General features: G+C 40.0%; 3 protein-coding genes and 1 long non-coding RNA gene across 5 annotated transcripts; 3 read left to right on the forward strand and 1 right to left on the reverse strand.

Annotated features, from left to right (window-relative positions):
* Positions 1-328: 328 nt before the first annotated feature.
* On the forward strand, positions 329-121,516 carry TGFBR3 (transforming growth factor beta receptor 3). 2 transcript variants are annotated; one of them, XM_074596862.1, is made up of 17 exons: positions 329-574; positions 15,330-15,505; positions 51,675-51,859; positions 72,975-73,112; positions 86,540-86,723; positions 92,415-92,583; positions 94,921-95,068; positions 99,722-99,911; positions 101,176-101,501; positions 102,396-102,545; positions 104,328-104,459; positions 104,714-104,881; positions 107,602-107,901; positions 108,745-108,865; positions 112,943-112,984; positions 115,069-115,176; positions 121,249-121,516. In XM_074596862.1, exons 2-17 carry the CDS (start codon positions 15,445-15,447, stop codon positions 121,365-121,367), a joined length of 2,541 nt encoding a protein of 846 aa, XP_074452963.1. In that variant the 5' UTR covers positions 329-574; positions 15,330-15,444; the 3' UTR covers positions 121,368-121,516. The 2 variants fall into 2 exon arrangements, with proteins under 2 accessions (XP_074452963.1, XP_074452964.1); XM_074596863.1 differs by having other exon boundaries at positions 101,179-101,501.
* Positions 121,517-136,618: 15,102 nt separating this feature from the next.
* Positions 136,619-192,641, forward strand: LOC141747795 (uncharacterized). Its single transcript, XR_012588809.1, has 5 exons — positions 136,619-136,675; positions 183,564-183,710; positions 184,741-184,892; positions 186,859-186,939; positions 192,504-192,641. It is a non-coding gene; the product is annotated as an uncharacterized LOC141747795 (long non-coding RNA).
* CDC7 (cell division cycle 7) lies at positions 175,938-195,841 on the reverse strand. Its single transcript, XM_074598549.1, has 12 exons — positions 195,771-195,841; positions 192,604-192,709; positions 188,896-188,982; positions 187,110-187,245; positions 186,369-186,462; positions 186,144-186,286; positions 184,185-184,434; positions 183,503-183,598; positions 182,509-182,687; positions 180,858-180,940; positions 178,149-178,298; positions 175,938-177,127 (listed from the first exon to the last, which is right to left on the reverse strand). The coding sequence occupies exons 2-12, from the start codon at positions 192,698-192,700 to the stop codon at positions 176,754-176,756; spliced, it is 1,689 nt and encodes a 562-aa protein (XP_074454650.1). The 5' UTR covers positions 192,701-192,709; positions 195,771-195,841; the 3' UTR covers positions 175,938-176,753.
* A 28,345-nt stretch (positions 195,842-224,186) lies between these two features.
* Positions 224,187-262,365, forward strand: HFM1 (helicase for meiosis 1). Its single transcript, XM_074597472.1, has 38 exons — positions 224,187-224,257; positions 224,649-224,770; positions 226,230-226,551; positions 227,316-227,581; positions 228,944-228,991; positions 230,750-230,820; positions 232,962-233,094; positions 235,456-235,607; positions 235,952-236,029; positions 236,169-236,330; positions 236,770-236,970; positions 237,054-237,142; positions 238,045-238,088; positions 238,180-238,281; positions 240,386-240,531; positions 242,046-242,140; positions 242,942-243,075; positions 243,976-244,023; positions 246,742-246,822; positions 247,412-247,503; positions 248,315-248,421; positions 248,512-248,559; positions 248,777-248,874; positions 248,961-249,092; positions 251,973-252,058; positions 252,997-253,080; positions 254,136-254,293; positions 254,999-255,102; positions 256,601-256,756; positions 257,185-257,280; positions 257,657-257,775; positions 258,627-258,709; positions 258,889-258,998; positions 260,495-260,593; positions 261,059-261,119; positions 261,368-261,473; positions 261,869-262,026; positions 262,299-262,365. Exons 1-38 carry the CDS (start codon positions 224,187-224,189, stop codon positions 262,363-262,365), a joined length of 4,329 nt encoding a protein of 1,442 aa, XP_074453573.1.
* Positions 262,366-277,561: the final 15,196 nt, after the last annotated feature.

The raw sequence follows: 277,561 nt of genomic DNA on the forward strand, positions 1-277,561 counted from the left end.
GTGGCTGACGAAGGCCGTGGGGCAAGTGCCGCTGGCCGGGGCTGCCCTGCGCGGGGTCCATCGCCGTTGTGCCCCGGGTCACAGATGGGGTTTGACCCCCGCCATGCCCCCCGGCTGCCGCGGGGAGCCGCCGCTCCGTGTTTGTTACCGGGACGACATTCCCGCTTCCCCCCGCCTCGCCGGCCGGGCCGGAGCTCAGGTGCGGGCCGGGGGCGCGCTCGGCGGCGGCGGGCACGGGGGGCGGAGGCGTCCGTCCGTCCGTCCGTCACGGCGGCGTCCCCGCCCCGCGCCCAATGGCGGCGCGGCCCCGCCCGCCCCGCTCCGCCCCGCCGTGTGCGCCGCGCCATGGGGTTACTGGCGGGCTGGGGGCCGGGCGGCGGCGCGCCTCCTCCTCCGCCTCCTCCTCCCGCGCACAGCCGGCCGGGCAGCAGTGGCCGGCACTGGGCGGCCTCGGTGAGGGCTGTCCTCCCGTCCCGTCCCCTCCCGGCCGGCCGGCGCCGCGGTGCCCATGGCGTAGCCGCCCCGCTGCGCGCCTGCCCCTCCCGGGACGCGGCGTGAAGGGACCCGTTGCCAGGTAGGTGCGGCGGCCGCGACCCCCCGCCCCGTCGGGCTGGGCTGAGGCGGTGGGTGCCCCGCGGGGATGCGCCAGCCGTCGGGGCGGTCGTCCCGCGACATGTCACCCTGCGCGGGGCAGAGCAGGGACGGCAGCGGGCGGCGGGAGGGTCCCGGGGGGGTCGCCGGCCTCCGCGGAGCTGCCGGGCTGAGAGGTGCGGGACGTGCGAGGGGCTGGGACGGGCAGCGTCCACGCGTGGGCGGTGAGGGGCTTGAAGCTGCCGCCGGTGCGGACCATGCGGGCTCCGTGGGAGAGTTAAGCGGAGAGCCGTGGGGTGGGCTCCTGGCGAGGGAAAGCTACAGGTGTCCCAGCGAAAATCATTTGGGTCAGGCTGGCTGGGACGTGCTGGGCAAGTTACTGGCACCGAGCGAATCCTTCACAGATACGAACCCCACCGTGCGTATCGGGGTCATGGTACCCTTAATGAGGCCAGCTGGGAACCTAGTAATGTACCAGCAGAGTGTAAATTTCAGTGTATGTCGGAATAATATAAAGGCCAGTATCGTGTCACTTTGGTACAGTTTCATTGAGGAGTTGTTGACCGGTGGGATTTACCGTTGCATATTTTGCAGGGGATGTATTGTAGTCAATTCACTGCAGCCTTCTGAGCACATCACTCCTAGCAATAACAATAAGAGGCCGTTAAACTTAGATGTAAATGAAGTAACTTTTTCAACTTTCCCTGGTTTCAGATGCACTTGTAATTTAAAAGTTATCGTCAATGGTATGGGAAATGATACTTCTTGTCTTTTTCAAAAGAAAAGACTTCAGGTATTGCTGCATGTGTGGTTATGCCTGTTACGCTTGCTGTGGATGTAACCAGATGTAAATCTACTTATCGCAGTTCTACTAAGCTGTAGCTGTTATAACTGAATTGCTATTATTTATTATTTTCTTCTCAAATGCATGATCATCATCACAGTTCAGTTTTGACAGAACCCTCTTCATAGGGTTTGTAACCTATTAGAGAGAGACTTGGATGAATGAGTGCCATGATTTTGTTCTAAGAAAGAAATTTACCTGGTTGTGTCTGTGTTTATACCAACCTAAGTATTTATTTACTTTTTTTTTTTTGGATGAGGCCCCCTTCTAGGAAGATGGCACAAAGTGAGAGAGCCACCTGCTTTTTGGTGGTTTGTTGGACCAATTAGGTTTGGGTTACAGTGAGCCCTGTTGCTATTGTAGTTGCATACACAGAAGACTTTAAAACTACACGTGTAAATACTACTTCTTCCAAAGACAAAATCTATTCATGTATCACTTCTTGCCGGGAATACTTTATTTCCCTTACAGTCTGCGTTTTTTCCATGAATGCCAGGGACAATGTGAGTTGGTAGCTGGGTTTTAATTAGGACTGCACAGGTGTCCTGTCAAAGTATGTCCAATGAGAGTGTTAGCAAAATGTGAATGGAAGATACTTATTCATTTGAAGAGCTCCAGTTTAACCCCTGAAGGCCCACAGGGCTTGAATTCTAGCTGGGATGGAGCAGCTCTCGCTAGGACGCAGACCTCGGCTGACACCAGCTGCTGCAGCTGCTGCTCAGCGTTCCTGGCTGGCTGGGGGAGGAAGGGAGGGACGGGCGTTGGAGGGGGGGCAGGTTGTTGGCTTCCTTCAGTGAAGAGTCCTTTACTCTGAAACTTGCTTCCCCCAATTGTTTGCTATAGTCCAACCTTGTGAAGTTTAAAGTGACACTTCAAATTTTTCTCCTCTAGCATGCTTTCCCTCCCTGGGGAGGTCTTGTTTGGTCATTGATTTTGATGCATGTTTTGTGCGTCCAGAGCCTTATCTAGTCAGAGTATGTAACTGATACCTTCCACGGGTGTGATTCCTTTTAAAAATCAATCTTCAATTTTTATTCTCTGGTATGCAAACCATCTTTTATATACCCCAGCATCTTGATGCCTACCTCTAGGAACAGCGTTTTGAAGTTAATTGCTAAACCAGCAGGGGGAACACAAAACTTTCTGTCTATGAATTCTCTCTTCCTACTGCAGTTGCAATTTGCTAAAACCTCGGGCCTATACATTTGATAGTATTTCTTTAGAAGATGAATGTCAATTTACTTGCTCTAGGAGGCACGTCTCTCACTCTTCTGAATGGGATTTCTGTCGTAGCCAGAAGTGAACTTGAAAAAACATTAGAGGTTTATTTAAGTGAAGTATCTCTTTGAAGATGTTTGAGATGAATTAATTAAACCCAAGAAATGATATTTTGAGTAATCCCCTAAAGTTCTAGATAATGAGGTAGACAAAATATTTTCACAGTAAAAATATTACTGTATCACGTTTATGATTGTCTATAGAAATCTTGAGAACTAAAGTTGAGTTGCAAAAAAGTTGTATTCTCACAAGAAACTATTCCTAGTATTTAGGGTTTCCATAAGAGAGAATATTTTTAGATATTCTCTTAGGTTTTAAGAAGTCATTACGAGCTTATTTTTGTAAAGGTCAACTGACGCTCCCAGCATGGATCAATTATAATTTTTCTTTTTGATTTGTATTGGCGTAACAATTGATTACGTCTTTTGTGCTGGGAATGCTGAATGCAAAGGCTGCTGCCCAAGAAGGTTATCTGGATTACTTACGTTGATCCATATTGCTTTCTAGCCTGTGAAGTCTGATGCAGCCAAATGGCAAATACTTAAGGTATGGGTATACAAACAGATTGCTGAACGCTAAGTGAAGATGGGAATTTGCAGCATGTCAGCTATTCCCTGGTAAGAGCCAGGGAACGGGCTCTTACCCTGCAGTAAATATGAGAGATCTTTCACTGATGGTGGGTAAAAACATGCCTGGGAACGTTTGCCGTGGACTAGCCAGTCTGCGACTTACGAGTGATAACAATCGTGTATTCTCTCAGCCTTAGGTCTTGGAACGAGTGGAGACAAAATATAGTTCAATTGAAATTAACAGTCCCAGATCAGGTTTAAAGGAAGCGATGTAAGCTCTTCTGGTTCTGCAATGGCACTGACCACATACCGAGGTGTTAAATGAATATGAATTTTCTTCCCCCATTGTTTCAGTGACCTGGTATACACATATTCCAGTGGCCACGCATTCTTCTGTAAGAGCGTTACCTGGTGTTGCCTGATGCTGAAGGTACAAAAAGATGCATGGGAAATTCCATTGACGATCACCCTCTTCCATTATTTTTGTGGAATCACAAAACTTTCTCCCTTGTATGGTTCTCTGAGATGCTGAAGTACGTAGTTTGTAAAGTCAAAGTGAGATTTCTGTTATAATGTTATTTGTAAATACTGCTAAAATTTTGCCTAATTTGTCTTAAAATTCTTTTATTTGATATCTCAAATAATATCCTGTTAACATTTAAGATATGAATTACCATGTCTTGGGCAATTTATTTAGATCTCGGAAAATACTGTGTGGGATACAGATTGCAATATCTCTGCAATCAAATTACTTTTGATCTAGTTCTACAAAATATTTGTGTATTATAAATAGGCACTGCTTCTATAGCAGTAACATTTGTGGTGATTAACAGCGGTGTGCTAGTTTCTAGCTGCTTCATGAATAGAAGCATGTTTTGCCATAAAAAACGTACTAGTGAAGAAGTAGTGCAATTGGAATTGCTTTATCCATAACTGTGGATTCGCATTTTTATGTGCTGGCAGTCATCCAATAGAGCAGCATTTCTTGCTCTCTTGCAGCAACAATTAACTCTATGGTAGCCAAAATGAAACAGATTTACACATCTCTGGAAATCACTGAAAGAGGGACTTTTATTTCCAGTCTGGCAAAATAGATTTTTTTTAAAAAGAACATCCTTTATGACCTTGAGTATCTAAATAGTCAGATTTGTCAAGTTCAGCAGAGAACATTTTATATATTGCATTGAAAGTGTTATATTGTTGAATTGTACTCCTTACAAATAATTATGACTGGCAAAATATGCTAGTTTATGATGTATTTATAATGAAGTAAAAGAATTTATTGAGGAAAATGTGAAAATCATTACTTCATATTCATTCTGTGAATAGTACTTTAAAATGAGCTATATCTGTTTATCATTATCAAATTTAATTCCATTGTATTTAGCACTTCTCTTCAATAGTTTGTCTAATTTCAATACATTAGTTGGCCAAGTTCAGCTTTTTTTTATAATTTTTTCTTCCTGTTGCAACATGTTCTAAGACTTTAGGAGTCAGCTGGAAAAGGCCCCTCATTTAAATAAGTTTAGTTGTGACCTTGCAGGAGACCTATTTAGATTGCAGGAGAAGAGCTTATCTAGAGGTCGTGGGTCTGAAACAGGTTAATTATAGAGCTAATGTGTATAGGTTGTTTTTCTGCAGAGAAGGCAATAGGGGTTGTGATACATAAGGGAATGTTAACGATTCTGAAAAAGAATGGCAATTCACTTATACCCTGACTTCCTCTGTAAGCATAGGCATTTTCTGTTGGAAATCAGTGTAGGTTCATTGTGCGAGTCAGGGACAATAAAAAAATCCCCAAGCATCCAGTGAGCTTACTGTGTAGTATAGATCTGCTGAATACGTGTATTTCTTTGCCAAGAAGCTGGAGGTGGATTGAAGACTGATATGTCCTCTTTTGTCTTATATTTATAGAAGCAATTTATTAGACTATTGCAGGATTTGACACAGTGTGACTGAGAGCTATGGTAGTATTTTATCACCAAACCAACACTTTGACAATTATTTGGGTGAAGCAAAATTGTGGTTTGATTTACAAAACAGCTGTTGTGGTATTTGAAAAGATGGGCTTTTTCTTCATTAAGGCTATTACGTTAATGGACCAGGTCACTCCTCCAATATGTACAGCTCGTGTTATGTGAAGGATTAGTTCCTCCCTCCAGTGTTTAAAATGACCAGTGTTTCCGAATACTTGTAGATCGGTTATTTGGTTCACTCCAGTGATGAGGTGCGGTGATTTCATTCTGGCATACAAATTATTTATATGAATATAGGGATTTATTGTGGCCTTCCATCTTCCTAAACTTACCCTCAAACTTACCTTTTTACAGTCTTCATGTATACGTTTAATACAAAATAATGAAAGAGAGGAAATTATATACGGTAAAAATTATACGTGAGAATATCCACATTCTGAGTGGAACATGCCAGTGATGTGTATCTTGATTGAAACAAATCCTCATCGCAGTGCTTATAAATGATAACTTTTTCATGAAAGAAGTTTTGCCTCGACCTGAACTGTTTCTCTGCCCAACAAATTAAATTACACTCGTTATTTGGCAGACGATTAGGGAGAGGGTAGATTACTCCTACACAAAGGGAAGCTCCTTTTGACTCATTCTTTTAACTGTGTAGCACTTTTAAGGTCTTCCCTATTTGTGTGGGAGAAGTTTCCTGTCTTACAGATGTGCATCTGAAAATTTAGTGGCTAGCAGCTAACTTTTGATAAACGTGTTTATCTTGTGTTCTTGTTTAGCAACCTGAAGAAATGATCTATTAGTCTACGTGCTTTCTAGAGTATGCCTTAATTTAGAGAGTAAAATTCAATACAACTCTATTTTTTCCAAAACGTGGTTTTTATAATGCATGCGCTTATCTTTATAGTACCTTGTAGTTAATATTTTAACCTGTTAATTTACATCTTGTAGTATCTTACGGCCAGTGGCAGTGGGGAGGGCTGACTTGTATCCCCTCATCCAAATCCCCTGTAGTGGGAAACGCTGGTTTTCAATCCAGTTCAATTTGCGGACCACCTCCCCCGACTCCTGCCCTCGCCAAAGAGGACTGCATCCTTATATAGCGAATTTATGCTTAGTGCCGTAGTCTTGCTTTTCATTATTACTCCTTGTGGGTTTCTCACCATTAACCCAGAGAATTTTGTGTATTTGTAGGCCATGGTTTCAAAAACACTTTTCTAAATGTATAGAGGTCATTTCAAGATTTTTAAATCCAACAGAGATTGATTTAGTTTCTTTCCTGGTAGGAAGGTTTCGGGTAGAATATTTCTAGATACAATTCTAAGGTTTTGCAGTTTAGTCTTGAAAAAATAACAGTGTCAAGCATTCATTGACAGAATAATTTGCTGAAATCTTTTACCCTGAGTGGAAGAGGCCTTGCCGAGTTGTTGGTAACTTTCCACCCTGCTGTGTCTCCCTCTCCACAAGGAGATGCCTTCCCTAGGGTTATATCTGTCTTGATAGGTACATTAGAGCTGTTATCTGTTTAGTTTAGGTGTGCAATTAGAAACTGAGCCAAATAAAACTTAAGATAAATGACATTTGTGTGAGGTTGTTGGCTGCTACTGTGTTTGTGAAGAGTAAGATAGTCCAGTGCCAGGAAACCTATTCTGTTTCCAATTAGAAACCATAAAAAAAATAATTAGGCCAAAGAAGTTTAACTATGAGGAGGAAAGGCTGTAGAGATTTGTTTCATGAATTTATGATCTTCTTCAGCCTGAAGATTCCTATGCACTAGAAATCTTTTTGTTTCAGGGCGAAGTTTTCAGAAGCAGCAAGTCCTATTTAAGAAACATGAGCCTGGTTCCTGTTAGTTGTGGTGAGATATTACTGGTTGAGTTTGTTTGGAATCTGAGTTTTATTTAAGTGTAGATTTGACACTCACAGATTTCTTGGGCTGCTGTGAAAAAGTTAACCCAATCTTTATGTCTGTACATTTGTAGAACTCTCCACCTTTTTCCTTCTCCTGCTACCTGAATGTTCATCTGGAAGATGGCATATAATTGTGCCACTGGTATTCCCTGGTAAGAACAGTGAGATTTTTTTCATCCATCTTCCAACTAGAAGACGGAAGCAGAACTGCTGAAAGTAGTGTTGTCCTTCTAGGTAGATCTTATGGGGGGGCTGCTGTGGCCGTGTTGAGGTGCTGTTATGACTCTCTTGCTTGTGAAAGAATAGAGTAACTGCGAGTTGCACAGAAAATATGTGGCTGAAGCTGGTACTGGACTGCAGATTGCTTGAGCCATTATAGCATAAGAACTGTACAGCATCCCAACACCGTGTTTCCTCCACTCCCTTTAGAGATGTTCTCATGTAGGGTGTCCCCGAGGGTTCTATGTTAAAGTAGAAAAGTTCTGATTCGGTACTGAAGTTACAGGCAGGGTGTTGGTCCTGTTAAACTCTGTCTTCAGTGCCACGTGCACTCCTTTTTGTAGAGATTTGGTAACCTCTAGGAATTTCTACTGTTGTCAAAAAGGAATCTGTTCCAGTCCCCTTCTTGTGGAAGAGTCTTGTGTACTCTTTCCACTAAAAGACTCCTGAATGCACTTCCTTCCCGTCCACCTATTGAAACCCTCCTACATCCTGATCCTGTACAAGGCTATTCTCTTGTTTACGCTTGGTAAGCAAAACCTTGCCCCGTAGCCCGTAAAGATTCAGCTGCATACCTCCTTGTGTTTGGGGGAAGGGAAGTCCTGGGAACATACAACAGAATGAATTTTATCGTGTTTTTGTAAACTGTCTCTTGCTTTTGTGCTATATTGCGCAATGATTATTCAGCTGAAACTTCCACAGTGTCTGGTGTCTTGAATTTATTTTTCTGATCTAAACTCACAGCAGTTCAAGTCAGGTGATTTAAAAAAGTGTTGGGAAGCTTAAGGGAATGTTGGTTATGAAATGATACTGGGAATAGATACCCTCATCCAAACCGGAGCTTCACGCCAGCTGTTGGCAAAATAGGTACCAGGTAACAAAACCAACTGCAGTAAACCGTTATTAAAAAGGTGGAATGGTTTCACATCTCTTATGGACTCACTTGTGTATATTTTGTGGCTTCCTGTAATTTGGCAGGCTACATTGTAATACGTTAATAAGAAAATAAATAAACAAAATGTTAAAACAAAAGTCGCATGGAATAGAGGGGCACAATTGCTAAATGGCATGAAACATCTTCCCTTGGCACTTGTCCAGTTCCCATAGCCTTTAACTGTGACTTGTTGAAATGTCCCATTACAAGCACAGCAGCATGTGAACTGCAGGACATCAGAGTTACTTTTTCCCTGGGCTTTTGATATGTCAAGATTTTTAGTTTTATTACTATTCATATATTCCCTGAAAACGAAACCACTTTGTTGTTTCTAAAACAGAGTCTGTCCCCTTAATAGTTTATGAATAAGTTACTGTTTCGAGTTCTGAATGGTGGAACTTCATGTATATGCCTTAGACACAGGCATTAAAAAAAATCCATACAAATTTTCAACCCCACATTAATATTTGCTAACCCTATTAGTCAGCTTTCTGACCTGTATGTGTGCAAATCACGCAGAATTGACAGAGGATAAATGTCATCTAATAAAAAAGAAATCTGCAAAATACATATTTAATAGAGCTAGGGTTATAAATAAACTCTCTCGAAAACTGTTCTATTCCTAAGTTTATAGAACTGCTCATGTAGTTAACCATTTGTGATTTTTTTTCTTACTGAGCTTGGATATACTGGATGACAAATGAGTGCCTTTTTTTTCTTATGCATGGGATGCATGTATTCATTGCATTCGCATAGGGAACCAACGAATAGGAGGAAAACTGGTTAAATAAGTTAAATGGTTGCCATGCGTAAAACAAACAAACAAAAAGTGAAAAAGCTTTGGCTGTGAAGGCCTTCTTGGATGGCCTAGAAACTTGAGTTCACGTTGCTATGGCAAAACAACACAAAGGGACAGATCCTGCTGGCTTCGCTCAAGTGTCCCCATTCACTTCGGTGGGACTTGTAATGTGACTTAGAGGAAGATGATTTCTGGCTCGCTTTGGTAGAGAAGTGTTTGTTAGTGTTGTAGAGAGCTGTGCAACCTCTGGCACCATGCATGGAAAGAGGAGGGAATTACCAGCGTCCATGTCGATAAGGAGGAGAGGAAGTGGAAGTTATTCTTCAGGCAGTAAAGGAAAAGGTTAGACAACGAGGAGGATAGAGTTAAGGCAAGGGAAGAACTTGTATGGGAAAGGTAGGTGGTGATTAAAGAAACAGATGGTGAGTATTGGGGAAAAGGCTTAAGGAAACAGAAATAAAAGAGGAAAATAAAGCAATAAGAACTCAATTCAGCAGTAAATGTGGCAAAGTCCTGTGCTGTAGAAGCCTTTAATGGGAAACAGAGACACCCCCGTGGCTGTGGCCACCTGCAGGCATGTATATTGCTAGGTTGGACTGTGTAGAGCAGCTTTGAAAAAGTAGGCAAAAATAAATTTGCCAGGAGAAGAAAAGTGGGTAAAAATTCAAGCTTAGGAGACCACTGATCTCAAGAAGAGTAATATATAATAGGTATTTTGCTAGAGGTACAGTGAGTAGAAAGGTACTCAAAGGTGTTCTGAAGACAGAGCTCAATGCTAGGGCTTATATTCAGTCATTTTCATTTTACTTCAAGGACTTTAAAGCAGAGTCCTGTCCCCTTTTGGGAGAGCAGTAAGCAGGCGTGGGGATGGATGCCTTTCTGCTGGTGACAGAACAGCGCAGAATGCTGATGTCTCAGGAACAAGTCATCCATAGACCACAGAGACTTCTGTCATGGGAGCTCCTGTCAGCGAGGGCTGGGAAATCCTTAGGGTAAAGGTGGTTTTTTTTAAAAGTAAGCAGCATGCTTCTAACTTCTGAATTCTGTGGTCATGTTGTAGTATTAAAGGTGATACTTAATTCAAAGGATAGCTTTAAAAAAATCCACAAAAGACTGGGATTCTGAGGAAGACAAGTAGCAGATTTTTACAAAGAAGAAACATTTCAGTTAATGAAAGCTTCAGTAGTGTACTGAAGTGATCTGTGTTTTGTGCTTACTGCTGCTGCCTCTAACAAAGTCAGATTTTTTTAAATACCATCGAGTTGAGCGTTTGTTGTCCTCTAGCTTGGAGTAGCAATGAGATCTGTCCTTCTGTGGCTGGCCATGCTCACAGGCTGGTCGGCGCGTCCCAGTGTCCTCCAAAAGCCTCCTATTTTTCACTGGTCTCTAGCTAAGCTTTATGCATTAAAATTCTCATGGACATTAGAGGCTCCTACTTTAAACCAAATTAAAACCTTGTACCTTCCTCCTCTTCTTATCCTTGTGTACTTCAAAATGTGTTTCCCCCCTTCCGCTCCCCAAGTCTTCTTTCAAACCTAATAAAATCCAGTAGTAGTAAGATCCTTCCTGATGTTCCCAGTAGTGCTCCTTCCTGATTGCATCTGCAGAATTATACTTCTCAACAAAACAGGCTCTTTTGTGCTTTTTAGACCTTCACTTTTATCAGGACTAGTGGCCTTTATGACAACAAACGTCAGTGAAAATGACCCCAGCAGGCCGTGCCTCTTAGAGTGTGCAATGGCTCTGGCTGCAGACACTCTCTTTTGCCAGCCTTTCTTGCAGCCTGTAGTAGTATAAAGCACTGGCCTGAAAACAGTATGTTTAGTAAACCCAAAGCTCTCATGTCATCTTCTCTTCCTCTTCCTCCTTAGGATTTGTTGGTTATACTTTTAATATGCCCTTTTGTGACCTCAGTTACAAAAATAGCTACCCAGATATACCCCAAAGGAGAAGATGATTCTCTTGGAAATTTCTTTTGAATCTCAAATTGACTAGCAGTTTTGTTTACTTCTTGGATAAATAGTTTAGGTTCCAATCCCTTTGCACAGCTTTTTTCTTATTTCAAAGGAAGTGTCCCTGTATTCTGTGGGCTGCCTCAACTTTTCCTAGTTTTCAGGTTTCACATGTTCTTCTAGTGACAGCAGGTTTCACACTGAAGCAAAATCTGGCATGTTTTGCACCATACCTGAACTTTTCTCACCTACTTTCTTATTCGTTTCTCTTTGGTACTGTCAGATAATAGCAGCTTCATAGCTGACTTCCATCACAGTTGAGGATGAACAGGTTTTCCAGAATACTGACAAACTGCCTGCTTAATGGGTTTATTCTTAAATGAATTGTTAGTAGCATTTTTGCCTGTGATTTCTGACTTGAATTGCTGCTGTATAGCCGGCAGTCTGGATATCATCCATCCCAACTTCCCAAAAGTCTCTGTCAGTTTGTCACCTTTTCACATTATCTTTCATTTGCCCTCCTTTTTAAATTTGTGAATGCTTATCTTCAATCAAGTGAGCCCTTTCTTTAGAATGATCTTCCTAATTTTCATTTAAGTCTCTGTTACTCACCCTTCACAAGCTGGCAGAGTTGGAGTAGAAGCCTAGGGCTTTTGGATCGCATACTGCGTGCTCCGGGTTATATGAGTTATACCTTGTAAATGTTATCGGTCAGTGGGTTGTGCTAGGAATCAAATCATTTTAGTTTTTACATACAGATGCAAATGTGTATGTATTCTCTCTCCCTTTTAAACCATCTCTCCCAAATCGAAGTCGAATTAAAACTTGGCCTTTTAACGTACCTAGGGGGGTGGCATGGAATGGGATTCTCAGCCGCTCTCAGCAGCATCACTGTACCTCCAGTTCTTTCCATGTGCTCCCTATTTTGCATGACTGTGTGCCTTATAAAAATGTCACGGAAGAATGAGAGGTTTGTGCTGATGGACGAGTGATTTAAGTAATGTATTTTCCTACTTAGTGTATTACTGAGTGTTTGTGCTGTAGCTGCTCTTTTTCTGGTTTCTTTTTTGTTCATTGCCCATTTCCACATATGGTATCTTGCAGGACATTACGATGGTCTATTACAGCTAACACTGGCTAGAAACCTCATGATTTTGCTGTATTTGATCACTTTTCTTTATGGCAGCATTTAAAAATTGAGTTAGCAACCAAATGCTCTCGCTGAGTAGATTTAGATTTCTTTTCATCTAGAGAAATAGCAACAAATGATTCCAGCTAATGTTTGACTTCCCAAATGATGTTCAATATCTGTCATAAATTCCTTATGGCTTGCTGTTTTGGCATTAAACCTGTTTGATTTGGATTTCCATGTTCAAAAACTTCTGTGTTAAAGGATTGTCCAACGCTCTTGTCAGCAATTTATTATTTCTGCTTAATAAAGGTTGGCCATAATTTACCACAAAGCTCAGTATCCCTCATGGATTTGAGGGTTTAGCTATATAACCTTACACTCTTGGGGGACATGAGAGATATCTAGGAACTCATTGAATGCTTCCAGTAGGTTCAGGATGAATAATTTTTACAAGCCTTGTAAATTGCCCAAGGAACCCATCATTTTCTGAGGTTTTTCTGTTTTGAGCTGTCTGTAGCATTGGTTTTGTGTGTGTCTTAATGCTTTTCCAGAACTTTTATTTCTTGAAGATGAACTCATCTTCTACAAAATGTCACGGAATAAAACTTGAGGTAAATCATGCTTGTTTGGGATTTTAGGGTGGACCGTTGCAGCTTTATGAGTCTGTGTTGCTTGTCTTGCTATTAACGATAGAACTTCACTGCAGTGTCTTGTTTCCTCAGTGGTGTTGTGTGGCAGTGTTGCAGTCTCACCTCATGTTTTTTTAAATGTATTGATCCCAGCAAGCAGTGGAAAGAATAGTTTGTGCCAGAGGACCTGTAAGTAATAAAACATTCAACTTCAGTAACAGTGATACATTTTTAAGATGGAATAAGCAAAATAATACAGAACGGATGATGTTGAATGATGCATAAGTAGGTATTTATTTCTTGAAACATTTTTTTCTCTTAGATTAATTAATATTTATTCCTAAGTTCAGGACCAGTTTTAAAAAGGACAATGTGTGGAAGAGAACAAAAATGCCGTTTGGGTTTGGTGTGTGGTTTTTTTTTTTTTTGCGGCTAAGGCTATTTTGAACGTCCCAGGATATTAATTTTTGAGGTCAAGGTTTTAGGTTAGTAGGACTAAGTATTTTCACAGATACTGCCAGTCTCATATAATTTAATTCTGATGCAAAAGAATTTCCAGTTTGGGATATCTAATCATACATTAATCATACATAACTCTGTGAATAGCAGATGCCCAGTCTTGTTTGCACTGTACAAAGTGATAAGCGTACCTCTTCCAAGGCAAGAGTTACCTCCTTTTCCCCAGATTGAGTGCTAGTAGGTAGAAGATAAAGATTACTAGGTAGCATTACTGGAGTCACTACTCCCTAGGGGTTTCCTTCATTGACTGCTGGTGTCTGACAATGTTTCTAAGGCACTGGAAGGGAGGCCATGAGGAGTTACAGGGGGAAGAACCAGTTACAGAGTTTTACAGAGTTTCAACCTAAAATATCCTGTGTCAAAAGGAAACAGGAAACAAAAGCAAACGTGCTTCTTACATGGGAAGCTGAGCTTGAAAGTCAACTGCATGAAACCCCAGGTTGTGATTGATCTCCAGCTCATTCCTCGCCCCTGCCGTGTTTCTGTCCCGCAGGAGTGGGGTGTCTGGGTGCTCCTGGCCACCACAGGGGTGGGACCTGGTGGCACCTGGGGCACCGCCGGGACCGCCCAGAGGAGCTGGGCGCTGAGGGAAGGATCTGCTGGGGGCCGTAGTTCTGGCCTTGGCCACCAACAGCCCTTTCTTGGTGGGTGGCTGCAGCTCCCCCCGCACAGGGCGGTGCTGTCACTGCCTGACAACCCGCGGAGAAATTCTGCAAAGGAGTTTCTGGTGTGTTCCTCGTAGCCGTAGGAGTGCTGTCAGCAGGTATTTTGGAGTGCTGGTGTACGTGCAGGTTTCCCTTGTGCAGACTTTTGGCCGTGCACAGCATGGCACAGGCTGCACAACAGAAACAGAACCTTTTGTGTAACCACCTTTTGTCTGACTTTGTACTTCATTCCGTTTTAGTGTCAGCAAGAACCTTTTAAATGGTATTCATGTTGTCGTGGTGTAGATTTTGGTCCTGACTCAGCATTTGCTATCACTTAGCCCTGTGATGGTTGTTTGCAATTGCTGGCATTGCTTTGCGATGAACGTTAGTGGTTCACCTTCTGCTCCTGAAGGCTGGTAGTGAAGTAAAGTAGATAAGATTTTTATTTGATTGAATACGATACCGGCTTTCTGGTTCCTTACCTGCTTGGTCTATAGTCTCATTCTAGACATCTGGATGATTGAGAGTAGATTTAAAAAACAAAACAAAACAAAAAAAACCCCAACAAAACACCAGTCCCCACCCCAAAAAAAAAAAAGTGGAAGAGGATATTGTGCATCTAGTGTTTCCCCTCAGAAATCTGCAGCATGCATTCTGGGGGCAGAATTTTTAATGTTTTTAATGCCTGCAGGCGTCAGTTGTATCGTCATTTATTTGTATAGTACGTTTAAGTTGTTTTACTGACCTGGTATATCGTGTCTTGAAATCTCTTAAAATAAAGATTCTGAACAGCTTTATATTTATATTTAGTGTCAAGTGGCCTTAAAATGTTTTCAAAATTTGTGATACTGAGAAATGATGACTTAAATTTATTGTTCTACCCGTAAACCAGCTAAAGCACATGTGAAACACTTTCTCCATGGGATAATAAAGGTAGCAGCAGATAAATAAACAAACAAATGTTTATATATCCCAGAGAAAGTCTGAATACTTAAAGTAAACATGTCTGAGGCTACGAGTACCATTGGCAGGCTTCAGCAGGACTTCAGTATGAGTTGATAGAAAGGACTCTGGGATTTCACTTCCAAGCAGATCACAACTTGCACAATGTGTAATAGGAAAGAGCAACAGCTGCAAAGAAGTGCTGAAATACAGGGGGGAAGGGGACTAAGCGGTCAGTACCTTGTGTATCTGGCAATATAAAATCCACTCCTCTAGTAGTCCTTTAAGAAAGAATTCTGTTTCTCTTGCTACAAGAGAGATAATTTTAAATGTCCAGTAACATTTCTGTAAGTTGTATTAAAACTGTACTTTTACTTCTTTCTGTAGGCAATTAAAAGTCTGGAAGATTTGATTTCAAAACATACCACAAATTTCAAAGGAAGCAAATCTACATGAAGAGCTACAAAGGGAGTTGATTTGAGAAGATACAGCGCTTGCAAAAATGTCTTCAAGTTGTGTGACTTCAGTGTTTGCTTTGATGATTTCGTGCTTTGCAGCTGCAGGTAGGTGGCATTATGTAAATCATACACTCAGTGTAACTTATTGTATATATTCAGAATTATTGATCAAAAATACTTTTTCATGCTGGAAAAATGTAGGTCAGCTAAACTTTATATTTACGACTAGGTTTTATATAAAGCTATTGTGATCATAACTGCTCATATGGTGATCTGAGAAACAATGCTGTTCCTATAGGAGTGTTTTCTTGCACCTATATTCCCCCTTAAAAGTCATTAAAGAACTGCAGTGGTAATGTAAATTATTTTGGTAATTTCTTTATTTTAAAGAAAGGCAATTGCATGGTGCATATATATTATAAAAGGGAAGGCTGCTATGGAAGCCTTTGGGAATGGAAGCAGGGTAGCTCTGCCGGCGTGATGCTGAGGCCAAACTATTAGCTCTGTCAAGAGGCTGGATTTATTACCCTGGGTGCAGGGTTGTGCTGGGGAAGATGAGGTAGGGTCTCTCTACAGGTGGGCTGAAAGGGTGTACCACCTCGGCTCAGTGCTGCCTTCGAGGTCTATAATCTGAAATTAAGGCCTGATTATTTTTAGTTCATAAAAAGAAATTTCTGACAGAATCCTATAAAGCTTCCTAACAGGTCACCGATTCCATCCATCCTTCCTGCCCTGTTGGGATAAATCTCACCTCGGTCATTCCTGACAGCTGTCTAATCTGTTTTAAAGTTGTCAGTGTTACTGGAGATCTCACAGGTTAGGAAGATGCATTGCCATTTATGGGGATTGTTCCTACCCCATGTGTTGTCCTAGATAGGGATTTTTAAAACAGCGTGTTGCAATAACTTGTGACTGGGAAAGGAAAGATCTGTGGAGTTCAAGTACCTAGCTTATATTGTAGTTTCTTCAAGTGCTGAAGTGATTCTTCTCGGTATGTTTGTTTGTCAAAGTTCTTCCTGTGGTTGCAAGGGGAAGCCTCTTATGTGTCCAGCCTGCATACAGCGCGGGTCGTTGGAGGAGAGGCCAAGTGGATATACAGTCAGTCAAAATGAGGTAGTGGGAAAAGTGGACAGATGGCCTGCTTAAATCTGAGATGTCCTCACCGTGGAAAAGATGACCAGCTTTGGAAGAGACAGGGCTGAGCAATTAAATGTGTTACAATTTGGCTTCTTTTCATCGTCAGCACGGAAAATTGTGTTGTTTCAAGCCCTCAAGCCTTGTGGGACTATCTCTTGGGTTGACCTTCTGAAGGCATCTATCCAGCATTAGTAACTTTGATTATTTAATAGTACATGATGCTAACATTTTGCAATAGCTTCATTACAGATGAACTTTCAGCAATACAGGGTGTGTCTGAGTGTGTCTGTGGCTTGAGCTGAGGATATGAAATGCTGGTCTTGGCTGAGAAGAGCGATTACTTGGAGCGAATCCAAATCACTATACATGTGTAAAAATCTACTTTAAAAGCAAGTGCCAGTGCAGAAAATAAAAACTGTTTTAATTGATCACAACCACAATTCCATTTTGCTGCTGAGGAGACTGCTTGCCTAAGAAGTCAGTTTACCTCTTAACGCTGGCTTTTATTAAAACCCACTCATTTAAAAGTGTTATCAAACATAGTGCTACTATTAGAAAGTTATTCAGCGTTCAGAAACCTTAGCATGTCTGTCCTGAAGTTTATTGTGGTTTTTTGGTTTTACTCCCCAATTCTGTGTTTTCCTCTGGCAGCTATTCTTGTAACAAACTCTTAGAGAGCGCTCTGGCCTTGGATTTGATCAGATGCTTTATTCATAAGTAGAGTCATAGAATTATTTTGGCTGGAAGGGACCTCTGGAAGTCTAGCCCAGCCCCCTGCTCAGAGCAGGGCTAACTTCAAAGTTATTTCTTTCTTGGAGACTGATTCTTCCCACTATGTGCATGGGAAGAAGATAGCTGAAGGGAGTAGAAAGGGTCACAGTTCATTAGGGGAGGTGAGGAAGCACTATCGTTGTGGTTTCTACCTGTGCCTATCCTGTGGGGTTTGATTTTCTTCCACGCTTTTTATTTTTGCAATAAGTTCTTAATGAGAACAACTAGTTAATGTCCTTTACAGAGTATCATGAGTACAGTAAGATAAGAGCAATAAAGAACTGATGGACTCTGATGAAGGAGAGAGAGATTGAGAGATCTCCAGCAGATATAATTACAACTGAGAAAGGACGGCTCTCTGAAGGTTATTTAGATAGAGCTTTTGCAACGTTTTTCTGTTAGTAGTCACCGAGTCCTGTTAACCCAAACAATTATGCTTTAAATGCAGGGAGTTTGTGGCTCTAGGTGGAATACAGGTGGGAGCAAGCAATGTGTTCTAGTCGTGTGCAGAAGAAGCTGTGGCAGATGCCCATGAGCTATTGTCAACGTGATGGCCAGGGTACCGCAGGCTTGGCTCTTAATTGCCAGTGTACAGAACCCGCGCTTTTTCAGGCATGAACCATTAACATACTAATATAAATAAAACTGAGGAGTATAAATAAAACTAAGATGTATAAATAAAATCCCGGCGTGCCTGTGGTGAGGCCTGGGGGAGGCAGGGGGCAGCATGCCACCTCCCTAGGGTGTTGATTTTAATATAGAGAGCCTTTTTCCAGCTTACTCTTTGTTTCTGAAGTAGTGAGGCTGCTGCAGGAGAGCACACCTTTCTTTTGTTTGCAAGTCCCACACTGACACTCCTATTATTGTCTAAGTTTTGTTGCTAACTTTCCAATATCTTCATCATTGTTATCCCTTCAGATACAGGTGATGTTCTAGACAGAATCTGTGGGTTTTGTTTGTTGGTTTTTTTTTTCTTTCCATTTTTGCTTTTTAGGGAACTAATGTGTTAAATATATCTCAAAAAAAAAAATCTGAGTTAGATGACATGATGCAGAGATGCATATTCAAACCTGAGCCACAAAACTGCATGTTTTTCATCCTAATAGCTTAAAGAATATATCTCACTAACTTTGCATTGAAAATAGTCTGTATAAATATTCAAAGAATACTTGTCTTTTTCTCTGCCTCCTCTTACAGCTTGGATGTTTGTAGCTAGATGCTTATGTGAATCTGTTTTACTTTTAGTCTTGTACGCAGATTTCTTGTAAGCTCATATTTACACAGCTTCAATTGTGCAGAAAAATACTGCAAGGAAAACCTTGATTACTGTGAGATTTTTCTTTCCCATGGAAAGTCCAAGGCGGGATGGAGAGGAGAACTGCTGGCAAGCTACCTGCCTGTCTGAAGGAAATATGTTTTTGAAGTGGGCTTAAACTAAGGTCTGGCAACCTGCAGTAGGAACTCCGCACAAACACTCAGAACTGCACATGCTACAGCCTTGGATAACCTCATAAGCAAGTCTGGCTTTGTAGTCTTGGGAGCAAAAATATTTTGTCCTAATGTGGCTTAAATCAAAGGCTGAAACATATTTAGTTTACTTGCTTGCAAATGTGTGCAGTTGGGTGCATGATGTATCTATTGATAAAATGTCTTAGAGGGCAGCTGAAACACATACCTGGCCTAGACCCTGGAGCCAAACCTTCAACAAGATAGGTTCTTCCATGAAGGAATGGGAAATTTTTTTAAACTTCTTTTTTTTCCCTTTTTCTTTCCTGCCTTATTGTTCAGCTGGATAGGAGGGTGATATAGCTGGAAGGGATCTGCACTGGTCAGGGCTCTCATTCCAGCCTTCTGGGGTAGATCCTCCAGTGGTGCAAATCGTTCCTGCTGCTGACAAAGCAGTGCAGCCGTGGCATCTGACACCAACCAGAATTTGCCCATGCAACTATATTCTGTCTTGCTCAACCCCCCTGGTATTTGGTGTTGCCTCTGCTTGCTTTGTAGACACCTTTCATCTTGTGACAGTGTTTCATAGGTGTCCTCAGGCTGATGGAGAGACTCTAAGAATTGGATACCTTGAAGATTTTACCCATTTTCTGTAATACTGAGCTTAATGGTTTATCTGCTCACATTAGGTCTGTCTTTATGGTTTTCTTTCAACAGCTCTTTATTCCCTGATTCTCTACTGTATTGTTATCCTAGTTTGTTTGTTTTTTATTTTCTTGCTACATACTTGTTCTTATAAGTAATCTTAGGTTGTTCAGAGCACGTGTGCTTCATTTTCAATAAGGCTGTTTGCTTGTAAGCTAATGTATCTTTTGGATCTGTGCCCCCAGATATGCTGGTGATGGGTGCCATGTTAATAAGCGTAACAACAGGAAGAAACAGGCCTTGTCATGACAGCTTTTTTTTTTTTTAAAAGAGGAACTTCCCCTGACCTTGAACACTGTGTTTCCAAAAGCAATATAGGATCCTTCAAAGTATAATAGAAAGTCCTTCCACTGGAAAGTGAAGGATGTGATCTAAAAAAAAAAAAAATAATGCTGGGAGTCACTCACACAAATTTCCTTCCGTTTTAAACAGTGTTCTCTGGGTATTTCCCAGGTGTAATTAAATTGTAAGTTTTATTTTTCCTCAAAATATTTGTTGCCAGAGGTGTGGGGGTTTTTGTTTGTTTGCATTGTGGTTAGAAGATGAGAACAAAGGGACAGAGGTTCGTTGGCTCTTGAATTATTAGGACTGAAGTAAAGCACAGACTGCTTGCAACTTTTGAATGGATAGAGGTTTCGCTCTCCACCTCCCTTTTCCTTCAGTTGTTTCTCATCATCGGCCAACTTCTGCCTCCCTTGAAAAACCACCTGGTCCTATCCCTTCATGGTCTGGATAGTCAGTCTTCTGGAGGATGATTAACTAGTACTGGGAGCATCTAAAGACTCGAGAGCTCAGAGAAGAGTTAGAGGAGCAGAGGGCTGGTCTGTGTACTGTGCTTTGCTTGTCTTGTATCTGTGCCGCTGCCATGCTTTGGGTCGGAAAGGCTGGGAGCCCTGCAGTAGTGGCTGTGAGGGAATGGCCGTGCTCTTTTTGTGAGAGCCTGTCATGCACTCAGTTCTGAGAACTACTAATTAGGAACCAATGACTAGCTTTTAAAGGTGTAAATTGTTCTAAATATTTTTTTCCATCCCTTCAGAACCCTGGTGGTGAAGCATCTTAATGTCAGATGTTCATCTGATAGGGAACCAAATGATGAATTCCTAACTTCATGTCAGTAAGTTTGGTGAGATTAACTTTGGGAAGCCAAAATACACATAAAAAATTGGTAGCTAATCTTAATTTCGCACAAAAAGAAGTAATACCTTTCAAGCAGTAAATGATGCTTTTAAGCGAGCAATTTAAATACAAAGATGGAAGCTAGACTAAATCTAACCTAATGTTTCTTCAGCACTGCTGTTTGGTGATCTGTTCCCATGTAAATTAGGTTTTTAACCTGGTCTTCTGTCTGTTTTTCAACCAGCTCAATTGAGTCAGATTCTGTGCCATTTCTGTGTGGTTTATGCATGAACATTATTCTTGTATTCCAAAACCACACAAAAAATCTGAAGAATTTTGAGTGCCAGGATACAGAGAAAGGTTATGTATTTTAGAAGAGGTAATTGTATTAGAGACTTGGAATGGCTTGAACTCAGCAGACTGCGTTCCTCCTGTATCAGCAAGGCTGTGAAGCTAAAACCAGTTGAATTTGGGCAGAGTTTTGCACCCATGTGGAGTAGTAGGATTGTGGGTTGTGGGTCCTGATTCAGCAAAACAACTGATCCTATATCTAAGTGCTTTGCTCAACCAGAGCTTTTATCCGTAAACATGAAAGTCTGGTTCTTTGATTAAAACTGACTCTGGATGACGCCAAAGGAATTCCCAGAAATCTCAAGCCCATAATGCAGTGCTTGAATTGTATGGATGCAGGCAAATGGCAGCATTACCGAGTGTCTCTGGAGGGGAGTACTCACCTGATGAAAAGTAGTTTTGTGGAAAATTTTATGGCATGGAATGGTGAATGGCATTAATCCTTGTCTTTCTAAGGAAATTTATTGAAGTTTTTTTTAAAGAGAACTTTGTCTTTAACAAGTTCTAAGCACCGCGTAATTATTTTATAAATACTGTGCTAAAAATAATTCCTTTGTTTTCTGAAGGGAATTGGGATTTGGGATTTTGCTTGTAGATCTTTTAATATCCTTTCTGTACTGTAGGCCCTTATTAACTCTTTCTTACCGTCTCCATTTGTCATTTATTGTAAAAATAACAAATCCTTGATCTCTTTAATTAATAAACAAGTCAAAAGGGCTTATTTAGTTAACTGAAGATGGTATTTTCGTCTTGCCTAATGTCAAGAAGACAAGAAGTTTTCTGAACTCAAGGGTCTATGAAAGTAAAGTGGTAGGTACTGTGGGACATACCTAAAAATTTGTCTTCTAGCTAATATGTACCTGCCCTTTAATTTTTTTCTGTTTTAAAATTATTCTTCCATCAAAACGGCCTCAGCTGTTGATATGCTGAACCTGCTTACCTTGCCTCTACAGAGTGATAACTTTGTTTTGTGCTTGCTTGTTTCCTTTGCTGCAAGATAATATAAATTCTGTCATTTGGACTAAGCAGGGCCCGTGCGAGCATCAAACAGCACAGTTTGATCTGTCACCACAGGAAGAATTAGGCTCCAAGGCTCTAGCACCCTGAACTCGGCATTCCCGAATGAGATTCTGGGATGTCTCAACAAGAAACGGAGCATCTGCTGTTACAAAAACAGTTGTTACTTTCACATGAAAAACGTATTGAGTTTCTGCAAGTCGTCTTCTTTTATAAGCTTTTTCTGCTGAAATACATCTGCACGAATCAACCCTATTGTTTTACTACTGGTTTTGTTATAGTGTACAGAGAATATAGGGACCAGATATATTTCTTTTCAAAGAAGTGAAATAATTTCATCCTCTGTAGCTAATGACAATAAAAGGAGCTGAATTCCCTCAGGCTGTAAGTCACAGGAGAGATGAATTTGGAGTGAAAAAAATACATATTTAGCACAAAGATTCTGTGCCATCTTTCATTACCTGAAGGCATTGAGTTGGATTCCTCTTTGGTGTAAACTTGTTTTAAGTCAATGGAATTTCACAAAGGATAAATTTTGACCCCAGGTGACAAAAGGAAAGGTCTTTAATAATTCCATAAAGTGCAGCTGCTTCAAGCATGGTATGCTTTTCTTCATATTTGTAAGTGTACTTTATGAAAAGATGGAGCTATTGTTCCCTTATTTGGCAGCTATGACACTGTGAGACTTACTAATAGGCAGTTAATAAAAAAGGGATTTTACCTGTCAGAGATGGAAAGAACTAAATTGAAAATGTCATTACTGTCATTATTGGAAGCAGTGCATAGAAGATGTAACAAATAAAGGAATTCAGGATTAGGTGATGGAAACATTTGTAAGGTTTATTGCTGTTTTACCTCTTCTGGAACAGGTTGGGTGTTTTGGTCTTGCTTTTTTTTTTGTTCTTGTTTTGTTTTTAATTTTTTAATGAATTTAGTTTACTTAACGCTTGCAGCCAAGAGTGGGTGAAGAATTGATTTCTGTGGTTATCTTCACTTCTTGTCCTCTTTTCTTTTTCTTCACTTCCTAAATCACCAAACTTGCTTTGTGTCTGGAAAGGACAGTTGATGCAATTTATTTGGGAATAAATAAAATTTTCCTTTACATTAGTAATTTCCATTTAAATGGAGCAGTAAAACATATGTCCTACTAGAGATTCTCCTCAAGCTATTTTGATTCAAGCTACTAAGTCAAGCTGACGTCTTTTGCTTCACAAGACTGTGGGCCTTTCATTAATGTGTAGAAATTGGGGGGGGGGGTAAATGGCCACTTAGCAGCACAATGTCACGGTGGTTCCTTAGGCTCTGGTAATGGTAGGAAGGTAAGTAAAGGCAAAAAGGTTATTTAAAAATGTAGGTATAGCTGAAGTAGCTTAACATAGTTCAGTTTGTATACTGGGGGTTGCTTTAAGGAAATCTGTAGAAGACGAGAAACTTCCAGTGATGGCCACTCATGGTGTGTGTGTATTTAGTCCAAATGGGCGATTCCTGGTTACTCTTGGAAAACATCTGCTCTGAAGCCTAAAACCTCTGTGTGGCTCTGCTGGGCGGGTGCGCTGCTTGCTCTGCTGTGTCTGAGGACCGCGGTGGAATCTTCTCCTGCCCCCTGACTGACATGCACTTCTCATACAGCCAACACACAGCTGCCCTGTGTGACTCGATGTGTGTATGTTCATCCTGGGTGGTGACTAAATGTAAGTAACTGTCTCTGAAGGGCCCTTGGGAGAGGGTGAAGTGAGTTACGGGCCATCAGAATGATTCTTCCCAGCTGTGGCCTGTCCTCAACCATGAGCAGGGTCTCCTGGAGAAAAGCGCAGTGATGGCTCGGCTGCCGGCTGGATCAATTATTTTTGTGGAGTCCCTGTGGCCTGATGACCACAGGTGTATTAAATGCATAGGACTAACCTATGAGTCTCAGTTTTTGCCTGAAAGATGAAAGACGCATCTCTGGATTAGTGACTTTCTCTGTGATCTCGAAACAAGTTATTTCATCTCTCAGTCTTGGTCTCTTGATGTGTAAAACAGTTGCATTCTGCCCCATCATCTTCCATGCAGGATTGTTTGAAGGGCTAACATAATAGCTTTAAAGTACTTGGATCACATCGGTGCTAACTGCTGTTATCTCATTAATTCTTCAAAAGCCCCTCCCTGCCTTTTTTTGGAGGCATGAAAACGGCAAAGGTTTTATTTAAAGGTCTGACAGACTTTTTGCCTGTCTTGCTTGTGTTTAGACTAATGGATGCTGAACTGCAGAAGTTCTTTGTGATCTCAGATAAGGAACAAGCTGGTCGAAGTTTTAGTAAGTCATAAATTAGTTATGATGTCCTTAGGAGTGTCTTAACTGATGGAGCTGCTTCTCTTTTCTCTTTTTTTCTCCTGTCATGCCAACCCTTAATTTTAAAAAAATAAAAATAAAATGGCTATTTTTACAGGAAGTAGAACCAGTCATACTTGGAGCAAGGGGGTGGGAAATATGAGACTTACTCTTACTTTGCTGTAGGCAAAAGGATTTTCAGGTGAAATGTGACTCTTGCATCATTAGAAGAAAACCTTCAACAGCAGGTAGGACTGTGTTACATCCACATCCCATGCATAGTTTGGTCAACATGTTGGAAGTTTAATATGTGGCTTCAATTTCTCCCACTAGGGCAGACTTCATCTTCGGAGATGATTTGTTCAACTATGTAATTCGTAGAAGTTGCCAGTTTTCTGTATTTTCTGCTTTGAAATGTTAGATCAGTCTGGCCAAACTTCCTTTTATAGCACTAATGAATTCAAAGCAGTAATTAATTGTTCTATGGGATATTTTCACCTCCAAGCTGAAAAAGTAATGGGTATTTGAGAAAACTGGCAAGAAAACTGTTCAGAGATTACCCTGGATATTACTTGCCTCAGTTGCTTTTTGGAGCCGGGCCAGTTGTAGTTGTTTTTCTTGCTGCAATAGTGCTCGTGGCCATATTGTTCACTGTATTCACTTTCACTCTCCCAGCGCTAATGTTTGATCTCGGTGATAACATATATCGTCACAGATGGAAGGAAGAGAGCTAAAATATGTATCTTAGGAAGGACTCCTTGAGGTTTTTTAAAAGATTACAATTGTCCAAACTGTAACATCTAGGCAAATGCTTCTCTGACTTTAGTCATAGTTTCTGTAACAGGAAAAAAAAAATCATGTACCTAAAAAGCTCAGACTAATGATTGCTTCGTGCCAGTAACAGAAAAATAAAAGCAATCATGAAAAAGACCCTGTTCTGTTGCTTATGAATTCCCTTGAAATCTCTGTTCTCTTTTAATTTTTGAAATTAGCAAAGCTATTTTTTTTAAGCAATTTGCACAAAGCTAAACAATATTTAAGACTCTCTGTGATGGCTGATTTTGAATAAAAGAATTTTAAAAACTAAAGTTACTTAATTCTAGGTCTCTGTTATGTTTACTGGATCTCAAAAGTACATTTGCAGCAAGAAGCCTGTAAGTCAGCTCTTATGAATACCAGACTGAACTTCAACTTCATTGATATGATTCAGGAGAAAAGAATTCTAATGAAAGAGTTCTGAGTATTGAGCTGCTTAATGGCGGTGTTAAAATCTTCCTGTATGTGGACAAAACCTACCCAGCTAACTCTTCTGTTTGTTTGAACATCACACAAGCACTACACAAAAGTATTCAGCAAGAAAATAATTGTCTAAGACATTTCAAGTAAAGGTTGCTAACAAAGAACTCTTTTTTTTTTTTTTTTTCCTCCCTTTTTTTTCCCCCTACCTCGAGGAGTCCTAGAATGTAGCTTCCCTCTTTCTCCAAAGAAATAATAATGCGCTTAAGATGGTTTTATAGGTCAAGTATTCATGTAATCGTCTGTGATTTGACAAGATTGCTCAAGGAAAAAGTAGAGTGAAATTGGGATTTATTAGGGAGAATTTCTGAGCAACGAATCAATGCTTTTTTGGCCTACTGGACTGGATTAATTTAATTGGAGCAATAAACATTCTTGGTTGTTAGTTGACTGAACTAATTAAGTTGATTCAGTTCTGATACCTGTGTTGTCTCCTTGTTCCAACTGCGTTCATTAAGTTTTTGAGAGGAGCAATACTCTGTTCCAGTAGAAGAAATACGATTTTTCTCTAGTGCTCCTTGGAGTCAGTCTGTGCATGCTCCTGTCCCAGTGCTCCCTGGAGGGGTCCCTTGCTGGAATCCTTCTCTAGGGATTCAGTTTGCTGTGTCGCAGGCTACAAGCCCCTGCAACTGGAAAGGTTTCAGGTTTGGCCCGCAACTTTCTGCACAGAGTTCACTACATCTTCTGTCCTTTAATCCCATTCTAAGCCAGTCAGTAGGTGTCTGATCCTGATATGGCCTTATAACATTTCGTCTCTAGGACAATTTTATGGCAGAAGTTTTAGGGCACTGCAGCACAGCTTCTTCTTCCTTAGTGAAATTAGTCCTAGGGTTCATGTTCTGAAGTGGTAACAATACAGTTCATAGAATCACAGAATGGTTAGAGTTGGAAGGGACCTTAAAGACCATCTAGTTCCAACCCCCCTGCCATGGGCAGGGACACCTCCCACTAGACCAGGTTACTCAAAGCCCCATCCAGCCTGGCCTTGAACACTTCCAGGGATGGGGCATCCATAGCTTTTCTGGGCAACCTGTTCCAGTGCCTCACCACCCCCACTGTAAAGAATTTCTTCCTAAAATCTAATTGAAACTTTCCCTCTTTCATTTTAAAACTGTTACCCCTCATCGTATTGCTCTACTCCCTGATAAAGAGTCCCTCCACATCTTTCTTGTAGGTACCGGAAGGCTGCTATAAGGTCTCCCTGGAGCCTTCTCTTCTCCAGGCTGAACAATCCCCAACTCCCGCAGCCTGTCTTCGTAGGAGAGGTGCTCCAGCCCTCTCATCTTCATGGCCCTCCTCTGGACTCTTTCCAACAGGTCCATGTCCTCCTTATGTTGGGTGCCCCAGAGCTGGACACAGTACTTCAGGTGGGGTCTAACGAGAGTGGAGCAGCGGGGCAGAATCACTTCTCTCAACAAGTTGTCCTGGTCTGAAGTCTTTTAATATTCCTTCTCCGTTTGTGGTACATGGGTTTGTTTCGTTTTTCTTCCTGTCTGCTTCTTGTAAGGTCCTCCACGCTATTTTGTTAAATAGGCCATCACTGGTATGGTTAGAGAGAGATTTGGTGGGAACCTGCTGTGCAAGGGCTGCAGTGCCAATGAAGGGACTTGCGCTATTACTCACTTCCAGTGGGACCCTGCACTGAGTGTGCTGCTCTCTGTTCCCCTCTTTCCTTGGGAGTACGTTCTTCTTCCTGTGTCTAATGCCTCACTGTAACTGTCTGTATCCAAGATGTGTATTGGTATGTTTTCTTAGTTAGGGTGATCTCATCGCTAATGAGTATTTGATGCCTTTGCAATGCTCCTAATATACACAAAGAACAGCTGGCACAGAGTTTTTATACAACCATCCTTGTAATCTCCTGGATAGTCTGAAAGAACATTTAAATACAACAGTGCAGTTACACTGAAAGCTTTTAGTATAAGTGTATTTTTTTCATGCAATGGCTTAACAATGTATTGTGGGTTATATGTGGGGTCTCTCTGTGCATTTACGGTGAATGAAAACTGCAGTCAACTGTCCTAGGTGGTTAACTAAACTGTTAATGTTTGTGTTAAAAGCCGTTAAAGAACTGGTGAATGAGAGTACACCTCTGTGCTTTATTTCTGAATATATTTGATCTGTTACTGTAGCCTTGTTATCCAGAGGAAAGGGGGTTTGTGCTCAACAAGAACTTTGTTCTTCTTTTCCAGCCAAGCTTGTGGCACTGGAAGTAGGGCTGAGAGTAGTGGGACTGTTGAACTGCTCTGCCTTGTTCTCTTTTACTATGAGTCAGGTCTGTGTTGACCTTGAGGAGGGGTGCCTATTTATTCAGTTGTTTATATCCCATCAGAAAATGTTGGTACCACTCTTCAGTTGATGAGTAGGGGGGGCTTTTTTAAAGAAGGGATACAGTCAGGTTTAGGCTTAACCAAATAACTTCCCTTGCAGTGTAATGTTAAGACTGCCTCTGCGTTGTACGGCCAGTAAATTATCACAAATCTCATGAGATGTTAGTAAAATAATGGGTGTTAACTTCATTGAGGGGAACGGAAGTTTAACTGCTGGTCCACTGATAGGAAGAACAAGTTTCACCCTGGCTCCTGTGTGCCTACGTGAGAGCTTCTGAAGTCCTAGAAGAGCGGTTAGTTTTCCCTGTACCTTCGTGATTGCTAGAGCAAACACAGGGACTCTTGAAGGTAGGTGGCAGCAGTAGTGGAGCCTCCCTTTTTTGCAGCAGCTCACGTTTGTACTAGATCAAAAATGAATTTCCTCTTACAGAAGTAGTGTATCGAAGTATTGTTCAAGTATTTTGAGTAACTTGATCTGTCGTTCACCTGGTGTCAGTTAGACATCAACCACGAAGTAAAACATGTCCTGTCAGAATTGGAGCATATGGTAAAAGAACAATTTGATTTACTGGCATAGCTACACCTCCTTACCCAGAAATACGCAAAAAGCTGACAAAAACACTTTTTTGTTCATGTAACTGATGTAACTGTACCCATGAGATGGGTTCGCCAACTCAGCAGAGTTTCCAACAGTGATATGCAATACATCATGGAAAGGAAATGCACCATTGTACAATGCAATGTTGAAACTTGCGTGCTTTTCCTATTAAAATTGTTAAATAAATGAGAGGCAGCAGCCCTTGTCAGGACACTGAGCTGGAACCCTTCACACTCAGTGCGTTATGCTACAGTGCTAGCAAGTGAAAGCCTGAACCATCTGGGCTTATCTAAACCCTACCAAACAATATGAAAAAAACCTTAGTGACTTAACCAGGCCCTGTATTGGGTTCTTTGTCTGCTTGGCTTTTTTGTTTGTATTAAAATACCATTTATTCAATACTCAACACTTGGCAGCCGGGAAAGACAGTCCCTAGCTCTTGTTTTTTCCTCAAAATCAAAACCTGATGTTACCCCTTAATTATGGATACATTGAAATTGGTCATTTGAATGTTATTTTCTCCTACAACAGTAACAGTAATAATAAAAAAAATCAATCTAGGTATGTGAGATGCATAGCAGTGGCCACCTTCAGACTGTTATAAATTCCAGCAAAACACTTTACTGTATGAACTGCCACCACCAAGTGCTGACTCAATGATAGCTTTTACGTGTACCTCTAATGTTTAGCAGGAAGAGATATTACTCATTTTATTTTAATGCCCTTTCTGGGGGACTGTTTCAAAGCTTGCAGAGCGTGTACAAGGCCCCACAGACTGTTGACTCCACTGCAAAGTTATTTTACATCTAGTAAGTTCCAGGATATTGTGACTGTTTTCTAAATAACACTATCCTTTACTGATTGTACTTGAAAACAAAATTATGCTGTTCTAAGTGTTGCCAAGTCACTTTGAAAGTCTCTCACTGTAAGGTTTCTCACTGTTCACCCTGAATGTAGGGCTGGGCCATTGGTTTGTCTTTTTGTTGGAAGGGAAAAGCTCGCTGAGTTATCTGTTTCCAGTTAAGTCATGTGGCAAGAAAGCTTCTCTGATCTTGCAGCATGAACATCCTCACATCCTCAGGGTTTTACATTTAGTTAATATTTTGTGGTTAGTTTTTACAGAATCTACCTGCTTGCTTCTCTCTCTCTTTTTTTTCTTTTTTTTTTTTTCTTCCTCCCTTAAGTGCTGTTTGTTTGACTGTTCAAGAAGGAGCATCTAGAGTTTTTGTGTACTGGAAAAGACACTGAGTTTTACTCCATCGCTGTAATTTGGGTTCCCTGTGTGAGTCCCTGCCATCCGTAGTGTCAAGGGGGCTCTTGCCTTGTTCAGGCAAGCCCTTAAACAGGAGTTGAACCCTTGCCATACAGGGAGATGGATTTCAGCAGCCGTGGGGTCTCTGCAAGGGAAGTACTTCAGATGTGCGTGTGAACATTTTATATTTTTGTGAAACCTGAATCGGCTCTGAGGTTCCCTGAGACTTTTTTCCGGGCAGCAGTGATACTAAGACACATGCCTTATAAAGGCTATGTTAGCATTGGGCACAAATGACTTATTTCCTGAGTTAAAACTCCTTTCCCCAACTTCCCTTTAAAAAAAAAAAAAAAGGCAAAAGTCAATAAAAGATTATTTGAGGAGAAGAGCCATTGTGATTTCATATGGAGGCCATCTCAGTTCTGCTTTTATATCTGATGCTCGCCTGGGAGTATACGCTGTACTCGTGTCCTGGGCTTGAATTGTTTTCAGCTTATTAATAGTTTTGAAAATGCGTTTAACAGTTAACTGCCAATGTGCATGCTCTTTTTGGTTACAGCTAACGAGCAGCTGGTCAGTACATTAACAAAACGTGGACTTGGTTAACTCTTGTAGAACCACAAACTCTGCATTTCTTCACATGCCCTTGTCAGAACTATATAGGGAGAAATCCAGTAGGATAAAAAAAAAGGCACATGCTTAATAAGGGAAGACATGAGCAGAAGGAAGTCAAGGAGGAGAAAATATTTTTGTATTTTGGAAGGGAAGAAGGGGTGCAATGAGTAGGGAGTGAGTTTTCTCCTCTATAGAAAGAAGATGGATGAGCATTTGGTAACAAACTCCTTAAGCAAAACTTTACCTCAAGGGAAATGGAAGGAGAGATGTTAGTTACTAATTCATTTAAGAGCTCTGTCTGATAATGCAGATAACCTTTTGAGAGATATTTCGTAAGTGAGCAATTTTACTTGTTCTTTGAGAATGATTTTGTTTTGATGTGGGGTTTGTTTTAATTTCTGGTGGAGGTCTGGAGGGCAGAGAAAGAACCTCAAGGGCTGCTAGTTAGTGTTTTATTTTACAGTTGAATTTATATTCTTTTATGGTTACTTTAACAGTTTTGAAAATCTCATTACTGGGCTCGTTCTGTCAAAATTTACATTGTAGGTAATGGAAATCACGCCTGTCCAGTGATGAGCCTTTCTCTTTTCAATGAAGAAGAGGCGCAAGTATAGGGTATATACGGCCAAATCTTTTTACATGTGGCTGCCATCTGCGTGAGCTAAATTACTCCCTATGAATCAGGCATACAATATGCATGCTCTCTGTTCTGTATAAAGATCTGCTCCCAAGTTGTTTAGAGTCATCCTTTCTCACTCTCCATTTAGTCCTTTCTCTGGCAGATCTCCCATGGACCTCATCTGGATTCTTGCCTGATTAAGGACTAAGAGCTTGACCCTGTGAGATAATAAAAAACCAGCACCCCCACAAGAATCTACAGATTTCAATGGGAGTTGAAGGCGGTATGTGCTGCTAAAGTGTTCAGCATGTATGCTGGGTTTAAGGTAATGATTTCAGGACTTGGCTGTGTTACAGTATACATACTTGCTGGCCCTAACTTGATTAAGCTGCAAGTATATTACCGTGATTTGAATCCTCTATGGAAAGGAAAACACATGGTCTCTCTGCGGATTTTGTGGCTTATTTAGAATGAATTTTCATTTTCTAAATGTGTATTTTGAGATGTTCCTCAGCAGAAAATTCCAGTTTATTGGTACTCATATTCTTTTGGAGCTGTTTTCCTTTGGGAAGTGGAGGCCGTGAAATTGTAAGATCTAGGAAGGGTTGTAACTTTGACTCTCATTGCACACAGCCTTCCAAAATGATTCACCGTTTCCTTAAAAGAGTCCAGTATCTCCAAGTTTTTGTTAAAAACAAAGAAACACAAAGCTAATTATCACATCCCGGAAGAAAACACATTACTGAATTAGGCCATATAATGAGATAATGAGCACAGCTGGGTAGTGACCTTCACTCAATCCCCAGATTAGCTTTTAATTAAAAAAAAAAAAGGTAAGTGTATAACGCAGTTTAACTTGCAAGTAATTTCTGACAAGAAAAAATTTGTTCGTTAAAGTTGTAATACAGTTTATAGGTTTCTCTCTGAATGCTACTGTGCCTAGGCATAAGGAGGAGCCTGAAACTCAATGTGAAGGCATAAACCTTCAAAGACAAAAGTTTCTTGAGTTGAAGGCTACAGTACGGCTACAGGATGTCTAGCAAGAAAATCCCTTTGTATTGAAAAGCAAACCACAAACATAGGTAGTATTTGTTGAAAATGTAGATATATTTTTCACCTAAAGAACTAGGCAGCTTTTTGGAGGTAAAGGTCTTTTGCTCTTTTCAAGACTGGCATTTCTTTTTTTATAGAAACATTTTTTTGGTGCATATCGTGCCCCCCCCTCTCTCCCCCTCGTAATTGGCTTCATACAAGATTCATGGGGCTGGGTTGCAGTGTGATTGTGCACGTGGTAGTATCTGGTCAAACAAGATAACACTTGTGTATTAAAACACGTCAGGCTTGTTATCTTCCTGCAACATGGACTTCTGTTGTGATGACCTAGTGACGTGTGGTGTTTATGCAGAGAGGAACAGCTGAGCTTGGATGCTTTTAAGTCGAGCAGAATGGATATCCTTTTGCAAAGGCCCAAGAGATGCCTGCCCCAAAGAGATGATCATGGGGAAAAAAGTCTGAAACAATGACTGACAAAGTGTTCTTGAACATGCAGCAGGGTGTACAAGATGATGATATCAAACAATAAATTTGTGGTCATTTAACTTTTATTGTAGAGGCTTAAGGAAGTAAATATGGGGTCTGTCTGCAAAGAGAAGTGAGATGCTGTGAAAAGAAAGAGTAGAAGGCAAAGACTGAAGGAAAGAATTGGAGGAAAGAAAGCATAATTTCTGTTACCAAATCCGTATCGTACAGTTCATGGATATTGCTGATACATGGGGGAGAGCAGGAAGGAGGAGGCATCAGGGCTTCCCCCTCACTTGTAAATGCCTTTGTCTGGCTTCAGCTGAGACATCCTCTGGGTTCCCCAGACCCTGTGGAAAGGAGCTGGCAGGGTGCAGTGCCTTGAAGGGGAGGGAGCCGGAGCCTCTGTGCCCTGCTTCTCTTGGAAACTGACACAAAATGATTTTCCTGGTCCCAGTTTTCCTTAAATAATTCCAAGACTTTAATTTCAGTAGATTTTGGAGTCTTTGTCCTTTCCCATTTATGGCTGACGTAGTGCTTCGTGGCTGGGCTAGTATGTTCAGGGGAAGGGAAGATGAGGCAGGGCATGGGACGTACACTGTACAGTGGCATTCTGGCCAGGTGTTGTATGGTTACATACTTACGCTGTCAGTGTCTCTTCCATTAAGTGTGTTTAACAATATGCCTTTTTTTTTTTTTTTACAGAAGATGTGAATGACAGTTAAGTGGTGTTTTTTCATGTAAAGTATTCAAGGAGAACATGCTGTCTTAGGTAAATAGGGTTAATTTGAAGTCTCTTTTAAAAGCCACCAAGTTATTTGCCTAAGGACAAGCTCCCTTTTTCAACTGCTGAATTTCTTTTGCCCTATAAATTAGTGGTAGTAATGTTAACAGGTTATAAAAGGGGAAAATATAGCCATGGAGTCACGTTAGTGCAATCTTAAGTGCTAAACTGCCCTTTAAATGATAGTTACATATTTAGGAAACCTGCATCAGTTTTGCTGAATGCAAGCATTTCAAAGTCTCAGATCCTCGACTCCTTGCAAATATTCTGAAAAATATTTGTCTAGGCTTATAGGTGGACCTGGCATTTCTGGTTTAGGTCATCCTGCTTGGAGATAACTTCACTGTGATGGTGGCAACACTGGGCTGAGGTGGAATGGCCTGTGGACTGGGGGGGGTTGGTGGGTTGTTTTTCACACTTCAGTATCAGCTTAACAGCTGAGTTTAATATGTAACATCCCACTTTAAACAGAGCCTGTTTTCAGAGTGTGGTGTAAGTGCTGAGCTTGTTAATGTTCACGTATTGTTTCTGTTGCTTCTGGTCAGCCTTTTTGCATGGAGGTTCAAAACAGGGATTTCTTGGGCCACTTGATCTCTGCACTTGTATTCCACTCATCCTGTTGAGTCAGCCTTATTAAGAGGACAAAGTTCACTGTCTTCCAGTTTTGGGAGGAAAAAAACAGAGACGGTTTCTGCTTTTCATAGCTATAATCCAAAAGCAGCTGTCTTGAAGAGCAGATCTATTTATTTAATTGTCTGAATATTGACAGTTTCATAGAAGCAGCAGATGAGGAAAAAACATGCACTTGGTCTGGACAGATATTGTGCCCAAACAAATCTCTGCATTGATGAGAAGATGTTTTGGTTTTTAGTTTGGTGTTTTGTTTTGGTTTTTTAAAAAAGCTTTTTTTATGATTAGAGACCATGGATACATCTGTTTAGATGGTTTCAGAGCTGGTCTGAATCAGAGGTGCTTTGCCTCCGCTAGAAAGCTTTCTTCTCCTTTGAGGCAACAAACTGTGTATTAAGTCATCCTGCATAATAAAAACCGACAGTGGAAAGGGTTTTGAATTTTGTCAGATTCTGTGTTGATCTGACAAATGGTCGCTCCTCTTTATTCTGGAAAAAGTTCAGTGAAAAAGTTATTCAGAACTTTTATACAGATATAAACAGGATCTTTAGATTTTTTTGGGGGGTACACTTCCATCTTCCTTCTCTTTCTGTCTTCAGAATGCTTATATTTGGATTTTAACAAAACGTCTTCACAAAGCTATTAGATACCAAAGTGGATAATGTTTGAGCATATTCACATTATCATCTTTCAAATACCCGTATCTCATGCTGGTCCTACTGAAGTTGGTGGCAAAATCTAGGTTCTAAGAAGGTTCTGTCCAAGCTGTTCAGTCCAGGGCAAGACAGCATTTCATACTGATCCAAAAAGAGTTTATTCCAAGCTTATCCCGAGCCCTTTTATTGAAGGGCATTTGTACACAAGCAACCTCTTCTGCCAGGGACCGAACATTTTATCTTTTAATACTGACCCTTCCTATATCCTTGTAAATTTCTCCCTGGACATACTGTGATATTTTAGCAAATCACCCCCATTCATTAGTTATGTAGGGGAAGCTGTGTGTGGTGTGATAGTTATTTTAGGCCTTCAGATAGTACGGTGGTCTTCCGAGGTGAATGTGTAGAGAAACTGACTGCGAAATAAGAGATGTACAATAGTTTTCGAGTCTGTAGCATCTCGTAAGCTTATATTTTGTACCATAAAAAGATGCTGTAACAGTAACCTGGGATAATATAAGAATCTGTAAACCAGAGTTTACTCAGGATCTGTTTACTCAGTAAGTAAAACTTTCTGGTCCTCATTTGCAGCTTTGTTTTTTTAATAGCATTTCTCCCCCTTTCCACCTCCCCTGAAAGCTAGAGGTAGGTCTAACTTGGACTGAGAGCTGATCTGGTGAAAGCATTTCACAGCTCCTTCAGTCTCCTTGTAAAATGATTCTGTCTGGGTAAAAAGCATTAGGTTAATTCAACAAGAGTCAGTAACTCTGCAGTATCTGAAGGACTGTGCCATGGGATCCTAAATATGTAAATGAATCGAGACTACAGTGTATCCATTTAATAAATTATTAAAACGATTCAAACTTCAGACTTCTCCCATATGAGCTCTCATACTGCTACTTCTAAGATGATCTTTGCAGTGTAGCTGTAAATGTGGTTCCCAGGAGCTTAACACAGAAGGTGAAGATGAGGAGGAGGAGTGTGCTGAAATGTGACTTGGTTCCCACTTAGAAAGGAGGCAGCCCCAGCCTTGCCTTCCATCTGAAGTATTAATAGTGGGCTTACAGGAATGCTGGTTAGGGAAGCAATTTTAAGAGACCTTGTGTCTCTTAATGTCTGTCATTGTAAACGGTGACTTTAGTAATGCTGAGGAAAGTAAATGAAATTGCTTCAGGAAATATGCTTTTATGTTCAAAAACAAGTCTCCTGCGTGCTCTTGCAAAGTGGAACAAATACCTTTATATGACTAGTGTGATTGATTGTTCTCATTTCCACCGATGATTTTTTTTTTTTTTTTTTTTTTTTTTTTTTTGGTCAACATATAGGTCAAATAGCTTTGGAGAATATGTGTGCTTGTGTGTGTATATATATTTATTTACACGCACACACATCTATACATGGAACTTAGAGAAGTATTGCATGAAGCCTTTTTGGTAATCAGAGCGGTTGCTAAGCTGTGATTATTTGTGTTCTCCACCACGGAAAGATTTAGTCAAAGTGAAAAATGCATGAGGGGCTTTTGAAAGTGCTAGTTCGTGTCACTGTTGTGCCGGTCATGGACTAGAAGGAAAATGTATTTGCACAGTCCGCTCGTTTTCTAGAATCATCAGTATCTCTTTCTAGGAAGGTCTTTTTGCATTCAGTCTGTGGTTTCTTGAGCGCAGTCAAGTCTGATGGCTGCCTGCTGCCCACGGTGGGGACAGGGGGGCAGGTTACCCTGCTGCCCTTGGTGGGAGCCAGCCTAGGTGCTCCTCAAGCCTTCCTCCCTGCCATTCCGTGCACCAAAGACCAACGGAAACCTGCTTAGTCTCTTTATTGGTAGGTGAGTTTCCTGTCATGTTAGTGAGTTGAATCAGCTCCTGAGGAAAGCAGGTTTGATGAGCATCAAAATAGGCATAAGGTAGCTGGGAAGTGTTGGTGGGAAGGAGAATAGAGGTGGAGGGAATGAGACACCCTGGTTTTGGCTGCGGTAAGATGTTGGATGACTCACCCTGTCTCGTAAACCTGCAGCATTGGGTTTCAGTGGTTTTTCATTCCTCTACCTGTAGAATTCGCTGTGTATGTGTAGGTCTGTCAAAGCTGCCCACCCATGAGAGACTTTCTTGTTTGAGTCCATCCCCGTGGCACCATGCGGATGGCACAGCGCCCCATGGGCATGAAGCAGAGCCATGCCCTAGATGCCAAGCATTTGGCACCCCTCCGGTGCCTGGGGCCTGTCCTGCACCTGGGCTGGTGCTGCCTGCCAAGCTTCAAAGAATCTCCTGGCACCAAGTCACGGGGCCCAGCTGCTACTGTGGCTTGGGGCTTCACCCTAGCGTATGGCCAAACTGCTGCATGTCCCTACTCCTGTGCTCGTGCCGTCCCCTGGTGTAAGGACTCCCATCTCCGGGGTGTGAAGCGGTGTCGCAATTTCTGCAGACAGGGTTTAACTTATTCTAGTGGCTGTCCTCTGATTTTTTCACCTCAGAGGATGGTCTACTCTAATAGACTAAGTTTTTTTGAATCTCAAGTACAAATTGAGAGTAGATATAAAGGAGGTAGATTGTAATTGTACAGTATGTGCAAAATTTTCACTATTAAAATTGTGTGTGGGGCATCCTTTGAGAAGTTTTCTTATGTTTGGGGGTTTTTGTGTGCTTTTGAATACACGGAGCCAAGTCCTTTCTGGTTGCTGGCTTTAGGAATGGTCGGTTTTGCTGAACTACATGAGCCATCATGGCTACAGTCAGTCAGCCAACACTGACGGTGCTTAGATGGCTTAGAAACAATGACTGTGGGGATTCGCTTGCAATGGTAAACTGCATGGGTAATGCCTCTTCCCGTGATAACTTAAAGACAGTTTGTATCTCTGCTGTAACGATCCGTCTGTTTTAAACAGAAAATGCATCTGAAAGCTTCAGTAGCCCTTGCTTTTTTATTTTGGCAATTATTTGCCTGCCTTGAGGGGTAAAGTCATTTTGTAGTTGAATTTGTCACATGGCAGGGATTTGAATATTTGGTAATAAGTATTTTAAATAATGTTTTAAAGGTCCTAGCACGTGGACTTTAGAAGACTCTCTTTTTTTTTTGTCTTGTTATACAATATGTCATTTGACACTGTTTATAAAACATAGGCAGATGCCTGTGGATCTGTATTAACATATTATATAAGCTTATTATTTAGCTTGAGGTACTCAGGTCTATATGGGATTTATAATATAATGTATATGTTTACCAAGAAGCTTGAAAACTAACATCATAAATGATTTCTTATTATTTTAAACAAAAATGTTATAATGGGAGAGATTTTTGAGAAATAATTGGCATATATGGAAATAGTGAATATAAACACTTCTAAAAGCCTAAATTAGGTCAGCTGCTCACGTTACTCTAGAGTGTGTCTGCATGTATTTTCTTTGTTCCCCAAGTTTTTCCTGTGTGTTTGGATTTTTGGTATACTATTACTTTAAATGAAATAGAGGGGAAATTTTGAGACAGAATAAAGATTGACTTTGGGTGATCGTTTTGTGTTTAAATAAAAAGCAGGGGGAAAGGTACTCAAGTAAAATTTTTTCAAGCTACGTTATTGAAAAACCTGATGGCAGGTGGGATGCGCTGTATTTGGGCTGTCCGTGGCCTGCTAGACATTGCGCTAATTTCTGTCCCTTTGCTTAACACCAAGTGCTCTCCAAATATTTTTATCTGCTTAATCGGTGAAACTTTTTTTTATTTTTGGTGCTGACTGAAGGCTGTTGTGATTGATTTCTGTTCATAGTGACTCAGAAGTGTGGGGATTTTTTTGTCTTCTGCAGTAATACTTAGGTGCGTAGTCAACCCTCAGATTTTTGCAAGGACTGCCATGCATCTTATCCATCAACTTTTTAATTTAATCTGGTTTACAGAAAACGTGGTTACACAGAGCACTTAGCCATCAGTGACCCGTGGACCACAGTTCTAGGACCAGCGATCTGCTGTTTATGGCCCTTGTTGGAGATTCAGCTGTGGCTTGAGCTATCTCCAGCATCAGCCCAGTCCAGCCAACTTGTCTGATGTACCTTGATGAACTTGGACAAACATTTGCCAGTATTTAGCTTTATGGCTTTCAACTGGGGGAGTGTGGACACTATTCCCCTGTGCAAGGGGATGCCGTCCCTGAGTTCAGGAGAGATCACGGACTTCATAAGCATTCCTCAGCACTGGGGCCAACCTGGTGTTTCCTCCTCTCCTTTAGGCACAGAACTTTGAACGATTTTGGGCACAGGGTCTTTCCTAGTTAAAAGCGAATGGGATAATAAATTTCACAAGTCTGAAGAGAAAACCCATAGCAAGGCGTATTCCAGAATTGACTTCCTTGCAGATCCTACAACAGAGGCTGAACAGAGTTGGTTAACTGAGTGGGGGCTGCACAGTACAGTACAGTATTTTTTGGCTTTTTTTACTTTCTTATTTTGTATAATTTTTTTTTACATTTTTCAAGACAAAACCGAAACTTTAAATGTTTTGGGGAGGGAAGATTTATTTTGCTTAAGCACTTGACACGGATCAGTTCTCAAGGTTTGTACAGTGAGACGTTTAGTGGTAGTGAACTCATCCTTAAAGGGTCAGCTACAGGAATTCAGCCTTCAATTGAACTTGTAATCTTGTTATTTTTAATTAGGAAAGGGCTGGTACTCTTTTGCTTATGGAGCTATCTTCCCCCAAGACTGTTTCCTTCCCTTTGGCTTTTGCTGCTTCTGTGGTCCGCTGCGTTTGATGGGACTGAGACGAGCAGTTGCCAACTGCTGCAACTGGAAGCCCGAGTAACAGAGCCTCATTTCTTCATTTTATGAAGAAGCCGGTCCACTGATGAGCACTTTCAGTCTCTTTGCAGCTGAGGAGGTGGGAAAGGCAGCCCCAGCGTGTCCCGGGCTGGCTGGCAGCATGTGAATCATGCGTTTCAAAGCCGCCACCCTTGTTCCAACTCCGCGGCCAGCGGTGTGTTTATCAGATCGTCCTGACATTCAGCACTGAGCAAATGTTCCCTTTTTTAGTATAAAGTGATGTTCCTGACCTGCTAGCTGAGATTAGGGAGGGGAAGGCTTATTAAATTTCATGCTTGAGTGAAGCACCTATACATCAGCACAGAAGGGCTTCTGACAGGCAAAACCAAAGCAGGGGGTAAAGAACCCAAACCAAAAAGCCCTCTCCATCTGCTTTTCACTGACTGCCTGGTGTTGCAAGCAGGGTCCATGTGGTTCAGGACTGGCCAGAGATTAGAGGTGGTGGCTGCTAGCCTGCTCTTCAGACATGCGTGGTGAGTCTCCCATGTGCCCCCGGCATAGTAGTGAAGTTAAAGCAGAAGAAGATTGCGTGCAAGTTGCTGTTGAGCTGAAAGCTGCACCGTCTGGTACTCTGCATCTCTGTGTCTGTCAAAACCAAGATATTTTTGAAAGGAAATCACCTCTCTTTCCAGATGTGCATGCATCCATATGCACCAACATCCAAAATTAATTATTTCCTCTCTGAAGACTGAAGAGTGACCTGCCAATAATCCAATTGACAGATAAAGGCAAGACATCTTACTGAAAAGAAGAGCGCTTTGTTTGTAGATGCAGTGAATGACAAGTGCTGGTGAAGCTGAGCGGACTACATAGGAACAGTTTAATGGAATAATAAGGGTTGGACAGAAAACAAATTACAAGGAAACTTAGGAGAGCTGTGGAAAGGAAGCGCATAGAGGAAAAAAAAGGCAGAGACAGAGCCCCTGTAAGTTCAACGTCTCTATCTATATGAAGAAAAGGAACCAATTTGGGACTGAATAAAATAAATAAAAAAGAAAACTTTGACTGCACTTCTGTTTTGGAGCTTGGATGACCTATCAAAAATGATGCTAATGTTATGAATTAAAGGAAAATCTGTTAATGGTTTGTAGGAGCCTGTAATACTGTAATTGTTTAGAAATGTTTGTGGAGTATCTAATGGTTTCACTGACAGCGATTATAAAATTTTCTAAATTGCAAGAGTAGCTATCAAATCTGTGGTTGGTATGCACCCTGAATCAGTTAACATGAGGCACCTTTAATATCTCCTGATCTCCTTGAGGTTGCTCTCATTGGCTGTGAGATGAGACTGTGGATATCAACTCTTTCCACTGCATGGTAGTGCCCCTGGGACAACCAATATGGCACCATGTGGTTTTGGGCAAAAGATGGCTGTGTATGTAGGTCCAGTTGGAAGTCAGTGGGGATCAGGCATGTGACAGCTACTTGTGTTTCTGAAAAACTGCCATAGGATTTTCTTATTTTTAAATGAGGAGGATACGAGGAGCGATTGAAGGAGCTGGGACTGTTTAGTTTGAGGAAGAGGAGGCTGAGGGGAGACCTCATCGCGCTCTACAACTACTTGAAAGGCCATTGTAGAGAGGTTGGTGCTGGTCTCTTCTCACAGGTAGTTAGCGATAGAACAAGAGGGAATGGCTTCAAGCTGCAGCAGGGTAGGTTTAGGCTGGACATTAGGAAAAAATTCTTCACAGAAAGAGTGGTCAGGCACTGGAATAGGCTGCCCAGGGAGGTGGTGGAGTCACCATCCCTGGATGTGTTTAAGAGTCGTTTAGATGTGGCGTTAAGGGATATGGTGTAAGGGAGAACTTTGTAGAGTGGAGTTGATGGTTGGACTCGATGATCCCAAGGGTCTTTTCCAACCTAAATGATTCTATGATTCTAAATAATTCTGAACTGAATTTTAAGAAAGAAAGAAAAAAAAAAAAAACCAACAACAAAATCCACCTAAACCAAAATTCCTATCCCTGCTCCCAATCTAGTGACTATGTTCTATAATCTTACTATTACTCTGCATTGTGGTACCTTTATCTCTACCTATTGAGGCTGCCTGAGATGGGATACCAATGCTTTCTGTGTTGGTTCGAAAATCATTAGAACTTGTAGCAGCACTTTCAAGAGCACCCATGAGTATGCAAAGAACTGAAGTGTACGTTTGCAATTTAAATAGGTAACATTTTGTTGAGAGAGAGAGAGACTCAGAAGACTTGTTTTCTTAGATATGCACAGGCTGCTGAGGTCTGATCTGTGTTTACACGTGTGTTTTGTGCACGCTCTTTGATGATGCATGAATTCCTGTGCGGCTGATCGTGAAAGTAAGTATGGTTCTCTCTCTTCGCCTCCTGAAACTGATTTTATGAAGTCTGGAATTTCCTTCTGTGTCATCTCTAATTTACTCATTTTCAGGAGTACAGTAACAGCAGTAGTGTGGGTAGGATGGTCTGAGGAGTTTCAATACTGATTTATTAAAAATACAATGGTTTTGAAACCTGTTTTAGTTATTTTTGCTCTAAGCAGGCATTTAATTTTTTAGGCTTTTTTTTTTCCCTTTTGGCCCCAATACGGAGCTCTCATGAAACCAAGCAGAATGCTTCCTGTGTTGTCTGATAAAAAGTGCACTTCCATTCATTGTTTCCATGCAACTTCCTATCCTTTCTACCGTAAAGAGGGATAAATCAGAGACAATTTATGGGCTATCTCTGGGGAAAAGAGACTTTCACAACAAAAAGCTTGAATATTGTTTGGAATAATGAACAAGGAATGTTAGGAACAGTTTGTGTTTGTTCATTTCTTCCTCTTTGTGCAAGGCTACTTTATCCATTAACGGTGGTGAAAACTGAATGCTACCTTTGGTTCTTCCATTATGGCTGTTAAGGCACGACAATTACTTGCGTTTTAGGTACTGCTAATTATCTGAAATAATTCTTTTACAGTCTTCATACAAGTTTGTGGTGGAAGTCAGGCATTTCTGAAATACAGCCATGTCCTGGGGGGAAGCCCTCAGTCTGAGTAATGTTGGCCACTGTTTAAAAAAGGATAGGTGCTCCATGGGACCTGAGATTTAGGCAAGAGGATCACCTACATTTGAATTTTAGACCAATGGTTGGAAACTTCTGTTTTCTACTATTTGGTATAACAACAGGAAAAACTCAGCAACCCTTTCTGAAACGTTGGTGGACGACTTTGTTTTCTTTGGCATGGAAAACAAAAGTTGTGCTTTCTGGGTTTATTTAAATGAAAGTCAACACGTTAATGCTGTTCTGTTTATACAGATTAAAAAGATGCTCTTATGCTTGTAGAGTGTTTTCCAAATACCCACTTGGGAGAAGGGATGGGGAGGGTGGGGGAGAGGGCGAGCGCACATGTATGGATGAGTGTGCACGTTTAGCCATGGAAAAATACTGGAGAAGAGTTCCTGTAAGCAGCATTTTGCTGCAGACCTCAAGGGCAGGTAGGGCTCTGACAGTACTTTTGGTCAGAAAGAAGTGCAGCAGAGGTTACGTAAAATGTAGCTCTGTGGAACAGTACATCTGCTTTGAAAGACTTCTTTGTTTTCCAGGTACAGATGTTTGTTTTCTAAGATTATGCCTCATGCATAACGATGTCTTAAAATTGTGCTGAGCGGATGTTAAACCAAACAGGTTTTTCATTCATTGCCTTTTCTGTTTTATTAGCTTAATAGGTGTATAAACAAGACAGCTGGAGCTTCTTTTGTTAAACAAGATACTAACTGACTGACACTGCCTAGCTTTGCCTTGCTTGCTTAGGTATCGAAATGAGTTTTGCTGTATAATGAAAGAATGTGACTTTCTTATTTACATTTTTTCATAAAATGGATGGTGCAGGTATAATTAATAATTTCCAAGTAACAGTACATTGCTACAGAAGTTGAGTTTTATTTGATGGTTAATTTTTTCCAATTGAATTTGCATCAATTTTGCATCCTGATAAGGACAAAACATCAGTAGAAACTTATTCTTTAAGAAAGCAGAAGAAAGCATTTGTGCTTTCAAAATGTAATTTGAATTTTATCCCACATGGAAAAAAAAAATGAGATGTGTGCAGGCAACACTTGAGGTTAGATCATCTCTGCTAAACAGATGAGATAAACCTCGTGCTTGTACCAATAGCTAGGAGCAGTGGGAATGGGTATTTTGCAACACATCCTCTACAGAGGCATAAACGGTTATTTTGTTTAGAAGGAGAAACCGGCAGCGGGAGTTTGTACCAAACATAACAGCAATCCAAAAAAGGTCTGGGGCATGTCATCCATAGGTCTGAATGATTCCCAGTGGGCAGGCAGGAGATGCTAGATAGACTTTAGTATGCATAACAAATGTCTAAAAAGACTGCAGAAAATAAATGATCAAAAAACATTGCAGATTAAATGTAATCTAATATATTGAAACATCTGAATAGTTTGGCGCAGGCGTGGAATAGGTTCTGGGCAGAGTTGATGATAATGGAATGGGAATTCATGGGGGGTTGATAGCTGGGGATCGAGAGCACATAGAGCAAGGGTCTGATTCCACGTAGCATTAATAGTAGAAACCAGCATAAAGGAGAAGTATGTAGGTTAATGCGTAGTTCCAGAGGACAGGGGTGGGATTTTTTTCCTTGGAGAAAGGGGGAAGGAGCAGGGATGGTGTCATGGGGTTGCTGAAGATTAGTGGGCTTTGAGCACTGGAATGGGGAACCTCTGCTGTGTTTTTGCCTAAGCACATGTTTTTCGTTAGGACAGCTTGTGTGTTTTAACTCCTTCTACAACCAAGTCTTGCCATCTGTACTGAATATTGCTTGAGGATGTATATTTTCCTTCTTCTTAGTTTAAGTTTTATAGCTCGCTCATTTCTAATAGATATATGTGGAGTCTGAGATTTTGGGTGTTTTGTTTGTTTGGCTTGATCTGTTTTTTTAAAATAGCCAAAATCAGTCCACATCCAAGAATCCTTTCCCCTGTAATTTTAAACCTCTCTTCCTTGCCCCTGTGGTAATTCAGCCAAAAGTAGTTCCACCATGAAGAATACTCTTTTCTTGCTGACAAGAAGCCTGTGCTAGATGTGGTGGTAAAGGAACTCCCTGAAAACTAAGGGTATGAAGGGAAACGTACCCAGCTCCGTGTACAACAGCTATGCTGTGTTTATGTTTTCAGTACAATGCTTCTGTCTCCTTTTTGTCATGTGCTCCCACTTGCTTTTCTTTACATATTGTTTTCTCATGGACTGTTTTGCTTCTTCTGTCCATTTCTGCCAAAGCCCTAAAATGCGTTCAAGGGCTTCCATGAACATTTACTCAATTTCAGTCCTGCTCTGATTGGAGTTGACAAGGGCTCTGCTGTCTGCTCTTCCTTCTGCTAAAGTAGAATCTGCTCTAAATTCATTGATGCCGGCCAGTGATTGTGGCGCAGTGATTGAACAATCTCTTAATCAGAGTTATTCAACAAATGTGGAAAATGTCTGCTTTTAAAAAGTTTTAAAACATTTTTCCTGGGGGAACTCCTAGTTTATGTAAATAGTCTTATTGAAGGGAGATATCTGCTGCATTTCAACGCAGTCCATAGTTGCATGAGGAAAAGCTTGTAAGACCTAATATGTAGTAGCAATAGTAAAATAAGGTCATAATTTAGTGTTGGGACATATTATAAAATTGCCTAACTTTGGGGCTTTTTCCTGGTATCAGGAAAGCACATAAAAATTATAGAAAGGAGAGAATATCCAAATTAGAACAAAATTTATTTAATACTGTAAGGTTATTTCTTTTTTCTTATTCCCCAGCCCTTTTCTTCTTCCCCTTAAACCTTTTATTACAATATTGAGCATATCCTATGTAAATGCTAGTTTTTGAAACTTAGGGTGAAATTACTAGGTGCACCAGTGTAAATAAAAACTAACTAAAAAAAACCCAACCCCCATGCTTTAAAATTTATTTCTTTAACATTAAAGTATCCAGGAATTTTTTGTCAGAGCAAATCTACCACTGTTGTTACTCCCATGCATTTCTGAATAAGTACTAAAGCAGAAAAGTGATACTGAAACACACCAAGGTTTTGTTTGTCACTTAATTTCTCCCTCCTCCTTACCAAAATCACAGCAGCTGAGCAGTAGTATCATCCAGCATTGTGTCCTGTGTTTCATCAGAGTTGGAACTGCTGCCACGAGCTGTATAGAACAAGAGAACCGTAACGCTCCCCTCCCCAGCCCAACAGTGTGGAAGACACAAAAATGAACCAGCAGTAGATATATACAAATATAAAATGCTTTGGACAATAATCTTCTACTTTAGTCTTCCTACTGGCCAGTATTAAGATCCAACGTACAAATCTTCCTTGCAGTATCTTGCTTCTCTCCCCTGCATCTTCCTTATGGTGGTCACACTTACTCGGAGAGGAAAATTGCGTAATCTGGGAAGAGTCTTGGACAGTCCGGCTCCTTGTTGTTGGTGTTCGTGGTGGAAATGCTTCTCCTTTTCTATGAGGTGAAATGCTGCAGTTTCCTCTATGCCACAGCCTCTCATCACAAGGCAGCTGTGATATTTCCTACCATCTCATCTTGTCTTTTCCATCTCTCAGAACTTAAGGCTGCTTGCCAGAATTGACTGATCCTGAGCACTCAAGTGCTTGCTTAGGAGTGTGAAGCTGTTTTTTTTCATGATCATCTGTAGCAAAAGCTGCTCTTTGAATTAATGGTGAAGGTTGTCCATTATCTTCTACGCCATTTGAATCACCAGGAATTTGTCTTCCCAGGTGGCCATCTGTGAAGGGGTGTGCAGGAGGGAATTTAGTAATCGTTGTTACAGAGCCACCCATAGTAATTAGTAACGACTTACAGTTTCTCTTTGAGTGGCAGGCATCACTTCTCTCTGTAGATTCTTCTTTGCTTCAATTCTTGAGTATAGGGGTTTTTTTGGTATAAATTCTTTGGTGAGAAACCCTTTATAAGAAGTTTGTGTAGATGGTAACAATTTCTCCACGTGGAGCAGTGGCCCTTCACCCATGTGCTTGTATCTTTAGAAGTGAGTGGTGAATGTTGTAGGAAGAGGTTATTACTAAGTCTGCTCAAGTGCTCCACAGTGGATCTTAAGCTTTTCAGTTGAAGAGAAAATGGCTTCCCCTCCTGTTGTTTTACAGAACCCTACTGTCATTCAAAAGTAGGTTTCAGGATCCTGTCTCTTTTCTTCCTTCTTGTTCCAGTCATCATTGTCACTAGCTGATGAAACAAATGCCCTTAAATTAACCTTCTCCAAAAGAACTTCCGTGAAAGTCTGCCATTTGGGCATAATGAAGTTTCTGCTTGGATAGTCAGCCTCCTCTAAGACTTGCTTTTGAGTGTATAAAGTGATGAATTCTAGCAGGATCTGCAGTAATTTATATTACTTTGTACCTGACAGCACAGAGATCCCTGGTGTTCCTCAAGTCTGGGTTTTGAATTTTTGTCTTTATGTATAATGACTAGATTTGTGTCATTTCCTCATTCAAAAATCAATTAGAATAAATCTGCCCTCCTTCCTAGGAGTGTTATATCCCATTGGTGTGGCTTGTATCCTCTGGCGTGGCGTACGGGAACCATGCTAACTTGCTGTGGAGCCCCCAGCACAGATTCACGCAATTTGCAGGAGCTGGTCACAATTTTCAGCTGACAACACTGTAGAAATCTCCATGGAAATACAACAGAAAGTATATTAGCCTTTACTATTTGAATAAAATCCATCACAGTTATGAGTTGGTCTTGGGTTGTTGTATTAACCCCCTTAGTGTCGTACTTCCATTTACAGCAGAACACATGTTACTCATTAGTAGCATGGATGATATGGGAAACAAGAATGTTGAAATTGTGTTGAATATGTTCCAGATGTTAGTATTAAACAAGGCTGGGTCTGCATTAAGATTTCCTTTAAAATATTCTTATTAATTGGAAGTGGAAAATAATGCAATACTAAACGATTCTCTAGAATTCTAAATTCACTAAACATTTGCCGTCGTAAAACACATATGTAATAACCTGCGTTCCATCTTCAAAAGGCTTTGCAGGCATTAAGCAACTAAAATTTGATTGTGGTAAGAGCCAGGATTTACTAACAAGGTTAAATGGATTCATGGTCCACAGTTAGACAAAAGCCCAAGGATGGCTGTGCGTGCGCAGCGACCTGCTCAGCAGAGAAGGGACTAAAGGCTCGTAGCTGCACTAGGATGTATAAACTGGAAGATACTTTTGACTCTTTAAGTGCCAGTTTAATGGGGATGAGATCCAAGAGAGTATCTGTATGTGCTGGAAGCTGATGAGGCAATCTTGATGCGTTAATTGGATGAACTGGCCCTTAAGCAGTGATGACAGTGAATTTTGGCAGGGTGTCGGTGTTGCTGATGCAGGGGAGGTTGGCAGGAACGGGGTGTGGGGCTTGGGGGGGAAGCTGGTGAGCCTGGTCCTGGCATTTGTGCAGGGCAGAGCCCCGGAACAGTAAAGCCCGGGCAGGATGAGGCTGTGGTGTCATGTTGGCTTTCAAACTCAAACAGGTGGCACAGAGGTGATAAACTATCAGATTAGTAGTGTCACAGAAAGGGCTTTCTGTTTGGTTTTTTTTGAGTGGTAAATATGCACTTTGTGGGATTTAGGGAAGTAACTAGCTTTCCAGTCAGAGGAAGGTGGCAGGAGGGATGGAAGATAAGCGGGAGGGGTCTGTGAGGGAGCCAAGAAAGGCGAGCACAGAGGATCTGGAAAGAGGAGAGACCTCTCACTGCTCCCATCGGAGTGACAGTGCCTCGGAGTGGCACCTTCCTCTCTCCGACTGGGACAGATCTGCAGGTGTGGTAGGAAGTGCTGGAAAGAACTGTTAATGAATGTTTAGCGAATAGCTCAGGCGGTGCTGGGGTGCATGCAGGGTAAGAGTAGACTAAAATACAGCATAAATGGAGAGAAGGTGGCAGAAAGAACTGTCTTGTGCCACGTACAGGCTGAGCATCAGTGGACTTTGTGACCTAGAAGTAAGTTTTCCTTTCACTTGGCAGTAGCTCCAGACATGCAGGCGTATGCTGGGCATGGCACTACGCCCACTTCAGTGGTCAGGCAAATATGCGGATTTCAGTGCATGAAAACGCACGGGTATTGGTACTGCCAGCGCAATTAAGAGAAGTAATGTTCAGGAGAGTCTTGAGTTCCTAGGAAGGGTAGTATGGGCCTGGGACACAGCTATACAGCACCTATGTGAAACTCTGGCAAAAATGCCACATCTGGAATAATCCTTCTGTTATTTACCCCACCACCGTGTGTGGGCAGTCTTACAGCATATGTGGTCTGACTTGCAGCAGAGCCACCCTCCAGTAGATACCCTGATCTTCCGTTCAAATTTCAAGGGCTATATCTCAGTCAGTCATGGATGTTGGTCTGAAAGCATCTCTACCGGATGCAGTAACTCCCCCAAAACCTTGGTTTCTTACACTGAGCAGCTCAGAACAACTCTGTGCACCCCTTCCTTCAAAACAGAGCTGATAGTGGTGTGCCCCAGGCTCGTGGGGCACAAACCAGCGCGTGTCTGGATGCCACGCAGCTGTACTGGTGTAAGAGCAGACCTACACCAGTAAGCCCTGCTTAAGAAGCCCTGCTTGAGACTGGTGCAGGCAAGCAGGCTTGCTGCCAGCAGTGTGATGGAGTTTTGGCAGGAGGTGCGGCCCATGTTAGCTGGGATGGCGGGCAGGCAGGGCAGGCATGCCTCCGTCTGCCCTTCACTGTACAGATAACCTCAGCTGCCCGTGGTTATCCAGGATGGGAACTTCGGCTCCCTCTGGGCGTATTTCCATCTTGTACGTTGGGCAGAACAGAGGGCCCTGAGAGAAGGGCTTTCTTCATGTGCGCTTGAGGTGCCAGTGAGGGAGGCAGTTACAGACAGCCTGAACATACCAGTCACTGTTGTCTTTGTGTGGATGAGTCCGTGTAGGAAGTGAAGGGAAAATCCAGGTGTCTTCTCCTCTAATGTGGCAAATATGTACAGTATAAAGACCAGAAGAAGGCTGGAAAGGGGGACTGGTAGATGTACTGCATGGAAACGGGTGTTCACAAGGGAATCCATCCATCTGCTGGGAGGAAGGTATTAGCTCTTTCTCCTGAACCTTTACTAAGGAAAGCACACATTTTTGTCAGCAACTCTATTTCTGTCTTGTTTGGAGTCTTGCACCTTGAGGCACTGGAACAGGTTGCCCAGGGAAGTTGTGGATGGCCCATCCCTGGAAGTTTTCAAGGCCAGGCTGGATGGGGCTTTGAGCAACCTGGTCTAGTGGGAGGTGTCCCTGCCCATGGCAGGGGGGTGGGAACTAGGTGATCTTTAAGGTCCCTTCCAACACAAACCATTCTATGAGTCTGAGTCAGCTCCATTCAGGTCTGCAAGAAACAATTCAACGAAGGTGCTTCTTGGCTCTCAGTTTGTTCCCCGGCCCAAGAAGTGCTTGTGGAGTTTAGAAATGCTTTTTGTGCAGGTTGTATAAGGCGGTCTGCTGCAGGACTTGCACATCAGTGGCTGGGCTAATTGATTAGTTAAGTTCTCTGATCTGCACTTGCACATCAGGAAAATGAGCCCTCTGTGCTTGTTGTGTTATTGTTACAAATTCTAAATATTTCTTCAACTGTTACAGAGGGCAACTTTTTCATAGATAATTTTTTTTTTAAACTGTCATTGCTTGGAGTGGTCCCATTTTCCATGTGTATTCTTAAAAAGGAATTGATAAAAAAAGACAGCCAAATAAACCTCAAATCCTCCAAGCTGGTGGTCAGTGCTTCTACCAAGCTCCTCAATTAGAGAGCAGAAAGTTTGTTTATCCTCTGTACCCCAGGCACAGGCATGCGTAATTTACGCCTTGAGCATTGCCTTTAACAAATACTGCTGTTCTGTGGGAGCTGGCAGGGTATGTGCTATGCACCGGTGGGTTTCAGGAGCGGCCCCTTTGGCAGGACAAGGCACGCACGGCCCCAGGCACTGCGGAAATCTCCCTGTGCTTGGGGGCTTTGCTTTTTCCAGATAAAGCCTGTTTTAAGATGGGCTCTCTGACTTCTACATGGCCAGCTGCTAACTGTATCTTGGGTGAACTGTCTTTTTAACCAGCAAAGTGTAGGTCATTGCTTATATAATTAAACATATGTGTACACCGAAGTCAAATGAACTCTAGTGCTACAAGAGCTGGATGTAGACTTGACAAGACCAGACAGAGCTCTGCCATTTGATCAGTTGAGGATTTTCTTTCATTTTGAACTCTTTTCGAAAAAAGCATTTTACTTCAATTGCAGATGGACGCTATCTGGGAAAAAAAAAAAATCATACTCCTAGCTTATATTTTTCTTATGCCTTGCAGCCTCTGAACCAACTGGTTCGTGTGAGTCTGATTCTTATCTGAGTGACTTTGGTGCAAATTAGGGGTTAAGTCAATTGACATTCTCCTGTGACCTTCTGAATCAAAACCATACTGTATCTGTTATGGTCGGGGATGGGTTTGAGCCATTTTGGAAAAGCAGGGCTGCTTTTCATAAATATTTGTCTTGCTTTAGTTTCCTGAGATATAGTTTAAATGTAAACTGCTCTGTATGTTTCGGCTTTTGTGCTATCTTGCTACATCACATCACGCTGTCTCACGTACTATATAAGAGTATGGCACTACATCATGCTGTGGTGATTATTTGAAAGGGCGTACACTCTGTTTTGGACTAGATAGCTGTTATCAGTGTAGATAATTGCTGTCAGACACAAAATAGACTCAGTAAACAAACATTTCATTTTATCATGTGACAGATGCCTGCTGTTTTGTACAATGTATTTGAACGACGTTCACTATAAATCAGCGCTGCTTCAAAAGCAACAAATCCAACTCACCCAAATCCTTCCTGATGTAATTACTTTATACTAGAGATTAACTTTCCATTGTTGTATATACATGGTTGCATTTTTCAATGCTAGGAGATAACAATGTTTGACATAAACAAATAATTCATATCTAAGATGAACCAGTTCCTCCTACCACTAATTTGTTTTTTTTGCTTTGGGTTTTTTTGGGGGGGCTTTTTTTCTCTTTTATCCTTCATTTCCTCCCTGGTAAAGACAAGACTACCTTCAGTTTTGGAATTCATACTTTAAATTTAGACTTTCAGAGAGAAATGAACGAACGAGTTAGCATATTTAGGAGAACTTAAAAGAGCAACAGAAATAAATGTCTTTGTGGATAATGAACATGAAGCCTGTGTTTGTGTTCCTGTGGGTTTTGTGACCAAAAGGATGATCATTATTTGACAGGTGTAATCTATGTATTGCTTTTTTTTCTCCAAATGATGTGCATCTCTTGTCTTCCTCTGCAGGTCCTGTGCCTAGGAGTGAATGTGTCTTATTGCCTGTTAACAGTTCGCACCCAGTCCATGCCTTACTGGAGAGTTTTACAGTCTTATCTGGCTGTGCAAGCCGAGGCACCACAGGCCTGCCGCAGGAGGTGCATGTCCTCAATCTCAGAAATCCCGAGGAGGGTCTTGGCCATCATGAAAGAGAGGTAAAGGTGAAATTGCTTTTCGTCCAGATGCCTGGCTACAAGTGTGTCTGAAAATGGGATTGTTCTACATTAATGTCCTGAATAAAGTTATTTCTGAATTGTGACCAGAAAGACTACAAAGAAGCAAGTGCAATTGGTGTGGATACCGTCCACCAATGCTTTGCGTGTCACATGAGTAAACCGCTTCCATAGCCAGCCACTCTCCATCGCCTTTCACAACCATGAAGTATACTTTAAAAAGGTGGCGGGGTGGGCAAAGGAAATAAGAAACAGATTTAGATCTACAAGAGGCCTTTACAGAATTGGCTGTCTTCAAAAGCAGATCGTTTACCTAAATGTGTTGTAAATTAACATGAATACCTTTGGATCCCTGCCATGACCGCTATAAACAAATATTTAAGTTCAGATTCTTTTACCCCTGTAATACATCCTGAACGCTTCACTGAGGGGGGACTGCTGTACGGAAAGCAAGTGTTGCTGACTATGGTAGTACTTAAGTACAGTCCAATTACTTATTTATGTGCGTTGCACTCGGAGGGCCTGGCAAGAACTTGAGCTGCTCTGAAAGCAACAGCACAAGAAGAAAATTTTTGATGTTAAGTTGTGCAGTACTGTTGTTTACTCTCAAACACATCAAAACACAGTGCCGAAGTGAAAAGAAAACATTGAATGCCATGACAGCTGAGCTTCTTAGTTCATGTTCTTACAGTATTAAACACACAAATCCTTAGTACTGTGTCCTGTGAGAGCAACATGCATGTACACAATTAGCAGCATTTGTAATGAGAGAACAAAGATGATGATCTAGTAGGCGGAAGCTTAGAAAAAGAGGGTCTAAATCTGTGCTGAAAGAACTTTTAAGTGGAGTCTTTTATAGTGATTTAAATAAAGGCATATAGTCTTGGCCATGATCAAAGCCTTTCCACTGACTTCAATAGCAGCCTTGTTGGGTTTGTGGTGCGTTCATCTCAATGTGGATTGTATGCATCCATGAAACTTCGGCTGTTGTGTTCATTTTCACTATATACACTGTCTGAAATGACTACTGTATGATGAAAAGGTTATTCACTGTTTTTTCAGTAGGCATCTTATTGGCTGCCCTTAATCAAAAAAGTGAAGTCTTCTTCAGTTCAGCTGTCACAAAATGAGCAGAAAAATTACACTTTTTTTTTTCTGTGGGGCTGGGAATGAGGAATAGAGTTTTTTTTGTTTGTTTGTTTTGTTGGTGTGGTTTTTTTTTTTTTAAAGCCTTCTATAGTTTGTCAGGCACAAGGTTATCAGGCTGATGAGTACACTGTGTATGCCTGAAAAAAGTGTAGGTACAATCAGTTCTCTGGGCATGAAAACCAAATTGTAGTTGAAATCTCTTTTTCTTCTTTTTTTTTTCTTTTCTTTTCTTTTGGTGTAATATAGTTTTCTTATGAAAACTAAGCCTTATGTGATTCTGCTGTGATTCTCATCACCCAGCAACCTTTAAATCCATTGACAAGACACAGACGAATTTGTTATGACGGGTAGATCTCAAGAGGTAATCACAACTTTTGATGGAAGTGGGCAGAAGAGTGCCCTCGTTGTGGGGATGTGGTATAGCGGGAACTTGTAACTTCTTAGTTACTAAAGTGTTCCCGGGGGTGGGATGAAGCAGGCTACAGCTGGATCTTGTACCTCCTGAGAGACCCGAATGAATCAACTGCAAAGCGCACATTTGCATAAAACCAAATTTCCCTCTGGTTCGATGCTTCTACCACTAATTGTGTAACAGTGCAGCTTCTGCACTGTTGTGTGTGCACACGCAACATGAGCTACAGTCACACATGCACAAGGTTGCAGGCTGTGCCACTACTGTCTAATCGTCTTGACAGAACAATTGAAGATTTAAATATTGGGCTTTGAATAAAAATAGTTGCTGTCTAGCAGAAAGAGTCTGGTTGTGCCTCCTCTAACGTGCTTACGGTAAGAAAGCAGTTTGCCCCAAGCTGTCTTTTCTGTGTACTTCTGCGGTATACAAAAGGGTAGGGCACAGAATGTATTTCACAATTTGTAGCCCTTCTCCCATCTCCCAGCCAGTTTCCAGTCTCAGCCATGGAGGTGGCTGCGCTAAAAATGCACAGGAAGCTGGAGCAAGGCTTGCTGGCGACTGTGTCGAGCAAAAGAGTGTAAACAACTTGGAAAGATAGGATTTCACTTATAGGATCAGACTCGGAAAACAAAGCAGAGCAAATGTTATCTTTTCCATTATTGTGAAAACCAAGTGGCCTTTTGTCTTAAAAGTAGAATGTACCCATCACCTCAAGTTACTTCAGTTTGATTTACCAGCTGAGGTATTTCCTGTTGCCTGCAAATGCTGATAGCAAAGGTAGAGATTTGTTTGTCATACAGTATTTCCAGTATACTCCAGAATAAAACCAGTATTTTTGTTTGACAGTACGTTAGCTAGATTCAGCAGCCTTGAAAGCATGTTTAAAATAAATCACGCATTCATTCAGAGGTTGGCTGAAGCTCTCATGACATGGAATGCAAGATCTGAAAATCTTTGAGTGAAGGCTTGCTTTGGGGGAGGAGGTCGGGTTTTGTTTTGTTTTTAACCTGCCCTGTGCTGGATGCCGCTAAATTACACATTCCTTACTTGCTGGGAGGAGTGTAAACTTCCCCTAGCAAATTCCTTGGAGAGCTCATGCATTAAACATACTTGTGCAGTTATCCTGGTTCTCATAAATATGCAACATACATGTATGCATTAATTTAACTTATTTTGACACTTGTGTAGAATATACAGACAGCAAGCATTTGCAAATTTAAACATAGGAGGGGTGGCTGATGTGGGGGGAGGGCATGGCAGGCGCATGTGTTCCTCCTGTAACACACACAGGCTTTTCTGTAAAGATTAGTATGGTTTGGGTGCTTTTTGTTCCTTGTAAACAGGGAAAAAAATAGGTGGACTGGAAATGTATGGGATTATGTATTCTGAACAAACTTTGCAAAACTAAATCAGTAATTTAGCACTTTCAGGTTAAGTCTGAAATCTGGTAAATGTAAGGTCATATCGTAAAATGCTGTAATCGCATCTGTGATCTTCAAGGAATTTGTTTGTATTTTACTTCGTTAATCCCTGTTGGGGTGACATCTTCTTTGTTGAGACTGTGAAGACACTTTCTTCAAGTAAGAACCCCAAAAGTTTCAATCTTTTTCAGGTATTTCTTAGAAATTTCTTCTATTACAATTCATATTGGCCATGCTTTATCATAGGAAATAGAATACGGGTGCATGTAATAGCCACAAGTGTTTATATTGAACTTGGCATGAAAAATGCAAGCCTTTTTTGTTTGTTTTATTTGATCAAATATTCCTGGGGAAGTGAGTGGATGTGTGCATTTCCGTACTGATCTGGGTTTCAGCTGAAAGCCAGGAACTACCGAACTCTTACAATAAGTTTCTCTTCAGTTTTGGGTATCTTCACTGCTTCACTTTACCAGATTTTAGAAAGGAGGTACTTGCTTTCTCATGAAGCTGCTTCTTCTGTTATGAGAAAGAATTGTTGTGTGTGGTTGCACTTGGGAACTCTAGAGATTTGCACCAGAAAAATGTGTATAAAAAAAAATGTAAAAATTATTTTTAGATGAAAGTCACTCCTTAGGTATATTAGCAAGTCCTAAATTACTGGAAGATTCTTTTATTATACCTGTCAGTTGAATTTCCCTGATCTGCTTCAGGCACTCAGCCACCATTGAAATAGCTAAAGGGGGAGCAAGGGCATATAAAATTAATCTCATGTGAGTACTTAAGATTGAATACATGTGAATACATGGAATCAGAGTTCCTGGCAATGGATTCACTATTGTTTTTGTTGACATCCTCATCCTCAATAGCTTTAAGATGTTATGCCTGATACAGATGTTTGACAAGTGTTATGTGAAATGAAAGCAGGAAAATCAAGGACTCATCTTTATTTTTACAATTTTGAGTAATGCCACTGAGGCCGTAATAGTTCGTCAGACTTTTTCCCCGCTGTTTAATCAGTGTTACTTGGCAACAATTTCACAATAAAAAATATTTTCCTTTGAGAGCAAACCTGTTACTAACATGCCTGCTAGTTCCCGTGGAGCAGCCTAATTATAATTGCTAGTGATGTATCTTGGGTTCCTGAGCCAACCTACCTAAAAGTCATAAAATAATGGGAAAAATTACTTAAATCCAATATTTAAGTACTTTGTGAAGAGATCCTCTACGTTGTAAAAATGGGACCAGGAAAGAATCTGAAACAGTCACTTGATAATGTACTTCTACATCCTGATCTTTGCAGTACATCCTGAATTTGGGATGATTCTTCCGTGTCACAATGGTTTTGTACTTTAGGACTATGAAGATCTGGACAATGAAGGTGATGAAAACCTGATTCACTGTATTTCCCAGTGTGTTCATTTTAACTGTTTTCAAACGTTTACCACCACAACAGCCTTCCCCAAGGCTATGTCAGGGAAAAATGTTTTGTTTCATGCTCAGGCATCCAGGGGTCTGGGGACAGCCTTGAGATACAGCTGTGATAAAGGGGCCACTTTCTGAGCGTGGTTTAAACATGCTGACCTGCTGCACCAGAGCCATGGTCAGAGGGGACCTGCAGGTCCTGTGCCGACAGCAGGCAGGAAGGGGATTCAAGGTTTGTTATTTGGCGGCTGGAGTTAGTGAGGGTTTTGTTACCCAGTTGTTTGTTTGATTACATTTTGTTTATTTCTTCCTCTAAAAGTGCATTTATTAAAACAAGTTTCCATTTAGTACCAATCAAATGTCCACTAAGGCTGTTTTCTCAGACTTTAGGATCTCACGTACAGTGGAAATAAGGTCAGCTTCTTTTTCTGTTGTGGCCTTTTAGTGCTGAGCTCAGTGTCAGCTTGACCAAGTGCTCTAAAACTGGTAAGACAGACTAGTTTGATTTCAATTTTTGAAGCACCCTGCATCTTGGGCTTAATAATCCAAATTAAAATAATTGGATCATTATCCTATGCAGTCCTAAACTCATACTAAAATAAGAGGCTCAAGAATAAAGAGTTCGTTACTTCTGTGAGATTAAACTTCTGAGTAAGACCACAGACTTCACTAACGTTAATATTGGATCTGTGCACTGCCAAATCACTTGGCTGTACAAATTTGATGTCTCTGGTGAGCTGACCAGAATACGTGGCACAGGGTCAGGCTGGGAAATAAAAGACATGTTGCTTGGTTTGCCAGGCTGCATTGCATCTGCCCTCTGCTTGTTTGCTGCGGTACGGTGGGAAGCCTAGGCTGCTGCACTCGGGCATGTTTGGTACTGCTGGTAGGCCAAAGGCCTTTGTTTTGCAGAAAAATGGTTGCTGCTTTAGAAGAAGCCTTCAAAGATAAAACAAAGCACCATGCCTGTGCCTCTGCCAAGGTAGAGACCAGATCTGAACGTTGCGAAGATATCTTGCTGTTCTGCCTCTTCACTTTCTGACCACCTCTGCTTGGCAGCAGTAATGGATGTCTAACTACAACAGCAGACTCACAAGTGGCACTTTTTTGAACCAGGAGTGGCACGAACTACGTATAGTGAGACGGCTTGAGAGCGGAATGATGCGGGCTGCTGTGTTGCTGTCCAGTCTGTCTGGGGATGGAGAGGAGATGGAAGCAGTGGAGATGCTTAGTCTTTCTGGGGATGGAGAAGTCTGAGGTGAGACTTCAGATGAGAGGACCAGTAACTTGGTGGCCAAGGATCTGGTTTCAAATGTGAGAAGGTAAACCTTAAAAAGAAGACTACAATGTGGGAAAGGTCTGGTGAAAGTCTGGGCTGATCTCATCCAGTTTCATGGGTCAACCAACAAGAGAGTGTCTTTCGGGAGATTGTCACTTGGAGCTTGACACTCTGAATTGTGTAGCCAGCCAGTTCAGTATTGGGAGTTGACAGACACCAGAGTAGTTTGGGGAGTGCCTTCTGCCACTTGGGAGGTTCTTGCCCCACGTTCCTCTGCTTGACTTTGGAGTTTTGCTGCGGCCATGTATGCCATGCTTTCCTCACACCAGCTTCCCCAGCTTCAGTGGGGCTGTAGATCTTTCCTGGTCTGACATTACCAAGAAGAGGTATTTACTTTTGTAGTGCATATTTTTGTGGGCCACTGTGGACATTTTAAAATACTGTCACTGGGTCTGGATGGGTATGTAATATTCAGATTTTCCACAACGCTTGGTTGGCTTCAACCTCATACATGCAGGCCAGCTCTCCTGTTACGCTGAGCCCATCAAGATGAACCTGATGCCATCTCTTTAAAAAACCAAACAAACTAACAGCCACACCAGCCTCCATTTCTTGAAGAGCTTGATCGCTTTCACCCTGTTACTGCTTGTTCCTTGATGGTCTGTGTCTCTAAGTCATTCAGAGACAGCGTTATAAGTCCAACCAGAACAGGACCTACAGAGTAGCAGCAGAAAATGAGTCTGGCCACCTGCAAACGTCTCTGTCAGGCTTAAGGTTGACTGCTACTTTTTATCATAATCTTTTTTCACAGTGTTTTGCACACCACTTGTAAGAGCAAGGGAAAGGGCCCACATCAGAAAACCAAGAATGGGAAGCCCAGATGAATTACTACTTCCAGCGGTGCTCCGTGCCAGTGAGGTCTCAGAGTCAAGTTGTGAGCGACGCCGTGGCAGATGTACTCCAGGAACACCCTGTATTTGTTGCTTGGAAAGCAGTAGTTCCTCATCACATGGATCTTTTGACCCTGGGTATTTTCCAAAGCCTGCCCGCAGCCTGTGGTAGCTCCACTGGCTCACCAGGGTGGTTTCACAGACTGCTGTCATTCCTGTCCCCACAGCCCCGTCCAAGAGCCCTGTCCAGGCTGCTGGACCATTGAACTGAGCGCGAAGTGAAGCATACAACAGACCTTATAAAACCTTAAAGATACTGACAGCGTGCTCTGCAGAAATTGTAATCGTTCAATGTCTTTCTGGGATCATGCCATGTCTACTGAAAGCTGCAACTCCCATGCAGCTAGTCCACTAAAATGACACTGATGTCCTAATTGCCTTGATTGATGGACACTGCATTGCCATGTCTTTAAAACACAAAGAAACCAACAGCCACCCCAACCTCCATTGCTTTAAGGGCCCTCACAACTCTTTTCCCCCTCTTTTCTTTGTTAGCACTTTGAAGCATCAGCACTTGCATAAAATCCAGTCTTTTTTAATGTGGCTTTTTCATCTTGTTTGCTCTGGAGTGCAGTCTTTGTGGGTTGTTTTCAGCCAGCTCAGGATTTGCTGGTCATTGGATTTGGCAATCGTTCCAAGTTCTGCCCACCAGAACTGCCAGAGGAAGTCATGTGTCTGCCAGAAGAGCCTGTTTGTGCAGAGCCTGCTGTCCTGCAGGAGCAGGGCTTGATATGCATCTACCCTTAAAGAGGCAGCAGTGACTTCTCATGACTTGGAAAGTGATGTGCAAACCCTCGGTATTTTCCGTTTTTAGAAATGGGACTGTTGGCTGTGTGCAGAAAGCGAGACCTGCTCTCGGTATCTGAAGCCATGCCAAGGCCCACCACAGAAGGCTAAAGGGTTCAAAAGGAAAAAAAATGTCAGAATGACTTTCCTGATTGCTTAAATTTTTCAGTTTTGCTGACTGCTATTTAAAATTACCTGTTGGAAGCTGAAAATTGGACTCTCTTGTTTTCCTCTGCCGCGAGTGCCCGCAAGTGCTGATGTGCTGTTGCAGGATAATAGAGAGAATGGGGCAGCTGTTGCCATGGTCTTTACTAGATGGACTCTTCTTCCTCCCTCTCTGTCGCTCTTGTGTGTGTAAGCACACTGCGTACATGCTGTCACACGTTCTTTCAGGCAGATGCATGTGTTTTGAGTTTGATCATAAACTGTGATTCACATTCTTAGTCTCCAGTTCCCTCCTCAAAGCTTCTATCTGACATGTCTTGGAGTATTTATAAATTACTGCTTTGTCTATAGTTACTTTCCCCAAGAAAAGATAATTAAGGAAGTGATTACATTTCCAGGAGTCCGTTTATATCGCAAACTCGATGGGCAGGTTCCAGTCTAGCTTTGGGCTCGTGTGTGTGTGTGTGAAATGCTGGAGCAACACTTGTCATGAGTAGTTGTGTTTATGTTGTTCTCTGGAGTGTCTGTTTGAACCCAAAACTGGAATTAATGAAGTCGTTCTCCTGCAACCTCCTAGCATCAGGAAAAATTTCCAATATAAATTGTGTGGAGCTTGCTGTGCTTGACAGCTGTGCTCCTGTATCAGCTGAAAACATAAAACCTTGCAGTGGCAAGATATGAGAAGATAAAGAAATGCTTTAATTGTGTTCTTTTTTATGTAGATCATGCTTTTGATAACACTTGTATACTCAAGTTTGTGTTTCCCTAGAAGAGTCTCTTACTTTCCCTGTGAAACATAAACAGAGTACTTCTACAGTAGCAAAACTTGTTATTTAGAGGAGAAGATGCAAAAATAGCACCACCATGAGGTGCAAGCATCTGAAACTTAAATTGCTTGAAAAAGTTTGAAGGAATTATAGTTAATTTGTAGCTGATAGTGTCTCTCTAACAATTGCTATGGCAATTTATAATGGAGAAATATTTTTATTATGATTTGAGCTCATGCCAGATGTGATAAACATGATGGTGGCAGTAAGTAGTGTCTCCAGGTGAGAGGTAACAGTTTGTGATGACCCAATTCTCATCAGAAGGAAAAGTATTAATATCTGTCACCTTTCCGGAGATAACCAGCATTCTCTAACCCTGAAGAATGGTTGAAGTCTGGCTCGCATTTCTGTCATCACCCAGGGAGGCAGAGTTTTCATTTCTTCTGCACAGACACAATCTGCTAGTGCATGCCAATACGTAAGTGAAGTTTTAAGGCCTGTTGAGAAATGTGACTCCGTATGACCTTAGTTTTGCAGAAAAGCACAGTGTCACTTGCTTTGTAGATATCTTTTTCAGAATGGACCATTTGAACATGCCTTCTTTCCTCCATTAATTTAGTTTCAAGTGATACTTGCAATGAGGTAAACTAGACACTGAAAATGCACCTGAAGCTACATGGAAAAATATTGCACGCCAGGGGCAGCAGTCCATTCTTACACTGTTAGCTGGAAGGGAAGACAGTATTTTCTTCAGTAAATCTGTTTTCAAACAAAAATCAGCAGGACAGTACTGATAAGTGCATGGAATGGCATCATTGTGCAAGAAAATACTTGCATGACAGCCTCAGTCGTGCCTACGGTCAAGCCTACAGCCTTCTGTAGGATTTTGTCAGTTTTCATGGCGTTGATTCTGCAAGCGTATGCGGACATAAGTAGTCTCATTCACGTGGGTAGGCCTAATTAAATAGAAAATTTGATTCCTTAGGGGTTTGGTGGTTTTTTTTTTTCCCATGTAGTCAGTATCATAAATTCATTCTTTGAAATATTCCCAAAATACTGTTCTGATTGTACAGTGAGTAAAAGTTCTGATTTTTATTTTTTTTTTTGAAGTTTGAAAATAGAAAAAAATTGGGAAGAATAAAGACCTGCCCGAGGGGAGCAGAGAGACAATGTATTGGTTACAATTACTTTTAATCTTCTGAAAGCAGCTTCCTTTGTATTTAATTTCTAATACCATTTGTGAGCATATGTATAACAGACACACACTTGCACCAGCTCTTACCCAGGCTGGCGGGTTGCTGACAATAAAGTAAACAAAACTGTTTCCTAAATCTGGTGTTGCTGCTTAGGTTTTCATTTTTTTTATGACTCATGCACACACGCTGTTCTTTATCCTGGCTCAGAAAGCAAGAATTTAGTTTTACATGTCCAATAAAAATGTGAACTCCACATTTTACACTTCCCAATGTGACACTGCCTCTCTAAAAGACACCTGTAGAATGATGTTTCTTTTTTCCAGTCATCTGGATCTATGTGTGGTCTGGCTGCAAAACCTTTGAGGAGCAAATTCCAAATGGCGTTACCCTTTGTCCTGCAGCCTTTCCGTCATCTATTTCATGTTTGTTTGTATTGTTTCTTGCTATGTGAAGGCCCATTGTCTCAGCCTCTTCCCCTTCCACACCTGCAGCTTTTGAAACAGTGGAAAGTAGGGTGTTCATCTGATCAGGATTTGCCCTGAGATTTGGAAGTTCTGTATTGAGACTCCAGTTTTGCCATGATGTTCGTATGACCCCGTGGGCTGCGTTACATCTGTGTGGTGTTCTGCAGTTGAGATGAACTATGAACTTCCTGTGTCTGCTGTCAGAGCCTGGTCGAGACAAGATAGTGCTAACGCTGATCTCTGAGCCCACAGATAGCATTGTACTGAGCTCTGACTAACGAGACCTGTTGAGAGGCAAGATGTATCAATCCTGTAGCGGTACATTACTGCAGCTATGTAATTTCTGGTTGGGTGGCAAGCACCTAACTTGTTGAAAATACAGGCAGGGGAAACTTGTATACCTGGAAAAGCCTGAGTAGATTTGCTCAGAACGTCCCAAATGGACTTCAGGAAAATGGTCCTGGGAGAACTTTGTCGTATGTCTTTTATCTGTCAGTTTAAGAAGCATTTTCTTTGGGATTGGAGCTGCTTCTTAGGATGTACTCGTATATCCTCCAACATAGTAGTGACCCCCCCGCCACCCTGCCTTTGTTTTTTCAGGGCTTTGGGCACTATGTTAGTGCAAAACCACAACTAGTTAAGGGATGGGAGAAGGGGAGAGGATTATAAAATTAAACTTAATTTGCAGCCCAGATGATTCCCCAAAGGAAAGCTTAGTTCTGCAGTATATGTACAAGTGCAGAATAGAACATTGTCTGGGAAAATGTTTCCTTTTCACATGAGTATTCTACCTTAATTGTTAAAGTAAAACTTAAAGTCTGATGTGGTACCGTTTTGTGAATAGGCCACTTGATGACAGTAGGGGAGATGCCGTACTTGCGGCTTACAGGAATGGATCCTGTGCCCTTAAACAGATCTAAAGCCAACAAGAAATTTTCCCACAAAATGTATAAAAGGAGGACTTTCCCCTTAGGATTCATTCTACGGCATGTGAACAGTATTGATATCTACTGATTTATGTAAAGCTGAGCGAAACATCGTGGTTTTAGGTCTCAAGTGCTGGGAAGCCCGACTGCTCTGTGGAAGGGCAGATGGCACAAATGGTTTCACTTAATCTCTGGGAGCCTGGGTGTCTAGCTCGGGTCACAGGAGGAATGGGTGACGTGGTCCCAGCCCTGCACTGGTGGGCAGGGGGTTTCCATTGAAGGAAGCCTGGGGCTGGTCGCTGTGGGCAGCCCTCGCTCTGCAGGTGCCCAGGGACGGGGTAACATGTGAAGATTAGATTTGGTTGGCAGAGCTGAGCAGAGATGCTTGTGCAGAGACTGTCTGCTTTCTTTGATGCAGCTGGAAGTTTTTGAAAAATCTCATTTTTCAGGCAAACTCTGGTTCTCTAAACTATATAAAGCATGAGATAACACTGAAGACATAGAAACCAAATTGAAATATATAGGGAAAGGGAAAGCTGTATCTTATATTATTCAATTCAGGTAAACAAAGACGAAGTAGGCAGTTTACACGGGTGTATGTTCTCTACATAAAATTTCTCAGTAAGCTCTTTGGGTTATACTTTTAAGATCATTGTCGCAGAAGTAGCTCTATCAGTGTAATTACACTTATGCTAATACAGTTATTACCGTTTGTGCTCTAAAATAGCTCTCCTAAGTTTTTTTCACTTTTCTCATTCTTGCACTGTGAAAGTAATACTGCTTTCTAGTGCAAATAGGACTTCAATAACTGTCCTGTCCCTTTGCCAAATTATTTGTATCAGGAATAGCTTTGGTCCTAATTTTTTTATTACCTAGGTATTTGCATAAATGATTAGCTTCTAACATAACGTGATCACATTTGGCAGCTCCAGCTTAAAATAGCAACTTTGGAACATTAGAAATTAACTGGCTACATTTTTGTCTGAAGATAAATTATGTGACTGAGCTGTGGGCAGAAATAGTCCAACATTTTCATGACGTTCGAAGCACTATTTTGTAACGTCGTCTTGTGTCAGAACTTTCTGACGCTGTGCAAGCTGTGGTGGTTTCTCAACAGGCACTTCAGTCGCTGCATTCCCCATAAAAACTTACCAGCACGGTCGCCTGCTCTTGCAGTTTTGAGGAGAAAGTATGTGCAGTAAAACACCAGTTATGAACCAGATACAAACGACAGTGCTGCCAGGTACTGAGCAGTAAGTTTAGTGCCGTACAGCATGCCGCTGTACTATACTGTACTCGTCTTACAAGTGATGTATTTGATAATGTTACAGTGCTAAATTTTACTCGTAATTTGCCTTTTTTAATTTGTTGTCTGGTGCAGCTGAACTAAGAATCCACATGAGGAGATCTAAACGTGCTGTCATTCCATCCTGTTACATATGGATCCTCAGCTTGGTCATTTAATATTTAGGGATAGAAAGGTACCAGAACTTAGACTGGAGGCAGAACTACAGATAATATTTGAATATGCTGCAAGCTCTTAGGCTTTTGTTCTAATGGGCTCTCTTTGATCAGTCTGTCAGATACAGCTACCTTGTCAGTGGATGGACAGGTCACTCTTCAAGCTGGTTCTGAAGGTTAAACTTAGATCTTTGTTAAAGTCAGTATGTCCATTTGAGTGCATGGCTTTGCTCTGAGCGTAACATGTGCCAAGTGCAGGGGCCACGTCCATCCCCACTGAGGGCAAAGGGAGCTTTACTTAGTTCTCCCCTTGAACACACACCTTGGGGCTGCCATTTCTCCTCTGAATTATTAATAATGCATCTTCATGTTAAAGCGTCCTTCTGGGAACGTCATGCATACTTCAGAATAGTTTGTTAGTGGATGTTGGAACACGCATGTGGTACAGGAATTGAATGTCTTGATTTGTAAACTCTTTGGGGCAGGAACTGTCTGTGTCTAACACAGCACACCCTGACCTTTAGCCCCTGTTGCAGGACAAACAGAAAAAAGAAAAAAAAAAAAAAAAAGGCCGGGAGATTCCAAACACCTTTTGGTCAGAGGTTTCTGACAGTACTTCTTAATGAAGAGAGGGCAATGGGCTGTAGATCGTAGTTGGGTAGTCCTTATCAACCTTTCTGTTCTCTTGCCTTCTTTTTGATGGAGCCTAGTTTTCCAGTCTGGGTGGTAGATCATAAGGGTCAGCAGATTGTGCAATAGTATTCTTTTTTTATAAGGTAATGTATGGGACCACAACAGTCTCTGGCTTAATGCCAGTAGCTTCAGTGGAATTATGCCAGTGGTGAATCTTTCCCATGATTTTCGCAGTTGAGCTATAACTGCTGTTTAGTCAATCTGATTCTCTCTGTGGAGCGTGGGTGAGAAGGTCCAGGCAACGCCAATCCAGTTGCGACCATACATTTAGGATAAAAGACGCAAAAGGTTGATTTTTAGAATTAGAGTGTTACCTGAGCCTTGGAAATAAACTCCTCCAAGCACCTAGTAAATGCTACCACACAGCCACCAGGCGCTCAGACCTGTTCCCTGAGGACTGAGGGAAAGAAGGGAAAGGGTTTTCCCTCCCCCCGTGTGGCTCGTGCATCGCAGCCCCCCTGCCGCCTCCTGCCAGAGCAGGGCCCTGCTCCAGCAGCATCCTTTAGCGCTGCCTGGCAGAGAGAAGAAAGCATGGTCCGTCTCTGGCAAGGGCTGCGAGGATGGCATAGCTTCGAGTTCTGCAGGAGAAAAAGTAACTGTGTGTGGGTATGAGTGCTTGTTTTTAATGGCTTTGCAGCTTTCCTGGAGATATTTATTTCTCTGATGCTGTTCTGAAGATCTTCTGTCTCATTGCTGGGGTGAGTTTTCAAAAAAAAAAAAAAAAAAAGGTGTTTGCCCTGAATGAGTAAGAGAGTCTGCCTTGGAGAACCTTCCCAGAAGGGAAGTGGTGGGGTCTCACGTGCTGATAGGAGCTTGCTTATAAAATCGTTTGATTTAAGAGTGCGAATATTACCTTCAAGCAGTAACACCATGTGAACATATTTTGAATTTCTTGGAAAAATCAGCAAACTCTCTCTCAAAAACTCTTGGCTCCTGAAAGCTGGACATTGCGATCTACTCTAGCTGGCTTGGTATCAAATCTGTAACACAATATTCAATGAGCATAGCAAAAATACAAGGGGGGACGGGGAGGAGAAGTGTTCCATTTTGAATTCACAGTCCTTGCCTAAAGAATATACTTTTTCTTTACTGTCATCTTTAAAAAAAAAAAAAAGGACAAAACCCCAAAAAAACCTGGAGATCCTTCCCAAACCAATTGATAAACGCATTTGAAAAGCAGTGCAGTACTAGGTCCCACAACTTGAGGTGGATTCATGGATTAATCCTTGACTGAATTCTTTTGTAGCTAATGTATTGACATTATATTTTTCAAGTGAATTTCAGTTGAAATTCTAAACCTCTTATATTGGATAATATACACTAATGAACTGTAAAGATAAGTTTGTTCATATTAGTTTCTTTGACTGTTGCAATATCAGAATAATTCATGTCCTATAAATATTATATTAACAAAGAGAGTGAAAATACTTATAGAGGGCAGCGATAGGTATACATTTTCAAATTTCTGTTCTAAATTTTGCCTGCTTTGTACTAATTAAATTAATCTTTGCAGCTGAGTAATGAGTTAAGGTGTCATAAGTCCATCTTTAGTGCATCACTTGGAAGTCAGAAAATCTGTTTATATGATCTGAGAGTTAAAGTTCATTTTTTCTGTTCTCTTTTGGAGAACAGCTGTCCTAGCCTGGGCAGTGTAATTCAATACAACACAGCGTATTCTGTCCTGGTTTATTAGCACAAATTCGTAATGGCTGTTTTGGAAAATGTGCTATGAATTTATCTAAAGGCCTTCACACTGGAATAGCTAATTCAACCTTACAAATCCTTGGCACTTGACTTTCATCTTTTTAGAACAAAACACAGAGTCTGTGATTTGGTGCCTTGAAGTCAGCAAAACAAAATGGTACTTTAACAGCAGTGTTTACTTTGATCAGTTTTCAGCATTTGTGCCCTTGCCTTTCACGTTGTACAAATTGCTTTACCAGAGTAACGGGGCAGGAGCCCGTAGACTGTTTTTGTAGTTGGTTTCTGTGGTGATACTCAGCCTTCCATGAAACTCTGATCTCTGGGGACAGAGAAGCCTCTGCAGCCGCCTTAACCTTGCTGCTGCTAGAGACCTTAAAGGAACTCTTTGCAGACTCTGCAGACGGCAGTGGCCAGCAGGAATACATGCAAATATAGTTGGCTAAGTAATGCCAGCCGAAGTTTGATAGGCATGGCACCTATGAAATGTAGTATATTTTATTTTTTTACTGTCGTTGTAACATGTATTGAAAAATCCATTCGAGCGAATGATGCCGAGAAATGCCAAAGTTAAGACTCGGAACTTCTCTGTGCTTGCAGTTACATGCCTTGTTGCTGGTGTGCTTTTAAACAATTAATTTGTAGGGTTTGTTGTAAGATTTTTAGAATAGCTTTAATCTTAGATTTTCACCTATGACCAAGTTGTCGTATTCCTCACAAGTTAGTCATGTATTATTTGGAGGAAGCGTGTGCCAAAGGAGGCCGTGAAGGGCAGACGTGAGTCAGGAAGAGGAGCTCGCTCTGACAAACAGCTGCTGAAGCTGAGAGGGCCATTGCTGAGACACGTGTCCAGAAGGTCTGGCCTAACCATTGATTGCACAATGTGGCTGCGCAGCGGCTCAGTGATCAAACGAGCCCTTCACTGGGAGCGAGGGATGTGTTGGACCACATCGACTTATTTTCCTCTATTGCCGTTACGCTGCTGTCTGCTTGGTTAATGTGCTGTCTGTTAATATGGTTTTAAAATAACATGGGCAGAGCAATAGCAGCCGCTTTTTAAATGGACTAGGTGACCTAAAAGTGCTTTAGTCCATTTAATGATTTCTGGTTTAATTTTCTTTTGGTCTTGTTTGACCAAACTGCTCATAGAGCTGTCTGAGACGCAGAAGACTTTGACTGAGATAGTACGGTGCTGAGAAGTACAAAATGTGCATATTTTTATAAGCTGCTTTGAGCCTGTAAGAAGGGATGGGGACTTTCTCTTTTTAGATACCTTATGTGAGTTGTTTTGGTTTTTTTAAAAAAAAGTTTATATGGGAGTTTCAGAAAAATAATGAATTTTACCACAGAGTTCAGTGAGTTCAGAATTTCACACCATGTCATCATATCTAGCTGTACTGTGCTGAACATGTGTAGCACTGGTTTCTGTTGGGGTTTCTGGGAAATGCTTCACCTAAATATTTAAGAATATGGATTCTGCCAGTGAAAATACAAAAATGAAGGGAGATTTTCTACTTAGCGCTTCTGCTATTAATTAGAAACATTCTGTTTGGTGAAGTGGTCCAGTACCTTTCTGTTAATTTGTGGAGTGTTTAGAAGGTGCTGTGAGCTGTCTAGACCTTTGAGAAAGGATATGCCTTGAAGAGCTCACGGGCTAAGATGAGACAGAAAGGTGACTGGGGGAAGGGGAACACCATTTAAGAATCAGCCAATATATGATTTAACTGGAGCCACAGTTGGAGGCACTCTAGCAGAAATTACTTTTTGGTGAGAGATATTACTGTAGAGAGCAGGGATGAGGATCTTCCACTGCAGTGCTGCGGTTGGAGGTAGGCATGCCAGAAGTTAGCAGAGGGGCAAGAAGGTGGGAGTGTGGGTATGACAGCAGAAAGCGTAACAGCGCAGAGCTAAAGAGTGTGGCGGTTCCATGCTGGAGGTGCTGGTACAGCTGAAGCTTGGGACTTGTGCTTGTGTCAACGTCGTAAGCTTGCAACACCTTAGAGTCCTGTTAAGCCTTTCAGTCTCTAGAGCGGGAGTGGAAGAGGCATTTGGGTACCTCTGTTGCATGGTTAAGTCCAGGATGCCACAGTTCAAACCGCTGCTTTCCACACAGAAACACCTCTGACCTCGCTGGTGGGGTGTTTCGACCATGCCTACCTTACTTGGGCCAAAAATACTGTGTGATAGCCCACCAGCTGCTGTCGCGCAAGGTGAAATCCATATGCTTGGCAGATAGGTTGTTGGCAAAAAGCTCTTGAATGCTACTAACTCCCCAGCAGTTTGCTTGAAATTTTTTCTAAGGACCAGGAAAAAATCTCTCATAATAGATACCACTGTTGTGTATCACCAAGCACAGACGGTGCTGGGGGCAATCATAAATACTAGGGGAGGATGTAGTTACACCAGGAGGAGACTGTTAATTTTGTACGACTTCTCAGCGGGAACAGTCACGCTCAGGCTAGGCTACCCAGCTGCTCCTCAGCAGGGCTAGCTCTGAAGCAAAAATGAATTATGAAAAACACGGTGACCAGGCTGGTCCTGAGCAGGTGCTGAGCAGCTCAGGGGTTGTTTTGTTTTTTTTTTTTAATCTGGAAAACCAAGCTGGTGCTGAGGACTCCATTATGCCAAGGAATATATATGCCAAGAGGCTGCTGCAGAAGCATGCTCATGTTAACTATATTCTTTCTCAAGTTTAGGACTAGGAATATGAATCCCACATTATGTGGTTTTTTGCTGTCTTACTTATGAGCAAACGGAGGAGTGCAATAATGCAAAATTACATTTATTATGAAAATTTTCACGGGAACACTTAACTTATGAAAAATTAATTGATTTTGTGTTGAAGTCCTGGAGTTTTGCTTAAGGATCAGTCTGCACTTTTCAGGCACAAATGTAGGAAAATTCCATTATGTGATATAATTTATCCTCCAATTCCAGCCAAAGGCAAGGATAGATATATCACCACTTCTGAATACAGCTCAAACTTTGTTGATTATTTCCATACGTGTATGGAAATAATCGTATGTGTGTATATTATATACATACTTAATTTCCAAAGCCTAAAGGAATAGCAACTATGAAATCTGATAGTAGGTCCAGTTGCAAAGAGTCTCTGATTTTCTCACTAAGGTAGTGTGATTGCTCTGTGTGCTCTTTCATGTGACCAAACCAAGAGGCAGAAATCTTCATGAAGTCTAAAACATCTGTCTGGTCTGATAGATGTTGGCTTTGAATAAACTTGCCTGAGATCAGTTGAAACAGAGATACTTCTCCATTTCCTTATTACCCAAAGGACTTGGCCTAGCTATTTCTGAGATGAAGTTTTCAGTGTGTTGTATTTCTTGTATCATTTCTGGTTTTAATAAATACCAGAGGTTTTAAATAGCAAAAATTTAAAAAATTTCTAATAGGAGCCTCTCCTTTGCATTGATTTGATATTCTAATAAAAACACCACCAGGGTGCAAGTCCAAGCTGAGTGCCCCGCTTGGCCAGTGTGAGAGGGTTGTTTTTCTATTCTTGGTTATTTAAGTACATAAACCTATATTATAGCTTGTTTTATCAATATTTACATTAGTCTTTACTTTCTTTGGGATCAGAAGAAATCAGTTATCATTGGGTGTGAAAATGTGGCTATGGATGCATATAAGGGTGGATGTGTTTAGTATTTCCTCAGTTTAGTGGAGTAAATTTTCTCTTTGACACTTCGATGGTTAGAGAGTTTAAAATTGAATGTACTTTATGCCATCTGGAGCTGAAAAAATATCAGAATAAAATTTGCACTCATATTTGCCAGATCAGGACTGTGAAAGATATACCTGGGCTACTTTGGTAAACTTAGATTACAGCATTTTTATTGCTTTGTAAGAAAACGTAACCCCAGAACAAGGTGATTATATTTAATAGTTTAAACAGCTTATTACTAATTAGCTGTGATTACAGCTGAAAACCCACAAGAATTAATGAAAGCTTTTTAATAGCCGTGAATTTAATAGCAGTTCTAAACACCTTTTTCTTTCCACTTTTGCCTCTCAATTTCTAGACAGAACAACAAAGAGGGAGCCTTGTAAAACAAGTAACTCTATCTTCTCTCTTATTTTCACCTAACAATTATTTTGGCTTTATAGCCTGATACCCTAAAGCAGTTTTTATAGCTAAGATCGTGACTGTTTGGCATTGGAAGTCTCTGTCATCCTGTTAGCATTCAAAGTGCTAACACCCTGCAGTTTCTTAAAAGGAGGTATTTTATTCTACTGAGGCAGAAAATGGAGAGAAATTCAGTCCCTGGGAGACGTGGTAATCTATGGTACTTAATGTTTTCTTTTGGAAATGCATAAATATAAGCAGACCTCCTGGCGGGAGAGGCCAAGCAGTGGTAAAGGTGAAGGTGGCGGCCTTTGGGTGGGAGATGTCGGTGCCCAGCCTTCCTGCGGGCAGAGCGAGCGCTGCCCCTGCTGCTGAAGAGAAGACCTGCTCCTTCTTTTAAAGCAGTTCCATCTTTAGTACAAATACGGAATTATTCTTTTAATACCAGTTTTCCAACAAGTTTTAATCAAGCATAAGAAAGATGAAGATATGGATGTTCTCGGTGCCCCCAGAGGTGTGCCTGTGGGGTTTGACATCTCTTTCTCTGTGGGGGCTGGAGGTGTGTTCAGTCAGTGGATTTTAAGAATCTAGTAAATTCTGCTTACTGATTGGCCTGGTAAGTAACACAGCTAGTTGTTTGCCAGCTTTTCCTAAATTCTTAAGTAGACAAAAAAGGCGTCTCTGCTGTCCTCCAGGTGTCTCTCAGCCCTGAGACCTAGGTTTGACTTTCACTTTGCAGTGATGGTGAACTTTTCACTTTGGGTGGGGAGGAAAAAATAAAGAAAATAACTAAAAAAAAAAAAAGCTAACTTTTTCTTTTGGAAAGATTTTCAACAGTAATGGGTACCTAATATTCAGTTTGATCTCTAGCTTTCATATAGTTAGTTTGCCAGATGAGTCTGCATTTACTTTAATGGTAAACTAACTGATGCTTACTCCTATATAAGAATAATGCAATAAACTATACTTAGAAGATTTCATGTCTCAGATTTCCTTTCAAATTCTCTAGGAGGAGACAAAATTCATTCTGAATTACCTGTATGCGCATTTCTGTGTGCCACCACTCAAATGAGTGGTTGTGTTCATGTTTGCTCTCTCTATACGTTTTCTAGAAAGAGCTGTGATTCTGTGTCAGGGAACCCACCTGCCGCCCACTGTTGAGAGACATAGGCTTGCCTTGCTTAGTCACAGAAGCACAGAATATCTCGAGTTGGAAGGGACCCATCAGGATCATCAAGTCCCGACTCCCTGCTCCTCACAGGACCACCGAAAACTAAACCACGTCACTAAGAGCACTGTCCAGATGCTCCTTGAACTTCCATGCTAAAACTTTTTCCTTATAGAGCAGGATGAACTATCAAGACAAATGCTGACTGCTTAAAAAGCTTATAAGATACTGTAAAAACACTGTGATTTCAGTTACAAGTTGTCTATGTGCTAAAAACTGACAGGCTATTCTCTGTTGTGCATTTGGTTAGAGTTTTGCCCCTCATCAGGCCCTTTCTAGAAGGGCAGCACCGGGATGTGAGGAGCTGGGCAGGAGGGTCTTCCAGCGACCAGACTTCTTAAAAATCACCTCTAACGGGTTGCGTCAATTCTGTGATGTCCACTTTCTTGGGATCATTTTCCCCATGTATCCTTTTAGTGCCTGAAGACAGACATTTTCTTTCCCTAGTGTATGTTAAAATTTCTGAAGGAATTCCTTCCATAAACTAGTGTAGTGCTTGCTTGTGTTTCTGGATTCGTTCCTCCTGTTTTTTGTTTGTTCAGTTTTATTTGTTTTGTAGGTTAGATTTATGCCCTAATAGCATCAGCAGATGAGGTTTGTACTCTAAGCCAGCTTTGTAGGTTACATCTAGAAACCAGAAATCAGGGTTTGCTTTGCAATTCTTTTTATCTCCTTGTTCTCCAACTCTCAGCTTAGTGGTTTGACCTTTTGCATAAGCTATTTTTCATCAGCGTTTGCCAAAGTTTTCTTAAACACTTTAGCAGTGCTTTGCAAGCATAGAGCGCAAACATTAACTGTTTCATTCTTTATATTATCTGTGCTCTGTTGACTGATTTTTTTGGAAGTAGATTAGTCTATAATCTTGGGTCAAGAGGTCTGAGTGCTAGAAGCCATAATATATGTAAAAATGACCTTCGATTCATTGTTTCAAATTCTGCTTTGGTTTTGAAACTTATGAGAGGGGTATTCATGTATTTCTGTGTTTCTCTGCAGGTCACGTTACACTTGAATCCGATTTCATCAGTGCATATTCACCAGAAGCCTCTGGTGTTTGTGCTCAACTCTCCTTTGCCTCTGGTCTGGAAGCTAAAAACAGAAAGACTGGCACCTGGAATCCAAAGAGTTTTCTTTGTAAGTATACACAGTCGTCTGGCCTGCTCTATATCATAGCTTCTTGTCGCACAAGACAGAGTTAATGACATTCATTTGGAAAGTTTTTAAACATACATTAAAAAAAACAACAAGTTAACAGGAGGTCAAGTTTCAGCGTGTGGCTCTGGGGAACGGTTAGGTGGCAGGGCAAAGCAGTTTGGAAAAAGTACCTAATTACTTTTTATGTGAATTCAAGGAAAAGAAACCCAAACTGCTTTTTCAGAATCTGCATATCACGTAGTCATTAACACTAGCAACCATTCCAGTTCAAAAAGCTGGGACGTTGTAAGAGATTGCCAGTCCTGAATAGAAGTTTAATAGTACCCTAATGCAAAAAGCCTCAAAGCAATGGGAAATGTTATGGGTGGATGCTAGTTGTGTGGTCTCTGACCAAAACAAAAATCTGTATGTGTTGAGCTCAATATGTACAATTACGGTTTATGTCTCTAATGAAGCTTGGTCTATTGAAATGACCGAGCTAAGCCCAGAATGAAGTCATTTTTATTTCTCAGAAAGACTGGAGCACTGCTTATAATGTAGGATCCAAATATTACCTAGTATTTGTAAATCATGTCCTTGGAGTTTGCCAGGACATTCAAGTTTGCTATTTGTAGTGAAACGGACAAGTTGTTTGGATTAAATTTTTAATGCGTGACATCATGTCTAATCATGAGTCGTCTTTATTAAAGTTGCAGCTTTTACTATATTCAACTCTAATTGCAGAACTAAACTTGATTATTTTTAGCTGTATCCTTATAGGGTTTAATTTTACTCCTCCAGCACAGCTGACAGTGGTAGGCAAGACTGCTGCTGCAGCACCAGGTGGGTACTTAATGGTGTCACCGTGCATCAGCAGGAGGAGGGGATGGACAATGTTGCTGCACTGATGCACAGTGAAGGGATGCTGCGCTCTCAGTTGAGCTGATATGGTGGTGACACCGTTATGTGCACCAAGAGTCCTATCATTTGTTGGACACCAAAAGTTTTCTAGGATTGTTTTTCTTTTTCCTGTCATCAGTTTACAAGAGTAGGAGTACCCTTGATATTTTGAACTTTGAAGGACTCTATCCTGTTTCCAGCGCAATGTGTTACTGACTGGTGCAAATAACATGGGCTTGTTTGTATTCTAAGGTATTCACAATCTTGGGTTTTCTCATTACTGTGTTGGAGACTCTTAACTGTTACCTTCTGTTGACCATTCTTGGTCTTTACTGCAACCAGTACAATTCAGGTCTGCTCAGAAAATGACAGAGGAAGAAAATGATGAGCAACAACAGTATGATAAGATTCCTCACTCCTCCTGGGGCCAAAAGAAACAGCATCTTCCATCAGTTAGTTTAATCTTGGACATACTTTCAGTTTAGTTTTGATCTTCTCCTACAATTATTACATCATCACTCGCATTCCATATCAGCTAGTTTGTGTTCAGCTATCTCTTCGCTTCTCTTCCTCCTCCTCCAGGCTTTTCCCTCTCCCCTCACCTTGCCTCTGGGAGCGAAGAGGCGCTCTGCCGAGAGCCATCCATTTCCACTCAGCAGGCTGCGCCGGTGTTCAGACTGTGATCATGCTGGGCTTGCTTGGCTTGGCTCAGCAGGGCTTCAGCAGGCTGCACTAAGGCATAGGAACAACAGGAATGTGCCTAAGGCCTCAGCTGCCAAAACTGTATGATTAGCTAAGCGTTTGCTTCAGAAAACTGTTTCAAGCTCTCCTGGTTACAAAAACAGGCTTGAAAATGTGAGCAGCAGCAGTCATGATTCATGCCAAACAAGAAGTTGTCTGACCTCAGGAGCTGCCTCAGCACAGGTGCTGCAGGAAGGGGTGGGCTGTCTCTCAGGTGGGGCAGGATTGCCTGGCAGATGCTACAGGTTGTTCTCCATTGGTGGGACTCAAATACCTCCTGTCAGTACTCCAGCCTCTCTTAGGCTCTGCTGGTCACAGTACGGGCTGACAGTGGTGGTGCCTCATGCCATCCCCACGCACACGCCTGTGGCGCTGGGGTAACACTGCTCCCCATAAGCTCTGCAGATACAAGAACTTGCCTTTCCATTGTGAGCAGCGAACTAGCTCTCAGTGTTGACCCATCCCTAATCATGTTTAAACATCTGAACAGCTCTCCATAATAATTGGGGATCTCTTCAAGTGCCGTATAATTTATGTATTCTTCCTTCCATTGCGTTAAGCTTTCTATGTTTCTTTTCTGTAAAGCGCTTTAAGAATGAGATTGCAGAACAGAGCACACCAGGGACGTGCACGATCCACTGTTGCCTCTCCCAGTTTAGTCCCTGAAGTCCCTCTCACTCCAGAATCTCATACTGTGTGTTCTCTAAGGCAATATTTTTGCTGCAAACACAAGCTAACCTCTGTCTCTTATCAGGGGCTCATCAGCCTTCCCACTTTCCATGTACCATTTTCTCGGTAGCTAGTGTAGCTTGGGATGATAGGCCTTGAGGTTATAGGCTAAACAGTTTAAACTGTAGTGATCATCCATTGCTTTTCCACAGTTCACTCTGCTCACAAGGAGAAATGCATTGTTTTTCCAAAAGCTTTCTGAAAAAAGAGCACAGAATCATGCAGCACAGAAAACATAGGAAATACTGAGTAAGTCCTACCAGCACCTGTAGGCAAATGCAATACGACAAAAAAATTGAGGGGCTGTAGTTTTGCAGCAGAGCTGTTCGCCTGCTTTGGGCCATGCCAGTTTGCAATCCCCGGGACTGCCTCTGGAGCCTGTCCCTTTGCAGAATCCATTCTTGTTTCAGGTGAGTTGTGGGGCAGAGGGACATACTGCTTCCACTCTAGTAGGGTAGAGGCTCCCTGCCTCTTTGCTAGAGCCGTCAGTAAGTTTTAGAGAATTGAGCCTAGGAGTGTAAATCACAGCTCCAAGGGATGCATAGTGCAGAGCGTGCTTCCTTGGCCCTGGTTTGAAAATACTTGGCTTATCCATGTACTTCTGCTGCTCTGTCTTGTCCATTCTCCTTAAATGCATAGCCAAGCCAGAAAACAGAGTATTTTGAATCAAAAGATTTCAAATTTAAAAAAAAACCTTTTAATGCCAATCATTTCTATGCTTAAAACAGAAATCTGTGTCATGCATACCATAGGAGTGTCATAACTATTGTGTCTGTCTCTGTGGAAGCATCAAGCAGGATTATTGTTGACTTTCCAGCTTCTCCTTCAGACTTTTCAAACAAAATGTTCATTCACACTTTTGTTAATATACTGTATGTAAAGTGTGAATTGCGCAATTTCATTGATTGATCCCTAGTTAGAAAGATAAGTAGTATAAAGAAGTTTAAACGGCAACTTCTGGGACTTACTGCTGATAAAGACAACACCCCTAAAGCCAAGTCAAAGTTTGTAGTTAAAGGATCATGTAACCATTAGTGAAGTCCTAGCTGTTTATTTCTTTTTATTACTAGCTATTATTTTTTTCCTGTAAAGCATCATAATAAAGTTATTAAACTGTTACGGGGAAGTGTGTTTGAATAAGTAAATAAAAAAAGAACCTTCGATCTTCTAATTTGTAATTTTTAACAAAGATGACGACTCCAGGATGTGAGCAGCCAATGAATCAGAGCACTCTGTAAAGTGCTGTTACTACCATTGTACAGGTCGAGAAACTAAGGCACACTGAGCTTAAGTGATGCTTATATTGGAGCAGAGGGTAGAGTCAGAGCTGTATGTTCTCAGTGTCCTTATTAGGAAGATGGTCTGCTACCTTTGCTCTGTGAATTAATTAATTGAATTTCCACTAAAGCTAAGCCACCCCAGATTGCTTTATTTAAAGGAAAGGATGAAAAGATTTAATGCTTGTGTCAGCACATATCCAGAAGACCAGGAAACTACTGTGCTACTGAATTGGGCTGGAGTTTAAGTTCTTATTGTATAATTCAAGCTTTTGGATTTTTGCCTTGGACCTGGTCCTCCATTAGGCAGAAGTTTAAAATGAATGGGGGAGGCAATCCAGCCTTTGGGTGTATGGTTATAGTATAGAGAGAAGTACAAAATACCTTCTTGATAAACATTTTTCAGTATAAAATTGTAAATTTGATGTATACATGTGGTTTTGCACTTATTTTTATCATGTGATGCATATAGCTTCAGTCAGCACAGTGACTTGTCACACGCTTTATCTTCATGGAGGCAGCTCACAGTTTCACAAAATGGTTACTGGTGGCTAAACCTCGCAGTGGAATAAATTATCATTAAAAATTAAATAGCATGACCCAACAAAACCAAAGGTTGTGTTCTGTTAATATCAGGATTTTTTTAATGTCATGTTTTGAAGACTTTTTTCCAAACCCATGGCAGTGAATGGAAGCACAGTGATGCTTATGGAGTGACAGTACTTTGGAGGAAGCCATCTGAGATGGGGCAGGGATGCTAAAGGGAGTTGCTGTTTACTGGTCTGTTGCCTTACTGTATTGTCATTTTGCTTCTCAGGGCATCCTTCCCCATCTGTGAACCTGAGAGAACACTAGTGAATAGTCTTAAGAAAAAATTTTAGCAACTTGATAAAAACCTGACATAAATTTCTACGTGTGTTAGAGAAAAGTGAATATATGGTGACTGCATAGTGTGGTGTTAACAATACATTTGGCATAGACAGGATTATTTTCATACTCTACATGAGTTTATATAGATATAGATATATCTTGATGGGTTAAGTAGGTGGTGCTGGGAAAATTATTGTGATTTTAGAAAAGTAAGTCTTGAGTTTATTCTCATCGTGTTAAAAATAAATACACCTAAGTATCATGCCCTTTCAATCTGAAAATACATGGGATGGGTTAGTGCATGAACTCTGCCTGACCTAAGTAAATGAAAATCACCACTTTGATTACTGATATGTCTAGTCATATTAGTCTGATTGGATATTTTCACATGTCACAAAAATACAACAGTTTGGGAATGGACATTTTTGGTTCAAATGTTCCTGGGCTGGACCATCGGCCCCCTTCATCCCCAGATCAGAAGGCCCTCTTCATCCCCACCCCTCGGAAGAGCAGTGCATGGGTGGGAAGGTCTACTCAGTTCAGCAAGGGGAGTACTTAGCATCTGTGCTAAATATTTCTTTTTCCTCAGGAGGAAATAAATGCCAAAAGTACATCAGAAAGGGGGAGTGGGAGAGGAAGTTGAAGGCCATCTTCACCAGTGATTGAACTGGTTAGATTATGGTATCGCAATTTTACATAACCTAGGCAACACCTGTAGAAAATGCTTTCACCTGGAATCCTGTTACAGGTCAGTCTTGCAGAAAAGCCTTGCCAGACCTCTCCCACCATCCCACTTCAAATTTTCATATAACAAAATAATTTCCTCCCTTTCCATCAAGTCATTATTTCTCTCCTTCCCTAAAAGCAGCTTATTGCAATCTTGTCTTGGCAGAAACCCAGAAGTTTTATGAAACTGCCCAGAAAGAGGGTTTTATAGGTGCTACTCAGCAAGTGAATTTTTTCTTTAGATTTGGTGGCTTTCTCAATTGCTTTTATAGCCTAGGAGTGTCTTTACTGGGCAAGTGAAAGTAGTGAGAATTAAATCAATGAAAGAATGGACCCAATCCTTTGTGATTTCCTGGCAGAAATCACTGTTAGAATAGATCAAAAAAACCTGAAATATCTAAATAAGTGATTTTAATATAGTATTTAATTTTAGATGTGATGCCTCAGCTCTTTCTCTGAGTTAGTTATTCAGGCAATTGAATACCTAAGAGTTACAGATGAGAAAGCACTTATGCAAGCAAATAACCTTACTCACAAGAAGCCCTTTAATAGGACTGAATGTGTGTTTTAAGTTAGTAAAATGGAGGAAGCAACAGCAGTAATGATAAATGCAAAACTAGATCACATGATTGTGGCCTCAGATTTGAAAAGAAAAGCTTTGAAGAACTGATCGAATGAAGAGTTTAATTATTAGTCATTTATGTATTTCTAAGAAGAAAAAAAGCCATGTTCTTATTACTTCAGCCAATAGCTGGTTTATTCCTTTCAGTTCATGAAAATATGGTTCACATATTTTGGGTCTCTGCCACCAAACCACAGGCTGTTCTATGGTTTGCACTAGATTTTGGATGACTGACAAGACTCACTGAAAAACAAGTGCTATTTGTTTTCCTGTGCCTAGTATTTAACGGGAAATCAGGAGGCTAAATTTCCAATCACTGGTTAAAGAGACCCAGATGTGAATAGAGTGCTCTGCTAGGAGAAGAGTGAGGAAGGATAGGAAATGCATGACTAGTGATAAATTTGGTATAAATAGTGACCTTTCACTATTCAAAGTAAAAGCTGTAGATTTTCAGTGTTGTGTAACAGTGTGAAGAGGAATTTAAAAGGACGTTTACATTTCTATAGAATCCTGGGTTTGTTTTTTTTGTAAATCTTCATCGTTCTTCTACTCAGGAGCTGGAAATAATCCTGTAGTTGCCCTTTTACACTTGGCAGAGTTCATATTCCCCCTTCCCCTCCCCACACCATTTCCTTGCCTTTTGAAAGAATGTGAAAATAACTTTAAGTATCTAATTAAAAGCAGTGTTTAGTAAACAGTGACTCTTATTATGCTTTTCACAATAGTAAATTTCCCTGAAGATTTTGTCTTGTGGCCTGATTCAACCCCCTGCAAAATCCTGCTTTTCTAAAGGCCATACAACTGGTTTGCTCCCAGAAATATCAGGGGGGTTTCAGGTTACGTATGGTGGTTCTTCATGCATCCTTGGCAATAGAGTGAAAGGATTTTGTCAGAAGTACAAATGGCAGAAAATGACAGGGTGGTAAATACATGTTTGAAAGTGATGCCTTGTCTGCATTCAGTAAAAGGAGTTTGAGTACAGTAACCCTAGTAAGGCATCTTTAAATATCCAGGTAGGGTTTTTTTTTCATTCAAAGCTTGCTTCATGAAGGCGTTACAGAAGAGAAGTGATATTTTTGGGTTAGGAAGCAAGATATAGTACATGAAGCAAATGTGCAGTGTATAGTAAGAAACGTCTATATGTGGTAGTGTGATGTCCCAAAACAGGGAAATTTTATGTATGTAGGTGTCCTCTGCTTTTACTGTAAGCACTTTGGTTTGGGCAGAAATATTTCAAAAACACCAACTTGCCAGTAAATTTCAGAGGAAGCAAGGCGGATCAATATGCCTTGGTTTCTCCTTTTGCGGGATGTTCAAATCCTGCATTTTTTTTGAGATTGATTTGCTCAGAGTATCACATAGTTCATACCACATCTCCTCCTGTCCAGGTGATTTAAGCCATCTTTCAAAACGCAGGCTTTATTGCTTGGTGTTTCTTTCAGATTCAAGAGCCAGGCTGTCTTCATGGGTCACAGCTCCAACCAAAACTTTGTGTTGAGAGTGCGGATGGGCCACGCCTGGAGGCAGTTGCCTCTTGGATCTGATGCTGGTCTTTCTTGTTGCTGCCACTGACTGATCCTGAGTGCTCCTCCTTCTCACAGCCCCTCTAGGGGCCCAGACCCATCACTTTCAGAGCAAAGGAGACTGATAGTTAGGAAGACCCAGGCTTTAAGTTAAACCAGGCTGCAAGAGAAAGGAAGGAGATAACATCCTGGCATTTAGAGGCCGAGGTGTGCTGCCAGACCCATCTTGCAGGAGCCTGAAGGGCCTGGAACAGGTGTCTGTGATAGTCTTTTCTCTTTTGTATGGTCACGGCTCCTTCCCTTCTCTGCTTGCTTCAGTAAACAGGGGGTTTAGCTACTAGTGGAAGTTTACAAAAGCAGGCAACGGATTTTGGCAGACTACTGGTGTTAGTGATATGGAGATAATAAATCACAACAGGTTGTGTTACTGAGTCATCGATTCCAGTGGAAACTATAGCTGCAGTTGCGTAGATCTGCTTTAATTCTCCCCTTCTTTTCTTCCACTAAATTGAATCTAACTTGAAACAGAATCCCTGGAAAAGCTTCTGCTACCTTATTTTCTTCAGATCAAACAATTGTTATGTTGAGTCTATTAAGATGTTGTTAGATTAATGTGAGATGAGTAGACAATTACCTGTGTGCAATTAATAAACCCCTGCTGAGCCCTAAACTGTGGGAGCAGATCTCCCCTTTACATGGATTTTTTTTTTTCCTTTTTATCATTCTAGTAACTGTTCCACAGGGGTTCTGAAAGTTACACTTGCTTTGACTCAGTTTCAGCTTTGATGGAAAATCCCAGGATCTTCTTTTTAGATACATAAAGATGTGCAAAAGTCTGATCCCACAAGATTCTGCTTTCATCCCAAGAAAGTGTTGAGCAGCCCTAATTCGTATCGAGATCTTTGGTAGTTGGCAAACTGAGCATTTCCTGGGAAGTAGAATTAAAATCTAAAACGTAATTAAGATAATGTGGCTTCTTTCGTACGCTTGTTTTCAAAAATGTGAAAACTGAAAGTGGAAATTTGTGATGACTCTAAGTGGTCTTGAGAACACTAAACTGAAAATGAAAAATTTTACTACTGCCTGAAAGCAGAGCACCTCTGTGCCTGGAGCCACAAGGACTGTACAGAGCTGATAGATGATTCACACGTGTTGCGTGTCATTTCAAAAGCAGCATGTTTCCTAGTCACTTGCCAAAGAGAATTGTTCTCTTGGAGATTACAGTGTGTTTTATGTGGATTTATGAACAACAAAGGATATATTTTTGAGTTTCCAAATACCTGCTATTTCTCCATCCATGGCTTTACTTTTCCTCTGCTAAGGGCACAAAAGCACATCAAAGTACATTATCAAAAAACACCAGCTGAGTCTGAGCCCCATGTGGGCTGCTCTGAAAGGCGGTTCAAGTTTTTGAATTTTATTCTGAGCAGATTTCCTCCTCTCCTACACGTTCAGCCACAGGTCTGATACCGTGTAGCTCGGATAAAAATATGAAGGATGCTGCTTTTCTTCTGCTAGTATATTTGCCTCGGTCTTGGCTTTTTGGGTGGCTTTGTTGGTCACTTGTGCTGGAGGGGCCTTGATGAGTAGTGATGAGTAGCTGTTGCTGTCAGGAGAGGGACTGGTTCATGCTGTGTAGCTGTGGACGCTTAACTTTGTATCCTGGGTCATCTCCCAAAGGTGCCTACCTCTCTCTCAAGGCTAAATTATGAACTTGCTTCCTACTTGTGAGTTCTGAATTATAACTATGCTAAATACTTAAAATGTCATAAAGCAAACAAAATAAATATCCCTATTGGATCAGGTTCAAAGAGGGAAAAAAAAAAAGGCAATAAACATTTAAAAGGAGAGAAGGAAATAGGTAAAATAAGAAACAGAAGACGCTATTTTGAGTGTGTGCAGTGTTCATGCTCACCAGTGTATATATTTGGGCTGGTTCTGGGAGTTGTTCTTTCTGGGGAATAGTAACTTACGCCATTTGGCACTTCTGCCAGGTATCTGATGTCCTCAACTACCATGGCAGCCTTGCAAGGGCAGTTTTTGTAAGACTGGAAAGTTTTCTTAAGGGACATATAAAGGCGCTTTTTTTTTTTTTCTACATGAGGGGTATGTGTTTCCTTGCCTCTGTAGAGTGCAAAGAAAATTACAATCCCTATTTCCCGCAACGGTCAGCAGGGTAATAGTGTGTGTAATCAAAATATATTCCTAAACAGGTTTTGTTCGTTGGCAGAATACTTAGCTTTTGGTAGCGAATTTTCAAAATACTGTACTTGATCCTCATTTCCTCCAACTGCAGAAGAGCCCTTTGAACCGCGGTCCTTGCTGTGGTTAGTGGCCGTGGCCAGTATCTCTTGGTCTTGCAAACTGATTTTCCATGTCAGGCTTGGAAGTGTCCTCATTTAGCCTCAGAAACGTGACAGGGCATGTAGGTGAACTCAGCAGCGGGGGATGTTTCTGTTACAGTCACTTTTAATGTCCTCACAACAACAGGAAGAAATAGAGCTGGGGCACTTTTTCCACCCTGCAACCTCTGAAAGTAACCACTGAAGGAGATGAAGTGAGGAGATAAAAATGTATGTGGCAGCAGTTTCTTAATCACCCAGCCGGCTGCGTAATGAGTGCTCAGATAAAAATCGTTGATATATTCCCAAATATTTAAAATATTCTTTGGTTTTAATGCCCTGGCTTATCCTAAGTATGTTAGAGAGAGCTTCTTTTGGTTTGTTCTGAAGAGTAAGTAGTTAATGTTCAAGGCAGGTGTTGAAACAGTGACGGTTGCCTTTTTTGGAAGAGTCTGTTGAATTCTTTCCAGAAAAAATAACGTGCTTGGCTCACTTAACCTTGCCTTAGGTCCATGTAGTAAAAATCCCAACATTGGCAGGCACAACAGAACTCTGCACTCCTTTCTAAAACCTGGTAGTGGAACCAGCATTTCAAATAGACTTTAGTATGTCATTAAAAAAATAAATTATGATAAGCTTCATGTTTATTTAAAGCTGTTTACTGTATGATCGTTTAGCGAGCATGCTTGTGCCAGACTTTTTAGTTGTTCTGCTCTCTGTCTGTCTGTTCCTCCCTAGTAGGACTTAGTAACTTCGGGGTTCATTGATAGGATCTGTCTCGCAGGAAGACATTTGTCATGCCGCAGGATGATGCAGAAGGTTTTCAAGTTTTAATTAGTAATAAGTGGAAAACCAAGTGTATTCTGAGGAAGAAAGTTGCTGTGTTAGCAGACATTTAAATATTTCAAATATCAAGTCAAAAATACGGTGAAAATGCATTATGGCAAGCTGATGCACTTCTTTGGTCGGTATTTAGAAGGAATAATATTTTTCTCTCATACTTTCCTCAAATGTCTTAAAAGATTACATTGACGTTTCTTTACTCTAATACTGACCGTAAAAAAAATAGGAGAAACGTTGTGTAAATGAAAAGCAATTTCTGTACTTGTTGGATAAACCGTAGTATTTTAGAGGTTTGTTCCTGAGAGCGGAATGCCAGCATCTATTCAATATCCCTGCAAAATAGTAACTGGTAAAGTCCTTAAATCTTGCCATTTTTATGCACAGGAGATTTTTCTAGTTAGGACAGGGCACTACAAAGATGTCCCACATGTCTTGGATAGAAAGGACAGCGTGGTGAAGAGGCACTCTGTACGCAATCCCTGCAAGGCCTGTCTTGTGCTATGTCAGTGTCATCCTACAAGACTGTGCACACTATAAAATTCAGTGTGTTAGGAGCATTATAGAGGTGCCCCATAAAACCAGTCCATGGTGTAGCTCCTTCTAAGCAGCGGAAATACAAAGTGAATGCTATTTGCTAAATATGTTTTAAAGATAACCGTGGGGCTCTCCTTTCCTAGTTTTGTAGAATTGGGGGCAGTGGATTTCCTCTAACGGCAGAGTTTGCTTTCTTATTTGAGAAGTATGAGAGAATTGGGAGAATATAGAGTATTCTGTGTTACACTGAATAGAGACGTTCTTCATTTAAAGGAAATGTTTTATGGTAGTCATATTAAAAACAACAAATAAGGAAGATCGTTCGGAATTGAAACAGATGTTAGTTTAAACTTTGAAAACTACTCTGGCAAAAGGATTCCTGAGCTGGTTTTTGTGACAGGTCTGGTCAAATTGAAGTCTGAATTACACGGGCCTTCTTGTACAGGAGAGTAAGTGATGTGTGCATAATAACGCAATAGCTGGAGGCACAGGGAAGAACTCTGATATTCTTTCAGTGTGCCACAGGGTGTAATTTATGTGTCTACTTGAACAAATATTTGTAGGTGCTAAACAAACTGATATATAATGTCATGAAATAGTGTTGGCAACAATAGCTCCAGGGAAGGTAATAGTTAGTTGCCATTAGTTAATTTCTGTAATTGGAACCTGACTTCAGATAATCTCTGTTAAATAATTGCTATTCATGTATTTTGTTGTTTAAAAGGTTAGAGAGATACTTACAACCATTATTCTGTTATAACATGTAAATAATACTCAGGACAGGTTAGAAATTGTTGTGATGTATTTTTCACTCTTCCAATCATCATCATTAGTAGTTTTGGATTTTCAGTTGGAGAAAAAAAAAAAATACTTTTGTTCCACCAAAGAAATCTGGGTTAGTAGAAGGACAGGGAAAGGAAAGGGGGAGGAGAACAGCAGAGTAAGTCACACTTCTTCATGGGCTGCTCTGGAGACAGCACAAGAAAATGGCACTTCTTTCCTGAAGCCTTGTCTACTGCAGCAGCCTGGAAGCAGGGGCTGCGTGTTTTATCTGGGCAAGCACTGCTTACGTACTACTGCAGGGAATATGTCCGAAGAAATCTTCACTGATGCGTTCAAACCTGAAGGCTTTTCATCTTGCTGTGTTTTCTCACCCAAGCACGTGTTATTATTGACTTGATGTTTTAGGTATTAGTGGAAGTGTGCATGGAAGGACTAGCCCAGGTAGGGCATGCAGGCCCCAGCCCTCAAGCAGCTTGAAGGGAGAGACAGTGAAGGGTTATGGCTCCTGAGGTTGGGCAGATGAAGGAATGCTCTTCTTTCACCACTCGCTATAGGGACCTCTTGAGAGCTGGTAAATGTTCTGGAAGTGTTGGCCACATCCCTCTGCAGGGACAAGAGAGCCAAAAAGTTGCTGTTGGGGTGATCTTGCTTTGCAGTAAATCTGGAATGACTTGTTTATCTGTCAAGACCAACGCAAGTTGAAGCAGGTCCCAATCTGAAAGAGAGTCTGATCCTGTGCCCTCTTCTTTTCTTGAATGATGCTATTGCCACTCTGCTGAAGTTGTATTTGAAAATCTTAGGCTTTTCCACAGAACCTGTTACACTTCTACTTACTTGTTTTTACATTTTGACTATTTCAAACAACATTTTAGTTTTTGCAGTCTACCTGAGTTCACATAACCTATTTATAAGGATTTTTCTGAAGATGTATAATTCATCTCTTTCATGTGTTTGACTAAAGAATTTGACCACTTCATGTAAATAAAGCAACAGTAAATATCTGCCCTTTCTCTTAGCCTTTCTCTTTTGTTTCTCTGTTGGCCTTTATCTGTCACTGAGCTTGGACTCATGTTCTTTCTGATTTGGGAGTTACTTCAGCAGTTCCCAGTTTTATGGAGCTTTAGATCCTTCTCTCTCTTCAGTTCCTCAGATCATCTGATTCTTCCTCTCTCCTTTCTTAGTTTTCCTCTTGTCTTACAGCCCTCCCCTCGCCCCCACCGTTCAGCTGCCCTTGCAGCACTGTCGGACCACTTCTGCAGCAGTAAGAACAACTTCATAGAGTGGCTCAGAACCCTTCGTTAGTCAGTTGTCATGTGGACCCCAGCTGGGCTGATGGTTACTTCATTTTCTAAAAACACCTCTGAAAAAGGAATCATTATGCAGACATTAAAACACGTGAAGTTCAGGCATTGTTGGAAATAAGTCTCACTCGCCTTCAGTGAATGCATTTGGGTGTGACAGATTACATTGCTTAAACACGCTGCCTGTCTGTGTGAATAAATGTACCACAATAAAAATATGTTTTTATTCCCATCAGGTGTCTTTAGGTTCCGTTGTTCAGTTTGAGAAAGGAAATTTCTCGTTGTCAGCAGAAACAGAAGAAAAGCTTTTTCCTGAGAAGAACGAACATCTGCTACAGTGGGCCCAGAAGGAATATGGAGCAGTAACATCTTTCACTGAACTCAAAATATCAAGAAACATCTATATTAAAGTAGGAGAAGGTAAAACAAAACAAACCCAACAAAATTGATAGGCACTTCTAGATGGTGAGAAGTCTTGCTGTAGTATTTTTTATTTTACTTTAAACTTTAAACATACCTCTCATTTTCCAAGAGGTGTGATGTAAAAGGAGGAGGCAGAGAAATAAGACCAGGTCTAAAGACCAGACCTTGGATTTAGGCAACTCTTAATGGATTCTGGTGCCTTAATTTTATGCTCATAAATGTAGATGCAATTGGCCAGAATCTTACAGGAGTCAAAGCTTCACCTTTTAAAAGGAATAAACTACTCATAGTAATTGTTTGGTTGTCTTCATCTAAAGGACTGAAGTAGAGAACCTGAGGTAGGGGGTAATTTCTAGAAAGACCTGAGTTATATTTTTTTCAGTATTTGCTTGTATAAGGATCCAGACTACTTTGGGCAAAGAATTAGTGCTTTCTTCACCAACGTAAGTTGCCTCAGTCTGATGTCCTTGTGCATTTTCATCTCAAGGAGCAAGATTTCGTGTCCCCGTGAGCCGCATGCCAAATTCATCAGGTGGCCTAGGAGGTGGGAGAGGACTCCAGCTCCTCAGGGATTTCACAGGCCCACATTAGGGTAGCATTTGGGCTTTTAGCTCTGTAGCTGAGCAATGTTGGAGCAGACTAACAATATGAGCCTCTGCAGCACCTTCTGGCTTGTGCTTTCCCTCAGCTGGCTGCTGGTCACATAGCACGTCGTCTGCAGTGGAGTTCCACCTGAGCTGGTCATGAACCATGGATAACACAAGAGCCAAGGCTCTTCTCTTCACTATATTCTTGGAGCAAGGCAGTTGGTTCAGGAGTCTTTATGCCCTAATTATCTCTGTTCAAGTTAATTTTCTGGAAAATAGAATGTATAGTTAGTAAAAGGAACTTTGCAGGGAGAGCAGACTTTCCTCTATTGTGCAGGAAGGTTGGGGGTGAAATTTTTCTTTTTCGCAGGTATGGGATGTTTTAAGCTGTCAGTGTTCTTTACCTGATGGCCTGCAATTCACTGGTTTTTTTTGTTTTTTGAAGATGTCATCCAAGTTCAGGCTAAAGCAAACATCCAGATTTAGGCTAAACCAAAAGCGAGAATAAAGGCTGGTAAAAGTCAACTGGAACAGATTTGCATTGCAGGTAGTAGTCCAGGTATTTTGAAACTAATTGTTGTCTCTCAAGAAGTTCAGTGGTGGGAAAAGTAGAAATTAATAGAATATTTTATCAATATCCAAGGAGTACTGGTGGGCTCAGCATTTAGTAGCAATAGCAGCCTAATTTAGTAGTACTTCAGCAATGTTTCTAGAGAAACTCCTGCATAGCTGAACTAGTTGGCTACAAAAAAACCCACCCAAAACCTTCTGTGGAGAAAACGTTCTTTCCTAACCACCTGTATCTGATCATTTGATTTCCTAAAGCATGAGGCTTGCCCCCCAAAATCGGAACATGCCTGTGTTGGTTTTATCCAAAGCCTGCCAAATTTGTACAGGATTCCCCTGCGTGATTTTTGTTCTACTTGGCATCAGTCTTGGGTTTTAATGCCAGAAAATCATTCAGAAATATATTTATTAGCTTATTAAAGTGCTCTTGGAACGTATACATGAGAGTAGTGGTCTCCGCGTTGCAGAGATGAACATTTAATTAGATATGTCAAAAAACAGATAAAATTCTGTTTGGTGATTTGCACGTCTCCAGTCAAACGAAGCAGCTAAATAGGAGAGCTTTGCATCATCTTTAGAATGTGTTAAAACACAATTTAATTAGGAGTGAGTACACAAAATGGAGCTTGGCAGGCGACCAAAATAGACAGTTTCTGAGAAGGCTCCTACAAACCAGCTCAGCTGTAACTGAGTTTGATTTAAATTCTTGGCAGAAGAATGAGTATGTGTGGGGGTTATGCATGTGTTCAGGGGTGGGGAGAGGGTCAGTTCTTGAACTGCAGCAGTCGTGCGAGGAGTTCTATGGAAACCACGTGGGACGTGGACCTGGTCTGCTTCTCTGCAGAGTGAATGATGGAATCCCTGGATTCCACAAACCACAGCGTATGCCGATGGACATTTCAGGCTTTTCATACAAATCTCACACTCCTCAAGTGCTTTAGTCGGATGCCCTCAGTTGCCAGCCTGTGAATCAGAGCTAGTATTGCTGATAATGCATTGGTGGTCATGTGAAGTAGTTCCTTTCTATGTGACCAATACAGAATTTAATGGCAGTATTCATGTAATTGTCTATGTTAAAGCTTCATGCAAGTTAGAAAAATATGAAACTGGAAGATGTAACATTTTAGAAGTCGAGGCTGTAGCTGAATACAGCATGCAGAAAATGCAAGCCAGAGAAAAGATCTGAAAAGGGGTGATCTTTCATAGAATATAACTGTTTCTGATGCCATGGGTCTCTGAAATCACTTTTGAAGCTGCAAATGAAAGGCAGCTGAGCGAGCTAGCAAACTGGGTCAGCGCCAAGTGCATCCCAGTCCTCTCGATTCGGAAGAGCGGCCGATCAGATAGAGCAGGGATGGTGAGCACAGTGAGAACTTACAGGGGCCAGAATGAGGGTTTGGAGGAAGGGGGCACAAGAAGTGGGGTTCTCGTTCTTGCTCTGATTTGTGTAGTGAAGGAGACGGCAAAGTGATTGCCGTGATAATCACTGTCAGATTCTAGAAAGCTGGCCTGCTCATGGTGAAAGTGATCTTAGTACACGTTTTTCAGCAGAAGTCAGTTTAATTCCTTCATGCTTCAATAAGATAGGATTGTACAAGTCAGGAAGATTTAGCAGTTAGCTAAATGTTACCTAACGCATCCAGTGCCACCAGTGTAAATCCAGGGCAGATGTGCTAGCCTGGAGGGAGCCTAATTTCAACACATTTCTTAGCTAAATAAGAAAAAAAAATAAAATAGTAGTCAACCATAACAATAACTCGGCTGGAAAATGTACAGTCTGTTTACAGACGGTAACACTGTGCTCCCGTCCTGACAGAAGCTGGAGCTTCAGTCCCGACTGAATTTGTGGCCCGTACACACTGGTGCACGTACCCTGCACACTGGGCTTGCTTGGTTTTATTCCTTGTGCGTGCTTCTGTTGTGTTAGGCTTTAGCTATGCGTCCTGCTGGGGGTGAGTACCGCTGAGAGCTTCCACCCTCCCTCCAGAGACCGCTGCAGCCCTTTTCCTGCTCGCGTTTCTACCCTGCCATTAAATGTCAGTCAAGGTTCTGATCTCCATTGTGCTATGGGCTAGTATACTGCAAAATACACATGAAAAAGCCCCGCCATCAGAGTGGCTGAGGAAAATCCCAAGCGCCTCGCTTATCCCCCGGCTCAGTCTTTGAAAAGCAAAGCTCTGCTTGGATGGCATTTTTATTGCTGAAGCGAACTGCTGCTGCCCAGGGCGCCTGTCCTGGAGAGCGACACCTGGTTAACGGCGCTCATCTTCACAAAAAAACCTCGTGATTTTAAGCTGGGATACTCAACTTTTATCCAGTTTAGCCAAGAGCCTGTGAGTGACGCCTAATTTGTGCAGAATAGAGCAGACGGTGTCTGTCCTCGTCTGTAAAATGGAGGTGCTGCCCACAGAAACTACAGATCCCAGTGTGCAATCCTCCTCCATGCGAGCAGCCTGGCACCAGCCGGAGGGGAAGGCGGCTGCCAGATGCTTCGCACAGCACAACCTCGTGTCTGATTCCATATTGGGAGTCTGTGGAGATTGGAGAGGCACAGGGTCCATAAGATGACTGTTTGCTGGCTGGTTTAGCAAGGTTTTTAATTGATTGCAGGCACCTGCAGTCCCTTTCCAAAGTAAGTAGACAGCCCTGAAACTAAAAAAGAAAAGAAAAAAAGAAGGAAAGGAAGATTAAATGGATCCCCTTTTCTCTTCCAGCCCAGAACTTGGTAACTGGCGCAGGTGAGAGTAAATACATTTTGTTGAAGGAGGGAGGTAAATCTGTACATCAGGTAGTCAGTGACAGAGTTAAAGTTTGGTGCAGAGGAAAAGCGTGCTATCGAGCGGAGGCCCAGGCTGGGGAGCCTCTGTGCTGGTGGCAGCCGGAGCAGCCGTTCTTGAGAGCTCCAGAGACGTTTAATGGAAGTGCCAGGAGCAGGAACCAAGTTCTTTGCGATGGCAAACGATAGCATGTGTGGTAATTATCCACACACTACTCACAGGCTGTTATTTTACGGCTTGAATTGTGTTGTACGGCAGCAGAGAAGCAAATACCTAGTATCTCTGTCTGTGTGTGTATGTGTATATATATAAATTCAAGCTCAGCGTAGACCATTTGGGATCATTTTCCATTCTCTGCTGTTGTGGGAGGAGCTGGCAGAGCTGCAGCTGCGTTCAAGGCTGATCTGGCAGAGTACATACCAGATGTTAGAGGAGCACTTTGCTTGGGCAGTATGAATACTTATAGCCTCATACAGCTTTCATAGATTCTGTAGGGAAGATGTCAAGGTTAACATTCAAAGGCTACTTTGTGTAGGATCAGGAGAAGAAACTCCCCTAATTGTTTCTGCAGCGGCCGGGGTCACAGGAGTCTGGTCTCCCTGTGGAGTTGTGTACCACACACAGATGCACTTCAGGGGTGACATTTCAGCTCTCATTTAGGGAGCAAATGTTAACAGTGGTCTCAGCTCAGCTTTTAAGAGTTCGTCCACAGTTTTGCATTCATAATCCATTATATTTGATTTTTTTTTTCTTTTTTCTGTCTTGCTACTGACCTTAATAGGAAAGCCGCCTTTGTAAAGCAAAGGTCAAAGAGCCAACCATTTGGAATTATATTCTTACAGGACTTTGTGTCTTTGAACATGATACTTAGTCCTTCTGTGTATTATGACAATTCATATATAAAGCTATCTCAGAAATACAATCTATTCCTATTTTTCAGTGGAAATATTGCTTCTTGGCATACAGCAATGTAGGCTGTGCATAAGAACGTCATACCAAGTGACTAGTTTTTATGTTTTGCATTGTATGCTAGTTAATGCTTGTGATCAGCTAGGCAGTTAAAACCAAACAAAGAGATTGAATATCTACTCTACAATTTCTTCATTTCAGTTATGGATATTGTGGTCAGGCTTCCTTAACATCAACAACTGATTTCATCCTTTTCTTGCTATATTCAGTTTTCTGTGCTCAAGAGAACTGCAGTATTTCTGGACAACACTGACTAAAAAATATAAAGAAGAATATATTGAGTAAGGAAATGGAAAATACTTTCTGTAGTCTCTTAAGTATGCTAGGTTTATAATAAAAGGAATAAAACATTTCTAAAGGGAGAAAGAATTGATCACAGAAGTTTTCTATCAGTTAATTTCAAAAGAAAGAAATCTTTTTTTTAAAGATGCAAGGAACAAGTTAAATGTATTTTATTCCTTTTGAAAAATGCTCACATATTTTGCTTCAGTATTGTTTTCAGATTTCTTTGTAGGGATTTTTCTTTTATTAAATATTTAAATCTGTGAATGGTTTCTGTTTTACATCAGAGATGTGGTGTGTTGTTGCAACAGTGATCTCCCTTTAAATATTATGTTGATTTGTCATAAGTGCTTATGATAGGTAATAGATATACCTTTTAGCCTAAAGACCTATATCATAAAACATAGTGCCACACTGAAGTAGACAGTACATACATGCATGTAAGCTGATAACTATGTGTAAGGGTGTATGTATTCTTTTTTTTTTTTTTTTTTTTCCTCTTCCAGATCAAGTTTTTCCTCCCTCGTGCAACATAAAAAAGAACTTTCTATCTTTAAATTACCTTGCGGGATATCTACAACCAAAAACAGCAGAGGGGTGCCTTATGTCTAACTTAGTCCAAGAAAGAGAAGTTCATATCATTGAACTAATCACTCCAAATTCCAATCCATACAGGTAAAGTATTGTCTAAATAGACTAAATCTGCTTGAAATCACAGCTAAAGATTTCACCTGTCTATTGAAAATGAACTGAAAGTAGCCATTTCATCCTTTTGAGAAGAGCTTGGACCTTAGTACTTTGCCTTAAATAGAAATCAATTCTTCAGTGTGTAAAGATATTGGATTCTGCTTCACGATCCCAGGATTTTTCTGGACAAGACTGCAAAACACGTTTTTTGCGGACTGTATCCTGCCCCTCTTCTTGCTCAATCAATCGCATTTTTCCAAGAATAAGGTGAATAACAGAATATGAATAAGGGCAGCATCTGATGTACAGGGTTTAAGATGGGACCACTGTAGGAGGATGTGAGAGAGAGGTTAAAAGTAATCTTGACCTGTCACAGGTAGGGATGACTGGCAGCAAGGCCTAGGGCAGTGGCTCCCAAACAGTTCTCCAGAGGTTGCAAGTGATCTCCAGTCCACAGTAATTGTTCCACAGTTGGTCTGCAGAATCATAACAGTATTTTCTGTCAAGTTTCCAGTTGAGTTTAAGGGATAGTCTGACAATTGCGAGAAACGTTAAGGGTTGACAGTGGTCTCCTGACCAAAAAAGTTTCTAACTAGTGGTTAGGGAAAACTACTTAACTCTCTGTAGATGTTACGAGGATTATCTAAATTGTCAAAGGTACCTTGGAAGATAAGACGTTTAAAACATTGATCCTTTGCTGGTTTCTCCTAGGTCTTAGTGGGAGCATGTGGATGGCATTTGCTTCAGATAGTCATACCTGGAAAAGCTCTTCTTAAGTGCCGAGTATGGTTGCTAGAACAAAAATTTGCTATGAAACTTAGATGGTTTTCCCTTTTGCAAGAAGTACAATTTCATGAGAGATAAGGTAGACTTAAAATCCAGTCTGCATACTGCAGACACTGGATATCCAGCATTGTCCAGTCGTGCTCCTCCTGCAGTTACATTTGAGCACATCCCATCCCTAATGAGGAAATCACACAGGGAGACAGAGGTGGGAGGGGAGGGGTCTTTGCAAGAAGAGTAATGATCTCATTGCAAGATGGTGAATCCAGAGCCTGAGACTATTCTTGCCTACCAACCTTGGGAGAGTAAGGAAGCTCTGAGATGTAGTGGAAGCGCAGTAGGTAAGTGCAAATGATCTGCCTCTGTGTGGAGAGAGCTGCAGCCCCATCCTGAACAGAGCTGTTCTTTAGCATCAGCATCGTCCCAAGTCCCTTGCAGAGTTACGCAATGACAGCCCCGTCTCCAAGCCCTCTGGACTTTTGGCTTTGGCTGGTAGTAGATAGGAATTTGTTTTTCAGATGATAACACTGCAAAATGTTTAAATGTTTTGTTATTAAAAGTAAAAAAGTAATAAGTTAAATTCCTCTTGCTTCGTTCTTAGTGTTATGTATTATCCACAGCTATCTTTACAAAGTTTATATCCACAAAGAAACATACAGAAGCTGAGCTGGGCATGTGTAAAACTGCAGGAGGGGAAACGGAAGTCCCAAGATAACTAAGTCTCAGTGCAGAATATTAGTTGAAACCTGTTACTTGGGGATGGGCACGTTCTTGTGACATGTGGCCCCATAAGATGATCTGGAAGTAAAGGGTTTTCTGTTGAAACCACTTTTTTTGCACGATGAGATGTTATTGATGGGTACAAAGCCATTTGCTCTACTTATTTTACTGAGATCTTGAAAACCTGGATAGTGTTCATCTATTTTCCAGCAAGGAGTAGGCTGAACATCTGTTTTCTTTTCTTTTCTTTTTAAAGTAAGTATTTATCCAGAAGTATTGGAAACTGAATACATGGCTTAATTCCTCAACACACGCAAGATCCTATGCAAAGTAATTTCCACAATTTAACTACCGAGGCAGAGACACTCCCCAATATAGTATTTATGCATTTTTTTGGTATTAACCTGCTTAATTTGTCTGTTTGCCTTTTTAAAGGTATTATTTTGAGCTTTAATACAGTTATAGCCAGAGGAAACTGAAACAGCAATATTTAGACGCTGTCGCAGTGAAATAAGAAAACAATATTTACTTTATAAAGCAAATTGCTAGTCATATAACTAACCTGCTCTAAGTAATCATGCTACTTGTAAACAAGAGACAAAAGTATTATTTGTCTAAAAAGTATTTGTTTCTATTGTTATGCAAAATCATTTAAGCGTATGAGGAATAACAATCTGTTTTGCACATGTTGTGTTGCCTGGGATAATCTCCAGCATTTTAATCAGCTGGCCAGACAGTGGAAACATGATGGATTGGAAGAAGGTTGATAGCTGAAAATTTCTGGCATTCTGGTCTAACTTTCTCTCTATTTTCCACATGCAGTGCTTTCCAGGTGGATATAATTGTTGACATTAAACCATCTCAACCAGGCGCCAAACTTGTCAGAGACGTCGTACTTATCCTCAAGTGTAAAAAGTCTGTCAATTGGGTTATCAAGTCGCATGATGTCCAGGGAAAGCTGGAAGTGATTGTAAGTTAAGGCACCTTTGTTTTTTTGCTGCAACAGTATGGAATCCATTTAAATGTGATACAGTGCTAGATCATATTGATTTCTGAATGTTTTCTCTCTTAGCTGCTTTTTTAATTATTACTGCCTTCCAAGGAGTAAATACAGAAACTATATATTTTTTTCTCATTAACTTTTAATATATGGGCTATTAAACTGACCAGCACATCACAGAAGCCAAGCCAGGTGGTTAGTGCAAGGATTTAGGGTCTATGTCTTTTCGACTTCTGTTGAAGAACCCTAAACACCCGGTTGGATGTTCATCTCCCTTTTTGCTCTTACTTTGGTGAGTGGATCTACAGGTTCATCTCAGAAGTTGGAAAGATGCCTATGAGTGCAGAATGGATAATCCTCGATATGCGACACACACCCATGTCCCTTTACAAGTGAAAACTTTTTTACTCCTTCCACTTGTGGTTGTAGTACTCTGTAGCCCTCTTCCCTGCCAGTACTTCCGTCCCCAGCAAGTGTTTGGTCACCTCTCCTCGGACTGCAAATAATAAGTTTTTAAAAAATTAAACCCAGGATCTCTAAAGCTGAACTTCTGAAACTATACTTACACATAATTGAAGGTTCTGATTCAGAATGATTTTTTTTTTTTTTGTACAGGCTTTCTTGCTCAGCGGCATTTCTACTAAGAAAATGTGTTTTCCCTTGCTCTGAAATAAAGAAATAAATAAAATTGGACTGATCTTGCAGCCGATAAATGTGTGGCCTATTTCTGTCTTAAGTGATCAGTTAGGAGCATGTTGTACAGTTGAACCAAATGTTTGCTCAGGACCACCCAGTGGCCTCCTGATTAACAATTTTGCAGTAACTCAGATATATTTTCAAACTCCAGCTATCTGTCTTTATAAGAATCTTACTCTGCTTAGTAGCTTTCTCCTTTTAATGTGTGCAAGGGCAATTCTGACAGGATCCAAAGGATGCTTGATCTAAATCTTCTGAGAGGACAGATTGGTAGGCAGGATTTCATGCTAGATTTTGAGAGTAAGGGAAATAAAAGGAAATAAATTATGTTACCTTTTGATCCCTGATACATCTTTATCTTACGGATAGGAAAGGATGTTCTGGTCATTCTATGGGTCCTAAATAATCAACCCTTAAAGAGGAAGGTCAAGGTTAGTTGCCCAGGATTACTGCACTTGTGAGCAGAAGGGCAAAAACCAATGCTTGAGTTGAAAGTTTCATTCTGGGTTATTACATAAAATTCACCACTCTGTATTTAGGCCTATATGGGTCTGCTTGCACAGGGCAGAGAATTGTGGATTAGTTCACTTCATGCTTTGAGATAGTTAAAGTACCATATTTCATATCCATGAAGCTACCTCTTTATGGATGATGAATTTTCAAGGAGAGGAATTCTAAAGGATTTTAAAGTGTCTCAAGTACTGCACTTGAGTATAGAAAAGCAAGGCTGCTATTCTTTTTAAAGTTCTTTATTAATTATTGAAAGTTATAAGTAAAAAGTGTAAGTGAAAATTCTTTCTGTAACGAGGGGTGGAAGGTAACATTTTATTTAGACTAACAAAAAGAGAAAGTAATACTATATATGGAAACTTCAGTGTATAAAAGACTTTGTATATTTATGTTAGGATTTGTGAGTAACTGTTTGCTATATTGCTTCATTTATATAGATGCTTCATTTTCTGAATGTGTGTTTGTTCCCCTTTATTTAGGGGGGAGTGTGGGAGGGAACTAAACACCTCCATGTCATTAAAAAGCCTGTACATCCAGTACTTAGGATCTGTTCATATCTCTATTAAGCTGAAGGCCGTCTTTCCAAGCCCAAATTTAGACAATGCATAAAAACATTACTAAACAATTAGGTAATGTTTCACAATGTTCTTTTTATTAGTTGAATCGGTTCCATGCACTTCAATTTTCCTAACTTCTTGCCCTCAGTACGAATCAGAATTGTCTTGAGGGGATTGGCAAACAGAGAGGGAAAGGTTAGCGCTAAGCTGCCTCAAACCCAGGACTGTGAGTTATTAAGGTCTAAGTTCATAGACAAAAAATGAAAAAGGCTTTTTAGGTCATCTAGCTCATCTCCCAGCTTGCTGTGTTTCTTGAAACTCTGAAATAGAATGGACACAAAACCAAGTTAAAATGGGAATAGTTTAGGTAAAGTAATTGCACATAATTCACACGCACCACTTTCCTCCCAGGCTGTGTTTAACCCCTGTGTGCAGTCTGTCCTTACATCAGCCCCCGTGCGGTGCTCGTGTGTTTCTGTGCTTGTGGACTATCTGGTCCTTTGGGTTCGGTGTCCTTTTACAAAGCTGTGGGTTCCCCAGTGGAAGAAGAAGCCAAACTGCAGAAAGAAAATAAATGTGTTGAGGGGCAAAGAGCGAGAGAGGTGAAATGCACAGAACAACCCTGCGAGTGTTTCAAAAGGTTGGAGGGGCTGTTCTTCACATGAGAACAACTGCCCACCGGTTTCTGAAATGGTCTCTCTCTGTTGGGAGTAGGTTAGTAGGTGGCTCTGATTGCCTGGTTTCATACACTGCGAGTGACGGTGGTGGCAGGGCAGACAAATGAAGGAAGGTCCGTCTATTCCTGCAAGCCTTTATGCTCGGTTTTGTTTCATTGAGGCAATGCAGGACTGAACATTTAGAGGCTCAGCGTGGAGTGGAGAGGCATAAACAAGCCCTGGAAATGGTCAGGTGCCAGCTAGGACAGTAAAATTCTGAGATAATATTTGTTCAGCTGCCTCCTCATGACAAAAAAGAAAAGGAAAGCAGAGAGGGAGATCCAGCAAAGTTGGGATAGAATAATAGTTCCAACCAGTCAAAGCTGTGTGGTAATACGAAAATGTGTGATAAATCATGACCAGATTTGTATCTGTTGAAGAATAAAAGATTATTTGATCCAAAACAGTAATTAGGCACTAAAATTTAGGATACCTATTGCTTCCTTTTTGTTTCTTATCTTCAGTGGCCTTTGCTAGTTGTTGGTAATTGTACTGGTAACAGTATCCTCAAACCAAGACACTCTGCAACTAAAATTCCCTCTAACTTCGGTTTTGAAGCTGTGAGTGTTTAAAGGATGCAGGACTGGGTCATTAGGAAGAAATGAGGGAGGGAGCTAAAAGTAAACCGTGCCATTCCGGTGGGACTGACGGACGTCCTGAGCTGTATTCACTGGTTCGTTCAAAAGCTCCGTTTCTGAGGTCAGGTACAGAGGTGCAACCGAGCTCTGTGATGTTGGGCAGCAGGTCCCTATGACCACTGCCTAAAAGCAATCTGGGCAAAAGATATCAGTACAGTCAGTCTTTTGACATTCTAGAGTGAAAGACAATTAAGATTTGTTCACGTTGAGGGAAACCAATGGGGTCTTAAAATAAATAAATGCAGCCTATATGATGAAGGTGATCAGGCGTGGAAATAAACGTGTTTGCTGTAGAGCATTCAATAGTATCATCTGCATATAGAAAATGCATTTAATCACACTGCGGGAATCATTGAGAAGCGGGTGGTCGTGCCTTTCCTGCCGTGTGTATGTTCAGCTTGTTCTGTAGTCATTGACGTGATTGTTGTAGTGATAATGGTAATGTTGTGCATGTAAAAATAAATATGTGTCTATTTAGCTTTGTGTGAATACATGTTTAAGTTTAAGATGCCAAGCACTTAAAAGAAAGTTAAAGTGTAATACCAGTGAATATTTTCTAACTGCCCCTCTAACAGCTAGACATGTTTGTTATATTCTTTTGACATGCCCATTTGGACAACAAAATTTGAAATTTTGCAAAACGTTTACAGTAAAGCGAAAGCTAACTGACTGTGTGACTCATCTGTATTCCATGGCCAACTTTGACGAACCGTTATTTGTAAATTATTTAATAATAAGACGAAGAGGTCGGCAAGTGCATTTATGAGTTTGCTGTATCGATGTGTTTGTGTAAAACTGCTTTTGTAAATTGAATTTTAAATTCTATTTGTGTGCAGAAAATAAATGTTGTCTTTTAAGTAGTTTGGCCTTGCATAAATGTACACGCTCTCACTTATTGCTCTATTAAGCATTTAATTGAGTCCTGTTTAACATACTCAGCGTTTTGCAGGAGGCACACAATGTTTCTAGTATGACGCGCATTCAGAGAGGCACAGATTGTCCTCGGTGCTAGCTGACTTTAAAGCATAAAGGTGTCAGCTCTACTTCATGAGCATGCTGGTTTTGCCTTTTTCAGTAATGCTCATTTGAACCAAGGTTTCCCCACATGTAGCTTAAGAAGTGCTCTAATCAAAGAAATTAAGGGGACATTTGGAAAATCAGTTGTCATCTTGAGTTCACCTCACCTCAGAAGTCATTTAAACTCAGTTTTGAAGCAAATATGGCATTATACAAATGGCTGTAAATATGTCCGTGTCTCGCTTAGGGATTAACAGTTTCTGACTACTTTGATTTATTGTACTCCAGGCAGAGGCCAGGGGGAAGGGGGGGCTTTTCTCCATGTGTGCAGCAGTTCTGTGGCTAAGGTGGCAGAGTTTGGTTTCTTTCCCAGGTGTTCTCAGTTTGCTGTTATTTAATAGAGTAAAAAACATGTTCAGTCACTGTCACTATTCCATTTTAAGTATCCTTAAATGGTAAATCATGAACCAAGTTCTTCTTTGTTTGCAGACATCAAATAGTATTGGTTTTGGAAAGGAAACAGAACGATCCATGACTATGAGTAAATCAGTAATACCTGACATTCCCTCATCGCATGAGAGTTTGATCAAGTGGGCTTATGAGCATAACTATAGTCCAGTTACTTCCTACACAAAAGCTCCTGTTGCTAACAGATTTCATCTGCAGCTTGAAGATACAGGTAAGCTTGAAAGATGGACTTTTAGCATATAGAAAAAAATATATCTTGTATTTCCAGGAATATGATGGCTTGAAAGGTGCTTTCTCAGTTCTGAAGCTTTTTTGTGGGGGCTTGCACTACTTTCACTGCTCATCATCAAGAATTCTAGTAATATCTATGAATGCTGGTTAAAAAAAATAATCTGTGGCTTTTTGATGAGAAAAGTCCAGGCAAATTGTGTTATTTCCTGCAATGTTGGTGGAATTAAATGGTTATAGTTTATCCAACTCACAGGCCGTTATAGCTGACCATGCTCAGCGTTCACTGGAAGAGACTTCAGCAACTGAATAGCTCGTTAGTTAATAAATCCAGCATGGATTAATTTATTTTTTTCTTTCCCCAAAGTATCGGCATAATGTTTCCTTGAGAAAATTAAATAAACTTTTAAATTGTTTACAGACGAAACTGGCTTACCAAAAAATCTGAGCAAATGGAATAAATACAACTGTTAAAAAAAACAAAATCTAATTATTTGGCTGAAGTCTAAATGTACTCTGCTGATGTAAAGATATCTGGGTCCATTGAAGCTAGTGGTGTTGCATCTGCTTTTTCACTAATTCTGACTTTCAATCAATGAAAATATTGTTTAGCTGTTTTGATAAAGCTTATGTTCACATTAATTTTATCAATTGCACTCTCATGGGTTACAGATAATTATCTGCTTGGGCCAGATGTTGAGATTTCTGTCCTGAGCAGTCGTGTGTATGAGCCAGGAGATAGTGTTCTCATTTACTCCCAACAAAGTTAACTCTTGTTTAACTTCACTCTGGTTATGTCAGTAGCTCCACAACAGCGGAGTGACTGAGTTCATGATAGGGTAGGTAATGGCAGAATTTCACCCAATGATTTGTACTTAGGCTATTTCAGCAGCATTAAAATAGTGTATTTGCTGAATGGGATGTTTCTTTTACCTCTGTGGTTGCCTTTTGCATTTAATAGGCCCACTCCTCAAGGCTCATTTTCAACTCTTAGTGAGGCAGATATATAGCAGGGACTAAATATACCAAGATTAGATACCTCGGTAACAACTAAAGCCTTGGTGGAGGAGCTGTGGCTAGTTACCTGAAAAGTGCAAAGATGCTGGTCTGGATGTCCTTCAAGAGCTTCCTTTCTGGATAATACTCTTTTTTTGTATGAAAATGATTAGGTCTGAAGACTTTTATGAAAATTATTGAATAACCTAATGTTCTTTCTCCCCCCCGCCTTGGTTTTTTTTTTTTTTTAGAAGAGATGAATGATGAAGAAGACCATTCCCTTCCTCCAGAGCTGACAGAATTGCTCGGTGCGAACCCACTGCCTGCCCCAAAGAATCCTGCATTAAGTGATGGCCTGACTTTTCCTTTTCACATTAACAGAGGAAGGCATGACACAGTGGGAGAAGGAATCTTCCCATCTAGGGATTCAGTGGATACATTAATAAATCATGACTTTGAGCATTCCCTCTCGAAACACAAAGAACCGGAAGAGGTTCAGGGCAGTGCTGGTGTAGCCCTGTCAATAAAGTGCGATGAGAAAGTCATGACAGTAGCTGTAGAAAAAGACTCTCTGCAGGTTGGTGTGATCTCTTATTCTCAAATTTGGGCAGGCTTTTTTGGGCAGTCCATTTTGTTTCATAGAATCATAGAATCATTTGGGTTGGTAAACACCTTTAAGATCATTGAGTCCAACTGTAAACCTAACGCTGCCAAGTCCACCAATAACCATGTTCGGAAGTGCGACATCTATGTGTCTTCTAAATACCTCCAGGAATGGTGACTCAGCCACTTCCCTGGGTAGCTTGTTCCAATGCTTGATAACCTCTTCAGTGAAAAAATTTTTCCTATTTGTATTTCAATCAAAAAAAAAACCATTCTAAGATCTACAGGCATCACCACCCAGCTCCCCAAAAAAATAGTTTGGTGAGGAAACTTTACTGTAGATATTCCTTGCTATAACTTAGGGTCATGTTTCCTCTTCCCAACAATATGGTAGTTTGTAGAGGGATTCCTGATGAAAGTTTTGCAGGGTTGGTTCTGTCAAAAAATTACTGTGCTCGACCATCAGTCTGAGTTTTTAATCTCCAAAGTACAAAGAAGCTGCTTTTGATAGCTGTGTGAGACCTGAATAGATCTCTTTACCAACTACCAGCTGACAGGTTGCTTGTGTCCATTTGCATTGTGGAAAAGAGCCTGATACAGACAGCATTTTTAGCTCATTTCAGACTAAACAGTGTCAGCATTATTAATCAGCAGATTAATAATGAACCTGTTGTTTTCTTTGTTCCATGTTACATTTATTCCCTGTCTGTCATGTATAACAGCATTTTGAGAGTGACCTTCCCTGGATGTCCGTACAATGAACTTCACTTCCTCCTCTCAGCAGTCATGAGCAGTATTCTGAGCTGCACTTTAAGCAAGAGCCTGACACAATTGTGTTTCAGCCACTCACAAAACGCCTTTGTTTCAGGCTAGCGGCTACACAAGGACAGAACTCTCGCTGCTGGATCACTCTTGCAAAGCCAGGATGAATGGTACCCATTTCATTTTGGAGTCTTTGCTGAACAAATGTGGGACTCGGACAGCATATATCTTCAACAAGATTGTTTATTTTAACTCTGTGAGTATTTTACAAAGAGGAGCCTTTGCGCTGCACATCATAGGGGTACAAGGAAGCCATTGTAGTTAGCTTTAGTCTTAGCAAAAAGGGGGCATCCTGATCTTTTCCTGTCTAGCTCAAACCTCGTTGCAGCTACAGGCCCTGTATTCAAGTAGGTATGAAGGCTGCACATTCAGTGTGCTTCTGTGGAGAGATAGTATCCCAAAGGAAAAAGGAGGAGTTGGAGTTAAATACTTTTATAAAACTGCATGGCTGCACTTTGGGGACCATCTGTACCAATCTCGGAGAAGTTGTACCAGCTTTCGCTATGCAGCTTTGATGTACTGGTACATAAGCAGTGCTACGTAGCTGTAAGGAGGAATAGGAATGAAGGTTTGTGATTGCACAAAGCAATACCATTTAATTCATATGCTGAATTATTTTAAGTGAACTTTCTTTTTTCCAAAACTGTGTGTGAAAAAGGCTTTCAAAATGTGAGGAAAAGACATTATCTGTTCATGCTTCTCTCTTATAATTTGGATTCATATTTGCTATCAGTTGATATATGTGATGAAGGGACTCCAAGTATTTGTATATGAGTGATGATGCTAAGGAGCCCACTTAGGTTCTAAGCGACTGTTTCCAGACTGGCTCAGCTTATGAGCTTGAGTACAGTGCAGCTAATCTGGGTTGGAAGGTAATGACACGTTTCTCTTGCTGGAGCTTTCCAGTACAGAGAAGTAACCCTGGCAAATGATGGAAAGCCTGTGGTCCAACCCAAACACAGCTAAAGCAATCTGATCTGACCTTGCCTGGGTAAAACCGTTCTATACTGGCAAGTCTGTAGCACCTAACTTTAGAAACAGTCCCAAACCAAGGCTGTGGATAGAAACATCTCCAAACTACGGAACTGCACGTGTGTGGAGCTAAATACTGTCATTGTCCCTATATTCTATTATGGCTCGAACTAAAATGGATATTTGCCTCCTCTCCATCGTATCTTTTAATAGTCTTGGCTACTCACTTAAATTCCGAATCATGTATGGTATCTCTCAGAATGTGGGAATGTTTCTCCTAAAAAATAAACCCCATGCAGTGGAGTCTCAAAGAGTGTATATGTCACTTCTTAGCAGTTGCTCTATGTCCAAGAAAACAAAGATGAAGTCCTGGAAGGGAGGGAGCTAGCTGAGGAGCTGCAGGGCATACAGAAGCAGAGTGTAGAATATTGGAAACCAAAACCAGGAATTTTCAGTTGAAGAAATGGAGAAGTGTGCAGAGGAGGGAAAAAAAAAAAAGCAGTAGAAATTCAGAGCAAAACAACAGAAAAATGAAGAAAGGGACATCGTGGTTTTGGGTGTACATTTCTGAAAAAAATATGCAAATGACAGAAGAGAAAATCCATTAATGACCCTAATACTTTCAGTGATTTTCTGTGAGCACATTAAGGAAAACTGCAAGTTGCAAAAAATCACTTTAGAAACTGGTTTCTTTTTCCAGTGTTGGTTATAGAAATACTACAAATAGAATGGAAATGCTAGGGTTCTCATTCAGACACCAGCACCCAGACTGGTGTCTTTACTGGCTCTGAATTCTGGAAAAAAACTAAGGGGCATTCTCTAAATATAACCTACATGTCTTACGTGCTCAGCACAAAGCTGTTTAAGACGTGTTTTCACTGTCTGCTTAGCTGGTGCGCTTCTTCTGGCCTTTGCATTGTTCTGGAGAGAGGAGAAAATAATAACCATGACGAGAGAATGCTCAGTTATCACCTAATTTTATGCGTTTGCGATACCTTTTGTGCAGATTGTCATTCAGCTGTCATCGCCAGCTGAAAGCAGCGGCTTTGATGATGATGACATGGAATCAGGTGATAATGGATTTCCAGGGGATGCTGATGAGGGAGAAGTTGCTTTCTCGAGCTGGCCTGAAATAGCGGTATGTTACTCTCGGGTTTGCACCTGACAATAGAGAAATGCCTATTGTAATTTAGGAACTTTTCATAAATTACACTAATTCTATAGCAATTAATTTGTCTTTTAACACATTTCTCTCACTTCTATTTCTTGTGGCCCTGTGGAGGATTTGCACTAAGTTGATGGGATGTGGGTGGGCACTCCAAATTCGTCCTTAACCAGCCGCCACTCCCAACTCAGAATGTATTTGTATTGTTTGGGTTTTTTTCATTTCAGTTTAATTGCACGCTGCACCAGCCAGAGGATGACAGAGGCATGTTCTGGCCTCCTGAGCCACACATCACCAATGTGACCTTCAACATGGAGCTGTACAAAACAGACCTGTTCCTCGCTCCCTCCCAGGGACTCTTCTCTGTTGCTGAGAATGGGCCAATATATGTAGAGGTAACAAACTGAAAAAAGCTTTCAAACTAACGGAAATATTTTGCAAGGCCGTGCAGCAGAGCCAGATCTGTTCTTGTCAGTTGAAAGGTCTCATTGTGCAGTTGCTTTAGCCAGACAGGTAGGTGCTTTGGTGGCTGCAGAGAACAGAAACCATGGGGTAAGAATCAGGACAATGTTTTGGGTCAAAACGAAAGGATTCCTGCAAAATAGATGAATTTAACTACAAGGTAAATTGGTCATTCTTGCCAAATCTGCTTTTCTCTGCAGAACTTAAAGGTGGTCTCTGAGCTCTTGCTCTGAACTGGCATTTCCTGATGAAGACTTCAGGGCCTATTTTATTGAGTAATGTGGCTGAACCTCATCTGAAAGATGCAGACATGCAAAAAATTATTACAAGTGTCTGTTTTCCATATGCTAGTGTTCTCGGGTTACACAGTTAATATAGATTCTGATCTCTCTGTGATCCACTTAGACCAGTTACATTCCTTTTGAATGCTATCACACAAGATCCAACAACTTTAGATAAATAAGACCAGCAAAGACAACAGCCAGGTACCCTTGTCTTCAGATGCATTTTGGACCTGGTAATATTTCCAGGTGTTGCGAAGTTGCTTGTGAAATCTGGGGAATTTCAAACCAATTCAGTCAGTGTTTCTAAAGGTAGTCACGTGACCAGATTTTTGCATTTTTTAAATAAAGGTATGGATTAATAAATACAACATTGGCAATGAAGTAGTATCACTAGTTTATAGATGAGCGAATCACGAGTGGTGAGCTAGGGGCTTGTAAGACCAGGAAAATGAATATATTGACCGAAGCAGTGCTGTTCCATGTTTCTCCGGCCCAAATTAGTTCCTCTTTGTTGAGCCCATGCCGCACATGGTAAGTGTAGTGGCCCATTTGAGATTGGTGCAGTTTTCTTCATTGTTTCAGTGTGCTGTGTCTCTTCCTCATTCTCTACCCGGTGAAAGGTACTTGAGACAATTGAAGCAAAAAGAAAGTGTCACCCTCAGTTAAGAATACGTTTATAAAGGACACGTTATTTTTTTCATTTGGATAAAACTGTCTGCTTCCTTCAGCAATCTGGGATGAATCCCCCGGCTGTGAGCTCTTTGAATTTGTCTGGTTCTGGAGCTGGAACTGTTTATTCAGACAGATGTTCTGATTTCTTCATCACCTGTCCTGGCAGAAGCCTTTTTTTTCTGTTTCTCCTTCTTGCACAGTGGAAAATCTGTATCTGTTTTGAACTTCTGTGACTCCCTTTTTAGCTGACACAGATTTTTTTCAAATTTTTTTCATTTTTGTTTCTGTTTTGCTTTTGTTATTAATAAGTATATTTTGGTTTTTTGGTCCATAAATTGCTTAGGTCATAATCTGTAAGAACTCGATACCTCCCTTTTCCTTCTCTGCTAAAAATGTTTCTTGTGTTTGAATCTTTTGGCTTTTTTCCTTTGTTTCTCTACTGTCGTTTTCTTATCATATTTTGGTCTCCTTTTCCTCTTAGTTCTCTTCTTTCCTTGAGATATCATTCATCCTTTTATTTTCCTGATGGTGTTTCATGATACTGTAGTATGCCTGTCCTCCGTGCCATAATCTCTTTTTTAACTAGTTTACACCATCAGCTTGTTTATCTGTCAGTATCTGTGGCTTGACTTTCATTCATCCATCCTTATTTCTGTTCTTTTTAGAAGATGGTCGTTCTTGCTTAGATGCTACAGCACATCCCTTCATCTCTAATTTGATTGCTGCTCACATAAGGGAGAGAAAAAATGAGAAGTGCCTTTATTCACTGCACAACTTACAGCATCCAAAAATTTCTGTATAGAGCACAGGAAAATTTGGCAGGGTCTTCCTTAAATATACATGCAGCACGTAAGGATTAAATACACATTTAAGGCACATTTCTTCTAAGAATGAAATTATTTCTTGTGGAACTGTTTTCATCAAGCAGTGTTAATGGTTAGGCACATCACTTCTGTTGTTTATTAAGAGCAACATGCTTCATTTGTTACAAATTCCATTTACATTTTTTTTCCTAATTATTCTGTAGCATTTGTTGTCTGCATTCCAGTCCAGCTGAACAACATCAGTGCCCTGGAAGTTTGCAGTCTTCATTATTTTTCATAAAAGAATATGAATTTCAGACTTACAGTAAACTAAATGGATCATTTCACAAGAAATTAGGGCTTTTTAGGAGCCTCCCCCACCCCCCCAGTTCAGGAATGCCACCCACACGTCAGACCATGACCTCTTTTCTGCCTCTGCATTCCTCTCCTGGCTGGGGGTGTTTCTCTGTTGTGTCTGTTGCTTTTTTTTCCTTTTTCATTAAAGTTTCAAAGAGATACAATGAGGTGGAATTAATAATTGACTTCCATACAGCTTTATTATAGTCTGTGTGTCTAAGGAAAGCAGTGCCATCTGAGGTGGCATTCGCAGTCATTAACTACGTGTCTGATCTGGACTGGGTTTTTCCGCTGCTTTCGGAAAGATAAGGGGTTGCTGTATTTATGCACGGTTTTGCTATTAAACAGCTGCTGGTCTTGAAACCAAAGATTTTCTGTCTCTCACTTTGACAGTCTACCCGTAACATTTAGCCTTCAAAATAGTTCAGATTGGAAGTGGCACTGGAAAACTGCTTAAAAAACTGTTGATAATGTTAATGAAATGTGAACTAAAAATGTCATTTCTGAGATCTTACCATCTCTCTCTTTTTACTGCAGGTGTCCGTGACTAAAGCTGACAGATCCTTGGGCTTTGCCATTCAAACATGCTTTGTTTCCCCGTTTTCAAATCCAGATAGAATGTCTGACTACACCATTATAGAAAACATTTGTCCTAAAGATGAATCTGTTAAATTCTACAGCATTGAGAAGGTGAACTTTCCAATACCACATGCACAGAAGGACAAAAAAAGATTTAGCTTTGTGTTTAAACCAATGTTCAACATCTCACTGCTATTTCTTCACTGCGAGTTGACTTTGTGTACAAATAAAGACAAAGATACTCAAGGACTGCCAAAGGTCAGTAATTTATTAAAGTCTAAACTTCTGATTTAGGTGAAAATAAGATATTTTTTTCATCTGAACTTTGAAGTGAATAAACTGTTTTCTGTGGAATTGATGTGATGAACACGATATTTCTAGGCTCAAGATTTTAATAGATAAGAGTTATGATGCTATGCATTTTGACTGCATAATGTTACAGTTACTGTTTACATTTCATTAGGTGGTTACGTGGCATAAATAGAAATTGCTTTTTATTACGCAAGTGGTTCAGATTTATCTTTGCTATCAATATCCAAACCACAAACAACATTAGCTTTCGTTTCCAAAGACATGCGTAATATCAGATAACTGATTGTTACAACAGAGAATTACCAGATTTTGCTTTATAACTAATGGAAATGGCTGTAAATTAGTTTTTAAAGAATGTGTTCTAAGAATTTGGAATTTATTTTTACTTTGGGGTTTATGCACATCCCCCTTAAAATGTGGGGTTTTTTAAAGATGATTTGTTATTGTTGATCAGCATATGTGTTGGTGGCCACGGTTTTGGCTGTCAGATTTTTAGAAAACATTTATCCTAAGATCAAATAGTTACTATTACTGAATTTCAATAGTAACACCTCGTAAAGGTTAGGGGATCCTTAATGAAGGCAAATGTTGTGTCCTGAAGCACAGCTAAGAATTACCTTTGCCAGTACATTACACAGGGGTTGTTTGGAGGTTTTCTTCTCTTTTTTCAGTAGATAATATTTACCAAAATATTTACCAAAAACTGATAATGAGGCAACTGTGCAGCTGGCACAGCTGTCCTGGCAGACAAGTGACTCTGGCCTCACACACTGTTTTTTCCACCTGCAGTGCATCCCTCCTGATGAAGCTTGCACCTCTCTCAATGTGGATATGATCTTGGCCATGATGCACAACAAGAAAACCTTCACCAAGCCCCTTGTGGTAATAACACATGAAGGAAAAACAGAAGGTATGAAAATGAGCTTGAACTGTTTAATAAAGCCATATATATTATATTGTGTAACATACAACTGCTTGAAATCAGGGAGTACTCCAAGCTTGTGGCATTGTATAATCTTGTGGCGATACTGTGTTTGTAAGGTATTATTTGTTTAAACATTTCCCTGGCAGCAATCATCACGGCAGTTCATTGCCATTTTTTAACTGTCTTTATTCGTCTCTGGACATGTGGTTTTGCCAGGAATACTGTACTACACAACAATATGGGTTTCAGAAGTATGAATATAGCAGTAGCTCTTCCAGCAACTTCTTGTTGCCCAGAGATCAAAGGCAGTGCTCTGCTCTCTGCTGTATCATTTCTTTCTTGTGCTTGTATATATATATTTAGGAATTTCTTGTAGATATATATTTAGGAATTGCTTGTAGATGTATATTTAGGAATAACAACAATGGAATTACAAAGTCTTGAAGACGCTAAAGCCTGATAAGTTTGTAAAGAAATGGGGTGGCCACCGGAGAGATGCTCATTAGGCTGTAAAACTATTAAGAGCAAAAGATGAGCTGCACAAATGTATTTTAGCTCCGCGCTGGTGGGGCTTGTTTGATTATGTAATCTTTATGGAAAAAAGCCATGAGTGTGGCTAGTAACTGGTTGAAGGAGTTCGAAAGACTGAAGAGCGTTACGAGATAATGCCGAACGGCATGATGAGACTGTACTCTAGCTGAAGAACATGCCCCGTGAGTGATGGGAAATAAGAACTGTTTTCACAGTTTCACTTAATTTGAAAGTTCTCAGTGAATCCCTCTGACAACAGCATCAGTCATGCTTTGATGCATTCATAGAAGAAAATATATATGTGCACTATTTTTTCTTTTTGTATTAGCACGGGAGTTTAATCAGAAGCTTTCGTGGCTTCACGTGCACATCAGAATCTTCCAGTTGTGTCCAAAGGCTGTTTGACCTTTGGAATGCTTTTGAGGGAGCGTCAAAAGGATGGGGATCAGAAGTCCATTAACCTTTGTTGTACAGTGGGTGCTTTTTAGTCTTCAAACAATTTAAAGTACAATACAGCATTTCTAGGGGACATAAGCAACAACTGTTTCTGTTGAATTATGCAAGTCAGCTCATGGTTGGGTTTTTTTTACAAATTTATTAATACAGATCAAATCCACTATGATCTAAAGGCAAGTATTTGATGTGTCAAAGTGGTACATTTAAAGCTGTGCTTTGGACATAATTCTGGGCTTTTTCTTTCTGCAAAGCTCTTATTTTACTTTTTTTTTTCAGTGGTTATTCTATTGTGAATGAGTAAATCCTGGAACTGAAGTTCAGTTTTCAATAGACAGACTCGTACTCTGAGCTCTCTTGCCCTTCCGATGTGTGGAGCATTGTGCGCAGCTCCCATCTTGGGCTCCACTCAGAATGTTGTCTTTGTCAGAGGCACAAGGTCTTAGTGTGCAAAGATGAGCTAAATTTATAAAGATTAGTTACAAGACAACAGTGTAATAGAGTATTTTGTTGCATTGTGAGTGATTTAGTCTAATTGTGGGATGTTTGGTGGAAATCTCCCCAGCGTATCACAGCTTTCAGGCATAATACAAAGTGGCGCATGAACAACGTAGCTTTGTTGGTATGCAGTTGTTCTGCAAGGAATCTAGCAACCCCTTTTTAAAAGCCAGATGCCGTTGTTGGCCAATACATGAACCTAAGATACGAGGAGAAATTATATTGCATTACTGAAAAGGAGAATTTGCATCTCAGAGGTGGCGTTCTTCATTTTCTTTCATGTGAGCAGGCCAGCTTTCATTGTTGTAAAGCATATTGCGTGAGTTACTGCCATTGGATCTGCTCCCCAAGCTAAACGTAGAAGTCACGCCCTTGACACTTCAAAAGTCAGAACACACTGGTCATTGCAAAAGTGTCACTTTTTTTTCTTCAGGTGTAAGCTTATGACTGTCATTGACTGTAACAGAAATCACAACTGTGTATCTAAATGAGAATAACTCTTCCTCCCCTCCTAATTTTATTAGTTATTTACAAGCTCAGTTGCTTACATTATTGCAGTAGATGCCAGTGGAAATGTCTGAAACCTAACTTCAAGCCACATTCTTTACCTTTGCATTCCTGCATTTCACACACGTGCTCTCCCCCACTTCAGTGAAAGGCATATGGATGGCCATTTAAATGCTAGAAAATACTTTTTCTTCTGTCTCATTGCTTAGATTTTTGCAAAGTGTGGAAACTTTATATTATTACTTCTACAGCAAAAGGAAATAAGGTCATAGAATGGAGGTCAAGTGAGCAGCTAACAAGTGCTGCTATCATGATAATTTCTAAAGGCTGGCTGCTGATGTTTTTAAATTAGATGCTTTTCCTGGACCTCAAGGATTCGCACTGCTTCTGTGTTGCTTTGAGCAAACCACATTAAAATACATGTAAGAACTGGAGGAGTGGGGAGAATTGATAATGGACTACACAGCCTATCATTAATTAGCAGACTTTATATTCTCTGTAGAGAAGCCAATGACAGAATAAGCATGGAAAATTCATTCTCCTCTCAGCTCAGAAGGCATTTTATTGGCAGTTGGGATATGCTAGTGGAGTGTTTGGACAATCTGATAGTGCCCTTACCCATGTTTGTACTGTTCAGTGCTCCTTGGTTTCAGTCCAGCCCTCCTCACAAATCTTGCATTCAGTTATGCTTTTGCTGTTAAGTGCGCCTGACGACTTTCCAGCTTATTTGTGCATGCACACACCCCCCCACCTCTCTCTGCTCTCACCTGTTTCCTACTACTGTTCCACCTGTTTCCTGCCATCCTGCCAAGAGTGACCTGGAAGAGATACTGATGTGTTAGAACAAGTGACAATAATGCATTTTTAAGAAGGAAATGCTCTTTTGGATATTGTAGGCACGTGTGTCTCAGAGCCTAATGATCTTGTAGGATATTGCTGGCAGTTTAGTTCTGCCGTTTGGGTTTTAAGAAGTTAGAGGCTGTAGTCTTGGTTTAAGAATACTTTAAATAAAGATATTTATTTTCCATGTTTTTGAGTCACTATGTTTACATAGCAATTAAACTTTGTTTTTCAGTTGCTAAAGATGCAAAAACAAGTATTGGGGCACCGTCTTGTCAAATCCTTTTATAGCTGTTGCACTGAACATACTCAGATAGGCCAGAATTGAAATGAGATCCCCAGGTTACTGGGCAATCCAGAAGCAAACTGCAGCTAACCAAACAGGTCCTCAGCTCTGAAGCCAGAATCTCTGGCTCTTCTGCTTGAGGTGACATTTTTGGAGAAAGATAAGAGAAGCCAGTGAAGCAAAAGAAGGGAAAATTCTTTGGTTTTTAACATGTGTTTACTTGTGTCTTTCTGTTACATGCTGATAATGATGATGATATTTGATATACTTGCCAAGAATAATAGCTTTGATAGAATAGCTGTGATCTTTTATTTCCTATATATAATTAAAAAAACAAAACAAAAAAACCACACAACTTCCAAGACAGAATACCAAGGAGGACTTAGGAAAATGTTTGAATCAACACATATTCATGCAATTTGGACAAAGCAGGGTGTATCATGCCATAACACTGACTTATCTTTAGAGGTGATGGTCAGTGCTTGGTGGGTTTTTTGGGTTTGGGGGTTTTTTTTTGTGATTTAGCACGCTGGTATCTCATGTTTGTGATTAACGAGTAGTCAGATGAATGTAATAACCTTAAACCAGCCTTTGCAATCTGTGCTCTTGAAGAGCACCACATAGGGATAACCAGAATCACCACAGGTCAGACCTGGTGGCATCTTGGGTGGGAAAGGTTGCAGTGCACTTGCCAGCAAAATGTACGTTGCATGAGCTATACTGCAGGTACGTTCCTCCGAGGAATGATTAATATATGAGTAGAATTTTTCTGAGCTGAGCAAGATTACTGAATTTGGAATGGTTTTCCTGAAGTTCCTGGGTTGTAAGAATTACAATTAACATCTTTCTGTCAGGTCAGATCCTCAAGTTTGCTTGCATAGTTTGTAGGCTGTGTGTGGAACTCTGCCTGATTAATGTTTTGTGGTTTTGGTTTTGTTTTTTTTTAGATTTAGATCCTTCCCTTCCAAAGCCAAATGTGAGACAGCCACGTAAGTAACTCTTGAACCAATCTCTGTTAAGCCTTAAAATGTTTGTCTAGAAATTATTAGATCAATGAAGAAAATTATCCTCAAGTTTTCTGTGTGTGTGTGTGAAATTCTGGGACAGAACAGAATTCTGGCTGTATTGCTTATTGAGAGATTCCCATCAGCATTTAGAGAGAAGGGCTGTGACCTTTTGCACATGTGAAAATCAAATTTGGGAAAACACCATTGAGAGTCTCAGCCTTAGCAAGTTCAGTTGCAGGGGGAGGTGTGTGTTTGTATTATTTCCCCCTCCTTGGCTGAGGCCACTGCTTCTCCGTACCAGGGTCTCAGCAGCAATGCCATCTTAGGGAGCTGCTGTGTCCTACTCCATGCCTCACTCCTACCCTGCACTGCAGCTCGCCACATCCAGCCATCTGGCACCAGCACTTACAGGTCGTGCAGTAGATGAGATCACTGACTTGAGACGGAGTAACTTCTTTTGTTTTTTCTGTTGTCTTGGTGTAGTGAATTAACCAGGGTCACTTACTGACCCACGAAGGGAAGAAAAGAGAGAAGCGGCACTAGAAGACAATAATAAACAGGAAGATGAAGATGATTTGTAGCCAAAACCAAGTATGAATGGAGAAAAGGGAAGATTAGAAGAGGAAGTGCAAAGAAGCGTTTTTTCCTCTGCTCCTGTCCCTATGTCTTTGGGACTAAATTTGCTCAGAATAGCAAGGGATATAAGAAGTTATCCTTCTGCCACTTCAGCTTCCATATGACTTTCTCCTTTCCCCTGAGTTTCCTCCTAAGAGGAGAGGACATTGCCTGGTGCCTTGCGGAAAAAATAGTTGAGTTTAGGAGAGTCTTTTCTGTTTGCATTTAAAATGACCAGAGGCGACCAAAGGAATCAGAAATAGTCTCGTAGAAGAAAGAAGAGAAAAACCTTCTAAGCCACTGTCTGTCAGGTGTTGCATATACAAACTTGATCGCTGGCACCCCGAAATGGGTCCTGAAGACCCTTGCCAACAGGGGCTGCTGGAGAAGACATTTGTCAAAAGGGGAACAGCCCTGAGGATCTCAGGAGCTGTTGGGCTGGGGGATGTCCATAGGGACATCTGCTGGTTGCAGGAACGTGTAAAGTGAGGGTGTTGGTTGCATTCTGAGAACTGAAAATCCACTGAAGGATGCTACTGAGAAGATCCAGTCAGTTCATTTCCTGGCCAGCTTAGTCAGTAAAATGTTATTCACTGGCCTAAGCCATTTTGTGCACTGGGAGACATTAAAAATACTGAAACTAGAAATCAATTTTGTAAGAAACAGCTTCCCGAAATGATTGCTTATTATTTTATAGTCAGTCCAAAAGGACTGATTATTATTTTCTGAAGTATTTCTGATCACCAAAAATCACAAAAGCTGAAAGTTTCTCTGTTTGCATGGTTTAACACTGGGGGGCAACACATGGAACCAGATGCTGTGGTTCCTGCAAAAGGGCCTCTCCCCTCAAAAGTGATTTGCGTGTGTGTGTGTGTGTGGTTCTATTTTTGTGTTCTGGAATTAATTTCAGTTATTGAAAGCATTGCCAAATGTGAAAAACAATTGTTTCTATTTATGTTTTCGCTGACTTTTTGCTGGCATTTCTTCCCTCTTTACAGCAGTTCCGTTCTCCACCTAGATTTCAGACTGAACTTGCAGGAGATGTAGGGGAAAGTTTGCTTGAATGTTAGGGTATTTAAATGAAAAGCACTTTTTGCCAAAAATCTCAGCCTTTTTAAAACACATTTTTAAGATAAATGGATATTTAATTGCAAGCGAGTTATTAACAGCCAACCGAAAGTGCTTAATTTTTGCAACATTTTCCAGATTTGGGTGTGCTGAGATGGGGTTTTGCTTTGTGATGTGGAACAGTTGGTTGGACTGAAGCCAGTCTCTGAAAGCATCACTTTTATTTCCTTGATGCAAATCTGCTAGTCCGTTCCTTAAAATGGTGGTTAATTAACTATGAATTTTTAAAAAAACTCTTCCATGAAAGTGTAAGGGTGAATTTTTGCAAAACAGTATTTGCTACTGAAAATAAAAACTCCTTGTTATGTGTGTTTAACTTGTAGCTGTGTTCTACGGTCTGGACACGCTGACTGTGGTGGGCATTGCCTTTGCGGCGTTTGTGATTGGAGCCCTGCTAACAGGAGCACTCTGGTTTATCTACTCTCACACGGGTAAGTATGAGGGCTCTTACAGACCTCAGTGCAGACCATGCTGCAGGAAACGTGGTGAACTCTTGCAAGGTGGGAGGAAAGGGGAGGGGGGCCGGCAATGGCTATCCGGGACTTTCTTTCCTGCTCTCTGTTCTTATTAGGGTGTTTTCCAGCAACTCCTCCCTTGAGCCTGTTGGTGCGTATCAGCAGATTGATACCCACCCTTCCCTAAAGGGAGGTGTTACGTGTTATGAATATGATTTAAAATTTACTAAAATAATTTTAAACGCGAATCTTGAAAACTCACCTGGGACATGAGTAAAACTGACTATTCCTGGCTTGTGCATTATCATTAGTAGCATCTCTGTATTTCAAATTTAGTTAATATTTCAGTTAATGGATCCCTTTTGCTTCCCATACTCCTTTTTTTCAGAATTTTTTGCAGTTACTAAATTAGGCTGATGTGACTGGGAATGTGATGTGATCAGCACAAGGAGTGGTCCAAATAGCTAAGAGAATGCTGTATTTACATAGACATACTCGGAATATAACTAGACTTGGAAATGTTTCTTGGGCCTTGATTGCATAGAATTTTTGCCCTAATTATTTATTCCTCCGTTCTTCAACTGTTACATTAAATTGGAAGAATCCGTGTGTAATCTCAATAGCGTCCAACCAAATTACCAGGAATGTGCTTAAATTGGTGCAACCTTTATGCATAGATAGGTTTTTAGTATTTCCTCAGAATTTTTTTTTCCATACTAAACTAACTTAGCAGAAATATAATACTGTATTGGAAGAGGAGGGAGTTTTGGGAGCTTTTTGTTGCACATAATCTGCAAGGTGGTACAAAGACTGGACACTGATCGGGCCTTGATTTTCAGCCTCTGACCTTGTCTGCTATGGATTACAGAGTATCTCAGGATCGCTACAGCGTTGCTGGACTCCAGCTACTTCCACTTTTGACCTCGCCAGACCCTGCTAGGATCTCTGGGAGGTGGGGAGAATGTGAGGTCAATTACTCCAAACCTGTGCGGCTCTGGAACACTGGGATTCTCCCGTAACCCGCTGCAGGGTTCTTTCAGTGTCTAAAACCTCATGGAAGCTGTTTAGGAGTGAGAATCCGGCCCTGTCAGGTCAGAGCTTCTGTAAATATGACCCAGGAGCTTATGCTAATTTGGAAAAAAAAACTGTGGGTTTTTTTCCAGTTGGCAGTACAACTTTGTGTAAGCAGTTTAATACTTCTCAATGCATCAGCTGTATATGAAGCTTGTTTGGAATTGAGGCAAATGTGGAAAATTTAAAGGTTGTGCTAATATGTATAAATAGTATAATTCTGCCGCATATACTACTGAAACATTGTGAAAGAAAAGTAAGTGCAATTTCAATGAGTAAATGTGTAAGTTGAGAAGATAATTTCCAAATAGGTAGCCTTTATTCACAAAAAATTGAAACAATTGATAAATTAATATCGTTGGTCCTGCATTTGTGGATGTTCAATCTCTGTTCATACACAGAACCATCTAGAGATGCATGTTGTGTGTCAGCAGTCAAGGAACACTGGGAAGCCAACATGATAAATCCTTCAGCAACAATAGGACTTGGACCAATCCCATTAAAAGAATTATATTAACAAAGTGCATCAGTCATAGTGACCGTGTACAAGTAGTGGAGGGGGCAGCTGCTCTGGCTCTGTAGTTGAGAGATGAAAATAACTGGAAGAAAAGGCCAGACAAGAAGTAAGAAAGGAGAAGAAAACGAAGGGGACATTGTATCTCATCAGATCAGAGAATCACAGAAATGAAAAACAATATCTGTGAAGTAATCTGGTTCAGATTTTCAAAGGATTGTGAAAGTGAACCTGTGTTCCTGTGCACATGACTTTTCTGTGCATAACGTCTTGTATCTACAAAGCACAATTTGCGGCACAGTGCAGTGAAGGCTCTGGCAGGGACAGTCTCTTAGAAGATGACTGCTGTGGCAGACAAGATAATCCAGCTGCAGTGGAAACATTTTAGAGCTGGCTGCAGGCTTTTATTTAAAAAAAGGAGGGGGGAAAAAAGATAATCTAAATTTCATCTACAGAGTGACTGTCTTTTGCCATTAGAGAATTCATGCACTGCTGAATTGTGTTCTGAAATCGCACCATTTGTTGCAAGTAGCCCTGGGTTTCTAACACGTGATTTAGACCAAAGGTTGGAAAATATGAGTTCATTCTAAAACTGTGTTTTGGTGATATTCCGAGCACGGACAAAAGCTACTGCTGGTGAAGAATGTGCTTTAAAATGCTCTAGATTGTCTGCAACAGTTCAGCATGGAGTACAGATGTCCTAAGATACACAGGCAGTAGAGGAAGAGAGGAAGGGGGAAGCTAGGATTATGGCAATGGAGGAGCAGTTTTAGCTGACTTTTCTGCAAAGGACTCCATACTTTTGATCCTTTCTCCAGTTGGTTAAAGGACGTGAAAGGTGGCTGAAAGCTTTCCATAGCGGTGTTGGTTCTGCCCAGAGAGGACCCAATAACAAAGGGAAGGTAGCAGAGATTTGCCACAATTTGCCCAATTTACCTGGGAGGCTCATGAAGAAGCAAAAATTTTGTGGTGTAGACGGATGCAGAAACCCTTCAAAATTTAACGATGTAAATATCTGCCAGTGAAACATCTGCCTTAATAGGGATAATTGACTGTGTTTAGGAAGGGACATGCACAAGTCTCATTAGTTAATGAGGCTGCTAAACCAAGTAAAATGAATGCTGTGTTACAGAGAATATCAGTTGCTTCATTCACTTAGAAAGCGTGCTTTCCTTCTTCTCCAGGCAGTGTTGGAAGTTAACAGGATAAAATGTTCCAAAATCTGAGAAGTTAAAAGCGTCCCTCCTCCCCCACTTCTCCCTTTTTTATGGGATCTGATTTAAAATAAACTGACATAGCAACCAATTATATTTGGCAAATGGAGATAGAAAAGCAAACATTCAGACTTCCTGGACAGGGAGTACAACTGGCAGCTTTCCTAAGTGTGAATAATAAAGAGCATGCTGTTGCATTCAGATGGGTAAAAGCTTGTTTACTGTCAATAGATGAGACATGTCCAATTCGAGCAGTTCTGGTTCGGTAACATGAGATGCATGAAGCTGTTTACATGAGAGAGACAGATGGGGAATGCCTCTTCAGTGATAATTTACATTTCTCTACATCCTTTTCATGAATATTCTTAAAAATAATTTGCTACAGATTAGCTAGGTGTTGAGGAAATAAAACGTAGGAAAAATCAGCCAGTCCAAATGTAGCTGCTAGTCTGTGTTCATAATGTCACTGTGATTTGGATTTTTTTTCACTCAGGACATAGAGACTTTGTTATAGTCCCACAGGAGATTGTGGTGTATCAGAGCTGCTGGTCGTGCTCTAGAAATGAGGTGCTGCAGAGGCAACTGAATTACAGCAGGGGGAAGGGGGGTCCCATCCCAAACCGAAGGGAAGGTGCCTCCGAAGATGCTTTCCAGAGGAGCCGGGAGGAGTGGAGCAAGCTGTTGGGCTTGCAAGGGGACTCCGGCACTGCGCCTGCCACTTCGCCATAAAATAAAAACAGCATGTGTTTAGCTTATAAGTGAATTTATGGTTAAACGCGTACAGATTGTGTTGCCGTGCTGAGACTGACGCAGAGCTGTGTGCAGTCATGTGGTTTGTGAGATGGGTGACAGCTGAGCTGGAAGGAGGGCGGCCGGGGGCCCGGCCAGGGGAGCGGGGCGGCCACCGTGGCTTCTCCGGGCCCTGTCGCGGGCCGGGCGCCACCGGCTTGCTGTTTGCTGATGTTTGTGTTCCTGTGTTTTGCTTTAATGAAAGGGAGTTTGCTTATCACTGCCTTTATAAATATCTCCTGTAGTAGAAAAGGAAGGAAGACTTGTACACAAACAACTGGAGGAGAAGGGAGCAAGTCGGGAGGGGAAAACATCCAAACAAGGCTTATGAAAGCTTTTACAGCACCATGACACAGACATTGATTTTTATACAGTTTATTCTGATGGGCTGCAAAGTTGTTTCCAGTGCAAGTTAGAGCTGAAGCACATTTTGTTTGCAGATGGCTGGGGGTAGATTCTGACCTGCTGCGTGTGAGCAGAAATCTGCCGCTCATGGATGAGTTGCGCAGTAGATGAGTTGCACAGTGATTTCTTACGCTGGGAAAAAGAGAGTCAAAATCTGCTCACAAGAGTAAATGCTGGACTTAGTGCTGAATTCAAGAGTGAGATCCTGACCCTCTTTTTAAACGTTTCATTGGCCTCCTGGGCAATGTGGTTTAGTGGTTTAGTTTGTTGTTTTTCTGTCTTGTCCCATCCTTTCGTTCCTCCCCATTCCTAAAGCAGTGGGGTGTAAGGCAAGATCTGTGCGTTGTGGGGCCTTATGTGCACTTAGAGCTGCGGCGTGAGCTAGCAGCAAACCCGCTGGTTTCTATTACAAAGAGCACTTGCAGCCTCTGCTGTGAGAAATCCTCAGACCTCCCTTGTTTGCAGCAGACCTCTGAATACTGAGCAGCCTGCAGAAGGACATTTTCTGGCCCGAGACAGAAAGTGTTAAAGGCACACTTCCTCTCCGGCCGCATTCCGGAGGAGCTCGGGCTCTGGCAGCTGGGCAGCAGCACACGGGGCATGGGGATGTGCCAGAGCAGCTCCTGTGGGAGGAAGCTGGCTCGTCCCAGCTCTGTAACCCTCTGGATGCAGGCTGTGCCTCTGGCTTTCAACCTGTCACCGAAGCAATCACTGGGGAGCAGGAGCGCTACCAAATCCTGAGCAGGGAAGAAAAATTGGACTCTGCAGACCTGGTTCGTGGTGTCAGGTTTCGGATAACCTAGGGCAATGTGAAGCAGGAGATCTGCATTGCTATAAACTCATGAGGCAGGAGATGTTACCAGCCTTTGATTTTTCCCAGTTGTTCCTGCCCATGGTCCGGCAAAACATTTCCGTCTTGCTGCTTTGCTGGGAAAGCAGCCGTGCTGGTGCTGGCTGCCACCGTTGGTCTGCTGCTCAAGCAGCAGCACTCTGGCCGTGTCTCTGTCCTGAGACCACGGGTTCACATCCTGAGAGATGTGCTCAAGGGAGGGGACAGCTACAGTGCACGATATATAAACTTAGTCTTGCCATCTCTTTTGAAGAGGCTATTTTTTAATATTACTAAGGTTGCAGATTGGAGCACAGTAACTTAAAAAATGCATCAGTTATGGTTTCCTACATGGCCTCATTATGATCTTTTGGGCATTCACATAACGGTGCGATTTTTACTTCCGTGCTAGTTGAGAGCCGGATTTTTTCCATAGCATCCCAGCCACAGGTGCGGAAGGCGTGTGAGGAGAGCAGGCAAATCTAAATTCTATGAGGAGCCATAAATCTGGCTTTAACTCCTAGTGCTTGATTTGGCAATCCAAAAAACAAAGGGCTTTTAATTTATCATCAGTAAACAATTAACAAGAAACGGTGAGACTTGTTCCCACTACAGGTGCTGTACATACATAGGTACAGTGCTGTACATACTGTGGTAGCTATAGGGGAGCTTCCTGCATGTTATATTCGGAGTAAATCAAGTAAAGCTTGCAAGGTAGCCTGTTGTTTTTCTACACAAAGAAAACTGGCCATATCTCAGGATATGTGGTATCCAGCTGACTGAGGAACATTGTCTTCAGCAGTAAATATGCTGCTCTATAAACTGGCATTAAAACGAAAGCCTACATTTCATTGGCCTTTTTCCATGAAACAGCAAAGCTGTAAAGTGGTCCGAGTCATCTAATGGGGACCCATTTGAGTGACAGCTGACAACAGATGGACAGTGTCTGTCTTGGCAGTTTCCATCAGCTGCTTTTAAAACGCTTAAGAAAACAGCAGTGTTATTTTCCCCATGTGCATAGCAATGCCAAGGTGCCAAAGTGCAGTCACATTTTCAACAGTACTCTGTTTGAGGTCTGTCACCCAAGATATTCATTGCATGGAAATACAAACCAGCAGAAGAGGAAGATTGGGAAGGAATGGATGATTAATTTTTTTTTTCTATGACAACTAACACTTTCAATTTCCCTTCTCCCAACCCCCCTTTTTCTCTCCCCTTTCCCCCAGGGGAAACAGCGGGAAGGCAGCAGGTCCCTACATCCCCACCAGCCTCGGAGAACAGCAGTGCAGCGCACAGCATTGGCAGCACGCAGAGCACCCCCTGTTCCAGCAGCAGTGCCACCTAACCGCGGGGGGAGCGCGCCTGGGGAGCAGCATGGCAGTGCAGAGAGGTTCAAAGGACTGTGTGTGGACACCAGCTTTTGAAAGTTAGAAGGACTGGTTTGGTTGCTTTTGTAAAAAAAAAAAAAAAAAAAAAAATGAGGAGAGATTTTTCTACAGGAAAAAACAAAACTAAAAAAAGACTGATTTTCTTTTGGGGAAGCCACTGTGTGTGTGAGTGTGTATATGTGCACACAATGCATGGGTAAACACAGCCTGTTGGATCTTCTATAGCATGTTTTGCTACATGTGACAAAGCTACTAATTTTACAGTACTGCAACCTGTTCTAGGGGTCCGTGGGCCCTCAATGTGAAATCTATGCCAGTTTGGAAAAATGCTGCTTTGTCTATACGACTTTTTTCTTTCCCTAAACCTTCTCATTGACACAAGGTATTCATTAAGGGAATTCAACAAGATAAGCAGAGCAAAGATGATCTTAGGTCAAAGGATTTCTGTTTGTCTAAGCAAGAAAGCCTCAAGGTCAGATCCCTTTGGTTAATAACATTTTATTACTTCAGCTATGTTTAGCCACTTTTGAGTAAACTTTTTTTGTTGTTGTTGTTAAGCTTATAGCTACAGCATCTCATTTGCTTTCCTGCTGTGTTTGCAGCTTCAGGTTTATTCCAGGTATTTTTGTTTTAATATGCATTGATTTGCTAATTGGAGAAGAGCACACTCTAACATTCCCTTTCTTGTTCTCTGGGCCAAAGCTCTTAATAAGAGATTTTTTTAAAATCTACTATACCAAATAAAGGCACACACAAACCTTAAGACAAATAATGTTCTTGTGCACTAACATAGATGTGTGTGTACCTTTTAATGGCAATGCCTTTATGCAAATAGACGTATACTGAAGTATACAGAGCCTAACTTGCCACTTTAACAATTGGGAAATTAGATCAGTGTTCCTTCCATACAAAAAATAAATAATGCATTTTTACATATATATGTATATATATAAAAAAATAGCAAACAACTGTCTCTTCAGTTTACAATAGGTAGCTCAAGGAGATAAAAAAGGTGGTTTGGTTCTAATCTTTCAGCTAGGCCAAATTCCCTTTGAAATAAGAGATGGTTTTGAGGGCACAAAGAATGTACAGTAGAGCCTATTGTTTGTGCAGAATACTGCCTGTCAAAATGAAGCTCTTTGCTTAAGACAGTTGCAGAGTTGTTTGTGTCAAACTGTTCCATGGACACTGCAGTTTGATAGTCCCAAAGAAGTGTCAGAATATGGAAATGGTAGAAAGGTACTAATTTTCACAGTATTTTTTTAGTGTTATTGCCATATCTTGACCTTCAAATCAATGCCAAATGAAAAGAAAAAAGACACTTTTGATGTGTAATTGTTTGACTGTTATGTTGCCACTTTGTAATTGTAATGTGTTCTACTGATCCTTCTCCTTTGAGGAAAAATCAACATTGTTTTCCTCTAAAAACGAGATGAGTAACTTTCATTAATTTTAGTGAAGGTTTCCTATGTTCTGCAAGAGGAGAAGGGAATTCATTACACTAGAGTGATAGTCTGCTCTGAAGTCTGAGCTGCAGATTTCTTGTGCTGATTCTACACTTGTGCCTTGCTGATGCCAGGATGGTCAAAGTGCAAGATATGCAATAGATTTAAGTGCCCAGGATCAGGTGGAATATTACTCACTTTAAATCCAATCTGTTACTAATCCTGCAAACATCTATGCGTGTGAGTAACTGCACGCCTCGTCCTTGCTAGTGCAAGCACATGCTCAACTCTACACGTTATGGCTATTCTCAGAGTCCGTGGAGATAGTCGGTGTATAGAGTTACACCTGTGAAAAGTGTTTTCTGTTATCAGGCCAATGAGTAGCCCTGATAACGTTGACAGGATTGTCACGTAAGCGTAGTTATCCCCATGCGTAAGGGTATGCAGGATTGGCTCTGTTACGAGGTGTTGGGAGGATGAATGTGCTACCTGTGTGGTTGAAAAGAAAGCGCTTTGCCTAACCTTCAGCAGAATGTATTGTATAAGCATATTCTATGTGTAAAGTCTTTAAAGATGTCTTCAAAGAAGACTAGAGTCTTTAAGTTCAATCATAGCTATATTTTACTACATTAAATTTCTGTATAAAGATATATTTAAATGTTTTAGATAAATGTAAGTTACTCTATATGAAATGTTTAATTTCAATTACTGTGAAATTGACATATTTTGTAAATTCTTTTCCCGGTTTTAACCCTTTCCTTCCTCAAATTTTTTATTAAGTAGTTTCTCATAGGAAGTATTAGATTTGGTTGTTGGGGTGGACAGGTTGAAAACTTTTATGTAAAATAGATAATTGTATATTTTTGAGAGAAACATGCTGCATTATCAATGTTTTTTATCAAAAATTTACTCTAATTTTAAAATAATTTACAGATTTATATTTACTGTTGGATAAACCAAAAATATATAAAGATCAAAGATTCGATTTGTTGGCTTGTATTTGAAATACAGTTTAAATTAACTGAACTTGGTGGACTCAGCTATTTAATTCAGAAATTTTAATCAATCTGAATGAATTCTCTGTTGGAGGTTACCAAAATTACTTAGCAGATGGAGCAGCCATTTCTGCTTCAACAGAGAGAGAGAGAGAGAGAGAGAGAGAGAGAGAACTAAACCCGGGCATTGCCAGTTAATAGCGTTATTACAAAAATTTATAGTACTTTCCAGTGGCCGTTAAGCTGCCTGCAGTTCAGAGTACTGATACGCCTATAAGCTCTACTTTTATAGCAGCCATTTGTCTTTACTGCAAGTTTCTGTGCGTGGTGTGGCAAGCTCCTCAACGCGTAACTGCAAAGCCACTGGCTCCCACCTCTGTCAAACCTGGTCTCACCATGCTGGACTTCACGTGGCAGATGCCCGCAGGGTGTGGAAGGCCAGCGAGACGCTCCTGTCCCAACGGAGGGCTTTAAAGCAGGGCTTCGGGAGGGATGGACTCAGTGGTAAATTTCAGCGTGATGGAATCGACTGCGAAGGAACTTATCGAAGAATGGGAGGATTGGGCTTAAAAGGGACACCTTCTGTCTGTAAAAGCTATTAGTAACGTACTTAAACTCCAAAGTAGACTGTTCGTTGTGTCCTGCGTTGTCTAATCACTAACTGTAACCTTTAACAGCATTTGGCTTTGGACATTACTATATTCATGTTTCAAGAAGTCAGATCTTTCTGTGTTAGGCTATTTTTGTAGCATTTTCCACATGGAAACGGATTTTGCAAAATGTCTGTAGATGTTGATGATTGTAACCTTCCCCCTGCCCTTTTCTAACCATTTCTCTCCTATATGTACCATTCTTTCTGTTACGTATATCTACCTCATGCTTCACAAGGAGACTGTACTGTTGGTTGTGCTGGCAGCCCTTCACGTGAGGTGACTGTTGTACCCTGTTGTTGTTTGTCATTCATGGGGATGTTCATAGTGTTATCGGATCTTCGCTGCCATATTCCTACCAGTTCCAAACACAATATTCTCACCTTCAAATAAATAAGTACATTTCTTTAAGATCCAAATGCCAGAATTTTTTTTTATGTATCAAAGAATGGGAGAAATGTACATGCTAATACCTGTGGCCAGTCTGAACACCCCATTTGTATTTCATATTGCATTCAGTATTTCAGAGACTTGTGGAAATGCATAGTTGTACAGTTTTTATAACCACAGTGTCATGTCATCGTAGTCTCTTGTGCATAATAAAGTATATATCAATTTATTAATAACTGATGCCGTGATTCATTTATTTGTAGTTGTACAGAGCCAACGGCAGTAGATCAAGTTCTGTCTTACTGCCGTGTCCCCATCTGTAAGCTTCAGTGGGAATCGTGTGTTAAGGCAGGACTTGACTTTGTGTGGCCAACTTGATTTTCTCCTTTTCTGTGTGCTTTTATCCATTGGCTTGGGTTGGTTTCTCGGTATTGTGGCATCTTGCAGAAACCAGTAGATCTATTTAGTTCAGTGCTGGTGTTCTTCACTCTAATTTGAAGTCCAAAGCTCTGATCCTGCAGGCGTTTAGTTGTTGTATGTTGAGAGACAGCCTCAGTCCCATCCTGCACAAGGCCTGGCTTGAGCACAGTCAAGCCTAAGGGTGTGCTGTTGGTCCTCCAGCTGAAGCAGCAGAGCTCCCTCTTTGCTTGCTCCCTGCAGAGCAAGTACACCGGAGACACGTGAGCAAGGCCGAGATGTGTTTTCATTACTTGAAGGGTCTTCCTGTGCTAGAGCAGATAGCTTGGCCATGGATCAGCAGGGCAAGGATTTGGGTGTTTACTATCCTGCTTATTGCTTTGTTTCCTGTGTTTCATGTGCAAAATATTCTTTATGGGCACTCTGGGGGAGCCAGCGTCAGTGGTATTTCCCTGGCTTGTTCAAAGGTTGTGGTTATTGACTCAGAAAGTAGAGTTCCCTAAGAAAGGCATCTAAAATGTTTAATGATCATTTCTAAACATCAGGATTCCTTCAGTAGAGAAAAGGCTAGTAATTAGAAGCAATGGTAAGCTTACAGGTTGCCTATGACTTACAACTCACAGAGGTGCAATAGATTTATTGCTTCATAACAACCATACTTCAGTTCTGCATTAAGATAATTTTTTCCTTTAGAAATGATCTCCGTAGAGCTGACTCTCAGCATAAAGATACTGGAGCTGTTCTTCACCTTCACCTTAAAGATTTGTATTTTGATTGGAACGTGGTGCAAAAGCATGATCAGTGTCACATATGAGGATTTAATTTTAAAATGCAATTATTAACCAATAAATTGTGATATATTTCATGAGTATTTGTAAACACCAAAAGTAAGAGTCTTACCGTATTACAGCGTAAGCATCGATGTTGTGCGTGTTTGTTTCTGCCAGGCATTCATGAGTAAAGCAAACATTTTGGAAAGTCAAAAAAATACCAAGTGCCAGTTTCAGGAAAAACACAGTCCAGAGCTCTTCTATTTTAAACAGAATTAAATTTATCACAGCGTATCCAAGACAATATAAAAGGAAAAGGAGCCAATATTTTGATACATTTTCACAGCTGTCACATTGTAATTGTAAAGCAGATATTTATGAGGCTGGAAGTCTGTTTGCAGCTTGGTTTTTGTACTGTATTCCCAGATCTCCGGCCCTAGACCTGGCCTTGTGAACCTGTGTGCATTTACACGGTTTGAATTCTTTGCATAAGAAAGATCAAATTACCTCACTTCACCTACCCAAAGAAGGTTACGGCTTAAATTACATTTTTATAGAGTCTCATTTGCTAGAAGCCTTCAGGGACTTGCTGCGGCGCGTCCAGAAGATGATGTGCGCTGCGGTGGCTCCAGACCTGCTGCGCAGCCTGGCATTTAGTTCTGTGCTGCGATGCAGTTTTACTGTGTTTAGGAAAAGTATAAAGAGGAGTTGCTTTACAGATAGTTGAAGAAGAAAAGCAGCACAAAAGTGTTACTCTTGCACTTTTTTTTTAAAATGACAGATTTTTTTCCATCCCATTATTTTGGCACGTATATCTGAAGAATCGGTTAAAAAATATTTGGGTGGAGTCTCTTTTTCGCTCTGCTGTTACTGCTGCTTGTAAACTGCCAGCTCTAGTAAAGAACACACTGTACTGACAAAAAATTAAATCGGTATTTAAAAAATCAGAATATTGAGTGTTAAGCAGAGAAAGCTGATGGTATTTAAGGAGGCTTTAAGTGGTTCAGCAAACTCATTCTCTGTTTTGTCAGCCATGTAAATTTTTTATGGCATGCCTGCTAAAATCAAAGTGCGATCCCTGTGAGCGAGTGTGGTGTTCCCAGTTCTCTAAGCATTTAACTCCCAGACTTGCTTTGTAAATAGGGTGAAAGGATCAAAAAGTTCTCAGTCTGTCCTTTCGTGCAAGCAGGCGTATCCCATGGGGTTGTAAGAGCTTGGGATGTAGGGAAAGTCTATGCGCAGTATTTTTATTAGTCTGTGATCCTAAAAGTGATTAGTAACATTAGCTGTTAAGAATGGAAAATAAAATAAACAGGAAGATTTAAGAGGACCATACACGCAGGGTATTTGCAGCAGGAATATTTAGGTTTTCCACAAAATTTTGGAGTGCAAAAACATGACATAGAAAATTTAAATCACTAAAAGGAAACTGTAAAATAACATGAAGGAAGCAGTTAGAAAGTGTCTGGAAATGGGAGGCTGAAGACTCGTGCCACGCTTCGGCCTGAAAGGAGCCGGAGCTGGCGGCCTTCCAGGGCCACCTCACACTGACTGTGGTGGCCACCTACCCCCGGCGTGTGGAGGGACTTGGAGGTGGGACATGGTCACCAAGGACTCATGCTTACAGAGCTTTAGGTATCAGCAACCCAAGCAGGATTATCATCGAAAAGACTTGCGATATTAACTTTGGGGCCTAATAAAGGGCCTATCCTTGTGATAGGCCCTTTATTAACAGGCTTTTTCAGACAAATGAGGTTTTTGTGTAAGCTAAGCAGTTCTCTCTGGGTTTAAATGAGGTTTTTGTGTAAGCTAAGCAGTTCTCTCTGGGTTTTACTTCAGGAAGAAGGGCCATGGAACACAAAAGGCCCCAGTGAGGAGTCACTAAATGCAATGACAAACCGCAGTGGTGACATTTGGGAGGGTTAGTTGGCGCCTGTTCACATTGTGAGGCGGAGAACAGGTAACGCGCTAGTCCTGCCCTCTGGGGAACTCCTCTGCTGCTAAAAAACCATGCTCAGGGGTTAGAAATAAAAATCTCCATTGTGAATGAGAGCAAATGTCTGACTTTCACCGTTGGGGAGGAGCCGGGGGGCAGAGGGATGGCCCCACCATGGGTCAGGCTGAGGCCCGTGGCTCACGCAGGCTCAAAATGGCAGCGTGGGGCTCGGCACTGTCCCAGGAGGGTTTTGCGGGGGAGATTGGTCAAAGGGAGATGGGGGACAGCTGGGAGGTGCATGGCAGTGTTCAGCAATGGCTCCTCATGGCATTCAGGCGTAGATATGAAAGGGGACAGCCATGACAGTCTGTATGCCCAGTGGGAGCATGCGAGTTGAAAGGCGGAGCTGTTGTGAACCTTTCTTGACAAAATAAAATATCGCTGTTGCAGAAAGATGCATGTGGATTTTGATGGGGAGGGAGAGTGGCTCATGTTTTTGGCCTGATAGTTAAATTGCCACCTAACAGAAGCACCATGGGGGGAGCGATGAGGGCCCCTGCGCCCTCAGGGACAACAGACGGCTCTGTACCATGTCTCTGCGTGCAGGTGGCACCTGCGCCCTGTGGGGCTCTGGTCACCCAACAGACCTGCCCTCAGTCTTCTGTTTTAAGTGGAAAGAGACCCAAAGGTGGGGTTTGGATCCCAGTCCTCCAACAAAACGTTTCAAACCCTCTCTTTGAGCCACAAAACATGCCCGTCAGGCAGCTCCCGTATGCCCGGCAGCACAGAAAAAGCAGATTATTGCAAGTGCAAGATGATGGTGTTGAAGATGTGGAAGATGGTCAGCAGAGAGAGACAGGAGCAGGTACAGGATGACAAACACCTATATAAATAAGAAGGTGAGGCTGTATTTTTATATTACATAGACTTAAGCTGGCAGTGCCCTCAGTCTGATGATGTGGGGAGACGATGTTACTAATTAAGGATGGAAAAAGGAAGGAATGAAAGTTAGATCAAGGCTGTGATTGTGAGCATTGTAGCATGAGAAACAGAGTGTGCTGGTTTTGTCTGAGGAGGGTTGAGGGATGATTACACTGGAAAATGTGTACCCCGCTGACACGCTTTGTACCATTACAAAACCAGAGTAAGTACACCCATGTTTTTACTGGCAGTGCTTAGTTAATTTTTCTGTGACTTCCTTCAAATGTGTGTCCCTGAAATGAGTCATGTTTTACTAAGATGTTAGACAACAAGGGTCTGTCATAAACGAAGAGGCTTTTGCTGGGATGGCTGCCTAGCCCTTCTCCTGTCCCCGTGGGCCATCGAATGCAGAGGATGATCTGCTCTGCAGACAAGGAGCAATTTCTCCTGCTCGGACTGTACCTGTCGCCTGCATCATGGGATAACCTACTGAGGAGGCCATAATTATGTTAAGAACTTCAGAAATCTGTCTCTGGCAAGGCGTTGTATACAGTTAATTGTAATTGCTCTTGTAAGCTTTCATTTATGGCATAGCTCTTTCATTCAAAGGTGAAAACCAAAAAGCTTAAATAAAAATTTACATCATAGGCTAAGAATACAAGATGTTGAAAGTCAGACCTCATACTTCTAGAGTGCATACTTCTTAGACAATATCTGGTAAACAACTGTGAACCAAGAACAAATTTTCTGTTCTCTCTTTTAGAAGCTGTAAGAGATCTTAATTACTGTGTTTATTTGAGTAATGACAAATAGTATGGTTACATGGACCCCAGCTACATTTTTATGGTTTTCCTCTGCTTTTATTGAGCAAAGACAAAACTGTGATACCAAAAAGCTAGGTAGTCATGCATTCATGTTTTTAAATATAAATGCGCATGTATAAACAAACACACATCATTCTGTTTAGTAGTGGAAGAACACAAGAAGGGAAAGTGCCAATGCATGTCTTAGAGGATAAATGCACGTGGACGTGAATAGTGCAGAAAGCATCTAGAGCATGCAAGCCAGTGCTCCTGCGAACAAGCTTTTTACATCTGGAAGATACGACTCAATTGTGCTCTCTTTCAAACTCTTAAAGGTCTGTGTTCCCTTTGCTTAGTTCAGGCAATTAGGGGAGCCATGTGCTTCCTGTATTGTCACTGGAGGCAGGCAGTCCCTGAGGCTAACTCAGCACACCCTGCCTGTGTCCCGTATGGGCACTGGGGAGCAATTCCGTTCCTAACTGAACGCCTGCAGTTGGCCGGGATGAATCTGGGTGTCCGTCTTCTCTAGACGGCGTTGTTCAGGCTGGGGAGCAGTTCTTACAGAAATCATGTAATTGAATGGAAACCAACTTATAAATTCTCAGAGCTTATGTGTGCTGGTGGTGCCAGTGTAGAAATACGATGATGTAAATTTATTTTGACACAATCAATGAAGGTAACAGCTACATGGAAGGAGGCTAGAGGAGATCAGGGTCACTGCCATGCAGGTATGTAGCTTCTGTTTCTAGGTGGGATAACTCAAGTGTTGCCTCCTGCTTACAAACCTTTAAGAAGATTTTTCACAGCATTGAAAGAAACCAATGTGTGTGTAAAACTGGAGGCACTTGCCAGCATCGAGGCTCAGTGCCACATCTGAAGGAAAAAAGAGTTTATTGTTATTCGGAGTCCATATTTCATTTCTAGAGCAAACTAAAGGCCAGGTTCTCAGCTGGTATAAATCTGCTCCTTTGACTTCACTCAAATTCTATCTGTTTACACTAGCAGAGCATCTCTCAAGTGTATAAGCTGTTCTTTAGCACTGAATAACAGAAATATAATCTGGCAAGCAGCCAGTTTGAACAGCTGCCAGTGCACTTCAGATCCAAAGATGATTAGTTGAACCCCAGCTTTTCCCTCCTTCTTTAGACTTTTATTGAAAACAGGACCTATTCCCTAGTCTCTCAAGTCATACTTGCAACTTCAGTTCAGCACACTACCCACTTTCTCCAAACATCTGAATTTCGCTCTGCAGCTGTAAAGCCTTTTTCCTCAACTCTAATCAGCATTAAAAGCTCTTATTTCCAAACGAAGTTCTGACAACCGCGGTGCTGGTCCTTCTGTTTGCATTTAAGTCAAGAAGGCTCACATTTCAAATCAGTCAGTGCAAAATGCCATACGTATTTTTAAAAAAAGTATGCGTTCCAAAGAGGGTGTGCAAGGTAGCAATGCACTAGAGCTATTCTGCTTTCAATGAATTTGTGTAAGTTTTACTATAAAAACCCCCCAAAGAAGGTTGAAGCAGGTGTTCTGGGCAGCGCACATTCAAACATATGGATAATGTGTTCATTAGTCACAGAGATACTCCACCGCAAAGCCCACAGGCTCTATCTGACACTGCAAAGCCCTTGGTGGTTCTGTACCTGATCACAGCACACAGGTAGGACAACACTTGAGATCTCTTCAGTCTCGGAGTGGTTGTGGGCTTGCCCAGACAAGTACACCGTGATATACTTGACATGTTGTCTTTCAGGGGCAACGTCAGTCTCATAAATGGAGAGAAACGCTGCTGATGAGCAGAGGACTGGGCTGTGTTTCCCAGGTGCTGGCACTTCTGAACTTGTGAAGCCAAACAGCTTCCAGCCTGCCGATGGGCTTGCTGCTGACAAGGGTGAAGGCCATCAGTGGGCCACTGCTGCACTTGTGTCTCTGTTCTAAGCAACACTTGGTTAGGCTTCCAGGAAAATGCTAGCATTAGTCATATGTGAATCAGCTGTAACTATCCCACCCATTATAAGCCCTGTTTCCAGATGTTTTTAACTGGCAACTACTTTAAAGCTTGTCCATATTCTGGCCAGGACTGGGCTAGTTAGCACTGCATGTGTTGAAGCCCACTCACTAGTGAGGCTTGAAAAATGTTTAATTGATCTGAATTTTCAGGAGGGTTTATTTCTCCTTTTCCCTTGAGCTTGTTGCCATTCCTGCATTGAGTGCTGCCCCTTCACGCCTCTGAGCATACTTTTTGGACAAAACAAGCACATCCCTACCTTGACATTTTTGGCTTTGTCTTCTGGAAGTGAGTTTGTAAGTTAGGTGACCTCACTGGAGACAAAGAAGTAGCATGTGGCATTTGAGCTCTTCAGCATTAAAGAAATATTTCCAGAAAACAGACTGCAAATAACACATAAACTGCAGCTTGCATTCAGGGCTCATCAAATGCCTTGAAATAGCAACCAAAATAGTAAAATCAGGCACTGCTCTTAGACAAGTAGTAGGTAGTGAAAAAAAAGCTATATGGGATAAATATGTTGATTGTGTCAAACTCTTTGGGCAAGATTTTAAGTTTGTGGAAAAAAGTTACTGTCCAGCCCTATAAATACAGACAAGTGAAGCTGTTGCACAGTGCTAAAATAAATTTTTAAGGAATTAGAGTAGTTCTTTTATCAGTCATCAAATTTGAGGAAACCACTCTTCATGTACCGCGGGCCATGCTTTCAACATACCCTGTGATTCATCATCCAGGACTAAGATATTTCAGGGATACTCTGTGAACTTCTCATCTTTCCTAGGACAGACTTCCATAGAAGTGCACACTACATGACCCCTGACAAAAGGCTTATACAACATGTGATTCAAACTGAGACTTGATCAAGTCTTTCATGGGAAGTCTTGCATTTTTCCTGAAACTTTGCTTTATTATCCCAAAGACTTCTAGTGCTAAAATTAAGCCTATTTTAAACTGCTTTACTGAATTACCTCACACAACTTTATGCCTCTGGCTGTGAACTCAGACACGTACTGGCAGCCAGCTGAGGAAATGTCACACCTTTGTTTTATTCTTCTAACGTCCTTGATAACTTCATGTGGATGTCACCGGGATAGTAAAAACATGCTCATGGAAGGGTTGCCCATTTCTTTTTTCTTGAGGAAGGTTGGTTGATCAAAGCTAGCATATAAATCTTGCAAAAACATCAGGTTTCACTCTCCATAACATAGTAACAAGAATCTTTCATTGGTGATGCTAATTAAGAAAAACATTTCTCCATGGCAGTGGTTTTCCTTTGATGTTCCTATCAGGCCAATGCAAACAGGCAAGTGCCAGAGAGCTGAAGATGTATTGCTGACTAGTATGTCAGTAGTATCTAATACTGCGGGGCTGTTTTCTAATCAAGGCACGTGGGGGTTTGTGTATAAATTTTTGGAGTTCTAGTGCAAATTTCTCACGTAAATCTCTCTCCTGTAGACCTGTTGAACAATTGGCTTTTTACTGTTGGTGTCTGTTTATGTATCTTCCTCCTCTCATAATTTGAGTTTGGTTTGCAATAAAAGCAGCTTGTGCTTATTTCCTTTCTTTTTAAATCCTGATAGGGACAAATAGGTCTTATCAGCCTTTTTTTTGTTAGTTTTTGTTATTTCTGCATATTCCGGGTACTGCAATACTGTGGAATTAGCTTTAGAATGAAAGGTTAACATTGTAAATTAGACATAAAAAGTAGCTATTTATGTCACTTTGCCTGCATGTCTGAGACATATGGAGGTTTGATGTAGATTTTGTAGCAGAGAATTAGTTCTGATTTCTGTGACACAACTCCTGATTTCTACCTGAGTAAGTCAGGTTCTGGTACCCAGACACAGGAAACTCAGAGCAGATCTCGATAGGTCTAAATCCAGGGGATTGGGAACATATTATTATATTGCTTGAGATTTATACAATCTACTTTAAGCCCTTTGGGGACAGCTCTTATCTGCTCTGTTTCATTTAGGCATCAGTTCTGAAGAATGACGTTCCCCAGCCAAAATGCCACTCAAGGCAGATAACCCTGTACTTCCTATGGAGCGACGTAAACCACTCTGCAGGGCACAGAGCAGTGCAGAACCCAGCTCTGACAGTAACCCTGCCAAGCCATTTAACTTTCTCTGCCTCACTTTTCTTTCACATGAGGCTTTCACATCCACTTTAGCACATTAAAGATGACGCATGTCTGAGAGCTGACATTCGAGAGGGGAGGTCTCTGTTCTACTTTAACTATTTCAGCAATCTGCAGTAAAACGTGAAAGGTTAAAACACTTTGCTGTGTTTTCTAACTTTTCTTGCTGAAAGGCATATTTTGCCAGGTGCAAAAAGATATAGTCCTTCACTATATTTTTAAGGCATTACATCAAGAAAATTCCTCTAATTTTTTTTAAGTGCGGATTTCTTGTTCCTATTGTTAATTTGTTTTCCCTATGCTATCTGCAAAGGTAAAACAGTGAAATACTGTTTCCTACTGCAGATAACGCCGTGAATTAGAAATAAATGAGGCAATTCTATCACTAACAACAGATATGTCCATGAAGAAGTGGAACTCGAGAGCTCATATTTTATAGGCACAATCCCTTTATTGACAAAGTTGACTTTTTTATTAAATACTGTTCACTTGTAAATGCATAAGCTACATTAAAGGATAGTACGTAGGATTTAAGAGGCTGTTCTTCCTCTTTTCTGCTCCCAGTTATCATCCGGTGTGTTTACAGCATGGCGCATCTGTCACAATATGTATAATTTGTGGAAGAGTGAATCTGCATGAGTGTTAAATGCCAGGCTGTGAACTAAACACTCCAGGAATGGGAGGCATCATGAAGGGAATCATGTGGTGGGGAAACATAGTTGTCCAGGGTAAACTTGAAACAACCGTGTTTTGTTGACTCAATGTTTCAAAACTGATTTCATGTTCTGAGATTACTTTGGCTCTGGGAGATGAATACCATGCCCTGTGTTATTTAATAAGCTTTTCACTCTTGTAGAAGAATGTTCTGTAGATGATGGACGTAGAAAATATCCCAGCTTAATATTTATTAAGTTGATTTGTAGGTCAAGAGAGCTAGTCTAATAATCATCATAGATGATTAAAGGATGTTGAAATACACTGGATCCCGCACTTCCACCGAAGCTAGTTTATTTTAAAATCCCTCATACTGAAAGGATGAATGTTGTATCACGGCCGGGTGAATCACACCATCCAGTGAGGCATTCGGTACAAAGCACCCTCCTATTTAGAGACCTGTGTGACCGCAGCCGGCGCCTCTGGTGTGGCCAAGGGTCAGAACCGCTCTTCCCAGCTCCCAGGCTGAGGCTGACCACCAGGTTCGGAGCTGGGATACCTCGCTCTGATCCTAACCTCTCTCTGCTCTGTAATTTGGATAAACAGTTTTCTTTTTTTGTCCCCCTGTTTTCTTTGCCCAGGCTTTGTCTGCAGGAAGTCTGAGCGTTTGGCAGTAAAATCTGCCTTTCCCTTTGCGGAGCTTTGCTAGGAACAGGGGGTACTCTGACCCCTTGGGATTTGTTGGACTCCTGCCCACCATCCCCTGCTGCTGTGACAGGCTGGACTGTCGTGCAGCAACCTTATTGCTCCTGCTCTGGGACATCTTCCTCCGTCTCTAGCCAGACATATCCAACCCATGGAAAGGGCTCCCTCCATAGGCTCTCTTCTCCATTTTGAATTCTTCCCGCTGTGTACTCCACTCAGACTGGAGAGCAAGCGCACACAAATAAACAAGCGTACTTAACAGTGAAAAAGCCACTGAAATTAGTGTGAGAACTTGGAAGAAGTGGCAACGGGCAGCTCAAACTGTTACAGAGATTTCTCGGAAATGCAGATTGCTTCTTGAGACATTAATTTTGTGTGAAATGATTAGTGTACGCTGGGTGCGTTATGGAGGCGACTCACTCGTTGCATGGGTGCGGGGGGGGGGTCAAAGAGGAACAAGAGAATTTGGCTGCATCCCTGCAAAAAGCTTTGAGTTTTCTTTACTAAACTCTCTGAGGGATTCCTCTCTCAACTTTTCAGAGAAATCCTCTCATGCTATTATCAGTCTAAGGATGATTTTACTTGCAGAGGAAGACATTTTCCCATCTGCGCAGCCAGCTTGGAATAAGGGTTACAAGGGACATGAGTAAACAGCAAAGGAAGGAGAGGTGGAAAACAAAAGAAAGATTAATTAAAATCAGAACTTCCAATATATTGCAATTTATGGTTGTTTGGGGTTGTATAAATACTCTGCTACAATGTAGTCATCCAGATAGTATCCTAACAGAAATCCATTTAGTCAGTTAAATCAATAGACACAAGAGTACGGTTCATGGTTTTTTTACTTAACTCTCCCATGCTGAGAATGCACTAACGTTCATGTTTCTAGTAAAGTATCTATTTACATGGAATATTATATTAATAAATCTTACTTTACTTTTTGATCATGGCAATAAAAACCTATTGCCCCCCAAAATTTGCTGTGCACAGCAACCTTTACTCAGAGAAAGGACTGTCTCCAGGGAGGAGAGCACTTTACCTCATTTGAATTGTGACTTAGGTGGAATAGGATTACATAAAAGCATTCTAATGCTTCTCCTTCCTCATCAGGTGGGCTCGTTGAATTGACTTGAGATTTTGGTGCCAAAAGAAGTGTTTTGGTTTTGATCGACTTAAATTAGATTTCTCCTATGTGCCTTCTGTTGCTGTTACAGCCAGCACAGCTGAGCACAGCTTATTTCCCCAGCTCTGCAGGAGGGTTTGTTAAGTGAACATCAGGGGGTCAACTGCCTACACCTGCCACCACCCGGGGGCGTGGTCTGTGGGTGTCCCAGGTGGGGCTGTTGCCTGGGGACTATTGCCTGGACCGGAGTGCGGGGGGAAGGAACTGATTGCATTTGGTGTTGGAGCCTGCTCTGAGCTTGCTAGACAAAGGTAAGATAGCTTGAAAAAAATAGCGTGTTGGCTTTTTATTTTTGAAACAAGGTCTTTGAACCTAAAATTGTAGAGGTACAGTGAATATGAATCTTACAGTGATTTTGCATGTGAATGTAAAGTTATCCAATGGTAGGGAGGGGAAATGAGCCCTTGAAATGCATTTATTCAACTTTTGTCAGAAATAATGTATTAAAGTTAATTTGAAAGACTGTGGATGGATTTTGCAAATGCTGAAATGGAGGGATTGCTTTAGCTAACATATGGAAAATATTTGTCGACCTTACACAATGGTGATATATAAGAGTAAACAGAACGTCAGATAAGCATTGCATTCCTTTATTTTCACTTAAGACTCAGGAAAAAATATATGCCTCTGCTAGCAGGGAGAGAGGAATGGCTCAGTGTTTGAGGGCAAACTGATCTGGGGAAAAATGTGCCTGTTAAGCAGAGTGAAACATCAGTTTTAAAATCCTTAATAAGTTCAAATGTCAGGATATCTCCTCTGAGGTCTGTGCAAAAACTGGTTTTTGTGGAGTAGGAGCTTGGCCTATGATTCAATTTTCCATCCACTTCCATTTAACTTGTAACTGAAAAGGAAAACATCATAATGACTTCCATTCTGCTCACTGTGGCATGGGAGGGTGGGGGGATGTCTGTGCAGGCTGGGGGGCGGGGGGCAAGACCAGCCTTAACTCTGCCAGCTGTTAGTTAAGGCTGCCAGCCAGTGAGTTAAGGCTGCTCTTCCTTTCCTCAGCCACCCAAGTAATACCAAAGGATTTCGCATGGAAGCAAGTTCCTGGGAGACTTGAAAGCAGCAGGGTCTCGCTGTGTGGCAGCTCAGCCAGAGGGAGCAGACCATGGTATGCATCACTAGCAGTGCCTCTGGCTCCTGCCCCTCATAGCTGTGAGCTGAAGGCAAGGCTTGGGTACTGAACTCGTCTTCCCAGAGCTGAGACCAGCTGCTTGGGCTTAGGTGTGGTTCCATTTTCCTGTGGTTTTATACTATTTCAGTGTTTGTATTAATGCACAAATCTCTATTTTCCCGCTCCCGAAGCTCCTAGGGATTCCCTGGGAGCATTGCAGTGGAACAGCGCTGTGCTGTAGCGTCTGAGCAGTGACCGGGGCCCAAGCATCCTGGGGTCATTGCCCAGGAGGAGAAAGGCAGGAGCACGCTGACAGCCCGAATGGGATACAGCACAGCTGGTGCTGACCATGCTCTGCCTTCCAGCAGCCAAAGCGATTCCAACAGGCTTACAATGTGCACTCGAGTTACCAGAGTTTTGCTGTAGATTTATTAGTATGGAGCAGGGTTCTATACACATGGTTTCTCATCCACCTCAAGTGGCAGGAGGCTGAACTGGTGATTATTATTTTTTAATTTTTTTTATTTGAAGGCATAAAAGATAGTTGGCTTTCTAACAGAGGCGATGTTGCTAATATGTAGGAAATTCAATACATTGCTAACTCAGTGAGGAAAAAATACAACTTTGAACAAGTGTGTTACTAAACTAAGAAATGTTGGCTTGTGTAAAATACTGGTGGTTTGAAACAATGAGACTTAAAAATGTTGCTGACCTAAGGATTTTCTTTTACTGTTGTTTCTTTTGGATATGCTTAATTGTTTATCTAAGCAACCCTGGTCATTGAATGAGGTTTCAAGAGAAAAGGTAAATAGAGGAAAGAAATTAATACAGGCAAATACAAATAGCTTCTGCTGTAACAACTACACTTCCTTCATTTTTGCAACTCTCAAACTATACTAAAATGTATTTATTCAGTCAACTTTTCCATGTTTCTAAAAAGAGCAATATCGAGACTACTGATCCATACAGAAATGCTTAGGAAGTACCTAAGATTTGTTAGTTTTGGCACAGGCCTGCAAAGGCAGTCTAATGTCATCATGTTTGAAAAAGGAGGACAGTGGCAAAGGGTGATTCAAGTGCAGCATAAACTTGGTTAATTTACAACATGATCTTGGTTTTAATAAAGGCCAGGGGAATTGGTACAGAGTGCTGGCAGAAAGTCTGAGGCAAAATCAGATTTAGCTGTAGATACCAATATGGAAGCGTAGCCAATAATTGCCATTGCTACATTTATTTATTGCTGCTTAAGCTTTTTAAGATGACTAAATCTGTATGTTGGGGTTTTCTTGTTTTTTCTTGTTTTGTGGGGGTTTCTGGTGTTGGTTGGATTTTTGTTTTGTTTTGTTTTTTAAAGGCCAGTCTGTAACTGTGTCTGAAGTGCTTTTTATATGACTGTGGTGTCTTGATCTGCTTTAGGTTCCACTAACAAACATGCACCAGATCACTTGCTGCTCAGTGCTCACTCACGTCAGTGCTGGGTCCAAAAAGAACCAGCTGTGAATGCATCTGAGCTGTCTGATACAGCTCCAAGTCTGGAAAAACTAATTCCTCCCTCTCTATGCAGACAGTGTTGTGCAATGGCCTGAGCTCACTAAATACTTCTGTTGAACAATGGAAAGTGACTTAGGTACGGCATCTGCTTTAATGGCAAGTGACTTGTTGAGGCAATACATGTTTGGGTTTGTTTTGTTTTGGGGTTTCTTTCCTTCTTTTTTTTTTTTTTTTTGCAACCTATGCTCTTTTCTTACCAACTAACTTTTTTATGTTGATGGAGTTACAAGACCTTGGTACAACCATGCCATCTTGGCCACTATTTCTGTACTATTTTGCCTGTTAACTAGACATTGCTTTATGGCGGACCTCCAGGAATCAGGTTAATTCTATCCCTGCTGTACACGCAAAACCAGGGTTACGGAGTTTCTGGTTTCTGCTTACAAACTGCTTTGAGGAAATGTTTTATAAGACAGATTTCCTAAAGATGTTAAATGGTACCATGAACTAAGGTGCCTAATTATTAAACCATATGGAAAATCAAATGATAAAGCAAGAAAAACAACCTGGGCACGTTGGTATGTGGTATTGTAATGTTTCCTGCAAGTGGTGAGCTTGGCTAGCAAGATTTCTATCGTCATCCCTTTCCTGTTCTAGCCCCTATATCCCTTGGCTCTGTAGTGTTCTTGCAGGTGTTGTTTGTTGCAAAACACATCTAACCCCCAAGGAATCTTCACGACTACTTCTCAACATACAATGTGCTGTTTGTTCCAACTGATCTCTATTTCTGCTATTGGAGTTAGAAGTTTAACATAGTTTTTCTTCAAGAGGTTTTTGCCAGCTGCCTTAGTTATTTTCGTGTTTACAGGTCTGCAGTTGTCGCAAGCATTAACAGTATTGTTTGTTCCCTTTCCTTCTGCAAGTAGTCTGATGTTACACAGAAACACCATCTCACCCACTTTCCTATTTTAGGACTCCAGCAAGCATTGTAGCATTCCTAGGCTGTTTCTTCTCTGGAGCCCTACTCCAGCATCAAAGAAAAGGGTCCAAAATGAGGGCTGGTGGATAGAAGCAGTTAATGCGTTCAAGTAGTACAGCATTAATATTTGTGCTTTAACTCCATAAAATATTAATGCTAAGACAAGAAAACAGCCACAAATACAGTTTACAACAGCACTGTGCTTACAGCTTGCAATGCTAGCAGGCTGCAAGCTGGTCTATCTTTGTAAGCAAATGGATATTATAGTTTCTCATCTCCTTTCCAGGTAGTCAAGATGGGGAAATACAGCCTATACTCAGGGCCAGGATAATGTGCTCCAGAGTTGGTGGAACTGCCCTGAGATTAGCAAGGACCACAGGCTCACAGCTGGGGACTAGCTTGTGTTTGACAAAACTAATTAATAAAGTGAAAAAGAGCAGTAAGAATCAGGTCTTGAAAAAACTCCAGTGATCTTGGGCATTGTGGCTAAGATGAAGCCCAGAGTTACGGGCAGGGTAAGAAATGAAAAAAGTCAGGGGCTCCAGGTAGTGTAGAGTCAAAAAGTGGCTACCAACAAAGGAAGGGTCGGCTGCATGACGACTTTGTCCTTGACAATATAGGGAATGACTGGTGGATGTGGAAAAAGGTTCAGTCTATTTCTAGTATTATACTTGAGTTTAGGGTTATCAGAGAGACAAAACCCAGGCAAACACTAACCCAAACCTGAACCTTAATCCCGGTTGTGAGATGAGCCCTAACCCATGACCCCCAGTTACGGCCCAGAGGAATAAGATGCCAGGGATCGAATGTTTGCACAGCACACCCTTCCCTTTGGCAGATGTTAGGTGCCCCACTCCACCTGGTGCTCCTAACCCTAGGAGTTCTTACTTACCCTAATACTAATCCCAGATGTTGGGTGATCAGTATATGATCAGTTATGGCCTAGACAAATATGCCAGGAGTTAATTTTTTGTGTGGCTGACTTATTCTTTTGGCTGTCCCTTTGCATTCTGGCCCTACCTGGAGCTCTGAGCTGTGTCTCTCTCCTAGCCCTATGTATGGGCTGAACGTTAACCCATGACCACCAGGCATAGCCCAGAGGTCATGGCTGAAATCCTTGTGCAACCCAACACTTGCTTTGGCAGCCCTTTTTAATCCCACAGCAGATGGAGCTATTCTTTCAAACTAAAGAGCAGATTAGGTGGTAATTATCCAGCCCTGATTACATCATGTATCTAAGAACAAGTACATTACAAAGGAAATATAAGACAAGAAGTGCCTCTTCACCAGGCCCATCATCCTTGGCAGGCAGATAGCTTCTATATTGGTCTGTACCGAGGCTTGTTGTAGCCAACCTACTCGATGGAGCCTCTACCAAAACCTCCCTCTTGTGGTCACACTTCATGTTTTTCTCAGGCACAGGGCAAAGGGCCTCTCTGGTAGGGCAGTTTGGTATGTCCTTTCTTCAAGGCCGCAGTTTCAGAAGGTTGGATAACTGTAATATTTCAAGACTCTGATTCTGTGCTCAACGGCTCCGTTTTACATGTAGCCTTTCACAAATGATTGCTACCCAAGCCATTTAGCTAGGGACAGAATTACTGTCAAGCCCATGGAAATACACTAACGAATGTAATGCTGACCAAATGTCTAGTACATCATATCACAGTTTTGAGAACAACCACAAGGTAAAATACTCATTCTTTGGCAAGGGGAGATCTCAATTAGGAGGTGCCAAAGGAATTCACAAAGCTTTGGAAAGCTCTACGTATCCCTTCCTCTAGGGAAAGGGGGAACTCGAACATTATTTCCTTGGCTGCTCACAGCTGAAAATGAAGGCTGGAAACCCATCAGGGACACAAGAATTTCAGCACAGTTTTGTTGCCACAATTAGCGTTCTGTAGAATATTGATTCTGAAGCCATTGAGCTTGTTCTCAAGAGTCTGTTCTGTAATTTATATTGGAGTGTTTGCATTTTATAATCTAATTGGAGTTTGCAAGATTCTCATGCATGCTGATTTATAAAAATCAAGGCTACATACTAAGATTTTTAGATCTCTACTGTGCTAACACAGATTAGAGAAGGGTGTATTCAACAGTCCAGTCACTGTTAACTCAAGGACTAGCAGACCATGCTACCTGGCCTTGGATGAGGCAGCTAAGATCCATTAAGATATAGAAAGTCATTAACAGCAGCTTCTCCTTGTAGTGTCCCTGAGAAAACAACTGCTAGAAACAAATGCTGATGTGAAAAAGTACATTTTGTTCAGCAATTTCCGTTAGTACTGGACTTACTGTACTATTAGTATTATTGTTTGATAGTTTAGGAATCTTCTCCTGCCTCGGGTGGTATTTGGTGTAAGCACAGGTGCGTTGCAGAACGATAGTGTCTAAACCAGCAGTGTCTGAATCCTCATACCATCCCTGTTGGTGACGAAATTTACTCTACCTTGGCAAATAAAGTGGATCACAGGTCTGAGGATCCTTAAGTATGTTGTACAGGACTCTACTCATCTCCTTTGGTGTGGGCACTTGTGTATGTGAGGTGTCGCCATAGCCTGTGCACCTCCTCCCAACGTCCATCTCCGCCTCTGTCTGTGTTTGGGTAGAAGGCTGAAAGGATTTTATTTTACCAAGAAAGGAAATTCTGGTGGTTTGGGGAGATTCAAAATGTACTCTCCGCTGCAGCTCCATGGAAGAGTTGTCATTTTCTGTGTTGGTGAATTAGCCAAAACTAGCACCAAGAACTGGTGGAAATGAATTATCCCAGCTAACTGGGGAAGGCAAGTTCTTTTGTTTGATTAGCTGTGAGCATTTGTCACATCATTCCCTCTCACTTTTTTGTCCCTAGCTGCGTCCCTCAGGTTTCCTGCTCTTAATTAGACTTATTTCCCCGTACTTCCAGCTATATTTTCTGCTGACCTGTCTGTCTTTTTTCTTTTTTTTTTTCTTTCTTCCCACAACACCCCCTTGCTTTCTATCCTAATGACCCATTAGATATAACATGCAGATAACACTACATTTTTAGGCTTTCCAATCGCATCTATTAAAAATCTTGTGATTAAATTGGAGATCGTGCACTCAAGGTTGCTGAAACTTTGTGGTGCAGGGTTTGCAGCACAAAGCTCAGAGAGAGCAAGGTACTCTGGGTACTTCTAGTAGGTTGTCTAGTAGGTTTTGAAGCCCATGCCAAAGTGTGTGCTAGGAAAGAGAAGTTACTGTTATCCCGGTTAGCTGGCTTAAACTTGGCATGGATTTCTGGTCTCTTATCTACATAGCAGTTACTATAGAATTAACCAAGGCTTCTCTGCAAGGATAGCTACAAACTTAAGTTATTCTTTTTAATGAAATCCAAGGTTTTTATTAAACAGGTTCCCCAGGAAACAATTGAAGACTCGTGATAAAATCACAATAGTTGCCAACATGGACTTAAAACAAACTCTTAATTAGCATGTGTTGTGTCCCGTCCCCCCATCCCACCCAGCTCCATCCGTCCATGTCCCCCTCCCCGCCACTTTATACAGCAGAAAGTAAAGCTGGATGCCATTTCTGCTCTGGGGGTGTGTGTGTTATGTCTATCCAAAAGCTTTACAAAGAGGAGGTTTTCCGTGCTTTCTCTTTCAAAGCAATTTTGGATGTGAACAGTCCATGATACTCAATTTCCAAAGTCAAATCTCCAGGATAGCGCACAATATGTAACCTCTGTTTATGACAGTCACTAATTTGCTTCTTTGCTGATTTATATCCTACTTGAGTGAATAATGTCTTGTAAAAAAAAATTGATTGGCGGAATGTTGGTTGTACTTAACCTCTTGTGTTTCTGAGGATGTTGAACTGTTAGCGATGCTGGGAAGCAGTACAAGTTAGGCAGGAACTGGTATTTCATCATGTTGCTATGGTGGTATGAGCTTGCTGACACGGTCTGCGATGATGGATCTAGACAGTTGGCCTTGGAGAAAGTCTTGCCTGTTTAAGGGCTAACATAATGAGAGGAAAGATAGCTGTCATGCCTCCAGACCGTTTCTGTATAAGAGAAACAGACCACTGGACTGTTTTGCTAGTTAGGGTGGAAAGTGTGTTTGGTTTATGTCTCATATAAATAATAAAAGTAATAAAAAGACACAAATACCTCACTGCAAACGAAGCGGTCCGGAACAAATTGAAGAGAAAAACAAATAGCTGACCAAAGCACATTAACCACTCAGACTGAAATCTGACTTCAGCCTGCAATAAAAAGGCTTTATTAGCCTCTACGCTTGAAGTACTCAGTTGATTTAAGCACCTAGGCTTTTTTCCTGCTTCTGGCAAAACAAGAACCGATGAGGATAATAGTGTTCACGAGTGTCACTAGCTGGGGAAGAGGAGGAGGAGAAGGGTGCCACTTGTTCGCTCTTGTCTCTGCCCAGGAGACCAGCCAGTGCCTGCTCTGTTAGAAGACACTGGCAGGAGCATGTGTTTCCTTGGCAGAAATGCAACTTGCTCTATCCACGCAAAAAAAAGTACACAATGTCCTTTTTCCTCAAACGCTGGAATTGAGCATAATGCCATTTCCTTGCTCAAACATCCAAGCCTGCCTTCCAGTGAGTGCCATGCCTGGTTCCTGGCCACTGGCTGGGCTGGGGCTCTGCCTCCCTCCGCAGCGCAGGCTTCCACAGCTGCAACCCGCCAGTGCCCCGGCCTCCTGTTTGTGCTCCGTCTCCAAGGGAACTGCTGAAGCCAAATAGTTCAGATTCAAAAAGTCCAAGCCTTGCCGTCTATCAGCCTATATCCTGGGCAGCGGCTTCTGGTTTCTGTTTCTCCAAAATGCAGAGCTATTGAATTGCTGGTTTATTTAGCCCAAAGGCCATTTTCTGATGTCTTATAGGTACCTGAAGTCTGTTGTCATCTCCTCACATAGTCTTTTATGGAAGATTTTTCTTGGCAATGGTCAACTGTGTTTATGAGGATCAATTCATATTTAGGTGATGCTATTTTCTAAAAGAGACTTGATCTTTAAATGTGGTTTGTTTTGGGTTTTTTTTTCTCTGTGCATCATTCACAAAGGTCTGCCTTGTTCACTGCTCAGGAAAACACTGTAGACACCTTCTGCTGATATAAGGTGCCATTAGCAGAAGCCTATCAAGTATACCAGCCAACAACAGGGGTTCTTAAGTCCTTAGAAAAGATTATAATGGTTATTGTACATATTTTAGTGATTACTACATTTCTGACCTTTATTAGGTGATTACTTCACTTGCAGACCAGCCATGCTGCGCCGATGTGGCGCGTAGGGACTATTTGAACACAGTTTAGAGGGACAGGAAGGCAGAGGGGAGTACAGTGGAGCTGTCTGTTTGCTCTAGGATAAAATTTATTAAAACTAAAATCCAATCACTTATAAGCACTTGATTTTGAAAGAAGCAACCTGGGTTATTCTGGGGAAGGAGTGAATTTTTTGGTCCAAAAAAAGAAGCAGACAGTTTTCAAATCCCTTGGCTTGATGCATCTTGCGACAGTTGGGTGACACTGAAGGGTGCCCCGCTGGCTGTGGGTGCTGATGGAGAGAAAGCTGAGACTGAGCAGACTACCAGGATTTGTCTGAAGACATTTTTTCCAGATACCAGGAACTATAATCTTTCCTGGCTTCCTTGAAATGCTGAGTGCTAAAATAAGTGCAGTAGATGGAAAAACTGAAGGAGAACATACAAACAACAGATCAAATGGAGTGAAGGCACAAACTTTCACATTTAAGGATTCCTTCAGAAATGCAGAATTAGATTAAGATAGATGTGGATGATGATACAGTAGGAAAAACAAGATATGAAATTCTGTGTAATATGTATTACCTCCAAAGGAAACACACATTTCTTTTGACTTTCAAGAGCAAAATCAGGTTTTCTGAATAAGGTAAATCGGGTTTTTGTGATAGACAGAAAAATTTTCAAAGTCTTAGAGAAGTAACAGTTCTGTAAGTTGGAAGACTTTTATTCACAACTGTGCCATGTGACCTTCCAGGTAACCTAGAACAGGTTATTTAACCCTTCTGATTTTTACTAAAAAAATAATAACCCAGAAACCCCTTATGGATGATATGAGACAGGAGTCCTGGTTCTTAAATGGTATGAGGTGTGCATACACACAGGGTAAGTATCACTGCCAAAAACCTTTTTGTATAAAGAAATAATAGAGACTTATCCTGCAAAAGGACGGGGCAGGCGGGGAGAGGGAGAACAAGCTAACTAACTTTGTGAGTTTAGATAGCTCTGGTTTTGAGTAACTTCCAACAAGCATGCGTCCTTTTCCTGGAATCAAAAGACCTTGAAAACTCTGAGAGGCAGAAGCTGGTTATAGAATCATAAAATATCTCAAGTTGGAGGGTTCCATAAGGATCCATTAATGTACGGACGCCACTGAGATGAACAAATAAAATATTTATAGCTGTCAACATTACTTATTTTTTCTAGTCAAGCTGCGTGGGACTTGCCTGCTACCACCAGCCTGGCTGTGCTGTTGGCTGGGGTCGGTGTGGTGTGTGTTGGGGAAGCAGGGCTGTCATACAGACTCAGCTCACAAACCAGTACTGTCAGCCTGGCATGGCTGTACGCACCAGTAGCGTTGCAGTAAATTGTTAACGGTCTCTTTTCTTTTTTTTTTTTTTTTTTGGCTTTCAGTAATAGGTGGTCATCACTATTGCTTGGTGCTGAAGGACAATTAACGTTTATAAAAACAGTTGAGGTCTTCTGGGAAGAGGTCCTGGGGATGCCGAATGGAGCAGGTGGGCAGGATAAAAAGGGAAAGGCTCAGCCAAGTTAGCTGGTGCCTGTCAGCTGCTTGCTCTGCTGCACCCTCACCCCTCAAAAAAGAGGTGATAGTGCAAATAAGAAGTGTCTTTTTTTCTCTGGTGTGAACTTAACTGCTACAGTCCGGGTCTCTGCCATGCTGAGGTTGGGTTGCTGAAAGCTGTTTAACCCGGCGCAGCTCTTGTCACTCTGTCTGGGGATGAGCACGGGAGTGCGCAGCTTGCGCTCTGGCACAGAGCTTCCTGGGACATGTGTCTTAAGCTATTCCTCAATTAGATCTTGCAGTCTTCCCAGGAATTTCTACATGGATAATATATATTTTTAGCTGTTTATACTATAGTTGAATAGGCAAGTATAATAACTTATTATATAGCTATATTCAGGGTTATGATATAAAACTTTGAATGGCTTGGGACACTGTTTGCAGAGGAGGTGCTGCCTTCCTAGAGGTCAGCAGAGGTGTTTCAGCTGGAGTTCCCCCTCATAAGGAGGGAGCAGCTGGTGGGGCCTTCTCCTGCTCCATGTGAGGCACCCTCTTTAGGAATGCGCTGCTCCAAGAGCCTGCCGGATGCTGGACGCGTTAGTTCCCTGGGCACCCTGCAAAGGCCATCTTCTCCCTTCTTCGCATAGCCTGTTGGAGGGCATGGGCCAAGGTGGATATGTTCATGCTGTAAATCTTAGTTCTGTGGCATATGTGCCCAGAGCACTGCACAGGCGCCTCCAGCTGTATCCTAGAATTTTGAAAAACTACTAAAATAAAAAAAAAAAGTTAAAAACTTAAACTCACAATATCTCAAAGGAGCCTGTTAAAGCAAAAATGCTCTAACTGAAGTGAGGCCTGGGAATACACGAGCTGTTGAGTCACCTTCCACCCTGACATTCCTTCTCTTTCGCTCTTACCACAGCATGTTTCCCTTATATGTGGAGGCACTCTGTCAGCGCTTCGCTGTAATTAGCTTGCTTGCACTGGAAAAGGCTCTTAACGAGCCAGCTTGATGCTGCCTGGGTCTCAGGAGAGCGGCTGACAGTGAGGGGTTGTGCATAATAGGCACAAAGTTGTGGAGTTTGCAGGAAAGTGTGAACTTCATGTAAATAATCATGTGGATCCGATGCATATGTTCTGGATAATGATTCATGCTGGAAGTTTAATTTGAAATGAACAGGAAAAGAGAGACTTATCAATGGCTTGAAACTGATGGTTGCTGAATGCTCTCAGTTCCCTATGGATGTTGCATAGTGCTTGAAAACGTGGTTCCTGTAGCATGTTACTGTTCCCTTCTTTATTCAGTATTCTCCTGTGTAGTTCTATTGTATCTTTATTTATAGGCCTGTTTTTCGTCTGGGATGCTAATTGAAACCTTATTTATAAACAAGACATGCATGCATCTTAAGTACGAAGGCTGTGCACTCAGAAGGGCTACAATGAGGTTTAAACAGAGCAGACAGAGTGCCACCGCACCGCTGCCCCCTGACTACAACTCCATGGGGCAGGGATGGACTTCTGTGTGCGCAAGGCGGCTCTCTCGGGGAATCTGGTATTTGCTTAAATTGATTTTGAATGTTTTGTGGGAAAGAGAGTGTTTGACAGTATGAGACCAGTGGACTGCATTGCAGAAAAATTAAAAAATTAGGGACACTTTCTTCCTTCATTTTAAGGGGAAGAAAATTTATCTTCAAGACTCGAGCTCTGAGTGCAGGGGTATGCTACATGGGACTGCATCTTCTCTGCGCCCCTCAGCTCTACCGAGATGTCCAAAGTGTTAACGAGTCCATAGTTTAATGTTGCTAATGCTAATGAGAAGTGACAGAGTGCAACATTTCTCTCATTGAAAGCCTCCTTTAATAGCCTTGTGCAAAGCTCTCGAAAGTCAGTGGAAATGTTCCAGCTGACCTCAGTGGGCACTGAATCAGGTAATACATCACTTCTGTCCTAGTCGCCTGTGGATGTACATAAATAACATGCTGTAGAACGTGCTAAAACTGTGCAGCGCAGTTAATGAGTTTTGTAGAATCTGTAAAATCTTACTTGTAAGTACCATAATACTGGTACTTTTAGTTTTTCAAAAGTAAAAATAAAATAAAAATCAAAGCCACCACCACCCCCCAAAAAAATCAAACCAAATCACCAAAAACATCCTAAAACCAAACACCAAAATACCGCACCCCAAGCCAGAAAAAAAAACCACAAAAAAGCCCACCTGGAGGATTGAACTATTGCAGGCAAATCCTGAAGGTCTGCTTTGAATAAACACTCTCTCTTACTGTGTGTAAACTGGAGCCCAAAAGCAGTCCAAAGGAGTTCTGTGACGTTAAAAGAAAACAGAATTTCCTGTTGTAGTAAAGCATACTCAAGGACCCTGTGGTCCGCTGTATTTGGAAAGAACAGAAATATTAGCAAATGGATTACAATTGCTTTATAGACTTGCTCTCTTCAGTGTTCTACAGCTGAAGTCATCTCTCTGGGTAATAAAACCTCCTGTCAGTACAGATACGTAACTCCTGTTGATGTTAGAGAGTAGATGTTAATACCTATTGACGTAGGATTTAGCTTTATCTATTCCTAACTAGCACTATAAGCATTTTGTCAGTAAACTTAAAATCCTTCATAAACTTGTGCTTCTCCGGAAGTGGTGCAAAGTACCACAAAATGCAGTAGCAGTACTTCAGTGTTTTCATGTGTTGGTTTAATAGTGTGTATGTGTATACATACACACACACATGTATATATGCAAAAATATAATTAATTTTGAAATTTGGGTCAAGTGCCAGGAAAACTTTTGTCCAGGTTTTCTATAGGTAGCTTAAGATTAATTTAAAGAATCATAAACTTTCTAAAATGGTTACTACTTTTAGTGCAGTGCAAAGTAGGTGTTTTTATTTCATTTTGTGGCCAAAAAAGCTAAAAAATGACTGGCCTGGTGCTTTACTTCTCCTTCACCATTCACTCTTTAAAGCATGGTGCCTCGTACTCCAATTTTTTTTTTTTTTTTCCTGTATCAGTAACATTATTTCAGACCTATGGCACAGAGATCCCATTTCGTAAGATGCCTGTGACTAGCAGCTCATGAAAACCTTCTTAAAATGATGCCATCAGTCGTCATTAGAGATATCTATCTTTTGAACCTCCGGACGTTATTCTGGTGATTCTGGCAGCTAAGGGGGCAGAGGAGCAGCGGCAGCCCTGTTCTTCCAGCAGGAACCGAGCTCCTTCCCTTCTTATTAGCTGTGACATCCACTTGCTTCAGACTCTTGTTTTCCTTCCATATGCTGCTGATCTTATAAGACCTTTCTCCCCCGTGCTGGAGATATTCACTGACAACTTAGTTGCTTTGCGTGCTTTTTCTGTGCTGGAGTGGAAAACTTCACTAAATTAACGACAAGCTCATTTTCAGAAACAAGCGCATTTTCCTTTCAAGCCTCTGCTGGGGGAGGGTGACTGTTCATATTTTCTTCAGCTGTTATTGTTGACTTTTGAGTCTTTTTACTTAAATGGCTTGATTTATTTTGGTTGTCGGAAATTTACACATTCAGAGCTCTAGTAATATGTACAAATATTTAGAGATGGCAACAATAGTTTGGAGTAAGGTCCTGATGAATAGTTCTCTTCACGGCAATTAGCAGGGTATCCAGAAAGACCTAAACTACAGAAGGGGTTGCTAGACACAAACAACAAGGGACAAATAGCCTATTCAGCGGAGATGGCTAATCTTCATTATGAGTTTGAATTTGCTTTCTCCCTCTTGTTAGTCTACATTACTGGAGAGAAGTGTCAGATAAACCAACTTACTTTACTTCTGACAAAGCCTTTTGCAGAGCAATTGCTTATACTTTCTGGATTACACCAGCTCAGGGTTTGAGGAGAATTTCACGTTTCGTGTCTCACCTCCCATTTCGTGAGCTTTCAATATGATAAAATGGACACTTGTATGTACCTGGTGAAGTTGCTTCTCTCCACAGCTAAACAAGTATGTTCTTCTGCACATTGCGTCTTCTCCACAAGAAAGAAACAGGATTACTCTAAAGAGACTACCTCTGTTTCTGTCAGGAAAAATAATGGCGTTGGCAAGATTTCATAGTCTAAAGCAGATCCTTTTTCCTCACCTCTTGGAAGTCATCGGTTGCAGAAAACAGCACAGTCTCTGGATCAGTCCCTGTGGAGCTTGGGTCATGGTGACACCGATGCTTTCATCAGATTAAAAACTTGGCTGCTGCAACAGGAGCAATCCTGCCCTTGTACGAGTTCTTGCCCTTGCGCCAGGGCTGGTGTTCGTGTACATGACTGTCCGGCAAACCAGACCGAGGCACATGCACAAATGAAACCTAAACTTTCGGGGCAGAAGGAAGGGGAGGAGAAAGTTAATTTTCAGCCAGGTCATCTCCCCAATTTGTCTCATGGTTGCACTGTCATTGCTACTGGTAAAAGAAGAGGAAAATGTAAAGTCAGCTCTTCTGACAGCAGCCTGCACTTGGGTCAGTGTAAGACAAGTGGAAAGCCACTGCCCAGACCCCAGTCCATACAGCTCTCGCATTTGGCACGAGAATCAGAAGCACAGTTTTCCACAGCTTTTGGTTTGCCATTTTAAGCATCTGGCTTAGTCAAAAACAGTGAATGAAAAGTTGTCGTGTCATTAGTTGTAACCATGAAGAGCATATGGTATGGAATTCATGTAAGATATTGATATTCAAAACAGCTTCAGATCTCCTAAGGACCTAACATGCTCTGAGGCTGTAACTGTATTCTGATCTGACTAGAATATGTCCACAAAAAACATGAAATGCCACAAATAAGATGTCACAAATGCTACTTGATTACTGAGTGCAGCTTTTAAGGCATTGTCCTTTTACCTCCCTGGAGATGAAATTATGAACAGATACTAACAAGAGCCTGATTGCTGCAACCTGAACGAGTCCTGAAAATATAATACCTTTTTCCAGAAGTTGTAATGAGCTTTCTAAAATCAGATAGTTCAATTTGTCAGGAGGAGGAAAGTGCTTGGGATGTGGAGATGAGTGGTTGTGGAAGTCTACATACATTGTTATTTATCTGAAGGCTTCTAAGTCTATTGTAGCATGGTAGACCTAACTTCCATAGACATCCCAACAGAGTCACATATCAGTCCACTCCTTCTCCTTCTTTCCAAATGCTCCTTTGTTTGTTTCTTCCTTTTGAGAAAGTCCATTTCAAGTTACTCTAATCTCTTTGACCTCCAATATGCATGGACTGTCAGCTGTAATTGTTTCTTATTGTCACTCAAGTTTTTGCAGAGAAGACCATACCCTGCCCTCCCCTCCTCTATTTATAAAATAAACATCCCAGTTGCTGTGTAAACATATTCATAAGTGATTGCAGAGCAGCTCCAATCCATCACAACTGGATCTTGATAAGGCTAAAGCTTGTCTATGTGAACTGTGTTGTAGTAGAGTTTCTCGACTACGCTGTATTTGTAATGTGAATCAACTGTTACCCTCGCACGGATTTATGAAATTATTTTGTAATATGGTTGTCACTGTACACCCTGAAAAAGAAGCCACATTTGTACCTTGCTAGCCTGAAATACAGTGAAACACATTTCATCTGATGGATGGGCTTAGGCACTTCTTGGAGTTTAATACTCTGACCAAGTTCTTCTAGATGTGCCACATGTGGAGGCTTTAATGTTTATTACCAGTTTTACTTATTTGAAGTTATTTGGCGGTAAAAGCCATCCAAAAATCAATTGTAAAGCTAATCCTGCATTTCTTGTGCATCCAGTGTTCTCACCGAAACAAGTATTTTCATGTGTGCAAAGAATGAGTAATTGAGTTTCCATTTTTTACGAAGAGAAGTGGTCTATAGAAATTGATTTAAAATTCCTTCAGAAAAGTCAAGTTAAAAATGTTAATGGCAAAGGTGGTGCATGATCTATGCCTAATATCGGAGAGCAAAATGGTGCTGTGTGGTGGAAGCTGGAGTTGATCTGTAAACTCTGCACACAGCTGCTGCTGCCTGAGGAGTACAGTGTGCCCAGGTACTTCCGACTGGTAAATCCCAGAAGACAGCATGCAGACGACTGCAGGATGCACGATGGTGCTTCATTGCTTGCACCTCGGCAGCACTAGTGCCAAGCTCTCCTTTGATTTTGATACGTACAAGTCGCTTTGAAACACTACATTAGGTAGCATGCCATGGGAACGAGGTGGTCCTCAATGTCCAAGCAGAGAACAGAAATCACACCTTCTAAAAAGCTTTCAGAGATCAAAAAGTAGCCCCTAAAGCAAGCCTAGGTATGGCAATCAAAGATGCATCTAGTGATCAAACAAGAAGTGACTGTGCTGTTCTCCGTGTGGCACTTAGCGCTAAGTTGCTGACAGTGATTTCAGTTTTAAGATGTCTATATAAATTTTGTTTCAAAGATCCCTGGTCACTTATCTCAGCAAATACAGTCTGAACCAAGCTATGAAAAAGTATTACTTAACCTAAAGATACAAGAAAATTATTTGTGTAGTTAAACTCAAATGAAGGAAGATTAAGTTATGGCAAATAACCATGTTAAATGAGGGTCAGGTTGCTCTCTTAATCAAATAACTTTGCCAAATATTTACTAAAATAGGACACACTCTTGTAAAAGTATAAATAGTTTGTTACTTATTTAAATAAAAGATCCTTACAAACCTTATTTGGTATGATTCTTTGATAGTGTTTATGAGGGTTTTTTTTAATAGCAGGATTCCCATTGTGATCTTTCACTAGTAAAAAAGAAGTAACTTTTTTTTTTTTCTGGCAAAGTAGATTTTCCCTATAAAATTTGATAGAAAGCATACTACTTAGTAAATTATGAGATATGTTATAAACACTCCATACATGAACTTTACCTCAAAAAAAATATTTAATGCCATTTGTTGCCATTTGTGGGATTTGACTAGATATTTTGTTTTTGTACAGCAACTTGTAATCAGCAAGTTCTGAATCCCTGATAAGAAAGTACTTAGAAACGCAGGGAGGAGAGGGAATGTTCTGGAAGAGAAAGCTTGCAGTCTTTCGCCCAAAAATATTCTCTGTGCATGCTTGTATTTTGCATAACAGAGTATGTCCAGAACTGAAAAAATATAATTTTAAAAGGTAATATTAGAGAATATATGTAAGTTAATGCAATATCAATATTGAAAGTAAATTGTCAAAGCGAATGTGCACATTTTCAGTCTCCCTGATCTTGCAGAGGGGGGAGTACCTGTAAGCGTGGCTTGCTCAGTCATGTTGTGTACAATTCACAACACTCCTTTAAAAAAGAAAAAAAGGCTGAAAAGGAGTTAGAAAGTACAGATTACTCTCTTACAATGTAGAAGTCCTGCGTAAGGAAATTTAAGCACTTATGAAGCCAAAGTAAAGTGTAATTATAGCTTGGACATTTCTTAATATGTGGGAAAGCAGAATTATTTGATTAGGTCTCAGTGCTGTAGGTGTTAACACCCCATATCCAGGGTAATTACAAATGGGATGGGAAAGCGGTAAATGTTAGTGAGTATGAATGGATGGGGTTCAGAAAGCACCCCTCATGAACAGATTATGCAATGATTATTCAACAGAGGGTTAACCTGCATCTTCTTCTTGGTTGTCTTCTGTCTAGTATATCTCAAGATTTAGTAACTGTAAGGCTGTGGTGCACCTTAGCAGAATGGAGGGTTACTTTACGGTAGAAAATGTCACATGAAAAAGGTTGAGTTGTGTTGGGAGAGAGATTAAAACAGAGAGTCAGCAATATTTTCAGATGGTCTGTGTATGAAAAGCAATTTGGCCTGAAATCTTGAAGGCTGAACTGTCTGGCTGCAGACTTGAAAATAGTACTATGTCTGTGTAAGTTTTGCTGCTATTTTTAGGGTTCTGATTGTGTAATCTGTAGTTCTGATGGTGAGCATTTATGTGGGTCATTTCTTTGGCCCTGGTGGGAGTGGTCATGGGAATAAGATTTACTAACACTATCAACATCTACTTTCTTGTTTTCCTATTTTTGTCCAACCTTGCCCAAAGCACCTATAGAAAGTAGGTGCATATTGTACTGAGACATTCCTCACAAGTATAGAGACGTTAATTTCTTTCTTGATGTGAAAATGGCCTGTTCCAAAGGGATTTGGACACCAGACTCCATAGTAAGCATTGAAACTAGAAGTGACTTAGTCCGAGAAAGGATCTAGACTTGTGTTCTCCAGGCTAGGTCAGAAAACCAACCAGAGTCCAAGCTACAAGCCACCTGAAGCTAGAACTGTGAAATAAAATGCTGGCTGCTCATTTTATTTTACAAAGGCTCCATCCTGAAGTTCTGCCTGTCTGCACATGACAAGGAGTAATAGGTTATAAACTTATTTTCAGTTGAAGACCGAATGATCATTGATACGGCCATAGAAAATGTGGTGTGTGCTACACTCCTAAAAAGTCTTGCAGTCACCCAACAGGAAAATGAAGCTAGCTAAGAGCTAGACTGCCATCTAACTCTAAGCATAACCTCCTGTAATATTCTTCTAAAAGTCTGGAAGTATTCCAGATATGTGATCAGACGATTTGAGTCCAAATGATACCTAAGCAAGTGAGGCAATAAAGAGATTAACCACAGATGAAGCAACTAAAAACATGTCAAATAACTGAAAAAGGACCAGTACAAATGGAAACAAACATAAGGGGTACAAAAACATAGCAACAGTCAGTGTTTCTGGCTACAATATGCTTGTATTAACTGGAAACAGAACTAAGTAATGCAAGGAGTTGGAGAATAAAAGATAAAGGCAGTTTCAGTATTTTCTGTTGTAAACCATGCCATTTATGGAGGAATACAGCAGAAAGCAGTGCAGTTCAAATGAGCAATGAAAAAGGATGTAAATAGATAATTCTGTGAATGAAATGCATTCTACATTTAAAACTCTTCAATGAAAGAAAATTCAGAGCGTTAGCAATTTGTGCTTAATACAGAAAACACTGCTGATGCAGGCAGATTGCACAGGATCTTTCCTGTGCAGACATCTGTGGAACAATCAGTCATGATTAAATGGCAATCTTTAACCAGTGACACTGTTTATATGAAAGGCAAATCCAAGGCTAAAGTTGTGTGAAATATAATAGCAAAGCAGGTAGGAGAAAGGAGACACAAGCAATAGTAGCAAACATACAATATTTGAAAAATTAGGAGAAAAAAATGAAAATAGACAACAGGAAAGAAAGTGAACAGCAAGATTGTGCAATTCCGCTAATGTGTTTCAAGGGCGTGGGAGTTTGCCAGTACTATGTACTATGTGGCTCAACTTCAGCAGATTTTAAAGCGTGAATGTGCCTTATACCTGTAAGTATTCTCAAAGAGTTGAGGTTGTGCGTGTGGAAATCCAGCTGGGCGCTGATGTAATGCTCCAGGCTTTCCGCTCGCAGGTTTCCGAGCGTGCTCGTGGGAGGATTTCTTGCTGTCTTATACTGTACTTGCATACATGCTACAGATGGTCCCCTTGTGGGCAACAAATTTGGGTCTCTCGTCTATCTGTGGGCTAGCTATTAACAAATCTTAGAGATTTCTACCCTTTAGCACATTTGGTAGAGAAGGTCAGAAGTGGTTTTGTGGGGGGGTAAACAAGTGATAGTTGCACAAACAGTACAATTGCTAAAACATCCTTACTGTAGGAGACCAGACTAAAAAGCAAGGCCTATTAATTAATGCAAGGAGAAACGTATCGGTTGTTTAACGGAAGGGTGTGTTGAGTTGAGTGAAAGAACATGTTGGATGGGGATATGAACGGCTGGGACTCATTTGATTGTAACACTCAAAGTGCCAGACAATAGCGTCAGAATTTCTGCAAAGAAGAGAAATTCTCAAGAGAGCATCCTCATCTGCTGACTTGAATGAAATAGTGGGAAGAATAGCATCAGCCAAATGACTTCAATCTAGATTTGCTCCAGCGAACGCTATTTGATGAGGCAAAATCTAGAATATTTGCTATAAATAAACTATTTGTACAGCGTAGATTCCTGTGTTCTATTAGTGCTCAGCACCCAGTGTTCCACTGGACACGAACGTAAATATTTGATGGGCACACAATACGTCTTGACAAAAAATTGCAGAAATGCACCATAGCAGCATGCTAAAACCTATGTTCTCCGTTTTGAAATGAGACAGCATGTGCTTTTTTTAAATTAAATTGATAGAAATCACAGCTACTGGGGAAGTGCAGAGATGGTAAAGCCCAAAAAAAAAAGGAAAAGTGCATGCTAGTGCCCTACAATGGAGGAAAACCTTCTTGTGTGTTTACTTTTATGTGGAAATCCTTACTTTTTAGTCTAGGTAGAACTGCTTTGCTATATTTTTCAAAGGTGAGGATGGGTGGGAAAGTGAGCTGCTTTTAAACCATCTTGGCAATGTTGTTATGTTATCCAAAAGTTGAACTGTTAATCTGCTATTTCTGGTCTGAACTTCAGCACCAACACAGTTGCAGTCATAGTACCAGCAAAACAAAAATTTCCATAGAAACATGATGACTTCAAAAGCATTGAGCAGAGCAGAAGAGATAATCTGTATTTAAAAAAGAAATTACAAAGAGGACTGTAGGACTGTGGTGGATATATATGCTCTATATATGTATGGGCTGGGGGTTTGATGTGCCCTTTTGATGGATGGGCTGTGTGTTATCCATCATTTTGGATTAAATGAACTTGAAAGTATAGCTTGATACTTTTGCTCTTCTAGCAAAGCCAATTAGAAAAAAAATCCTGGTTCTCCCGTGCCCTAGTCCCTTCAACCCCCCGTGCTCTTCTTATAGTTCACTACCCCTTTGGTTGTGCTCTTGCGATTGTTGGTGCAGTTGTGTGCTGATCTGCCTCTCTGAAGTAATACACCAAAGTTTCTAAAACAGTGGGGAGGTCCTTTGTTTCAATGGTTCACTTTGCAGCAAGGTCAAAAAGGAAACTCTGCCCGTGTGAGAGAAAGGGGAAGGAGGGGAGGGTAGGGGCTGCTCCTCAGCAGGAGGTGTCCTCTTAAACCAAGCGTGTTTCTAGGAGAAAGGTATTATTGCAGACTTTCAACAATTAAAGGGGGCTTATAAGAAAGATGGGGACAAACTTTTTAGTGGAGCCTGTTGTGATAGGATGTGAGGGGTAATGGTTTTAACTAAAAGAGGGAACATTTAGACTAGCTATAAGGAAGAAATTTTTTTGCAATGAGGGTGGTGAAACACTGGAACAGATTCCCAGAGAGGTGGTAGATGCCCCATCCCTGGAAACATTCAAGGACAGCTTGGATGGGGCTCTGAGCAACCTGATCTAGTTGAAGATGTCCCTGCTCGTTGCAGGGGGTTGGACTAGATGACCTTTAACGGTCCCTTCCAACCCAACCCCTTCTGTGATTCTATTATTGCTGCATCCTTCAGGCATTGCATCTCAAGTGTTTGAAGTATGTAGATTACTATGATAATCCAGAAGGTGGAACCTACACTTAGTGGAACCTACAATTGCTCATACCATATAGTAATTTTTTTTTTAAAGTGATCCTAAGAGTTATTTGAGGAAACTCACTAAAAGCTGTGTGCTGTGTTATGGCCATAAGGGTATATGACATTTCTCCCTAGGACGTAGAGATTATCCTTCAAGTCCTACTTTATTTTTCAACTTGAAACTGAACTGTTGTTGGGGACCACAAATAACTCAGTCAAGTCTATTCTGCAAAGACTCTCAGAGCAAAGAAATTAAGAGATCAGTCACACCAGCTTGGCCAGGAGGCTGTTGCCTTGTATGTAATACAGAAATTGCAAAGGGGAACTTCCGAATTATGGAACTGTGCACAGTTATAGAAATACATTAATAGCGGCAACAGCAGAAGCACAAGTGAATCAATGTTGGAGTCAACATTGCCCCACAAAGCCAGAAACTGAGAGCTGAAAGACTGTGTTGTTGCTTTGTACTTTGGATCAAAAATGTACTGTCAGGCAATACTGCTTTGTGATGCCTTGATTGCTAAGTGCTTGGACATGTCCAAACCATGAACACCTTGTTCAAAGGAAGATTTTTATTCAGAAAATCTTTGTTTATGACTCCTCTTTATCATCTAAGAGGAGGTGGCTTGCATATGGGAGTCTGTACCTATCCCAGGAAACATGGACTGAACTGCAGGTTCAGTGGTCCCAACCTGGAGATGAGAGAGTGTGGTGTAGAGTTTGGACAATAGTCCTGACTTTTTGCATCTCTGAAGTCTTATGGTTGTATGTGACACCTTGGCTTCTGTGACAAATGTGTGTGTGTGTTATATGCGTCCCACCGGTGGGGTGAAGTAGCCTAGTCACTGTGAGGGGAACAGAGAAATGGAGACTGTTCCTCCCACGGTAGCTGCCAGCATGTAGGAGTGGGCAAAATGGATTCCCTGATGTATGTTATTTAAATGTAGAGCAAAATAGTTGTAATTACACTACTGAAGGAACTGGCTAATCTGTGGAGCTCCCACTGTGGTCTGAATATCTCTGCATGTCTCTTCTATGGCCTGGACCTTTTTATTTTTTTTGGTTAATAAAAGCATGGGCAGATATACTGTGCTTTTAAAACTAACTTTAAATGATTTGTAAAGTTAAATTAGGAATAAAGGCTTGTTCAGTGACTGCCTCAGTTCCCAATGAAGTAAAGATTTTCAAAAGCTTACAAGGCCACATCCTAGTTTTTAATATCTAAATTTTTATTGTCGTTGTTATTATTTGTTTTAGATTTAGAAACACCAAGTACTGAAAAAATATTAGATTTCTGTGGGATTTTTCCTACGCAAAAACACCCGCGATTCTTTCTATGGTATAACATCACTTTCCATCAGGGCAACTGTTGTCAGGAACAAAAAATCTGTATGGCCAAGTATTTCCCACTGCCTCCACCCAGTCAGGAGGTTCTTGGATAAATTTGATTTAGCCTGCACGCGGATGGAAGCAGGATACCGAGGGAGTTTGTTTTTTCCTCCTTTTCACTGGTATCTCAAAGAGATAAATAGACTTGGTAAACTCAGAAAACCTATTTTATTCCAGCTTCAGAAGTGCAAGAAAATATCTAGAGAAGTAAAAATCTCCCTCTTTGTTTTTTCGTCGATCTGTGAGACAGTAGACAAAAGTCTCTTATTTTTCTAATAATCAGCATTCAAATAAATGAAATCCTAGATGAAAGAAATTCAGTCAATGAAAGTGGATATTTTGACCTTTTAAATATGTTAACTAAAATCTTGAAGTCGATATAATGTTGGACCCAAACTGTACTTTCTGACTTAGACATACCCAATTTTCACATGTGAAAGTTGGCTTTGAATTTGGAGTTGTTTGTTTTTAGTTTGTTTCTTTTTGAGTGTTTGGTTGGGGTTTTTTTTAGCTGGACATTTTTCAGAAATAGTTCTTCCCTATGAGTAATTTTTGATAAATCAGAATTATTATTTTTTTCTTCCTGAATTGAAAACTTCCTACTGAGACATTGGCCAAAACTTCTTGCTTCCAGGTTTTGGATAGGGACTTGAACTATCCCTAGTCTTATCAAATGTCTATCTGACAAATCCATCCTCAAAGGAAAGCTATAAAATGAAATTAAGGAAATTTAACTGAAGTAGCCCACTAAAAATATTCCTTGCTTAAGGGATAAATTGTCAATGCTAAGGAAAATCAGCCTTGAGGTTTTGCAGCTCTTCGCTGAGAATCTTAGTATGGTACAAACAGATTTGGGTTTAAAGCCGGACATGTAACAGCTGTGTTGCTGGAAAATTGGGAGATCTTATTCTAAATATTTTAAGCCAAAAGTAACGTTTAAAAAAATCTGCTATGCTTCAAAATGTTCTCATGTGAGCAATCCCATTATCTTCAGGGGAATGAGGACTATTTAACTGTTGCTACATTGTATCCCTAACTGATGATGCATTTATATTCCTAATTCAGGAAGAAAACAATTGAGAAAATCCTGCATTCTGGAGAATATAGTTGAAGTTACTTGGGTCCTTTACAAAAACAACTTTTTAACATACAAAGAAAAACAGATCTATGAAAAATCTGAGAGGACTTGATTTCTAACTTTAGCCTAACCAACAAGTCTAGTTATTTTTTAGTTGCTTTTTTTTTAAATTAATAAAACATGCAGAGAGTGGCAGGCAGAGGAGCTTGTATTTCTCTTTCCAGCACCTTAGCGCTGGGAGGAGCTCGGTCAGTAGGAGCCCTAAGGTGGTGGCTCCTGCACCAAGTTGGTGGGAAGCAGCAGAGGAGGGGATGGGAGCTACAAGGGTCAGTGTGCTATGTTTTGCTTGCAGAAAATGGGTAACTCCTTTAAGAAACGGAGGAATATAAGAATGTTAATTGTTAAGCACCAACTCAGTTGTCAGTGCTGAGTAGAGATTCTGCATTTACCAGTAACCTGGGTGCCACAAAGAGGTGAAACCTTCAGATCATGAAGGATCATACCTTGATCCTGCTATGAACATTTCAGTTACGAAGAGCTGGTTAGGATTCTGGCTGTAAGGGAAAGCTGTCTCTGCTTGGAGAGGCAGAAATGCACTGGCTCACTAATGCATACTTACTAAAGAACAGTTTGTGACAAGTGACACTGGTGGTAACTCGATCACTTGCTTGCGTATGAGATGGGATGAAACTTGAAGGGCAGTGGGATTCAGGAGGTTTGGTCTCCTGGGAACAGCAGGTGTGCGGATTCTGCCCCCAGCAGTGCAGGAACTCCCTTTGTAGGGAGGTTTGTATGGGTTGGACACTTCTATTCTTATAAGAATTTATTGTTCTTTCAACTTGGCTTGTAAAAATTGTACAAAATTATGCAAATTGCCTCTCCCTTCCAGAGTTCCCCAGGGTGGAGTTAACACTACCTGAAGTGACCGGTATGAAAGTTATCTCTGTTATACTCAAACTTTCATGCAAAAACTGAACCACATGGCTTGGAGAGGATGTGTGTTTCTACATTTCCACTGAGAAACGTAGCAGTTCATGTTTTGGTGCAGTGGTTCAGCCCAAGTCCTTCAGGGGCAGGGGATTTGCAAATACTTGACATATCTGAATTTAGCATGTTGAATCCTTCATAGAGTCTCTCTTTGCTTAATATGCTCCATTTCCACAGTGCTCCTGGGTGTTGGGAGAGAGTGAGTATCATGCCCAGGCCAGTGGGCCCATCCTAGCTCAGGAGTAGGGCTGAGCAGCCTGTCTGGCAGTAACATCTCCTGGTGATGGTTGGACTTGGAAGAGACCTTTAAGATCATAAAACAAAATGATTCTGTGATTCTATGACTGGAAACCTTTGGGGTGCTTGGCACCAGAGCCTGAGAACAAGACAAGATCTGTAGATCCCGCACTCCCAGAAGCAAACCCGCTATCCTTTCATTGCTCAGAGCAGTCACCAGGACAGAAATGAAATGGCTTAAAAATATTTGGGGCATGCAGAAGCTGGGACAGGAGTTAGAAGAAGAGCAGGAAAAGGGCAGATTGACTCTTCTGAGTCACGTTCGGTTGGATCCCTGCTCTTGTACACTCTGCTGCAGTGACCCGCAGGCGATTTGAGCACGGTGACCACTTACTCATACTTGCAATATGGTGCGCTGACCTACTTTAAAATACTTGATTTCAGCTGAGTCCCGCTCTGCAGACCTGGCAGCAGGTTTGCTTCAACGCCTGCCTTATTTTCCTTTCCCAGACTAACTCTTTAGTGGAATAATTACTGTACAAACTCCAAAGCCCAGTGAGCTGCTCCGCATTCCAGTTTTGCAGGAAGTAAAATCCAAGTTTGCCAAGTCTGCTGGCTCAGCTGTGGCCGCTCGCATCCCAGATTCCTGCGCCCGTTAGTTGAGGGGGGGGGGGCAGTTACGTAACAGGCACATGCCGCATCTGTGACTTTTTTTTTTTTTTTATAATAAAGAAAACCAGAAATGAATGAGTGTGATGTGGCAGGAAGCAGCTTGTATGAAAGGCAGAAATGGAGATTGAAAGATGACAGTAATATGTTTTCAGTGCTAAGTTAAAGCAATGAAATACTCGCTTGAGCAGCAGCTCTGAGGTCTTTGAGGCTGGCTTTAAAAGGTATAAATGAAGTAAGCCTCAAAAATTGCATGGTCAATTTATTTGACAGCATGAGCTTAAATTACCCTAACAGCTGTTTTAAAAACTGTTCTCTTGAAAGAGAGACAGAAGTATTGAGGCAGCTGTCTTTCTTTTTGGAAACACGATGATAAAAGCAATAGGGTTACAATAGTAACCTCCTCCTGCGAGAAGACAGGGCAGTTAAGGTTTGAACCACTATGTTGGGGACCAGAGCGCACCACCAGCCCCCATCGGCCTCCCCTGGAGCTTCTGCCCAAAGCCTGGGGCTGTGCTTCAGCTCAGGCTTCCTAAGTGTGCTTGTCCCTGGCCCTGTCCCTGCCTCCTGGGTGGGTCTTGGATATGTGTTATGGCCTCTGCATAGACCCTGGACTTGGGGTTTATCCCTTTGCTTTATCTGTGACTGCTGATGTGCCAGTACCCCGCTCTGCCTGTCCTGTTCACATGCTGCGAGATTGTGTCTTGTTGACGAGGGGGCTGTTGGCACTGTGGTCACCTCAGATCCTGACTCATGTCCTCTGGTGGAGCAGCCCCGCTCCTCCTGCTGCTCTTTTACCGGCCTTCAGTGGGCACGTCCTTGCTACTAACTGCTGAATTACACATGATGCTCCAGCTGGGAGGTACCAGACAGCTGGCACACAGCAATACGCACCACCTCTGCTGTGGTGTGTCTCTTGAACTCTCCTGTGCTTCATCAAAGTGCTACAAAAGCTAATGGAAATCAACTTAATCCTGAGCAGGATTGTGCCATTCGTGCATCTCAAGGGGCAACAAAACTTCCCAAGGTGTCTGGCTCCGCATGACTAAGCTGATTGCCAGCATGTTTCCTGACCTCTCTTTCTGGGTCATATCTTCTCCCGCATACTGGGGGCATTGATTGCTTCTTGAGATGTGCTCAGACTTTTGTTTAGCAAATTTCCTGTTGTTGTGAGGACCAGAGCAGGGGTGGCGCTCAGTTTCTTCAGCGTTCTTCCTGTGGTGTGTTACCAGGCTTTGGAGCTCCTGCTGCAAATCTGAACCTTGCTGATGTTTGTTGAGAAGTATTTTATAGCCTTCAGGGCTCAGTAGCTGTAGTGCAGATATCTTAAAACTTGAGCAAACACAACTCGTAAGCAAGATGCCTCAGTCTTAGTTTCCACCCAGAAAAAGAGGAAAAAACACAAGAGGAAACTTCTTTTTACCTCTATACTAGGTGTGAAAGTTGGAAGATGCTTATCTCTGATGTGTAGGCTTGGGACAGCTGTGATCCTCTCTGCTAGAAATCAAATAGACAGTTTCTGCCTTGATTCTGACATGAGCAACCTAAAAAAAAAAGCCTGGCGAGCAAGCAGGAGGGACTAGGGTCCTGCCTTCACCCCTGCTGCAAGCGGAGGGTGAGCATGGTGGTGTGGGCACTAAGGAGCCGGCTGTGCTGTACTAAAACCTGGTGTTGTGTGCATGTTCCCTTCCTTCATTCCCTAATGCTGGCTGGCCCTGAACGGCTCTGCCCCAGAAGGCACGACCTCCCCTGGCACAGTCCATCTGAGCCTTGGTGACTCCATGCTTACCTGCCAAGGTTGCGCTCATGATCATAGACGGGCTAGCCCTACCTAAACCAGGACCTGCAGCAGCACAGCAATGGCTGGGCTTCACCTGGTTGGAAATGCATAAATACTACCTAAAAGCAAAACTGTGTTTTGAGGGAATATATAGTAAAATCTCGCTAGAAGCCAGAAAATTCTGAACTGAGGTGTGAGATGGTCATTTCTAAAGATTAACTAGAAATAGGAGGGGGGGGGAACAGCCTGCCTGTCCTGCGGCATTAGAATCAAAATACAAAAAAGATGGAGGGGAAGTGTGCCATAATTAATTTACCAGGATGCTACAGCTCTCATTTCACTTCACTACAGTAATAACTAAATGAAAATCCAGATTGCGTCGGAGCACATGAAGAAATAAACAGTTCCTGTGTATTTCAGGGAAGAATGAATTTCACATTGCTTGGCTCCCAGTGGTCCCTCAGTTTACTTGGAGATGGTCGTTATCAGAATAGTACATTCTCTAAAGATGAAATAAACTTGTTTTTGTTTTGAAATTACATACTTCTACATCATTTGCACCCTAGGCAAGACACTTTGTAAACTTTTCTCATAGTACAGTTTTATAATGACAAAAACAGGCTAAAATATATGTATGAAATTTAGAAGGTCATGAGGTACTGCCCGTATCTTTTGGGGTAAATTCCCTTGTCCCTCTGACAGGATTGTTAACCTGATGCTGGAGAATTCTGTTGCCTCAAGCACTGCCCCATCTGAGAGATCACTTAAAAACTATGGCTCTCTTGGGATGAGGAGAAGAAGTATCTTACACACTTCTAGCACTGTTTATTATTACGAAAGCTAATGTAAAAATCAGATTTGGAAAAGTTATTATATAGTTTCTGTGCTACTAGAAATCCAGCAATTTCAGAAAGAATTTTAATCCTTTCTGCTACAGATCTCCCGTCCCTTTCCTTGTGCTCTGCTATGGGCTCTTCATATGAAAGTGGTGGAATTTGTGCGAAAATCTGAGCTCCTCTTTGGTCCTTTGCGTGGGCCTAACCGGGCTGTGGATCATTTTTAGATCTGATTTTAAAATCTTGTGTAGTTTATTTAATAGAAGGAATTTTATAAACACATTAATTGTTATTAATTTTTTTAAGTTGAGATTTTCTGAAACTATCCATGATACCATTCCCTATTACGCTTAAGTACTCCATATTGCATTTGTTTCTGTTGTTCTGATTGCCTGTCTGCACGTATGTGTGTGCATTCGTCCCTATGATGGATGATCTTATTTTGTGCAGCTAAAGTTTTCGGGGAACCAGTCGGCTTCAGCAAACTTGACCAGATAGCAAAGGAAGAATCTACACGTATCACTGCAACTCTCACACGTGAAGGGAGTAAATCCATTTAACCTTTTAAGAAATAGGCTTAGGCTTTCTCCCATAGGTTCCTCTTAAATGGATCATTTAACTTGCTATACTGTATGCTTCAGAAACTAGGAAGAACTAGAATTTTTTTATTTTTTTTTATTTTTAAGTATGGCAAGATTTGAGCGTCTTGTGACCCTCTTACCACTTCTTCCCAAGTGACATGTGCATCTGCAGCTTTTTGGAAAAGAAACTGTAAGAAAGAGGTGTTTTCAGTGTAACTTGATTAGCAAGTCAGTTGCCGTGTGTCTGGAGCACGAGCGAAGGATCTCTGTGCCAGTTTGTCTTTGTAGTCAATAACCTTTTGCAGGAATACGCTCATTTACTCACAGCCTGCTTATGTACCTCTGGCATAGACTTTTTACTTTAACCAGCAGATCTTGCAATCTATTTCACAACCACCCTTGTCTCCTATATGTGTTGCTTGCCAACTATAATTAATGGACTGAGTTTTATAGACAATGCACAAGCATGTTCTCTATATATGTACTAATTCTGGCAAAACCTGCATTACTCAGGCCTTACTATAAGCTATATTTCTGCATAAAATCCTAGTGTGCATGTGTGTATTGAGCAGGCTGTTGGAAACTTATCTTTAAAGCTTCAGTGCAAGCCAGAATATTTTGAAACTTGGCATACTGCTTTTGGAGTGGGTGCAGATCATTTCGTTAAATTTGGGTCTGTCTCCTGCTCTCTTTTTATAGCCCAGGTTCCCTAGGGTAGAGGGAAGTACCTAATTGCAAATCTGTCTTGCCAAGTACTTGGCAACTAGAGCTTCCCCCCACCATGGAGTTTGTCTCTAAAGCAGATAACGTCCATTTGGATTAACCTGATGGTTTAGGCTAGCAAAGGGCAAAGAGTTTTGAAGACTAGTTTAGAGATTAAACTCGAGTATTTGTAATGTATTCATTTCTAGACATTGTGGATACAATACTTTTTTTTAGCATGTCATTAGTTGAAAAGAGTGTCTTGTAGCAATCTTAACTCTGTATTTTTCAGCTCCTCTTGCATTTTTGTCCTTGCCCACTATTGGTTTAATGTAGTGTTTCAGGATCACTGGGTCAATAATCAAGGTATGAAAACATTTTGTACCTATGTAGCACACAAATATATATATATATTTGCATGCTTTATTGGAATCAACTGGATTGCTAGAGTTTGAGAAGTACTTTTATGGCTTTGTGTACATTATAGAAATCTGGCATCTGAGTCAGTGTTTGCAGCATGTGCATGCCAAGGAGCACATATCAGTAGAGCAGAGGTACCAGCAGAATTAAGGGCCTGCAGCTGCCGCTAGTCAGTCCTGTAAATCTGCAATACTGCAGAGTCAGCACAGGCCCCACTTGAGCAGAAACCTAAACATCTGTTTAACTTTAGGCATGTGCTTAAGCTTCTTTGACGTGAGCTGCTAAGTAAGGGGAGTGGGTTTGTTTTTCATAGCTATTCTGAGTGCTTTACTTCACAAGGTTATGCTTAGGAAGCACTTTTCAAGCAGGATGGAGTTTGTTCTCTAGCTTCAGCCTGCCTTCATGTAGTGGGGCGAGATGTAGGCCTGCAGTCCCAAACTTTCTCTCTTCCTTTTCTTTCTCTCCATGTCCCAGGTTTGCAGAGGGGGGGACCTTGGGTGCCCCAGCCTGGAAGGGAGCTGTAGCTTGTTCATGTAAGTCTCCAATCTGGACAATCAAGGGATGGGGGCTGCAGGGTGCACACCCGCCCAAGCATACAAATGGCCTACGAAATGCTTAGCGCTGCCTTTTCACTTTCAGACAGTGTAGAGTGTTCAGTAATACTTCAGTGCACAGGCTGACCAGTATTCACGCAATTATCTGAGGGACTCTGGCTGTGAAAACTTGCAGTGCGCTTGTTCCTTCTTACTCCTCCAAGCTATGAAAACAAATGTCTCTTCCTTTTGGACAGAATTCCATTGCCATTTCATTTTGTTGTTGCACCTCCCGTGTGTTTCCATCTCATCTATTTTCTTCTGGTTTTTGCCTGTCCAGATCCTTTCTGTACTCACACTTGTTATTAGCTGCAATAGTCTGTATACGTATATTCTAACATTATGCTATAAAAAAGTTCTGAATTAAAATCATCTTGCCCTGACACTGATGTGATACCTGAAAAGCTACTGGCAAGATAGCAGTAGTCAGAAGTTTTTCGGTTGAGCTCTGTTCTCCCAAACAGTGGAAACTGTTGCTTTTTTCCACCCAAATGAAGGAACTCAACTTGGAGGACTCTTCAGACTCTTTGGTCACCAGCAAGTTTTGGAAGAGTTGTGAAAGATCCCTCCTGTGCTTAGGTCTGGTATACTTAATTACATGTTATAAATTTGATAATCTCATTTCTGGGAAGGAGAATGTGGAAGTCAAAGGAGGGAGAGGGGGGAAACACCGTCTGCTTATTGCTATCAGAAAGACTTATTTCTGAACCAAGGGATATAAAGCTTAACAACAAATTACATATTTCTGTTAACTATGTGGAGCAGTTCAAGAAAAAAGTCAACCCAGTGTAGGAGCACAGACCAACAGGAAGATCTCCCTCCATTGGAGTGGGGGGATGTTAATGACTCGTTACAGTTTGTTTGATGGGAATTGGAATTTATTGTGGTATCTGGTAGCATCCATCTTTCAGTTCTTCATCTGTTTTGATAAGGAAAGAATCCCGTGCTGCTGTATCCAGCTCCGTTCCTCCTGATAAATAAGCTGCATATCTTTAAAAGCCATCTATTATCCTCTGTTTGTCAGTTTTATAAACTGGAAAAGATTAGTAGGGAGAGAAAGGGAGGATTGCTGCTCACGTTGTGTGCAGGGCCCGACGGTATGGGGGAGGTGGCAGCCCTCTCCAGCTGAGCGGGGAGCTGGGGAGGATGGGTGGGGAGACGCTCCACCGGGGCACTTTCCTGCCTTTGCAGCTCCTGCCCCAAAACGCTGCGTGGCACCAGGTGTGAGGAAACACCCCTTTGTGGTGCTGTGATGTTCTCCGGGTCTGGGTAGCTGCTGGAGCTGATTATTTGGATCAGTGTTAACTGCTGAAGAATCATTTCTTCTGCTGGGCCATAAGCTCTTCTCCCTGGAAGAGCTGCCTTCCTGGTAACAGCCACCCTGAGATCCTGCGGCTAGCGGCACGGCTTCTCTGCATCCGCAGCTCCCTTGCCCAGACATATGGACACTTTAAGCTGTGCCAGCTGCCGTGCTTTTGGGACCATGAATTGCCCCTGTCCCAAACACTGAAACTAGCAGAGGCAGTTTAGCACTACATCCCCACTTTCCTCCATCCCTTCCTTAGCAGGCTTCCAGAAAGTGATGGAATGCCCGCCGTCCAGGCGCATAAAGCTAAGAGAATGAACACAGCAATCTAGAGCTGACGCACCTCAGCCCCGGCACCTAACGACGCTTTTTGAAACACACAAATGAGGCCATGCAGCCATCTCGGGGCACTGCTGGTCAGAGTTGTCCTGTTCTCCAGCAGATGAGCCCCTCTCCTACCGTCTGTAATCACTGCAGGTGTGTTTCTTGTGCTACCTGAATTTTTCTTTTGACTTTGATTGTTTAATGTAGTCCTAGTTTTTACAGAAGCCTTTCTTATACTGTCCAGTGAAATCATGAAAAGGAATTATTTTCCAAACTCCAGTTTTTTTGCACTGAAGATACAAAATAGACCTGCTGGGATTAACCCAAACATGCACGTGGCTGAATCACAGCACTGAATTTCTCCCCTGCCTATTCTGTGACTTCTTTGAACGTTGTAAATTAGCATTTCACTTAGGCTGATACTGGCAATAGGGGATGAGTGACGTTAATATTTGAAAGTTGCATGGTGAATCTAATTTTCAGGTTTGCATGCCAAAGCTTAGCATGTACTGGGGCACTTACAACTGACATATAGATGTTGTAGCTACAATTTAAATGTGTGGTTTGTCTCAGCATTTCATGGCCCTGATATACAAATATTACAGAGTTAATACCAGTGAGTTGTAAGCACGACAGTATGGCTACCTCTTTTGAGTAATTAGTACGTGATAGAACAAAATCATACCATCTCACAAATTGTGATTATGGTCAGTCAACGCTTGAAAAATAATTGGTTTGGTAATTTTAATTTTTTATCTCAAATTTTACTGGGAGGCGGTAGGCGGAGTGCAGCATGTCCAGATCGTACTCTCGTCTCCATGGATCAGCATGGAGCCCTAAAAGTGGTGCGAGAGCGGGGGCTGGGTGGTTCAGCAGCAATCAGCTGAAGTGGCAAATTGCCCAACAAAAATGTCCTACCAAATTCATTAGTACCCAAAATGGCTAGAAACAGTAGTTCTTGTTAATCAGTTTTATGTGCTCTATGAAATTTGTAGGTGATGGATCTTCACGGGACTGTTTCAAGGAAAAGCCCTAGATTAAGTCTCCTTTTATAAACTCTGAAAGAAGGCCAGGGAATGCAGTTCTGGAGCACTGTTGGTCCAGTTATTTGCATCCATGTCCAAAATAATTTATCGGGCATCCTGCAGTCCTCGTTTTGTTGGCTGTTAGGAGATTTACCATATCAAAGCCATAATGCATCAAATTAATAAAAGAATTGATTTTTAGCAAACAAAAAGCATAGCAATCGGGAGGTAACGCAACCCTCTCTCCCTTCCCAGAAGGCGGCTGCCTGTAAGTGAATATTCCAGAATACTGTGATTGTTACAAAGACAACTGGGGTAAATACCTAAAAATTCAAACTACATACTGGTTTTTTTCATGAAGCAACTGTAATGAATGTGGCTCGAGTTACAGAGCTGGTTGCAAGCAGGCCCGCAATGGAAAACATATGCCAGATTGTTCACGTGAAGGATCCCAGTAGGCGATAACTGCTTGGCTACAAGCTGCGAGCAGGACAATTCTGTGCTGTGGTGAGTTGTCGTGGTCCATTAAACCAAAAAGTACTAAAGGAACAAAAAGATCCCTGATCTGAGTCTTGTACCCTCCTGCACTACATCAGCCTTTGTGGTCCCCTCACTTCTGGGGTGTGGAAGGAGCCCCACGAGGAGCTAAGGCAGCCCGCCAGAGTGGGCTGGCGATCAGAATGTGGAATAACTTTTTGCAGAGTTTTGAAAGCAACTTCGAAACAAATTTTATAGCTGAATATGAATCTGGTGAAGGAAAAAGATGTTGATTTGCTTACAGAAGCAAGAAAAAGGCCAGCTGTAGCATTTTGTGTCCTCTGAGTTCAGTGTTACTGTCTCATTTCAGTACTTTCCTCCAGTCTAAGACAGACGGGTGTGTAGACATGCAATAGAAATTTCAGCAGAAGTTAAGAGTTCCTCTTTCATTCGGAATGAGTATTCTCAGATCAAATAAGACAAGACTACAAAGAAGAAAAATGAAACTCTACAGAGAATCTAGAATTTCTTACCTATGCTGCCAAGTCCAAGTGAGAGGTACTGATAAGGAAATGGAGATCTTCCATAGAATCACAGAATGGTTAGAGTTGGAAGTGACCTTAAAGATCACCTAGGTCCCACCCCCCTGCAGTAAGCAGGGACACCTCCCACTAGACCAGGCTGCTCAAAGCCCCATCCAGCCTGGCCTGGAACACTTCCAGGGATGGGGCATCCACAGCTTCTCTGGGCAACCTGCTCCAGTGCCTCACTGCCCTCACAGTAAAGAATTTCTTCCTAATATCTGATGTAAATCTCCCCTCTTTCAGTTTAAAACCGTCACTCCTCGTCGTATCTCTCCACTCCCTGATAAAGAGTCCCTCCCCTTATTCCCTGTAGCCCCCCCTTTAGGTACTGGGAGGCTGCTATAAGGTCTCCCTGGAGCCTTCTCTTCTCCAGGCTGAACAACCCCAAACTCTCTCTGCCTGTCCCCATAGCAGAGGTGCACCAGCCCTCGCATCATCTTCCTGGCCCTCCGCTGGACTTGCTCCAACAGGTCCATGTCCTTCTTATGTTGGGGCCCTAGAGCTGGAGGCAGGACTCCAGGTGGGGTCTCACAAGGGTGGAGAAACAAGCAAACAGACAGTAGAAGAGAAGCAGGACTCCAGAGGACTTATAGGGCAATTGGAAATGGAAATAACTGGTGGTCTGCACAGTAACATTCAAAGTAGCAAAAGAATCATTAAAGACAAATACCTTACAGCAACAGAGAGTGCAGGAATCTGATCCTCTGGTAAGATTTTTTGGGAGAGGTGGTGAGAGGAAAAGGGAATGAAAGTATGAGAGGGATTTTTATCAACGGGTTGCCTCCTGCTAGACGTGACCTGTGGCACTCATTAAACCAAATTATATTAACTTTTATTTTATTATACTTTTTTTACTATATATTATTTATGCTTTTATTTTTAAGTTAATTTTCTTCAAATATGCCAGTTGTTAGGCCACATCCCTGTCTTTTCACATTAAAAAGTAAAACTAATTATGCATTATTTGTTACAAGTAGTTTGTTTATGCCATATAAAAGAAATGGACTGAATGGATACCTTAGGTAAAACACTTCTCAGCACTAGTACTTTTTGAAACAAAGGTATAATTAAGGTTTAGATTAAAATCTGACTCTTCTGAAAACCATGGAAGAACTTTATGCAAGAAAGCAAATAACATGTAACAAAACCACCCTCTTCCCTGCCATAATCCCCACAGGAAGATTTAAGTCTTTCCAGAAATGGAATAAACAATACTCTGGGGATACTCAGGAATGCTCATGGTGGTTAGTTTTTTAACATGATACAATAAAACATTGTATAGGGATAATGTTCTTGCAGAGTCAAAGGACGTGACAGTAAAAAGGGGCTGAGTCATAGAGTGGAGAATTAAGTATACAACAGGCACGTGTAAAACCCCTTGCTTATCTGGGTTATTCTGTACCTTCCCGATGCAAAATACCCAATTTACTCTGAGGACTCTCACCTCAGTGGTACCAGAAATTTTTTGTTACCAGAGTAACAAAACTCTATATGCTGGCCTTCATGAGCATATGATCAAAGGGACTATCCGATTTCCACCCACCGTGTGCAGGCTGCCAATTTAAATATTTACTACCCCTTGGGCTGGCCAGCCAGCAACGCAGCAGCAGAAAGGGGCATGAACCACACGTGTGCTGCCACTGACCTGGTACGCTTTCTGTTTTCTGGAAAAGGTACAAGAGGAATTTGAAGTGAACGTGCTGTGGCTGTGTTAGTAGAAAAATTCACTATGTTCTTTAAAAAATAATACAAAAAAAAAAAACTCAAAAAACCCATTTACAACTATGCTACAGTAAGAATGTTGCTTGAGTAATATCTCAGAGAATTGCCCTTGCTTTAAGCCTAGCACTCGAGATACACCGTTTCGTTATCGAATAGCAATTCATGAAGCCGTTAAGGATTAGTTTCCTTTAAAATGCTATTGTTGTTTTAAGTGCCTTTAGTGGTTGGTCATTTTCTCCCCACAGATTAAGTGTCTTTGAAATGTGGTGATAAACTGAAAGAATGTGAGGAAACTGTTGGTTTGGTTTTTTTTTTTTTTTTAACTTCTGTTGTCTTGTATGCACTGCCTTTGGGAGGTAGGAAAACTTCACGTGTGCCCTGCTAAATGCAAACACTTCCTTTTACATACGTAATCTAGTTCAGAAGAGGAACATACCTCTCCATCACCAACAAATATTTGAGGCGAGCTCTAAAGATTTTTTCTTTTTCTTTTAGACTAGTAGAATGTAACAGTCAGAAAGATGCTAGGAAAATAAATCATCTTTGTAAAGGAAATATTTGGTTTTTTGCTTGGCAGCCATATACAAAATAAGATGTATCGCTGTAGCCAGAACTGATTACAAAGCCCGCCGTGAGTTTGATGTGTTTTATTCCTGCAAAACCACAACGCACCGATTGCTAGATTACCCATGTTAGAGGCGCCCTGGAATGAAAACCTCCTTCATGTTCTACCTTAAAGCCCAACATAGCTCCTGGCCAGAGGAACTTGGCTGGATATTGGGCAATTATGGAAACACTTCAGGATCCCATCACACCTGGTGGCCTCAAGAGGCCGCTCAAGGATTTGGGGGAGCCTTTTGCACCTGCACAGGAAGTCTCGGCTGTATATTCATTCCACATTGCTTTTACTTTCTGGAGAGCAGAGAATATGTAAACTCTAGATATGGCAAATACATAAAATAAGGAGGATACTGAATATGCTCAAACAGAATATTGATGTCCCATTTATTTTCTTATCCCCATAGTATTTTGCTTTAAATAAACACCTCATTGAGTCCAATCTCAAAAGTGATAGGACTACAAACTCAATAGAAATTAGAATTTCATTTATCCCTTATTGTCAGTATTATCCAGAAAAACTTTGTTGCTGTTTTGCAGTACTCTTAGTAAGATGCCCTCCCGTTTCCTAATTATCATTTACAACTAGGAAGAATATCATGGACTTAACACATGCCACAATTTCCTCACCTAGCCTGGCTTAGTACTGAGAACAAGCTAGTCTTCCCTATGCAGATACACAGATGTATTTAGATTTGTTCCCAGCATTCTCTTCTTTGGATTCTAGGTATCAATTTCTCTTCATCTTTCCAAGTCCATGCTGCTTTTTGCTGCTGTTTTGGTTTCTTTCCAATTTATTCATATCCTTGTCATAGCATAATGTCCAGAACTTAACAGTAATCCAGCTGCGGCCTCACAACCACTGAACATGTGTTGCAGCAATGTCATTTCTGTGCAGAGCTTCTTCCAATTGGAGCTCTCATAGTAGGAGATTCGCATTCAGTTTATAAACATCTCAAATCGTGTAATTAAACTTTAAAGAAATCTTGGTATTTGGCTTTGAGAGATTCTTAGAACCACAGGAGAAAAAGAAAACTCAGTGGCAACCACTGCTCACCTCTAGTGTTTTCTTGCCATTTTCCTTAACTTTCTCTCTTTCTCTTTTTTTTCCTTCCTTTGAGACCCTACTGCATTTAACATTTTACTTCTGGCTTTCATTCTTTTGTAGAGTGCTAGAAAAAGTACTTTGTAAGCATATGCTTGTTCAAACACATTTTTCTTTTCACTTTATCCTTCCCCAAAAAAGAAACCTCTTCAGGTTTTAAATAAATAGCGCTCTGGAAGAAGGAACAACAATGTGTTCTTCTATCTTGTTATGGAATATGCTAAGCTTAGAATTGTTCCTTACACAACTTTATTTACCCTTAATATTTTGGTAAAAACACTCAGCAGTGATTTCCCCTTTTTGGCTATTAAACTTACGCAGTGGTTAATTGTTGGAGTGCCCGCTGCAATGCTGCGGTTAGCAGGAAAGCTGAAAAAGCTAAAGTCGTTTAGAAAGTTCACAATAGATAGCTGACATATTTTTGCTTGTTGTCAGCTAGTGCTCTCATAAGACCATAGACAGCATGAGCGAACGTAGGAGGAAACAATACATCTGCAGACACTGGCAGACAGCATTGCTTGCCAAATTTGGCCACAGTTCCTTTAGATAAATAATTTCTCAGTGACGTGCCGTGTTGAAATTATATAAACAGCAAAAATTACTAAGACCTGGGCCCCAGGGTTTTGTGGGTTTCAAGATTTTCTGCAATCAATATTCTGACATCTGCAAATATTTTTCTCCTAACAGCTGATGCCAGGAACACAGCAACATTACCATCACTTTCTATGTATTCAAGATTTTGAATACATTGAAATAATGTCTTTTCAGCCCCAGCCCTGGTCAGGACCTTTGCACTATCATAACCACCAGCTCATATGAGAAGGCTTATACAAAAGTTATCAAAGCAGCAATCTTTTCTCAGAATGGCTCGTAACCTCTTACACCAACAACTCCGTTAGCATTTCAAGAAATGTGCATGGAAAAACATGGTATTAAGTTTCAGTCTCCAGAATTATCAAGGGTTTTAGAGTAACTTCTGCTGAACATAAAGTAACTTACTTTGCACGTTGAATGTACAGGGTTAGAGGTTATTAAGGTTGTTTTTCCTACTTAGGACCAAACAATAGCTGGCTTCTAACTCTGTGGTAAGACTTCCTTGATAATTAAGATACTTCCACAATGACAGTCATATACACTAGCGCTATCTGAAAAGTGTTTTCTATCACTGAGGAATTCATTCAGGAAACAAATGTGCATAATTCTTCCTGAACAGAAACATCCCACCGGAAAACCTTACCTGATTAATTTTATAGAAGCACCTCTAGACAATCTTCAGAAGTTATAAAAACAAATCGTTTATTTAACAGATATTCCTTAAAAAAATCAGTTTCTGTAACAGAAATCAAAGCTATGCATGTCACGTGAAACATTCTGAAGGCAGCAGCTGTTGAATATTGACAGTTACCCATGGCACTGAGGAAACACGGACGATGCAAAATGAGTAATTGCGTTTAATACTATTGCCTAACTAGGAAAGACCAGACAGGAATAAAAATGTCCTTTTAAAACAGTTACACTTCTCTTTTGATGATATAACCTCCAGCACCTGGCCTCTCCTCTAGCAACACTCCCAAAGTAATACTGTTCTCTGAAAATAGTCTGAACAAAATTAACACACTCTGTTCCATTTTCAGTCCCCCATGTACTAATCAGGAACCAAGCAGAGATATGCAAGTATGGAAAAAAGTCTCTCAAGCACTTTCTTATTTCAGTCATGCCTTAAGGCAAATTTGTAAATTTTAAGGGAATATCTCAAGAATTAAGCATAGAGCTTGTGAAACCTTTTTTTTTTTTTTTTGGTAGTTTTTGATCAAAGTTAACTTTCTCAGAGAACAGGTATGCACAGCAATAACCCCTCAGAAGTGTCTTAGGATAAGACCATGTTAGTGATGTTTATGTAACTCTTACATCTGCAAGTATTTCTTAAAGTAAATTTACATTTGCAGTCCAACTGTACAGGACAAGGTTTCAGTAGTTTTGTGCACAGTGTGATGGTATTTCAATGAGCATAAATGTTATAGGCAGCAAGGTAAAACTACCTCAGGACTTCATTTCCACATAAAACGTATGAAAGCAATAATAGAATATGGCATCTTCTCAGAGTCTCACGTCTTTAAAAAAAGGATGCAGCAAAGCCTCTTTTGCAGTTATTCTTGTTGCAGGGTTTAAGTCTAGTAGCTTATCAAGTAGGTCATATGCTTCATCAGGAACCTGATCCCATCCTTTCATGTCTGTTGCCTTCATTTCCAAAGCACTGTCACCTTCCTGAAAGTTCTCTAAGTGGTGAATTTGTTTTCCAAGTGTCTCGGGAGCACATTTGTCTACTGCAACTGGCAAAGCTGAGTCATTGACAGACTTGCTGGGCACTTCACCCTGGGATCTCTTACAGCTGCTATTTGTTCCTCTCAACTTCTCACAGAGGGTTCTTAAGTTTTGTGCTGGGACGACTTGGGTACACAGAACTGATTTACCTAGGAAAAAAAATATTTTACACTAAGTGGAATGTTATTATACTTTCCATGCAACTGTAACTTCTAAGTTTGTTGCAGAGAAACTTCATGTCTTGAAGTGTAACCACCATTAAAAAAAAAAAAGTCAACCTATCAAAAACCCAAATCTAAGCTTCTCACTCCTCCCAAACCAGCCATGTTTGTTATACAGCAATAGCCTCAGCAAGTCAGAAGGATAATAATCTCAGTTCTGCTCAGAACAAAGCTGTTTGGCTTTGTTTGTGAAGTTACGTAGTGACAGGCTGTCACCCACCCCGCACACCATCTTTTTGCATTTCACTGTCACTTTAACAGAACTGAAGAAAATTAGATACCCTGATTTTCACACCTCTGTCTGGAGAATGAAAATAGATGCTGTCAGTTACACTTCCAGGTAGCAGTGCTGCAACATTTGGCTTGTAAACAATTAGGAGAATGGTTATTTTAGGTTTTTGTGTGTTTTCTGTTGGTGGTGGCTTTGTTTTTTTTTTTTTTTAAACAGCCCACCTGTTGGTTTTTGCCTTTTTTTTTTTTTTTTTTTAAACTAGCTCTTCCTGGGGGTGGGGGGGAAGCAAGGTTTACTATAAATATTAAGTCATATTGACTTAAGTCTTCAGGGCAAATTTTACAGGAATAGAAACACTGCCTCAAGAATTCTAGTCAAATACCAGTGGAAAACATTTAGTTGACATATTTCACCTCAAATGGCCCTGACTTGGTGAAAGGCAGTAGACAGGTTGGGAAACCTATGGCATGAAGTACCCCATATGCAAATTATAAAAGACAGAAAAATACAAAACTTTCTTAAAACTCTGTATATATAGATTAGTAGTTTTAGTGTTTTACATGCAAATGGTGTGATTTACCTCCAAAATTACTCCCAAACCTAAAAATAAATTTATACATATGAAGAAAAAAAAATATCACAGATTGTAAGTCACTGCATCAGATGGCAGACCAAGCATACATTTTCCTCTTTCCCCCATAATTAAGGTTTGCATACCAAAAGTTTTAGCAGCCTGAATGGTTTCTCTGGATCCACGAACTGTCATGATTTGTGCCAAAGCGGTTAAATCATCACTTGCTTTGTAAAATGGATACCGTCCACTGAGCAGAGAAAGGAATACGATTCCCGCAGACCACATGTCAATTGCTGCAATTGAAAGCAAACTCAGTAATAACTAAACTCACACTTTCATAACAAACAAAATCACAACTTTCTTTAAAAAGAAATTATGACCTGAAAAGTCTCTATCAGATTATGTTCTGAATTACTTACTGACTTTGGCCACACAGATAACACTTCAGCATACAGTGGAAATTACTATAATTAGATTGAAGAATAATTTCCTGCTTTGATGCAGAGGGAGCGTTTAAGCTTTTCCATAGAATTTTTCATATGACTAATTCCATTAACTTGCTAAACTTAAAAGGTACCAAAACAATGTCTGAAGTTGTTTTACGCAGGGAGATGAGAGGGGGTGAAAAACTGGTGAGTTTTGATACTTATTTAAGTTTGCTTCATATGAAGAAAACCTTATATAAAGATCATAAATAAAAAATAATTCACAAATGAATGTGAATCCGAATTTTTCCGGGACTGAGGCTGCCACAGTTAGGCAGTAATAAAAAATTTATCTTACGATGAACTTTGTTCCTCTCTAATATGAAATCACTTGACAAGATAGCCAGTTTAAGAACTGTAATACTTAGAAGTTATTCCTCACTTTCATTGTGTTATGAAGAGTACAGAGAGTACTCTGGGGACGGATGCCAAAGCATGATGGAAACTTTAATACTGCAAGTTATGAGAATACCTGTCTGCCATAATTTTTTGGCTCACTAAGGTGCACATTTTGAGAGATGGCAAGGAAAGTGAAGGAGAGTTTGAAGGATTCTCAAACTCCAAAGAGAAAAATTAACAGTTGTGAAACAAAGCCATAGTTATTCTACTTATCTGCAAAAAAGTAAGTAGTAAAGAAGGCAGTAATTAATTTGAACATTTTAGTTAGAAAAACTATTAGCACGGGACTTCAGAGAGGGGGAAAAAAAAAACTATTAAGTTGACTTCACTTGCAAAACCAGATTTTAAGTATCTTATTAAAATAAAAATTTAAGTTAATAATTTGGCACAATTTACAGTGGAAAAATTTTGTATCTTCTTCATAGTTTCTGTAAAAAGAGTTTTAGTATTACTGTATCACTGTTGAAAAGATGATACTACCTATTTGAGGTGTTGCATCACCCTGAGTATGTGGTTGGGAGAGTCATCAAGAGCCACCAAGGTCAAGACCTTTAAAGAATTTTAATTACTTAACTCTCGCTGAAATTAATAGACATTATATATCTGAATGGATAGTAAATCCTGGTCCTACAATTCTGGTAGAGCTGGGATCATCAACAGACCGCAAGATCCTGTGCAATGACATCAAAATCATGATTCCTCTCTATGCCTTTGGGAGCAGAGGGATAAACCAAGTTGAAGTGTAACTGGACCTGCATAACGTCAACTTGGGAGTTTAGGTTGTATTCCCTGCACTGAGAACCCGGGTCAGGTGCACTGAGGTGGCTTTGGCTACAGTCAGCTGGATCCAGCTGGTAACTTGGTCTCAGCGCAGAGACCAGAACTAGCAGTAAGATTGGCAGGAATACAAGGAGATGACTACAGCAGTCCCAGATGGAAGCAGACAAGACGATTTGTTAGTTCAAATACAACACAATCTCATAAATATTAGTATTAAGTCTACCCAGTTCTAATTAAGGCCTTTGTTGACAATGCTACAAGAGCTCGGCACCACTGACTCAGTACTTTTAGGGCTGTCTGTGCCACACCCAAGGATTTCTATATTTTCTGTAATCCTGCTCTCCATTACCCTAGAGAACAGAAAAGCGTCTGAAAGCATATTTAACATTAGCGTGCGTCCAAGATTTCCTAGGTATGTCTTCTTTCTGCCTAAATTCTGTCTAGACAGATTCAGAGATTGTCTAAATTTGTCCTGGATTTCTGGATGTCTTCTAGCCTGTAAAGCTGGCTGTTACAGCATAGGCACAGTAACTCCGAACAGGCTGCCATACCTCTTGAAATCCCAGTCATACCCACAGCACAGATGTTGTTCCAAATAACGCTAAGCTATCTAGGGATAAACTGATCAAACATATCATTCAGTCTATTATGAGTGTGTACACATGCTTTAAGTACTGAAAATTGACAATTTTCTCAAAAAGTATTCAGGAAAAAGGTGGCTTAAAAACTGTTATTTCAAATCAAGTTTTTGAGGGCATTTGTATTTATTCCCCTTTTTGATAAGTCAAAACTCCTGGTCATACACCAAATGTTTAACAGGTAACTTTGCTTTTATTGGTCCTCCAATCTCCAGGTAGGCACAACCTCTCCCATCCTACTTGCATCAGCATTAACCATCCCTCTTGCATTAACCATCCCTCTGCTCTGGTATTTACTCAGGCTACTGAAACTTATTAACTTGATAGTTTTTAACCCTGACAAATTAAAAATTCAGTAAGAAAAATTATGACATTTACAGACCAGCTATTTAAAGCACTAGCAAAAAGGGAAAAGAAATCTGATTAAAAGTACTAACTTTCTAAAACACGTTTGCAACTGTACCATTAACTATGCCTGCTATGACAGCAAACTATATGTGACAATCTGTCTAAAAAAGTCTAAAGTATGTTTTAGTTTGTTGTGCAGTACCTGTGGTCTGAGTGGGGCACTTCGTTAATACTTCTGGTGCTCTGAATCCAGGTGTTCCTGCCCTGGGAGCAACTTGCTGACACCTTGTAATAAGAGACAAACATGCTTAGAATATAAAAGTTTGATAAGTAAGTTCTCATTATAATAATGCTTAATATTATTTTTTAAAATATACTTGTGTAAGGTGTGTCAACAGCCTAACCCTGCCTTATTCAAGTTTTACAGAAGTTTGAAGCATCTAAATACTTAAAGGATGGGTGTCAGGAGGATGGGGCCAGGATATTTTCAGTGGTGCCCGGGGACAGGACAAGAGGTAATGGGCACCAACTTGAGCACAGGAAGTTCCATGACAACATGAGGAGGAACTTCTTTCTTTGAGGGTGGCAGAGCACTGGAACAGGCTGCCCAGAGAGGTGGTGGAGTCTCCAACTCTGGAGACATTCAAAACCCACCTGGACGCGTTCCTGTGCAACCTGCTCTAGGTGACCCTGCTCTGGCAGGGGCATTGGACTAGATGATCTCCAGAGGTCCCTTCCAACCCTATGATTCTAATTATCTAGCACGAAATCATTATGTTGCATAAGATAATGGCTTTATTATATTATCTCTTATATTTTTATTATATTATCTAGCATAATGTAATATTACAGAAATACTTATTCCATACTTCACTCACAATGACCTTTTTTAGTTTCATTCAACAGCTGCATCATTTTTGCTAAAGGCTTGTTTTCATAGGAAACTAAAGTTGAGACTAATGAACCAAAGACAAAAAAATGCACTAGATTCTTGAACATGGATGCTCTGGCTTTGTATTAGTCCACAGCAAACTAAGGTTCCCTATTTCTGAGTGTTGACAAGAATTTACCTTTTGTTAGATTAACTAAAAGGTGTGAGATTATTTAAAATAAAACCAAACAAAAAACAACTTCCCAGAGCTTTCCTGTATGGCTTAAAGTCCCTTCGTTCTATGGGCCACTTCTCTTTTGAGTCTGGCAAATTCCTCATGTTTCATACTTCTGAAATGAAGTTGGTATCACCATATTTTGAGTCCGCGAAGAGAGGGACCCTACAGTTTCATGACTATGCCTAGTAAGCAGACTTCTCTGCATTAATCTGTTCCTCAATGTGTGGATAAAAGGCAATAGTAGGTCGTAACCAAAACTGCAGAGGGATGGAGCTGAACCGAGTTATTAAGATTCTCTAACCTATTATTAAAACTTAAACATTATTTTTTAAATCAACAAATACAAAACAGTCATGTTTCCTTTTTATTCTACACTTTGTGACTTCCAGAATCCAAACCATTGGCATGATTTAGGTCTATTAGATAACTACTAATAACAGATTAATGTGTTGTCTTCTCTAAGTGTTGTAATTAACTTAAACCATTTTCTACAACACAGGTAGGTAGATAACTAAATATAACAACAAAAAAATAATTAACAGTGAATCTCTCTTGCCGCAGATAGCAGTGAACTGATTATTCCATGAATTATTCTTGTTTAAAAAGAACACAGTCAGTGTTTCAAGGGTTGCACAGATCAAATGCTATCTTTCAACTACTAAATCAGCTGCCTAGTAAATCAGAGTTTCTGACCTTGCTTGACAGCATAGCAGACAATTTTACGACATTATCAAAGCAAATTACCTTGAAAGGCAAACACTGCAAACTCTATCTGTTGCATAACAGTCACAGGTCAGGTTTGAGGGACAACCACTGGCAGCTTTCCTGGCTGCCCCATTGCTTGCTGTTTTGGTAGAAGTGATCTTCTTCTTTGTTACTAACTTCCTAGATGAAACATCTATCATCTTTGCCTGTTTTATGAGCTGCAATGTAGATATTTTACAGAAGATATATTTAAGAAGCTTCCCTTTGCATAGGTAGGCCATTTCCTAAAATACGGGTACTCATCAGCAAGAAGCTGCAATTTTAGAACAGAAGACAGCAAACCTTTCTAACAATATCACAACATCTATAAAACAGACACTGGAACTTTCTAAAAATCCTGATTTCCTCCCCTTCCCCTTCAGAAACATTTTTCAGTGTTTTCTAAAAAACAATATACATTAGATATTCTGAAGCTACAAGACAAGTATTTTTCAAGTTAATAAAATGTTTCAACAATTCTGTTGGCTCAATATGAGAATAAAAACAACGTATATGAAATGCCACAGCAACAAGCAGGCACTAACGTCAGATGACCACTGTTGGCCAAACGCACTAATTTAGCTGGGGTTTCCAAGTTGTCATATTAAATACTAATTACAAAAAGTACAGAAAAATATTTATTACAAGTTTTCTGTCCAGCTTCAACTGCAAAATAAATTAAAAAAATTAAGTTTCACAAGCTAAGTATATCTTAGTTGCACAGATACATGTATAGGAAAAAAGATTAACTTAGCATACAAATGAGATCAGCTAGGGACACAGCTAAATAACTAGTTCTTTAAGAGTTTCAAAAGGGACTGGAACAGAAATTAAAAATTCTTTGAGCCTTTAAGCAAAGACACACTTAATAATCTGCTCAAAAACTTTTAGTTCCACAGCATCCTGGAGTAGTGTCCAGTCTTACAGAACAACCAGTTCTATAATTTTTCAAATATGTAACAGATTGCTCTTACTGATGAGTCATAGTTCTTACTTTTGTGTTCGTGTTCTCCTGGTATGTGGAACTATAGACATTGAAATTCCTCTCTCCAAAGACAGAGCGCTGGACAGAATGGTGCGCAGAATCCTCCTACAATACCAACAAAAAGGACAATAAGGATCCTATCTAACACACAGTCAGCTGGATACTGACAGTTCAAAAAAAAAAGTGTGAAGTGACATAAAACAAGAACAGCTGCATGGTAAGTCATTTTCAGGCATCAGTTTATGGTGGATGAAGAAAACATGGTCTAGACAGAACAGCAAACATGCTTACAAAACTAATCACACCTCAGAAGTGCCCCAAGACAATCTGAACATCACCTGTACTGCATTTGTTATGCAACTAAGTAACTAAGTGTAGATGAATAATTATTGGCTTGGGGGGGAGTTCCACAGTACATGTCACTTCAGAAAAGATTTAAGGCTGTCTAAATTGTAACCCGCGCTAGGGCTTTGTACAACCTTCGGCATCGTATTATATCTAACAGATAATGAACGATGCCAATAGGGTTACGTAAATCTAGCCACTTTGATATGAAAACTGTGATTCTGTGCATCACATTAGGACCCTGCCAGATATGCATGCACAACTTCTGTTCAGGTATTACATCTCCCCCTGTTGGATGAAGTAATACATTAAACATACAACAACATTAATGAAAAAGACTGAGAACCTTTCCTCCTCTTCCTTGTTTAATCTGTATTTTTGAAATTGAGCTGGACCTTTTATCAGCTGCTTTTGAGGCTGACTGTTGAGCTATCTGTTTAGGTGCTGTGACACCGACAGAAACCCCGTTTCCCAAGGCTATGGTGGGCTTAGTTTGCGAACAACTTCCCTGCTGGTCTTCAGAGTGGGTTGTTTTGAGAAGTTCAATTTTCGTATCAGGGGTTCCTTGTGCCAAGCCAAAATCTACCAAGGCGTACCTGAAAGACACAAATTTAAAATCAGGAATCACAAAGTATCCATCAATCAGTGCAATTTACTATTCATTACTTGTTTACCTTCTTTCACATTTTACTCAATATGTTGCATATCTGTACTGCTGCCAGCACCACAGTCCTATTTTCCTCCTTCTCCTCCTCTTGTCCTATCTTACCTATCCCCTCAATGTTTTCACCCTGTGCCCATCTTACTTCATTGTTTCTTGTCCCAAAATCTTCTCAAGTGCATGCTTGCTCCAATGGTGTTAAAAAAATATTCCCAGCAACTCCTTTCTGGGGTCGTTCTAGTCCTACAGCTCCAAACCTTCAGTGAACAAGTACAAGAGACTCCCATGGGCAGAGGCACAAATGTAGCAGTGAAGACAGACAACGTTAACAATGCTGAGAGTTTTGCCAGGCTTCAAGCAACACCAATGGAATTTACTTCAGTCTTCAAATAGGTAAGACTACATTAGTTCACGTTTTAGACCTGTCTTTAAAAGAATTATTTTTTTGTTACAAACAGTACAGAGGCAATCTGGCTGTCTCTGGGTTTCAGACAAACTCAACTCCATGGCTGCCACACCCAAAGTAGAGATTAAGGTTCAAACCAACACTAGAAGAGCAAAACAACAGTATGAATTCATTTGGACAGATTAAAAAATAAACAAATAAATCAATCAATCAGTATTTCTCAAATTCTGGCAAAATACAATCAAATCTCCCCTACAAACTTTCACTACATGGAATCATAGAATCATTGAGGTTGGAAAAGACCTTTAAGATCATCGAGTCCAACTGTAAACCGAACACTGCTAAGTCCCACTAAACCATGTCCCTAAGTGCTACGTCTGCACATCTTTTAAATACCGCCAGGACCAGTGACTCAACCACTTTCCTGGGCAACCTGTTCCAAAGTTTGCTAATCCTTTTGGTGAAGGAATTTTTACTAATATTCAGCCTAAATCTCCCCGACACAACTTGAGGCCACTTCTTCTCATCCTATCGGTTGTTACTTGGGAGAAGAGACTGATCCCCACCCCGCTACCGCCTCCTTTCAGGTAGTTGTAGAGAGCGATAAGGTCTCCCCTCAGGCTCCTTTTCTCCAGGCTAAACAACCCCAGTTCCCCCAGCCGTCCCTCATAAGACTTATGCTCTACACCCTTCACCCATTTCACCCACTTGCTTCACAAAAAAGCACTACCTCACTTTTTACAGTCTTTAAACATTGTAACTTGCAGGCAAAAAACCCACCCCTACTAGTTATAAACATTAATTCAATGTAAGGCGAAAACAGCCCAAATCTAGCTATATTTTCTGTATTGGTTTTACTCTGTGCATGAGTAAAAATTTATAAATATCAGCCTATGCACAAGTCACTACTAGTTTTCTTATTAAAAAAAATACCAATTTTATTCTTCTCATTCAAAAGTGTAGTACTTTTACTCAGTAGTAAAATCTTCATTTTTTCAGGTACTTGTCACTCTATGAGGCAGATATTACATTAAATATGAAAATTCCTTCCCTCCTCAAATCCCCAAACACAGAAAGAAAAGTTTTACAACTGAAAAAAAAAAATATATCTTTATTAGCTTTATTACTTAAGCACATGCTATACAGATGAAGGAAAAAAACCCAAAAAGCCCAACTGACTCTGTTCTGCCAAGACACACATCCCCAAATGAGATCACAATGTGGTCATCTGGACTTACTCTTTCAGCCGCCTGTTGTAGAGGAAGTTACTGGGCTTGACGTCGCGGTGAACAATACCGAAGTGATGAATGCGCCTCAACGCTTTAAACAGATTAAACATGTATTCCCTCACTTCTTCAAAGGAAAGAGAATTCAAAATGTCCTGAAAGATTATTTGGATACTGTAATTATGCAACTGCTTTTAATTATCAACTTTTGCTACACATAAAAAGTCTGAGACTCACCAAGAAGGATTCATGTTCCAGATATGGCATAACAATAACCACATGATCATTCTTCCTAAAGCAATATTTAACTCCCATAACGTTATCTTGTCCCCTAGAAGAAAAGTAACGTCACTGAATAAAGACCGGAAGATAGATGTTTATTTTCCTTTATTTCTTAAAAACTTGAGGTCAGGCTTTCTTTTATAATCTAATTCATATTTTGACAGCAATCTTATCAGCAGTCAGCAGTTACGCCGTTGCCTCTCATTATTAGGTGCCGTTTGGGTTCTGCAATTTGCAACGAGGGCTCCACAGATTATTTGTGGGGCCATGGTTTGTAGTCACAGCTGTAATTAAATGTAGGACCCTAACCTTCACGATACCAACTACTTTAAGAAGGTGCTATTCAGCACACTCTGGCAACAAGTATTCATTCTTAAAACCACACTTCCTGATGAAGAGATTCTTTTTTCCATGCGTTTCACAACTGGAATTTTTTTTATCTCAGAGATACATCATAGAACTTCTCAGATGGAAAATACAGCACCATCCGCAAACCGAGACAAGCAGAAAAGGGCATCCCTTACAGGTAAGACACTCCATTTCTTACTTGCTCTTGATAAAAAGAATACACGTTTCTGCGGTTAAAAAAAAGGCAAGTGAAGTGCCAAAACTTAAAATAAATAAATACAGAACAGTGAGACAATGTTGAGCAGTTCAGTCATGACAGTCATCTTTTTTTTGTTGTTGATTATGTACCCTGCTACTGTGAGGCACTGAAGTTCAGCAGCAATTCGCAGAGGGTGGCTGGTTGGAATCAAGTGTTTCAGAGCCATTTTTTCCTCGCGTCCTGTTTGTAGTTGTGCTGTGGCCAAGTAAACAGAACTAAAGGTACCTGTAAAGAAGGGAGAAAACCAGTCTTCAACATTTTTAATTAGGTCAATTCAGATTTTTAGAAAAGTGATCTAACTGTTCACAATCCTGCAGTATACTTGAGACTACATCAAAAGCAGATTCCATAAGAGAAAAACGCAGTTCCTTTTTTCTACTACTGAATTCAGTGATCTTGTATACAAGTTTTTTATGTCAGTAAAAATGCAAATGTAACACTGTCTAACTTGCCTGGGACACAGAGTTCTTTGAATGTAAATTTCCTATCTTTGATTTTCTTTCTTGTTTAGGTAGCTTACTTTCATCTGACATCTAACTCTTTTCTCCCTACGATATAAGTGGGCTATATAATGCTAATCTGGAAAGCACTGCCTTTACTATTCAAAGCACTTCTGAAACTGCTACATTTTTCCTAATTCTGTTACCTTATCTCTAAAGTAAGACTTCTCTCATGATGTGTAACTTCACTATTTGTTTGCCTAGAGCATCACTGCATAGACAAAACACAATAGACTCATTTGGGAAAGGGAGTATTCAGACTACAATAAACTTACCCACCCATTTAATTTTAAGGATATCCTAATATACCTCTTAGAAGTTATTTTTTCCTAATGATCTGAGATATCTGAACATACTTCCATATGAATAAACAGTACAAATTACTTTTGATTACATTTTAAGTATTGTTTGCATCATGCTAGTTCAACAGCAGTCTGTAAGTGCATACATACATCAAAGTGCCAACAAAAACTCTAAATACTTCTTGCAGTCATAAACAAATAAATCTAAAGTCCCATACATTCAGTAGAACTGATCATAGCAACAAGGCTAAGACCTTATTTTTGGTTTCAAGAACTGCTAAAATGTAAATGACTCCAGAGTGGAATCCTAAGTCAAAGCTTGTTTTCTCATAATGTTGCAGAACTGCAAGTGGTATATTTTTTAAAAGCATTGTTTGCTCCCAAGAAGTAAAATCAGAGCGCTATTCATAATAAAAGATTTTGTTTAATTATACTATCTTTTTTATAGGCAGAACTCCTTTTTTTTGTTGTTGTTTTTGAAATTTTGTATTGATGTGGTGAATGGAGCTGGGTTTTTTGAAGGGGGGAGGTTGAAACAGGGGAGAGGTTGTGAGGTGTACACAAGCATTCTAAAATTTGATACTGTATGTCTTTAAAAAAGTATTATAGTATTTATTTTTTTTTAATAAAGCAGCTATAATCTTTCATTTTCCTCCTCCAGTTCTGCCCACAGGGTTTCAGTGGAAACAAAGCCAACTTAAGGAACAGCAGTTAAATATGTCAAAACACAGCTGCATATAAATAGGTTTCTCATGCAAAAGAGAAAAAGAATGGAGTGTTAAAAGACTTACTTACTCGAATCTACCTCAAAAATTTTTAGTTGTCGATACTGGAATGCTGGGGTTTTTTTAAAGGCTTTAATATACCAGATTTTCAAGTAAAATATCCTGAAAATGTCCCTAATTAACACACCTATATGCTCAGCAACATATTAGAACTCCTACAGAGACCAAGCAGTAAATCAAGGAGGCATTTGGCTTAAATTGCATGTATTGGGATCTTAGATTTATACCCTTTAAATTAGAAATACCAAAAGAAATCTGACTCTAAGCAACCTAAAATAAAACATTTACCTTCTCCAATTTTTTCCTTAATTTTGAACACATTTACAAGCTGTGGCACTGCTTCATAAAGGTTTTCAATATCTCTTTTTATTCCTGCTGTGGAAAGAATGGGGGAAATAAGTTATGAATTTTATTGCTTGATTCAATATCTGATCTATATTTGAGGTCACAAATGGCACTTCAGTTCATAGGACAGTGAATTCACATAAACAGAGGAAAAAACAGCAGACAGGTATCTATCACTGCTGACATTACCATCTGCATACTTGATAGTATTGTTGTTCTTCATCACACTCCCTTATAAGCTGCAGCATTTTAAAAAAAATATATTTTTTTTACTTATCTGCCACCTGCCAATTCTCGAGAGGACAAAAGCCTTCTGGTTAGTAAGACATCTGATAAATATTGTTAAGTATTTTCATGAGACTTGCAACACAAATTTAATAAAAGACAAAACTATATAGTTGTTTCTGTAGCACAGGAGAGCACATCCATGGGAGGCAAATCAAAAATGTAGGAAAAGAATTTAAGTTGTTTGGTTTGGGTTTTTTTTAGATCAATAATGCAGTCTTTCACACTGTTATTTAAACTAGTAAACACCAAAAAATATGCTTCCTCTGCAGTTAAGTCGCTGCACTTTGTGCTGCAATCACTAGATGGCATAACAAGGATGTTGTACTGTATTATTTCAAAAAATTATGCAGTTTTCCATTCAGTTTACAAATCCTTGCAGTTTAGTGTTCTCTATACCCTGCATAAGAATTCACTTCTTTTGAAGCTATGAAGTATGTAAAGGCTGTCACTAATTTCCATCACCCTCTGTAAAGCAGGGGTGAAGAATGTTTTGTTATACAGAAGTAAGCACAAACTGGTATTTGGAAAGTCAATCAAATGGAAAAAAAGTGTATGCATTTTTCATCCTAAAAATTAATAATAATTTTAATTTAACATAAATATATAAATTGTATTGTGTACATAAAAATGTACTGTGTTTTATCAAGACAATAAGTCATAAGCAATAAGAATTATTTTCAAAATAGCACTGATATGCTAGAAACAAAGTCCAGATTAGCATGTATCCCCAACCTTCTATATTAGGTCACTTCATACAGCAACAAAATCTGCCCAAAGAACACTTTATTCCTGGTAAAAGACTAATAAATAAGTTGGTAATTCAAGATGTAGCTAACTTTCGATTGTAATTATTTTGTTTTATTTCAAAAATTTATAAAAAACAACATACTTTTGAGTACTGAAGCCTGCTACCTCTCTTACTATCAGTTTACTTTTTTTTTTTTCCTTTAAGTGGGTCGCTCTGCTTCTCCAAGTTATTTTAAGTCATTTCAGGGGGCATATTTCAGGAATGAAAAAAACCCTCTACACTACACACCAAAACTGCTAACATTCATTTAAGATACTGTTTTGATCAACAAATACAAGTAAAAGGTTAATCAGTTCTGCTAGGAATCATATCTAAAAACTTTAAAAATATCCTCAGATAAAAATGATAATACTTGTACTAACAGTCAAGATGTACAGGACCCTGTGTCTAATAATCCCCAAAAAAGGCTAAAGAAAACCGGTCAACTCTACAGTTATTCTGTTTATTGCCCAATATTAGAGAGCCAGATTAAGCTAAACACCTTGAAAAGTAGGAAATTGAAAGTCTGAGGAACCACTTCATTTTCCTATCAATAGAGCAAAAATTTATATTGAAAATAACACTAAAAATTCAGGAAGTTACTACATAATGTTTTTTGAATTGATAGCATTCACATTGCCCATGTACTCAGAACTTTATTAAGAAATTTAACTATTATTGTTGTAATTCTTGTTGTTCTGTCACTAAAAGAGAACCGTTGATAAAAAGCTTTATCATTTAAAAAGTGGTATTCACAGTTACTTTGCACAGTAATTTCAATGTTTTACACAAATGTTCATTTATTACGTAACAAATGCAAGACATTCAAGAAATCTTTCTGAAATCTTCAGAAAACACAGGAAGGGTAAAAGGTGATATTCATACCATGTTCCATTTTCCCCAGGAATACTCAAGGACGTTAAGAGATGAAACCATGTAACAGAACTATAAAGAATTAACACTGAAATGTTATTGCATCACTCAAAGACACAGGCCTTTCCCCTCAGGAAGATAATCCTGTTATTGGGTTCTGAAACATCCTACACAAACTTCATCCCAAGAGGTCCGTAGCCACAGGACACAGCTAGAAAGTGGTTTGCAACAGTGGTATGGTTCTAACAGGCTCTGTTAGAACAACATTGTTTAGAACTAGTTTGATATCTAACCTGCTCCAAATACAGCAACTTACAGTTTTGTTCAAAGGCTTGCGTTTTATTCTGACCTCATGACAGTTGCTCAAGCTTCAGTTTTTACTAAAAAAAATACACTGATAGTAACTTACAGTGTAAAATTTGCACTGGAATTTCTCAACTAAAGTTGCTTGGTTAGGAAAAAAGGACTTAACTCTGGCAAAACCCAAGACTCCTAAGAAGGACTCAAAAGGCACATTTTTTAAGTCTTTAGAAACCATCAGATTTCTACTTTCCTTACCATAGCAGGTTTTTGGGCTGTTTTGTGCCACCAGTCTAACAGTCCTAAAGTAAATACTAACAATCATGAAAAGCTGTTTCGATAACTGTTACAAAAATCTGCCAAATACTCCATTTTGTCTGACACTGAATTCGGGTTCCTGCCTGGACAAAGTTCAATGCTGTCGGAGTACTAACAGCTGGGTGACACAGGCTGCAGGTCCTAGGCTAGAGCAGCGCCTACCCAAGGCACTGAGAGCTTTTAAGAACTCAACACTGCTTCTTGTGTGAAAGATCCCAAAAAGTGCTAGAAACATGCAGTGACTGCCCTTGTTGATATACAGCAGTATAAACATCATCTGTTCTCTTCTGGGTGCCTGAATCCCCAGTTGGGTATAGAGAACATACAGGCATTGTGCTATCAGTGTGTAGTAATAATAATATCTAACATTTTCTGTGAGGAGATTTTAAAGTAATTACTTCCTAGAATGAAAAGCATTTGCAAAGTGAGACAATTAAATGTTATTCAGCATCACTCTACATAATTCTGGACGTGGATGTGCAGGAGACTGACAGAGGATGATCTATTTCTAGGAAAATCAGTACCATTCTATATAAGCTGGCTGACCACCCACAATTACTTGAGCAAGCATTGCACAGAAAGTCTAGGTTGAAGTATATTCACAGAGAGACCCAAAAACGAGCAACAAAAAAACACTATCAGAGCCCACGTTCACAGTTCAGCTTCTCTGGTAAGAACAAGAATGGTGTTTTTATGCGCATAGACACATCTAAAGAAATCTAATGATAAAGCTGGTGATTATAGGTTAAAAGGAAAAAAAATATTTTTTTGGACTTGTCTGGTCAGAAAATTTTATTCTCAAGGACTTCCTTTTTGAAATTCTGGTATGCTCTTATAGTAACGTTCTGTAATAAATAAATAGTAGGGTTAGTGAATTGTAACAAACTACTGCTGATGAAGTTTTGTAACACATGGAATGCAAGAATAAGCTTAAAATCAAAAGCAACCTCAAATATTTTCATTTCTTTAATTCTTTATACAATAGGAGCATAAACAGGCTTATAATTGATGCTGAAACTTCCTGAAGCGATGAAGAATCATGTCAGCAACAAAACAACGTTAGCAATCCCTATTTTAGCACATACCTGAAAGCTTGCTGTTCTGCTCATGCTTCCCATGGAAGTCTTCAGCCTGATGAGGGTACTGTTCCTCACAGTGAGACTTCACCACTGTTTCCATCATGAAACAAACCTGAAGTAAAAAAAATCCAAGACTTTGAAGACCACTTCTGGACACCTGGGGGAGCAAGCATATCTGGTAAGACACTTCCTGGCCCTGCACTCAGTTCCTGAGATGAGATTTAGGGAGTCTGAGGAGTTCCTCTGTGCTACCTAAAACAAGGCTTCACCGATCACCCTAGTAAAAAACTAAACCAGTAAACCCACTCCAATAACAGGAAAAAAGGGGGAAGGGAAGGAAGACTGCAGGATAAGCTTAGACACAAGTGATTTTCTTTCATCTCTTGTGTTTCCTGATTCACATTAAAGCATTATCTCTTCCCTGAAGTTTGCTTTGAAAGGCAAGGAACTGATGTGCACAGGAATATCTGCAATGCATACTGCAACATCCAGATAAAGGCAGAAAACCTGAAAGAAATTATAAGAGAAAAAAATATCTTCTCAATATGAGAGATTTCTCTCTCTTCTACAGCAGATCAACGAAAGCCATAATTATTGATTCTGTGTGATTTGTTGCCCTCCCTCCATAACAATAATAGCACGTGCTTATTTTGAAACACTTCTTTCCAAATCTTGGAAACTCTGTAAATAAAAGTGTAACTTAGTATGGTGTACTAATATCGTACAATGAAAAAAAAACCTGATAATCCCATTTCATATAATCATAGAATAGCTTGGGTTGGTAGGGACCTTTAAAGGTCATCTAGTCCAACCCCTCTGCGATGAGCAGGGACATCTTCAACTAGATTAGGTTACTCAGAGTCCCATCCAAGCTGGCCTTGAATGTTTCCAGGGATGGGGCATCTACCACCTCTCTGGGCAACCTGTTCCAGTGTTTCACCACCCTCATTGTAAAAAATTTCTTCCTCATATCCTAGCCTAAACCTTTCCTCTTTGAGTTTAAAGCCATTACCTCTTGTCCTAGTGCAACAGGCCCTGCTAAAATGGGACCCAGGATGTGGCTGGCTTTCTGGGCTGCAAGCGTTCATTATCAGCTCACATGCAACTTTTCATCCAGCAGTACCCCCAAGTTCTTCTCTGTAGGGTTGGTCTTAATCCCTTCATGCCCCAGCCTGTATTGATACCAGGGGTTGCTCCAACCCGGGGCAGGACCCTGCACTTGGCCTTGTTGAACCTCAAGAGCTTCACACAGGCCCACTTCTCGAGCTTGTCCAGGTCCCTCTGGCGTGTCAACCTCAGCACTCAGCTTAGTGTTGTCCACAAGCTTGCTGAGGGCGCACTCCATCCCACTGTCTGTGTCAATGATGAATATATTGAACAGTACTCATCCCAATACAGAACCCTAAGGGACACCACTCGTCACCAGTCTCCATCCGGACATTGAGCTGTCACTCCAGTACCCTCTGGATGCAACCATCCAACCAGCTCATGAGGAAAACCATATTTCATGAGGGGAAAAAAAGGCAGATAGCCCCTGGACAGGATAACCAGTAATAAGTGAGCCTGGAAGCACCAGATCTTACAGCTGCCCAACACTGGTTCCATTCAAAAATCTTCCTTGCTTGTAACTGCCAAACCTTCAAAGTTCTGGCTGAACTTTTCCACCAGGGGGAAACCTATTCTGAAAAACTTCAAATGAAAGGATTCATCTGTTTCAGTTGTGGAACTAGAAATATATTTTGTACCCAGAGAATTCAGGCTACCTTTAGTCTGTCATCCTCATGCACCAGAACAGGGACAGGCAACGGCCTCTTTTTTTGAGGGAGCTTTGCTGGAGAGTGCGACTTGGAAACTAATGGAATGAGATTAGAGATACTTCTAGTCTCTCACAGGTAGACACTCCCTCCGTTAGTGCTGAGTAGGCAGATAAGCCTGTTCCAGACCTGAAATGGCACAGCCTCATTAGCAGAATACGGAGTGCAAACTAATACAGGCATCCGTGCCGCTCACTATGGCCTGCTTGCTCTAATCCAGCCCCACACCAGTCTCTGCTCTGGGCTCTTCCAGTTCAAGGCTAGCCACAACACCTTGCTTAGCAAAAGAAAATGAATGCTTCTGTCTGCCTGCGGACCGCCACGGGAACACGTGAGAAGGGTGAAAGGGGCTCAGAAACTCCAGGTGTCATTTCCATTCGTGTTAAATGCACGAGCTACCATCTGCAGAACTGAATACTTGAGTATATTAAAAAATGGTTTACTAATTTGGAAGTGGGCTTAATAGTTATAAAATGGAACATCAAACAAAGTTTGATTCAGTCAGATATTTAGTTTTTACATTAAAAAACACCCAAAAGACACGATTAGAGAGAAAAAACTAAGAGGAAGAATGAAATGATCCAAAGTTGCAGCTCAAAGAACTTTCCTGCAGTGAAATCACATGTCCAATTAAAAAAAAATATTCCCCATAATAACAAAACAAGTTAAAAAAACCCCAGACAGTGACAGATTGAAAGAGCCCGCGTAGCTTCAAGGTTTTCCGAGTCAGTATCTGAGCCTCGCACACCAAAATCGGTGCTGCTGCCCAATGCCCGGCCGCAACCAGCCTGCCGCCGCCAGGGCGCCTTCAAGCGGGAACTTATACACCCTGGAAAAAGCTGCTCAGCACGCGCAAAGCAAAAGTTGACATTAATATCTCTACTTTGTCAGTTAAGAGAAGCAAATTGTGTGCCTGGCTTGGGTCCCGCAGTAAGATGACATTTGGCAGACGGTCGGTCCGTCCGTTACAAGCCCCACAGCGGGAGTCACGCCCCGCAGTCCCGGGTGGGCTGGCGGTGCCGGGCAGAGGGGGCGCACCCGGAGCTGTCACAGCGGCCCGGCCTCACCGGGCAGCTCCCGGTAGCGCGGCTCCGGGTCGGTCGCGTGGGGAAGGGCAGAGCCGGAGGCCCGCCGCGAGGCGCGGCGCTAGGAGGGCCGAGCGGAGCGTCCTCAGGGTCGATCAGGCCGCGCCGAGTGGGGATCCCCCGTCCCCGCGGAGGGGCCGGGCGGTACCGGCGCCGCCATGGCCACAGCGGGTCCGCCGGGCGGGGGCTGAGGGGAAAAGGGCTGGGGGGGGGGGGGGGGGGGGGGAGGAGGAGGGCGCGCGCAGGGCCGGGGGGGTCTCGCGCGGGGACTCACGCGCGCTGCCGCCGTGCGCCGGGGATTTGCCTGCTGCCGCCTTTCGCCGCTCGCCCCTCCGCCACCAATCCCGGCCCTCGGCGGAAGCCGCCGCAACGGCCAATGGGACGGCCGGGCGGAGGAAGGCGCGCTGCTATTGGCCGGCCGGCGGGGGGAGGCCCGCCCAGAGCGCGCGCGCGGGGCGTTAGGCAGCGGGGCGGGGCTGTGGCTGCGGCCGGTGAGGGCCGGGTTGGGCCACCGACACGGCCCCGGGGCCCGGGCCGCCCCTGGCGGCCGGCAGCGGCTGGCTGGGACAGTCCCCCCAGTCGCGTGGCGGACCGGCGCCGGAGCTGCGTTGTTTAGGCGTGGAGCGGGTTCCTGGTGTGGGCGGCGGGGCGGTGGTGCCTCGGTGTGAGGGGGGCGCCGGGGCCGCCCCGCCATCGGCGCCCTGTCAGGAGGCCGCTGGGGGTGCGCAGCCGGTAACCCCGGGTGGCGTGGGCGTGGCCGCAGGGGCCTGGGACTGCCAAAGATAACCGTGCTCTGAACAATGATACTCAGCCCTTACAAATTTTTATTTTATACCTGTGATGATTGCGAAATAATTACAGCCCCTGGATAATATCTTGCTGTCATTAGCTCTGCTATAAATCAAGTTAAATAGTGGAGAGTCCATGAAACTGCCTTCCGTTTACACCAGTAGTAACGGAGAACATAACTTGGCTTGTTGCTTTGCCTTAGCACCTAATTGTGTAACAAAAGGGATTGCACAGAATACAAAACTAAATATAAATAAACATCTTGATTCTGGTCTGCGCTGTAGCCACTGACCAACAATGAGCAGGCCTAGGAAAAGAGGCTACTTATTGGAATTATGTTTTGCTGTTGTTTAAAAGTGGTGGGATTTTACTGAAGCCAATGCAGTTGCATGTTTGTAAATAAAAGAATTTATCACTTTCTGTCTTTTATCCATTTTGGTCATTATTTATTTTAAGATTTTAAAAATTGCTCTTATTAAAGACTAGCTCTCCTGCATTTGATAATGCATAGATCTCTTCACTAGAATATGAAGTATAATACTCTTGTTTATTGCGTACTTCATGTAGAGATATCTGCCTGCGCCCCTTGGTAAATAACAACTAAGCCTGGGGTTGCCAGAGTTCCCAAGGCAACGTTGTCACTTGGCTGTTACCTTACAGTAAGCTCTGCTTAGGTTAACAAAAACGTTAAAAGCAGAAAGAGGTTCCACCCCTTCAGCTAACTTGTGTTGTCTCCTATTACACAGTTCAGGAGGGTGCAGAAGTGAGCTGCTGAGCTGCCTTGGTATTTTGGGGGTGGTTTGTTTTGAGGTGCGTGGCGTTCTTTCCAACAGTTGTTCTAATTTGCGCTTTCTGTCAAGAGCTCTAATAGGCCAGTGTAGCAGCTTGAGATTTTGCTAAGTATGCTAACTCTCAATAATTTCAGTTAAAGGTGACAGTATTTAAAAGCAGATTATAGCAAACATGAATTAAATGAGGGATAATGACAAAATAATGCAGGCCAAAGTCTATACTTTCTTTTATCCCCATAACCTTGCAGAAGTTGGAAGAGCGGCATAAACATTCATGAGCGCAGGCTTCTAGTGCTAATGACAGACACCATCATTCTAAATGAACCTCTTGGGACAATCTTACCTGCAGTCATTTCTGAATACTGTAACGAACCATGAATTACTTTTTCAAATCAATACTTGCAAAATAGCTGATGTTGGCTTACAGGTTGCATATTTAGCTCTGCTGCCTCCTGGCCGAGGTCAGGGTTTCAGCCGACCTCCGTGGCCTCCCTGCCTTAGAGCTGTCATCCTGTGGAACACCCCATCATCACCGCTGCTACACAGCTCCCATTACTGGCGTCTCCCTGTCGGTCATATCCACACTCCTCCTCTCCTCATCACTTCGGTTGCATTCATACACAGTGAGAAATACATTTCATTCTATCTTCTGATCCAGACCCTCTCCAGCTGTGGTTTCTTTCCTTGCAATATCTCAACTGATCTTGGTTCCAACACCTAAAATCATTTTCACCTAGACCCGGGTCATTTACCTACCTTGATCACTTGTTCCTCTCCATTCCCTCCTTTCCTATTGATCCAAACGTGTTGTGCTCTCTCGTGCTGTCTTTCCAGTGATTCTGGTTCTCCATCATGTCAAATTTACATTTATTTGTTCTCACGAGCATAACTGCGCTTGTAATATAATCTAATATTGTCTTTTGTTTTATTGTCCTACTCTTTTTAGTCTGACAGAAATGCCAGCTTTGCTGCTCGCCTTCGTTGCTCGCCTTCATTTATCTCTCTAAAAAAGGCTTTTTACCTTCTTGCTTCTCCTCTGTTTAAGAAGGAAGTTCAGTCAAATTGCCTGTGACTCTCCTCTCACGAATATCATCTCAAAAGTCACCTCTTCATCAATGTCCTTCTTCATGTGCATCTTCACAGGACAGTGACAAATTATGTGTGCTGTTTCCACTATATTTCCTCAGTACTTGCTGAAGTGTCTCTAACTTATTTTTGGTTTATTCAGAATGAGTGTGGAATAGGTAAAGGACAGCTTCTGCACAGCTTCTGTGCCTTTGCTACAGCATGAGTCTCTCCTTCTTTTTTTTGGCTTGGGTAAGCAGAGATCCCTTCTTCACTGTTGGGGCAGAGGAGGCTCCACCTGCTCCTTCAACGCTGGGCTTCCAGTTCTAACAATGCCCCAAGGTAGGAACGTCTCAGAAGGAAGGAGAAGAAATTCCATCAACTGAATATGACAGACAAAGCAGCAGGTCTAATGCTCTGCAAACCAAAGCACTGCACTGCCTTCCCTTGTGGCTTTATCTCCAGGTTGGATCTGAAGGATGAGAAGCCGCATGACAAGCCAGGCCTGTGCAGAATGTTCCTTAGGACAGACGAGCAATTGCCAAAGCCCACCTCGGGGAGCTCGCCCAGAAAGGGTCCAGACACTGCTGTGCGATCGCGTCCACTGCTGCCAGAATCTGCAGCTGAATCCAACTTTTTGTATCCACTGACAGATCTGAAGGGATCCGTGCTGACACTAGAGCACATCTATTCACCTCTTCCTAGGTCAATTAAACTAGCGGAAGTCTCCCTGTGTTTGTACTGTCCTCCAGCCTTGGAAAAAAGATAAGCAAGATCTAGGATGAACATTTTGATGAACATATCCAGCACAGAGGTAGGAGATCCTTACATCCCCCTGCTGCCAAGAATATCTGCTCATAAATTAGAAACTTAGAATCAGAAATCAGAAACTACTTAGAAATGAGCAAATAAAGGCACCACCTTTGCCCTGGTGGTATTAAAAATATATATATATACACACACACACCTTTACACATATATACAAAATTCAATTTTAATGATAGCGTAGACTGTTAAATGTATTATTTAGTCTTCATTAGCCTAAATGCCACATGCTTTCCAACTTTTAATTCCTCCTTTTGTTGGGCAATATGATTCTATGGCAAAATTTTCTCTCTTTAGCACCAGGTTGAGACAAATCTCTTCATGCTATTGTGCCCTTGAGGAATACTGTCAAATTCAATCATTCAGGATTCATGAGTCTTGCACTAACATGAAGAGATTGATTTGAAAACCATGGGACTAAAGTCCTTTTTTTCTGTTTCTCATTTTCCATTTCCATACCTTAACCGTTTTGCAGGAAAGCTGAGATTGCCAGCTTTGCTCTCACATGGAAATGAGCATGTCCCGATGCTACGCAGCCCCAGAATAATGCACTCGGATGAGGCAGTGACCATCTCTGCCAGTATTTTCTGATTGGTTATATCTGAAATGTCAAGAATTATTGTGGTGTCAGAAAATATACCGGAATAAAGCAGCCTCTACAGCCTATTTAAAGGGAGTTAAAAATAGGTATAAAAATGACCTCAGGCAAAGATGCAGAGGAAGTACTGACCTTTTCTAAACGGTGTCTCATTCAAACAAAGTATATTTTAATAAAATCAATAGAAGACATATAGCTAAGAATAAGGAACGTAAGCTCTCCTGCACAACGGAGAAGTTTGGAAAGGACCGATGAGTCAGCTGATGAGATCGCTGTAGCAAAAAGGCAAACCTTCATGCGGACCTTGGCTTACAGACAGTGTGGATGTTAACGGCAGCAACTTTTACCCATGCATGCAAGTTGCCGAGCGTGATTAAGGCATGGCGTGCACAGTTCTGATGCTCACGTCGCAAGATGGATACCGAAAAAATGAAGAGAGTATAGAGAGGAGCTATAGAATGATCTGGAGTCAGAGAAAATGCCACGTAATCGAAGAACTAAAAATCTTAACCTATCCAATGGATCAAAAAGATTGAGAAGTGAGTTGGTAACAGTGTATACATATATGCACAGGAAAAAATACTGAATATATGGGCCACTTGAACCTACCAAAAAGTGAAATAAGAAGAAAATGATGCCAAGTAGCTGAAATCAAGCATATTAAAATAGCGTGGTCTTCAGTATCTAATTCAGTACCGCTGACAGTAAATAATCCTGGGAACAAACAGTGAAGGGCTGTGGTTGATTCCTTGGCTCTTGATGTCTGCAGATTGAGACTCGATGCCTTCCTGGAGAAGGCAGGGCAGCCACACACAGGCTATGCTGTGTTTGAGTACAGCAGGCTCGGTTCAGGGTTAAATACAGTTGCCTGTAATGTACAGGAGATCAGACTATATCCTCCCAGAGTCCCTCTTTTCTAGAATTCATAAACAAATTTCTATACTTTACAAACCATCCAAAACCTCTATAACTAATTCTTTTCCTCCTGCCATCCAGGTTTAGCTTTCCTTTCCATGTGTGCCCTTTCCGTATGTGACTATCCTGTCCCATTTTCACAGCACAGTGTCCAGAAAAATCTCACTGTCAGGGAACCGGGAGATGATGGCACCCATGTCTTCTCCCAGCTGCTGAGACTGCTCAGTGTCTCTCAGAGGAGTTTCTTAAGCAGTGTCCCTGGTCCATGCCGTTATTTGCCCCTGGGGAGAGAGCCCTTCACCCAGCCCAGCGCTCACTACCCACATCCAGACCTTCCCCGCTCCACGGCTGCGCTGAGGGCTCGGCTTCTCAAAGGTGGCTCAGCAAATGGTTGAGGCTCCAGCCAAAGGCCAAAAGCGAGACAGCTGGTCCGAGGCTGTGCTTCAGAGACACCTTCACCCTTTAGACAAAATTAAGACAGACAAAATCAAAGCTTTCCTCAGCAGCAACAATCTATTTAAAGTCATTGACGTGTTCTTATATTTTGGGCTTGCTTACAGCCCAACAGTAATACTGGGCCAAACTGGTACCCACGTAACTAAGGGGAAAACCAGCATCTTATGGGTATTAGCTGAGTGCTTTCCCTTTCCCTGTGTTGTATGTTGTCCTTACCTGGAGCGTCTGTTCAAATGTAGTGTTACAATTGCCTTTGTCGTTCTCTATATTTTACCAACATACAAGGTTTTTTCTCGTAGTTAAATAAGAGATTCTGTTCTCCTAATAGATATGTAGATAACACTGTGCTTCTTCTCCCCTATCTGACATAAGGCTGAATCTGGTAACCTCACTTACTGAATAATTGTGTTGTCTTTGGGAATACTCACACATGTAAAATGAGCAGGACTTGGCCCTTTGGTCATATTTTTGTAATAATAGACAAAATGAGATTTTTAGGAAACTGCAACTTATGACCATAATATTTATGAGGCTGTCAGGACTGCACTGTAAAAATTCATATTATTTAATTCTTCACTCTGACACTAAAGCATCATTTCATTTATATGCAAATAAGAATATACTCTACTGCTGTTTCTTCACTGAAGAAGCTGTTTGAATTATTCACATTTTATTAATAAAGCTTCATAAATAAGTATTTTTTCTACCCAATTGGTAGTGGCCAGGGGAGAGAATCTGTTTATCAGACTTTGTTATTATGAGCTTCATAACAAAATATGAAAATTTATGGAGTACATAATTAGACGTTATGTGATTGTAATGGAAACTCTGGGTTATCCAGATGAAATACTCTTTTCTTTATGCATTTCTCCATGGTAGAGGCACGTTCTGGAAAATGGACCAAACCCATCCCCATCGCTAAGTTCCCAGAACCACCTGTGAAAGAACAGAGCCATTTAATACCCTTTTTCTGATCATACACACTGAAATCATTTTGAATAATGAAAAGAGGCCCCAGGAAGACTACAAGGAATGCCAGGGGGAAGCACACGGGGAAAACGCTGAGCCTCCTGTGGGCAGAGGAGCAGGTCTGCAGACCTGGGGATGACTGTGCGTACGGCCTGAGACTGCCAGGGCTGCAACCGCCCGGTCGGTTTAGGCAGAGCAGGAATGCCCTGATGCTCTGCTTGGCCAAAACATCAGCTTCTTCATGTGTGCAGCAGGGGGACTTTAGGGACCCAAATATTTTCTGCGGCAAAATTAGAGCAAGACAAAGAGACTAAAGTGGCTTAAAGAAGTTTCTGTAAATTGCTTTGCCCGTGTTAGGTCCATATATTGCAGTTAAAAGAGGTGCTTTTTGAAATACTGGCACTCAATTCTCCCTGTGGAGTGGAAGTATGAGACATCTATACATCTCACGCAGTCATGAGAAGTCCAGCGCTACTGCACAATGGCACCTGGGTGCCTATAGATAACCTAAAACAATGAAAATGGAAGGGGAAAAGGCTGGATGTGAAATGCCTGCTACTGTATGCTGTAATCCAAGCGAGTTTTAAACTTACCCACAGTACCTCTGAAATTCCCCGCAGCAAAACTACTGTAAATTAGAAGTAGTCGAGTACATCTGGGCCGCCTGGGCTTGTGCAGAGACCTGAGGATGTTTTGTGGGGAAAGTTGCTGGCTGGTGTTTTGACATTGCCCATTGGATATGGACTGATTTCAGTGTTTCTCTGGAAGCAAGACCGTGGAGCACGTCTTGTGGAAGTTCTCAACATCTCAACATAATCAAGGCTAAGAAGTCAGCCTGTAATTGTGTACATGTCTGTTCTTGGACCAATTTTTTTTGCATGTGAAGTAAGGACCTGCGAGCCTCCGTATTGGACTCCATCCAACCAAGCACTTAAGTGTGTATGTAACTTTAAACACACGTGTAACCTTCTTGAAGGCACCGGAGTGGGCTGTGTGCTGCTGAGAGCAGCATGTGCTCCACAGACAGGCCTGAGGGTGTTCCGAAGAGCAGCGGGGAGCAGCCCGCAGCAACAGCTGGCAGCTACTTTGAAGGATCCCGCTTTGGTTGACAGAATTAGGGAATCAAAGGATGTTCCAAAAATTTTCAACTTTGCATAGTCATTATGGACAAAGACACGTACCTAATGCCGGTCAGAGCAAAAATTAATCATGTGCATTAATTCTGTCATAATTTACGCATGATCAGGTGTTTAGAATTACAAAATTCCTCAAAAAAAAACCCACTTTTTATGCTAGCTTCTACAACCACAGTTTTTATTTTCATTTACTTTGGTAACATTACATCCTGAAAGCATGACATCTAAAGTACTCACCACATTAATTTTTGAAGAAGAATCAATATTGTAGTATTGTAACTTTCATTTCTGGAGTTTAAGTTATAAAAAAGAAGTCATTACAGTAAACTTTTTCCTGGAGACTGTTTAATCTTCTGCACGTTGAATACAAGCTAAAACTTTTAGACAACGCTGGAATGCTGTTATTCCTTTAACAGTGTGTATTTGCTGCCTGTTCACAATATTCTTCACAATTACTCCCAATCAGCAGAGTCAAAACAGAAAGTAAAACAAGTATAAACGTCTGTTTTGCTGGGACGGCTGTGACAGCATTGTAGCCAAGAATAACACATTTTTAAGTCTACAGACATTTGATATGCCAAAAAATTTCTCTTTGAAAGTAGACTCAAATTCTAACCCCTAGGACATTCTATGAAGCTTTATTTACAGAGAAAGAGTAGTAAAAGGAGTAGAAAAAAATTCTTGAAGAACTTGCTTATTTTGGTATGTTTGATACCATGCGGCTGAAAATTGAAAACGAAATCAGCTTGTATATCATGTAGGAAGTAAAATTCTAGACTATTTGGAATATTGTAGTAAGGCTAGAATTAAAGTACAGCTGAGTCCAGAAAAGGTGCATACAGTATTCTTCAATTACATAGTTTCACCTGCTGCATTCAGTAAATGTGGAATCTGACGGCATGAGTTGTCACCGGCACATCACATCATTTGTGGGCTTGAGTGGAAGGGACAAGTTACTGATTCAAAAATTCATAAACTGTTCCTTCCTCTCCACTCCTGATAGAGGACAGATGCTAATTCTCACGACTGAAATGAATGTGAATTTTACTCCAAGCTCTGCAAAGGGAGGAAAACCAGGGATATTAATACAATGATTTTTTCTCCCCTTTTATTTTGGAAGCAGTTACACACATTGAGACTTGCCAGGGCTCTGGAGGCACTGATGGGCCTGATCAACCCTAACTGGCCTCACCTGGGGCCTCTCTCCACCCTGCCCAGGGCCCTGTTTCAGCCCAGACCAGGGCTACACCTCTGTGCTCTGGTGATGCTGGTCTCTAGTGCCCCATAGCCCTGCCTGGTTGTGGCCTCAACCTGTGGGCTGATGTCCCAGCCCGGCTTTGGGCTGTCCCCATGCCCAGGGAGGTGCCAGGTGGGTGCTGGGGGCTGCCCTTGGCTCCCTCCTGCCCTGGCTGGGGTGGTGGGATGAGCCCTGGCTGGTGAGGTCCTGCCCACCTGGGGATGCCTTCCCAACTCCCAGCGCTAAGGGAGCTGCCAGCCTTCGGTGTCTCCTCACAAGATTATTATTACAGCTGGATTTTTACTGAGGAGGAAAGGCAGCACTCATCACCTAGGTTCTCCATTACTCCTCTCCTCCATTACAGAGATGCTCTCTATGAACGCCTTCCAGATGGGTAGGTCTTCACCGTGTGTTCCCAGCGTGGCAGCTCTCTGTGTGTGACTGTATGTGCTCCTGGTTCAAACTCCCAGGTTCTTTGGCCAAAGGCAACAAATGTAGAAATTTAAATCAGGAACCATATATCCTAGTCTAGGCAACTAAGTAACCTGATTTTTAGGCTCTCCCAGCCCAGCAGTAAATCAGAACAATTACTCAGTCTGGGCTGTGATGATATACTTGTAGCTTGCTTCTGTTGCTACTTCAGGTTTTTCCTTGGGGCAACAATACTAAAATCTGAGAAAAGCAATTAAGTTCTTACAATCTGCTCATACTGCAAGTAGTCATACCTCCAAGTCAGCTGTCTCCAACAATACTACTGCAGTGCCTCCCAGCTACTATAGGGATAATAGTTATTGAACTTGGATATATAACCTTTTGTTTCTTTTTCTTTTTTTTTTTTTTGTCTTTCACTAAGAGGAGAGGATAACACGCCTTGGAAAGGCATTATTTAATGTATGTACTGCTGCACTGCAGAGCTTGTTCTGTATTAAGTTCCAAGGATGAATTCTCTCGTGAGTAGTTTGCTGTGACTTGACTGATTCATTTATTTTTAAAGAAAATTTTTTCTTTACTCTCAGCTACAGGTAATGAAATGAAAACTAGCTTCATTGTTATGATACAAAAAACTACAATGCGCTGACTTTCCTAATTGCATGAAAATGTGGTAACTTCAGTGGGCTGGTAGAGGAAGATGTTGATGTTTACCATGGCTTCTGCCCCTTGCAAAAGGCGTAGCTCGGTGTCAGGGTACGGCAGAAGGTCCTTCTTGGCCCTAGCACGGGAGGACAGTGATGTGATGGTGTGGGAGGGTTGTTCTGTTTCTCCCCCCTGCGTGGGAAAGCACACTGTGTTTCTAGTCTACTCCGACTTCTGGCAAATAAGTGGGAGCCGTGCTTGCCTTGTTACTGACTTATGTGTTTGGGTGTATGAGACAAGCCCTTTCCAGACGGATGAGGAACAGCACCAAGTGGCACGTACGGCTGCATCTGGAATAGGCAGGACAGTCATCTAAAAATGAAAAATGAACTTTTTTGAGCCCTCAAATGCCATAATCCTCTAACGTTCCTCTAAGCATAGAAACTCATCTAGAAAACTTTATTATGTCACATTGCCTCATCTCTGTCTGGTTGCCTGTTTTCTGCCGTAGTATGTTTTTGCAGGGTGGCATGTAGTACATTAGCTTTTCCAAAAGCCCTCCCACACAACACCATTTTTTGGAGTTTGTGGATGTCTTTCATATCCTCTGTGAGGAAATATTTTAGTGCTGTAATTTGGTGTGGGCATGCTCCAAGTAGAGAGTTTGGCTGTGCATGAGCTTTCCAGGGCAGAATTTTGATGACTACATTCTGATTTTTATTTTTGCTCTTCACTCTGTGGTATGCAAACCACAGGACCATATGGCACAGCTAGAGAAGTGTGCGAGCTGATTATGCAACTGCTTCCTATTATAGCTACAAAATATGGAAATGATGAGTTAAATGGATCAAAAATGAGGTTACTGTTCAAGAAAGCAGCAAGCCCTAAACACTTATCCATGAAAACTGAAACATTGTTGTCCAACAGGCATTTCTAAAATATCTAATATTAATAAGACACCTGAAAATGAATTTAATTCATAAGTAACACAGGAAGGTACTCCAGTTCTTTTGGCTAACTGGAAATGGACTTGCTACAAGCATCCCTGAAAAAGGGGAATGAGGGAGGCAATGGTGGCTGTTCATACTTTGTCCGTAGTTGTCGTCAGCTACCTAGTGGCCAGCACATGTATTCCACAAGCAGGAGGTGCTGATACTGGTTTTGGTACAAATGTGGTAGTAAACTGACATTCGTATAAGTCCATGGCACTCTTCAGATATTGCTCACTGTTACAGCTATCTCTTTTATTCTATTTATTTGTCCCTCTGTTAACTGGAATTTGTAGCAAAATAAAAGGTGTCACTCAGAAACGGGTATTATCATAACAAGTTAGAAAACAAATGGAAGAGCAGTAGGATTGGATGGAAGAATTGAGAAAAGTGAGGTTTTTTCAGATAGCGGAAGCAGTTTAAGAGCAGTTTTATAAACCATGTTGGCAAAGGACAGTGGAGAATGGTGCTAATCAGGGGGGAAAGCCTCACAGGAACATTCCAGCTTTAATTTGGAGTTGCTGGGGAAAGCTGAGAAGTCTTCATGTTTGTCCTAGTTACAAGGATCTTTAAGCTGTTGTGGAAGCATAAAACTTAGCAGGGTGTCTTCCTTCAGCGACTTATGAGTCAGGGAAAAGAAAGAAGGCAACTGTAATGCCCCTCTCCCCTATGAACAATGCCTTTCATGCCAGAAGAAAGGCTGAGAGGTTGCTCCATCACGATCCCCATTATATTCAATATTCTTGTAGCCACAGGCTTTGTGTCCTAACCATTCCCTCTCGGCTCTGAAAATCCAATTTCCTCTTGTTTTTATCCAAAATACACTCTTTGGACACAGTTAGGGGTATTCTGTGGTGTAGATGGCCTGCTTATCCCAGGGCACTCTTGCATAGCATTGACCAATGGGACCTTATTCTCCACTGACTTTAGCTGCATTTGCATATATACAATGCAAACAAAGCTGTGTGTAACACAGTCTTACTTGATAGCATTTGGTACCCACGCAGCTCTGATGAAAGTTACTTCCTAAGGAGAGGTGGAATGGAAAGTCAAGCCTTTAGATGAAAAGGCAATCTGGAGAGAATCCATGGAGGAAAACAAGGAGAGACATTTTGAACAGATCCTGAAATCAATGAAGAGCTGGTAGGGATAGCTGAAGATGAAAATGGTCATATTTTTACATTAAAATTTGCCTTAAGTGGATAAATTTTAATGTTTCTGCTGGGTGTTTATATTGAGAACAATTAAGGTCAAAATACAAGCATTTCAAATTAGGAAAGCAAATAGCTTCAATGATAGTTTTAAATAATCAGATTTTTTTAATGGGAGATTTCAGCGAGGATGAAATTATGGCAGAAAAATAGATGGCCAAAGCAACGAGAGCAGTAACACGCAGCCACAGGAGATACAGGGAGAGGAAGAAATCCGGGGTCAAGGATGAAGTCTGCATCACAGACCACAGAGACAATCATTAGGTCAGAACGGAGCAAAACAAAAGACAAGAATGAGCAGTGCATGTATAATATATGTGATAGGCAGGGCCAAATTCTGCCCGAGCCTACATCAGTACAGCTTCATTGGCTGAACCCTCTTAACACAATGTCACTTTCAATATGCTCTAACAACATACATGCAGGCTTTTATTTAAATCAGTGCACAGGGCTAAATTTTCTACTCTCTTATGCTGTTTCTAGGCAATTGTAACTTCGCTGTTCCACTGTTGTTACTATTACAGTCCTTTAGATGCTGCTGAATTTTTTCTCCTGTGTATCTTTTATGAGTAAACATGTACCTGTTTCACATCTGTGTTCTGCTTTATCAAGATTAAATTCTTCAAATTGAAAGATCGTTTTAGGAAAGCTTGGTACTATACGCTATTGCTTGAACAGTACACTATTTTATGCGCATTTTAAAACTATGAATTCTGTGTACATTCTACCCACCAATGCTCATTTTAAAATACTTAGGGTTTTGTACAGTGTTAATATTTACATTTCCCATATTTAGGCATCAGTGGTGTAACAAGGAGTGACAAAGAGGAGAATCAGCTCCCGGAATCAATAAGCAGGAAACTGACTTTGCTTGAAACATTTTTCTTATTGTATCTTTTAAACTTTTATTTTTGAAGTTGTCACTGATGTGAGAACAGCTGTGGGTTTTTTAATCTAACACGTGATTTTGCTTACAAGTAAAACTGTGACCACTTAACTGCTATTATAGTTTATGCATGTGTGTGCGTACACACAAGGCTTTACTACTCTAAACCCAGAAGAAACTACAGGTATTTATGTTTTTAAACTCTAGCTCTTTCATTCTTGTTGTTTGGCAGAAAACCCCTACAGCTGATTTTGCAAACATCCAAACAAAACCAGCAAGCCTTTCTAAGCCCACCCCTCCCACAATGAAGGGACCCGTGTGGCTTTCAGTCTCTGCCCCGGCTCATGACCCACAGGAAACTTTGCCTCTCACTTCTACAGTTTAAAATAAACACTAAAAAATTGCAAATCTCTAAACGCTGCCAACTCCCCCACCCCAAGCCTCTAGGCCTTAGCTACTCTTATTTATGTATATTTTATCTTAGTTTAGCATTATAGACAATTATGAGTATTTACTCCCTGTTTACACCAGCATAACAGAAGTAGAATTAACCCCTCAGTTCACTGACTAACGAAGAGCAGCAGCGGTACCGTCTGGTGTTTTCCATGTGCCTTCCACCCTGGCAGCTCTGAAGAGCTACCAACACAAGAAGAAAGAACCGCAGTTCATAAAAAAAACTGTTCCATGCCTCCATATGGAAGAAGAAAGCAATACATACAAAGAAAACTGTGCTGTAGCCTGCGCAGCAGCATCCCCGGCGGAGAGGTGCCGGGCTCCCGGGGGGCTGAGGGAAGCGGTTGGGAGCCCCCAGCAGACAGCAGCGCTGGGGCCCCCGGACCAAAGCAGTCCATCAAAAGAGAGAAAATCTTATACTGAAAGGAAAATAATACATATATCACTTAAGGCATCTAGCTTGAAATATTAAAAAGGAGGACAGAACTACGGAAAGAGGGGGGTTCTTTTAGAAAATTGCCCGTGGACTGTATTTTAATGTTCCGAAGCTGCTCCCTCCAGCTATTTTATACAATACCCAGTTTTCTCAAGTTTCAGAAGTACTAATGATTCAATGGATGCAGAATCACAGAAAGCTCCTGAACTCAGCTTATGCTCCCCTCTGCTGCCTTGAAGTCCTATTTCCAGCGAGTGTTTTAGAACTGTAGAGCATTGCAAAGGGGCAAAAATCCCTCTGCAGTGTTAACTGTTGCCTTCTTTGAAAGGAATTAATTTTAAAGTGGAGAAATTGGATGTATATGATTGAAAAATTTTGTCCCTTTTTCCTGAGAAATGGTAGATTATTAACCTAGCAGCTTGGTTTAATGCAACAATTACAGCAATGAAATACAGCATCTTTTGTATTTAGTATCAGTTTTTTCATCTCTCTTCCAAAATATCTGTAGCTACTTCTTGTGGGTTTTAATGTTAAAAACAGCAGTTACCTGAAATGCCAAGAATATCCAATAGAAATTTGATAAGTAGCAAGCCCCTCTCCCCAGTTTAATATGAAGATAGTGCTTTTTTAATCCTTTCCAAACATATGGCCAACAGTCCTTGGTATAATTAGTTAAAATATAATATAAAAAATACCATTTCATGAAAGTCTCAACTATATGTGACTTCAGATACATGTTGCATACTGTCTAGCTACACAAATCATTGTAATAAAGATGGCTTGTTTTTATGATAGCAGGAAATAACATTGCCAAGATTTCCACTATTAAAATAAAACAAGCAAAAATGTAGTTAATACAAAAATATAGCGAAAATGAAAAAAAAAAAAAAGAGATTCTGCATCTGCAAACTCTCATTTTAATGCCTTTTTCTACAAGACTGTTCTGAATTAATTAGAAATTACTGAAATACTGTTGAAGCAAAGCTATGTTCTGCTGATGTTTCACCATAATCAGAATATTCTGCTTGGAGATACCACCTTTGCCTAAGCTTTTGATGGAATGTCTCAAAACACTTGGATATTTTAAAAGAGAAGCGGTCTGAGGTATTAGAATTTTAGCAGGATGAAAACTGTTCTTCAACCAACTCTATGTGGAAGTGCACCTCTTACTCCTTCATTCCACTGTTTCAATTCCTGTGTCACGTTGATGGCGATCATGGTATTTCACTAGCTTTTACTTATCTCTCCTCTGTCAGCGATGACAGCTGTCCTCTTGGTCTGGAGAATAGACCTGATTCTGTCCTGCTCCACCACATCATCTGAAATGGTCTTCAACAGAAAGATGGCAGTTTTAACAAATTAAAGTTATTTAGGTAAATTTCTCAAGCATCATCTTTAAGCTGTAAAGACAAAGCCAACCAAACTGCCTAGCTCTAGTATCACAATCTTAAAATCTTATGCTTCTCCTACTGTGACGGTAATGCCTGTGGGCTTCCCAGAAATCAACAAATGAATCATCAGTTATAACAGTTAAAAATAAAGCTATGCTTTACTACCAGAGAAGTGAGGCAGCAGTTACTGGGAAATTGGTCTGAGTCCTTGAAATTCCTTGTATTTCAGTGGCACGTTGTACAACTTTAATTGGCAGGAAAGAAATAACGGTTAAGACACTTATTTTGTGCTGGACATGCAGCAGTGGTGGTCACAAAAGGGGAGATTTGCTGCTCTCTGGTTCCCTAAGATAATTGCTGTAGGTTAGTTTTTGGTCTTAGAGGCTATATGTACTAGTACGTGCGTGTGCTTATATTTCTAGGTTTCCGATGCATGTTGGTCTGTATTTAGTGCTGGCGGTGTGTTTAATGCTCTCAGTGTCAGACAGGAAGGAGCGGGTGACACCCAAGCTCTAGTTTCAACCCTTGAAACACGCACAGTGCGCACCCCGTGAGCTAAGGCCAAAGCAGAAAGTCTCTGTGAAGGACCACTGCGAATCCCCTTAGTCTTTGGGAAACAGATGACAAGAAGCAGCAGTAATGACTGTATCTTAAAAGCTTGGAATATATTTGGGGAAATAAGAATTCACTTTTGAAACAGGAAACATTTGTGAGTAAATGGGACCAGATCTTCCTTTGGGAACTGACGGATGCGGGTGTGTCGTGGGTTGAGCGACACAGGACTAATTTATCTTCTAATGCTGGGGAAAACTCTGCTTTTGGAAGACTCTCGTGTCTGAATTCATGAAAATATTTACTTTATAGCCAGCTAGGCTATGTGGGACTCAAGGTCTCAATGTTTTCAAGCCTTGCCAGGTGCAGGGATGAGGAGGAATGAGGCCTGGGCATTTGACCCAAGCTGGCCCACAGGATTATTTCATACCATGAACGTCACATTCAATATAAATTAGAAAGCTTGCTGCGTAGTTTCTCTCTCCTTTGATGGAGGCAGTCCAGAGAACTCCTTGCCCCGGTGCCGGACTCCTGAGCCCTTCCCTTCCTCCCCAAGCCGCAGCGCTCGCAGTGTCTGACACATGCTGTCCACTGCCGGGAGCGCTCTCTGCTGCAGCCTCCTGACTGGCCACACCATAAATACGTGCTCTGCAATTGCATCAACACTGGGCTTATGTCTTAATGCTGTAGTGTGTTTCTCCTGCTCACTCTCCATTATTTTTTTTAATTACTATCATTTCTACTGAATACTATGGGTTCATCTAAGTTGATTCTAAAGTTCTGTAGATCTATAGTCTGTACCTTGTGTGCTGGTGATTAAGATTCTCCCCCATATGTATGTAGTAGCTGGGAGGAATCACTTGGCACTGTGATTTTTTTTTTTTTGGTGTGGTTTTTTTTTTAGAGGAGATTTATCCTAACGCTTTGTTTTCCTTGGTACTCCTGCTGTTGCCACTTCTATTGCCCAAGGATATGTTTCTGCCTTAAATCCCTCCGCTTCCAAAGTCTATGCACAGACCGTGAATATAGGCCAAAGGTCACTCTTTGGAGAAAACAAAAAACGGTGGAGAGAAAAGGAAAAGTTACAGGCCTCAAAAAGGGGGTGACTTGGTGAAATTTAATGGCTTTTTACATGCAGGAGCTCATGTTGGAGATTCTTACGGACTCCCAGTCTTACAACTGTGGCTCGGTAGAGACTAAAGCCAAGAGAAAAACAAGAGCTAAAACAAGGTGACAAGAGATCAATAACATTCTCTGATATTCACGTAGTGTTTTAATTAGCTAAAAATATAAGCAAAAAGAAATCTATCAGCAACGTCTCAAGAAACGAAACAATGCTTCCTTGTCACAAAGAAATGATTTTTTTTTTCGCACTGGGTATTTTGTAGTCAGCTTATGAAGACCAAATGTTAAAGTCGTTTGCCTAGATGTTGCAATTCTAGTTTTTTTACGGGAAAACACAGTGCTTAAATGAGTTTGAAGAAGTAATGAATGCTAATAAACACTTGAAACCCAAGCTTTCTAACACTTAGCAATGCTGCAGTAACAGCTTAGGCTAAGCTGATTTTATTAATTTTCTGTAAGTTAGTATGATTTGCAAAAGCATTCTGTTAAAGTACAAATTTTTAATCCTTAGTTTCTTTCATATTAAATTAAACAGTTTTAAAAGTTACATAAAATACACTCCTGCAATTCAGCTTTATTAGAATGTGAACAAATTTAATTTTCCACTTTTAAATATTCATTTGACCTTTTGGTTCTCCTTGCAAATGTGACCCAGACATCACTGATGTGACTAGAAATACTTTGCTTGCTTATAGCGGGTATTTGGTTGGGTTCCTTTACATGAATAAAATATTTGGACGAGAGTGCACATGACTGTATTCTCTTGTAGGCTAGGGGAATGCTGTGATTTGGTTGCGGGGAGGGGGAAAGTGGTCTCCTAACTCTCAGGTGATTTTCCTGACCCACACAGTTGTGTTGGCACATATGCATTCTTTCTACATAAGGTTTAATTATTACATACCATTTCAAATTTTTTTTTTTTTTACCATGAAAGAGCTGAGACAGGCCTGGCCTACAAAACCCAGTAATTGACTAATTGGAGTTTTCACTCAGAAGGTAGGAGATGTGGATTGAAATCACTTCATAAAAAGGGAAGGGATCTTGAGTGAGTGCTGTAACTATAATGCTGTTTGGAAAAATGAGAAGGGAGAACCCTACCATCCTTTGTAGTGACTTGCTAGATTCTGTACGTTCCCAAGTCTTCCCCAGAATTACATAGGAAGCCAAGGCTTTCAATTTTCCACAGGACATTCCAGTAGAAAACACATACACCACATTCCAGCAGAAGACACGAAAAATGGTCAGAGCATTATGGCACCCTGAGTTCTTCTGCAGATATCGCCTCAGCACACTGACCATTACATCTTTTCTTTACGTATGTAAATATATATACATGTCCTCTTCTGAATATCTTACAAAAAATTAACTAATAATTCTATATGGCCTGAATTTATACATGAAAGGGCTGATCAGTGAATAGCTGGACTAAATATGCAAATTACAAAGTTTTCTTCGTTGCTTTATATGAGAAGATGTTTTGAAAACTTTATCAACGTCAATGTGTCAGCCTGCATTTCTCTGTGAAATCCTGAAACTGCTCTTTCATCTATGTTGTAAACACATCAACAAGTATGTAGAATGTCTTGACTTTGAAATGTTGTCACCTACTTTCTGTATCGTTGTCAGTAGTCAGCTTGTTATAAAAGTGTTTCATATCTAACTCTGTTTCTTTTGGTAGTGTGTCAACATACTGCATTTTTCAGCTGTGTTCCTTGCTGCCTCTTCCATTTTTATCAAAAATTCCATGTGACAGAAGTTTTTCTCCTTCTTTGCAACATGTTGATATCTCAGGTTCTCCACTGTCACCAAAGCAGTTGTGCTACTTTGACGATAAGTTGAGTCTGTGTAAACCATCTTCAGCGTTTTGTGCCAAAGTGCAGTGGGATTTTGAACTCAAATGTCTTCGTGATGGTAAGAAGTCCCCAAGCTTCAGTCATTTCCTTTACTTCTTAGTTTGGAAGTTTCCCAGAACATGTTCAGTCTAATACAGTGCCTACTCCTGACATGCTCTGCAATGTGGAGTCCACAGTTTGCTTGGAACAAACCCATCTGGTGATGGACAATTTCTTAAATGTGAGGCATTCTAATTGCTCCTTCTCATGTATCTTTCTGTTTTGTGTTGGGTTTTGTTTTCAGAAGGTAACATGTCAGGAACTGGTACAATTGCCTTAAGTGTCCTAATTGAAAGCTCAACATATGTACAAGTTACTGTACTGCAGAATGTAAGACACTAGCAATTTGTGAGTTTTGAATTATACTTGTTTCACGAGGATTTTCAACTATTCCGAATTTCAGCTATTCGGTATTCCAAAAATACAACACTGATGAAGTTTACAGAGGTACAAATTTGGTTAAATTGGAAAAATATTCTGTTCAAATGCCTTCAAGACTTGTGCAACAGAATTGCATGGATCTGTACATGAAGGTCAGTGAACCCAAGAACTATGATTAAGTAGTCAACATAATAGATACTTTAACCATAGAATCATTTAGGATGGAAAAGATCTTTAAGATCATCAAGTCCAACTGTAAACCTAACACTGCCAAGTCTACCACTAAACCATGTCCCCAGGCGCAATGTCTACACGTCTTTTAAATACCTGCAGGGATGATGACTTCAGCCACTTCCCTGCGCAGCCTGTTCCAATGCTTGACAACCCTTTCAGTGAAGAATTTTTTCCTAATATCCAATCTAAACCTCCCCTGGCACAACTTGAGGCCATTTCCTTTCATCCTGTTATTAGATGCTTGTATCATTTCTATGTGTACTATAATGTCAACATCTTGTTGCATCTACAACAGTAGAGCTTCCTCACACCTTTCAGAGGCCCTCATCATGTTAAGTTCCTAAATCAATATGGTCTGAGTGCTGTAAAACACACACATTCTCCTGGTATCCGATATGGAGTCAGGAGGGTTGGCTTATGTCCCTTCCATCATCTGCAAGGATATGTAATACTTCTGCACTTGTTCTTCCTATTATTACTTGCACTGCAGTAATATCCTAAAGCTGTCCTCACAACTAGACCGCACTTTGCTAGCTGTGTGTGAGAGACAGGGTTTTGCATTTAAGCTTTTTATGATGCAATCAGTAAATACTATTATATTATCAAGCACCAAATTATTAAATTTAAAATCATAGGGCTCAAGGCAATGTTTTTAAGATTATAAAGAATCTTAAAATAGTTAAGTATAAGAGAAAATACAGACTTTGAGGAATGTATGCTTTCTACCTTAATGCAAGGAGAATAAACTTCATTCCGGAAGAAAGATCACTGCATGAACAACCCTCTATCAGTAGAGATCACATTCCTGATAACTAACATATCATAAAGAAATATTTTCTAGTTACGCTATGTTTCAAAACCAGGTTGACAAGAACCAGAGATCAAACAAAATCTGTATACACGGACCTACTTTGAAAAAGCTAAGGATCTGTAGGGTGTTCAGATCATATAGTCTGCAGAGATTTAATTGGCATATTGTTGCTGTTTAACTTAAAATGCACAGCATAGCTACAGTACGGAAGATTATTAGAAATAGGTAAGTAGGCTGTCATCCTTGGAAAGACAGTTTAAAATTATCAGAATTACCTCTAGAATACACAGAATCATAGAATCATTTAGGTTGGAAAAGACCCTTGGGATCATCGAGTCCAACCATCAACCCCACTCCACAAAGTTCTCCCCTACACCACATCCCCTAACACCACATCTAAACGACTCTTAAACACATTCAGGGATGTATGTGTCTTAGCCCTAACTACATTAAGCCATTAATCGTATCGGCTGGACTCCATTCACTTCACACGTGGATCACACTGCTTTAAACATGGCTTATGTGGCTGAGTTGCTTTATCAACTTATAAGTTTAGTAATTACGATGGGACCAGGGAAGGAAGAAAGGAAGTGAGGAAGATGAGTGTCCTGGCTTGAAGTAAAACAGAACCAATTTTCTGATTTGTAATTTTACTTTTTAGCTGGGCCTCTTCTAACTGACTAAAGTCTGAAATTAACAGCATATTGTTCAGACACTGTTCACTCTCAGAGCGATAAGACCTGATTATACCAAGGAATGGTATGCACAGAGGCTCTTGCTTATACTTATTGCTATAACAACCAAGGTCAGCTAACTTCGCTGTTTGCCCTGTTAGAGGGTCAGAAGCGGAGAAGCATAGAGGGGTCCCACCTGCAGGGAGGAGCAGACAGGACAGGGGACCCAAAACTGACCAGCAGGGTATTCCATCCCATATGCATCGTGCTCAGTATAAAAGCTGAGGGATCAAAGGGGCAAGGCGGCTCTGGCTCACTTTTTCTTCAATGGCTGACGTCTGAGGAGGACCCTGTCTGTTCGTCTGCCTTTGATACCGATCCGAGCATTCCTGACTTTAGTTCTGGAATTCAGCTCCTGTCCATCGCTGACTCCAGCCCGGGACTTTCCCTGTGTCTGCTGGTGACGCGATCGTCATTCTGGGAGCTGGATACGGTTTTGTATATATCGTATACCTTTTTCTTTAATTTTTATTATTCTATTATTATTTACTATTTTCGTATTTATTATTATTTTCATTAAAGTAGTTTAATTCTTTTTCTAAACTCGTAAATCTCCTTATCTCTTCCTCTCCTCTCTGAGGAGAGGGAGGGGCAGGGCCATCTGTCGTTCTGATCGGCCAATCCGGCCAAAACCACAACAATGAGCTTTCCTGGAAATCTCTGGATGAACATTTCAAAGAGGACTGTAGCTAAAATATTTGTTTCTTGTTTTTGCTAAAGAAAACGGAGTGGACACAAAGCCAAGAACATAAGTTCCCTTGAGGAAGAATCAGACATATAGATGTTAAATGGCCATAGTGTCATGCAAAGAATCAAGGTCTCTTACCTCTCATCTGCTCCTCAAACCATTGTCTGCCAAAATAAAAAACATTTCAACAGATATAAACTCGCTTGGTGAATAAAAAGGCTATGTGTAAAACAAAATTTATTCTAAAAATTCATCAGGTGCCTTTTCAAAACTCACAAATTTTCTTCTGTCCCTTGAATGTGGACAAACACCTCAGTCATATTAGGATTTCCATAGAAGCAGCTTTTCCAAGATGAGAACCATCTCTTTTCCTGAGAATCACATTTCCAGAATTATTCCATGGATCTTTTCTTTCCATAGTGTATTTTCTTGTTGGTTGAATGAGCAGCAGCAAGTTATCAGGCCTTCACTTACAATCCTAACTCAAAGTCAACTGGCCTGCAAGTATTACTGAGAAATATTTGTAGAAGTGAGGATTTGGAAGACGAGCACTTTGGGCATATATTTATTCAGTGGTTCAGACTGATACATGAAGACTACTATGAGTAAATTTTTTAAAAACGGCCAAAACAGTACACAAAATGAAGATCACAAACAGTGTATATTACTTAAAACATGGCCAGAAACAGACTTTGTTTTCTCCCGGGAACTAGTTTGATAAAATGATAAACAGGCTCACATTGCAACAAGAAAACATTATCACTGAAGTTCCCTGTTCCTGCACAAAGCTCACCAAGGAACTGGGACTATTAATAATATTAATTTTTCTTAGAACTGTTTCTATTTTTTATGAATGAGAAAATTATTCTAGGAAAAACCTAGATTTTATAATACACTTATCTTAGAAAAAGAAGAAATCTACAAAGGAACTACTTTTCAGGGGCTTCTGAATAATTTTTCTCAATTATAGCATTATAGTTTCCAATACAAAGCAAAAAGTTATGCTGACAGAAAATTTTGTCCAAGTGTGTGAACCATCACAGGATCTGGAATCCAGATGTTAGCTATTGTATAGTAGTAAATATCACTGAGTCAGAATAATTTAGAGCAGAAAGCTAATAAGAGTGTTTTGTTGTACTTTATGCTTCTGTTGAGATCCAACTTCAAGAAAATAGCTCTAGCTTAAAAAATATCTATTCCCTTCCCACCTTTAAAAAAGTACATTGTTGGAACTGACGAGATGAGGATAGCCGAGTCGTTTTCCAAAGCAGTGGTTGCAGATATAACTTTCAGGTATATTTGTCATTTATGCAAAAGCAGACTCCACAGGTGCTGCATCAATGAGACATTCTTTATGTTTTACTTTTAAGGGAAGCAGCAACGACCTGCCTCCTAGGAGGTACGCTCCAAAGGCGCAAATATCACTGCAGCACTAATCTCATTTTCTTTCCTTCTGCGTATGTCTCATTTTATCAACTGAGCCTATGATTTAAATATATAAAACCTAAAGAGAATCAGCTATGTGAACTGTAAAATCTATACTCAGTATTATATTATCTCCTTTGTCTACGTGCAAAATTGCTAATGTCTCTAAATAGTATATGACATAAAATAATGCGTTTGTACATGATGAGATTTGTTCAGGGTGGAGCTGTGAATGTGGAAAATCTGCCGGTTTTGTTAATTTGAAGTAAGATGCTAACACTATACATAATGAAAATAGTCCTTGGCAGTTAGTCTATGCCTGAGGTGTTCAGTGGGAGGAGTTCATCTCTTAGAAGAAAAAAATGTACAGGTAAGAAATTGAAAAAGGAAACAAAGGTTAAAAAGTACAGAAAAGAATATTTTCCCCACCTCACCATGAAAAAAAAATTAAAAATATTTTACTTTAGCCACAGAAAAATCAAAGTTCAGGAGCTAAACTTCCTGGGGAAGCATATGTTAGGGGCAGAGCACGAGCAGGCTGCGCGCTGCAGCCCCGGGGAGCGGGTCTGGGAGATCCCCTCCGGCCGACATGCAGAGCGGCACTGCCGGGGCCCCGTGGGAGTCCCGTTTAGCTCTCCTAAGACCCAATCTTGCAAACGCTTATGCACATGAGTAACTTCAGCTGCCACCAATCAAGTTATTCACCTTGGTTTAAGTCTTTGCAAAGGTGGTGCAGCGTCAGGCCCGCATTTGTAAATGCTAGCCAACAGCATAAAATGGAAGAAACTCCCATTTTCCTCATCTAAGCAACTTCGGTTTTGCTGTATTTTTATTTCCCAATTTTGACTGGAAAAGGTTATAGCTGCAAATGTGGTTTCTTTTAATTCTTGAATCTTACCGTTTCTTTAATAAATGAATTATTGCAACCACCTCAAGCATATGGTAAAAATCATACAGTTTCAGGGGTTGCCTGCGATTTTAAGACCTCCTAATACTTCATAGTGATTTCTGTTACAAGGTAGGGCACTTTTTAAAGACCAAAGGTTTTGTCACGTCTCTGAAATTGTGGATAAAGCCAAACAAAGGAAACCACAAGAAGACACAGACAATTGTCAGCCCACTTATGTCTTGATACTTTTCTGCATTTAATTTTTTTGTAGCTGATTTGTTCAGTTTGTAAGTTCTGGAGAAAACTGAATCTTCTAACAGCTTTGCATTTAGTTAAGTATGAGTATTCCTTTGTTATCATATGGATCACTGACCAATGTCTGGTGTTCATGATTTTCTAGTTGCATTGCTCCGGAACATGCAGGTTTATGACTTAGTATGTGATCTCCATGAGCTGGAAAGACTCAAAACATATGGCAGATCAGATGTTAGGCTTGGGGAAAATCAAAAATTAAACTGTCTCAGAGCAGTTGAGAGACTGCTTTGCTATATATTTTATGTGATTTGTGTGTGTGTTGAGGGAGATGTCACCTAGGGAAGGGAATTGAAGAAAAAATAGCTTTAAAAAATGAACTGTTTGTATTATGGCTTTAAACTTTAAAGTCCGGTCAGCTAAAAGCAGATGTTGTGAACTAAGATGGAAACTTGCCTGAGGCCAGAATCAAAGAAGGTTTTCTCTAATAGTAAGAAGTAAAAATGCTTTCTGGTTTCAGAATTTATTATAAGCACAAAATGAATGCTTATTGTATACTTAAAAGCACAAACATTTCCCCACTTTTATTCAAATTACTGAATAATACTGGTGGCTTCAGAATTTAATTTCAGACAATGGGTTCATTAGCAATCCTGCTTGTATTCTAAACTCTTTATCATGAAATCTTTTGTTATTCTGTGCTGGCCAAGATCCTGTCATGTTGGAAGTAGGAATGAAGTGCTTCTTAGCCTTGGCTGTCTGCCCAGTAATTAGGTGGGGAAGTGGATTAAAGCATCTAAACATGTGGTGTAAATCTTGGAATACTGTAATATGACACAGTTCTATTAGGAGTCTTTTTAAGGTACGAATAATAAAGGAAAGACCTCACGTACACAGAACTGTAAAAATGAGCATAACCTTTACTACATGCTTTTAATTGACCTGGGCTTGCACAGTCTGAAAGAATACACTTACGTTATGTAAACATACAATGTCTGAGAATTTGAAATGGAAAGTTAAAAATTAATCAATATTTTCAAGAAAGAAAAAACAATAAAGTTGATTAAATAAAAATTATTTATGTTAAAATCAATCAATATTTGAGAAAATCTTGTCTCCTTTTCATCTATTTATGTATGAGGAAATACATATTTACAGTAGCTGCCTCTATAGTATTTGTTGAATGGCATGAAGCTTTGAACCAGCTTAAAATTTAGTCTTTCTGAGACAGTTCTGCAATTTATTTTAAATTTACTAGTTCAAAAGCTATGCTCTAGTGGCAAGTCCAGAATTATAAGTTGCAATATTTCTGTGGAAAAAAAAGTAGCAGCCTACTTTCCTCACAAATACTTTACGCGATATTGTTTCAATTCATATTAATTGTTTGAGGCAGCTTTGTTGCTCTAGTTCAGCAGCAGCAAGAAAAAACACTATATGAATGATTTGGAGAAATCCACTAGAAAATATTTTAGGGATCAGTGTTTTCAGTATATTTATTTCCTCCTGTAGGAATCCCTTTGATAACAGAGTCATATGGTGCAAGAATCAGACCCCTTCTCTAATTTATACCAGGGTAAAAGTGAGTAAGGACTTTTCAACAGATAAAATAATTCCCCATAAACCCATGTTTGGACAAGCTCTAAATCTGGTACCAATGGAGTCCCTCCACATTCCTTTTTTACTGTTTTAAGGAGAATTTAGCCCCTTCCTTTCCCACTGGTTTCGGGATTTGTGAGTGCAGACGGTTTGTCAGGCGTTATGGCCGGGCCGCCCCTCAGAGAACAGGCGCCCGTCGCGGAGCGGGCCCGCCGCCCTCCATTTCCTGTCAGCGGGACCCCGCGGACCCCGCCGCGGTGACAGAAATCCGGAGCCGGCCGGCTCCTGCGAACTCCGGAAGGCTGGCCTGCCTTGGGGCGGTGCTCGGAGCGGACCCGGTGTCAATCGCTGCTGGACCAGCTGGGCTGAAGGGCGGTGGCCGCCTTGGCCGCTGCGCTGCCGCCATTTTGCGCGGTGGTGGCGGGCGGCGTTGTCGGCGAGGTGGGGGCGACTCTGTCAGGAGCCTGGCTGTGAGGGCGGGCTTTGGGGGCTTGCAGGAACGGGGAAGGAGCGCTGTGAGGTGGGCATGCGCCATGTCCCTTCTCCACTGCCGAGAGCGAGCAGTTGAAGTTGGTTTGGTTCGGCACCCCTGAACGTTGTGGCCTTCACTTTGGGCCACCTGGAGAGAGCACGGAGGTGAAATACAGAGGTCTGAGGAAAGGATTGGGTTTTAGGAGGGAGGTGAAAAGCAGAGGGGCTTAAAACCAGAGCAAAACTCCTTGAGGCATGCAGCGTTTGTAATAAGTCTGTAGTAAACTGTTTCTTAAAAGATATGAGAGGTCTTTATTTACAGGGATTGGCAAACACCTCTTTGTAAGCGTGAATCAATGATCTGTGCTGCTCCTGCGAAGACCTACTCATTTCTCTCATGCTGCTGTCTTGAATATGCGTTTTGCCTGTGCTGTGAAACAGGACTGAGAGTATTGAAAGGACCCTTTTGTTCCTGTCCATCTTGGAGACATGTTTTGCCTTTTTTTTCCCCCCTTTTTTTTTTCTTCTTGGATGGGAATTTTGAGGGCCAGCAAGCAGGTGGAAGAATGCAGAACTGCATAAAGGAGTGTTGTGCTGTGACATCTCCCATCATTTTTATGTACATCATTAAGCAATTGGAATTAATGGAGCCAGTCAAAGAATAAATGATGTGCAAAGAGTGGGGGCCTGAAGGGCCGGGGAGATTATAAATATTGTGAGTAACAAAGACTGCTCAAGGGTAGGAATCACAGATCCAAATTATTTAAATGGCAGTTACTTAATCATAGATCAAAGATTCCTCAGCTGAAGTATGAAAACCATTTCATACTGGTGTGCAGTGTTTGCAGCTCCTTGGAGCTGGTGGAGTGGTGGTTATTCAGTTGGGTAAGCACTTAACCCAGATAATTACTACTTGAATAACTTCAACTTGATAGTACTCCAGACAGATGCTTTCTGCTGCCACTACTAATATCCAAGCCTGAGAACTCCTGCTTTAGATTGCTGACATTAAAAGCATGTGAAAGCATGGTGTGAAAATTAACCAGCTTTGTTAGATTTACTAGTGTGATTTATAAATTCTACATTTATTAGTGTGAACAAAAAAGTGGCAAAACCTGGCGGTGGGGGAGTGGCAGAAATTGGCAGAGGTGGTGTTGCAGACTTACTGTGTGTAAAGGAGTGTAAAAGGGACATTGACAGATTTCGTGTTTGAAGTTCTAAAACCTATCTTCGCTGTGTTCACAGACAGTTTTGATTACATGCTCTGTATTCTGCGCTGGTACTGTGAAATGTTTTCTGTTTTAAATTTGAAACACTTCTCTATAATATTTGAAGTTTTACATCTTCTGTGGAAGAAAAATATTTTTAAAATTTTTGATTCACAGCCGATGGTATACAGTAATCAAGTAAACTTGAATCCTATTTGCAAAGCACTCTAAAAGATTTTTTTCATATGTTACTAATGAGATGCTGGAGTACAAAAGAAGCGTAGCCTTTGGTTTATCTCTGTAGGTAAAGAAGATAGCTTTGCTTTGTTATTTTTTCACCAGATTTGGCCTTTGTTGAGTTTAATAAACTCTGCTGAAATTCATTTGGTATTTTACCATTTGTTTCAGTGAATCTAAGACTTTTGACTCATAAAATCCTTTCTGTGGTATGCTCTTAGTGAGATCTTTGCTTTTTAAAGTTGTCCTTAAGCAAAATTAAGAGCTGTGAAAGTGCTCAAACACAAAAAGAGAGCGTGTCTAATGCCTGGAGTAGGTGCTAATTGAAAAATATTTAAATTAACTGGAGTATTCTTAAAACTGGTGTATATGATAAATAATTTAGAAAGTTGGTCCCATACTCCAGTTATCTAGGTAAGCAATTTGCATGTAGGTTAAAAATAAAATCTGTTTTACTTGTAAATTAAAATAGTTGTTGGGTTGTGTTAGATAGTAGAATAATTTTATTTTGTAAAAATTGACAGAATCTGATCATAAGGCAGATCATATTGTTCCATCAGAACAAAAACAATCTGACCAAAAAAATACAGTCTGCAGTTGTATAAAAGAATCTTAGTGTTATTCTTAGAAATCAAATATTTTAACATAAACTTTATGTGGATCTTCACTCTTACCCGTGTTTTCTCTCCTGATATGTCATGGTAATGTAAAGGTTGTTTAAAGTGCTGTCCTACAAGATTTTTTGATCATAAGTAATAGGAACCATATTTTATCAGGAGAGAGATTTTCTCTTTTTGAAGAAGAACTAAAGGTGCAGGCAAGAGCTCTAAAAGAAAAAAAATCTCGGAATTACGTATTGGCACTTAGAACTAATAAGCTTTCTATTGCTTATGCAGGTTCAGTTGTAGTAATTTCGGTGTCACTGTTTTTATGCTGTGTTTTGCAGATTGAGGGACTTCACATTTGATCTAAAAATGTTCAGCTCTGCAGACGTGGTCTTTTCATTGGATAATTTATTTTATGAAAGACCAGATACAAGACAAAGGTAAATCTTTATTGTTAAATATATACATGTTTTCCAAGTTTTTCCACACACTGAATCATTTTACAGCAGAAATTTTTTTTCGTAACTCCCTTTTCTGTCTATCAATAGAAATGCGAGGCTAGAAGTTTTCAGGTTCATAACCCATACTTGGAACTGTTTTTCCAAGCACGCTGAAGTTTGAATGATGCAGGTGTATCTTAGGGCTGTAAAAAATACATGTTATAAAGATTGCCTCTTAAATTTTCTGTGATTAAAAATCAAAAGAGTTACAGAATAAGAACGTTTTTTATCAGGAGAAACAGTAGGTTATTTATAATTGCTGATTTTGAGCTAGAAGTTGTGGAGGATGCTTAAAGAACGCTTTTCCCTTACATTTGTGTGTTAAAAATAGGTATCTAGAAAATGAAGAGCCTAAATTTTGGTGTATTGCACCTGCTCCAGCTATTGCTGAAATTCCAGCGGCAGAGGAGTTACAGAGAGAACTGGAAAAAAACACAGCCAAGACTCATATGGGTAAAATATCATAGAATGGAATCATAGAATCATTTAGATTGGAAAACACCTTTAAAATCATCAAGTCCAACTATAAACCTAAGGCTGCCAAGTCCCGCTAAAGCATAATACTGGACGTTCATGGCTTAACAAATAATTAGCTTGACAGATAATTTCTCGTCTCTTTTAATGCTGTGAAACATGAAATAGTCTAGGTGTGCAAATATAGACAAAGAATGTATTTTAATTGAGAGTGATGGTCTTACATATGTTTGCAGTATTATCAGTCCTCTTTGGGCATATACAGGCTACAAGTTTACTGTGCAGAGTGGGCAAGGTAAGAAGCATAATCAAAATTTAAGCTTTTCCACATTGTTCCATGAAGCATTATAACACAGTGGGTAGCAGGTGTAAACGCATAATGCAACACATGGATCTGATGACCTGTCTGCCACCCAAGGAACAGAGAGTTTATATGAACCTAACTTTGTCTTCCCTTTTGGGGCTTTTTTCAAATTGCTGTTCAGGAGGCCAAATTTGAATCTGGCCATTGATTGCTACTAAGTGAAGTATTCCTTCTGTTTAGACATTGAGGATCACCTTTAGGACATTTATTTTAAAGAACTTGGTTGCTTTATCTCTGTCAACTAGATTTCTGCATTTCTTAGCTGCTGTGCTGATTTATGATATTCTCTATTTAGGAATTACGTTGTTAAGGGAGAAGGGTTTTTTTTTCCTACTTTATGCAAGAGCAATTCCATTAAGAACTACTCATTGGAATAAGCTTTCTGGTGTTTGTAGAATTGGAATTGTTGGGGTTATGTCACAAACAGGCCATTGTAATTTTAAGCTTCTAGATGGATAACACTGAAATTGATGGGCTGCGCAGTAGAGCTCTAATGTAATCTCGTTGCATTCAGTTGCTTATTTCTGCTCTTGCCTTTGTTTTGCTGACAGCAATGCTTATATGGTCAGCCAGATCAGAACACCGATCCTACTGAGAACTAACGCCGCAAAATGTGCTAATTAACGAAGATGACTATGAAACTAGCTTGTCACCAACATCATTACGAATTTTGGCTAGTGAGATTGTGGGGTTTCTCTCACAGCTGTTTGTAGTAGAAACTTCAAGCTTGGTCATTGTGTAATTTTTTTAAAATATGGTCTTTATTCTGGGACAGGGTGAAGCGTTTCTATCTTACAAATTACTTTGTAGTTCTGAGGAATAGTTTTGCTCCGTTGGTTTGTATAGGAAGCATAGAAAGTGACCCTATTTTTATAACTTTTTAATTGACAAGAGATGCATTGCATTCATAAGCATGAGTCATAAAATATATCCTAAAGTTCTTTCAATAAGGTAGAAATATCAGTTTGGATAATATATGTGAATTTGGCTTATTCTGTGTGGAAGATATTTCATTAAGTTACTATGAATAGGAATATGAACGTTAATAGAAATAATCATTTATTGGTTTTGGAGGAGGGAGAAAGCACCAGAAGTTTATACAACAATGTAAGAGTAACACTGAGGCGGTAAATGATAGATCACCAGCACCTGTTCATTTTGGCATAGCCTCTGAAAAAGAAGTGCTCCAATCAAGTGTAGGAGAAAGAGATAAAATTAGGTTTTCGGGTGAAAATCTGAAAATGGTTTCCTTGTTTCTCTCTTCTGACCAAGATAAATCTAAAACAGGAACAGGGGTTTCTCAGCAACCTGGTGCAAGTTTTTCACAAAATAAACTATTACGTAATTTTCCAGAAAATGGTGACGATGAGAGTGTCCATTCAACATTAAGAAAAAGGTATGTATCCAGTAAATTCTGATAATTTAACAACTGTCAGAATCATATTGCTATTTTAGATAGATTTTTTTTAAATGTGGAGTTTTGGATCCTTCAATTGAAGATACTTTATCAGGGCTCCAGACACTAATTCTTTTGAGCAAAAGGAAAAAAGATGTTTCCTTTTGGCAATATTTTAGTATTGTAATTACATGTGTCCTGAGCTCAGCCTCTTTTATGAGAAAAGTAAGGATGAGGTTTGTTGCTTTAATTTTAAAGAAATTGTTAGATAATAAAGGTTTTTCAAAATACTATTTTGAGTTCTTTATCCACATGGTAACGAGCAAGAGGGCTAAGATCACTGGCTTTTCAGAGCAGAGGTCAGCCAGCCAGGAATACCTTGAGTAGTTCTCAACATAGTTTTGCTGCTGCCTGGGAGGAGGGGTTTTAGAGAAAGAAACTTCTTTTCTATGCCCAGCTGTTATCATTCCTCAGAACCTGTATGTCTTTGTTGTTTTTAATTATACAAAGATTGAAGTTAATCTGCTATTAGGATTCAGAGCCCATCAGTTTATTCTTTCTTGAATGGAAGTAAAGTTAAAATGTATCTTGAAAGGAGTCGTTTTCAGGTAAAAGAGTGTAAGATCACATAAAGTTAGATACAAACTTTTCTTATGATTGTGTCTTACTAGTTCTGCTTCTAATACAAACTCACGTATTTTTCAAATATTAGAGAAACTCTGTAACATTACAACAAACTCATGAAAGTCCTGGATCTTTTGCAGCTTATTTAAAATGTCTGGTTATATGTATAAAAATACAGAGTTTAAAGATAGGTCTGTGGATGTGAACGAAATTGATACTTACTTAAATACAAGTGAAAACATGAAAGAAGTGAGAAAAGAACGCTTATGGACAAGTGATCGTCATGCTCCAGTAACTAAAGACTCAGATTTTACTCTGCATAGGGTCAATGATGGGGACATTGCATCTAAAACAGGAATTAAAATGAAACCATTTCCTAATGCTTCTGAGATCCTGGATATAACAGGTAATTATTATTACTCTGTTTCAAAGAAAAATAGTTCACTGTCTGTCTTTGGTGTATAATAATAATAATGGATATGCACGATCTGAGGTAAAGTGAAAAACAGTTTCCCACTAGCTCAAGGTGAGGTAATTGGCTAAATTTGATGCAAGATACTGCAGTTCTATGAAACTTAATTGCATTGTTGTTTAATATGAGCTGGGTAAACAGTTTATGAAGAAGATTCACATTTTCAAGAGTGCCAAGTCATGTAAACTTTTTTGAAAATACCCCTTCAAATCAATCCCCTAAACAATTTGAAAAAGAGCAGCCTCATCCCCTCATGTGGTAAATAGTCTCATCTTCATTTGAAACCAGACAGAAATTGAAAATGGGATGTTTATTTGTGATGCGGCTCATACTTTTGTCTTTGTAGAAAGAGATTTTAAATAGGAGAAATCTGGAAAATGGAGGAAAGTAGTGAAAATTTTGATGAAATGATAAAATACTTGGTTTAGAATTTATTTTTTAATGGTTTTTAAATACGTGTGGTTTATTTCTAGATTTTGAGCTTTTTGGGCCAGAGACTCATAGTATCTGTGGCATGTACCTTGTATACCTGGCTAACTGCTACAGAAATATGGAATAGAGAAATAGTTCTAGCAGAAAATTGTAGGGCAGAGCTGTGGCTTAAGATGGGATTTGGAGGCTGGTCAGGAATGGAAAACGTGATTCCTGTCTGATTGCCTTCTGAGCAAATAGTTGGATGGTTAGGCTCAGAGGGTGATAATGGGTCACAGTCTGCCCACGTGCCTACTGCAGGGGTCTGCCTTGGAGGAGGGGGCTGCCAGGAGTCTCATGAAATTCAGTAGGGATGAATGCAAAGTCCTGCCTCAGGGAAGGAGAAGAACCCCTGGGGTTCCCCTGGGATGGACTTGCTGAGGGCATCTCTCTGCGGAAGAGTGCCTGGGGTCTTGTGAAGAGCATGCTGAACGTGAGTGAGCAGCATGTCCCAGCGGTAACGAAGGCCAACAGAATCCCAGGCTTTGTTAACCACAACAAAGCCAGGAAGTTGATGGAAGCGATTATACACTTCTTTTGGGCAGTTCTGAGACCATGTCTAGATACTCCATCAAGTGTTGAGCCTCTGGTACAGGTAAGACATCCTTAAACTGGAGTGAGTTCGCCAAGCGCCACCAAGACAGTCCTTTCAAATGATGAACTTGTGACGTCCCTGTCCTGTCAGCTCCCTCTGTATCACCTGAACCTTGTTATAGCCTTGCAGCTCCTCAAAGAACACGTAGCTTGGGGTCAGGAAGATATTTTTCATGGTTGTTGGTTGAAAACAAATCTGGTTTTATAAATCTACTACTTTTCTTTCTTTAGGAACTACAGGAAGAAAATTGGAAATTTTGAGGGCTGTCACAGAAATACGTATCCTTGTATTTGCTGTATTTGATTTACTGATTTTATTACAATGCTTTTATATTTACAAAATTATAGTGTTTAATTTGTAGCCATAGGAACTCATGCATTACACTGTAATAGTTTTGATTTGTAATGTAATGCTGGGAATCAAATGATGAATAGATTTTTACCCTTTGGATTTCCAAAGCTAGAATGCAAATACAACAACTTACAGATCATTCATTGCTAAGCAAATTTATTTCAAACTTTCAAGTTTTATCCTCAAACCTGTTTATTTTTAAAATGTAAAAGGTAAAATTTTTAGTTTGCATAATATATATTTCAGGCCAGATTTTATATGCAAAAACATGTATACACATATATCCCCATACGCTTTAAATAAAGGAAAAGTGAATTAGTATTTAGGCTTATTAGGAAAACTGAATCTCACTTTTTGTCCCATTTTATCAGGAGAAAATAAACTTCACATATTCCTTATAGATCTGTATTTATGTTCCAGTGTGCATACAGTGTATTTCCATTCTTTAAGCTGATTTTACCATAATTTTCCTTCTTGCCCCTGCCTTGAACCCGTAACATAATTAGCCATCCCATCTATATCTGTCAAACTTTTTTTTTTTGCTTTTTTCCACACTTTTCTTTATTTTGTTTGTAGTAACCTGTCAAATGGTAGGTTAAATATCTAAATTCAGGCAACTTAAGTTCATGTGGATAGTTCTAAGACGTGTCATAATTTCCAAAATGAGTAAAGACTCAGTTGTTCTGATGTTGCCAATTACACATAGTCAATGTTCTGCATTTTGAAAATAGATCACTTTTATCTAGAGGGGTTAAATTTTAGAGAAGGTTGTGTTTTTTTCAAATCCATATTTTCTTTAATATTACTTGCTTATCTTCACCCATTTTTAAATGCTTATATTTAACTGCTTTTATTTCTTATTTCACTCCTTCTTCGTTTCCTCTTTATTTAGCCTTTTAATGTAACATCAATTTGAGGCCTCAGCAATTTGTTGTTCTTGTTACTGTTGGTGTTATGTCTGACTGCGCATCCTCAGCCTGATCGGATGGTTACAGTTAGTCTGCTTGTGTGGCTTCAATGCAAGTCCAGGCAAGGATCTGCTCACTCGTTTGGATTTGTAATGTAACAATACTCTCCTTCCTTTTACTCATATTTTAGGTAAGAATGTTGTTGTTCGAAGAATACCCAGTATTAGCAATTGAAAATACCCTTAAAACCACTGTGAGCGCTAAGAGATCGTAGGTGAATTTTTTTGATAGTGTTATGATGGCACATACAATATTATGCTAATTAATTTGTGTTATATTAAAAATTTAATGTGACCATTGACACTTTAGATGTACTAATAGCAGCGCTCTGCTTGCTCTTATATCAGGTTTGCAGTGTAGAATAAAGCTTTTATCCCTTGCAGTTTCACATTCCATAGTTGTATGCCATTCTATGAAACCTATGCCAGGGAGGAGATTCTTGATTATTGGTATAATCCTGAGACCTCTGAAATAGGTAGTGTTTTTTTCGTGAAGTGGAATATATGGCATACCAAGAATCTAAATAAAGCTACTAAATAATTTAGTAAGTTTTTGATAATTTTTTACAAGCCTGTATCAGTGAAAGATTGTTGCATATGTTTTAAGTTTGAATTACAAGAAAGAGATGCATTTAACATCTATGTTCTAAACTAACATGTTCTAAAACAGATTTTATAATTTTCACTCAATGGTTTTCAGTTCCTTAACCATTTCAAGCAACCCAATTTAGAAGTATTTTTAAGGAGTTCCCATATTTTAACTATGCACAGTCTAAAGCTTTGGATGATGTAAGTACGAAACATTCGCTGCAGCTGCAAGTAGTACTTCATAGATAAATTTAAAAGTTACTTTGATATTCAGAACTCAAAAGGGGTTAGAAAACTCTAGTATGTCTAGAACCTCTTCCTGGAATAGTTGAGCAGAGTTGTGCGTAACTGGGAGAACAGACCAGAAGAACTGTTAAAAATGTTGTTCACAAATACGTTTGTGTGAAGATGTGAATTAGATGTATATTTATGCATACAGATTAGTAATATTTTTAAATTACTTTCCTAGGAAGATTAAGAAAAGCAGAACTTTAGAGAAGGTTGTCCTTTTGGAGAAGTGATGTTTGTCCATGCCCTTTTTATCAGTTATGCTCTTTATTTAAAACCCGAAATTTATTTTGAAAGCAACCAATTTGAGAAAGATTGTATTATAGGTATTGCAGAGAGGAGATACAGGTTCTGTCAGAGTCTTAACAGAGCATTTGAAATTTTTATTCAGCTTTAGGAGAAATGCCAGTGTCATTCACAAACATTTTTAAGCATGTTTTTTTAAGCTACATTTGATGTTGCAAATGTTTTTGTTTGAATTTCTTACCCACTAAGTAATGTCTTATGAAGTGAAGATTTAAGAATGGTGTGTATATGAGCAGAATAATTATTTGGGGAGCTGTATTTTTTCTTTTTGCCCTTACATTTTTAGTTTTATGCATAGATTTGGGGTATTTTTCCTTATTTCCAAATTCGTTGTTTATTTTCTGATGAGAATTATGTATCATGTTGGCCTGTAAAATAATCGTGTGACTTTTTGTTCCTGGAATAATGGAAAACCACAGCTGTAAACAAGATTTACTTTTGTGAAAGCTGCAAAAACAGAGTTCTCAGGGCAATAGCTTTTAAAAAAAATTATTTTTTTTTGAATGGCTCATGTATTGGTATTCCTAAATATGAACTGGTTTGTAAAGCACTGGGAAGGACAAGGTTTGCTTATTGCTCATGTGTAGAACGTGACGTGTTCTTAAAAAAATTAAGAGAAATAGGCGTATTAAAAAGATAATTGTCTTGTGTGGGGTTTTTTAATTGGTTAAGCTTGCAAAATTCAACTTGGTAGCAACTCCGTGGTTCCAAGAAATGAGTTATAAGCGTTCAACTTAGTAGAATTTCTCTGATTGACTCACAGTAAACATTGCAAAGGATTATTTAACAAAAATCAGGGAAAATTTTGTATTCATACAGCATTCATACTTCATTGATTTTTGTGAGCATTGGAAAACTGGGAATGGTAGATGAAAAGCACAGCTAATTCCTGCAACTGTTCAGCAGTACTGTCAAGTGTCAGTCATTGCTACAGTTATTTATAAATCAAGTACTAGGTGATTCCCATTCATCCTTGTGAACTCCTAACAGTCATAGAGTAGTTTTAGAGAATTAACAGACAGAAAGGAAGGAAAAAAGGAAGAGAGTAGTAGAATCCATGAGGAGTTGGGAGGGAAGGAAGGAAATGAAGCTGCACAGAGGTGCTGCTTGGAAGGAGGATGAGTGAGTGACACTGTGGAGGAAGAAGGAGGGTAGAGTCAGCCCAGTCAGAGGAAAATGAGGGAACCTGACATGGACATGCCTGGCTTCTAAGATGGTGGAGGATAGAATGTGAAGGAAGGAAGGAAGCATAGTCATACAAAACCTGCTTTCATCATTACTGAAAACTTAACATTCTGTTAAAATTATATATATTCAACGATGCTGGAATTTTGAATGCAGATTGAATTACAGAAGGAAAACAAATTGCACTTTGAGCACAAAAATACCTCTTTCTGATGAGCCTATATTTGGTTGTCATCGGACATTGGCAGTGGTTCTGTATTAATGTCATCTAAGGCTAGATATTGGGTTTTTTTGTGTTTGTTGCAGAATGGTAGACTTCATTACATAATAACCTTTGATGAACAGTATCTCATTTACATTTCTGTAGCAGATGCGTAGCAGAAGATGTTCTTTCTTTTGCTGTAACTTAAACTTCACATCTAACAAAATTTTTTAGAGGACTACGTATATCAATGTAATAATAATTTTCTTGTGTCATTTTTCCCTAGACAATGCTCTTGGAATGTATGAATAGGTACAATGGATAGCTGTGCTGTATTTACTACTTTGCAATTCTTTCCTAGCTTCTTTATACAGATAGGAATTTTGTGATTTGTGCTCCGACTGGCTCTGGAAAAACAGTAATGTTCGAGCTAGCTATTACCAGATTACTCATGAAAGCCCCACTGCCTTGGTTAAATATTAAAGTTGTTTACAGTAAGTATTATGCAGCTTTAAACATTTTGGTGACAGCAGTAGAAAATGTGTTCGTAAAAAAAAAAAAAAACAAAAACAAAACCAACAAAAACAAAACAAAAAAAAAACCCACACACACACAACAAAAAAAACCCCCAAAACAAACAAACAAAAAACAGCAGTTCTGTAAATGTGAAGATCTGGAGTGAGTGCTTTAATGACAATGAAATCAAATACGTTAGGAAATTGTGACCTACCTCTTTTTTTAAAAAGTTGTTTCTTTTAGGGTTTATTTGTGATGACATTGTAACTATTATTAGTATTTAACAGCAGTGTGTAATTGTAGTGTTCAGGATTGCCTATACAAATAAAAATAAAAAAATCTTGTAAACAGTTTGTCTTCTAAGAAGGCAAAACGTACGCAAAAGGGGAAGAAGGAAGCAAAGGAAACTAAAACAAATACTTAGTGGCAGAGCCAGAAATGATGCAGTATCTTTTTTGTATGCCTGTCTGTTGCTCTGAGATGAGGAACAAATTTTCCAATATTCACTTACTTGGCAATGTTTCATGCTAACTGTTGCGTTCTCTCTACTAGTTCAGAGGGAACAGAGCTGTGGTCTTTGGGAGTTTAATTGATCTATATAGGAACTAATGAAAATACTTGAAAATAGTCAAAACAATTACACTTTTTTTCTTTCCTTCCTGGAGAATTGAGCTCATATCCTGTAAATCAGATTAAACTGGTGGTCTTGTCCTACTTTTAAGTAATTCATACAGTGATATATTTGTCAGTTTTGCTATTAATGGTAAAACTTTATCTTTACAAAAGTTTCGACCTTTTTTTTTTTTTCAAATTCCAATGTGTTCAAATTCTTACAATAAAGCTAGTGTTGATTTCGAGTTAACTGTGTATTGTAAACAGATCTTATATAAACAGGTGTGTATTATAGTTTGTCTGCCAGCAGATCAAGGTGAATCATTTCAGCGTACTATAATGGTTTTGATTGCCTTGGTAGAATTGATGCAAATTGGCTGGTTGGAACTTTGAGTAAGGAAGCAGTTACCTGCTGGTGGAATTAGTTCTGCTGACCTTTCCAGGTTCAACAGCGATGGAGAAGGAGATCTGTCAGTTTTCCAAATGCTTGAACAGAGGTGTTAATTAGATTATGTACTGCTGGAGTGTGTTCTGGTACCTGGTTCATCAGTGGCCCAATGTATATGAGTTAGTTTGCAGTAGTTGTCTGAACTGGTGTTGTTTCCCAGTAGCTTTAACACATGCTAAGGATTAGCAAATGAAGTTCCGGGAGTAATCGTTGGCTTCTTGCATTCTTGCATAGTGAAAGATTATTACGTTAGTAATTTTGTGAGTTACTTGCTGGTAGCTTAATCAGTTTTCTGGAGCTAGTGATATCCCCTGCTTTATAGGCCACTGATACGCTTATGGGATTTTACACCTCTTTCTGAAGCAGAAACTGGTTCTTTTCTATCTCTTAATTGTAGGAATCGGTTGTCAGCTGATATGCAGAAATGGTTCATATTCCAGTGGCTCTAGCCTAGAATGTAATTGCTGCAAAGTTTGTTTTATTACTACTGGTTTCAGATCGTGTGTAGATCACTACTTCTTTCACTTAAATCACTGCATTTTACGTATAGATTACCCATCCACTATAGACTTACATATGTTGCTAGTGTCAGTCCTTGTAGAGAATTACTTTTGATTTCTAGAAATCAGCTTCCATCTCCAAAAGTATAGCATGTATCCTCAGGAAAGAAAAAAAAAATATGAAGAAATAGATTGGTTTAGGAGTCTGTTCATGAGGACCAGCATCAGAACTACTACCTGCTGTGTTAGCTGCTCAGTATGACCCTGACTACACTTAACTGTACATTTGGTTTAGATGATAGATTTTGATTTCTTCTGGTATTCTGTCTCTTGATCGTGCATAGTTTCTCATTTATAACGCCTTTTCTCTCTGAATACAGAGCGTTCAAATCATTCTGAACGGGGAAAAAGGCTGGTATTTGTTTGAAAAGATGTATTTCCTGTGTTTTTTTTTCTCCTGAATGATTGTTTCCATGTGGGGTTGAGGAAAAAAACAGATTAAAAGAGGGCATAAATAACCTTAATTAAAGGGTTCTGTTTCTGATTGCTGGTGGGGAAGGACTGGGGGCCAAAGCTCAACATTGATCTGTGCTCATGGAACAGAATAATAGGGATAATAATAGCAGTTACAGATTTTATGGTTCTGGGAGCAAAGCTGATAATTAGGGAAATTAAATTCAAGAAGACATCTTTAAAATGTATGTATTTAGCACCTTTATCAATACAGTTGAATATTTGGTTTTCCTGATATAACTCTGATTATTTTGTGTTATTTTTAGTGGCTCCAATAAAAGCTTTATGCAGTCAGCGTTTTGATGATTGGAAAGAAAAATTTGGACCTATAGGACTCAGCTGCAAGGAACTGACAGGAGATACGGTGATGGATGATTTATTTGAAATACATCACGCTGACATTATTGTCACTACTCCTGTAGGTTTTGATCCCAATTCTTACAAAAACCTCGAATAGGCAGACATTAGTAGTCTGCTAGTTGTACGTTACTAGGGCTGCTCCTTTTTTGTAGTAAGTAGTAATTTTATGATCCTTATGCTTGCCTGCACACTGCTGTGCATAGTATTAGTTCATATAAACAACAATTAGTAATAATGTGCCAGATGACACATACATGACATTAGCATGAATTAATTTAACTGATTTTACTTAAAGATTTATTAAAGTTTAGGCATGTCTGCCCGTACTCTGCTTTTGGCATATGTTGGCCTTTAAAACATCTTCCACCTTCTGTTCTTTTGTTGTGTTGTTTTTTTCCCTAGGAAAAATGGGATAGCATGACGAGAAGGTGGAGAGACAACTCTATAGTCCAGCTTGTACGACTGTTTCTCATTGATGAGGTAAGAAAATTAATGGTTTATATGCACTGGTTTTGTTCTTGAAGGTAAAAGGAAACTTAGAAAATATAAGACTTATTTAACACATGTATAGATTGTAACTGGAGAAATATTTAGCAGATCTTCCTAAAATTCCTAATAGGTGCATGTTATAAAGGATGAAAGCCGTGGTGCAACATTAGAAGTTGTAGTCAGTCGAATGAAGACTGTTCAGTCTTCTCTTTGGCGTCTTTCAGAGAATCATGAAGCTGTTCCTCCCTTGAGATTTGTAGCTGTTTCTGCAACAATCCCAAATGCTGAAGATGTAAGAGTTACATTTTAACTGTATTTTAATTAATGTAGTTGTATTTTTATAAAATTTACCTGGAGTTATAAATTCAGATTGATAACAAAGTTGTCATTTTGAAGCTGTCAGCTGAAGACAGCTGTGAAGTTGATGTTAATGTAAAAAATGACCTACAATCATACGTAACTATCAGCCAAGTATGGACATACTTCATTTTTGGATTTCTGTTCATGATTTTTTTCTCTCTTAAGTAAAATTAATACAGACTTGATATTTCAGTCTGAATTATATTGGTCCTGTAGAAAGCAGAACTTCACCTGTGATCTTAATGCGAAAAGCAATGTCAAATGTGTTAATAGTTTACATGTGACAAAAGATAAATTAATTATTATGTTAGAGCAGAGAGTGGTTAAAAGCAGGAATTTATAATTTCCATTCTATTTCTTCTTTTTTAAAGATTGCAGAATGGCTTTCAGATACTAAGATGCCTGCTGTATGTCTGAAAATAGATGACGATCAACGACCAGTGAAGCTACGCAAAATTGTTCTTGGTTTTCCTTGCAGTGACAATCAGACAGAATTCAAATTTGATTTAACTCTTAACTACAAGATAGCTGGTATTATACAAACATACTCGGAACAAAAACCAGCACTTGTGGTACAACAGCTTTTTTTTCATCACATTTGAAATTGTTTCTTTCTTAAAAGTGTTGATTCAAAAAAATCTTTTCTCATTTATAGTTTTGTGCCACAAGAAAAGGAGTACAGCAGGCTGCTTCTGTTCTTGCAAAAGATGCTAAATTTCTACTGAGTATTGAACAGAAACAAAGGTATTTTTATATTTGAGTTGTTAATATGTGTTTTTGTGTTTTGGTAAACCTGTGACATCTGTGAAGAAAGCTGTTGAGCTAATAAAGTTGCTAGCAGAGGAATGTCTGCAATGAAGTCATCATCACAGCCGACGTTCTTTTTGGTAAATTGGCACTCCTCTTGGGAAGTTTTACTTGCTTCTCAGATTTTTAGGGTACTTTTCACATTAAGTTGTTTGTAAAAGCTGCTTTCTTAACATATAAATGTTAATTCCCGTGGACTTACACGGCCTCATAGTGCAAAGATCAAGCATATGAATAGTTGAATTTGGTGTTATCTTACTCATGTTTTAAGTGAAGCTGTAAAAACTCTTTCCGTTATCAGATTTCTTTATTAAATACAACCCTGACCCATATTAATTATTATTTACTTCAGGGTTGCCTCGTCGTGGCAGCTGCAGAAACTATTTCCTGATTTTGGACCTTAAACATGGTCTTCTCTGCCTTATGCGAACAACACATCTAGATTGTAGGTCGTGACTTGGAAAGGTGACTGGGCTGGAAAGCTGCTACAGCTGCCTTTGCGAAGATGGGAAAGGTGGTGGTTGAAGCTGTCCAAAGAATGTGTATTTACAAAGTTATTTTAAGACTATGTCCTTTTGATAGCCTAACATGTATTTGAAAACTAAGGACATCTGTAAAAAGCACAAATGCAGTAGAACTATGGAAAAGTATGTAAAAAATGTACAATTCAGGGAGTACGTCGTAAAGTCTTTGGTGGGGTAATAGTGTATCTCATTTCACGTGAAGCTTTATTTTTGCCTTTTAAGAACATACTTTCATCTTTGTATACTCTACTTACACTAGTGAATCTGTTTTGTGATTTTGAAGTATTCATTTTTATCTTTTTGTGTGTTGCATAGATTACAGAGGTCTGCAAATTCATTGAAAGATTCCAAATTGAGAGGTAAATGTAACCTGCTGCTTCTCTGCTCTGTGAATGAATACTTGCTTGAATAAACTTAGTCAAGTGATGGATATAATTATTTCATTATCAGATCTTTTAATGTATGGCGTGGCTTATCATCATGCCGGTATGGAGATATCTGACAGAAAAATAATTGAAGGAGCTTTTGCTGTAGGAGACTTACCGGTACTTTGTAAGTAAATTTAACTTTGGAAGTCAAAATGTTGTTAACGTGTCCTGAGAAGATTGCAGTTTGGAAGTGGTAATATTTTATGATTCTGTAGTTTGTTTAACCTTCGGAATTGCTTTGTGAAATCCAGATAAAGATGTGTTTGTGTTTCACATGCACTTTTACCTTGTGGGTATACATACACGCTGTTACTAAAGACCACAGAACTTTTATTCTTAGCACACACGGAGGTCGTCCTCCCTCATATGTCTGGCCATGTCCATTTCCTTTTCACGCCACTGAGCCATCCTGTTGAGGTGGAACTCTCTGCTAGCGTGTCTTTCCTTAAAGTTCACATGATGTTTTCTTTGTGTCCTTTGCAGCAGTGCTTCCCTGAGGGTGATCTTTTACATCAGTGCTTCTTAGATGGGCAGGATACTATTTTTAAATTCCCACACAAGGTGTTTTGACTGATGGGGACATTCCTAAGAAATATTCCATCTGCTGTTACCTGAAATGAGATGGTATCTCCTTGAGAAGTGATGGTCTCGCCTCATCCAGACGCTTTTTTTTTTTTTTTTTTGTAAAAAAGATTCCGACCCTATGGGGAAATGCCTGTGTGGTTCATGTACAACACTGAAAGATTCATGGATTTTTTTTTTTCTTTCCTGTACAATGGTCATGACTCACTATGAAAATTCAAGGTAGATACCTTGACTGTGATCTGGCGACCTTGCTAGAGTTGCAATGTCCATGGTATTAAAAAGTCTCTGCATCTCTGCAGTCTACTGTACTGTGGCTGCCTGGTGCACTTCGTATGGCTTTGCCAACTGCAGTGCCATTTCTGAAATCTCAGGAGACTGTGGTTTTATAATTGCTCTTTGCAAAAATAACTTCGAAACCCTGTGCCACAGCTGAGCACAATGCAAACATGCATTTCAGTGGACTGTCACTGAAAGAATGCAAAGTTGGTTTGTATGAATATTTCAGAATTGTCTGAGATAGTAGAATTATGTTTCTACGACTGAGGGGAAACTGAAAGAGTATGGGGTGTATTCCACTTCATATGCCTGTGAGCATGATGTGGGGTAGGGTTTTAACACACCTTTCACAGATACTGCAAAGGGGAAAAATTCTTTGGTCTTGAAATAGAGTGTACATATACTCACAGCGTATGTGTATACGTGTGTGTATATATATACACATGCACATACATGGACTGAAGCTCTGATTGCACTAGTAACCTTTCTTGGCAACTTTTTTATGGTTAGGTCATTTTGCTTTGACAAATTTCCTATTTTGCATACCATAACAATATAAAAAATAATAATATTCTCGCAAGATGGTGTGGTTATGCCGATAGTTTAGATCATATTCCTCTTTCCTGATGCACCTATAATTTCTAATTTTAGTTCTCATTTCATTTCAAAAAAGGATTGGAAAATTAATTAATACTTTGTTTTCCTAGTGGAATAATTATATCAGTTGGTGTGTGTAGCTGGCTTTCCATGTTCAATTCTGGCCACCCCATAAATTTGTTTGAGAAAGCATTAGAAAACATGAGTGTGAGATAATTTGCCACAAACTTGACTGGTGTTTTCCATGCGAGAGTGTGTATTGGTAAAGTATTGTGATAGTATTGGTGGGGATTCTGGTTTGGTACCATGGATATAAACAATGCTAACGACTGATGACTTAAAAAAAAATAGATCGTAAAGATATTGATCACCACAAAGCAAGATGAAGTCATAGCTGTATTCAAACATCTATCCATGAAGAAATATGAATAATGTTTCTTCTGTGTGTGTGTGTTACGTTGAAGACGGATTGGATTATGGATTATCTCCAAATGCTAAGGAATGTTTAAATAAAAATAACTGGGATGTAATTTCTTAAATAATACTTGATAATAAATGAATGCTGATGACCAGATACAGAGAAATTGTTATGCAAATACATGTCTGTAATCTACGTCTAATTCTTTGAGATGCAGAATGCTTACTGACTTCACTAGAAAATAAGAGCTCCTAGGAATCAAGAGTTAGTCACTTATTTGCTGCTTGTTTCATGTCTGCCAGACATTTCAATGGTGTTCATCTTGTAATCAATATATTTTAATCTGATGTAGTTACTACTAGCACGTTAGCTATGGGAGTCAATCTACCTGCACATCTAGTGGTTATAAAATCCACAATGCACTATGTTGGAGGAGTGTTCCAAGAGTACAGCGAAACTGATATTCTGCAAATGATTGGGAGAGCAGGAAGGCCTCAAGTAAGTTAATGCTGTATTATAATGATTTTATCTATAGGCAGATCAGTGGAAACTATTCTTGGCAAAGAAACTACAATGCCAACAATTTTACTGCAGCATTTGGTTTTGCAAGGGTTGTTATGAATAGTTAAATTACTCCTGGGTAACTTCTTAATTGAGAAAGAAATCTGTTTGGTTTTGTATTGCCCTCTAAAAAGTACTGCTTCACCTTGCTGTCAGAAAAGATCTAAAGATTACATTTGGGTTACGTATTGAATAGGGATTAGAGAAAAAGCAGGAAGCTGACACACAACTTATAAATTGCATGATAAAAATTCTGGAATATTGAGTAGTATAGACAGCAATGTGCTTTTGTTCTCCTAACATCAGAACAAGAAAACATCTAATTAAGTTAGAAGTGGAGTAGAGGGGGAGGGTCAGAAACATTGCCTTCAAAAAGCTATAATTCATTTTGCTTCCACAAGAGGTTGCTGATGCCAAGTATGCTGTATTTTAGAAAGGTTTTAGACATTGCTTTGGTTGTAAAAAGGAAGTGTGGGGTGTTTAAAAATGGTTATTTTAATTATACCTCTTTAAAGTCTCAGAATCATTTATGTTAAATCATAGAATCATAGAATCATAGAATCATAGGGTTGGAAGGGACCTCTGGAGATCATCTAGTCCAACCCCCCTGCCAGAGCAGGGTCTTACACTTTTAAGTCTTTTAATTTTTAGAAGTACAGATAAAGCCTAATACAGGAGGTAGCTTACCCCACATCTGTCTGCAGAGGCTGCTTATATTAGCCACTGTGGTATGTTGTGTACATGACAGTATTTTTATCTGGACCTAAGATCTAAACTTGTTTTGTAATTCAGTAAGATTTTTAAAGTTGTGACTCAGAATCCTAAGCCACAAGACCTGAAATATTTACCAACATCTATCTTTCAGTATTACGTACTCTAATCTGATCTAAATAATGCAAAAGTCAGGAAGCTTCTCATACAAAACCTAACAAATTATTAGTCTAACAGTATTTTTCCATTAAAAACCAAAACAATCTAAGTGAGGTGTCTTGAGAGTAGATGATAAAGATTATAAAAAAATTACTATAAAAGACTTGACTGTTCATTTAAGACTTTCTAATGTTTGGGGATTACTAATGAGAATTCGTGTCAATAAGTTATTTCTGTGGTTGTGGTTAGGAGTCCTTCCCTCAACTGTGGATCTTGTAGGGATGTCAATAACTGTTCATGTCTGTGGCGTTTGTGACATGTCTCTTACACGTACATTAGCACGTACAGGCCGGTGTGCTGTCCTGCCTGCCAGCAATGGCTGGAATCCCAAGTCCTGCTTGCTACCCAAATGAGTTAGAACTTGCCTTTAAGTTAGAGAGGCCTTCGCATTCAACAGCCATTTCAACATGGATTTTAAGAAAAAAGTTTTAGTCATTTCAGCAGATATGTGATGCATATTCAACTGTATTTTTTTTGCTAAAAGCTAGAGACCAGTTTTTGTTTGTGGTTTTATTTTTCAGTTTGACACTACAGCTACAGCAGTTATTATGACTCGTTGGAGTACAAGGGAGAAGTATATACAGATGTTAAACGGTGCTGATATAATAGAGAGCAGGTAACAATTATTTTTAATAAGACTATATAGATGGTAGCAATGTTTCATGGTTTCCACAGAATGCATTTTTTCAGGTGGATTTTGGGGTGTTACATTGGTCTGTTTAGAAGAAATTTAAGAACGTTTTAAGGACAATCAAATCAAGCTGTTGATTCAGAAGTTAACAGCCTCTGTTTTGTCAGATAAAAGCATCTTTAGAACATATTAAACTTAACAAAAAAAAAAAATAGTTGTAGATTCCTGCTGGAAAACTGAAGAAACTGAAACAGTACATGTTGCAAAGACAAAAAACAAGAAATGAACCCAGGTCGTGTAGAGACATGGTATTTCGTTGATAGAGTCTGGAAAATACCAGACTACAGAATTCACTTGATATGAACAGGTTATCAAGAGAAATATATAGGAAAGTTAAGATGCTGCAGTGTAAACCAGGAAATTTTGCTCATGTAATTTTGTTAGGGTTTAATTTTTCAAATATCAACACTGTGCTGTTGCTTTGTTTTCTAAATAATTGTGAAACTTCACAGCTGAGAGAGTTTTTTTATTTTTGCTTACATTAAGCCATAATAAACAAAGTACATTGTCAATTATTTACATGGTCTTTACTCTTTTCTATTAATTTCACTGATTAAAGTGAACAGTTGATAATTAAAAAAAAACCAAACAAACCAGAAAATTGTTGTGGTTTGGGGGGAGTGGTTTGTTTTGTTTCCCCCCCAAAAAAATAGTTTTAGCTCTTTTTGTACTACTAATTGGTAAATGTACTTACCTTTTCCTTTTTTTTTTTTTTTTCTTTGCTAGCTTACACAGGCATCTTGTTGAGCACTTAAATGCAGAAATAGTGCTACATACTGTCACAGATGTCACTGTAGCTTTGGAATGGATACGATCAACATTCTTGTACATCAGAGCCTTAAAAAATCCAACTCATTATGGTTTGTTGGGGTTTTTTTAATTGATCTAAATTATGATACTAGGATGTCTTAGATCCATATTATTTGTTTCTTTCTTTTTCTTAAGGACTTATTTCATAAGGGGTTGAAAACAAGATATGTATTATGGCCTGTAACATTTTTAGGAACAACAGTTTCAGTTGCTTTAATATAAGTAATAGGAGTTTCAGCATGGTATGACACTTTAAAGCTATGAAGAAGGCATGTATAGCTTCATAATGGTCTATTTCTTTTGATCTTAATACACTGGATCATGTATTAATGCAGTATCAAGCCATAATGTACTTTTCAGCACTGAATATGTAATCTGCTGCTAAGAAAAAAAAATTGCCTAATATTTCAAAGGTTTTTTTAAACCAAAATTTCAATAATCTTAATGCTGGTGTCTTCAATTTGTCTTGTCCGGAACAGCCTCTTGGTCTCCAGCCCTGACCATATTGTTTTTTCCTGGCCACTTGCTCTACACCTGATTTGGAAGTCATTGGGCGCTTTCTAGAGAGAATTTTTATTTAAGGACTTATAGATGGGACTGGAACATAGCACATCTAGTACTTGAATGGATGTTACAAACTAGGTGGCTTCCTGTATTCTAAAATAGGAAAACTTTACATGTGAAGTTGCTCACTGGCACTTCTGCAACTTTTAGGACTCTGATATTTTACATATCTGCAGCTTTTACTTTTGCACATCTGTTCTAATAGACACGTATTAAACTATGTAGGGCTTTTCACTTGTTTCCAGTATAATAAATATTTACAAATTTTTCACTTTGGGGCATTTGTCTGGCTCCCAAAAATCAGCAAACCAGTTTTGATGGGTAGTGATAGAGAGGAGGAAGTATATCATTGTATTAGGTTAAAAGCCTTATGTCTTTTCATGAAGGTTTTTCACCTGGATTGGATAAAATTGGAATTGAAGCAAAACTGCAAGGTAATTAGCTTTTAAGCTCTTTTCAGTAAAATGTTATGTCTTAGAGCAGGTTCAGCCATGTTTATTATACATGTCCATTAATTTCAATAGATCCATTCACAGAACAAATGTAATTTACTGTGTTATGCTGTTGATTTTATTTAATTATTAATACTTTTGAAACACTTATTAGTACATTTTGACTGGTAGAAAAGCTTTTATTGTATAGAGGAAAAAAATTAAATGCCTTTACCTACCTCATCTCCACATATGTACTCAGAAATATGGAGCAGAGCACTTTAATTTTGATTGCTTGTCATTCTTCATATTTTTCTTTTGATTGATCTCATTTGCTTTCATTAATTTCAGTTACTATATGTTCAAAAAAGCCCTTTTCAGAAATTGTCATCTTCCCTTCATCATAAATTTAGCCTTGAAAACAAAGGATGTAAAATGTAAAGATCTTCACCTTGTTCAGAAACAGTTTTAAGATTGCATAATTATAGCATGTTAGGCAGCAATAATAAAGAGCAGGTGAAGACAGAGAACGCATTTTTTTATGATGGATATTTTTGCACTGGTCATTCAAAAATGCATAAATAATGCAAAAAAGGAATTTTAGAGAACTCCAGAGTGTGGTGGATCTTGTCCAGTGGTGGACTCAATGAATTGGAAGATAGGAGCAAATTTTAAATTCCATATTTTTGTACAGGTAAGTCACAGTACTTACATTGTGTAGGTTTGCTATTCAGAAATCTGGACTGGTATGATCTAAGAAGTCCACTCTCTGACCATGACATTTTGCTTTGAAGGTGTATGTTCTAGTGTACTATTTGCTTGATAACCTGAAGTTTGGCCCTTGTGCATTGAATTACTCATTTTGCTTAGGTGTGTCAAGGGAAGACTGTCAGTCTTTCAAAGATTTCTGTGCATTAAGCATTCCATACAAAATCAGCCATATCTTAGATGTATGGATTCAGTAGGTCGTCTTAAGAATTATTTCACTATCTTAATTCCAAATTTAGTTTTAAAATTTTCATATGAATAGCAAATACATAATAGCAAAGGACTAAGGGAATGCAGATGCATAATTAAGAAATTGCACTTGCTCTTCAAGTGAGCAGTTACAGGAGAATGAGGCACCCAACTTTACAGATACCAAAAAAGAAAAAATAAGCAGCACTGTGTTTTCCCTGTAATACTGTAAAAATTACTGTAAGACTACTTTTAAGAGGCTTTTTTTGCCAGTTCCATTAGAAAACATAAAGCTGACTGAGTATTTTCGGAATCAGTGCCTCTCACCTTTAAATATGGAAATAGCATACAAATTATTTATTGATTTAAATCTAAGTTTTCTAGTAGATTCAAAAGAAATATATTAATAAAAGACTACTTGCTAAGATTGTAAATGGAATTCTGCAAATCTACAAATGCAGTTTTCTCTCTTCAGTGAAAGTCCTCATGTCCGTCATAATTCTGTATATTTGTGTACTAGACCACTTGGAACTTAAATATCTGGAGGGGGCCTAGTACATGAAAACATAGACTGATATATGCCCTGAAATTTGTAGAGCCAATACTTGGACTCCACTTACACATTTATTAAATTTTACACAATGCGTAGAAAAATTTGAGTGTTGTTGGGCTTGGTGGAACTATGCTGAGGCTGTTTATTGTAGGAGGGTTTCAAGGACACATCTCCAGGAATATACTTAGTATATACATCCAAATATGAGAGACGCTGACTATGACTTGCAGAGAGGAGAAAAAAAGGAGCTGTTTTCTACCTTTTCCTGTCTTTTAGATCAGGACACTTCTGTTTTTGGAATGTAGGTTGAAAGGAATGGAGGGAATGAAGCATGTAACTACCTAAATAAGCTTTTATGGGAGAAGGCATGGTTTGAAATCACCTCTACAGATAGTGCTAGGGTAGAAGGCTTCATTTACAAATGCTTTTTAGGTGTGGATTATGTTTCCTTGAAGTGCTCTCATCTTAAAAACGACCTTTTCTTAAAGTTCTTACAGAAACCAGCTCCTTTTCCCTGCATGCATGAAATATTTTGTATAATGTAATGTAGTAATGTATACAGCTGTTGATATTTTCATACATTTCATGTGCAATGTGAATGATTTCTGGTTGATGGGAACTATCACTTTGGGTGCTTTCCCAACTTATTTTTGTATTCTGAACGTTGTATTTATATAATATTTGTCTTTTAATTACCTTGGTTTTGAAGGAGAGAAAAACAAAACACTTTGGTAATTCTCATGCAGATATCCAACTAAATAGGTTTAGTGAATTGAATACAAATGCACCAGATACAGTGTGGAAAGTTCTGATGAAGTATTCATAAATACCTGTGGATGTTTGACATTTCAACCATTTAAGTGTTAACACCGTAGCAGAAATCTTTTGTATAAATACTGTGGTCTGTCATTCAGAATTGAATATGGCAGCCTACATTCTATGCATCTAGTTTCTTTTACTTTGCTGTTCTTCCTTTACTGAAAAAGACTTGGGTTGTGCTGTATCAAATATCTTTGAGTGAGCTTTCCCCAGGCAGAAGTTAGCCACCAGCGTTAGTAGAAGCAGGATCATATTCTGAAACCTTTAATTGAGTTCAGTGGAATTGCTTTGGTATACATTCATTGCAATTTGATGAGGATGTTTCTGGTTTGTACATAGGTTAAGTTTTTCTGCATGTACTAAAAATACATATATTTTCAAATTGTCGACAGAACTGTGTTTGAAGAACTTAAACGATTTATCATCTTTTGATTTGATCAGGATGGATGAAGCAAAAAATTTCAAACCAACAGGTAACGCTGTTTTAAAATGAACTAATTTTCAGAAATGATGTTGAGATAGGAGTGAACTACAAAAGGTGACAACTATTTTTGTGACCCATTAATAGGAGTATACAAATGTAGTAGAGAGTAGAAAGCAAGAGATTGTTTGCCTAGAGTATATGAGCAAATTTCTTTAATAAATCATGGAAGTTCATTCTCTTAATGTTGATCCATGAATAGATCCCTTTTGTTGCTGGTAATTTTGTTGCAGAGTAGGAGAAAATTATAAAATGTTATCACAGGATAATTGGATGTGACACAGTGCAATGTAGGACAGGTTTTGTCGATACCTGCTCTTCTCTACAGTCCTCTGCTAGAGGTGGCTGGCTTCTCAGCAACCACAGTTCACAGTCTGGTATATTAGTGTAAATTCACCTCCATTGGACAAAACTGCAAGCGTCATGTTTCTTTCTGCAGCTCTATGATGGGGTCAGTAATATCCATCAGACAGCTGGGTGGTAAATTTTTGTAGAAAATTAATTCAATTTTGTGACTTAAAAAAACCACACTAAAAAATACTTGGCATATTTATTTTTTAAAGTATATTCTTCTTTTACAGAGACTGGAAGATTAATGGCATGGTATTATATTGCATTTGATACAGTGAAACAATTTTTCACAATTAAGGGAACAGAGACTATAAACGAATTGGTAATTATGTTCAATTGATTTTAAACAGAATAAAATATAAGAAGTGGAAGGTTTTATTTCTTTTAAAGAGCTCAGGCTTTGTTTATATAAAGTATAAATTTTAGAGAATACATCTAAATAAATCCATATGGAGTATTTTTGAGGCTTTGTACTCAGATCTTTCGATTTCCAACTCTCCCCCATCATTAACCTTACTAATGAAGATACAAAGTTGCTGAAGCTGTTCTTTTTATGTATTAAACATTGTTTTGTTTTGTGGTTTAGTAGTTATTATTATTGCAAAAAACAGCTGAATGCAGAGCAGATTTTACTTTTAAAGGAATGTTATTGTCTTTCCGTTTTAAGTCATTTTCTTCTGTCAGGTAACAGGTGGTTATTGCTTCTGTTAAGTCTCAAAAAACATTTTGTTTTCAAGCAAATACTATAGTAGAACAGATTGGCCATGAAAAATTGGAATGCCTGTTCTCTTATGGCTATCTTTGTTACCAAAGTATGAGGAAAGTAAAGTGAAATACATAACAGATATGTATTGCCTTGTATGTCATAAAGCATTAGCAGTGTGGTTGATTTTTGGATAATTTCAAGTGAAGTAGTGATGTAAAAACTGAAAGAAAAATCTTCTGCTTTTGTTATATAATAACCTTTTTAGGAAGATGAAAGTTGGTCAGTATTAGAAAGAACTGATTGACCATCTTTTCATGGTCATAGTGTTGATACAATAAAATTTTTTTAGAAGTGTTTTTTTAAAAAAAAAAAGTTGGAAGAAGTGGTAGAAAAAATAGCAAAAACAATACAAGTTAAATTGTTACAGATTACAGTGATCTCCAACTGTGCAGAATTTCTGGATGTGAAGTTAAGAACAAATGAAAAGAAAATACTGAACACTTTGAATAAAGACAAGGACAAAATAACTATCAGGTATAAAGAATAAATACACTGGAAAAGGACAGTATCTTTTTGGCAATAAATAAAATGAATAGCAGAAAATATATATTTTTTCATGTATAGGTTTCCAATGGAGGGGAAGATAAAAACAAGAGAAATGAAAATAAACTGGTAAATATTACGTTGTATTGTTACTTCTTATTGAAAAGCTGTCATTTTGTCTGTTGAAGTCCCTGCTTAAATTTTTATCATTTTATAGAGGACCAGATCTTGCATTTCATTGTTTCTATTCTGAATTTTCTTTTGTTTTCCAGTAGAAACTTTTATGTTGTTATACTTTGCTTACAACATGGCTTTGTCATATATACCATAAAATATTTTTTTCCAGTCTTATTCAGGCTCAGCTAGGATGCATTCCTATTCAAGACTTTACTTTGACACAAGATACTGGCAGAATATTTAGAAATGGCTTAAGAGTTACTAGATGTATGGTAAAATTTAATCCTTTTTTGGTACATACAATAATAAGCTAGATTTTATTTGATTAATACAACTCAGTCTTATTTTTACAGGGTTGTCTGACTTTCTGGCATCATGTAAGAACAACTTTTCTGCTTTATTAAACTCTTTGATTCTAGCAAAGTGTTTCAGGTGCAAACTTTGGGAAAATTCACTCCATGTGTCTAAACAATTGGAAAAAATCGGTAGGTACTAGTCAGAAATTATAAAGGTGTAATCTGATACAGAATCAAAACTCATAATTAACCTGCTAATTTCTGGAGTGTCTGCTTGCATAATTAAATGGGTCTCCTAATTACTCATTTGCCACAATCGAGTACCACAGTTGTCAGAGTAGTCTGTCATGATAAAAGTATTCCATTTAGTAATTTTCTTCAGGCTTTCAAAATATTTCAGAGCTGTTCTTTTTTCTTAGTGTTGATCTGGCTATCTTGCGCATATTCCACGTGTGTGTGATTGCGTATCTCTGACTAGGCTATGCCTTCCTTTCCAGACAGCTCTCACTGTGGGTTCTGTTACTCATATGAATGAAAGCCCTTTAATTTGCATTGATGTGGATAGGAATCATGAAATAGAAATAAATTTACTGTGCACGAGGATCTCATACACAGTAAGATCACAAGTTTCTAATAATCTGCATCCTATCACTGTGTCCTGGTACTGGATGAACTGGCTGGAAGTACAGACTTGTCATAATTACTTGAAAAGGAGTTCAGAAATTTTGGAGTCCTCTGTATTACAAAAATGTAGTTACACTTGTTTGAGGTAATAGTATAGCTTTCTGCTTTGATGTCTGGTCTTACCATACCTTCACACTTTCAGAATTCACAGTAGCATTCTCTTTATTTCTTCTTTAAAGATAAATCTACACTGTACAGAACAGTCTAGTATAGACGTCTGCAAATTAGAGAATAGCTGAGCCAGAAGATCCCTGTGGTGTAGTACATTACAGCCTTGCCAGCTCAGGTGCAGAAGCTGTATTGCTTCCTTCATGTGGAATCAGAGCAAGGGACAGGGCTGGTTAGCATGTGCGCAGCACAGTACGCTCTGGTAGGAATCAATTTCCAGTACTTCTGGTTCTGTGCCGATGTGCACGCAGTCATCTGAGGAGTCTGCCTCCTGTTCAGCGTTTTTAGGGATTAGGATAAGTGGAATAAACATGGCACTTGCAGCGTAGACAAATCCTCTCCTGTATACTATATTCAATAGAATAAAGTCAGTTTTAGTTTTTTAATAATAGAAGTGCTATATATACACGTCTTGTCCTGTTTTCCTTTTTTTTTTAATTTTTTCCTATGCTGTCATTGCTCTTGCAGCATACGTTACAAAGAATTGCTAACTTTCAAAGTTCCATTTGTTCCGCTCACAAGCTTCTTTTGAATCATCTGCTGACAGTTCACTTTCTTTTCCCGAATCAAATATTGAATTGATGCCTGTATTATGAAGTCTGATTCTTGACCTCTGTCGTGCTATGGCAGCTAAGCCTATTCTGTGTCTTTGTGAAGTGAATTGTTTGAGCTCACACAAATTTACTGATACCGTGTATCATATTCAGAAATCCCTAATTTTTAAACTCTTATCTCAATGTTATTTTTTGAATCTTAAAAACGCCTTAGTAATCAGTATTTCCTTTATAAGAGTGACTGTTCTTTAACTGACATTTGGCCTTACTGAGACTGAAGATTTAGTTGAATTCTTAGTGCGTTTCTACAACTATCTCAATTTCTTACTATTGTCCAGTAATGATGCTTCCTCTTGTTGCTGTATGAGATGCTTGATTTCTGTTTGCCTGTTCTGACAGACAGATAATGATCAGTTGCCATCCAGGATTTTATCACCTTTACTACTTGTTCAGTTTGATTTCCACCTCCATTTTTTTTGCTTGCTCAGAAATAAAGACAAAGAGAAAAAGTCTTTTTTATATCTTGTATTTTTTCACTGGTGGAAACCTGTCTGCCACTTTAGGAATTACGACAAAAGAACTAATCTTCAGCTTCACTTATAAAGAAACAAGGCAACCGTTCTGACTGAAGTAGCCACAGAAATAATAAGTAAGAGTCTTCAGGCTGTTCTCAGAGCTGCTGCAAAGGAGAGGGGAGATGGTAGATGCTTTCCCCCAAGTCAGACCCAGAAGGTGTTCAAATATATGTAAAAGGAGGAAAGGTCTTCTGTTTCTCTAACTCATTAAATTCTTGAGTTGAAATGAGTCTTTGCTTATAATATTGCTATAACATCTTCCAAGAAGCAACCTAAGAGAGAGTGGTTGAGAGGTTTCACAATTAATTTTCAGATTTTTTTCTGATTCTATGGAATTACATCTGAAGAATCCACATACTCATTCTAAATATTTGGTACTATCTTTTACCTAAAATTATTGCAGTTATTGTAGTAGGCTGTAGCCCCAAGTAAGGAAAACGCCTTTTCATGTGCTGTGGTGACACTAAATCTCACTGGAAGTTTGAAAGAACGGGGAATCATGAAGAAGAACAAGATTGTATGTGGAATTCTCTGCCAGTGTGCTTTTCTGGCACATAAAGCCATAGGAAAATGTTTTCCTAAATATGCAAAGATTGTGGTGCAAAATATTTATTATAATTTTATTTGAATGAATTTCATTTCATTACTAGCTCGCTGAAAAACATTGAGGTCCTTATGACTTTAATATAGGTAAATAATTCCTTGGATAGGGAAGAAAATTCTGAGGCAAAGAATGCTGTGTGACATGCTTTTTCAGAACACATTTCCTGACTCTTGTAGAAAGTGATTTAAAATCTGTTTTACTCTTAAAAATGTAACTAAAAATTGTCAGTATTGAAATACTGAATATTTTAATGTTTGATTTGTATTGCATTTTTTTTTCTCTTTACTAATGGATAAGTGAAATTAAATAATACTAAAATATTTATCAACTGGAAAGAAATCTAGTGATTGCTGGGCAAAAAGCTGGGACAAACATACTACGAAATGATTTCTGCTTTTGTTTTACCTGCTATACTGCAGTTTTTTGAGAATAATTTGAGATTAGTGATTGTCATTTAACAGCATAAAATTTAAATTTTTCACAGGTGTATCACTGTCAAATGCTATGGTAAATGCTGGGCTGACGTCATTTAAAAAAATAGAGGACACAAATGCAAGGGAACTTGAATTGGTAATGTATTATTTTGTATGCAGGTAAATATGATATGGGAAATATTGAGTATTAATACTGTTAACAGCAAAAGTTGTATGGTTAATATGTATCTGCTATGTGATTGTCAGCAACATTGAGTGTTTTAAGTCGTTTATTCATTTGTACTATTTAATTTTTTTAAAAAAGTGGCTACTGCCGTTTTTCCCTTAAAATGTGTATGATGTTTTGTTCCAGCAAATTTCATGTGGATGATTTAAGTGATTGGGCTGATTTTGGAAAGCAGTTGCTTAAATACGTAGGATTTCATCATTAACGTGGCTTGAAACAAAGGACAATGTGCATTTCCCTTTTAGAAGTGTTAGAAAAAAATATAAAAGGGAATGTCTATTTACAGTTTCTCTTAATGTATGTTAATGATGAGAATCCTGATTTTCCATTACAGCTAGTTTTAGTTAAAGGTAGTTATAGAATAAAATTCTAGGACAAGTTCTTTGGCTCTTGGCTTCTTTTCTTGAGGAAACTGTTTTTCCAGTATTCTGGAAGATAGAACGGATTTCTAAAGGAAATCTTACTGGGTTTTTTCTGGTTTGGCTTCAGGAATTTAATTTCTCTCTTCTGTCCCCTTTCGCAGTTTTCCTGTTATTTCATTTGTTTTGACTAAATCTTGGGCAGCATAAAAGAATTATCTCATATAAAACCTGAGCAGTCAGGTTTTGAGGTCATCGGCTAATTCATTGGCTGTTACCTGAACTGAAGGGGTAGCAACATGAAAAAGTATTGGAATTTTCTTTTGGTTATGTTGCTGTTCTGGGCATCGCTGACCGCAGAGAACCAGGAGTAATAAGGGCTTTTGTTGATAGCGTAATTACTGTGGTGACTTTGATTCCTTGAGTTTACGTTTCTGTTGGCATCTCTGATCAACTGAATATATCAGCAGTTAAATTGAATCTTTGCAGATTTTAAACAGGCATCCTCCTTTTGGAAACCAGATAAAAGAATCTGTTTTGCATCTTCCAAAGTATGAACTTGATATTGAACAGGTAAATGCTTTTCTATTCATTTTAGGGTTTTATGCTGACATTATTAAATGAAAGAGCAAATACTGACTTAAAGAAATCTTGATCTTTCGCTGATAGATTACACAATATTGTGGCCTCCTTCCACCTTAGCATGTATAATCAAACTCTTAAACATCAAAGGAGAGCCTTGTAATAGACATTCCCTATAATACATTGCTGCAACACCCTCATTAATAGCATTTTATGTTACAGATGCAAACCGGTGTATTCCACTTTCTAGTCTGAGAGGTCTCTTCTATATTGAATATAAACAAACGCTAAAGACAGAAAAACATCCATATAAAACTTAGGGAAGAAGCATTAATTCATGTTTGTTTTCTATGTCAGACTTAGGAATGTAGAGAAACAGTAAATTATTACATTAACCTAGCTTGTGCCCTTTCAAAGGAAGGGTGCAATTCCACGTGCAGTCAAGAGCTTTGAGGTTCTGATACGCATTTGGTCTTTAAACAGATCACATAGCCACTCTACCTTTCTGAAATGCAAAATTTGGAAAAAAAAAAAAAAAAAAAGCCGTAAAGTGTGTTGTGAAGTTGGTACAAGTGAAGATACCTTTGAAGTTAAAAAAATCAATAAATGTGTGAAATGGTATTGTTACAACAATCAGCTATATTTTAGTTTTTCATTTGACATAATACCAGATGAGTATCTCTGAAATTATTCTCAGAAGAAAGATTTAACAATCATAAATATCTTATAGAGGGATGTTGGGATGGCAAAATATACGTAGTTTTCTTGTTGTATCTTTCTCTTTGCATTGAACAGAGGAAGATTTTTCAGAGACTTAATGTAGACTGTCTTTTATTCTCAATACTTAATTATTAGGATATTCAGATATAAGCAAGATAGTGCTGTATAATAGTGTCTCAGAACAACAAATAAAAATTGTACCACAAATTTAAATTGCTTGAATTGAACTTTCGTGCTTGTATCAACAGTTAAAAAAATCTAGAAGGACATATATTTTACTTTGTGGATTTTAACATTATGTCGTCTTCTATATCATTTTTTCCTAGCTTCCAAAATACAGTGATACATTGGCTGAAATCTTAATAACCATCAAATTAACAAACTATGAGCAGCTACAGACAAAGAGAACAGCGACAGACTTTCACTATGTTACATTGGTCATAGGAGATGCTGACAACCAAGTGATATTTAATCAGAAAATTATGTATGTATGATCAGGTTTTTCTGCCTCGCATCTTTTAAGGGTGTTGGCTTTTACTCCTTTCTGTGACTTGCAGTTTTTGCAATATTTTCTACTGATGCCAAATGATACAAAATTATTCTTTATCCTACAGCGTTTTCAAGTCACTGTTGTCATTTTAAATGATGCACAAGATTCAAAAACCCCAAAAACATGCCAGTGTGCTTGTCACTACAGAGTGTATGTGTAAATATCTGTGCAACGCTGATGTCATGTTATGGAAGTCATAATTTCCACGTAAAACAAGTAAAATACCTATTAAAAAGATACATTCTCAAGTTGCTACTTACTCTTATTAGCTATATTTCTTTAATTCTATCATATCGTCTAAATTGTTTTTCACTCAGAGATGTAATTAAATTCTCCAGTTGACAGGATATGCTTGGAGCAAATGAGAAAAGAGACACAAAATATTTTCCAACTGTGTGACCTTTATGTGAGTTCTGGCCAAAGTCTGGCGCTTTAGCAGCACTGAAACAGATCTGCAGGATCCTGGCTTTCTTATGGCTATAAATCATATATTATTCAAAGGCTATTCTTAGGCCACTTACCAAGAAAAATCCAAGAACTAAAACCAAATAAACGCTCTTTCACTTTGTTACAGGTGCTACGGTATACAGTCTTGTCTTCATTGTACATGTGTAACAAAACTTTACTGATACATTGCAGGGATTCTGCGCTGCTGAAAACTGGAAATTGGATGAAGAAAATTGAAGTGAAGAGAGCTCTTAAATCAGAAGACATTAGTATAAATTTAATTAGTTCTGATTATGGTAGGTTGATTGGTATGCTTTTAATATAAAAAAAAAACCTGCATAAAAATTTTGCATAAATTTTTAAAATACTTTATACCAAGCCAAAAATATAATAAAATGAACTGATCTGGATACAAAATTCTATTACGTATTTTTTACTGGGTGAGTCTTAATGACATATCTGTTTGTCTCATTTACTAGAACATTAATGACCTGGGAAACATCAAAACTGTTACTAGGAGATAGTATTTTGCTCTGTTGATACAGATTAGGATTGTCTTTTGCCCTTTGCCTTCAAGTTGAATTAACTTTCAGTATGGATAACGTACCAGCTTGATAGGTTATTTATCCTGGGAAGAGCTGACTTTGTGAATGGTAGGTTTTGCATTATGAGAAAAAAAGTATTAGATAGGGATTCATTTCCACTTCAGTAGCAAGAAATTCCTACAGTGGAAAATCTTGGGCCTTGACATGTGTAGATTTAAACATTGGTCCCCTCAGTGTCAATTTCCATAGAATTGGAATTATAGCAGCAGATGAGGAGAGACAATGATGACCTTGAAACATAGAACTTTGAAATACAATTTAAAAATAGACTGGTTGTATTAAATTCTGACATCGTGCCCCATCTGTAAAGATTGCTGTGTGCTAGATTAACTGAAGTATATTTGGTGCTTCCATGATAAACGCTGAATATCAACACTATTCTAATAATCAAGCCTGGAATAATCTGTATTCCTATGGCTAAACCTGTGGCTTAGGGGGGGTTTCTAACTAAACAGAGATGAAGAAAAAATTGAGGTTTTATTACTGCTTGGCTATCTACACATTGTACTGAGTTTGGTAAAACTCAACACCACAGTTAATTTCTCTGAAATGGTCAACAGTGAAGTTAGACTAAAAGCAGGTTTTCGTAGTCTCTATTTGTTTTAAAGTCTGCTTCTGTTTCAGACTTGAAGGAAATCTCTCATTTTTTTAAAAGCTTGTCTGGTTTTCCAGCAATATTTGCCTAATGAAAGACAAAAATAGTCTTTTTACAAATGATGTCTCATAGTCGTGTATGAATCTTAGTTTAATTAGAAACAGAACCATTATTAGCATTCAACTTCAAAAGTACTATCAACGTACTCATTTTACTCCTTTGCCAGTACAGAACTGTTGACACGACTGTAACAGGCTATAGTACAATTTTAAAGTTAAAATTTTATTGGTAGTGCAAAGCCATGGATAAATGTAGTTTTAAAACAATACAGAAAAATTCTGTTAAAGGGACTAATGTTGTTTCTCATCTAGTAACCATGTCTTTAATACTGAAAATGTTTGGGTTTTTTAATCTCAGTCATAAACAATCCGTTCATATAATTGTATGCTTTCAATGGTATGTTGTCTTAAAAAATTTTCATGATCTTTTAATAGCGCTTATACTTTCTTAAACTCTTTACAAAACTGAAGGTAATCAGTAGTTTAAAAACAGTTTGAAGCAATTTTAAATATTTTTGTCTCTTTTTTTTCAAAGTTGGTCTTGATATACAGCAGACGTATGCTGCCTTTTACTTAGCACGGAAAACAGTGGGAAGTAAAGTGGTTACAAATCAAAAACTGAAAGCTGAGTCTTCAGTGGATACGTATCATGGCTGCCCACAAAGTCTGCCAGCAGCAAAAGTAGATGCAGGTAAACAGTCAGATCACAACATCTGGCTAATACCAAAGTCAGCAGAAAATTGAATTTTGCTTTCAGTAGAGACCTAGATCTTTATTTATCCATACTGTTTCTTTCTAATAATAAAAATACAACACTGCTGCTACCACTTATCAAGTACTACAGTGCAGTTCTTTGATGAATTTGAAAGTAAGAAAAATCATGGATGTTTGGTATCGAATATTACTGCTTGAATTTGAGAATGTGGTAGTGCCTCTGTTTTTCAGTAGTGTTGATTAATTTCTTTCCAATTACACTGTTTGAGCAGCCCAAAGCTTTGTTGAGGGCAACAAAATTCTAGTGACCCATGTTACTTCTAGCCCATCTTTTATTGCATGAAGTACTATCTAAAAAATACATATGAAATAAAAAATGAGCATTTCTGTATTATATTTATCTAGCAGGCAAATCTAAACAAGAGATTACCTACAAGAAATATGGAAACAGAGAATGCAGCCATCGCTGTAAAAATAAAGATATGTGTGGACATGACTGCTGTGAGTTTCATTAAATCTACTTTTTTGTTACTTTTAGACAGATATAATTTAGAATAGCTTCATTTATAGCAATAGCTAAGTTAACAGAAGCAATGTGAGTCAGGCCTGAGTTGTTGCTACAATGCAGTCATAAAAGCAATAATAAAAAGCTTTTTTGATGGCACTACAACGATTAATAATATTCTTCAGAACATCTAGCATATGATTTTTATATAAATATTGGTATGTTAAATCTTTTAATTAGTGTGTTAAATTTTTTAGGATTTTTTTAATAACATATACTAAGCATAGTGGCAAAGCTTTCCATTGATCTGGAAAGAATTAAGATTTATCCTTTCTAAACTTATCTGAAGGTTATTTTAATTCCTTTTCTCAGGTAAAACTGGAGTCCCTCCAAAGTCTGAGATGAATGGAGATTCAAAGTTTTCTTTGTACCTAGCTGATTTAAGGAGCAGGAACTCAATTTTGTCTGTACCCCCAGTAAAACGGTTAAAGGTTCAGTTGAATGCAGTCAGCCATTGAATAGATGTATTTTAATCTGTAATGTATTTGTATATATTGTTTACAGAGAGAATTTTAGAACTAAATACGAACATTCAAGTTTGTCTTTTCTGTGTGGAATGCAAAAAGCAAAGAAGTACAAAGGTACCAAAGGTCCAGGAATCTTTGAGAGATTCTGCTGCTCTTGGGAACATTTACAATGAGCCACTTCTGTGCATGTACTCTTTGTTTTTACTTTTATGGCATTTGATAGATTGTGGTGGGTGAGGTGCAGAGGCATCGTTGGAAGGTACTGTACTGTGACTTGGTTTCAGCAAAAAGTGATCTGTGTGAAAACAAATAGTGGTGTTTATCAGAGTAATGCTACTAAACGATCTTTTTGCATTGACAGGTAGATCCACTTGTTTATAAGACAACCCAACCACATTAGTTTTTAATATCGGAAAGATTTCATGACTTACAGTTTATTCCTTTGAATGTAGTACTAAACTGGTTCTTTCTGAAGCAAAAATGGCATTTGAGATATTGGATATTTTGTGTTTTATTTCCTCCTCATGGTTTTGTTTGTTTGCAATAGAGAATGATTTAGCCTATAGCTAATAGAGATGAGAGTTAGTGATAACCAGTCTGACTTTGCCAGGGTACTTGGATAACTCCGCTAGAAGCATGTAGTTCAAACCTTTTTAACTGAATACGTTAGATTAGCAGACATCAGAAAGATTTTGCATATGACCTTTAAAAATTATTCTAATGATACAGTATTAATGATGTCATTAAGATTGTTAAAAAACAATGAGTTTCAATATGTTTATATCTTATCAGTTACAATAATCTGCTTTCTTTAGATGCAGATGTTAAATCAAGCTCAAAATGTGGATCTCAAACAATTTGTTTTTACACCTAAATCTTTGTTGCCAGCATTGCCAAGGTACTGATTAATATAAGTAAAAGAAAAAAAAAATCTGTCTTATTTTAGATAGTACGTTAAGTTGTAAAAACTGAAAACTGTTTTCTGAATAAAGTGATTTTGTAACTTTCTGCAACCGTTTTACTGGCATGTCATTGCAGGGTTTTTTGTTTGTTTGTTTTTTGTTTTTTTTTTAATAGGTCTAGCAATAAACAGTTTTCTTCATCACCTTCAGTGGACCAGGAAGATAATGTCAACAGCTTAGGAGTATCTCAGAAACAGCTGCAATCCTGGAGTTGTGGAAAGAGTCGTGAGTTATTGCTAATGTTTGAAACTATGATTTTCACTGTTTTGATTTGAATATACTTGTAAACTTCAGCAACTTGCTGAAATCACTCCAGCAACCAGTATAGCAGTATAGAACACTGAATGTATAAGGCCCTTAATTGTCTGTCTTGCTGGTGTCAGTAAGAATTTCTAGTGTAGATCTAAGCATCATCTAAGTGTACCTTTCCATAAAACAGTAATGACTAAATCCAAATACATGAGGGTCCAAATCTGTAAATACTTCCTGAAAGGTATGACTGTAATGTATTTCCATTGAAGCCACTTGCAATACAAGAGGTATTTTACCCCTATATATACATTTTCTTGTTTTCCCTTTCTGCTGGAAGATGTTAGTGAAATATAAACTTTTGTTGGGTAGTTGAAAAAATGTGACCATTCCATAACTGAGTTCATAACTAGTAAAAATCTCTAGCTGGAAAAAAATTTCCTTTTTTTGTTTCTCTTCCACTGAAAGGCCACAAATGTTTTTACATTTGGTGTTAAATGACCAGTCTTTATTGTCAGTATATAACGAAGATGTTCTCCTCACTGCATGCCTTTTGTCATTGTATTTAGTGACAGTGGATTGATGTGAATCAGATCTTGATTAATTTCGCTAATAAATAGCAGCTGCAATGTTTAGATCATACTCAGACAAATAAGAAGCACTGTGCTGAAATGAATTGAAAGTTTTTTAGTTCATATTGCCTTAAGTGTTGGCAGCTATAGTGCATAATTTCATTTTTACTTAATATTTTGATGATGGGATTGTAATCCTATTCCATTAATGCTTCGTATTTTCCTGACATACTAATTTACCTGCTATAGTTGTTATCTAGTCTTAAAATGGAAGAGTGTTGCATAGCCATATCATCAGTTGCTGGGGGGTGGCAGTGAGTGTATTATATGATGGTGTTAAAAGAATAAAGTAATGGAAAGACAGATAGATATTCCAGTATAGCTATAGTCTATGCTCAAGAACATCTTGAAGCGAATCATACAGGATCAAGGGGATGTAGTAGCTATTGCTGACTAAAAACCATCTCTGCTGAACAGTAGCAGAAAAAGTAACCTTGGCCATATTGATTGGGCTGGCTCTATTTAAAAAAAATGCACCAGAAATAGTTGTAATGCTTTAAGGCATCAGTTCATATGATTTTTATAGGGTTAACTGCATCTGTAATATGGTATCTTTCCATTCTGTACCAAAAAAAAATGTAGGTAACTAAGAATATACTGTGAAATTTTAGTAACCTAAACCTATAACTTATTTAAAGTCTGCGTGTCTGTGCAATAGATTGAATAACTGGTTGTAAAACGTAGAACAGGTTTTGTTGTACTTGTCCATTACAAATGTATTATAGCTTTTGGAAACATTCAGTGTTTGTGAGTGAGAAGAGTCAAAATACAATGGCATTAAAAAAATTTGTTTAGGAATCTTTAATTCATAACTTGAGTGATACAGGCCTTGTTTTTCAGATGCTTTGGATGTGAACTTTGAACTGAGAGATGATATTTGGGATGACATTGATGATGAGAAATTAGTACTTGCTAGCAACTTTGCCAGTAGAGAATTAGGTAAGGTTATTTCAACAAAATTCTTTGTTTCCTACGTACGAATTATTTTACAGGCTATTGTTTGAGACTAATTTATTATAGGATATAATGAATAGCACTACCTGAAATTTTTTTGTTGATTGACTTTACTGCCAGGTTTATTACTCCACCTTGAATGTCACCTATATTGAGACAAATCTAATATGGAAGGGAGAGTTGAGAAAGTTGTAATTAAAGTTTTTTTGGATGGCCTGCAACTGTATATTTGTTAATTTGTCTTACTGCTTATCTCTGCTTATCTTTACAGTAGCCCAAAACCCACAGAAGAAATATTTCAAGTGTTAAGAGATTTGATTCATTTTCAAACTATCACTTATCATATTATGTAAAGTACTTACAAGGGGTTTTGGCTGGTTTGTGACTCAGTTTTTAAAACTTCCATTCTTTTCATTCTGGAACATGGAAATATCTGCCTTCAAATTCCAGATGAGTGTGAGCCACTTTGCCAGTATACAAGAAGCAAAGCCACAAATGACGTTTCAAAAGAGTAAGCATTATGTAATTTATTACAATTTTATTCAGTTAAAAATATGGTCTGTATTTTAAATGTATAGAAGGTTATTCTCTAATAAAAGTGAGTGAAATTTCAACTTCTAAAAAAGGTATGAATTGTTGAATGACTTGAAATTCTTTTGTGTGTGTGTGGACAGAAGTAAATAGAAAATCCTGAACTGAAAAGTAAATAATTTTGCACTTCTTTAAAAATACTTGAATTATTCACCTTGATATTTTCAGTTCATGCCCATTACAGGATGAGACCGATATTCAGTTCTCAGTTGTTTCTGTGGTTAATAGCACATCAAAAGTGAATTTACCTGTACAGAGTGGGAATATAAATATGGTGAGTAATATATTTCAATAATAGAATTTCCTGTAATTACGAGTATTTCATATGTAAATATATTTACCATATCTGACTTATGAATCAGTTTGAACATACTGAATTTCTGAACCTGTCTGTATTGTCCAAACATGCATGCATCCTGTGTGCACTGTGATATTCATGATACAAAGAACTAGGACTTGAATTTACTTTATATAGCATGACTTCAAAACTATTTACTCAATTTGATTGTGATTCTGCAAGTCATCCGAGTAGATAATTATCATGTGCTTGGTCCTTGTCAAATACCATAATATCAATATAAATATCTGTTCTACATACTGCAGCAGTCTGGCAGTTCTCTTTTGGTTAGATATTTTGGCCATGTACACTTTTTAACATTTACATTGCAGTTCAGTTTCCAAGAAAAAAAGCATTCGAGTCCTTCACAAGAGCTGAAAAACATAGAGTGTTCTTCGATCTCAAAAATAACCTCAGACTCTTCTAAATTCACTAGGAAAGAGGATTTTTTTATTTTCACAAAAGAACAGGAAAAAGAAGTGGATCCCAGGTAATAAAAAGTTGTGCGTGTTTTTCTGTTGCTTCAGTGTTCCAGTGCTTAGTTCTTCATGGAACGCAGACCTTAGGTGATGTGTTAATTTATAGCATTCATTTTAAGAAGGTGAATTTTCACAATAATAGTAGTAATTAGCTTTTCTTAGAAAGGAAAAGACTTGAAAATTATTTTGCTTATCTTGTATCTCTTGACTATAGTTTGTATAGTTCGTAGGTTTTAATGTACTATACCTAATTTAATTTTTTGGTTTGCTTAATCTTCATTAGATACCTTCTTGATGATGAAATCAATGATGTCAAGCCCTTTCTTGGAATATTTGATGGCATTTTGTAAAACATAAAAAAAAAAAAGCATTGTAAGTGCTGGGAGAAAAAATTTACAGTCATTTTTATCGAGTGAAGCCTTCAAATCCAGTTAAGAGAATTTTATTTCTGTTATATAGTTATTTACCAATAGCTGGATTGATGCATAGAGTAGATAATAACAAAATTGACGGCTAATTGATGGAATTCTAGGTATATCATCTTATTTTGAAACGTGCTTAAATATTTGTTTGTTGACCTTGCTGTTTTTCTGGATTACAAAGAAAAATATTGGAATGTGTTAAAGGAGAATGGTTCTGAAACTGAGGGTGCTTTTATGGACAAAGTAAAAATCACATAAGGGAAAGTACGCTGTTTATTACATGCCCTGCTCACAGGTACTCTTTAAATGAATTAAAGACTCTTACTTCAGAAATTTCCTAATGCTTTTTGGTTTTGTCTTTCAGTTTCTCTAGTGCTGAATTTTTCATAGCACTGATTCTGTAAAATAATTAGATTTACAAGTAAAAGTAATAGAATGGTAAGTTATTCTAGACTCTACTCCTTTTGACAGTGCTATCAACTCATTAATAAAAAAGTGCAGCTTCCTTCAAGCAAATGTGTCTCAACAAACCAGTTGTAAATTGTCTATAAACAATATTCTAAAGTTGTGTTTGGCTGTTCACTTTGACAGCCGAGGACATAAAATGGACGTTAATGTGTCCCAGCACAGGTTTAGGCAACCAAGCATTGCATTTGGATGTCTTCTTGTAGCTCTAGTGTTTGAACAGTAGACCTTGAAAGTTCAATAGTTGTGAAAATACATGATACTGCCTAAAATCCAAGAGAACGTTAAATTTCACTGTTAATTATTCAAAATCTGTGGAATTAAAATGTTAAAATCACACATTAGCTTACCTTAGCGGTCTGTTCTTGCAATGTTGTTTGTGGCGTAACCATATACAGCCATATACGTGTTTTGCTGCACTACCTGGTTTTATTTTTCTCAGCTAGTAACGTTTTACTAGACCCCAGTGGTTCCTTACAATTTTGACTTCCTGGTATAACTCTTTCTCCATATGAAAGAATGGCCGAGCACAAGCAGCCTCAACACTCACCACTCTGTTTCTGACTGTGCAAATTCCAGCAGGACCAAGCTTATAACTCACTTTGCTATACCTCAAATATTTCATTCCATCTGGAAGTTAGTAGTATGTACGATCTTTTTGTCTCTCTCTCTCTTTTTTTTTTTTTTTTTTTTTAAATTTAATTTCAAAACTGAGGTAACTCAGAATTACAATGCTACTGCTATGTTTGGCCCAACAGTCCTAGTCCTGTACATTCTAGTCACCTCCCAGTTCCTTGTCAGGGTGAGATTTAAGAATGCAGAGTGCCAAATGTCATTTTAGGTGCCCCAGAGAATCTTCCCTTGGTTCTATCTACCATGCCAGAAGAGCAGGAGTCTCCCACATGGAGATGTTCCTGGTCCTCTAGGGCATCTAAGATGGTACTTGATGCCAATGTTTGTTTAAGCACCTGACTCTCTCCCTGCTGCTTGAAATACACGTTATTTTTTTTCCAATTTATAGTTCATATTTACAGAGGATTCTTTAATTGCCTTTGTATCCTGCTTTTCCCTGGGATTTTAGCTTTCAACAACTAATTGAGCTGTTCCTCAGTTTCTTCAAATTTGACAGAAACTTTTAAATGGCAACACAAAGCTGAGCTTCAAACATGGAAAAATAGAGGAAGGAAACAATTAATATAATATTGTGATTATATCATTTATATAATCTTGTGATTATACAACTTGCAACTTTCCAAAACCTCACTCATCTGCTGGTTGCTCAGGCCTCGCCTGCAAACCGGGCGTGCATCTGGTGGCAGGTGCTGTGCTTTTTCCTGCTAGTCTGCATGAAGCTGCTGCTAAAGGTTCTGACCTGTGAGGTAGAGACTGTGGAGAAAGTTGGTTGTGCTTAGGTCTTCATAAAAACGCATAAGGTAAGCTTCTATTTATTTCTTTGTACCAAGGAAGTATCTTTTTGAGATGTTTTTTGGCCCCATTTCTACCCTGAAGATGTATTTCCATTTTTCTGTGAAATATTTTGGTAGTTTATATAATGTCTAGAAAGTTATAGGCATTATTGCCGATTTTGCTTCATTTTTTTGTATAGTCTAAATATAACCACTTTTTTTTAGTTACTAGGAGTAAGTTTATATTTAGACTATCATTTCAGAGAAAACTGTCCTTGCAGGCAGGTGTTTTATTTTCCTCTTAGTTTTCCCCACTGCGGGAGTTCAGTAGTTATTATTGTGTTTCTTCAAGATTCAAGGCTGATTAATTTTCTGATATTGTATTCAATTTTTTTCATTTTGATTTGTTAAAAGGCTTTTATTTCCAATTTGATGCATAGTCAGAACTCATGATAACAAATGCATTTCAGTACTTTCAAGACTATTCAGAGTACTTTGTGGGTGGTTTATAGGATTGTTTCCTGTCTCTGTTTTTCACAAGAGATCAGCATCCTGTATCATCCTTGTAAAATTACAAAATTATGCTATTGCTGCTGATGGCATTTAACAGATTTCAGAATAGAAATTTTTCAATACTGCAGTGTCTTTACAGTAATATTGAACCTCTGGTGCAAAAACATTTTTCTATAGATAAGTGCTTTATTTAGCATTGTGGTTTTGCTTCGTTATTCATATTAGCTCTATGACCCTTTAAAGTCTAAATCACTTTCAGAAGACCAATTTGGAAGTACTTATATGCTGAAGTATTCTCTATCTCGGGAGAAGGAATGACTTTTCATTTGTTAACAATTTTCGTTTGTTACTGTTCCACTTTTCAAATCATAATAATTGAAAGATCAAAAGTGATAACTATAGTAGGTCTCTATGGCAATATTTAATTGAAGATACACAGTGAGTATACTTTAAAACAAATAGAGGCAGAAGGAGCAAATTGACTGCAGAATTAGAAAAAACTAGTCAAATCTGAATTACTACTTTTTAAACTTAATTTTCCAAAGTGAGATAACTCAGAATTACTGTACTACTGCTATGTTTATCCCAGCAGTCCTAGTCAGGTACATCCTAGTCACCTCCCAGTTCTGTGTCATGATAAGATTTAAGAATGCAGAGTTTACCTCCTGCCCATCACCATCTTCTGATTTCCGTGGAAATCAGATGGTTCCCAGGCAGAAACAGCGGTGTTTTTCCCCAGACGCTTTATATGAATGACTAGGGTACCAAAATCCCAGGTCATGCCCCAAAAACTTAAATATAGACGTAGCTATGAAAAGCTGTCTAATTTTAGTCATTTAACTGAATAACCCTAAGTGATAAACCTAGTTTACCTGGACTCCCTGTGTAATCACTAGGAAGAGGCAGACACTGTCAGAACGCGATTCAGATTCTAAGTGTGCTGAATTGCTCTCTGGAGGAACTCACCAAATTGCCTATGATGAAAGTGACCACATACAGTTAGGCTGGAGAAGCTGGTGTGCTGTAAATTCACAGCCAGCCTCACTGAATATTGCCTTTCCTGTGCACGCGAGATGCCTGGGTTCTTTTATCCATGTAAGGATCCAGCTTTTCTAAGTTGAATAGTCTTATTTCTATACAGCAAAAGATGGCTGAGCTCCACTAATGTTGCTGCATGCAGCTTCCTTCAGGTGCTGCCCAGATGAAAGAACAGACTACTTAAATTCAACGGGATAACGTCAGACAATTTCATTAAGCTACTACCAATAGATAAAATGCAGACAAGAATACACAAAAACATTGTTAAAGTCTGAAAGGATTGTTGTTTTTAATTCTGCATAGAATTATAACATTAAATGAGTGGCTTGAGTTTGAATCTGTGGGATTGTATAAGTAATTCTTTGGGGATACAGTAGAATGCCACAGACTTTAGTCTGGGGATGATTCTATAAAATTTACATTATAAAAATACTGTTTCCCATAACGGAGTAGTGAAAGAAAATTCAATGTGACAAGAAGTCAGATTTTACTATCTTACTTGTCTGATTCTCCGTAATAAAATACATGCTCATACCTGCTTTTAATTTAACTTCAACTTCCTTATATGCTTCCTTGTCCTATCACATATATTGGTTTCAAAATATAAACTGAGGTCAGCCGTATCTGTGCCTGAAGAAAATGCAATATGTACTCAAAAACCATGATCTTCAAAAATTGGTAGCAGAAAAATAAGTACAGTGTTTAAACATGTTGCCAGACATATTTGGGTATAAGGTACCTTTATAGCATATAGAATACTGTAAATGTATTGTGACGTCATTTTAATTGTATGCAGGATGTCTCATGATTGTTTTAATTACATAGCCTTTATTCACGTATTTGAAGACTTTAATGTGTTAAACTTTACAGTAATTGTTAAAATAAGGCAGATTTTTGTTATTTGGGTGTATTTTTACTTAGATACACCTTCACAGAATAGTTACATGAGGTATAAAAGTTGGTGCTCTTAAAGGCAGTCAACATAATGATAAAGAGTGAGCAGAAGTCATTGTATGGAACCAATAAGCACCTGAAAAATAGTTGAAATCAGTCATTTTGTAGAGCACAAATGAAACCTCTCGAAGGCATCATTATGACAGAATGAGTGGTATCCCTTTTAAAAGAAAGGGTATCTTGGGTTACCTGTTTGTTACTCCTTCTGCTTTCTGCGTAGAACCAAGAGAGCAGTATCATGTCAATTGTTTTACTGGCAGAATCTTTAAACAATACCCATGAAATGAGATCCACGAATGCCTGGTTTTGGTTGGGGTTTTTTGTGGGTGTTGGTTGGTTGTGTGTTTTGTTTGGTTTTTTTTCCTAGCTCCTTTGCTTAAGAAGGAGATAGAGGTACTAGTCTGGGTAAAACTCACTTCCTGCAGAGGGCTGACAGCACATTGAATTTACTGAAGGCCTACATGAGAGTAAACTGAGGCACAGACAGCGTGCTGATAGTTTGCAGTGATGAAGTTCAGCTTGACTGAAAAAAATTGGATAGAAAAAGGGCAGTGGTTTATTGGCTGCCACTGTTCAGCTGAGATAAGGGTCACCCCGGTTGGGCCATGTTACTTTATTTGTTCTTTAAACCTGTATGAGATAAAACTGTATCTGTCCAAGCCCTCACTTTTCTCCCAGTGTTTTAACTCTTGGTCTCCATGTGCTCCTGACAGTGTTTCACATGGAGAGGGCTGGGGTAAGGATTGCATCCTCCGAACTGATAGCGGCCCTTGGGGCCCTTTTGTCTCCTGCCTTTCTCTAGGTGGTGCCAGTCACTGTTGCTTTTCCCTGTGGTTGTGAAGTGACTGGAAAAGCTGTGTTCCTGTTAACCTGCAGTCCTGAACTGCATGTCCTGTGCTTAACAAGAGGTACAAATCCAAACAGTTTATACCAGTTAGGGAGAGTTGTTTCCCAGTTAGGTTTAGTATGCTGCCTGCCACACTAAAACACTACACTTTCATTCTGGTCTTGTGGGATATGCTTCAAGTGTTCCTGAGTTTCCATGTGCCCAGGACTTGCAGGGTACATCTGATTAGTGGTGAATGAAAATGTTACATATTTTGCAGAAATGTAGTAGATTATACTGGGTGGACATACTTGGTATAAAGAAGGTATATGTTCTTTCAAATATAATAAAAGTGCCTAGGTATAATAGCAAGGAATTTATTCCTGTATTTAATATATACTACGTGTAGCTAGCATGTAGTGATGATGCAGACTGTCCTTTTGATTGATGCTACATGGCAATTTCTACATTTTTAGATAGCTGAACATAGGGAAGAATGCAAAATACTTTGTTTTGAAGGCTCTAAGGGTATTGTTTATATAAATGAAACAATGGTTCTTTTGTAACTGTGAAAATTCCTATTAAAGGATGCATGTAAGTTTCAAAATAAAAAGATGCTTGTAACTGTAAATGGCTATGATATATTTGCTTCTCCCCCACCCATTTAGAGGCAAAACCTATTTATGAGGCTTTATTAAGTGCAAATAATTCCCATGGCTTCAGCACAGAAGAAACAGCTGCAGAATAGTCTGATTTGCATATAAATGACATGATTTCTGCTCAGAAAAGGATATTGAAAAATATGTATTTCTACAGTGAAAACCTGATAGTCACATGTCTTAAGGTCAGCTTGTGTAACTTTTTTTAAGCTGCTGCATGTTGATACCTGATCACACTTCCAGCTAGATTCAGGCTGTATCAGTTGTGCCTACTACGGAATTGTGAATTTCTCCTTTTGAGGTAATTAAGCTATCATTTGTAGAAGTAGATCTCAAAACATACATCTCAACAGTTTAAGCACTTAAGTGCTCAGAATATTTATCAATACAAGTGGACAGCTCCAAACTCGGCACTTTTCAGTATCTCCAGTACTGTGAATTTGTGATGAGAGGAAATTTCTATTGTTTGCCTAAGACAGAAAAAGTCCTGCTAACTTGCTCTAGTCGCTTTAATAAATGGTAGGATATAATTAAAGCAGACACGGGTATATTACTTTTACTGTCCCAAATAATTTCCTTGTGTTATCTTTTCCATTAAAGATAAGTTCATGCTTTTAAAATTTCTGCCTGACATAGGCCGTCACCGACCCACTGAGATGCTTGGCCGAAACAAAACCACAAGTGTTTCAAAGTTAAAGCTAGATAAGCCATTTTACCACAGTTGTTGCAGCTCACTGCACAAATTCTCTAAAATATGATATTTATTTCAGTAGAACTCTAGATGATTTTAATAATGAACTGTCTTCAGTGTAGTAGTTGTCTAATTGCTGAACTCGGATGTTACACTGCTCAGCATGGCTTCGGCACCAGTATTCATACAGAGCTCAGGCACCAGCAAAGCCAAGCTCGGCAGAGCAGACCCCTGTCACACTCAGGCAAGCTGGCAGGGCTCCCCCAGATCCTTGAGGAATCAGCTTGGGAAGTCAGCTAACATGAGAGAAAGCGAACACGGGGTTCCATTCAATGACTAGCCACTTCCCTCCCTGAAAAGCTGTGACTGTGACTTTGCAATGGAGTGTTCACTTACTGACAGGCTTCTGCTGCTTCTTAGATATATCCTAACATAGAAGAAAGATGTTGGTCAGGCAGTAAAGGGTTTGGAAAAGACCTGCCAAACCACCTTTTTCAAATCCTTGCTTGGCAAAGGCCTCACTGAGCTGAAAGCCATTGCCAACAGCGATGGGTTGTCTACTCAGAGAGATTGATTGGCCACAGTGCATCATCATTAGTCTGAATGCCTCTTGGAGAGGCTTGATACTGTTTACTAAAGAAAAAGTGAAAGTAGTGCTGTCTAGAAACTTGAATGTGCAGGTCAGAACTTCCTTTTTAGCATTTCTTTCAGTTTATAAAGGTTATTAATTTATGTGAATAAATATGGGGCAGTAGAGTTTATTACTAGGATTCTGATTTTTTTTTTTTCTGTTTGTGGTGTAATATTTTAGCTGTTGTGGTCCAGGTTTGTTAGGTTACTGGGTGGTGCAGGAAATAAACTTCTTTTATCCCAAGGCTCCATTCTTGTACCTTACATGTTATGCCTAGAGGAGGTTTTTCTGCCTCACTGAGAATTTCTACTCAAAGAATAGTCACCCAGCATCTGGATCATTAACATTAACATATCTTCTCAATTAAAAAGATTTTAGGCTCTGAGGTCAGTTGCATGATTTCTAAAAACTGTACTAATAGATGTAAAAGGAGCATTCACCAAAGCACCAACACATTATCAAATAATTTTATTTCAAAAGTATGGTAGTAGAAGTGATTAAGAAAGTGTGGGCCATGAAATAGATCTGCTTATGTTGGGATAGATCACAGAGGTGCATTTCAGAGACTGGAGGCGTGCTTAGTGAGGAAAGTAACCTGTATTAGGAGGATAAGAGGTACCAGTGGGTCAGTCTCCCTCCCTCTCTCTCGGGTATGATGGTCTCAGGCAGCCGTATCAGCAGAAGCTTAGACATATTCTTAGCTTCTGGAACGATTTACTGAAGTGACAGTGCATACTGAGGATGATAGTAATAAAATGGGCAGTGTGTTCTGGAAGAAAATAAAGTTGTCAGCTTGGAATGGTGGAAAACGGCTTTGGGTAAGCATGTGGTTCAATAGAAATTAGTCTCTGTCCATAGACTTTATAGTAGCCAATCAGAACTGCTCTTTCAGTTCACGCAGTTAATAATATCTCAGCACTGTAGCTTAAGGGATACAATTTTCAAAATTATTGTAGTGTGGGACCGATAAATTTCAGCGCAAAGAAGGCAGCATTCCATATAATTTATTTTAGATTTCCATCTAGGGTATGTTCTGACACTCCACATGAAAGTCAAATTGTCCATGTAAAATGGTTTTCAGGTGATAAGTTGACCCCTGGGGTTTTAGTAAAATAATAGATTCAGAATTCTATCTGACTCTCCAATCTATAAAAGCTAGTTATCAGCCGTTTGAAGGATTTGATAAGAAGGAGAAAAAAAAAAGAGCTTTTATATAGTGACATTTTTCTCATTAATGGGGACAATGTTAGAACCATAAACTCCTTCTGGATTTGGTAGTAAATACTCTGCTGACGTGTTTTGGGAGGTGGTGGTTCTGTGTGAGGAGTGCATGTGTCTAATACTCTGTGATATGCATATGGAACAAGAAATATTTCTAATAGACGTGTACAGCCCTTCCAAAGAAGGGCGTTTACTGTGCCACCATCTGGCCATCATTTTTAAATGCATTCTATCACCAGAGCCTACCCCTGCAGGAGTTTTGCTGGAGAATGACTGTCTAGAGAAACACTAGAAGAGTAACAACATAAACATTTTTCGTGCCAACGTTCTTCAGTATTTAAATGTAATACAAAACAAATGGTAACCTGAAAAGAAATGAGGTGTAATTTCAGGTTCTTGTCTGAACACACTTACAGGACCTGCTGTAATTTTTTTTTCTTAGGTTTGTTCTTTTATTTAATTGCATATTTTTGAGAATACTTACAGGTAGTTCCTAGCGTACCATGTGGCTTCACTGTCAGTTTCAGCAGATCCAAAGTGGGTAGAGGCTTTGTTGCATTTTGTTTTAGTAGGTGGGTGTATCTGCATGTACGTGTGTATGACATGCAGCACTAGTAAATAATGGGGGAAAGGTGACAGTAAGGTAGGACTAGTCATAGTGACAGTAGAAGCAGCTTCCCTAATAAAATGATTTTTTTTTATTTAATTTAGTTTATATTTAGTGCAGTTGAGTGTCCCTTTGAATTTTGAGCAAAGAAAATGCCTCCTGCTTTTAAAAGATAACTATACTCAAGAAAACTTGACTTTTCTACAGGCTGCGTAAACAAAAAAGATTGTCTCAAAGAAAAACCCAAGTCCCTTTTCAGTTGTTCCTCGTGTAAACCACTGTCCTGTATTTTCCCTACTCGTGTCTGTGATGATCACGTAGTTCACTGCAGTGGTACAGCTTGTTAGACGCTGTTGCTGGGACTTGAGCAGGGCATGGAGAAGGCAGCTGCAAGGAGGGCACGGGCCTGTCTCCTGGGTTCTGGGTTACTGGGGGAAGAGGCAGATGTCTCCTCCTCTGAGAGGAACTGAGCAGTGCTTAGGGGAGGAGACATCTGGCACTGCCAAGTGGGGTAGAGAAAGGAAAAGCAGTGAGCAAAGATCTTGTGGAGGAGCTGGGATTTTGCTTGTGGGACGGAGCCAAGCTTTAGTGACAGGAGTGAGGAGAGTTCCCTAGAGCAGGCTGAGGGGTGTCTGTGGTGCTCTGTGAACCATTTGGGAATTTTCACATTGGAAGTAAGTCTGGAAAGAAAGATTTACCCTACGGTGACACAATGGTGAGATTAATTTTCAAGCTTTTCTATTTAACGTAGCTCTCCAACAGATCAGACTTCTCATGATTTAAAGAATAATTCTGTCCTGCCATTCTAATAACACCTACTGTTAGAAATCCGGATTCTGTGGGTATGTTTATCAGAAGGAAAAGCTTCTACCTACCGACAATTGCTAATTCAGGATCCCTGCAGATAGGATCAAAAAGAGCCAACTACTCTGAAACCTTGCCTTTTTCTGGTTTTGGTTGGTTGGTTTTAGCTTTACAGAGATAACTGTGTGCTGGTCGTGCAAGTGTGTAAATTGTAACAGATGTGGGACAGGCATGCTTGCTCACCTGAGTGAACTGCTCACTTGGGTATCTGTGAGCTCTACTGAGATCTCCTGGAGTGTGCTGGAAAGCAAAGTGTCTGTCGTGCTCTTAAAGGGCTTTTCTTCTGGAAGAGCAGATCTGAGGACCAGAAGAGTTTATGAGGAACTCTGACTTCTGCTATTGATTAATCTGCATTAACGCTTTCCAAAGTAGCTGTATATTCTCCTTTGGGTGGTTTTATCACTCTGAGGCCGATTTTAAAATGTGTCATCTAATTTCAAGGTTTCAGGTGTTAGCACTGAAACACTTACCTATCCATTGAGGTAATTATCAAAATGTTTGTATTTGTGGCCCCAGTTAACTGTAGGCCACACCTTTTGCTTACTGGAAGCCCTGTAAGAAATTGTTTCCTTTCCTGGGGTGGGATGGTGCACAGAAGGAAGTAAAGTCCTTTATTTGTATTCCTCCATACCCTTTATATGTTCTGGAGGTGCTAGGCTCGTAGAGGTACTGTGGCTGCGTGAGAGTTCGCTGCAGAACCTGTGACTGCAGCCATAGGTAGAGCTGGTATCAGACATGGAGACATCATGATACCAGCCTGTGAGGGAGTGTCCCAGGGCCCTGGATCAGGGAAGACAAACAGAGCAGCCTGTGTCCATCATCAGCGTTCTCAGAGCAGCTCTCCCCAGGACAAGGACAACAATCCACTCCTCCAATGGGGTAAGATTACTGAGGAACCTTCTCAAGATATGTTTTTATGAAAAAGTCACTCCCATAACTTTCAATGTAGGAGTGCAGTATCTGGCCTAACACTTTTAATTCAATTAATCTTGTAACTAAAAAAAAACAAACCAGGAGTCAAAAATACTGGACAAAGTATTGCCTCCTTCAGAGGCATGGCATTAGGAACCATCTGTTGCTTCCACAAAGCACGGAGGCTTCTGGAGCAACGTAGGCCTGTTAAGCTGGGGACATTCCTCACCTTCACTGCCGGTATTTTGTCCTGTCTCTCCCGCAGATAAACTTTATGGAGATGCCGTGTTTCCTATTGCTAGACAAGGTTGTGCTGACCAGCCAGACATTTTTGGGAGTTAGTATGACCGCAATGTGCTTGTGAAGGCCCAGGGATGTAACCTGTAATGGCAGTACTCATTGAGAGCGTAGTTCTGGGTTACGCATGTTCTGTCAGAAGAGCTGGTTGCTGATGTGGAGCTCTGCTGCAGCCCTCCGCCACCCACCTGCTTCTGCAGGGCTGTTGGGTGAAAGTAGTTAAACATGTGAGTAATCTCCCCACACACCCTTTTGGGAAGCTTATCTCTTGGCAGTGCTGTTCTTGGTAGGAAAAAAGCACATGTGTGCAAAGAGCAAAGCAGAACAAAATGTTACCTTTCATAGTTATATTTCACTCATCCTTAGATTGGAAAATAGCCTTTGTTTCATGTGTATGACAAGTGAGCTACGTAACATTAACAAAACAGAGATCCTAAATCCTGCCTGGAATTGCTATTGGCAGCTATGAATGTATTTTCAATTGGATTTTTTTATTTGTAGCCGAGTAATAACTCACCAAGATGTAGTTCTGCTGGTGAGCGTTAGAGGAGGTTCAAAGTGCTCAGGATGCTCCAGGATTTCCCTCCAGCTTTGCAGCCTTCACATTGCCTCGGAACTGTGCTGGGTTTTCTATCTCTGGTGAAAAAGCTGAAAAAAGGGCAGCATTCAGTTTACGTTTCCCGCCTATATGCGGCTGGAATGGTAAATGAGATCTTTGCCACCACGTGGAATCGGTAATATAATTTCAAGTACTGGCTAACATCTGTAAACATCTGTGCCTTCCCACAGACGCTGACAAGAGATTTCAGAACTTATTTCTTTAAAAAGGTCATTGAGGAATACAAGCCCCAGGATGCACCGCACGCCAAGTGTTTTAACATGGCTTTCGCAGAGGCCTCATATCGGACATTTCCCCTCCCTGATTAGGCTCCCAATCGCCGGCCCGAGGCGCCTTGAGGAATCACCCTCCGCCTCCCTCAACAACTGCGGGCGGAAACCAGCCCCATCCCGGATCAGGGCGATGCCGGCCCGTCCCCTCACCGCGCTCGGGTACGGCGGGGCCGAGCCCGGCGGCACGTTTGGGGCCTCGGCGGGGCGGCCCGCCCCGCCCTGGGCCGGGTCTGGCGTTGGTGCCGCCCACCGTTTCCTTGAGCGCCCCCCCCCCCGCTTTCCCGCGGCCGTCGCCATGGAGACGGGCGGGCCCGGCCCGGCGCGGGGCGGCAGCCATCTTCCCCCGCCGCCCGCCAGCGGCCGTACACCTCAGTCCCGCTCTCGGGTCAAATTAGCCGATGGCAGTCGCGTGTTACCGCGCCCTCCACCTCGGTGTCAGTAGTACCGGGTGCAAGGTGAGTTTGAGGTATTGCAAAGCTGCTGTTGTAACCGAACCACGGTGGATTTCACTGCATTTATCCAAAGACCTTTCGAGTCACCGCAGCAGAGGTCTCTGTGGGAAGGGGTGCCACAGAGACTTGCCAGCAGGGACTCTGGGCTGCCACCGCTGCCTCCCAGGCCTCTGAGGGACCTGCTGGCTGGGCACACAGCTAGCCTTGGGCAGGTTTTCCTGAATTTAAAAGAAGCGGCCCTAAATACTGAAAAAGATGCTGTTCCACCAGTTCAGTCTCAGAAGTCTGTGAGAGGTGAGCTGAGCATTGGTTAATGCAGGCGACTGTTTACTTGAGATGGCTTCTAGCCCTTCTGATACATTCCGCCACAGCTGCCCAAGTCAGACATAGTGCCAGGGGGTCACTTGTACAAAAATGCAGTTGAAAAGCAAAGGTGCTGACTATACTACAGCACTGGAAAGAGCTGTAATTTTTTAACTGCAGCTAATTTTGTGGAAAGGCCTAAGTCATAAGATGGCCACTTACTGTGGGCTTGAAATGTGTTTGATTAAAGTGATTAAATCATTAAACAAGGGACAGACGTGCTGCAGAGGGAAGGTTAACATACCATCTTCTCGGGATTTTTCCAAATGAGGGAATCAATAGCATGACCCATCTCAGACCTGGAGTTCTCTAGTGACCGTTTTGCTTTGTCGTTCTCACCGATGGGGTGCAAGCTGAGCCAGACAGAAGGGAAGGGCCACCATTTTGTCACCTCCTTTTCCAGCCGCAGCATTACAGTCACCGCTGCTGCATGGAGCTGCCTTTGCGTGTGTTTCCTCTCTGCAGAGCCCATCTGTGTGTCTGCCTGCCCCCAGCCAGCCCATCATCCTTTATCATGTGGAAAGACAGAGAAGGAAAAGTGCCTTTAATGCAGAAATAGGTTATGGGCTTACTTTTTTGTCTCAAAATTTATTATCTTCTGAAAAGGAAACTGCATGCCCAAAGCAGCTGTTGGGCTGACCTCCCTTCCCTACATGTGGGGCCCCACTTGCATGCTGGTGGGGGGAAGGGAGAAGTGGTAAGATTTTGGTCTGCTCTGTCTGTATGTTTCTGGGTTTGGCTCTGCAGCTGGGGGCGAGTGGCCAGTTGTGACTCCCAGCCTGGGGAAGGCTTGGGTGTGCCTGGGGTTGCAGGGGGGCTCTGCACAGACCCTTCCCTCCAGAAGAGCTGCATCAGCGTGTGGACTGGTGTCTGTCTTCACATTCCCTTTCAGAGTTCGTAAGATGTTAACTTTTGAAAGGGAGGTCCCCCTTGTGTATTTATGTCAGTGATTTTGGGTTTTAAAGTATTCATGCATGAAAAATGATTGTAGGAACTGTATACTCCCCTGTGTGAATAATGACTACATGGGAACACAGATAACAGCACTTTTGCACTGAGACTGCTGCAGTTTACAGACTCTCTTTGGGAACGTTATGAAACGTTTTTAAATGCTGGTGCATGTTAATGCATTGATTTCAATCAGTCTTTTTTTGTCCCTTTTGGATTTGTTCAACTTAACAGCTAGCATGTCTCATGTTTGCTCTAATATATGCCTAGCAAATTAGGCAAATTAAAAAATGCATGCAAAAATATGGCTATGCACATGTATCAGGTTTGTTATTTATTAATAGACTCCAATTTCCACAGGATAGCCTGCTTTTTTTTTTTTTTTTTTTGCTTTGGCTCAATGGATAGTTTATGCCAATTACATGTAGTTTAACAGCTTCGAAATCTGTTTTTGCTTTTGTTATGCATAAAGACATGGATTCTCTTTCAGGTTTTAATTAAACTCTACACTGACTTTAAAGATTCTATTGTCCTTTTCATTTAAATAGGATTTTTGTTAGATCTTTAACAAGACCTCAGTGGGGTAATAAATCTAAGCAATTGTCCTTATTAGGAGTAGATTATCCTCAAGAGATGGAAAGTCACAGAAGTAACTAAAACCATTTGTAGGGACTGAACTAAGGCTTTTTCTTCCTAAACATTAAACAGACTTGCGAATGACTTGCTTGGGCGCTTAAATTAAATTAAATGATATTTTGTTTATTTTTCACGTTTTCAGTGTAGGCTATTTGCATTTACTTACACTGAGCAAAATTCACTGCTGGGTAAGGATCCTTACTTTCAGTATACAAGCTGTAAATGAAACTCGGTATATCCTACAATTTCTTTTGTTGGTAACCCTTGCAACACTTGTAATTTATAAAACCCACTGACCTAGTGAGTGTATTCTTAATTCATCATATTTGGCACAGTAGATGAGTCCTGGCTGAAGAATTAGTCTTGCGTTTGTCCCACACCCCAGCCAAGTGGAACTGCAGAGTACGTAGCAGCGTGCGGCTTGGCCAAAGATCTCACATGCTGGACTAAAAACACAAGTTCTTAGTCAGAGAAAACTTGCCACAAAACCAATAGTTCTGCCTGAGTTTGGCCTTCATGTGTTTACGTACTGCTAGGAGGTGAAAGGGCATTTGACTCTAATGGTTCTTTTTGTTTCAGCTCTTTGTTTTGTTTGAGGGTATTTGCCATTTGGTAGGTGCTCAGGCCCTGTTTTGTTCCCGGTTTTACTGATAGGTTGGCTTCTGATGGGACACGGCCCCCTTTAAACACACAGTCAAATCCTGACTTTCTGCCTTATGTTTAATTCCCACCTTAGTTACACACATTGTA

The sequence above is a fragment of the Larus michahellis genome, chromosome 8, assembly GCF_964199755.1.
Source record: "Larus michahellis chromosome 8, bLarMic1.1, whole genome shotgun sequence".
NCBI lineage: Eukaryota > Metazoa > Chordata > Aves > Charadriiformes > Laridae > Larus > Larus michahellis.

Excerpts from the sequence above, each read along its gene's own strand:
- TGFBR3 (XM_074596862.1), top strand. The coding sequence starts at position 15,445 with ATGTCTTCAAGTTGTGTGACTTCAGTGTTTGCTTTGATGATTTCGTGC. Across the intron at positions 15,506-51,674 it reads TTCGTGCTTTGCAGCTGCAG|GTCCTGTGCCTAGGAGTGAA; the intron begins GTAGGTGGCATT and ends CTTCCTCTGCAG. Across the intron at positions 102,546-104,327 it reads AGATTGTTTATTTTAACTCT|ATTGTCATTCAGCTGTCATC; the intron begins GTGAGTATTTTA and ends CCTTTTGTGCAG.
- CDC7 (XM_074598549.1), bottom strand. The coding sequence starts at position 192,700 with ATGATGGAAACAGTGGTGAAGTCTCACTGTGAGGAACAGTACCCTCAT. Across the intron at positions 186,463-187,109 it reads CAGTGCCTCACAGTAGCAGG|GGGACAAGATAACGTTATGG; the intron begins GTACATAATCAA and ends CTTTTCTTCTAG. Across the intron at positions 184,435-186,143 it reads TACAACAGGCGGCTGAAAGA|GTACGCCTTGGTAGATTTTG; the intron begins GTAAGTCCAGAT and ends TGTGTCTTTCAG.
- HFM1 (XM_074597472.1), top strand. The coding sequence starts at position 224,187 with ATGTTCAGCTCTGCAGACGTGGTCTTTTCATTGGATAATTTATTTTAT. Across the intron at positions 236,331-236,769 it reads CAATCCCAAATGCTGAAGAT|ATTGCAGAATGGCTTTCAGA; the intron begins GTAAGAGTTACA and ends TCTTTTTTAAAG. Across the intron at positions 238,089-238,179 it reads GAAAGATTCCAAATTGAGAG|ATCTTTTAATGTATGGCGTG; the intron begins GTAAATGTAACC and ends TTTCATTATCAG.